The sequence below is a fragment of the Nomascus leucogenys genome, chromosome 24 (assembly GCF_006542625.1).
Source record: "Nomascus leucogenys isolate Asia chromosome 24, Asia_NLE_v1, whole genome shotgun sequence".
NCBI classification, from domain to species: Eukaryota; Metazoa; Chordata; class Mammalia; order Primates; family Hylobatidae; genus Nomascus; species Nomascus leucogenys.
Window position 1 is genome coordinate 19,275,047 of NC_044404.1, and position 247,590 is coordinate 19,522,636.

At 45.7% G+C, this 247,590-nt stretch overlaps 6 protein-coding genes and 1 long non-coding RNA gene across 22 annotated transcripts; 4 read left to right on the plus strand and 3 right to left on the minus strand.

Annotated features, from left to right (window-relative positions):
- Positions 1-6,228: 6,228 nt before the first annotated feature.
- UBR4 (ubiquitin protein ligase E3 component n-recognin 4) lies at positions 6,229-148,430 on the minus strand. Of its 10 annotated transcripts, none has more exons than XM_030805617.1 (108): positions 148,185-148,430; positions 139,577-139,674; positions 137,534-137,637; positions 136,685-136,814; positions 136,428-136,567; positions 135,835-135,937; positions 135,558-135,699; positions 135,003-135,127; positions 131,302-131,426; positions 130,365-130,424; positions 130,072-130,262; positions 125,610-125,709; positions 125,333-125,470; positions 124,703-124,820; positions 123,251-123,438; positions 122,157-122,316; positions 121,952-122,037; positions 117,159-117,328; positions 115,569-115,851; positions 114,702-114,837; positions 113,065-113,144; positions 112,431-112,559; positions 111,551-111,733; positions 111,286-111,411; positions 110,969-111,198; positions 108,881-109,002; positions 107,552-107,649; positions 106,151-106,308; positions 105,148-105,357; positions 103,800-103,901; positions 103,395-103,495; positions 102,945-103,143; positions 102,399-102,587; positions 101,907-101,970; positions 98,879-99,070; positions 98,287-98,357; positions 98,049-98,196; positions 97,377-97,607; positions 96,574-96,744; positions 94,276-94,458; positions 93,229-93,387; positions 92,265-92,417; positions 91,442-91,669; positions 90,918-91,078; positions 89,768-89,939; positions 89,304-89,505; positions 88,306-88,469; positions 87,632-87,848; positions 86,566-86,782; positions 85,758-85,790; positions 84,560-84,623; positions 83,991-84,125; positions 82,821-82,995; positions 82,019-82,102; positions 81,789-81,929; positions 80,776-80,897; positions 79,970-80,081; positions 77,750-77,880; positions 77,450-77,627; positions 76,891-76,995; positions 75,203-75,340; positions 74,134-74,308; positions 64,975-65,071; positions 64,207-64,314; positions 63,618-63,734; positions 62,442-62,651; positions 60,532-60,681; positions 58,829-59,056; positions 57,931-58,009; positions 57,181-57,426; positions 56,176-56,344; positions 55,539-55,683; positions 54,856-54,941; positions 53,831-53,918; positions 53,229-53,422; positions 51,399-51,638; positions 50,810-50,948; positions 47,605-47,730; positions 47,359-47,487; positions 45,867-46,210; positions 44,077-44,167; positions 43,715-43,799; positions 43,433-43,560; positions 40,175-40,304; positions 39,910-40,067; positions 39,078-39,187; positions 38,395-38,536; positions 37,925-38,006; positions 37,436-37,609; positions 34,876-34,997; positions 33,730-33,927; positions 32,958-33,038; positions 30,553-30,640; positions 29,886-30,013; positions 28,921-29,028; positions 28,259-28,378; positions 27,302-27,492; positions 26,667-26,840; positions 26,174-26,273; positions 22,109-22,327; positions 21,167-21,280; positions 20,046-20,188; positions 19,502-19,627; positions 17,879-18,073; positions 14,716-14,940; positions 11,336-11,426; positions 10,123-10,285; positions 6,229-6,616 (listed from the first exon to the last, which is right to left on the minus strand). In XM_030805617.1, the coding sequence occupies exons 1-108, from the start codon at positions 148,358-148,360 to the stop codon at positions 6,552-6,554; spliced, it is 15,672 nt and encodes a 5,223-aa protein (XP_030661477.1). In that variant the 5' UTR covers positions 148,361-148,430; the 3' UTR covers positions 6,229-6,551. The 10 variants fall into 10 exon arrangements, with proteins under 10 accessions (XP_030661477.1, XP_030661478.1, XP_030661479.1 ...); XM_030805618.1 differs by having other exon boundaries at positions 6,230-6,616; positions 90,918-91,075; XM_030805619.1 differs by having other exon boundaries at positions 6,230-6,616; positions 77,750-77,877.
- A 59-nt stretch (positions 148,431-148,489) lies between these two features.
- Positions 148,490-168,794, plus strand: LOC115833025. The gene is made up of 2 exons (XR_004028455.1): positions 148,490-148,671; positions 168,468-168,794. It is a non-coding gene; the product is annotated as an uncharacterized LOC115833025 (long non-coding RNA).
- On the minus strand, positions 156,199-190,008 carry EMC1 (ER membrane protein complex subunit 1). Of its 6 annotated transcripts, none has more exons than XM_030805631.1 (24): positions 189,913-190,008; positions 182,530-182,654; positions 181,572-181,637; positions 181,237-181,330; positions 179,975-180,103; positions 178,650-178,776; positions 177,930-178,079; positions 177,451-177,618; positions 176,873-176,944; positions 176,436-176,498; positions 175,668-175,790; positions 174,760-174,856; positions 173,755-173,877; positions 172,802-172,810; positions 171,560-171,759; positions 171,248-171,397; positions 169,890-170,051; positions 169,475-169,594; positions 165,937-166,074; positions 161,508-161,681; positions 160,736-160,946; positions 158,891-158,975; positions 157,702-157,831; positions 156,199-157,615 (listed from the first exon to the last, which is right to left on the minus strand). In XM_030805631.1, exons 3-24 carry the CDS (start codon positions 181,588-181,590, stop codon positions 157,436-157,438), a joined length of 2,724 nt encoding a protein of 907 aa, XP_030661491.1. In that variant the 5' UTR covers positions 181,591-181,637; positions 182,530-182,654; positions 189,913-190,008; the 3' UTR covers positions 156,199-157,435. The 6 variants fall into 6 exon arrangements, with proteins under 6 accessions (XP_030661491.1, XP_030661488.1, XP_030661487.1 ...); XM_030805628.1 differs by lacking the exon at positions 189,913-190,008 and adding an exon at positions 189,042-189,419 and having other exon boundaries at positions 176,436-176,495; XM_030805627.1 differs by lacking the exon at positions 189,913-190,008 and adding an exon at positions 189,042-189,419.
- LOC100592234 (mRNA turnover protein 4 homolog) lies at positions 189,138-196,662 on the plus strand. Its single transcript, XM_030805505.1, has 10 exons — positions 189,138-189,351; positions 189,540-189,682; positions 189,851-189,941; positions 192,365-192,423; positions 193,513-193,616; positions 194,631-194,712; positions 195,023-195,090; positions 195,402-195,553; positions 196,038-196,114; positions 196,242-196,662. Exons 1-10 carry the CDS (start codon positions 189,138-189,140, stop codon positions 196,389-196,391), a joined length of 1,140 nt encoding a protein of 379 aa, XP_030661365.1. The 3' UTR covers positions 196,392-196,662.
- Positions 196,663-199,216: 2,554 nt separating this feature from the next.
- LOC105738052 (ER membrane protein complex subunit 1-like) lies at positions 199,217-204,812 on the plus strand. The gene is made up of 9 exons (XM_030805506.1): positions 199,217-199,413; positions 200,614-200,740; positions 201,312-201,461; positions 201,773-201,940; positions 202,445-202,516; positions 202,891-202,953; positions 203,609-203,731; positions 204,576-204,672; positions 204,808-204,812. The coding sequence occupies exons 2-9, from the start codon at positions 200,633-200,635 to the stop codon at positions 204,810-204,812; spliced, it is 786 nt and encodes a 261-aa protein (XP_030661366.1). The 5' UTR covers positions 199,217-199,413; positions 200,614-200,632.
- Positions 204,813-209,870: 5,058 nt separating this feature from the next.
- Positions 209,871-236,457, plus strand: LOC100584484 (neuroblastoma breakpoint family member 3-like). Its single transcript, XM_030805420.1, is given in 23 exon segments — positions 209,871-210,405; positions 210,508-210,717; positions 212,462-212,546; positions 213,438-213,652; positions 214,690-214,756; positions 215,220-215,431; positions 218,427-218,511; positions 219,340-219,554; positions 220,609-220,681; positions 221,150-221,361; positions 222,978-223,062; positions 223,891-224,018; positions 224,021-224,104; positions 225,156-225,228; positions 225,697-225,899; positions 227,329-227,380; positions 230,557-230,720; positions 231,754-231,805; positions 232,432-232,604; positions 233,308-233,359; positions 233,960-234,117; positions 234,834-234,885; positions 235,483-236,457. Coding segments are annotated over 22 exon segments (2,859 nt in total). The 5' UTR covers positions 209,871-210,405; positions 210,508-210,542; the 3' UTR covers positions 235,727-236,457.
- On the minus strand, positions 224,564-242,418 carry LOC100584825 (ER membrane protein complex subunit 1-like). Of its 2 annotated transcripts, none has more exons than XM_030805421.1 (4): positions 241,899-242,418; positions 241,564-241,657; positions 240,303-240,431; positions 224,564-224,781 (listed from the first exon to the last, which is right to left on the minus strand). In XM_030805421.1, exons 1-4 carry the CDS (start codon positions 241,915-241,917, stop codon positions 224,604-224,606), a joined length of 420 nt encoding a protein of 139 aa, XP_030661281.1. In that variant the 5' UTR covers positions 241,918-242,418; the 3' UTR covers positions 224,564-224,603. The 2 variants fall into 2 exon arrangements, with proteins under 2 accessions (XP_030661281.1, XP_030661282.1); XM_030805422.1 differs by lacking the exon at positions 224,564-224,781 and adding an exon at positions 230,796-230,834.
- Between the last annotated feature and the right edge of the window lie 5,172 nt (positions 242,419-247,590).

Sequence of the window (247,590 nt, forward strand, 5' to 3'; positions counted from 1 at the left end):
TCCCCCTGCACTTCAAGCCAGGCACCTCCCGCCCCACTCTTTCCTCCAGGAAGTCATCACACTGCTGGGCGCCCACCTGGAGTGCTGCCAGGCCCCACGTGCCTGGGACCCTGTGGGCCGGCATGCGATGTGGGAAAGTGACGGACTGCAAGTTGGGGGCCTTGGGCAAGTCCGCTCCTGCTCTCCATGCCCACTGTCCCCAACGCTAGAGTGAAGGGGTCAGAGTTCACCTTCAAGCTCTGGAGTCAGGGCAAAGGGGCACAGAGTGAAACGCAGTGGGTGCCGACCCCGGCCACCTTGGCCAGGGGCAGCTCCCAGGGTGGATGGCAGCCAGTAGCCCTCCCATCCCAGGCTGGGGCCCTGACACTCTGGAGGGCGGGATCCCTCTGACCTGGCCAGGCGGCAGCGGAAATAGTTCTGCCTCTGCACATGCCTTGCTCAGCTTCTCCAGGCCTGTTAAGGAGGCCAAAGGGGGCAGGTTGGCAACTCACGGGGACCAGGCCAAGCTCCAAGACTGAGCAACAGATAAGGAGGGGGAGGAAGGGAGTAGCCCCCCCAGAGCAGGAAACACAGAGCAGAGAGACAGAAATAAACCATGGAAAGCAAACACATGTCACCAAAGCAACTGAACTCGTGAGTGCCTGGAAGGCGTGTACATGTGTGTGTGCATGTCAGGTTGGGCATCTGTCCTAACACCCGTAAGACGAGGAGAGGGGTGTTGTGGAGCCTAAGGGATCCTGCCCCAGACATTCTGTGATTCCTGGTTTTTGTTGTTGTTGCTGTTGTTTTGAGATGGAATCTTGCTCTATCACCCAGGTTGGAGCGCAGTAGCGCGATCACGGCTCACTGCAACCTCTGCCTCCTGGTTCTCCTGCCTCAGCCTCCCAAGCAGCTGGGATTACAGGCACCCACCACCGTGCCCGGCTAATTTTTGTATTTTTAGTAGAGATGGGGTTTTGTCAAGTTGGCCAGGCTGGTCTCAAACTTCTGGCCTCAAGTGATCCACCCGCCTCGGCCTCCCAAAGTGCTGGGCTTACAAGCATGAGCCATCACGCCCAGCCATCTGTGATTCCTTGACACACTGATACAGTAACACTGAAGGTCACAGCTAAGGCCAGCTGTGCCTGGGCTGTGCCAGGTTCTAGGACTTTCTGTATTTGTTCCTTGAATCCTCACCCGCACAGACAGGTTAGGAAACTTGCTCAAGTCCCACAGCAGAGCTGGGCCCCCTCTGGAGCCCTCCGTCTTGCCTCTACACCATGCGGCCCTTGCCCTCTGATGGGAAGTGGCACCCCAAATTCAGAGCCCATGCAATGCAACTGTTTAGTCCTAGGACATGTACCTCTCGGCCGCATCCTCAGGTACGGGGCCCTGAGGCTGCCTCTGCTGGCCATGGGGACAGGAGGGAGCAAACTGGGTCACACTCCCTAAGTCAGCCTTCACCCTCTTCCTCCTTCTGGTCCCCACGACCCAGCATGAACAGCAACCAGTCTCCCCAGGCCAGCAACACTCTCTGAAAAGGCGGTTTCAGAGCCAAACACATCTGGGTTCTCATCGTGGCTCCACACTTCGCTGTGTGAGCCTGAGTAGGTCATTAACCTCTCTGCACCTGTTTACCTATGTGGAGAAGGGAATGCCACCTGCCACTTGGGATGGCCGCAAGGATGGAAGGACATGTTGCAGGTGAAATACCAGCTTCCCACAGGCCCTGAGTGAAGGCCGGCTCTCGGCCCCCTTCCCGTTCAGAGGCTACTCTGCTCCTCCTATCGCATCTGAGCCACAAGCCAGGATGGGGTCAGAAAGAAGGCCAAGGGCACCAAGAGAAGGCGGAGGATTTGTCCAGGCCTCGCCCCAGGTAAGCGTCAGCAGCCAGCTCCAGGGAGCTCAGCCTGGGGGTTTACCTTGTCCCTCTCTGCCATCCTCTTGGTGCTGCTGGGAACCGCTCCAGCTTGAAAAGGACTTGTTGGCCGGGCGCGGTGGCTCACGCTTGTAATCCCAGCACTTTGGGAGGCCGAGGCGGGTGGATCACGAGGTCAGGAGATCGAGACCACGGTGAAACCCCATCTCTACTAAAAATACAAAAAATTAGCCGGGCGTGGTGGCGGGTGCCTGTAGTCCCAGCTACTCGGAGAGGCTGAGGCAGGAGAATGGCGTGAACCCGGGAGGTGGAGCTTGCAGTGAGCCGAGATTGCGCCACTGCACTCCAGCCTGGGCGACAGAGCGAGACTCCGTCTCAAAAAAAAAAAAAAAAAAAAAAAGGACTTGTTGTGGTCTGGGAGACCAGAGCTAGCTCCAGGCAAAGGAATGGCCCTGCCCTGAGGTGATCTATGACAGGAGGACGAAGGGGTAGGGCCCAGAGCAGGAGCCGGGCGGGAGCCCTGACTTGGGCACTCCAGCCTGCATCTGAGCCAGCTCTGCCTCCAACATGTTCCAGGGTCTCAGCACAGCCTTGCTGCAGGAACAGCAAAGGGCAGGGGATGGTGGGGAAGGGCCCTTATGGGCCCACCTGCTCCAGCCTCTTACTGGAATCAGGTTTGGATTTACTGCCCATCATCCCAGAGTTAGGCAGAGGGTTGTGGAGATGGCTGACTGTTCCCTGGGAGATGCTGACACAGACCCATCATTTAGCGAACAAATACTCCCCGAGTGTCCTCTATGCACTGAGCACTGTTCTAGGCACTGTAGACGCAGCAGGAAATAAACGAAAGCTACTAGCAGGATGCAGCAGAGGCAGATGAACAGGCGAGCTGACCACAGCTACATGAGGCCGGTGGAAAGGACCAAAACAGGGCAGGCAGGGGCAGAGAGGGCCCCGGAGGGCACTGCTCTCCCGGATCGGGGCTCAGGGGCATCTCTGAGACCTGAGTGGAGGGAGGAGATGAGCCATGCAAACATCTGGGCTAACGGGACAAAGTGAGAGCCTGGGCGGTGGATATGTGCCCTGTGCGAGGGGACAGCAGGGAGCAAGTGTGTGGAGTGGGGATGAGAGGGAGTGAGGAGGAGGGAGGCTGGAGAGGGTCTGGGAGCCTGGGAGGTAGTTTAGCTGCCCTTCAAAATGTGAAAGTGAAAAGAGTTTCAGAGGCAACCGCCTGCAGCGTTTTTAAGTGACTGCTCTGGGTGCTTGGAGAATGGACTACAGAGCAGGAGGAAGTGGGAGATCCAGGAGCTGGGTCTGGGGGCAAAGGTGGTGGGAAGTGGTCAGCTCTGGGCTATATTCTGCAGCCTAGACAGCAGAGTGAGTCTCTTTTCTGGCTCCTCCCAGTCCCCTAGAGGGACCCCATGCTGACAGTGGAGCACAGACTAGGTGCCCAGCTGAGGTTTTCTAAGTGACCAAAGAGGATGCCCGTTGCAACCAGGCATGAGAATCTGGCCATGGGCACATTGGAGCTGGGAGCCGACCAACCTGGCCACCTCACGTAAGCAGCATGCCAGACACAGCCTGTCCCCCACACGTTCATCTGTCTACACTTCACACTGCTACCTCATACCTTATGTCCCTGGAACCCCTCAGTTCTGATTCTCTCTCCTCTCCATGAGGACAGAGCCTGTTTGATGCACGCTGTGCCCTCGGCCTCTGGTAAGTCCCTGGCACCGAGGAGACACTTGCTACATCCTGGAAGGAACAAATGAAGTTGCATGACCCAGAGTAATCTTTGGAGCCCCACAGACCCCTCAGCTCCTGACTCCTTAGCAGGAGAGTTACCTCCTCTGGGGGCTGCCTCCCCATCGGTAAGGCGGAAATTCCACCACCTAACATACAGGGTTGATGCAGGAGTAAAATGCAGAGAACCAAGCGCAGCCCCTGGTGTCCCAACAAACACCCCTGGGGAGGGGAGGTGCAGGCAGGGGGCCTCCCTTTTCATCTCTAAGAGCAACAAACTTGGACAGCTGGGCACCAGGGCAGCTGCTGACTGAGGAACACCAGAGGCTTCAGCCGTTCTACAAGGAAGGTGTTGACACTGCCTCCCCAACTTTATTGCTGAACTCGAACTTTATGGGATTAAAATTGCAGCTATCATTAGGCGTAGCCAGTCCAGAATCGACTTAATTCCCCAACTGGGGCTGCCTGTTGAGAAAGACAGGGACCCAAGAACCAATGGGCCCAGATAATGGTGCGGGACAGGAGAGGGCTAAGTGGCTTTTTCCTCGGTGCCCTTCGATGCTCCTTTCCTAAGACCTGGGCCTGGAGAGGTGTAGCTCTCTCCCCAGACCAGCCTCCACTCCTACTGGAGCCCAGACCAGCCTCCACTCCTGCTGGAGTAGGACAAAAGCACCCCCTGGAACCTGTCCCAGACCTCATGGCTGCCATGTCAGCAGCTTGTCTGGAACTATGGCAGAGCCACGGCAAGCACCCCTGTGCAGACACCAGGAAAAGCTCTACCAGTGAAAACAAGATGTGTTTGGACTGGGGCCAACATCCTCTGAAGCCTTTGCAAGAAATAAAAAAATGCAGGGCAGACAAAAATAAGCAAACACCTTGTAATGAGCTTTGGTGACTCCACCTTTGCAGGCCAGAGCAGCACGCCTCGAGTGGGCTTCTGAAGGCACCAGGTCCACTCTCACTGCCCTGAGGTGTGATGACGGATGTGCTGAGCCTCCCTGAGCCACATGAAGCAGCGAGGCCAGCCTCTGCACAGCCGGCCCCATGCCACCAGCTCACCTGGCTGCTCCCCACGCTCCCTCCTTGCTTCGCTGTCCGGATGAGGCTGTTCCTCTTTATGCCTCACAAGGTGATGTAATAGCGAACACAGACTCCTGAACACCTGAATCGGTCTCTCGGAGACCAACAGAAAGTGGGCAACCACAGACACGCAGCGGCAGCAAGCCTGAGGCATTCCCAGTGTAAGGCGGAAGTGTGCCAAGACCAGGGTCCCCATCGTCCTCACCGAACTCACCTGGATTTCACCTGGGGCATGGGTGCCTTCCTTCAGACTAAAACAAGTACACTAACAGTAAGAAAAGCTACTAGTTACTACACCACAGGCAGATTAGCTCGTGGAAACCTCAGCACCCTCCCACCACATAGATATTCCCATTTGACAGGTGAGGAGACTGTGGACACAGCAGGCAGTGGAGCTGGGATCTGAACAACGGAGTAAGTGCCTGGCCACACTTCAGCCAGGCTGCTCCCCTCCTTGGAGCCACGCCAGTCCCTCAGAAGCCCGGTGTCCCCAACACAAACACCAAAGTGTGCTCGTGCAAGCCAGCACATGCACGCTCTGGTCTGCCAGGGCTTCCAGCTGGGCCCTTGCCACAAACGCCTTTGTCTCTCCAGCTTAGTCCAGGCACGACACTCATGCCTGCTGGTGGCTGTTCGGTCAGAGGCTCTGGGGAGGGATGTGAAATCCTGGCTGTGGAAGTCTACAGGAGCCCAGAGGCCACCCCTAGTCCCAGACGATCTGGCTTGAGGAGTGAGCCACAGAAACTGGACATCCAGACAGGAGAGGCCGACGTCAGTTGGCTGAGTGGCCCGCAAAGAACAAAAGGAGACAGGCATGAGTGAGCCCTCCCTCCCACGAGGTGAGCCTTTTCCCGAAGTCTGGGGAGAGGCCCTCGGGAGTCCTGCTGCCCACGTGTGTAGGAGAGCAGGTCTGAGGCCTCCAGGAGCGGCAGCCACAGTGGTCAGGACACAGCTTCGGAGACACAAACCTGACAATTCCACAGCCCCTGGCTGGGAGCCCTTGGGTGAGTGGCTCTGGCTCATGGGCCCTTCCTTGAAGAGATTAGAAATAAGATACACTGAGTGCCTGGCAATGTCAACAGCAGCCACTCTCTTTATCCTGATCCTAAGTCTGCCCCAGGCTCTCTCTTAACATGACAACCCTGGAGAGAAGTCACCAAGGGATTCTCGATTCACAGCAGCATGAGAATGTCAAATGCTCCCCAGGCCTCTGTGGTCCAAGAAGAGTGTGCCCTACTCCGCGAGCCTTCCTTCAGCCGAGGGCTAGGAAAGCTCTGGGCTCCACATGTCTTTGGGTTCCAGCTCTTAAGGCCAAAAAATTAAGAGCAAGGCATGGACTTTGTTTTGGGAAAAATCAGAGCCATCAAATGTGGTGCCCCAACTTGCTGGCCAAGAATAGACAGGTTCCACTTAGCGCTGACAACAGGCCTGGAGACAGCGAATCTGACATGAGTCTTCCCGGGCTGACGCCAGAAATGGCTGTGCATTCAAGGGAAACCATTTGGCCTGCACCACTGAGGACGAGTTGAAGCGCAGGCAACACCTTCTTTTTCAATGTGTATTAAGTCACTTGTTTATTTCTCAAGATGTGCACACTCAAGTATGAAGTTGGCCGGGACAACTCATGGCTCCTAGGTATGTACAGGCCCTTTGATGGCTTGGGTTACAAACAACTTCATAGCTAGTGCACCACACACACGAGATAAAACAGGAAGCCTAAAAACCCCAAGCCACACCAAGAAAAATGAGAGAGGGGAGGGCGGGGTAACAATGCAGCATCCCTCGGAGGGAACTCAACGCACAAGGAAAGAGAACAGAGGGTGGAAGGCAAGCCAGCTTCGTCTTCGCCGCCGCAGCTGCTGTATGGTGGTCAGGGGACTGAGTTCAACAGGTCCTTCAGGAAGCTCTCTGGATCGGTGATTTCTGATAAAAGACCTGCAAAGCACAACAGGCAGAGGTGTGTCAGGAGCGGGCGTGCAGCCCCCATTCACCGAGTCACAGCTGCCACATCTAGCAGAGAACACACTGCGACCCGACAAGCTCTGGCCCAGCTGCTCACTGGACAGCAACATGACCGGGGAGGTAGTCATTGAGCAAAACCCTGTTCCGCAGGAGTCCTGTTCCAGAAGCAGGCACTGCTGCTGGGGGTGAAGTGGCAGAGGCCACACCTGGCTCAGGGACATGCAGGGATGTGCAAATCCACTGACCCCCAGTGCCAAATGGAAGGCGGGTTCTGAAAGGAGAGTGCCTGCAGTCTTTACCATCTTCTCAAAGGGATCTGGGACCAAAGAAAGCTCTGCCCTTGAGGGCTGGGAGGAGCAGAGCAGGGTGGCAAGCCCCCAGCTGCTTCTGAGCTCTGATCAGATGGTGGGTCCTGGGCCCCCGGGCAGGTTGTCAACGCTCAGGAGCTCCACTTCCTCAACCATCAAACGAACCCTCAAACAGAGACAGGGAGAAGCCCTGCGGCCCCACTGAGGGGATTCAATGAGGCCCTTTGTGGTGCAAGTGCCTCACACACAGAAGGTGCTCAAGCTGCCCCTCGGCCTTGGTGGCCCCATCCCTCTGGGGAGGGACAGGAGATGCCAGGGGATCTACCAACAAAGCAGGGGACAGGAGATGCCAGAGCCACACGTAAAACAGCCGTGGAGCTGCTAGAACCAAAGGCCTGGCAGAATCCGAACTGAAGTCATCGCCCAAGCATCTGGGCTGATGGAAGGGAGAGCGGCTCAGACTATCCCCGTTTGGCTTTGGAAGGTGTTTTTGTTCTCACATTTGAATAGGGTGTGTCTGATGTTCTGAAATTTTCTAACAGCTTAAACAAAGTAATAAAGTGGTGCTGTCAAAACCTGACCTAGGAGTGGAAGGCACGGAGGCTGCTGCCTGGCAAGGGCTCTGGCTCTCCCTGGCTGAAGGCCAGGTGTGCTTGCCAGCAGCTCAAGACTGATGTGGAGCCCGAGCCTAGGGGACCCTCCTTCCCCTGCCCACCTCCTCCTCCTCTCACTAGCTCCAACTTCCACAGTCACAGTGACACAGGCTCATGCAACAGGCACAGGGCCCAGCACTGAGGACTTTACCAGCCCACCTGGTCCCAGGGCTGACTTTGGGAAGAACGCGAGGCATGTGCTAAGGTATGATGCTGGTGAAACGTCTAGGCTGAAACAGAGCCAGTGGGAGCTGTAAAGAGGTGGTGGAGTCAACAAACACACGGAGGTGAGCAGTGTTACACAGGCCCGCCCAGACGCGGAGGCAGGCACAGGCCGACGAAGGCCATCCCAGCACAGAGCTTCCACAGAGGCCACTGCAAGGGGCAGCCAATGAGGAGGCACAGAGCTATTTGGGAAAATCGGTCAGCTGGCTCTGAGCTGGGAAGAAAGAGGAAATCGCACTGAGCAACACTCCAGCCCTTTAGTGGGTCTCATTCCCAGAGGATAACAAGATAGAGAAAATGTTAGCAGAGGCATTCTCCTAACAGTGGGATCTGGGGGGAGTTTGTTTTCCTGCTTCTTTATACTTTACAAAATTCCCACAATGAACACAAGAAAAAAATGAAACAGTTCACAAAAAAGAGCTGGCAGGTTTGGTTACCTGTGCGTTTGCTCTGGGGAGCTGACCTTTGTAGGGTGATGCTCTGATGGGGGCTGTAATGCCGCGGCGCCCACAACCTGACAGGGCACTGTCTTTTAACTCTAGGTGGATTTCCCAGGCACGGGCCAAGTCACCTACCCCTGCTGTCACTTGGTGCTTGGTTATGAAATCCAAACCAATTCTAATGTGTTTGTTTGCAATTACAATGACAAATTTGTTACACAAAGAATTTCAATTTTACTAGCAGTAGGATAAGGAATTGTCTGACCACATCTCCCACACTCAGAGTTCAGAGTGGCCCTGCTGGGTCGCCCATGCCTCCCTGGGGTCAACTGTGACCTAAGACGCAGGAGGAAGACAGGGGCATTCCAATTTGTGTGTTAATTCTCTGAACTGCCATTAAAAAACAGACTCAAGCTTGCTTCCCTCCCTCCCTCCCTCTCTCTCTCTCTCTCTCTCTCTTTCTTTCTTTCTTCCCTCTGTGGCCCAGGCTGGAGTAAACTCGGCTCGCTGCAGACTCCCTGCGTCCCGCTCCCGTGATTCTCCTGCCCTGGCCTGCCAGCTGCCTGGGATGGCCGCCGCGCGCCACCACCCCTCCCTGGTTTTTCTCCTTTCGCTGGAGGCGCGGTTTCGCCATGTCGGCCAGGCTGGTCTCCAGCTCCTGACCTCCAGTGCTCTGCCCACCTCGGCCTCCCGAGGTGCTGGGACTGCAGACGGAGGCTCGCTCATTCGGTGCTCGGTGTTGCCCGGGCTGGAGTGCGGTGGCGTGGTCTTGGCTTGCTGCAGCCTCCGCCTCCCAGCCGCCTGCCTTGGCCTCCCAGGGTGCTGGGATTGCAGCCTCTGCCCGGCCGCTGCCCCGTCTGGGAGGTGAGGAGCGCCTCTGCCCGGCCGCCCCTTCTGGGAGGTGAGGAGCGCCTCTGCCCAGCCGCCCCGTCTGGGAGGTGAGGAGCGCCTCTGCCCGGCCGCCCCGTCTGGCAGGTCTACCACAGAGGCCAGAAGCAATGTGGGGGCTGGACGTGGTGGCTCACGCCTGTAGTCCCAGTACTCTGGAAGGCTGAGGCCGGTTGATCACTTGAGGCTAGGAGCTCGAGACCAGCCTGGCCAACATGGCGAAACATATGAAAAATACAACTGTCAAACCAACCAACGAACCAAGCAACAACAAAACAGGTCTACCCTGGAGTCATACTCTAATTTTTTCTATTTTCCTCCCTTTCTGATCCTTTATCCCACTTTCTTTTTCTTCCTCTTCCTTCTCCTTCTTCTTTGTCAAATAGAGGATTGAGTTATTATCATTGATCCATACAAAGTCCCTCTCTCATTTATTTTCTTTAATTCCCACCCCCCATTTCTATTCCCCGTCTTCCCACGTGCAACCTTCCTAATATGTTTGATATGCATCTTTTTGTTTGTATGTACTTTTAGAAAATGTTTTGTGTGCAAAAAAAATAAAATAAAAAGATTCACGTAAAAAACAGACTCAAAAAGGGACCCTATCACTTTCTAGCTATGTTCCCTTCGCCACTTATTTATCTTCAGAGCCTCATTTACCCCATCTATAAAATGGGGATAACCAAAGCTCCTGCCTCATACAGAGCTGCCTCGAGGGCTGAGATCACCTACAGTGAATAGCCCATGCCTGGGAAGGAGGGGGTGCTCGGTACATGTTAGAGCTGCTGTTCTTGTTATCGGTGACTTGCTAAGTACGCATCTTTCCCAGGGCTTTTGGTGGCAGCTGACAGGCTGGCTCATACTACGTTTCCTCTGGTTGTGAAGATGAAGCTACGGATGACCCACGGAGAAGACATGGGGCTTTGCTGCAGAGGATCTTTAAAAGAGAAAACCTTGACACTAACCGGCCACATCGAGGAACTCTGAGAAGGTCTCCACCGGCATGAACTCCTCCTGGAAGGTTTTCAGGGCTTTGTCGGCAGCTTCGTAGATGGGCATGTCATTGTGGCGGATGTACTCAGCGAGAGAGCAGGACCAGCCTCCCTCTGTGTTACTGGTAGGCACCTTCTACGAGAATGAACAGGAGGCAAGAGAGGTGGGTGACTTACTGCTGCCTCATCTTCCGTCTCAAGTCAGTCAGGCCATTTCAACCCCTCAAAGGACGGCCCTCCCAACCTACACCAAAGCACACCAACATGCACCCTAGAGCGTGTGTTTTGTCTCCAGGAACAACACAAGGCCCTCTTAGGGCCCCCTTATTAGGCACTGTGTCACCTGAACCTACAGGCTCCAACAACCCAACAAGTGGCTGCATTCCCTCCCCGTACACTTCCCATCTGCATTCCCCAGAGCAAAGGGACATGTCGATGTGCTTCCATGAGGTGTTTCATTCCGATGATGAAAGGAACCAACTCAAAAACTCAGATTCTCTCCGGAGAGGAGTATCCTGTTACAAGCTGGCTGCGGTAAGTCAGACTCACTCAGGGCAACAGAGCTTATCCCAATAGCACGGCAAGAGCAGCAAAGAGAGGCCCAGGGGGAAGGTCTTCCTGCACAGCCGAGGCTGGAGCAGGCTCAGGAGCAGGTGACGGGAATGATCTCAGCTACAAATGTGGGCCAGGCACAGTGGCCCATGCCTGTAATAGCAGCACTTTGGGAGGCCGAGGCGAGTGGATCACCTGAGGTCAGGAGTTTGAGACCAGCCTGACCAACATGGTGAAACCTCGTCTCTACTAAAAATACAAAATTAGCCGGGCGTGGTGGTGCACGCCTGTAGTCCCAGCTACTTGGGAGGCTGAGGCAGGAGAATCACTTGAACCCGGGATGTAGAGGTTGCAGTGAGCTGAGATCACGCCACTGCACTCCAGCCTGGGCAACAAGAGCAAAACTCCATCTCAAAAAAACCAAACCAAACCAAACCAATGTACCTCACAGACACAAGGCTCCAAGCTGCCAGTGTCAATCCCTCCCACAGTTGGGGTTGTTTGTTTCTAGGAAAAAAGTGCCCCCAGGCCAGCGGAGGAGCAGCCATGTGGGTGCTGAGGCAGGGTCAGGGACAGGAGTGCAGACATTTTACACTCTTGCCAAAACCCACTGGGCCTCTGACAGCCTCCTTACCTTAAACATGTTGTAAATGAGATCGACGAGGGCCCAAAAGAGAAGGGAAGAACGGTAAGCGGAATAGTCCTTCACTGCCTTATCTGTCAGCCTGGAAAAGAAAATCCAATTCCATCACATGAAGTCCCTAGGAGGATACTCACAAGGACAGAGCAAGGCATTCTGGGAGCAAGGGAAGAGTCACAGTGGTGTATGCATCTCGGAGTTCCAGCGACTTGCCTTCTGCTTGGAAAAAAGCAGCTGTGGGCAAGAACCTCTGGAGCCCTGAGACCCGGAAGTTTATTGGTTACAAAAATGCTCCATGAAATTCATCTGATTCTCTCAGTGCTCATCTTCCAGATCAGGGTAAAATGGAACCGGGGGAGACCACCAGGGCAGACGGGGCAAACACAAGGCTAGTGACTTAAAGAAAGGCAAAGGATTCCTATGTATCCCTTGTGTTTGGGCCCCCACAAGCTCTTGGAATTTGATGGAACCTAATAAATGAGGTAGGAAACAAGGTTTTAATTCAGTCTTTACATTCCCACTAGGAGAAATTTCTTAAAAGCCAGCAGACTAAACCAGTCAAACACAGTAACTTGTCAAACATGTGCTGTGTTAAATGGCAGCAAGCTGCTAGGAAGTTGGTGTTAAGCAATGGTAATGTCTAAGATGGAGCAGGCAGCCACAATGACATCACCTGAATCCTGGGATAATCCAAGTTGCTCACCACACCCCGTTGTTTCTAACCAGTATCGTTGCTACTTAATCCAATGATTCAGTTCAGGATTAAAGACCAGCCAGTTCCTTGGAATATGGGGAGCGACAGGCGGGGGGAGACTGCCTCTAACAATGTCCACTGCCTTCTCAGCAGGCACTCTTGGTTTGAGGTTTGAGGGATGATTACACCAGGTAGAGCCAGTACAAAATACAGAAAGATCAGGCTCCCCTCGGCACAGGCAGTGAAATATCAGCGTCAGGATTCAGTTTCTACCACCCAAGCTCTATGGAGGTTTTGTTTGCCAACAGCCATCACATCTGTAATAAGTAAAGCCTAGGTGAGCCCTTGTCACAGAGTATTCTACACCTCAAAACACACTGGAACACATCCCATGACTAAAGGGACATATATTAAAATGTTTAGTATTAAAATGCATGGGTATATGTAAGAATCATGAAAATAAGACAACATAGATGGTATTTATTATAGAAGCTAAAACTACATGGGCCTCAAGTGAAGGGGCTGCCTAGCATGAGACAGGCTACCCACACCTGCATTCAATAAATAACTCGCAAAAAACAAATAATAATAAATGGGGACAATTCCCTCTCTACTGAAATATGCTTCCTGTGGCCTCCCTCTGCCCCAGTACCTTCCCAAGCCCCCACTTTCTCTCCTGCATACGTGTGATGATGCTGCAGCCTAGAGTCCTAGAAGGTGGACCCGTGGATGAGGACAATAATCCATTTCTCTGCAGCTCTTTACGCTGGCAGATAAGATAACAGATCAAGTTCTGACAGACGCCTGAGAACATCCCAGGCTTTGTACTTGCAAGTTCCTGGCAGAGGAACTTTTTTTCTGAATGTCAAGTGTGCAGAAGAGGCCAGCTTCTGCTGAGCTACATTTCTGTGTCTCTGCTACTACCCCTTACCCCATGACTTACAGGACTTAGGACAAAGACTGCCGCCAGTGAGGCTGCCCCAGTGTCAGGATGATACCTGATACCTGTTCCAGCTGTGGTCTCTCCCCCATGGGTCTCCTCCCAGTATCGGGCAAACCCACAGTGCCTTTCTTAGTCTGCCTGATGAGTGCCGGGCTCACGGCTCCAGACCATGGCCGTGTTTGGCCCTTTGCTGTGGCTGTTGTGCTTTGGTAGGCAGAAATCCTGAGTGACCCTGCCCAACTTAATTATTTAAGGCCAATTAGTAAAGGTGACGAAACTGCTACAGAGAAAACAGCAACTCATGAATGTAGCTCACACTGGATTTCCTAATTAAGCTGTGACCAAATCAGCTTTTCCTTCACTGCCTGGGACAGTAATGAATGCTAGTCTCCTAACTGAGAGCAAAACAGCTCCTGTGGGTTCAGATTTCACACCCGCCATGGAGAGACTGTGCCCAATAAATGGCCACTCTATTTGCTGTGGATGCAGAATATGGATACTGGCCAAGCCTGACTTATCAACTTAGTATTCTCAAAATCTAACTTTTGATTTCCAGCAGCTAGTTAACTATTAATTCAGGCTATTGGGAAATACTGGAAAGTGATATGTTAAGAATGGGGGCAGGGGTTACCTAGGAATCTAACAAGACTTGCCCCCTCCCACTCTCCAGTGACAATCTGGTACAGGCCAGATTCAATAGGACAGCTCCAATTTGGTCTCTCTGGGGGCGTGAAGTGCCCACAGACCAGCAATGCTTGGTCAGTCAGGGCTAATGGATATAAAGACACATGGTGTGCCAATGAGGGCACAGGCTATTTCCACTTGGCTTGTCTTTCTCATGGCCCTAAAAGTTTCCCTCTGCTCCCTGGATGGCCTACAAATGTGGACATGATCCCTCGAATCCTGGGCTAAAGCAGAATCACAAAAATCACAAACCCAATCTTCCAGAAATGAAGCAGAGGCACATTTCACTCGAGGGACAGAAGCAAACTGCCAAACCCAGAGCCTGCTCCATAGTTCCCCAGGACAGGCAGAGACTGTGTGGGGCCACTGGCAGCCTGAGTGGTACCCATGGAGTCTCCTCTGCACACAGCAATCCATGGGGGTCCTCAAAGAGATGCTTTGGCGGTAGTTTACAGCTGCTTCTCTCGAGACCATCTGTCCCAAATCACAGCCCAAGGTCATAAATCAAAGACCACTTCCTTTCTGACATGCTCTTTCTTGGGGAGGTGTCCACACGTATAGGAGAGTGGTCTAGAAGAAGAAAGGTTCATGGAATGTGGGACGCATGGGATAGGAATGTAACCAAGAAGAGAGAATGAAGACGAGTTTTTAATTATTAGAAAATACCCCATGTGGCCACAATGAAACTTTCCTGGCTTATGCCAACACCAGCAAGATTTGGAAAACCTGATTACTGTTCTTAGCCCTGGCAGCTCTGATCATCTCATTGATTGTATCACCCTGTGCCTGGCTGCCTTCCTCTCTAACATTTTCTACAGTAGGTAAGACTGGCTCTACCTTTCTAGTAGCGGAACAGAAAACCCAGAAATGACCAGGCAACCTGCCAGCCATCAGCTTAGACTCTTGACATGACAGACTGAGAAGGGAGAAGGGCTGGTGTCAACCACCGCAGTCACAAAGCATGCCTTCACCTAGCACATGCGTACCACTAAGCAGCTTTTCAAAACTGATGAGGGAAATAGTGAGCAGCAGCTTCCTGAAGCAGGTACTGACCTGGGGGCTCCACCTGGAGCCACTGCCCGGGCCTGCGAGGTCACCAACAGCCTCCGCAAGATTTCCACACGTGTAGCTCTCCACTGCTCAGGGGGCAGGATGTGAAGGGCCAGGACTGTGAAATAGTGGGGCCCGTCCACTTCAAAGGCACTCTCCACCCACTTCTCCTTGGGCTGTTCCAGAAAGCCTTGGAGGTTCTTCTCTTCTCGGGAAGTTGCTCGGGTTCTAGAAGAAAAGGGGCATGATAAAATAAAAGCAGGGTGGAAGCAGGACCCGGCAGCAAGAGCAGGAAGAATTTGCCCAATTTGTCGTCGTCTTGTGACATTTGCTGAACGCTTGGATGACTCAACACTCCCTACCCATCCTTGACTACTCCTCCCACTTTCTCTGATAATCCATGCCCTTCGTCCCCTTCCAGGCCCTTCTTTGCGGCATCTTCCCTTCTTCCCTGGCCCCCACTTCTAGCTCCTACCCCAGCTCTAACACAATTCCAAGCAACTACTGGTTCCTGAGCACCATATATCAGGGACATTCACAATCTCCCCAACATGGAACTGTGCTAGTAACTCCAGAGGCCCAGAAAAGTGAAGTGACTTGCCCAAAGTCACCAAGCTAGTGAGTGATGGGGCCAAAAACATGAATCAAGATTCCCTGGTGGGTCCACAGCCTGACTCCCCCTTGCTCCACATAGTCTTGTTATGTTTACATGGTTTGCACTAAATTTGCATGTGGTTCCTTTCCTAGGCTCCTTCTTCCAGTTTGTCTCCTTCTGATCTAGGTCCTCCTGCCTCTGTTAGAATAGTCTTTTCCAGATGAGCCCTGCTTCTTGTCCTCATGCGTCCTAAGTTGCAATGATGATGATGATGATGATGATGATGATGATGATGATGACCACAGCAAACTCAGTGCCAGGCACTGTTTTAAGTGCTTTACAGGGATTATTTCACTTAGTATTCACAAGAATGCTATGGGACAGGTGCCACCACTATCCCAATTTTAAAGAAACAGAAAACTGCAATACGGAAGAGGTAAGGATTCTGCCCAAGTCTCACATCGTGGAAAGAACTGTGCTCTGAAGCCAGGCAGCCTGTCCATCTTAACCCTACCTCCCTCTCCACGCTGAAGCTTTGACAAAGGGTCACGGAATCAGCACTGAGAGGTGGCTTAAGTCCTTCCTGATGACATGCTTCTGGGTACACTCTCTCCTTAGAACTTGAATGGTGCTCTCATGCCATGAATGCTTGATGCCCTATCCTAACTCCATGGGGCACTGGTGGGGAGAGGTGGGGACAAACACAACACTAGCACCTAAGTTACCAGGTCTATAGGTGACACTGGCACAGATGCTGGACTCTGGGAAAGCAGGAGAAGAGGGTGCAAGGACACCCTGCCTGCTTCTGCTGCCTGCAGATGGGCATGGATGGATACACTCAACTTGATCTTCCAGCCCTGTAGGGAATCTGAGGCTTTTGGCTGCTGCAGGATCTGCTCAGGCTCTGGTCTGGCTTACGGTGGCCATGCTGTAACATACTTGCCTCCATAAACAAATATTCCACCAAAGGCACTCAGCCCCCCTGTGACCAAGCTCCCACCAATGTCAATTGGATAGCCGTCAATTGGGAAGCAGTTTGGGCCGAGAAGCAAGGCCTCTCTGTTAAGCTTCTGGGTCAGCCTCTGGCTGACCAAAGAAACTGTGAGACAGCCAATTCCCTTTCCAGTGAAGGCACTTGAGAATTACAAATGTCTGGCTTGTTCAGAAACATACTGACACCTAAAGTCACCCAGGGCTCTGTCCAGGGCCCCAGGAACACTGAGAAGGAGCGAAATTTGGACAGTGGGAAGGTCTGTGCCATCAGTGCTGCCGGGTGCTGCTCCCGCCAGTCTAAGCAGTTCAGCAGATGATGTAATGCACTCTGATGTCAACCTGCCCCTGCGCGTTTTAACAATGAAGCCTGTGGTCTCGAGGTCAGCCTTTTATCTCACAAGGAAATGGGAGGGAAGGAAAAAATAACATTGTTGAAGAGAAAGAACCAGAAAAGACAAGAGACAGATTGTCCTGCTGCCTAAACTGTGCTGCAGCTACCTGGGGTGAGCTGTACACAACCTTTCAACAGGGAACCGTAAGCCTCTTGCTAGGAGATGGGGCCTACAAGCATGAAAACAGTGAATTAAATGGAAGAGCTAAAGGATACTCAATCTCCTAATTTTTTTTTTTCTTTGAGACATGGTCTTGCTCTGTCGCACAGGCTGGAGTGCAGTGGTGCGATCATGACTCACTGCAGCCTCAACCTCCTTAGCTCAAGCCATCCTCTCACCTCAGCCTCCCGAATAGCTGGGATTACAGGTGTGTGCCTGGCTAATTTAAAACAATTTCTTTTTATTAAGACAGAGTCTTACTATGTTGCTTAGGCTGGGCTCAAGCAATCCTCTTACCTTGGCCTCCCAAGTGCTGGGATGACAGGCGTGAGCCACCGTGCCTGGCCTAAGTGCTTCTTTAAAATTACACTTCCAGGTACCAACCTAACTGTCCCATAATGTGCATATGGATAAAACTACCAATCTCTTTTTTCCTGGCTGCCTTCCTTGTCCGCTGACTTTCCCAGATAATCTTGAACATTCCCTTTCCCTTTACACTTGCCAGAAGCATTACCCACTGTAGACAAAACAGGGATAACAAATCCAGTTTTCCATTTATGAACTGGGTCCTCAGTTCTGCTGCATCCCCTTGATAGGAAACCGTCACCTGTAACAACCCATATGCCCTTGACTAATGATGTGGGCACAGCTCCGACCCGTGGCCTCCCCCCATTCAAGAGAACAGTCTGGAAAGTAGAAGTAGAAGCTGCATCGAAGTAGAGGTTTCAGTGGCCTGACTTTTCCCATTTCCTGCTCCCCTGTGAGCTGAAGTTCAGTCCAAGGATGTGGTCTTGGGCTGCCCATGGTGGGAGACAGGGCAGTTTGGGGGAAGGAAGTTCCCTTTATTGCTTTTTCTGCGTGGCCCTAAAAGAATGCAGATGAGCATCCCCACCTTGGCAAAAAGGCTGCCTTAGGCCAGACACTTGCTCTGGAACTAAGAGAGGCTATGAAAAAGCTGAGGGGATCTCGGGCAGAGGGATGCAGGGTGGGTCTGAGAGATGCCACCCCTGGGACACAGGGTACTGACGTGTTCAGGACGTAAAGCACAGTGTGAATGATGTATGGGATCAGATGGATGTTGCTCTCCCGGCCGCCCCCGCCGGTGTCTGCGCTGAACGACTGCTCCATGGCGAAGCGCAGGAAGAGCAGTTTGATGTCGTGGATGTTGAGCTGGTACGTGGGCTCCCGCTGGCCTGTACATTCCTGGAGGTAAGTGTTGTGTCTAGAGGGAAGCAGAACAAACAATGAAATGGAAGTGAGTTCCTGGTGAAAACCCAGTTTGGGAGACAGAGCCTCCTTCCAGTACTCCCAGGCCTGATGGCTGCCAAGGTTTGCAAACGGAGACAAGAATAAAAGGGAAAGTTGAGGCCAAGGCTGGGGCCAGCAGGACGACAAGGCCATAGGACATTTTCATTTCTGCAGTGACTGAATGTGACACTCTCCAAGTTTTGATGAGAGCCCACCACTCTTGGGGGCCCATTTCTTAATGAACTAATGTTGTAGGACATACCGTGGCTGCATGTGAAGTACATTTTGGAGGAAGCAATGTAGAACTCATCCATTCTGACTGACAAAGTGATCTGTCCATAAGAATGAGCTCTTCAATCTCCGAATAAAAGGGTTTTTTGTTTTTGTTTTTGTTTTTCCTATGTCAATACACATTCTTGTCTATCTGGGCTGTGCCTCTTATTAACTGGGTGACCTCGAGCAAGTTGCTCAAACTCTGCATCTCATCTGTACAATGTATACAAGAATACATGCCTGGCCGGGCACAGTGGCTCACACGTGTAATCCCAGCACTTTGAGAGGTCGAGGCAGGTGGATCACCTGAGGTCAGGAGTTCGAGACCAGCCTGGCCAACATGGCAAAACCCCGTCTCTACTAAAAATACAAAAATTAGCTGGGCGTGGTGGCAGGCACCTGTAATTCCAGCTACCTGGGAGGCTGAGGCAGGAGAATCGCTTTAACCTGGGAGGTGGAGGCTGTAGTGAGCCAAGATCACGCCACTGCACTACAGGGTGACAAGAGCAAAACCTTGTCTCAAAACAAAAGAATAGAGGTTAAGCATTTCAATATGCTGCCCATTATCACTGCCAGCTGCCTGTTTTATGACAGGCATCTTTTTATCCCTGAGCTTTGAAATAGGACTTGGGGTGAGGCACCACTCCACAAGGCATCAGCAAGACATGAGGACCTCACAGATGCTTTAGCTATTCTTATCTGGGTTTTTAGGACCAGGAAGGCCTTCTAAGGAGCCCAACATCCCCCCTGCCACTAAGCCACTTTCGTTATTTAAAGTAGAAGTGAACTCAGAAATTCTGGCCTCAAGGACCAAGTCAGGGTCCCACATCTTATGTCATAAGATCAGCAAAAGAATAGTGAAGACCCAGAAATTTCATCTGGTACCCTGGAAGCTAAGGGCGCTGGTTCCTCCCACCCTGTGGGGGGCCATGTCAGGTTACCCCTTGAGTAAGCCTCCATCCCCCACCCTGTCTGCTCTGGACAGCTCCCCAGTCAGCAAGCAGACAGAAATGGATTCCCAAGGAAGGTAACAGGAAATGGTGTCACCAGGGGATTGGGCTGATAGCGGGTCTTGTCCCATCCCCTGCAAATCCCCTCCATCCCACCATGAAAAATACTCAACACTCACCTTGCCAAGCAAGTGGCAAAAGCTGATTCAGGGACATGAGGTCCCCAGACCGGAAGGAGCCCATTGCACTTGGTGTTGGCATTCTGCAGGGCGGCACTCTCCCACTCTTCCCGGCCTCGAGCCAACCTGGATAGGGAGGAGAGCAGGGACAAGCGACTGCTGACATTAAGGTGGCAACCAGGCACCTGGGCGGGGGCGGGGGTGGGGGTGGGGGTGGTGGTGGGGGCGTGCCAACACTAAGAAGTCAGTCGGCCCAGGCTCCTGACCCTGCGAAGAGAATTTGCCATTTGTAGCCTCAATGTGGTACATGCTGGCTTTGCTGACTCAGGTAGGCAGGGATGCTCTCACCAGCCTTGGGCCCAGGCCAAAGCATATCTTCCTATCATTCAAATAACTGCTTGGGGACCTATATGGTGTCAGGCAGAACACCCTACTCCCCAGAGACTAAGGAGTAGATTTAAAACCATGAGGATGGCAGTCCCACCCGCTCCAGGCCCACAGGCAGGCCTACTGAAGGAGCCATCCCGCAAGAGCCAGGGCCCACCTGACGGCAGCCAGATGGCAGTCGTAGTGCACAATGTTGAAGTGGGACACGGTGCTGTAGCCCTGCTGTTTCCGGGGCTTATTCTCCATCTCCTCCAAGGCTACCCGCTTCGTGAAGGTATAAATGCCCAGGACCTTTGTGGGCTGCAAAGACGACAACATAAGGAGAGGGGAGGAGAAACTCCAAGTCAGGCTCAGGAGAAGCAGAATAGAGGGGCAATGCCTTGGGGTTCAGGTTGCTCTCACTAGGGAAGTTCAGAAGAGCAGGTAAGGCCAGCCCCTCAGTCTGTTGGTGAAGCACTGGGCTGGCCGCAGCCCTAGTGAAACGAGGATTATGGGAGCAACCAGCAAGAAGGGGATGTGGTGCAGATGTAGAGGCATACACATTAGCAAGACTCAGCCATCTTTCTTTATTTGTGCTTCATCTGTCTGAAAATGCAGAAGTGACTTCTTGATATTCTCTTGCTTTTCAAAACCTGCCGGGCAGCTCTGAGGAGCCTGCATTACACAGGACTAACGAGCCCTGTGGCCCAGCCATCTGCCCTTCCACAGCCTGTATTCTAAGCAGTAAGTTCAAGCTGGAAAGAGGCGGCCATCTTTGAGCCTTCAGGGGAGCCAGCAGGTCACTGGCTGCTCTGCTCCTTTCAGGTGGAATCTAGTTTGGATAAGCCTAGAAAGTTCTGATTTTCTCCCCAGTTACCCTGAATGAAGGCAGCATGGTGTGTTTTTAAAAGCCCAGGTCTGGAGTCTGAGAAGCCTAGGCTGGAATTCTGGCTCTGCCATGTGACCTTTGTTTGCTTAACCACAAGTTGAGACTTTTTACAGGTTTAAATAAAATTATCCAGTTTATCACAAAGCTCTGCGCATGAGGCCTCACATATAGGAAGAATCCAACGAGTAGCATTTGTCATGATGATGATGATAAAGATAACAAAGTCTAAAGTTCGGATGAGTTCGCCTTCCTGCCTCTAAAGAGGACAGCTGGTCCTTTTGCTAATCTCCTAAGATGCAGGCCTTGACCTTGCCTAGCTAAGAACAAAATGGCCTGGAGGAGGGGGATGCTACCTAGAACAAGGGGTCAGGCTGGGCCCTCAGGACCGACCGCAGGCCCAGCAGCTGTACCTGGAACTTGTATCCCTCCCTGCAGATGCAGCATGTGAGGCCTGGCTCCTCGATCAGCTCTTCCATCTGCTTCAGGAGTGCTGTCTTGGTCACGACCTGGCCCTTTTCATTTGTCTGTAGGGGAACCCCGGCGGCACGTCAAGGGGATTTCCACACACCCTCTCCCACCCTAGCTTGGAGGTGCTCAGGAACAGGGCTAACCTTCTACCTCCACTAAAAGGACAGGTGCATGAGAGGAAAGCCCTTGAGTTGTCTTCTAACGAGGATAAAGACCCAGGCCCTTCTGCTATTCTCTCTTCCTACAGGAACCACTGAAGCAAAGGAAATCATCCAGCTGGAGCCCTGGCAAGGTGCCACCTGCCATCAGAAAAGCCCCCTTCGTGCCAGCATCTTCGTGCCAGCAATGCCAAGTCTCAGCTTCCAAGGGCTGTTGCACTATGATTCATTCACTGTTCCCATGTGAGCTTTTCAACTGCTGACACTCAAGTCTGTGCTTTGGAGAAGGAGCTTGTAGGACTCTGCTTCCTCCAAGGTGGGACAGTTAGAAGAGCACAGAATCCTTTGTGTCAACCACTTATTAGTTAGTTATGTGCCTTGGCCTATTTACTTCACCTCTCAGTTTCAGTTACTTAATCTGGAAAATGGGTATAATAATATCAACCTCCTAGAACTACTTGAGGGCTTAAATAAGTCCTCAATAAACTTAATGGCCTTATCACCAGTTTACTGTTTTGGTAAACTTCATAAGTCACTTACTCCGAGTCTCATTTGTATGACAGAACAATAGTAGTTCCACCTCTGAGAGGGCCGAACACACCTAGTTCCTTCCTCCTCCTCTGTCCAGCCTTCTCTTTCCCCATGGCCAACCCCAGGGCTGTCCCATGGCCACCTCCTCATCAACAGTGTGGGCAGAAATATGGGGACTCTAGATGGTAGCTTTACCGTCATGCCCAGGGTGCCCAGGGCCTTCTGCCTCATCGCCATGGCCATGCGCTTCTTCTCTGCCCGGGTCTCCCTGCGGGCTGCGTCAATCTTCTTGTTTACGTCAGGGTGTTCCCGCAGGGCTTCCAGCAGGTTCTCTGCCAGGGTCCCAATGCCCTCATCACTGGACACCTGCTCCAGCTTATGCAGGTTCGGGATGGAATCAGTTCCAATCAGAACCTGCCAATAAGAGACCAAAGAGACACATGCCTCCAATTATGTAGACAAACCTTCTTCCCGGGAGCTTAAAGGTTTAGAAACTCTGCCAGCATGCACCATCTCATGTCCCCTGCTCAGCTGTAATCAGGTCCTTTGATTCCACACTTTGACAGACACAGACAAGTGGAAGAGGGTTTGGCTCTGCCACTGCCTCTGACCACTTCCTATGCTCTAAGCTCAGTATTTCCATCTATAAAATGGGGATAGTGCAAGGGTTGCTGTGATGACTAAAAACTAGATAACATATGCAAAGCATCCATCACAGAGGATGTGGAAAGGGGCCAGAAGAACATCCCCTTATTCTAGTAAGACAAACAGCAACACCTGATGAGTACTGAGTGGTGAACTCAGCAGCCAGAGCAGGTGCTGGATGTTCTCATAAGGACCTGCCCTAAGTTCTCCACGGGAGCCCCTGGGTCCACCAAACCTAGGAGCACAGTTTTCTCAGGCTAGGGATACTAGAGGTGCAACGACTACAAGCAGGTATGGACATTAAAAACTTAAACAACAAAAAAGGTATTAACAAGAAACCTCTGTGCCTGAAAAAGCTGGAAGTCACTATGTATAGCACCATGTGATAAACAGGGGTGGAGAACAACAGAAGGCCAAAGACAGGTGTAGTTGGAAAAAGCACTCCAGGTGAGCTCACTGAGAAATATTACCACATCCCTGAAATCCTCACCAACCTGTCACAAGTGACTTGACAGCAATTATTACATATGAGACAACAGGCTGAAAATAACACAGCCAGCAGATCACTCAGTAGCTCATAAATCTGTTCTCACAGCAAGTCCACTTCCAATCTGTGTCTCAGCGAAATTACCTATTCCCTCATGTCTCATGCTCCTAAATGCTGAGCCCATATTTAAACTCCTACTGAGTTTTTCCACAGGTACCCCAAACTCAACATTCTGGCTGTTTACTGTGTGTGCATGCTTGCACATGTGTGTTTTCGGTGCTGGGAAAACAAAGACCTTGCTCTCATTTAACTTACATTCTAGTTATCAATAGGACAGACCATACATTCATAGCATAGTCTAATGAACTCTCCTCCACCTTACTCACAAACTTTTGATCTTCTCCATCTCAGTGGCACCACCATTCACCTCATCACTCAGTCCAGAAACTGAGCAGGGTTCTTGACTCATTCAGCTTCTTCGCTTCTCACGTTCAGTCACTCTCCAAATCCCATTTATTCTTCCTCCCAGCTCAATCTCTGTTGAATCTATCCATGAACTAGTTTAAGCCGCCATTTCTCTCATTTCAATTACGATAAAAGCCTGTCAACTGTTCTTCCTACCTCCAATCTCACCTCCCTTCAATTCACTCTCTATAATACAGCCAGGGCACTGCCCTCAGGAGAAAACCCACACTCCTCTTCTGGGAGAAAGAACATGCCTTGCCCCTGCTTGGGTCTCCATCGGCAGCTCTTGCCATGCCTCGCCTCCCACTGCAGCTGCTTTCAATTCTTGGAAGGCTTTAAGCTCTCTTTGGCCTCTGAGCCTTTGCAGGTGCCATGCCCTCTACTTAACAATCCTCTTTCCTGAGGCCCCTTCCACACTGCATCTATCTCGCTGTTTAGTTATTACTCTGTATTTGGCTCTATCTTTCACCAGACAGTAAGCTCCCAACAGGCACAGGCAACAGCTGTCTCCTCAGTCTAACACAGGACCAGCTACACAACAATACGTGTTGAAAGAAAAATGAATGGCCATAGCATAAATGCCAAGTATCTAACTAGATAAAGCCTTATTCTAAAGAAAGTAATTCAATTTGGTAACTAAGAATAAGCCTGGATGGCCAGGCACAGTGGCTCACACCAGTAATCCCAGCACTTTGGGAGGCTGAGGGGAGCGGATCACCTGAGATCAGGAGTTGGAGACCAGCATGGCCAACACGGTGAAACCCTGTGTCTACTAAAAATGCAAAAAATTGGCCAGGTGTGGTGGCAGGTGCCTTTAGTCCCAGCTACTCGGGAGGCTGAGACAGGAGAATCGCTTGAATCCGGGAGGCAGAGGTTGCAGTGAGCCGACACCATGCCACTGCACTCCAGCCTGGGTGACAAGAGCAAAACTCCATCTCAAAAAAAAAAAAAAAAAGAATAAGCCTGGAAATCAGCTGACTTTGAGTTCCAAACTCATTGTGTTGCCTTTGGCCAAATCACAACTGTGTTCCTTGATTTATCTATATACAAAATAGAGATGTTACAAGGATATGGAAAACAATACATGTGAAATTCCTATGCAGGAAAAAGTATCTCCATAAATATATACAATTATGACTCCACTGAGTTGAACAAAAGTTTAGAAAAGGGATTTCAGTGAGACACAGCGAAGAATCTTTACTGTACTCAAGTTACCCTGTTTTTGGAATGAGTTACCAGAACAGATTACCAAATGAGACAGTGGAACTCTTTTCAATGCAGAACACTACAAACAGGAAAAACGCAATGCTGAGGACTCTCAAAACTCAACATTAAAAAACAAACAATCCAGTTAGAAATTGGGCAAAAGACATGAACAGACATTTCACTGAAGATACACAGGGCACATGAAAAGACATTCAACATCATGAACCACTAGGAAAACACAGAACCACATGGAATCACTGCACATCTTCCAAACAGTTCAAACTAAAAATAGTCACCAAATACTGGCTAAGATGCAGAGAAATTGGAGCAGCCATACATTTCCGATGAAATGTAAAATGCTGTAGCCACTCTAGAGAACAGTTTGGCAGCTTCTTATAAACAAAATACGCAACTACTATACAACCCAGCAACTGCACTCTTGGGCATTTATCCCAGAAAAATGAAAACTTATATTCACACAAAAACCTGCACACAAGTGTTCATGGCAGCTTTATAAATAACAGCCAAAAACTGGCAACAATCCAGGTGTCCTTTAACGGGTAAACAGTTAAACAAACCTGGATGAAACTCCAAAAAATCATGCTGAGAAAAAAAAAAAAAAAAAAAGACAATCCCCAAAGGTTACATACTGTACAACTGCATTTATACAACATTCTTGAAATGCCAAAGTTACAGAAATGGAGAACAGATCGGTGGGTGCCAGGGGCTTGTGGCAGGGGAGCAGGGGAAGATGGATGTGGCTACGAAAGGCCAACAAGAGGGACCCTTGTGCTGATAAACCTGCCCTGCGTCCTGACGGCACTGATGTCTATATCCTGGTTGTGGTGTGTGCTCGGGTTCCACATGATGTTACCATTGGGGGAGAGTGGGAAAAGGACCCATACAATTTATCTGTATTGTTTCTTAACAACTGCATGTGAATTTATAATAATCTCCAAATTAAAACTTCGATTTAAAAAAAAAACCCAGCCCTGGCCATCTATCCAGGGCCAGTTAGGATCGGATTTGTGAGGGGTTAATGCTCAGCCCCATGGGGAGAAATCAGGAATGAGCTGCGGAGTGGAATGGGTAGAGCTCCCTAAGAACAAAGTGTTCAGCTGCTTGAGGCAGAGAAGATAGAGGTGATGGTAATATAAGTGTCCTAGTGACTGTGGCCAGACACCCAAGTGTTTTACTCTCTGGTCAGCCAATCCCTTATGGTTCAACAGCTGCACAGCTGACCCATTAGACAATGAAGCCCCACTTAAGAATGAGTTCAATGAGGAAATCACAAATACAACTTACTTCTCTTAGCACACAGAGATGAAGTAGATGACTTCTGAGGCTCACTTCTACTCTAGGAGTCTCATATATTAGGGTAAGTCGTGTCTCAAGGTGAACTAGGGTGGTTATACTTGTACCCCTGTACCCTCACACTACCTGTCCTGGCTACCCACCTGGGTGCCAGGGTGCTGGATGGCCAGGCCCCGAAGCAGCCTTAAGATAAACGGCAAGGCTGGGCGAGACAAAAACTTTTTCCAGATGTCGGCATCCAAACTGCAAAGCAAAGGAAAGCTTATTAGCAGGCCAGGGAAGCAAAGGTTACCTAGAAACCAGTTGTTGACTCTGGCTTGTTTAAACTCCCAGTGCGTGTTTAACCATGACCCTCTCCGAATGTCATAAGAATCACATAGAACCACCCAGCTCAGCTGAAAAGCCAGAAAGAAGTGAGTACTCTAAGTAGAAACCAAAAAGTTGCCATCCTCTTCCCACAAGCCCCAAGGACTCTGCAGTGGCTGAATGGTCACCCACATAGTTTCCAGAAGCGGTTGGGAGGCCCCAAGGAGGGCAAGGGGCACACATGAAGCTTTACGCCAAGATGCTGATGGAGAAGGAAAAGGAAAGGGCAAAGGGGAGGCAAAGCAGCCCTGCTGCAGGAGGGCTTCATACTTCTTAGCGCTAGGGATGTGCTTTTTCATGTAGTCAAGTGCATTCTGGGTGATCCCCTTCTGGAGAATCAGATCCTTCAGCTGGTGCCCATTGCTGTTGTTCTTGATGCCTGCTGCTATTTTACAGAAGCAGTCCAGGAAGACTTTATCATCACCACTGTGATCTTCATCATATCTAGGAGGAAAGAGGAGAGTTTGAGGGTGTGAAAGGCGGGACAAAACCCAGTCATGTCACCCTCTTGGTTAACAACTGTCAACAGCCTATAAAAGATCAAGGCTAAATTCCCTAACGTGACACAAAGACCTATCTGCCCCGGCTCCTGCCACTCTCCCTGTTACCTGCTATGTCTCCCACACTCACAGCCTTCTCTTGCACTCACATTTGTGCACACGTGGCTCCATCTCGTCATATTCCTCCCATCTTGCCAACCACTTTGCCTTCTCTGCCTAGCCAATTGCTACTCTAATACAGTATATTTTAACTATTCACTTCCCAACTAGACTGAGCTCCTTAAAAGCCAGAACGAGGACACAAAAATCTAATAGGAATTCAGAGGATTCTTCCTCATCTCACGGACCTAGTTCAGGGTTTTAGTGGAGACTCTCACTTCACTATATGAAATCCAAGTAACATACTTATCAAAGTTGCAGTATGGTTTGAATCGCTCCACCAAGATCTGCATTTTCTCCACCTCTCCAAAGGAAAGGTATGGGATGATGCGAAGCAGGCCCTGGAGCACACTGGGGTTGGAGCGAACAAAGGTGCTGTTGATCTGGTCCAAGAGCATCACCAGTTGATCCTTGTCACCTGTCAGGAGGAGGTTGCCCTACAACAGAAAAGAGGGTGAACATGCCATTAATGCAGTCAGGACTGTGGCTGCAGCCAATATCTGAGCCCCAAAAGTCACCACTTCCATCAGAGTCATTAGGAATACCCCTAGAAGAACTACGTCTCGGCACTTCTTGGGGAATAACAAACAGTATGAGTTTCACTTGAGAAATTCGTTTCTAAATTTCTGTGACAGTTCTATTAATAGTCTCAGGTGGTCAAAATATACCAATACAATCTTCCCTTCCTGTAAGAGAATGCAGGCTGCTGGACATTCACTTGGTCATAGCTCTAGCCAAATCATTAGCACCAATAAGAATGGAGGAAATTACAGGTATAGCAGGTGGAGAGAAATTCTGGGAGTTGGAGACCTGGGTTCTAGGCCTGATTCCACCAGTAACCAACTATGTACCACCGTTGAGGAAATGCCAAGCCCAGGGAAATGAGGTGGGCTGTTCAGTTCCTCAACTATGAAATGAAAGGTTGGACTAAAGCCTCTGTCTATCAACTGAGACATGCCAGGATTCCATTAATAAGCAGCTTTTGAGTGAAAGACTATCCTTAGCAATTATGCTTGCTCTGAATCCAAAGATTTCACATTGCGATACAATTATGTCATCATTAGTTGAGTCCTGACATTCCAATGCTTAAGCAGGCTCCACCATTCTCAGGTGGGCTAAGCCAGACACAAACAGGCCTATTGTGGGCAATGAGACAGTGCAGGCTCTCAGTGCCTGCGGATGGAGGGGCCGGGCCCCACTCACCTTGTCCTCACTCAGGGGCTCAGCATTGGACTCATCTAGAATGATCTCCATGATGCTAAGCACCTGCTCAGCCACAGCTGCACCCCCACTGTCCTTGCTTTCTTGTTCAGCTACAAGGGCCTGTAGGAGAAGGAGACCCAGTCACTCTCAGAATAAGACCACAGCCACTCACTGCTGATGACAATTGCTCTCAAGGATGCCCTCATGGCCTTACTCCCCAGAGACCATGTGTGTATGACCGTGTGTATGTATGTGCGTGTATATGCATGTTCTGAGAGGGAGACAAGCGTGTGAGCTTTTGGTGACAGGGAAAACATGAAGTTCCAGATCTCTTTCTTTGCTGCCCCAAGGAGAGGGGCACTTCTTTCCCACTGGTGTGTAGTCTAGACTGCTTAAGAGATTGCCTTTCTCTTATCTCTGATCTGAACTCAGGAAAGGAGCAAGGAAGCTCTTGGGTGCCATGGCAGCAGCATGGGGGCGGGGGGTGAGCCAGCCAGAGGAGAAGGGCAGCTGAATGACCCAAGCCTCTGCACTAGTCAGCCAGAGAGATGAAGGACTTGAACAGGTCGTGAGTCCATTTCATCTGAGCCCAGAACTGAGAGTTCTTTCACACCCAGACTTCCAAGGCCCACTTTTCTTCACCTGCAGCCCATGCTCCTTACCAGGTTTAGGGTCCCCAGCATGACGTTCAAGGTGTTCATTTCCAGTTTGACCAGTTGCTGCCGGTTGACTTTCACCTTCACACAGTAACTGAACAATTTCAGTAGCACCTGACAAGAAAAGCCAGTCAAAACCCATGAGGCCACATGAGAGTGTAGGACGTGGGGGCCAGTAGGAAAGGGATGTCTAAGCAGGGTCTACACCATCAGCAGGGGCTCCTCCTGAAATGAAGAGGACAGGAGGGAGAAGTGGCTCTTCAGGGGACACGGTGAGATGGCTGGGCTCTCACATTAGGCTGGTAGCTCCATTGGCTGGATATATCTCTACCATCTCTAATACAACGGCAGTGACACCAGTTCCTAATGGAAGAGGTGATGCTCTGTTTGTTGTCTTGGGGGAAATCCCAGCATCAACTCAGACCCTAAACTAATAGTAAAGAAAATTATCCCAAAGCTCGTGGCCTGTGAGAGCTCAGAAGCACACAGGTCATTTAAAACAAAGGCACAATAATAATAATACATATTCTCGTAAACCCTGGGGGAGTGGGGGTGGGGGGTAGTGAAAATAACAGTATAATATTTGTGGTGCCTCTCTGGAGTGCTCTAATCCTTACTAAGGAGATTAGTTGGATGAATACCCAAACAAAACCCTACAATGCAAGAAATGAGTTACATTACAAAATCCATTTTAAAAACAACAATGATAATGGTTAACACAAGTGCAGCTATATGGGGAAAGACGGTCAGATGCTGGCTCTATAAAGAGGTATCAGAGAAGGGAAGTGGGCCAGCAGGACGGGAAAAGGTGTGCCTAAGAATGTAGTCCTAACTGCCAGGTCCTTCACTGGCTCGCACTGCTCCATGGCACCATGCTGCCCTCTAGGGTAAAATGACACAGTGCTTCTTTCCACAGGGGCCTCTCCCAAAGCAGAAAGGCTGGACCCCACACCTTGCTGCCCCCAACTCACTGTTAGAAGGTGGCGTCCCTGCTTGAAATCTCTGATCCCTGCGAGTCTGTTAAGCATGCATTCCAGGCCCCCACACTGGGCCATCACACCAGCCATTTTATACACTTCTTCTTCATCTTCTTCTTCATCTAGGGGAGAAGGGAAGCCAAGCAGAAATGGAGGGTAAGGTGAAGATGGGAATAAAATAGGCCAGGATAAGACAGCCCTCTTCCTGGCTGATGGCTGACAGCCCTTTTCCATATCTCCAATAAAGACACAGCCAATAAAAGGGGTCAACGATGGATGATATTAAACTATCCCACTCTCAGTAGGAGCTTTTTTTAAAGTTTCAAGTCAATTAAAATTACTTACTCAAATGTCAAAGTACGAACACCAATACCATCAATGGAGTTGGGGGTAAGAGGGAGTTAAAAATCAATCTGAACTCCAGTTTACTGTTAATTGCATTTTCCTCTAAAAGTTTGCTGGGTTTTTTTTTTTTTGAACCCTCAGTGGTATCTGCATCATGCCACAGACACCTCTATTTTTCCTCAATTGAAGAAACAATCTCCCCACAATTCTGATGCAGAGGTCTAAGAGAGAAGCTCCTGAGAATGCCCCAAGTCCTGGGACTTGAGCCGCTCATGAGTCCCGAGCCTCAGATCCAATGTGCAGTGCCATGATCTACCTGTAGTAGAGTCCAGGGACTCAATGAACTCCTCCGTGGCATCACCCAGCAGCCCCCGCATACGATAAACAATCCTCATGGGCTCTCCCTGAGCAGAGAAAATTGGAGAAAGGTACTTAAAAACAGGCCCAGACAAATGCAAAGGACTCCATACTTGGTCTTGCTTAAAGCCCCAGCAATGTGGAGAGCCTCTGTTTTTCTACAAGGTCTCAACCACAACATCTAGAATCAAAATGCACAGCAATTCACTTAGGGGAAAGAATGCTAATTTTATTTTGTGTCCACTAGAAGCTAGACATTGTATGAAACATTTTAAAGACACTATCTCCTTCAATTTCATTAGAACACTATGTAATAATCTAACAAATATTTATTGAATGTTTTACTCTGTGCCAGGTCCTATGCTAATTAAGTACTTTATATGATCCTTTTACATAAGGTTACACAGCTTGTTCAAGGTTACCAAGCTATAAGCAGAGGTCTAATTCCAAGCCTGGACCTTCCTCAGGAGTAGAAACTGTCTCCAATCAATAGGGACTACTACCCAGGACAAGCAAGGCCATTTAAATCAAAGAGCTTTGACTCAAGCCTCGGGAATCAAAACAGGAAAAGAGAGTACATCAGTCTTTACCTATAGAGATTCAGATGTCTTTATATAACCATACAAGGAGGGGGTTCATCCACAATTCTTTAAGCTAAACCCACAATCTGACTAGAATGATAAGAATCAAGTCTTTTATAAATGACAAAATTACAGCAACTTCACTAAATTGGAGGATCAGGAAAGTTCACTATATGTCTGGCACTGAGCACAAATATTAATATTATTCTCATTTTGCAGACTAGAAATTGGAGCTCAAAGTGACCACTGATGAAATCCAGTGGGGGATTTGGTAGCACACTAATTCAAGCAGCCTGCCTCCACGTCTATGCTTAGCTTCAGGACAGGAAACCCTGGAGGAAGACAACCTGCCAGAAAGGCCAGTTGCAGAAGTGTTTCCGGCTACAGAAGCCCAGTGAGAATTCCTGAGAGAGAGAACCACCACAGACACTGAACACACAGCAGGTTCTAGTTCTAGTCAGTAGCTACAGGGGTAGTCTGCTTATCAGGGAAATGGAGGGCAAGGTAGAGAAGGGAAGCTAAAGTCCCAGAACAAAGGCTATCACAAACTCAGGACTTTGCCAGAAAACCTTCTAACTGGATTAAGCACATCAATGTGAGGGGCAAATGATTCTCAACTTATATCTTGCTTCACCATTCAAGGGAGATACCCTTGTGTATTCTGTGGGTTCACTACCACCATTTACAAGAGTGCCCACAGAAGCTTGGTCTTAATTTTTTATATGCATCAGGGATTAAATCTGTATGGTTCTGTTTTGATGCTACAATGCCTGTAACAAGAGGTATTGGCTGGGACAGTTCTCTGCCTGTCCCTCAGCCAACAGTGCAACAACGACCCCACTGGCAGCAGACCAACAGTCAACAGTGAGCAGGATTCCCAGCCCAGTGGGAGAAAAGAAAGGAGAGAGGCAGAAATATGTAACAAATTGAAGGTCAAAATGTACAAATAGTATACTGCCAATTTAGTTTCTCAAACTCTACAGAAGTATTTGAGACCAAGTCTAGAAAAGTTTGCTGTACCTCCCTGCTACACTAGTTTGCTGTAATTAAGTTACTTATCTGATTCATGTGCTAAAGACCTCTCCTCCCAATAGAAACAAGAGAAGGGAAGAAATGGCAGGGGGAGAGAGAAATGGAGGGGAAGAAAAAGAAACAGGAAGAGAGGAAAGGAAGGAACAGAGAGTAAGAAAGGAGGGAAAGGTGAAGGGGACCATCTAATACTTCCATAAGTGGACAAATAGTATCACTCGTGATGGCCAAAAGGCCCAGAGCACTGGACTTCCTTCATTTCCCTTTTCCCCTCCTCAAGAACAACTGCCTGTTTGAGCCTCCATTCCCCAACTAGCAAAACAGAAATGATGCTCCTTGAGACAGCTACTGGAAAAATGTTCTACTAAGCGAGCAGGCCCATAAAAGCTGAGAACTAATCTCAGTTGAGAGGTGTCCATATTGAAGGGAACAAGACAGCACGCATTCCCAGCACAGAGCCTCCTTCGACAGCCCCTGGCTTTCAGTCCTTGGGGTTTGACAACTTGCACAGCCCAGCAAAATGCTTTTGCTTTCCTGAAGCTTCATGAAGGTCATTAAATGTCCCTCCATTAGTCAGACGCCTCCAAAGGAAAACAAGATTGGTTTTCTCCACACAACCCCAAACAGGGACAGTAAAGCCTTAGAGAGCTGCTACAAGCCAGGTAGTGGTGATGAACAATGGCTCCTGCTGGTATAAGTCTGCATAAGTCAGAAAAGTAAAACCACACCTCCAAACAAGAAAGCAGGCACATACCTCATTCGTGGTACACCAGACTTTCTTGTAAACTTCAGCCACAGGAAGGTCCAAACTAATGATTTTATTGTTCACTAGAAGCTGAACAGAAAAGCAAGTGAAGCTGTTATTCCAAATAACTGTAAGACAAGTAAAATCCAAGAGCAAAGGGCACCTTACGGCAATGGTTCATAATTCGTAATTTTTATATGTCACGGACCTATCAACTCTCCCACTCTTAAAAAATCCACATGTATGCAAAACACACAGAATTTTGTGCACAATTTCAGGGGCTGCAAACATCCCTAACCCACACACGGGCTCCAGCTTACACACACCCATTGGGGACCTTCTCCTGTAGGCTCAGCACCAGAAAAGGCTTTTCACTATGTAAAAATGTCAGACCCTCAAGGGTCTGCCAGAAAGTCACTGACACAGGGACATAAACCTGCACAGGGGGTAAAACGCCAATATTTAGGGGGCTCAGGTAACTCAGACTCACCGAGAAGTCTCTGCCAGAGGCAGTAACAATAATAAATACCCACCACCACTACAACCACTAACAATATGCTTACTTCCTGCCAGGCACTGGGCAGAGCCCTTTACAGGTTATTAACCTTAGCACTAGGTGAGGTAGAAAGGTGGGAATCATTAACCCCAACTTACAGAGTGGAGCAACTGAAGGCCATCTGCCCCAAGTTAATCAGCTACTAGGAAGAAGCACCTGGATTTGGTTAGCCTAGGAGGAAGCCCCTAATTGTAAACGTGGGCAGCACTGTCCTATGGTCATTACCTCCATGCCACTGTCATCTTCCAGGAGGGCCACTAAGTCACAGTCCTGGCAAATCTTGTTCTTTATATCCCTCATCAGCGGCCCAATGCCTGGCTCATTGCTGCTATACGGGTTCCCAGGCATCCTGCCCTGTAAGAAGTCTTCTTGTTGGGGATCCTTCTCCAGGGTCACAAAGAACTCAGTGACTTCATTCTCCTCCTGGTGGACAGACAGAAGGGTGCCTCAGAAGGGATGGCAGAGGTGGAGATTTATACCATGCTACCTTGTTCTATGAACACTCGAGGAAAACACACCAAACTCAGCAAGCCCCCCAAACATTTAAAGATATAAAGGACAGGAAACTCAGGGGTACTTCCAAAAATCTAAACAAACTTAAGCAGACTAAAATATCAAGCATCTCCTCTGAAACCCCAGGGTGGATTAGGAGATAAAGCCTAACAAAACAAGCAGACAAGGAGTGACATATGAGAGATGTATTAATGAAATGGGGGAAGAGGTGCGAGGAGGGACTTTCCTTTCTCCTCCTGCTGGTCTCATGTGATGCTAACCAATTTGGGGCCAGAGGACTTTGCCACTGATGACCCTGAAGTCAAGAAAAGGGCTTCTCTATGGGACATGACACTCAGGTACACACCCCCAATGAGCTCTCATTGCTAGCTCATGATACTAGTGTTCATCTTTCCTCAATAGCAGGAAGGGTTCACTGGATGATACTGTGCTTCTACACAGTTCAGGCTAGGGAAAAAAACACACACTGCATGTGTGCACAAAATACAGGGCAGCTAAAGAAGGAAGAGAGTAAAAATATCTTTATATTCTAGCTCAATATTGCTTCTTCCACAGCATGTTGGATTGATATGCAATGGGATTTTGGTAATGGAGGTTAGACCTAGTTTTTAAAAAAACATGATTCTTTACTTGAATCTAGGAAATAAGACCAAGGAAGGTCATTAAATGTCCCATCGTTAGCAAGAGGAAAATTATGAGGTTGCTTCTACTTTTATGGCAGTGGATCTTCTTTCACTAATGACTAAGTGGCCCCCAGCTGGTACAATTCCCCATAACTTTAATGAATCACCAAGAGGCTTCATGGCAAAGTGGGCTGTGCTGACACCCGAGAGCCATGGGAAGCACCGCACTGCTTACAGGATAAATGATGCTGCAGAGCCTCTCGAAGATGAACACTGGGGTCCGGTAGTCATCCAGATTGTAGCGCTTGGCCGTCTCAATGCACACAGCCATGAAGGCCTTGGTTTCTGATTCTGTACCTGCCAGAAATCAAAGCGGCCAAGTTAGGAAAGAGCCTCTCCCATGGAAGGTGAAATGAGAATTCTAATTGAAGTAGCATCACTGACAAATTATTTCTGCCTGGTAAGTCTTTAAATGCCCTACATGGCAATATCAATAGTTCAAATTGGAAATTTGATGCTGATTGATTTTATCCTCAGACCACATTCAGTTTGAAACCCGTAACACCCAAGTCCACACACTTCATCATGGTTGGCAGTGTACATGTCTTGCTCTCTCTCAGGATATAACCTCCTCAAGGAGGTTATTTGACTAGCATCTCCTTACCCAAAACAGGCACTCAGAAAATGTCAAATAATCCTGTGTTCCAGTCAAATCAAAAGAAAGTTATAGTTAGTTTTTAGCTTCATTCTAAAAGATTAGGTAGAGTGTCCTCTATAAGCGAAAAAACACAACTTAAAGTATCAAGAAGGTGAGAAAATATGGTCTTTAAAAAATAAGGTCTTGTGAGCACTTTGAGCTCAAAAGTTGGAGACCAGCCTAGGCAATGTGGCGAAACGCCATCTCTACAAAAAATACAAAAATTAGCTGGGCGTGGTGGCACACGCCTATAGTCCCAGCTACTCAGGAGGCTGAGGTGGAAGGATGGTTTCAGCCCAGAAGACAGAGGTTACAGTGAGCCTCGATCACACCACTGTACCCCCAGCCTGGGTGACAGAGTGAAACTTTGGAAAAAAAAAAAAAAGTCCCACTGTTGCATTCCTGGGTGGGTCTGAATTAAAAAAAAAAAAAAAAAAAAAAAGGTACAGATCCCTGACAAAGTCACAAACCAGCTCAGTATGGCACGATGAAAATGGCATCAGAAAGAGTTCCATTTCGGGCAATAAGGCAAACGAGGTTGCCTGAGCTACTCCTCACTCTCCACCACTCAAAAACAATTTAAACTGTTGAATAAAAATGTATCAGTGAATTGCCACACTAACACAGAACAGCCAAAAGCCATAAACTAAGAGAAATCAGGAAGCCAGGGAGATAAGCAAAACACGAGTCAGTTTTTGCGTTGAGCTTTGGTTTCCATGCCCTGCCCAGATTTGAGAGGTGGATAAAGCCCCGAATCCACTGAGGCAAAGAATCTAGCAGGAACCCCCAACCCCATGCCCCACAAATACAAATCTAGTACCCCAAAGAGCTACACCCTTGGTGCAGAGATCAGCTATCCGTTTTCCCCAACCAAATAACTGAGGAAATTGACTTTCCTTAAACTTTACCATCAAGTGGCAGGGAAAAATCTCCTCTGAAAACTTGTAATGAGCTGTCCCCTTTAGGGGTTTGAGGCTCAAACCTCTCACTACCTAGGAGGTCTGAAGATCTTGAGGCTCAGAACTGGGACAGCAGTACCCTGCACTGCCTCACAGAGGCAGTTCTTTACCTCCTCTGGAGAAACCCATCTTTGGCCCAGTCCTAAAGAATTTCCACAGATAAAGCTAAAAAATATGAGGTCACAGTCAAAACTCATAAAACACAACAAGACTTTAAGGTATCATGAGCAAGAGCCAAAATAAAAAACTGCAGAATCAGGCCTGTAAATATCTCAAATTTTAGAATTATCAGACACAAATGTTTAATATGCTTATAGATCATACAAAGGAGGGAAATGTGAATTTTTAAAAAGAGACCTCACACCTGTAATCCCAGCACTTTGGGAGGCCGAGGCGGGCGGATCATCTGGGGTCGGGAGTTCGAGACCAGCCTGACCAACATGGAGAAACCCCGTCTCTACTAAAAACACAAAATTAGCTGGGCGTGGTGGTGCATGCCTGTAATCCCAGCTACTAAGGAAGGCTGAGGCAGGAGAATCGCTTGAACCCTGGAGGCAGAGATTGCGGTGAGCCGAGATTGCGTCACTGCACTCCAGCCTGGGCAACAAGAGCGAAACTTTGTCTCAAAAAATAAAAAAGAGACCATAAAATCTAGAACTACAAGAATTCAACAGGTAGATTTTTAAACATTTGCACATAGTGAAGAAAAACTGAATTGAACAAATTGTCAAAAATGCAGCATAAATACACAATGAGATGAACATTATGAGAGATGGAGAGATATGGATGACAGAGTGAAAATGGAGTTTCACAAGGAAAAGAAGGAGAACACAGCAGAGGGGATTAAAGAGACAATGGCTGAGAATTTTCCACACTGATAGAAGACACCAGTCAGAGAGCCTTTGACCTTGCACCACTCTATAAGCTCAACATGAAAAATCCAAAGTGACTGAGCCCAGCTCTAGAATTTAAAATTCCAAGAGCCAACACTTTGTCAAGAAATGAGTCTCTCTTTGAATGCAGAGAAATGTTTGCCACCCCTCCTCTGGCTCTGTGGAACTGGGGGAAATTGGTCGAATGCACCTCGCCAGCCCCAGAAGGGACAGTGCCTTAGGCTCCAGGCCACTGGGCAGTGCTACCTGTGGTCATGTCCTCCAGCATCTCCAGCAGCATGTCCTGTGTCTCATCAATCAGCTTGGTCCTCTGCACCACCAGCTTCCGCAAGCACAGGTATCCATTCAGCACAGTACCCACCAAGCGACTTTTAAAATGTCTTTTGATGGATTCCACCTCAACAAAGGAGGAGAGAAGGCCTGTGGAGACAGGAAAATGTTGCTGTGAGAGCTCTGGATGAAAACATAAGGAAAGTCTGTGTCTCAAAAGATTATGAGCAACTCAAAAAGCAGGGGAAATCTATCTTTGTGCATGGCACACAGCAGGTGTTCAACAAGCGGAAACAGGGTCTCAAAATCATAAACGTATCAATACGGAAAAAAAATGCAGAGCTTAAATCTGCACTAAGGTCAGTACAAGAGAGAAGAGAGTCAATCGCAGCACCGAAGGAACTAAGGGTTGTCCCTAAACAGACTGATGATGCCCTAAAGGAAGGTCCAGGTGGCTCTCTTTACCTGTGAGACTTTTAAGGGCATAACCCTGCTGCAGATCGGTACTCAGGGTAGCCTCCTCCAGGGCCAGCAGACGAGCTATTTCCTAAACAGGATGACAAGTGCAGTCAGTGTGATAGCACTGCCAAGGATACCGGTTACCTCCACCACTGTCTCAGGAGCTTGCAGCACCAGACACTCAGTAGTTACATCTTCTTAATCGAACCCTTGCAGGACTCCTTTCCAGGAGGCCAACAACAGTCGCAGCACTGGTAAGGGATTGCTTAAAAACTGTAAACAGTCCAAATGCTCCAAAGAGTTTGCTATAGCCATATAATAAATACAATAAAGTCATAAAAATATTTCCAAACACCTTCAACAAATATTTCTTCTCAGCAAAAACAAACAAACAAAACACCATGGTAGAGTTTACATCAAGGTACAACGAAGGGGGAATTAAGGAAGGGGCTCTCTTGGGCAACAGGGTAGGATACCTTGGTGATGAGGTTGCCCACATAGGGTAGGACTCCCCGAGCTGCCAAGTAGACTTTCCAGTGCGCGGAAGTGATGAGCTTCTGGTAGAGAGCCAGGTACTCAGCTGCACACTCCCCAGCTATGCTCAGCTCATCCAGGTAACTGCCACCAAGAGGGACAGGGCACTCTAGTCAAGAACTCTAGCATTTCGAACAGCTCCAAGGCTCACCTTTCTCCTCCCAATCTTTCCTATCTTCTGCTGTCTGTCTCTCCTGCTTCCTAGAGGGTGGAGGAACAGCATCCAAGACAGCTCCAATTCCCACATGGGAATTTCCCACACCTAGGAAGCATTCAGAGCACACCGCGGGAGTGAATGCCACAGAATCTAAGCATTTATATTTTGGCACTGATTGCTATGAGAGAATTAAGTAAGATAATGCATGCCAAGCATTTATGCACTCAATCTCCATCAATATTAGCTGCATAAGATCTCAAATATTAGCTGCTGCTGCTAACACCCTCACTACCACCACCACCACTACTATCACTAAAAGTCAGCTTTTTAACACTTTCTTGTTTCTAGGGTCTTCTACAGGGAATGAGATGTGCCTCTCATTACCCTGATCCATGGATTCCCCCGGGGAAGATGAAAAGGCTCTAGAGGAAGGCTAACCACATTCCCCATCCCACTTCCAAATGGTACCTGGTAAGCAGGTCCAGGACCTGCTGCTTGCGGCTGGGAATGGTGGCTAGAGCTTCCACAATGGTACAGGCTGCCTGCCGTGCAGCCTGCGTTGCTGGAGTGAAAAGCACCTGCAGGACAGGGGAGAGAAGGGGCCGTAGGCTCAGAGGATACCCTGCCTCACCAGGCCCCCAGCAGCACAGTCAACTGCCACCCATCTAGGATATGTCTTCTGGGCACCTCTCTGGGAAAATGTTAGAGGTAAAAATCACCAGCTAACATAAGACTCAACTGTTTAGATGGGGAAAGGGGCTCTGAAAGAGCCCTGCTTCTGCCTAGAGACTTCTCCATCAGGAGATGTGAAGAACATACCTACAAAAAGTGAAGCAGGAAAAAGGGATCTTCCTTAGCAAAGATGCTGATCATTCTTTTTTGGGGACACTTGTATGCTGAATACTTTCATTTAATGGAAACCAAGTATTTCTTATTTTATATATCAACGGACAAATGGATTACCTAACATAGAATTACTTTAGCTAGAAAGAGGAGGGAGGGGAAGGATAGCAGAAGATATGAAAAATGGAAAGAGAAAAGGGACTATGGTCAGGGAGGAAAGCAGAAGCACAAGGAGCTTGTTGAGATAAGCAGAGGAAGTTCTGCCTCGGCCAGTCCACCATGCTAGCCCAACAGCTACAACCAAGAACCTGTACTCACTCCCTATTTGAAAGGAAGCAAGAAGAGCAAAGAGAAAGAAGAGATGGCAGCGCGGACACATGGTGAGGGGCAGAAACATATTGCTTAGAGTCTGGGGTCAGGGGCGCAGGGGGTGAAGAGTCCAGAAGTGGCCACTCACTTGTCGCAGCCAGTTGTTATGACCCAGTTTGAGATCCAAGGGGGAGGTCCTCTTCCCCCGACGACTCAGGAACTGTTTCCACCTCCACACATACTTCTCAGTCAAATAGAGATGGCGGAGCTCTGATTTGCTGGGGGCTTTCCCATTGCCATCTATCCCTGCAAGGCCAAGGGTTGCAGGGGTAGGTAAGTCAACGAGAGTGACAGAAGGCAGGGCTGTCAGAGCACAGGCAGGACTTCCCAGCATCTTGAAGAGAAAGACATACCTCTGATAGGAAGACACTTCTTCCAGGCATCATAGGATGCCTTGGGGTCTCTCTTGAGCCACAGTTGAGCCTGGGCATGGATCTCATTGCAGTATGGCTTCACCGTGGTGAGGGCCTCAACGGGGACATCCTGGAGGAGGCAAGTGGAGCAAGGTGAGGGCGTTCAAGGGCACACCTGAGCCATAGTCCCAACAGCATGGCACTGGTGCCCCAGGTGGTGATGTGCAAAGGCAAGAAGATCAGGAGGATCAACATGTGTATCTTTTATGCCCAAATATGTGTTCCTGTTAAACCATTTTGATCCAATTTAGCAGCAGCATCTCCACATTGAGCTTAAGGTCACTGATTTTTATTGTGCAGCAGAAGCTGTGGCTGGCTTCCTACAGACAATCCTATAGTACATACACTAATTCCTATCCCACGGCTGATTTGCAGTTTCGTAAACATAAACCTTCCAAGGGTCACAAGCAGCCTCCAGAATGCAAACTGTTGCTAACCAGAAGCAGCCTCCAGAGAGAGAGCCACAGACGACACCACAGTCCAGCGCATCTCAAGCTGTTTGGCCTCAGAACCCTGTTACAGTCTTCGAAAATTATTAAGGACTCCAGAGAGCTTTGCTTTACATGGTTGTATCTATTGACATTTCTCATGTTAAAGATTAAAACTGGCCGGGGGCGGTGACTCACGCCTACAATCCCAGCACTTTGGGAGGCCAAGGCAGACAGATGATGCTTTAGTCCAGGAATTCGAGACCCACCTGGCTAATATGGTGAAACTCCATTTCAATACAAAATACAAAAAAAAATTAGCTGGGCACGGTAGTATATGCCTGTAGTCCCAGCTACTCAGGGGGCTGAGGAAGGAGGATTGCTTGCACCTGGGAGGCAGGGTTTGCAGTGAGCCAAGATCATGCCACTGCACTCCAGCCTGGGTGACAGAGTGGGACCCTGTCTCAAAAAAAAAATAAAAAATAAAAAAACTGAGAAATTCTTAAGATATTTGTTAATTCATTTAAAAAGAAGAGTAAATCTATTATTTGTCGACCTAAATTTTATATTTTCCAAAACAAAAATAACCTACAGAAAGACGTGGCACTGTTTTACATTTTTGACAATTGTTTAATGACTGCTTTATAAGACATCTGGATTCTCATATCTGCTTCTATGGTCAAAGTGTCATGACAGGTTGTTTTGGTTGAAGTATATGAAAAACATTTGGCCTCATACAGATATACAGTTGGAAAAGGAAAGAATATTTTAATACCTTTTTCAACTAGTTGTGGATTTTTTTCGTTGAGACTATACCAAAACTTAACAAATTATAGGGTCTGAAAGATTAGTTGTAGTATGGACTCTGAAATCACATCAATAAACTTTTCATACTTCATTACACTAACCTTCATCTTTTACCTGGCAGGATACTATAACATGCATTGGTCATTTAGAAAACACTGGTTTACACAGTTATGTCAGTTCTTCTTAAAGCTCACTTCATTCATTTTGAGGAAAATATCTGCCAAATACCTAAGCCTGAACAACCACAATTTGCCCATCAGCCATTTTTTTCAAGCACAAGCGGAGATCCATGGAAAGGCAGCTGGGCTGGCTTGCATCTCACACAAGTGCCTTTTCTCAGCACAACTGCTGTACTTGGGGTGCAGCAGAGGCGCTTTCTGTGTACTCATTTTTGTCACACTGAGCATTAAATAGATTAGTACCCAAGAGTGGAGATTTAATAAAATTAATTTGTACTGCTTCATCAAGGATATTCTTGATGAAACCGGGTGGCAGTGAAGAACTGCACGGGGCCACCGCCTTGTCAACCTAAGACAACGGCCGTCTCCCCAGCAGCAAAGGTTTTGTACCGTCAGCACAAACGTCACAAGAATTACAGGGGCAAATAGCGTCTTAAGACAATTATGAAAATAACTTTGTCCTCACAGATCTTTGAAAGTCTTAAGAACACCCCGGAGTCTGTGAGCCAGATTTCAGGAACTGCTGCTCTCACTAAGTTACGAGGAGCAAAATGTGAACATCCACACCAGGCCTCAGTCCTTACAGGGTAAGTAATTCTGTGAAAAAATCTCCCTTTGCCTCACACTGTGGAAACAATGATGGTCATGTAGGGATGGGTGTCCTCTTCTCAACCAAGGGCCGATTTTACTTGCTGGGAATCTGGGGGGAAATAATCCCCCCATCAAAGGGAAGGAAGCAGAGTGCCCCATGCTGCCTTTTCTGAAGGCAGCTTCAATGTCCAGCTTCCCCACATCATAACCCTAGTGCTTAGCACTCAAAAAGCAATCTTCCTGCCATGAGGACTCTGTTGCCCATAAGGGATGGCCCATCAGACAGAAGGACCCAAGGCCCACTCCAGGGCAAGTTGGTGGCAGAGCCTTAGGCATGGCCCAAAGAAAGAACTATGGCCTCCCAATTCAAAAGCTGATACAAGCAAGTCAATCTGTGGCTCAGCTACAGTTATTTTAGGATAAAAACTTGGTTTCATTTATTCACTTAACAATAATTTACAAAGCAGCTATTATAGATGTTATACCATCCTATACACTAGACATAAAAAGTATTACTAAGATGGTCCAGTCCCTGGATTTAAGGAGCTTACAGCTAGCCTAGTAGAGAACTAGACCCTCTAAGGAGCAGCTAACAAAGTGAAGGAAAACATTCTAGGCAAAGAAAGCAGGAGATAGCCACAGCTAACATTTGTTAAGGATTAACTTAGGCAGACACGGTTTTGATCACTTAGTCTGTATTATGTCATTTATTTTTCACAACACTTCCGGGTGGAGACTATATTCCCATTTTATAGATGGGGAAACTAAGGAACGACTTGCCCAATGTCATGATGCTAATAAATGGAAGTGCTGGGATTTGAACTCAGAAAGTCTGCTTCAGAGCCTGGGATTTCTATCACTGCACAGCACTGCATGTGCAAAGGCACAGGGGTAGGAAGGACACAATGCTTTCTGGGGGCTGCAAGTTATCTAACATGACTGGAGAGAGTTCATCCTTCACAGCTAGCCACTTTGCTCTCTGCTTTGCAGTTTCATGTTTATTTTACTTGAACCATCCTTCTCAAAAATCCCAACCCATGTCTGCTGAACTAAGGCGAAGGCTGCACTGGAGCCACTCAGGGGAGGTGGGCTCAAGGCAAAGTGGAGACCATGAGGAGGCAGGGCACACTGCCAGGGAATGAGGAGGGTGGCTGCCCTGCCCTTCCTTGTTAGACCCCTGCTTGGCCCAGTACCTTGTTCTTCTTGCTAGTGGGAGCAGGTGGTTTTATCAGCTTCTGCAAGATCCTCAGGCACATGAGGGTAATGTTCTCAACCACCACGGGAGTCTTTATGTTCACAGCCATGAGGAAAAGGCTGAGAGCTAGGGATGGTCAGGAAAGGCAGAGTCACAATCAGGAACTACACATCTGCTCTGCAGAGGCCACCCAAGCATCAGTTTCCCTCCTCCCCTCCCACTCCGGCCAGGACTGCTCCTTGGAGCCTCCTTTCCTGTCTCTGAAAATCCCCTAACTCACCACAGCGTAACCGGAGCTCCCAGCAGCTGTCCTCCTTGGAGATAGAATCCGTCAGCAGCAGCATTTCATACTGCAGGCTACTTGCCTAGAAGGCAATGGGAAGAGACATGAGTCAAGAGGGTCAGCTCCGGTCCAGTGACTCTTAACTATTAATACAATTTCTGGTCCTAGGTGGCTCCAACAGAGACAAAGGACAGACGGAGACCCTTGTGCTCCAGGCTCTTCCCTGGGAAAACCATTCTGGGATAATGTTCTGCTCCTTCCCTCCTCAGTCACCGCAGGACCTGGGAGGGGAAGCTGAGGAACACAAGGCATGTGAGGGGAAGTCAGAGAGGACAGCTGGGCCTGCTAGGCCGGCTCACCAGATCGGGGTTGGCCCAGTGGCCCTTCAGGGCTGTGGAGACCTTGCCAATAATCAGGTCATTCATCTGCTGGGTGGCTTCTGGGTTGTCTCTGCGGAAGCAAATAGAAATGGAGTCCTATAATTCACAATCAGGTGTGACACTCCCTTCCACCTGAAGGGGCCCAGAGAAAATGAAATCAATGTCTAAGGCTACCTGGCCCCAAATTTTCTACTTCCTTCCCAGGGGCAAGACTACAGCTTTAGCTTCACAAAACCATGGTCGGTAATAATAAAGGGCCCATCACAGCCACCTTGCCTATGAACAGAAGCTAACTGAGGGAAGAGCAGCACCACCTTATGGGGCCCACGTCCCAGGCAACAGAGCCCCTGCTGTCTGGTGTGACACAGTCTCCATAAACCTAGAGGTCCACTCTCAGTCTTGGTCACAACTCTTTCCCTGTCTTCTCCATCTGCCTGCATGTCATTTTCCACAAGGCCCTCACATTCCAGTTTACGTCTCTTTGTAACAATGTTCCCATTATTCATAAAAAAAACACGTATCACTCACTCTTGCTTCCCAACATACTGAATAAGCCCCAAAGTCCTCACACAGGCCCACAAGACCCTATGGGATCTGGCCCTCGCACCCTCTGACCTGAGCCTCCTCCCGAGTCTTCCCTACTGCATCCCTGTCTCCAGCTACACAGGTTCCTTGTGATGCCCTAGCATTCCTGGCATGTGCCTGCTCTCAGCTCCCCCACTTGCTACTTCCTAGGCATGCAGCCCACTGCTGAGACATTGCCATGACATCATGATCAACTCCTGACCTCGTGATCTGCCTGCCTTGACCTCCCAAAGTGCTGGGATTACAGGTGTGAGCCACTACGTTCAGCCCTATGTTTGTTTTTTTTGTTTTTTCTTTTTTTTTGAGATGGAGTTTCGCTTGTTGCCCAGGCTGGAGTGCAATGGCACGATCTCGACTCACCGCAATCTCCACCTCCCAGGTTCAAGTGATTCTCCTGTCTCAGCTTCCTGAGTAGCTGAGATTACAGGCATGAACCACTACACCTGGCTAATTTTGTATTTTTAGTAGAGATGGGGTTTCTCCATGTTGGTCAGGCTGGTCTTGAACTCCCGACCTCAGGTGATCCACCCGCCTTGGCCCACCAAAGTGCTGGGATTACAGGCGTGAGCCACAGCACCTGGCCCTATTTTTGTATTTTTAATGGAGACGAGGTTTTACCATGTTGGCCAGGCTGGTCTTGAACTCCTGACCTCAAGTGATCCGCCAGCCTCAGCTGCCAAAGTGCTGGGATTACGGGCAAGAGCCACTGCGCCCAGCCTACTGTCAGTATTTTTCAGATGAGGAAAACAGACTCAGAGAAATTAAGGAATCTGTCCAAGGCATATAGTATAAGGTATCAGATACTGAAATTGAGTCTTTCCAATCCAGAGTCCAAGCTCTTAATCTCCAGGCCCCACTGCTCTGCTTCTTTCATATGAGTCTTTGAGTTCAAGTGTCTCCCTTCTCTTCCCTCACAAGGACTCAGGGATAGTTTCCTCAAGACACTGTACTGGAACCAAAAAAGCACAAGCTAATCATGCCATTTACAAGGAAACCTGGGTTTCAATGCTCCCCAAACTCACTCACCTACACCCTGTGTCTCTTTCCATCTTTCCTTTGTTATAAGCTACCTAACTTGCTGGGTGGTCAGAAGCACTAGTCTGTGCACCCTCTCTAACGCTCCTAGCATGGCTGCCAGTGTCAGTAGGAATCACTAGGCCCATAACCATGGTGTAGGTACTGACCGAGTTAGGAGGCACATGAGCTGGCGGACCTCCTCCCGCATGGCCGCAGCCCCTCGGCGAAGATTATAATCAAAGAGCTCCCGGATAAGGCCCTGGGAGACAAGGATGTGCCTCAAGGCTGGGTTGGTGGCCAGGGCCCGAAGTAGTGTGATACAATGTTCTGTGACAGCCGAGGCGCAGCCATAGCACTTGGTGGAGGATGTGTGGCCACAGCCCAGGACGGATAAGGCACGGTACTGGCTGGCAGTGAATGTGGGCTGCACGGAGGTCCGGGATGATTTAGTGGCTGCTTCCCTTTGCTGTAGGTCATATTCCAACAACTCTTTGCGCGAAGCAAAGACTTTCTAAGAACAAAAAGGCAATAATAATGGGAATTAGCAATTAAAATAAGAAGAGGATGTTAACTGGAAAATTAGTTTTGCTTTAGAAAAAACTTTACATGCATTATATAATTTAATCTTCTCAATAACCCAACGGGTTAGATGCTTTATCTCCATTTTACAGAGAAGGAAACTGAAGCTTGGAGGAAGTGGCTTGACCAAGATAAGTGGCAGAGTCAGAACTCAGACTCAGATGGCAGGCTTATACTCTTAACTCCCATGTAACAAAGACAAAGGTTAGAAGCTAATACACGTGTAGCAAAGATGGCACTCCAGCAATTTGGGGTTGAGGGGGAAGGTAAACTGGATGCTCTCCTTATATGAGGTACCTCTATCTATGGCCAGCCTCCCATCTCATGGAGATTAGATCTGTGACATTGCAACTGACACATGGCCCACCCTGGTTGATTGCAGTTGGTATGCCCTTACCTATAGCCTGCAAACGCGGCATATTAGAAGAAGAGGGAACAAAATCTTGGCATCAAAATTTTCTCTTCTTTCTTTTCTTTTTCTTTTGAGACGGAGTCTTGCTCTGTCGCCCAGGCTGGAGTGCAGTGGCGCAATCTCGTCTCACTGCAAGCTCCGCCTCCCGGGTTCACGCCATTCTCCTGCCTCAGCCTCCTGAGTAGCTAGGACTACAGGCACCCGCCAACACGCCCGGATAATTTTTTATATTTTTAGTAGAGACAGGGTTTCACTGTGTTAGCCAGGATGGTCTGGATCTCCTGACCTCATGAACCGCCTGCCTTAGCCTCCCAAAGTGCTGGGATTACAGGCTTGAGCCACCGCGCCCGGCCCAAAATTTTTTAAGACCAGTAACCCCTCTACTAAAGATGGGTTGTTAATGGCTAAAAAAAACCCCGTATCTGTGCTACTTTCCCATCACCAGTATGTTCAGTTATCTAGCATGAACTCAGCATTCTGACCAGAGCCATAAATCACGGTGGGGGAGATGCCGTTTGGTGCAGCCACCTGCCTGCCTTTTCAGCTGGATTGGGCAGGGACAACACCGTGACCTGGACTGCTGGATGAGAGAGCAGTGGGACTGCTGTGAAAACAACACCAGTAACGCGTGGACAAAACACACCCAAAAGCTGCTCCCCGCTCTCTACCTGGATGATTTTGGAGAGTTCATCAAAAGAATTCTTGCAGTCTCCACAATACTCCTGAGCCAACTGCAGGATGTAACGATTCACACTGGCGGAAGTGGAGCTGATGCCTCCTGCTGTTCCTGAGTCATCCTGCAACCCCAAGAGGTAAGCTGTCAGGCCTCCCACCTAAAGTGATCTCACCTAGGAGGCAGTCTTCTGATCATGACCCAAGGCCTTCTCCAAATGCCCTTTGCAGCGTGGGATTACCTGTGGCTTTTCTGGAGCTGCCTCATTCACTTTGCAGAGCAGGTTCTCCAGCTGTGGCCGGTGTCCCATCAGCTGATGATACACTCGATCAGCTTTGTCCAAAAGTGTATTGATGTTGGATACAGCCTAGACAGGAAAAGACAGGGACTGAGTGAAGGCTTTTTAGCTGATGACTTTCCCTGAGTAATCCTCACTGCTAACCATTTACCAGAGAGCATTTCCTATAGGTCAGGCACTGTGTTTCATACATTATTCTTCACAATAATCCTTCCTGTGAGGTGGGTATATTATTTCTAATAAAAATACAATACACATCTGTGATACATAATAATACAATGCTGAGAGAAGCAACTTATACTAGGTTACACAAGTATTAAAAGTATGGCTGGAATTAGAATTTCTGTCCTTCTGACTCCGAAGCTAAATGTTCTTCTGTTAACCCTATAGGTGCCCCTTTTTCACTGTTCTTTAATGTCTAAACCTCCCCCCGCCCCCGCCCATATTATGCAGGCTGGGAACTAGCACTGGACAAGCTAATACTGAGGGAGGGCCAGCAGCCTCAATATGGAGCAGTCTCCCTTCCCTCCCTCCCTCCTTCCCTCCCTCTCTTCCTTCCTTCCTTCCCCTTCCTTCCCCTTCCTTCCTTCCCCTTCCTTCTCCTTCCTTCCCTCCTTCCTTCCTTCCTTCCTCCCCTTTCTTTTTCTCTTTCTTTTTCTTTTTCTTTTCTTCCCTCTGTGGCCCAGGCTGGAGTACACTCGGCTCGCTGCAGATTCCCTGCGTCCGGCTCCCGTGATACTCCTGCCCTGGCCTGCGGGCTGCCCGGGATTGCCGGCACGCGCCACCACCCCTCCCTGGTTTTTCTCCTTTGGCTGGAGGCGCGGTTTCGCCATGTCGGCCAGGCTGCTCTCCAGCTCCAGACCTCCGGTGGTCTGCCGGCCTCGGCCTCTAGAGGTGCTGGGACTGCAGACGGAGGCTCGCTGACTCGGTGCTCCGTGTTGCCCGGGCTGCAGTGCGGTGGCGTGGTCTTGGCTCGCTGCAGCCTCCGCCTCATAGCCGCCTGCCTTGGCCTCTCAGGGTGCTGGGATTGCATCCTCTGCCCGGCCGCCGCCCCGTCTGGGAGGTGGGGAGCGTCTCTGCCCGGCCGCCCATCGTTTGGGTTCTGAGGAGCTCCTCTGCCCGGCCGCCCCGTCTGGGAGGTGAGGAGCGCCTCTGCCCAGCCGCCACCCCGTCTAGGAAGTGAGGAACGTCTCTGCCTGGCCGCCCATCGTGTGGGATGTGAGGAGCGCCTCTGCCCGGCCGCCCATCGTCTGGGATGTGAGGAGCGACTCTGCCCGGCCGCTGCCCCGTCTGGGAAATGAGCACATCTGCCCGGCCGCCCCATCTGGGAAGTGAGGAGCGCCTCTGCCCGGCCGCCCCGTCTGGGAGGTGAGGAGCGCCTCTGCCCGGCCGCCCCTTCTGGGAGGTGAGGAGCGCCTCTGCCCGGCCGCCCCGTCTGGGAGGTGAGGAGCGCCTCTGCCCGGCCGCCCCGTCTGGGAGGTGAGGAGCGCCTCTGCCCGGCCGCCCCGTCTGGGAGGTGAGGAGCGCCTCTGCCCGGCCGCCCCGTCTGGGAGGTGAGGAGCGCCTCTGCCCGGCCGCCCCGTCTGGGAGGTGAGGAGCCCCTCAGCCCGGCCGCCACCCCGTCCAGGAAGTGAGGAGCCCCTCTGCCCGGCCGCCACCCCGTCCGGGAAGTGAGGAGCATCTCTGCCCGGCCGCCCCGTCTGGGAAGAAGTGAGGAGCGCCTCTGCCCGGCCGCCCCGTCCGGGAAGTGAGGAGCGCCTCTGCCCGGCCGCCCTGTCCGGGAAGTGAGGAGCGCCTCTGCCCGGCCGCCCTGTCCGGGAAGTGAGGAGCGCCTCTGCCCGGCCGCCCCTTCTGGGATGTGAGGAGCGCCTCTGCCCGGCCGCCCCGTCTGGGAAGTGAGGAGCGCCTCTGCCCGGCCGCCCCGTCTGGGAAGTGAGGAGCGCCTCTGCCCGGCCGCCCCGTCTGGGAAGTGAGGAGCGCCTCTGCCCAGCCGCCCCCTCTGGGAAGTGAGCGCCTCTGCGCGGCCGCCCCGTCTGGGAAGTGAGGAGCGCCTCTGCGTGGCCGCCCCTTCTGGGAAGTGGGGAGCGCCTCTGCCTGGCTGCCCCGTCTGGGAAGTGAGGAGCGCCTCTGCCCGGCCACCCATTGTCTGGGATGTGAGGAGCGCCTCTGCCCAGCTGCCCCATCTGGAAGTGAGGAGCCCCTCTGCCCGGCCGCCACCCCATCTAGGAAGTGAGGAGCGTCTCTGCCTGGCCGCCCCGTCTGGGAAGTGAGGAGCACCTCTGCCTGGCCGCCCGATCTGGGATGTGGGGAGCGCCTCTGCCCAGCTGCCCCGTCTGGGAGGTCTACCACAGAGGCCAGAAGCAATGTGGGGGCTGGACGTGGTGGCTCACGCCTGTAGTCCCAGTACTCTGGGAGGCCGAGGCGGGTTGATCACTTGAGGCTAGGAGTTCGAGACCAGCCTGGCCAACATGGCGAAACATATGAAAAATACAACTGACAAACCAACCAACCAACCAAGCGACAACAAAACAGGTCTACCCTGGAGTCATACTCTAATTTTTTCTATTTTCCTCCCTTTCTGATCCTTTATCCCACTTTCTTTTTCTTCCTCTTCCTTCTCCTTCTTCTTTGTCAAATAGAGGATTGAGTTATTATCATTGATCCATACAAAGTCCCTCTCTCATTTATTTTCTTTAATTCCCACCCCCATTTCTATTCCCCGTCTTCCCATGTGCAACCTTCCTAATATGTTTGATATGCGTGTTTTTGTTTGTATGTACTTTTAGAAAATGTTTATTGTTTTGTGTGCAAAAAAATAATAATAATAAAAAAAAGAAAAGAAAAAAAAAATATGGAGCAGTCCGTGGAAGAAAGGCAGGGCAAAGCATCCAAATCTAAAGTTATCTGTACCTGGAGATACTCTAGTTTCATTATCGATCAACACTTTTCTAAAATCCTATGCAAACCATGTCTTTCAATACAATATACCTTATGCCATTCTTTGCTCCCACCCAAAAGCTGGGCCCTGAAACTGGTGTTGAGTCGAAGAAGGCTTGGGCTAGAAAGTAAAGTGCACTGCACTGCACCAGGTCTGCCCAAAGTCCAGATCAAGGCCACAGCCCTGAGTCTAGGCCAGATCTGGCCTTACCTTCTTCCGGTCTTCTTCATTCTCAATGGGATCCACTGCACAGCAAGGCTTGGCATAGAGCATGAAGTCGAAGCGGGCGTATTTACAGAAGCCACAGGCATTGCAGAGGAAAGGATCCTTTTCATCGTAGTTGATGGATCTAAGTAACCAAAGCATTTGGGTCAGTGAGGTGACAAGGTTGGGTGGGGTGGGGGTCACTCTGAGGAGATGGATTGTGCCGCATTTATATACTCTGGTAACTACTGCAGGGGCTACTGAAGGGACAATAACAAATGAATGATTTAAGCAGCCAGGTAACAAGAAAGCAAGACCCAGAGCTAAACTTCTGGACCTCCCTCCGCCCTTACCCTCCACCCCTGCCACAGGACAGGCACACTCGTGTGCACATGCACACACACACACACACACACACACTCTCTCTCTCTCTCTTCTTCCTCCTCCCTTTCTACCCTTGAACCCACTCTACAAACCCATAATTCTCTAAATGTTCTGAGGGAATCAGACACTATAATTGCTCACACTGACACTGCTACAGAAAAATAACAAGGAATGTGCACAGCCCTGGCCTAGGGGACGACCAATGACTTACCTGCATTTGTGACACTGGTACACATTCTCTCCACAGTTGCCACAGACTCCTGGGTTGGCAGGGACTGAGGCACTACAGCGAGGGCACTGCAGGGTCTCTGTGGAGGCCTGGTAGTTTTCATAGAAGTCTGCAAACTCAATCATCAGATTGGAGGCCACAATGGGCAATGGCAGGTCAATCTTCACCTCTGTCTGCCCAGGGGTCAGCTGAACCTTCTTGGCTTTGTGCCAGCGAGCTGGCCTAGGAAAGACAGACAGCCTTGAGATTTTCTCATCTAACCCTCAGTGATAACAGTCTGATGAGACAAAGAGGAAGACTGTCCCATGTATTTTTCTAAGGCAATTAAGTGGTTACTCTAAGGAAAAGAAATCTGGCATATAATAGGAAGCCAGTTTTAAAAAAGTTTTCCACTAACTTTTCTCTATAAAAAAAGGAAAGAACATACAAGTGCTTTAAGCTGTTATACATGATACCTTTTGAAATTCCAGGAAAACAACAGAAGTATATATAACAAGGGAAACCATGACTCCAAAAGCATGCCACACTGAAGCCTGTAAGAGGTGCAATGATGATGCATGCCAAGTTCCCATCCTGCCAGCAACCTTGGAAAGATAAAGCTAGGCTGTTTTAGAGAGGCAGAGGAAGAAAATCAGGGTCTGAACCAAGTGCTAAGTCAAGTCATAAGGAGGAAGGTATGCAATAGTTTTGGGGTGATTATATAACACAATGAGAGCTAATATTTACTGAGTACTTACTACGTGCTAGGCTCTGTTCTCAGCACCTGACACATACTAACTCATTTAGTCCTTAAAATAAAACCCTGGAAGTGGGATCCTATCTCCATTTTATAGTTACAGAAACTGAGGTTAAGCAGCTTCTCTTAAGGTTACAGAGCTACGTAGCAGAGCTGGGATCTGAACCCTAATAGTCTACCAGTAGCTCTGCTGACTCCACACAACGAAAAATCAAACCCACCTCCTCTGGAGGGGAATGGGCCACCCTAATGTGCAGCATCTACTTTCAGGTCACCAAGGTGAAACTAGGCTTTTCAAGGCAAGAAGAGAAAACCTCCCTAGGCAGCCTTCATGGCCACATGTGCTGTGGTAATGAGCCTTATTCTGCCTCTTGGAATAACAGCAATACTTCCATCCTGTGTGTAGAACAGCTCTGTAAGTCTTACTATTCAAGTAGTGTCGACCTGTGTTCTCCCTTCAGTAGCAATGCCTGAGAGTTCAACAAAAGGCGATCTGTCTCTGTGAAAGTCAACACTATAACCCATGTGAGTGCCTCTCTTGGCCTAAATATGACATGCCCTGATTCAGTCACTGGGATACACGGGCTAGGAAGATCCAGTATCAGCAGATACAGAGAAAAGGCACCATGTGGAAATTGAAGAGTGTGTGTACTAAAGAAGCTTCTTGAGAAATAACTTCCTGGTCTATGAGCAAGAGCACAGCTGTCTTAATCCAAGAAATGACAATTACTTCCCAATATAGAAGGTTTTATCTAAGTCTAGACCTTTGTATAAGAATAGTTAAAATGGGCATGAGAAGCCTGGAGGTCCCCTCACTCAGCTTCCCCTCCCTAGGCAGGCTGTTGAGGAACTTCCACAGACCCCTATGGCTCCACTGGACTAATTTAAAAATAATCTTTGTCAACATCCTTAGAACTGTTGTTTCACTTTTGTCCTTCGGTCAGGAATGGAGGGGCCAAGAGGATGTATTAGCCCTCTAGGGATGTGCTGCCTTACTCCATTCCAGGAACCGAAGGCAACAACTGAGCTTCAGCCTTACAACCTGCTGCCCCTCCCAAGGCCTAAAAAGCCCATACTTGTTTTTCAACTCCACGATGGCCTGCACGGTTCGGTTGTTATAATACAGGTTGATGGTCCGCACCATCTTGGTCCGTTTCAGATCCCCAATTTTCACTGTCACTTTGCTGATGGTGTGACTGCCAATGAGCTTCACAACCTGCTGGGTGGTGGTGTACCGTGTGTCCACTTTGATGGAAGACAGCTTGATATACTAAATACAAGAGTTCACAAAACATGGTATTAGTTCAAGACTCGTACTGCCTTTTTAAAAATCCATCAATGTAACCCGCTCTTCATCCACAAGATGAAGTTTCTATTTAATTTTTTAAAAAATATTTTGTAGAGATGGGGTCTCACCATCTTGCCCAGGCTGGTCTAAAACTCCTGGGCTCAGGGGATCTTCCCATCTTAGCCTCCCAAAGTACTGGGATTATAGGCTTGAGCCACTGCACCCAGCTAAGTTTCTATTTAAGGTAATAAATGTTGCAGATAAAAATTCCTACTGTTGGTGACCAACCATTAGGAGAGGAACATCTATGTGATAATGATCCATCTCTGGAAACAAGAATCCCACTGAACCTATTGGCCTCAGGACTGTCCATGTACGGATGTTACTTACACAGAACGGTACTTCTGGATTATTACACACCAGGCAGGGATCACTCTCCAGGTAATAGCCATCAAACTCCACTAAGCCAGACAAAGTGCTAAGGAAGAAACCAGTCTTAGCATGAACACATTTTCATCTTAGGAAGCACGAGTTTCACAAAAAAATCATGACAAAGCCATGGCTCGATGTCCCCCAAAGTGAGCCCCACCCTAGTGAGAACTCAAGGACACAGGAGAAATCCCAATAGGATTACAAAGCCACAAGAAAGAAATTTCAACTAACTGACCTTAGATGCTTCCTAATCTTTGATCTATCCTTCAGAGGAATTCTAAAAAGTAGTAAAATTTGACTCAAGAGTCACAATTAAATTTACTAAAAATCATTGAACTGTACATTTAAAATAGGTTAATACATCAATTATCTCAATAAAATTTTTTAAATTTTTTTAAAGAACAGTCACTACTAAACCAGAGAAATAATAAACTGTCAATTTAACCAATATCCTCTTTTAAAAGTTTTTTTAAAAAAAGTAAGACATTTTCTTTAAATTTATCTTATTTAACTTAAACCCTTGAAACTAAAGACCTTTTTTTTTTTTTTGAGACAGGGTCTTACTCTGTCATCCAGGCTAGAGTGCAGTGGCATGGATCACAGTTCACTGCACCCTCGAACTTCTGGGCCCAAGCCATCCTCCTGCCTCAGCCTCCCCAGCAGCTGGGACCACAGGTACACGCCACCACGCCTGGCTAACTTTTTTTAAATTCTTTTTTAGAGATGAAGTCTCACTATGTTGCCTAGGCTATACAGACCTTTCTACATCACTACTCACCAAACCCTGAACTCAGCAATGACATTTTGAGTACCTTCTATGTGCAAGACCCTGGCCTACATGGAGGGGACTGGAATCTCAACTAGGCAGATTCACTCTTCTCCCAGGGGCTTGTCAATTCCTATGTAAGAGCCTATCAACATGTAAATAACTCCTCAGAATGCTGACTGAGCTTCCCACAGGTAGAAAGCAAAACAAAGCTCACTTATAAATGTTCGAGTTGGGGTGGTTGGTAAGAATATGGTTTTGAGTCCTCAGAATCTCCACAGCCTTCTGTGAATACTCCTTCAACTGAAACAGAATTCAGTAAAGAAACAAGTTAAAGCCCAAGGGGAAGTCTTATTGGAAAAGACTTTTGTCTTCTGCATTCTAGCTGAATACTGCCCTAGACGTACCAGACTTCTCAGTCAGAATCATATAAAGCTGGGCCTAATTTGAATCATTTAAATGGATTCTATCTCCTTTAGAAGTTTCCACGAGCTTTAGTGATAGGTGGTACCCTTTTCCGACCTGATGGAGGAAGATCATTTTTATTCTTATGGAGAAGCCATAAAATGGTTAGCTAATTGCAGAAACATTTTCTGGTATGTAATCAGGGCTACCAGCAAAACGAGGAGCACTTGCTTTTCCAAGGAACTGTAATGAGTTCTATCTTTTTTCCCCACTTGACCTTGACCTACTTCCTATGTTAAGTCAGATTTGCTAGTGTATACTGTCTACATCACAGACATATTACAAGTGCTTAACAAGAAATGCAAAACTAGATATATTTAAAAGAGGTTTCCTATATGGACTCCCTATATCTGGGTTATTCATAATAATCTTAACTCAAGAGAAAAAAGGTTAAATATGGCAAGTTGGCCTCTCTGACCATAAAGCAACTGTTACCTTCTTCTCCGTTTGTGGAGTTTTCAGGGAGAAATATCCTAGGAGGTCCACAAACTGGGCAGCCTTACGACCATAGGCTGGGAGTTCTGGCCAGATGGACCACATCAGATCTAGCAGGAGCTCCTGTTGAGATTTGCTGGAATTTCTGTGGATATATGACAGCTCATGTTACCAAGCAGTAGAAAACCCTGAGGCACCTGTGTTTATCACTGAGGTTCTGGTATTGTTTTTGTAAATGTATCTATTTCCCCACAATTATGGGTTAAGTTTGAACGGTTTTGTTTCTCTTTTGACAATCAATCCTACCAGATGCAGCACAGTCATTTGCTGCCTCTACCCATCACCCAACGTACCCCAGAGCAGAAGCTGAGCTTTTTCAGCCTAAAGGGTCAAGCTTGGTCATGTTACAAACCCTGAAACATAGCCTTCTGAGTAGAAAACAGATCCTCTCCTGCCTATGACATCAGTTTAATGGCTAAAAAGCAGACAACGATAAAGAAATCTCTAAAGCACAAGAGGATTTAGGCTGGCGTAACTACTGACTCTCTGACCGTATATAACCGAAAACCAAAATAACTGCGTTACGCACCCTGGCCTCAGACCCTTGCAGATCTGCCAAACCAAGCCCTGGCCCTACCTGTAGATGTGCAGCGTCAGACAGTGGGCCTGCCAGCGCACCGAGGAAGAATTGGACTCTAACAGGAAACAACGCAGGAACTGGATCAGGGTTTCCTTATCAGCAAATTTGTTCAGCTGGTTAACCAGAGCTGTGCACAGCTGGTCCTCCTGGCTGCCAGAGGTCTCACCTGCAATATTAGGACAGGACTAAGGGCTGAAGAGTAGGAAGAAGTCCTCTAGGGTCCTAAGGCCTGGGCTACCAAATGGGGAGGGAGGGAATTCTGTCCATTTCTAAAAGTTTCTATTGAATGCTGATATTCTGCAAAACCATTTTTAGTTGTTTACTGGGGAACAAATAGGTCAGCCCCAAATGAGACATATGTGTAGTGTTGGTGATGCAGTGGTGAGCACAACTGCCTTCCAGATGAGACATAAAATGATGACACTAAAAACCATAGGATAAAGTGCTATGTAAGCTGGCACTGAACAAATACAGTGACGCTGAAGGAGGAACTTCTTTTAAGAGCTTGCAATAGGCCTGCACAGAGATGTCTGATCATTAACTGGGGGAATGTGAACCACCACCATGGCTCTCAACCCTGATCACTGATCTCAGGTCTCCAAGGACCATGGAAAGCAGTGCAGCTGATGGTGAGGGTCAGCTAAGAGAGCTAACATTTACTGAGCATTTACCAACGTACTCAGTGGTACTTCACTTAACTCTGGTGGGAGCTCCACAGAGAAGGTGTTATTATTTCACAGAATAAGAAATTTGGCCTACTAAAAATGGTCAGTGCACTTTGCCTTTTCTTATTACTGTCACTTGGTATGAGAAGTCATGCTCTTTAAGGTGTCACTTCAGTATAATTGAAAATGAGACTGAAAGTAGACATTAGAGAACATTTGGGCTTTAGGTCCCCTGTAAATCAGGATTAAAAGAGCTTTTACAACAGGACAAACCATATGCTCCAAGAGAGATTTACATACATCATTGTGGTCACAATGACAAGAGGGTGACCCTTACCATCTTTCTCCTTTTCTTTTTCTTCTTTCTTGCTCTTTTTAGTGGAAGACTTGGACTGTGTTGCGGCTTGTCCAGAACTGGCAGCCACAGGGGCTGAGGAGGAAGAAGCACTGGAGGATCCCGAAGAGGCTGCCAGTGCAGCGAGCACTTTGCTGCCACACAGTGCACAGGAGAGCAGTTGCAGCAGCACTGGGGACACGCCCTCATCCACGAGGAAACTGACTTGGAGGAGGAAGTACAGGACGGCTGCAAGCAGAGGAGACAGAGGCTCAGCTCTGAGATGACCTCAACCAGACTCATGAGAACCAAAACAACGTCTCCCTACAGCTGCGACTGCCCTGTTCTCACCAGCTTTCTTTGCCATGTTCTCTCTGCTGGACATTGTGAAGAAGTTATACTTTCTGTGGAAATCTCCGAAAAGTATTATAACTACTCACCGACCACAGCCCCCTGCTCCTTTGAATAAGGGGTTCTCTAGACTCCATCTACTCCTCTTTGACTTTACTGCCACTACCTGACCTGGAGGTCAGAGACTCCTACTTTGTGCTTCCACAGCTTCCCAAACTTTGACTACCAGTCCTCACCACTCTTTTAGATTTTTACTTGTCTTCTTTGCTAGACAGAGTTCTGTCTAGTCTATCTTGTTCATAGCTATATCTCCAGCATCCAGTTCAGTGCTTGGCATATAGTAGGCCTTAATAGTTCCTGAATGAATGAATAACAGTAATCAAAAGGAGCAGCATTGCTTACAGTCGTCTTTGATGCAGAATTTCTGCCAGTTGATGGTTCGCTGGGCGGCAATCTCTGCACAGGCTTTCAGATGCTCCATCTGAAACAGGAACCAACCACAGGAAAGGAGTAACTCCACCACACTGCCCAGACAAGCACCACACCTGCTGCCTGGAGCCATCTCCCTGACTTTGGACTACAGCTGAACATGATCTTCTGAGCAAGGCAGATGCTTCCTGGGATGTCTGGTCAACCTGGGACCATGACCCACACACTGCTGCAACCGCTGCAGCTCTTACTGAACCTGCCTTTGTTCTACCCCATCCCCACGCAAGGCGCTGTTTTCAGGAACCTTCAGACTACTCAATAAGGCAACAGCAAAAGGTAGACCATGACCTAAGAAACTACAATCCAGTTTACTTTTCTTGATATATAACGATAGCAAGAACACGAGCCAGCTAGATTAAAGACGTTCTTTCTAGGTTGTTCACATACAAAATACTCAGTTTACTCCTCTAAGTCCAAACAGTTTCTCTTTAGGCAGTAATACATTTTTCTACTCAAACCTTCATCATTTCTTTAGTATTCAAGGGTAAAAACCAGAGGTGAACAAAGAAATCAATCCTGACTAGGATGTAAGCAAATGGCACTGGTAAGAAACTCAGGCCACTAACCTCACAGTGGAGGAACTGCTGCCAGGTGGGACGAGAGTGCTGAGGGGTACATCCCAGATCCTGAAGCCAACTACACATGGTACAGCACCCAGACAGGGGTTATGGATTTACCCTCATCTCAGCCCTAACCATGCCACTGTCAACACAGTTAAACGTCCTGCGTTATTACCTCCAGCCCTATTACCTACTTGGCTAAGCCTTATCACATGCCCCCTCCCTGCCTTACCAGGTCCCAGCCCTCGTACCAGGCTGATGAGTGTGTCATATTGCAAGGCGGAGCCTGAGCTGGCTGTAACCACACTTGCCCGGAGGAATATCCCCTGCTCTTCTAGCAGCTTCTTGATCCCACGCACGTGAGAGTCCAGGGTGTGCAAATCCCGGAGTTGGCGGTACTTCTCTTTGGATCCACAGATGAAGAGCAGAAGTTTGCGGACTTGACGGCGCACAAATGGAGTCTGCTGGATCATTAGGTACTTGAGGAGAAAAACACCACAGAGAGTAAATGACTCTGGGACTGTATCTATATCAACTGTGGCTCTCACACCCTAGGTTTTAATAAACTGTTATTAAAAGCTGGGGACAGGCCGGGCACGGTGGCTCACACCTGTAATCCCAGCATTTTGGAATGCCAAGATGGGCTGATCACTTGAGGTCAGGAACTTGAGACCAGCCTGGCCAACATGGTGAAACCCCATCTCTACTAACAATACAAAAATTAGCTGGCTGTGGTAGCACTGCCTATAATCCCAGCTACTAGGGAGGCTGAGGCAGGAGAATTGCTTGAACCTGGGGGGGCGGAGGTTGCAGTGAGCCGAGATCGTGCCACTGCACTCCAACCTCGGCCAACAGAGCGAGACTCGGTCTTAAAAACAAAAACAAAGGCTGGGGAGAAACACAAACCAAGCTATTTCCTCTTGACCAAACTAGCCTCTCTTGAACTTAAGTATCCTTTAAAGAGACCAGGAGAAAGAAAGGGAGACAAAGAAATCAAAGAGGAAAATACCAATATTCATGCATCTCTTCCTTGTGCCCTTAGGAATCTACAGGGAAGCTGGCCTCCACTTCAGCCCACCCAAAGGGAAACTATCAAGAAAAAAAACATTCCAAATCTCTTTTTCAGGTAAAAGAGCTAAAGAAAAGATTGGGTTGGTACAACTATGTAACTCAAAATCCTCATCTGAGGTTTGCTAACAGATTATTCTTCCCAGAGTTAATCTATCTCAGGGTTGCTGTGCTGGTTACTAAGGTTATTAAGCTATTGTCTCTCAGTTCCCAACCCACCCCTACTGACGCTGCCCAGTGATGCTGAGGCCAGAATTATGCCAATGCACTACTTCTTTGCCAGCTGGCTCCCTCTTAGGTTCTGCCAACAGGGAGGGACACTGGCAGCAGGAGGAAGAAGGGGCTTGCTTCTTCCCATCTGCCTGCAGTCCTAGCAACAGCCCTGCACCCTGGCAGCCACAGTGAGTTCTAATCATCAGCTTCTCTCACTGCTCCCAGCATCAACCACATCACATCCCCGCAGGGCACCCACTTCCTGATAACTGCTTCAGGCAGTTACTATCCCTGTGTTACCTCATGTTTCCTTTTTGTCTTTTTTGTTGTCCAACAGCATTTACCCAATTTCCCATATTGAAATCTCTCTGTTAAGATAACTAGTATACTTTGTTTTTCTGACAGAACCTAAATTATTAAACTTGCCCACTATCAGCACGTGTGGGGGAGTTCAACATAGAGAATCAGAAGGTAAAGTATGGCTTGTTTGATACACATCTCCCACAGTTCTACCACACAGTATGTTCCAGAAAGGCAAGACCAAGACCTACAAAGGTGAAAGGGACTCTGCAAGGGGAAATACCAACTAAGGATGAGGAAGAAAGGGGCCCACAGAGGTGAATGCAGATGTGTCCTCAGCCCAACAAGCATGCAGCTTGGGACTTTCACTTACCTCGGAGAGAAAGTAAAACCACGAATGGTCAAAGACAGGAGGTGGGATTCGAGAATTGGTGTCAGCAATCTTTTTGATTTGGTATGGAAGCCTCAGTACCATTTCTGTTAGAAGCTGAGTATAGGCCTCAAACACATCAGCAGCATGACCCTGGGAGAAGAAAATTTGCATGAGAACCTGTGACTATCGATTTTCCATGACCACAATTAGGAAAAAGCCTGGCTCATTAGACATATTACATGTTGGAGGTGGTAAAGGGTGCCTTTCAGAGCTGGAATGAAGACTGACCGACAGTTTATTCTATAAACTCAGAAGGCCCAGGCTTCTGGGGGCAATTTAATTACATGCAAAGGTTACAGTGGAGGCAGACCTCACTTCCTAAAAGTCCTAATATTTCACTCTATGGTTTTTGACATTGGGTCGATTGTACTCTGCTTACATAAAGATGAGTGCTAGAAAGGCCAAAAAAATTGAAAAAAAAAAAAAAAAAAAAAAAAAAGGTAGTAAGGATCTCTGACTTCTATGAGATGTATTCTATTCCCTAGAACCAAAATTTCCCATGATAACAAGAAATTGTTAAATAAACCAAGTTGGGCAAGATCACTAAACTCAGCCAAGATTCCTGGCTTCATGTAACACAAAAAGGCAGGGGTAAATGAGAGATGTGAGGACAGTGGAAACAACAGCTATCCTGCAAGCTGTGTGGTCCCATAAAAAGAATATGTAAGAGTTTGAGGGCACAATGTGTCTCACATATTCAACTCCCAGTTATTCATCGGTTCTGTATCAAGCACTGGAGTTGTAAATAGGAATAAAATATGGTTTCTGCTGAGAGTGTAGAGGGGAAGACAGGTGAAGGAGCACACAGGGTGCTCCGGGAACCCAGGACAAGGCTCTCTTGAGCAGACTTGATGGCAGGGAATATATGTTAGGGAAGTTTTCCGAAGGATCCAAAGCTTGTGCTGGGTCTTGAAGATGGGCTAGGAATTCGCTAGACAGGAGAAGAAAGGGGAGCAGAGGGAGAGGAAAGAATTCCAGAAGGGACAGCATGAACAAAGGCAACACGCCACATCTTGGGAGATGTGCAGGCTGGCAGGGCTGCGTGTAGGGTGTTATAGATGACAAAACTAGAGTCAAGCAGGTGGCTGGGTCCTCCAGAACTTTTTGGCCTATAAGTTATGGAAAACCACCAAAGAGTCATGAAAAAAGAGCAAGACACGATCAGATCCACACTCTATGCCTATCGTATTCCTACCCTACTCAAAGCTATTCTGAGTGGGCAGTGAGGAAGAGAGTGGTGAGATCAGTTAACACGGACTGGGCATTGATACATGCTAGGCACTGTGCTAAGTCCTTTACAAACGGCACCTCATTCAATGCTCACAACAGCCCTGTAAAGTAGATACCATCTGTATGCTCATTTTCCACCTGTAGAAGCTGAAGGTTAGGGAGGTTAGACAGAACTTCTCCATGCTTCAAGACTGGTAAGTAAGAACACAAGATGGGACTTATCCCAGATCGATCTGATCAGAAGGCCCATCTTCCTAATAAGTACGTTAAAGGGCTTCTCAGTGGTGACAGCACAGGGAATATCTGACACACACGTCATGACCCACAACTGATGACATTAGCTTGTACCTTCTCATCTTTTTCTAAACTTAATGTGAAATGAGATAACCGTGATTTCATTCAATTCCTCCAATTTACAAAGAGGCAGGAACGAGAATCCCACAGAAGGTTGGGAGAAGTGGTCATTTATTCAATCACGCTGAGATTAACCCCCACCAAGGAATGCTGGCTCCTTCCTATGGCTCTTCACCCTCAGCCCCTTGAGCTCTCTTCACCGCGAGGAAAGAGAAGAGTGCTCTGAACAAAGGACGAGTGTTTCTTTGATGAGGGAAAGATCTCACCTTCACATACTGGCGGAGAAAGAATGGGCTCATGTCAGGTGGGGAGGAAGTAGTATGTGGTTTCAGCAACTGGCTGGTAGCCACAGGCTCCTCATCATTCTGTTGGCTCTTCCAATATTCCAGCAGTGATTTGAGCACGTGCAGGCAGTAGTCCACAGCCCCAGAGCTCAGTAGAGCTGCTGCTGTGGCACTGGAGATGAGGGAAGATGACTGGGAGACAGAGAAAACACAGAGATGGGAAGAATGGCTTGTAAAAACAAGGTGAGATCCAGGTGGGTGCTAGGGATGGGAAACACACTCACAACAGTCTTAGCCTTTATGGCAGTGAGTGAATCAGGCTCTTGCACTGAAACTTCCCCAAGGAAGTTTGTGAGGTTTTTCGGAACTTTTTTGAACAACCACATGGTAAGACAAAGAAACACACCTGTTCTCAACTCCAACCTTGCTACACACACATGTGCCAGAGGCCAGGGAGGCAAGGATTTAATAACCTTTCCCCCTGGAGGGGACGGGTTTCCTCTTTTATCTTGAGCAACTAGAAAAGAAGCCCAATACAAGAAGGAGAGAGAAAACTTTCCATTATAGGCACTTCTGAACAACCCCACCCCACCCCCTGTAGAGTCTTCCATAGAACCAGCTTCCAAAGGAGTTGGGGGTGAGTGATCACATGCATAAAAAAGTAGGAGAAAAGCTACTGTAAATAAGACCATTAGAAGAGCCTTGCAAATCCCAGCAAACCCCACAGCTCCCTAAGCTCATTAAGATTGGATGCAGTGCAGCCTCAATTTCTACCTTCTCTGCTTTGTGCTAATCTCCTTTCACCATACACACATTGCTTTCTCTCTGCTTTATTACCATACCTTATAGCAACATACACTAGGGGAATCCTCTTAGCCACTCTGTGCCTTGCAGAAGAGAGCCCTGCTTTTCAATAATGGAACTTCCAAACCCTTTAACCCCTCCATTGGAGGGATTGTTAGCAAAGACCAGAATTTGGAAGGGATTCGGAAAAAGGTGGAGGTTCTGCTCTTGAAAAGGTGACAGCTTAGAATCTTATTCCCCTCAGGGAACAATGCCTTTATTCTTACAGAGGACTACCACCCCTGCGCTGGCCCTAGCACTACCCACACAATCCTCTTACCTTTCCCCAAACCCATAAACCCAAAGCAAAAATACCTCACATATGGAAGACTTGGATCCAGATTTGGTGCGGGACATGAAGACACTCAGGAGTCTCATTACTACCAGATGGACTTCATTCAGGGCGCTGCGCTCATTCTTCTTGGAGACATCCTGCAGGCCAAAGCGTAAGTCCAGAAACCTCTACTTACTCGATGCTTGAGGCATTCTCTGAACAAGATCCCTTCAAGTCAAGCCCATCAGCCCTAAAATGTTCCTCAGATTGAATCAGACACAAAACAACCCCCAGTATATCCATGGACTATACTTGGGGTACCTAGAGCCCAATACACTTAGGAGGCCATATTAAGATACAAACAACTAATTTAATGTTCTCACCTCACTGGGCACAAAAGGGCCATGAGGGTAAGAACTTCATCTTTGCCCTCAACTATGCTCAGGGTCCAAAACTATGCTCGAGCCAAAGCAGGCCCTGAATACGCTTTTGTTGACTCAACAGAACTGGAGCCCTCAGTGGATGGTTACCCCTTGAAACGAGGTGAAGTTCCTCTATGAAACGAATGGGAACCTGAGGAAGGATCTCAGCCAATCCTGTTTCTCACACAGACTGCCTCTCAGATTTTACCTTTTTATCCATACCCAACTCAGCAATAAGCTGGGAGAGCAGGTTGTCTAGGGCCCCCTTGTCTTTCTCGTCTTCTCCATCCAGATCTGTAGTGAGCATTAGAATGACCTAGAAGTCAAAGAGAGAAAACACAAAACCCAATTTCCTAAAGAAGAATGACTCGAAATATGGGGTGTTTCAGAAGAAACCCTAATCTTCCTGACATCCCTATCAATCATAACTGTAATCCATTATAGCGTTCTAAATTCCAGGTATCCAAAGCTTCAGTGTTCAGAGTCAGAAAAGTCAAATTCTGATATATGCCACACTTGACATTACAAAAAAATGTTTTGTAAAAAGTTTGTAAAATTAATGGACTAACCTATATTATATCCAAGCAAAGTAGTTTGAGAAAGGGTGGTACACCGAACTGAGAATTGAAGAACAGTTTTGCCTCTGAGGAAGACAGTTAGTGAGTGGAAGAACAGCTATTGGCCCACACTCTAATATCAACATAGAGACTAGAGACTCAGAATCTCAGAAGTGGGCTTTTGCACTGGCTCTGTCAATAACTACCTGGATGAACTTGGGCATTTAAAAAATTCTCTGACCCTCAGCCTTCTCATTTATAAAATGAAGAGCTATAATTTGTAGTTCAAAAATTAGATTTCATTATTCTGTGGCCTAATACCAAACAAAGGCTTCCAGGTCCTCTGGAAGAGAGATGTGGGCATGCTTAAGGACGGTCCAATCATGACCTGAGAGAGACCCAGGTGAGCTAAGAGATACCTGCATGTACGGGATGGCCCGGACACCGCCAACGTTTCGTAATTGAGGCAGGGTCTGCAGTAATCTCTCCAACAGCATTAGACGGACCATGTGCAGCCTAAAAGGGCGGGGAAAAGATAGAAAACATGAGCTGTACTCCAATAGGACCCAGCTGAATACAGTTCCCTCCCCACCCCCACCCTGCTACCAAGGTCAACAAGAAGCCTAATGCTTAGGAACAATCTCCAGCATTAAAAAAAAAAAGTTAAGAACTGCCTAATCGGTATGCCAGTCAGCAACACAGAAGGAGAGATCCCACTCTGTTAAAAGAAAGTGAAACTATTCTAAAATACAACTGATGGCACTGAATTAAATCCTCCTACAGGGAAGTTCAAAGTATTTCCCAAGCCTCCAGGCCCTAGTAGTTCTCAGTTTTAAAACCAAACCTCCAACTGCAAGATTTATGGCTTTTTTCTAATATGTGGCCCTATTCTGCCTCTAGACATTATTTTCTAGAATTCTGCTATATACAAATTCTGTATCACCCAGCTGCACAAATTCTGTATCACCCAGCCCTTTCTTTCTCATGTTTCCCAAATTCTTATAAAGTCTAGTCACTGCTCTACTCTCTCACACCTTGTCCACCATCTTCCTAATATAATGTTCTGTTTCAATATCACACTGTCCTACTGGACCCATGAGTTTTCCCGTGTAATCAACTGGCCATTACCTAGCCTTCATCTGCAGATATACAGCTGACCTTCTGTACTAAGTATGTGCCCCTGGATCTCTAGCTAATATGCTGATTCAAGAGGATGATGAAAATTAATTAAGGTCCTACTGACAATTTGGTTGCTGGTGTCACCTAATACACAATCTCATACAGATTAAGAATCTAGTTGCTGAATAAATCAATGGATTCACTTTCATAATTAGTAAATGGTCCTTGTCTCATTTTTATCTTAGAGATTATTTGTAAGAAACCACACACCTATTTTTTTTATGTGTGATATGCATGTGTTACATATCTTAGCAGGTATCCAGAATATTGTCTTTTTCTTTTCTTAAAAACAAAATGTTTTTAAATACAAAAAAGGACCAAAAAAAATTGTTTTAAAGAAAATAGCTGGACATGGTGGTGTGCCTATAGTCCCAGCAATTCAGGAGACTAAGAAGGGAGGACTGGTTGAGCCCAGGAATTCAAAGATGCAGTGAGCTATGATCACACCACTGCACTCTAGCCTGGGCAACAGAGCTGAAGTGAGTTACTGTCCCCAGCCCAGAATATTTTCAAAATAATACAAGTCTGGATGAAAGTACAGGGTCTAGGGTTGGGTGTGGTAGCTCGTGTCTTTCAACACTTGGAGGCTGAGGCAGGAGTTCAAGACCAGCCAGGGAAACACAGCAAGACCTCATCTCTACAAAAAATTTAAAAATTAGCCAGACGTGGTGCCATGTGCCTATAGTCCTGCCTCAGGAAGATCACTTGATCCCAGGAGTTCAAGGTTACAGTGAGCGATGATCATGCCACTGCACTCCAGCCTGAACAACACAGCAAGTCCCTGTCTCTAAAAAAAGAACAAATGAAAGAAAGTACGGGGTCTTACGTGAATTATAAATTATTGTCATTCTAAAAAGAACTCAAAAGAATGAGCTAACTGTTCTTCAGAATACCACGCATGTGTCTGTTAATAATTAGCCAAGCTAGGTGGGAACTACAAATGATTAAGAATTGCTCAAAGATGAACAAGGTACAAGTGAGGAAAGGTGAGATGACAGCGCAGTTCAATAGTTTGAACATAAAACATAAGACAGATTTGTTTTGAGATGGATTAATATCTTCAGATTTGGAGAACATACAAGTGAATACACACACATGAAGAAAAAAGTCAACAAAATGAGCAGAGTCTAGACCTGGACCAAGATCACAGAAGAGTGTTTTCAAACATCATTCATTCATTCATTTTGTTATTTTTTTTTTAGCCTGGGACACTCTGTTGCCCAGGCTGGAGTGCAGTGGCACAATCACAGCTCAGTGCAGTCTTGACTTCCTGGGCTCAAGAGATCCTCCCACCTCAGCCTCCTGGGTAGCTGGTACCACTGACACATGCCATCATGACCGGCTAATTTTTTTATTTTTTGTAGAAACAAGGTCTCCCTATGTTGCCCAGGCTGATCTCAAACTCCTAGGCTCAAGAGATCCTCCCACTTCAGCCTCCCAAAGTGCTGGGATTACAGGTTTAAGTCATCACACCCAACCTATTTTCAAACTCTAACACAGTACTCTTGAAACTTAAAAAAAAAAAAAAAAAAAAAAGTAAACACAGCACCAAAAACTGCAGTTTCCTTTTCTTTAGTGACTTAAAGTAAAATTCTGTTTTATTTAAAATAATTCATGTTTCAACCAAGCAAAGACTGAAAAGAAAACCAAAAAATTTTTAAATAATTCATTAACCAATTATTTAATTAACTTACTCATGAAAAAACGTTAATTTAAAACCACTATAGAGAATTCCACTGTCAATATGGCTAGGTTACCTAAATTCACCCTACTCCTAAAAACAAATGAAAATCCTAAGAAGATATAACACCATTTTAGAAGTAGTGATGAGTCTCAAGAGATTTCAAAAAAATCTACAATCCACCAGGCGAGGTGGCTCATGCCTGTAATCCCAGCACTTTGGGAGGCCGAGGTGGGCGGATCATCTGAGGTCAAAAGTTCAAGACCAGCCTGACCAACATGGAGAAACCCCATCTCTACTAAAAATACAAAATTAGCCGGGCGTGGTCGCGCACGCCTGTAATCCTAGCTACTTGGGAGGCTGAGACAAGAGAATCGCTTGAACCCGGGAGGCAGAGGTTGCAGTGAGCCAAGATCATGCCAATGCACTCTAGCCTGGGCAACAAGAGTGAAACTACGTCTCAAAAAACAAACAAACAAACAAATCTACAATTACCCAGTATGTTCCCAACCATGGTAAAATTAAAATATAAACCAATAACAAAAAGATAACTACAAAATTCCCAAATGTTTAGAAATTTAGTAACATACTTTTAAATATCCCATGGGCCAAAGACTAAATTACAACAGAATTTAGAAAATAATTTGAATTGAACAGCAATGAAAATACAACATTATCAAAACACAACATTATCAAAATATGTGAGCTGCAGCCAAAGCAAGATTAAGATGGAATTTTAGAGAAGAATATATTGCTTCAAATATGGTTTTTTGTTTGTTTTTTTGAGACAGAGTCTCACTGTCACCCAGGCTGGAGTGCAGTGGTGTGATCTCGGCTCATAGCAACCTCCACCTCCCACATTCAAGTGATTCACCTATCCCAGCCTCCCAAATAGCTGGCATTACAGGTGCACACCACCACGCAAGGCTAATTTTTATATTTTTAGTAGAGACAGGGTTTTGCTATGTTGGGCAGGCTGGTTTTGAACTCCTGGCCTCAAGTGATCAGCCTGCCTCGGCCTCCCAAAGTGATGGGATTACAGGCATGAGCCACCGGAGCTGGCTGAATATGTATTTTTAAACTAGGTTTAAAATAGATATGATTAAATGATTTAGGTTTGTATCTCATGAGCCAGAAATAGAACAGGAACAGCAGAACAACGACAACAACAAAAAAGTAAAAAAAGTTAAAAAAAAAAATAGTAAGTAAAAAAAAAGGAAATAATAAAAAGCAGGAATAAAATAGAAAGCAGACATACAACAGAAAAAAAACCAGAACCAAAAGCCAATTCTTTCAAATAAAATTGATAACCCCTAGAGCAAGACTGACAAAGAATAAGTTACCATTGTCAGAAATGAAAAAAGGCAAATCACTACAGATTGTCAAGACATTAAAAAGATGAGAAAAAAACATATGAACAGGCTCATGCCAGTAAAACTGACAACTTTAATAAAATCAACAAATTCCTTGTAAAATACAATATACCAAAATTGAAACCAAATTAATAAAAATAATTCTCTAGCATTTAAAGAATAAACCTAATTTTAAATCTTCCCTTAAATAAAGTCCAGACTCAGATGACTTCACTGACTGGTGAACTTCTGTAAGAATGTACGGAAGAAATAATACTAATCTTATACAAACTCTTCTAGAGCAAGAGAAAAGGGGATCATGCCCTGACTTATTTTATGACGCCAGAATAATGTGAATACCAATCCCTGACAAAGACATCTCAAAGAAAAATTTTAAGCCTAAACTAAAAATTAGCAAATCAGGTCACATGATATAAAGGATAATACATCATGACTAAATAGGCTTAATAATAGAAAAATCAATTAATGTAATCTATAACCTTAAACAAAATAAAGAAGAAATACCATATAAGTGATTCAATACATGAAACACAAGAAACTGGAAATCTTGAAAAAGCCATTTAAGATAAAAATCTCCCAGCAAACTAGGAACAAAATTTCCTCAATCTGATAAATATCCACAAAAAACCCTTACGCTAACATCATACTTAATGAGAAAGTATTGAACCTTTTCACCCTGAGTTTGGGAATGAGATAATGTTCATCACATCACTTCTTTCAACACTGTACAAGAGGTCTTAGCCAATGCAATAAGGCAGGAAAAGAAACTTAAAAAGTATAAAGATTGGAATGAAAAAAGTTAAACTGTTATTTGCAGGTGATAAGATTGTGGATGCAGAAAATCCACCAGAATCTATCATTAGAATAAATAAATGAGCCAGGTGCAGTGGCTCACACCTGTAATCCCAACACTGGGAGGCTGAGGCAGGAGGATCACTTGAGGCCAGGAGTTCAAGACCAGCTTGGGCAATAGTGAGATGCTGTCTCGACAAAACAAACAAACAAACAAACAACAACAACAAAAAAAAAAACTAGGCTGGGTACGGTGGCTCACACCTGTTATCCCAGCACTTTGGGAGGCCAAGGTGGGTGGATCACCTGAGGTTGGGAGTTCGAGACCAACCTGGTCAACATGACAAAACTCTGTCTCTACTAAAAATACAACAATTAGCTGGGTGCCAGGTGTAGTGGCACATGCCTATAATCCCAGCTACTCAGGAGGCTGAGGCTTGAGAATCGCTTGAACCTGGGAACTGGAGATTGCAGTGAGCTGAGACTGTACCACTGCACTCCAGCCTGGGCAAGAGAGTGAGACTCTGTCTCAAAAAAAAAAAAAAAAATTAAAAACATCTGGGCATGGTAGCATGCACCTAGCTACTCAGGCAGGAGGATTCCTTGAGCCTAGGCATTTGAGGTTGCAATTAGCTATGACTGTGCCACTGCACACCAGCCTGGGCAACAGAGTGAGACTCTGTCTCAAAAATAAATGAAAATAGCTGGGCATGGTGGCATGCGCCTAGCTACTCAGAAGGCTGAGGCAAGAGGAGTCCTTGAGCCTAGGTATTCAAGGTTGCAGTGAGCTATGATTGTGCACACCAGCCTGGGCAGGTGAGACTGTCTTAAAAGAAAACAAAACAAGAATAAGTAAACTAAGAAAGATTATCAGATACAAAGTCAAAATAAAAGTAATAATGAGCTCACTAGCAATTAAAAAGTTACTGGCCAAAGATGTAAGCAGAACTCAGAGACAAAGTTTAGGAAATTTTAAATTTGAAAAGTTAAGGCCAAGATGTTCTGAAGGCAACTTGACCCTCTGGCTGCCAGGACCTCACAGGGCATTTGGAATAGGAATAAAAGCAAAGAATCTTCCTCAAGTGGGGAAGGTCTTCATTCTTTTTTTTTCTTTAGACCTCCTCTGTGGACAGTGGGGAAGGTCTTCACCTCACAGAAGAACCACAGAAGGCTACACCCTCACTTTAAAAGTAAACTGAAATTCATGACTTCCCTTCACACTCTTCCCTGCACCCACATCCCCCACCCCACTCTAGCCTAGGAGCCTATAAGAAAAACTACCTAACTGAAATCTTAACACTGAGAAGAGGGGAGGAGAAAACGAATAGCTGCTGAGAATATAGTTCATAGATTTTTTTTCCCTTTAATGCTTTTGTGTCCTATTCAATAAATCTTTGCCAAACCCAAGTTATGAAGACATTTTGTCTTTTAAAAACAATAAAGTGTTACCCTTTGTATTTACATCTATAATCCAATGATTTTTGCATATAAGATCAGGTCAAGATTCATTTTATTCTATGTGCGTTTCCAGCTGACCCATTATTATTTATTGAAAAAACCCTCCTTTCCCCCATTGTACATAAGTGTCACCTTTGTTATAAATCAGATGACCAGGTATGTGTGAAGCTGTTTCTGAACTCCAGCCCATTCCACTAATCTATTTGTCTATCTTCATACCATTATCACACTGTCTTAATTACCATAGCTTTATAATAAGCTGTAATTCTATAAAGTCCTCTAACTTTATGAATTTTCTTCAATATTGCCTTGGCTAATCGACATAAATATTAGTATCAACTTGTCAATTTTAACACATAACTCCAGCCAAAATTTATGACTAGGATCACATGGCTGTATATCAATATGAAGACAATTATCTTCACAATGAGTCTTTCAATCTATAAACATGATGTAGTTCTTCATTTATTTAGGTCTTTAATTTCTCTTAGATTGTACAGTATTCAGAGTAGAAGTCTTACATATCTCTCAAATTTATTCCTACGTATTTGATGTTTTTTAATGCTACTCAAATAGATCAAGAAATATATAAACAATTAAGCACAAGGAACACAAAAGAAAAAGAGATTTTAAGACACATGAAGAAGACAATATGATGGTCTCACATCTATTTAACTGAAATCTCAGAAAGAGAAATAACATAAAATAAGACAAAAAGAATATCTGATAAGATTAATAGATGAGATTTTTCCAAAATAAAAGACACTAGCCCACACATCCAAGAGTCCCAAAGACTACTAAGCAAAATAAATGTAAAGAAATAAATCACATATCCTGGTAAAACTGCAAAAATAATGACAAATGAAGATCTTAAAAGCAGCAGTAAAGACATTACTTCCGAAGAAGCAACAGTTAAAATAGGAGGTGATTTCTCATTGGAAATAACAAAAGTGAGGAAATAACAGAATACCATTTTCAACTGGGGAGGTCGGGGGTGCTGCCAACACAAAATTTTATACCCATCAAAAATAAATCCCCAAGGCCGGGCATGGTGGCTCACGCTTGTAATCCCAGCACTTTGGGAGGCTGAGGCGGGCGGATCACGAGGTCAGGAGATCGAGACCACAGTGAAACCCCGTCTCTACTAAAAATACAAAAAAAAAAAAAAAAAAAAAAAAAAAAAAAATACATCCCCAAATGTAAGTTCAATAAAGATATTTCCAGACCAACAAAATCTGAGATAGTGTAAACCAGAAAACCTCCCTAAAGGAAAATCTAAATGATTATCATTCAGGAAAAAAATGATCCTGGATGGGAGGTCTCAGAGGCATAAAGAAATGTTAGGCACAGAAAATGGTAAACATATGAGTAAAACTTTAACAAACACTGACCATATAAACTATAAAATCCTAAAGGCTTTAAGAAGACATTAAAAAAGTTAAAACACACAAAGGAGTAAAGTCTTCTAAGATCCTCATATTATTCAGGAAGAAGGTACAGCAATTAGTTAAATTTCATTTTGGATAAGGTAAGTATGCATGTTAAAATGCATAGTATAACCACTGAAAGATTAAAAACAGAGTAAACAACTTCCAAACTTGCAGAGTTGGAGGAAAAAACGAAAGAAACAGGAACAAAAAACTAGCAAGTCAACTCATTAGAAGGCCACAAAGAAAAGGACACACATAGAACAAATAAGAAGCACAAAGTAATAACATACATCCACTCCAAATCTGTTAGCAATCAACATTAATTATAAATGAACTCAACTATATCAAATAGAAGACAAAAGTAGGCTGGATTTTAAATGTTTAAAGTAAATTTTAAAAAAAATCATAGAGACCAAGTTAACTGAACATAAGGGAATTAACCTAGAAATCACATTAAGAAAAATGTTAGAAGATTTTTTTAAAACTCTATCAAAATATTATCTATTAACAGAACCAGAGAAATTCATCCAGCGATGTAAGTGGCTTACATTCAAGCAGTAGGATACGGGGAAAGTGGAAGGCACTCTTTGATGCCCCTTTTAAATGTCTCTGATGCCTGACTGCATCAGGCACCATTTTTTTTCCCTGATACAAATCATTTAGTTCAAAACTCTGGGCCAGGTACAGTGGCTCACACCTGTAACCCCAGCACTTGGGGAGGTGGAGGTGAGCGGATCACTTGAGCTCAGGAGTTCCAGATCAGCCTGGGCAACACGGCAAAACTCCATCTCTACAAAAAATACAAAAATTGGCCAGGCGTGGTGCCGCACACCTGTAGTCCCAGCAACTCGGGAGGCTGAGGTAGGAGAATCACCTGAGCCTGGGAGGTTGACGCTGCAGTGAGCAGTGTTCACACCACTGCACTCCAGCCAGGGTGACAGAGGGAGACCCTGTCTCAAAAAAAAAAAAAAAATTCTGACTTACTATTTTTGCACTAATGTAACAACTGCTGGCCTCAACAAATTCAACAAACATTGTATCATGAGTCTTATTTTCAGGTTTTTCTTCTATTTCTCTAGTTATCTCTGGGTTAAGAATACATTCACTTTACCATCTAGTACCAAACTCCAGCCCAAAAGTGGATTAGGATTTTATAGACCACTTTCAATTTCAAAATGCTCCACCACTGGTATTTCTAGCCATATGCATATATTTGCTATGTCTTATTTCTCCTTTACCTTACAAACATGCTGAACAAGGAGCACTTCTAGGACACCTAATATGTATACCTAAATGTTGAGCCTCCAGCGGTGCCATTTGTAAAGAAGATGCCATATATTGAGTGTACAGATATTGATGAAACTGGAAAGATTTGAGTAAGGAAGACATGTTTTTATGACAATCACTTTACAGTTACTAAGATATTTAGAGGAGCCTCAAGAGAAAGACCACTTTCTATTCTCTCCGTAATTAATATAATTCGAAGACAAAGACAGACCTAGAGCACTTCCTAAGACTTTAAACTGTTTCAGAAGTTTACACCTTTATATTTCAAAAGAAATATGCTGTTATCACCACTCTACCTCCTGCAACTGATCAGTCCTACTATTCCTGAAATAGTCTCAGATAGGCAAGCCTCTTAACTGTGAAGGACTAGGTCTTGACCTGTTGCTAGTGTGGACATCTCCTTCAGTTTCTCCTTCTCCTTCTCCCTCGGAGCCATCTCCCTCCTGGTGCCCAGTGGTGGTGCTGATGGCTCCGGTGCTTGAGCTGACACTTCCTGGTCCAGCCGGATGCCCCTCAGCTGTAGCATCGCCATAAGCACTGCTCCGGCCAGACACTAGAGGGAAATGGTTTAAAAAGCACAAATCAACTCCCAAAGCATGAAGGAACCCAGTGCATTCTAAAGCAGCAGCAATAGTTAGACAGTAACTGATAGCATTAGACAATAACTGGTAGTATTTTTTTCTTATATGTAAAGCTAAGTAAGACCCCACAGCACTATATTAAATCACTCTCACAGTAGCCATTCACCCTTCCCCAGTACCTAAGACCCACGTATATGATCTTAATCTCAGATGCTAATACATTTCTATCTCATACTTCAGAGGACGCATACACTGATATGGGAATCTAGAAATTATCAGCTGCTGTTAATCTCCTCTGTAAAAATTGTATCTAATTGCTAACCACAGACTGATATGGAAGGTCAAACCAAAATGGCTTTGTCATGTTCCCTCATTCTAGAGCCCCACTTCATCAGCTAGTAGACTGTGGGGACAGTCTGCTATGTTAACACATCAGATCATTAACAATAAGATCGCTTAAAAAAAACCCTTCCCCAAATAAATAAGGAGCAGAAACCATAGGATAATGGGTTTCAAGGTCACATAATAACTGTTTTAGGCTAATCATGACTTATAATTATGCATATTATTGCAGTTTCAGAGAGGAAAAAAAAAGAATTACACATGTCATTGCTTTTTTTCCACTAACAGATAATTAGTTATCTGTAAAATATTTCAATACTAACCCCCTGAGCTTAAGCCACTAAACATTTGAAACTCGAAAATTGAGGCCAAATGAATCCCACAAGACTTTCAGAGTCCACAAGACTTTCAATGAGTCTCTATAACTTTTCTTTGCAAAAACCAACCCCAAGACCCAAGCAGAGATTCCTGTTTTATCCCCACCCTCTGCCCAAGGAGACAGGACCCCCGTCATGGCACATTACCACTGTGCTCGCCAGCCACTGAGTCCACTGCACTGCCCCCGCTCTCCGAGCCCACACTACCACCGTGGTCAGCAGGAGAGGTCCGTAGGGTAGAACCATCTGTCGCTGCTGTACTGCCCTCGTCGTCTGAGGCTGGAGCTGAGAGAGTAACGAGAGCTGTTACAGGTTAAAAAAAAAAAAAAAAAAAAAAAAAAAAGCCCTCCTTGGGATGAAAGCATCAAACCACATAGTGCATAGGACACAATGCAGTTTATATATCCTGTCGTCAAAGAAAAAAGGGAAAGATTTGCTTTGCTGGTTAATCACTAACAGGAACAAACACTATACACGGTGCATTGCAAACAGTACTTAGACAGGAGTGAAGAAAACCCAGTTCACTGGGTATTTCCTTCACTGTTTACGTTACAGTGCAAGTAGAACAGTGCAGAGATTCAGTAAGAATCTGTGACATGGACGCTGAATTTTCTAGCTAAAATGCTTCATGGTCACCATTGTTTAGGTGTTACTGACACCTGCTGAGAGATCTGAAACTAGCCATTACCATTCAAAGCATAGAACTCCGAATTTTAATGAGACTTGTTTTGAAATCAGTCAATTTTTGCTTATGTTAGGAAATCACTTAGCATGAGCTCTTGAATCAACCCTGTTTTGGTTTTTTTAGCAAGTGGTCCAGAGGGGAGCTCATTGGGAAATTTCACACCTCCTAATCATCCTCATCAGATGCTAATAATGAAGCAAGGAAATTCCCCAGAGACAGCCACAGCATCCAGGATCAGGGCTGAGCTGAGACAGGAGGAAAATGCTGGATGAGATACATGGGGGAGGAAAGCCAAGACAGCCACAGAGCACAGCAGGAACACGACTGGCACAACACAACAGCAACCTCAGAGCCTGAAATGACAGCAACTAAAGAGACCTGAGAAAAGCAACAAGCCATGGCAGCAGGTGGGGCCAGCCGCTCTCTCCCTTTCTTATCTACCCAGGCTAAAACTTCCAAAAGAAAAGAAAAAAAACAAACACAAGGAAGCATCAGTCTAAAAAACTATAAATCAACCCTTAAATTACTCAGGGGTTGACCAGGTATCTCCATTTGGTCCAACTCTCTATTCAGGAAACATTTTTTTTTAAATCAGATTAGGGAAAAGATTAAAAATAAACAGAAGATGAGTTCTGGAAATTTGCTATAGATTTTAATTGTCCATAAAAACCCTCTCTCTCAAGCTCACAGATCCCTGATGGTTGGTCACACTGAACAAGAATTCTGAAGTACAATCTAGCTTCTTGTAGCTCTCCTTTTATTTGCAAATGAAGATAAAAAAGGTAAAAGGTATGAGTTCTATTTCTTGTCTCCCTTTCAATACTGTCTAAAATGTTAGAACTCTAACAAAGAACGCCGGAAGCTGAAGTGGAAGCCCTGTAGCTGATCAGCCTGCATGCCGCTCTCTCGGCTTTTCCGTGGGGAAGTAGCTGAAGCCAGGCAGCATGCAAAGTGTGAGGAAGCGGAGCTGTGCGCGGTGGGGCCGAGCCACAGCACTACACCCTCCACACCCATCTTTCTAAAGCCAAGGCAGAAGCAGGAAGTCCAGAATGGCCTGTCAAAGCAGCTGCCCATTACACTCTCACAGCAGTGGAAACAAGGCCTGAGGGTCCTGGGGCCCTGAGCCATGCTCCTTGCTGTGGACAGTTACCTGATGCTGTGGTGTCAGAGAGGGTTCCTGCGTCCAGAGAGGAAGAGCTGGGTGCCTGGCCGGACAGTCCCAGGCTCTGCAGGCCCAGGGCACTGCTGCTGCTGCCTGGGAAACAAGTGGAGAGTGAGCACAACATCCCCTCCAGGTCCCATCCACAGCGCTGCTTTGGCCACCTGCTGCCCTCAAGAGTCTCCAAACACCAGCATGTGACCCCCCCTGGCCTAAAGGAAGTTAGCCAACAGCCACTGCTGTCCACCCACCAAGTTCAGTTACAGAGATGGTGGAATGCTTCCTTCAGCTCAGGCAGGACATAGGCTGGAGGAATCTAAGATTCAAGAGGAAACAACCCAAACTGGCAGAAACTATGAGATTGGCACTCAGACTGAAATTCCCGCCACATCCCTCTCACTCTCCACCTGTATCTCTGAACAGCTCTCACCCAGATCAACCTCTCCCCAAATCTGGGGACAAACTAAGTCAGCTGGGTATCAGTAACTGCCAAACCCTCTTTTCCTGTGCAAGGCCAATGGGCCGCTTTGTTCTTGGCATGGCCTTCTACCTTGTTGGTCCTGCTGCAGGCTCAGGGCAATGGCTAGTTCAACCATGGTCTCGTCATCTGCATCAGGCGGGATGTCCAGCATGGGGGGGAAGCCCTCTGCGCCTGCCAGCAGGGCCTCCAGGGGAGAGGGGTTGCCATTGTTGACATTTTCAGCTGTCTCCAGGACCATCGACTCAGACTGCAGAGAGAAAGCTCTGTCAGTGTCCCATGGTAAGTGGTAACTTTTGGAAGTCCACTGAATAAGAGCTAGAGGAGAGTTGTGAAGCTCCTCCTCCCCTTCTCCTGCTGCCAGAGACTCACCACCATCTCAAAATCTCCATGGTCCACCTCACTCTGTTCCTGGCTTTCCTGACGGATGTGACCACCATTCGGGATCCCTGATGACTGCATTTTCTCATCTGCGTCATCATCGTCATCATCATCCTTGTCTCCTGAGTCAAAGAAATCCCAGTCACCTGAAGGTGCTTGCTTTCCTCCCTTGGCACATGGTGCCATAAGTCAGGTGGCAACAAAAACCCAAGACATGCTACCAGCTAGCACCCTGGGCTTTAGTGGGAGAACTCCGGGGTGCTATGCCTGGCCTTGTTCTCTTACTTCTTGGACCTACAGCATCTGGGAAGATGGAGTTGGCTGCAACAGCTTGCCCTCCACAAAAATAAAATGTTCCAGCTGGTGAAGGAAACAACTTTGGATTCCAAAGGGATTTCCATAAAGCTGAGAGATCTAAAACCAGTAGACCCCCCAAACTCACACTAACTCTCAGGAGACCTTGGATAAGCCAGGAAAAATCATATGATTGGGATCTTTACCTTTTGTCTGTCATGGCAGATTAGAATTTATTTCACTATTTTTTTCTAAAACAACTAGGTCAGTGAGATTTTCACACTATGTAATTATTATGAGAAGAACCAGAATTGAAATGTAAAACCATTGACTGGAAACCAAGGACACCAAGCAGGTCCTGCCTGTGCCCACTTTTGTGTGAAGGTGAGAAGGCCTTCTAATAAGGAAGATGTCCAGGTGAGACTCCTAATTGTCAGAAGAGGATAGAGACCTCACCTTCCACTCGATGGATTGCTAAAGCATGCAAATATGTCCATTAGAAACATAAACTATCTCCACTCTAGGTTCTTGCTAGAGAAAAGAGCCACAAACTGCTGCCAAAAGCTTAGGCAAGATAAATGATACGCAAGGAAGATTGTCTGAAAGTTACAAAGTTGTGTACAATCCTCTAGACGTGCACTGTCCACCAGCCACATGTGGCTACTGAGCACTTAAAACATGGCTGTCTACAAGGAGATGTGCCACTAGTGTAAAATACATTCTGGATTCCCAAAATGTACCGAAACAGGCAAAATATTTCACTAATAAATTTTTTATATTGACAAGATGTTGATATAACATTTGATATACTGGATTAAATAATTAGTAAATCAATTTTACTTTTTACTCTTTATAATATTGCTATTAGGAAATTTAAAAGTAAAGGCCGGGGAGTGGCTCACGCGTATAATCCTAGCACTTTGGGAGGCCGAGGCGGGCGGATCACTTGAGGTCAGGAGTTCGAGACCAGCTTGGCCAACATGGTGAAATCCCGTCTCTACTAAAAATACAAAAATTAGCTGAGTGCGGTGGCACGCGCCTGTAATCCCAGCTACTAGGGAGGCAGAGATTGCAGTGAACTGAGATCGCACCATTGCACTCTAGCCTGGGCGACATAGTGAGACTCTGAAAAAGAAAGAACGAAAGAAAAGAAAAGAAAGAAGGAAGGAAGGAAGGAAGGAGAAAGGAAAGAAAGGAGGAAGGAAGGAAGAGAAAGAAAAGAAAGAAAGAAAGAAAGAAAGAAAGAAAGAAAGAAAGAAAGAAAGAAAGAAAGAGAAAATTTAAAAGTACATAGTGACTTTCATTTGAAATTTACTTCTAAATCAAGCCAAGTAACCAGAATTATATAATTCTGTTATTCAGACACCTTTTAGAATTGCTTTTACTCAATCATAAAATATTATGCCCTTGACTGTGTCCAAGTGTATCGTGAGAGAAATTCCTGTGAAATTTGCTCTCCAACTTATTGTAGGTAAGTCCACTAAGGATTCTGCCCCTTTGGCAACAAAATGGACATTTAATGAAGAGCTTCTACCCCAAGAAAAGTTACGTTTTTGTTTTGTCTTTGTTCACTGCGATTTTATTTTTGCTATGGCTCTTAGGAAGCTTTCAGCCAAATATAAGACCCTCGCTTACCAAACATGCAGGACCTTGTGATGCGAATTTTCTGTATTTTGATTTTACTATGGTACTTTTATTTTCCCATGGCCTTTAATCTTTATTTTTATCCTACTTACTATATACATTTTGATGTGCCACCTAAATTCTTTATGGGGTGAGGTAGGATTAGAAAAAAGATAGATACATAAAGTCTCCAGGACCTTGGTCAACATGAGCAGTACATCCAATGCTACTGTACCTCCCTCTCTCCCCTCCTCCCAAATACAGGCTTGAGCCTAAACCCAGACCTCACATTACCCATTGGAGTGTTGCTTCGAGGGGAAGAGGGTAAAGTCACATGTCTCCGTTTGTTCCTGGGCCTTAGGACTCGAATTAGAGCTTGTTTACAAGAGAAGCTCACAGCAGGATCCTGCGGTTTAAAACGAAACTGTCACGCTTTGCTCTCATATTATTCATGAAACTCTCTATAAAACACTTTCCTTTCTTGGTCACTCACTCACAAGCACGTGGAATACCTCTCTACTCTCACCTGCAACCCAGCGGACCAAGTTCAGCAGGTTAAGTTAATCCCCCCTTCCTGTTCTGGCACACATAAGAGCCATTCACTAACTTCCTGTCTCTCAGTTCCTGGGGATAGACTGGGAGGTCATTTGCTCCTGAGGCCATTTTGGCCCCTTACAAATGGTTTCTGCTTTTTATCAGATGATCAGGCCCCCAGTGCGCGTCTTAGCTCTGTGCTAAAATCGGTAGTTTTAACACTTAGCTTCTGTGAAAGGGTCACTGGAAATAGAAATCCTGATGTACTACTTTCATTCATGTGCTCATTTAAGTCACAATTCACTGAGTTACCTAGCACTTACTATGTAGCAAGCAGCAGGCTAGTCCCTGGTGATTCAGCACTGAATAAGAAAGACTAAGCCCATCCCCTTTCCAAATCTTTCTCTTCCATGGAGTAAGATCTTAAAGCTTTTATTGATATTCAAAACTTCATTCCCTTCAGCTTCCTTTAAGTATATTTTATTTCATTAGCTTAGCAAGCTAAAAACAATTTTCCAGATATTCCCTGGCTGCTGAGAGCTCTCTGGGATTGTAATGCTACGTACAGGACACAAGAGCATCTGCATGTAGATCTTGGATGCTGTGTTAATACAATCCAGCTCACAGGTACAGTAGCCATGGATGATGTCCACCAGAGCATTGACAGTAGCTTCAATATGAGTTAGTCCTAAAGGAGAGACAAACATTATTTGAAAATCTGGAGGAAAAAACTCTAACTACTTGAGAGTCTGAGACAAAAGTGTAACTTTTTATCTCCATGTAAAAGGTCATGCAAACAAAATGACAAACACACACACTCACACACAGTAGCCTGTATTATTTGTGATTTGTTTCATTAACAGTTTCCTAGACTCCCAAATTATCCTCAAAAGTCTTTCCAGATATCTTGAGTCACAGAAATAAGTAGCTGTCTACTCTCTCTGGATATCAAAAGACAAGGCAAGGAAATATGAAGAGGAAGGCAGATACTAAATGTTCCCTAATATTCCCCAACCTCAGGTGATGACAAAACATAACCTTGACATGTCTTTTAGGTTTACCACCCAAGTGTCCTCCAAACATGAATGAGCACCAGGATCATCCTACTTTTCTATATTGCTATTCAGACCCTTACCCTTCCATCTGAATTTTCAATAGTGTAAGAAGTTAGAGACCAAATAGCTTAGAAATAGAATAATCCTCAAGATACTTGTGCCTTTTGAGCTGGCTTTAAGCCAAGTTGTCAAAGACTTTTAAAAACAATTATAAACCACTGAGGAGACACACACACACACACACACACACACACACACACACACACACACACACAGTGCCTCTTTATGTAAAATATTCAACCCTGATGAAAAGATATGGTACAAGAAAATCCCACCCTGTCACACTGCTAAATTCCTGTCTCAGGAACATTGCATTTATCTCGCAGACTTCTACTTCTCAATTATGAGTTCTGGAAGAAATGGATTATGAAGAACGAAAGCTAATGGCTAACAGTCATAGCTGTTCAAAGACAGAACTTATATCAGGCTTCATTACCAAGATTCAAATATCCCTTTTAACATACCTGGAAGGCAGGCAGGTGCCAAGAAGGCATTCTTGGGTTTGGATGCATGGAGTTTCCAGAAGTGGTTCACAAGCTGGGTGATGAAACTACAGCAATCTCCTTCCAACTGCTTCTGCGGTTCCTTCCCTTCATCCATTCCTTCTAAGCAGGAGAAAGAAAATTATCAACGATGGTAAATCTGAGATGGAATTTAATTTGTTTTAAGGTTAACTCAGGTCAAGGAAGCTTGCCTGGGGAGGGAGTTTCAAGTGGGGCCCCAATCAATATGCCAACTATCCCTAGACTCCAGCAGGCACATCTAGGAAAAAAACAGTCTGGGAAAGGAATATCGCAGAAAACATTGTATGTTAGAATTAAGAAGAACGGGGAGCATTTAGGATGTTTACCACAGATTCAAAGATCTCAGTTCCAACTGTTCAACTTCTAAAATGTAGAGGAACATCTGAACATTCTAGAGATCTCTCTAGAATAATTCTGGGATTGTAATATTAAAAGGAGGAACAGGATGATGACGCATATGGGAGCATGTAAATAACAGAGAACTGTAAAGGCAGCAATCAACTCAATTTGACAATGACAAAACAGGTTTGCTACCCAGCCAACAGAAGAGGAGATGAGGAAATAGCATTGAGCACTGAGAAAGCTGCTACACATATTAATAATAGCACTGGCAAAAGAACGGCATGAAAGTGAAAGATATGCCATAGTTGCTTTAAAGCAACCAGGACCCAACCAAGCTTAGCTTTCCCCTGAAGCTCCTAAGAGGTAATAACTTCAGAGACAGATTATATCTGATGTCTGGAACACTAAGTAAACTCAAGGATAATCAAAAGTATAAGCACTGGAAAAAGAATGTGTTTAAAATTGTGCAATCTCAATGTCAAAAGGCCCTACAAGGTATAAAGACCAGGAAGCAAAATCCCTGTCTCTGAGCATGCAGTCAGTCAGAGGCCAGTAAGAACAGTAAGAATGAGAGGGTAAATAGGCATATGAAGCAGATCTCAGGACCACGGCCACAGAGGCCAAGTTCACCTGTTTCCATCTGGGGCAGCTTTGACTCCGTAAAGTGGACAAGGTTGTTGGGGCGCATGATGGCAATGGAGCGAGCTGTGATCACTAGCCTCTGGAACACCTCAGGGTCCAAATCCTTGCCTTCTTTGCTAGATGTGTTGAGACACTGCACAGCTTTGCTCAGCAAGGCCTGATCCTATAAAACAACAGGAGCACAAAGCGTCAGCCATAAGCAAGAGCTGGGTACAAAAGCAAAGAGGAGAGAAAAGCTGGCAGATCACCAGGATTATTACCTCCTCTCAAGAGAACAGGCCAATGAACACCAATCACCTACAACAGATCTTCAAAGCAGCCCCATATAGTTAAGTTTCTTAATACATAAAATATTAATGTCATTAAAAAATAAAAACCCTGCAGTATCAAAGTATGATGGGAAAATTCAAATCTACTCAGTTCTCCAGAACTGCTAGATTTCTTTCTCCTACAATAGAAGAGTCATTTCTTAGCAAATTCATATTAGCCAAGGACAATGTTTCCAAAATTGCCTTTCCTCGAGAGACTCAGCAGGTTAAACTCACATTTCTCAGTTCTCCGGGTTGGAGACACAGAAGCTAACCAAAGCTCTGGGTTGACGGCTCCTCTCAGAGCCCTTCTTCTGCAGGGGTCTGAACTGTCATCTTTTCCATCTACAGAAATTGGCCCAATTTGTCTCCTTTGGCAATGCCTTTCTTTTGTAAGTGATACCCTCTTTCCCCAGATTTTCCCATCAGAGGCACTCCAACAACTATTCAACACTTGTCTCACCAACAAGTACAGTACACCTCTCGTGCTGTGCCACAGCTGAGGGAGCGAAAACACTAACAGTCTATCTCCTGAGGGACTCCCTCACCTCACCCTTTTCCAGCGAGAAGGCTACCCACACTCAATATCCTTCCTTCTCTTTCTTAAGTCTTGTTGATCCTGTTAGAGTGACAGAAAAATAAGTACAAACCAGGGGCCCAGTCACTGGTTTACCCTCAGTTTTGAGTGGCACTTGAGAATTTCTCAGGAGAAACTCTGTAAAATGTAGGTCTAATCTGAATGCTATCCACTCTCTATCTTACTTTGCTGTGCTGTCGCTTTACAATGAAAAGCTAACTTATTTGATTCCCTGTCAGCACTGCAATTTCCTTTCCCTGAGAGAACAGTTACCTTGTGGCTGTGGTAGGCCGAGCGGCTGGTGTGCAGGCTGGCCAAAAGGCTCTTGGACTGCTGCTGGACACTGGCAGGTGCTGGCAGGGACAACAGCAAAGTGGCCAGCTCCTGAGCAGCATTCTTGTTTCTCTCCTGAGGCAAAAGACAGCAGGGTTATCACTAACCCCACCAACTCAAGGTAGAATGAACTATCTACACTCTGCCTGCCCTTCCTTCCTTCTAGGCCACCAGGGCTAGGTTATGCTCCATGGACTGCAAAGGGAAAAAAAAAAGTTTCAGAAATTATAATCCTCCTTCTTACCAGAGGAAGAAATGGAATCTAAGCTCATGATTCCCAGAACAGTGTTCTTGTACCAACACGCATCCTATTCTATGACACACGCTCACTATGGGCCTGAAAAGTAGGACATAAGGCCTTAAGCTGAAGACTTCTCTGGAGCTTCTTAGCAAATCAAGATTATGCTGCTATAAATGTTCTTTAGCTGTGAGGCCTCAGGACCTCAGACAACTCCACTGACTTCCTGCCTCTTCAGAAAGCTTCCATGTGCTTTGAAAAAGTGACTTGCCTTCTCGATGATTGGGCCAACGGCAAAGCAGCTTTCCAGAGCTTCTAAAGAACTCACAACCAGCCTGGGGAGACAGAAAACCTGGCTTGAGTACAACACCGTTCTCTCCGCGTTGAGCTTTGGCCTAAGCAAACTATAGTCATGAGGACCTTGGGGACAGCTAATGAATGCCAAATACAAAATCAAAGCACAATAAGACCTGCCACAGGCACCATGCATATCGTTTCCTATGTTACAAGCCAGGAGAAACCTGGCTCCTGCTCGGAGATCAACCTGAGGCCATGTTCATAATCCATAACTCAAAGACAGGGCTTTTCTTCCTCAAAGAGGATAAATGTGCTTCCTTCTGCTGCCTGTGGCAGGGATCACTGAGATGGGCTTAACAGTCTTGACGCAATGGGACCCAAAGCTCAGGTGCCCAGAGTTCAGTGGGCAAAAGGATACACAAAGGGAAAGGTAAAAACCATCCTCTTATATTGGAAAGTTTAAAGCTATACATGCACAAAGGCATTTCCTATGAGTCCCAAGTATGGGGGAGAGAACAAACTATTTTTTAGGTGCATGCCAATTGCCAACATTCAAGGGGTAAATACAAAACATCTTTAGAAAACTTTTCCCCTTAGGAAAGTAATAGGAAACCCAACTATTACTATTAAAGGTACCAAGTAACATGCTCCCCAGGGTTTACTCCTTTCAATTTAATGTGGCATAGTAAAAAGAACAACATCCTGACAGTTGAAGCTCTGGACAGAGAAGGAAAAGTATTCAGAAGGTAACTGGAAAGAAAGGGGTTAAGGGGTAGAGGAAGGCAATAAAGAACTAGGGAAGAGGAAACTGAGGCATAAAACAAATTTGGATAGAACGAGTTCTCTAGTGGGTTATCAGATGGTAGGACTTTGCTGTTAATCCCTCTACCCCGAACCCCCTTTTCATCCACTTAGAAAGGGAGCAGAGAGGACTAGGGTAAGGGAGAGAGTTGAGAGAGTGTCCGACATGGCCAACACCAAGAGTGCACTTACGATCCTCCATATACTCCATTTTTACACATGGACAGCTCTGTAGCCATGCAATGACCAGAACAGAAAGAAGCAGGAAGACTCTTCAACAGAAGCAGAATCAATGCAAAGCCACACCATTGGTTACACGGCTCTCTGACACACACTCACTCGTGCAGAGAAAAGAAAGAGGGCATACTAACCGGTCCAGCTTGGTTAGGGACTCAGTTTCAGAACTTGGGGGAGAAGCAAAGAAAAAAAAAAAAAGGAAAAAAATGTGAAGCTCAGAGAAACCTGGAAACACATCCTAAGCAAACCATGTATGGATAGGGTATTGGGGAAAAAGAAAGAGAAAGGGAGGGAGGAGGCTGCTGGTGGGAGGCAGTGATTCCAAGCAAGGCTGTTCTTGTGACTTACAATGTAAGAAACTCAAAATCTTACATCATGAATTATAATATTTCATCTACCATGGCAAACCAGCAGCTACCTAGCACAAAGAAGCCAAGCACAATGCTTAAGAATATGCCACTGTAGGGAGACTTAAGGAAACTCTAGACTCTGCTACAAGAGGCAGCAGACAGCCTCTCTTGCTGGCAATGTTATTATCACAGAAGTAGCTACGCAGAGAAAGATGATGAAAAGATGATGAGCTCAGAATGGAGGGGAGGATGTTTTCCTATCATTTCAGCAAGCCTGGATCCTAATCTAGAATACTGGCTTAAGCATCGTCTAGCCTGTGGCCTCTGGCTACTCTAAAGGGTACCTGAGCATGAAGAGAAGGGACAGAACTTCTGCCCAGGGAGATACTCTGGTGTCAGATGACTCTGAGCACATTTTTCAGGCTTTGCACACTAAAGAGACACTGAATGTGGGCGAGTTGTATGAAAACTTAAAAAAATTCCAGGCTAGCCTTGAGATGGTTATTAGAAGCTGGCTCTCTCAAGACACAGGAAGGTTCTGCAGTGAGTGGAAAATGTAAGAACTGAAGCCAACCCCTGCCAGCACTGGTACCTCTCCAGCACAGTTCCACTGGTCGTAGTGGGGGCAGCTGAGTCACTATCTCCAGTGCCGTTGCTCTGGTTCAGGTTTGAAGGGCAGATGTTGCTGACAGAGGCAGAAGGGAATTCTTCTGGGGGCTCATCAGGCCAGCCAAACTGCTCCTTAGTCTTGCCATAAATTTTTACAGCATCTATCATGGTGACACCTGCTGGATCCACTGAGGCCCCAACTGCAATAAGCAAGAGAGGCCTTTAGGAAGCACATTCTCTAAACAGCCACCCCTCCAAAGCAAAGACCAGAACAGTTGGAGCGAAGAAGTAAATCACGTCAATTTTATAGACATAGAGAAACTTTATCTTCTGAGATATTCGCAGCACTTTAATCGTGTATAGATGCTAAATACATGTGGTAAAAGTTCCATGGACCAAAAGCCGATTACATCTCCTACTCAGAAGAGTCCCTAACCATCACTGCAAGGGTCCTCTTCTGCTTCAGAGTATTGTATCCCCTACCCCTCACTCCCAGGGGTCTCTACACACTTTCTTTGTTCAAAGTACAGATCATGATCATTCACACTAACAGCAACTATATCTAGAAGAAAGAGTATCAGACAGTGGCCAATAAATGACAGAGAAATGCAGTCTTGAGTAAGGCTCAAGGATTTGTATTCTGAGAGTTTACTTTTCAGTGGCATAGCAAGCCATTGCTAACCATCTCTCAGCCATGTGTGACCTGAGGTCTTCCTCTGTGCGTTAAGAAGGCCTTGCAATTTCATGTCAATCTGCCTCCTCTCGGCCTAAACACAGAAGTAGCCCCATTAGTGAGGTGGACACAACACTATAGAAATGAATACTCAACAAAGTGTAGCCCTATCTTTACTGCTACCATGCTCTGGTGTACTCCTTTCCTGTCACCTTGCCTCTTTAATACATCAAATGAAGCTCAAAGTTTCCTGACAAAAGGACAGAAAAATCAGTAGAGTGGAGAGATCCCAGAATATTGGAGAGCCACAGGCCAGTGGCTCCCAATTTCACAGTCACAATGAGGACAGAGTCTGCACCAGGGGTTGGTGACTCACTGAAGAGGTTCAGCTTCTTATCAGCCTGCAAGGCTTCTTCTCTGGTGAAGGGGAAGTCAAACCAGCGTGAGCGACTCAGGTTGAGCTGCATAGTTCTGCCAAAGATCTCGATATATGATGGGGCCCGTTCTATTGCTTGAGTCCCAATCTGGATCCGCATGCCTGTCATCACCATAGTGCTATTGTTGTTACTAATCTCAATGGTGAAGCCTCCGGGCTGTAGGGAGACAAGGCACACATCAAGAAACTAACAGAAGTTCTTAAGTTTTAACTAGGACTCCTCCTTCTCTGACATTGTCTCAACACGTGAAGCTCATTAAAACTTATCCTTTTAACTCCCTGGTAATGACTTCCTTGTTTCTAAAAATGGGAAAATAGGAAAAGAGAGTAGATTCTCTTCAATGTCAGGCTTCCTTCTCCCCAGTATTAACAACCTCTTTGGTGTCCTCTACACAGTAATCCTGCTGGTATTGGTGGAAACCCAACCCGTACAAGTCCTTTGCCAAGTGAGTAAAAATATCCATTTTTCTAAGGAACCATTTAACTAGAACTGAGGGTTGTTGACTGTGAGTATACACTCTATACTTGCATTCTAAAAGGAGATGTGTTCTCAAACCATATTGTTTATGAGTCCTTTTACCCAGGGATTGATCCCAGCCCAGTGCCATTCTTACCTTGGTGTTGGCCACATACATGCCAGTGGAATTCAGCCGGTGTTTTATCTGTTGTGCATTATAGACCTGCAGGAGGTCATTACCACCAAACTCCACATCTGTCAGCTGCTGGTTGTGTTCAAAAAAGTCAATGGGGAAAGTCACCTGGCTAGATGTGCGGGTTGCTGCAGAGAACGGTACCAGATCATCAGAGTCTCTCCCACCTCTGCCCCAACACCACTGGTAAAGACTCTTCCCAGACAGAGCCCACACTCACACTCTAATCTAAGCAAACTCTGGATTATAGCATTTGCATCAGCATGGTGCCTACATGCAGTTAGCTCTCCAATGGTTGTTATCCCTAGCTATGACATGTCCTAGCAATACCAAGAAGTCTGGCATTGGTTTTGAGTGTACAGTTAATAACAATAGGCTCTCCTGTAACTGGGTTACTTAAAATAAACAATAGAAACTACTTCTTTAATGAATGTAAATGAATGTAAATGAATAAACCATTCTTTCAAAATAGACTCTAGAGCAAATTTAAGGTAATGTGATGATCCCTGTAATGGGCTTTGCTTAGCTGGATTTGCTCACTGCTAAACTCAAGCTTTCACTTTCCTGAAGAGTCCTCAGTCAGTCAAGTGCTAGACCACCACCTCAGAGACCTGTGGTGGGCTCTTCACTACTCAGTGGGAAATTAACCAATTGAAGAGGTCTATACTTCAATCAGTTCTTCAGAGAAGTCATTCTCCCTAAACCTAGAGAGAACAATCTCTCAAATAAGGTCCAGGACATAACTCGTTACTAGGCACCAAAGAACTACTGGCCTGAAACAGGCAGTCAATGGGTGCTTGACATTTGGAACCATGACTCTGCTTTTGGGAAATTAACTTTACAAAATGTGCAAGTAGGGCAGTCACATTTCTACACAGATATTTGCAACAGTCTATTCTGAGTCACTGTCTAGAAGACCACCATTCCTACTCCCCAACAAGTCATCTGAGTAGGAGCCTTACTGATTGTAGCTGTTTTGCGCTTTCGAACAGGCTTCATGATGCTGATGACACTGCTGGGCTGCAGGGATGGCTGCAGCCAGTAGGAGGTGTTCTCCACGTTGGCCATGTAAATGCGCAGGCTGCCGTCCTCACACAGCAGAATCATTGTTGTCCGCTGCTGCTCATTGCAGGCCGTGTGCCTAATAGCAACCATGTCTTGGATCTAGGAGAGGACAAAGAAGGGTCTTCGTTCCCACACCAACAGATCAGCATCCTCACAGAAAAAGAGGCAGAGATGCAACTGGTTTCATGGTCAGTTGAAGGGCTGTACAGAAGGGTGGCAAAGAAAAGGCATCTAGAAGAAAAAGGACTGGAAATCTTTTATGGGCCTCCATTGAAAGAGCTGGGGAAGTGAAATGAATATACAAACATAAAAAGAGACCAGGTTCACAGCAAAGTAATGAATGGGAAAATCTGGCACTGACCTTTGCTTTAGCAGGAAGAGTCTTAATCTCCTGGATAAGAAAAGTGTCTGGTTTCACCATAACTACCAGCGGCACCCCTGTAGTTTGCTGGACACAGCACACCAAGCCAGGGTGGTTCATCACCTCAGACCACTGGCAAAGAGCAGGAGAAGTCTTACTGCCACCATTGGAACTGCAGACAACAAAACTGGCCATAGTTAGAGTGTCAATCACCATTTAATAGTTCTTTTCTTGACCTAAAAACCATCCTCTAACTGGCTACGTGACTCCAAAGCAATATCCTTGGCCAGGGACTCAGATTATCCACAGGTTAGTTTTATTCCAAGCCATGCACACATGCTCATATACCCCAATGCGTGCTTCCGGCAGGGCAGTCCTCATTTGGAATCTCCACTGTGAGGTTCCATGTCTGAAGAACAGGTGGCCCTATGTGCCTAGAGGCTGTCAACTGCAGAGGGCCATGGAGCTGCCTAAGGCTAATGACCCATTGTCCTATCAGGATCTCCAAACACACCAAGTTAGTGTGAACTGGTATCCATTTTATTTCATCCCAAACCACGTAATTCCCAAAGAAAGGCCTGAGAGAAAGTGCTACAACGGGTCATCAATGGCAGATAAGAAACAAGAGAAGACACCATAAGCCTCTTCTTCCTCCTCCCTAAATGAAACTCTCACTACCTTACACACCCCTCTATTACCTGCAAACTTGGTGAAAGTCTCTTCCTCCCCCATATCCAACCACGCCCCCATTACTGATACGTTCTATTTGCTAACAGAGTAAGTCTCCCCAGGAGAAAAACGTAAAGGGCATTATGGCAGAATGAGTGTCTAAGAGAAATTTAGGTTCCCTTCTCACATTAAAATCACATTTATAACATTAACTATAGGTTTTCCTTCTGAGTAACAGTGGACCCCTAAACTACCTCTGACAGCTTGGGGTCTCCACAGTGGAGGACAAACCATGCAGACAACACAACCTGCCAAACCCGGATGTTCCCTGATATTAAAGATAGCTAGCAGGGGAGAAAAAAAGGTTGGCTGGAGAAAATTAAGTTTCACAAAGCTCAGAACAGATAGCAGATAGTGGGAGTGGAGATCTCTCATTGAATGTGGACATTGTGGAAGTTGAACACTAAATATTCATTCCCACCTTTTGATGTTGATGGGGAAGAGTTGCAACACCTCCAGGGTTGTCCTGCTGATGGTGGCTGCAAATGATTTGCCTTGACAATAGCTGAAGAACAACATCTGCAACACGTGGGAGTAGTACACGGACACACCACCGCCCGCCACCTGGCTGTTACTGTCCTGCTGGCACAAAGACATATATTTGCAGTAATTCATGTTGCCTTGGCTACCAACTTCCGGTTTATACTGGTTATTAGTTTTTAATCATGATCAGGTGCTCTCATACTCTAAGCATGAGATCCCTGTGGGTAAATCTTACAAAGACCCTGAGAAAAATGGAACTTGAAGTTGAATTAGTTTAGCCCTAAAGGATAAGAGATTTTGCTATTAGGTAGAAAGTTAGATAGAAAAACAAAGAAAAAGAAAAAAAGATCCAGTTAGATGAAGTCCACAGAAAAATGTTATAAAAGAACAAAGAAAAAAGAACAGAGGAGTTGCTAAATAATTAAATCTGGAATAGAAGGAAATAGCAACATGTGCTCTAACCTTCAGGTCCTCGTGATTGATTTCCAACACATTAGTGACATAGAAGGGTCCCTGCTGGGCACTGCTGGCCTCTTCCATAAGCTGAGTATAGATGTACCCAGCCGAAGACATTATAACAATGATGTTCTTTCCCTCCTCATTGAAAAGGAAGGTAACATCTCTTATCTTTGAGCTTGGCAGGAGAAAGTAGAAGGTTGGACTCAAGGCATCAACAGACAGGTCATAAATCTGCAGGATGGAAGAAAAATTAAATAAGGGAAATCTATCTCAGTCCCATCCCCCAAATATCTTAGTGAATCCAAATAGCCGGAACTGACCAATAATGGGCATTCATTCTCCATTCAACAAAAAAATGGAGTGTTAGGCACTGGTCTTATAAAAATGAACAGAACACCTTTCACGCTCCTTCAAGGAATGAGTAGGGGACAGACATACATAAATAAATTCTGAAACAAGTATGGTAATAGGTGTGCACTTGGTACAGTGAGGGTAGAACCAGAATCAATTCCCTATTGCCTAAGACAGAAAGCTCCTACTCAGCAACATAGCAAAAGTGACAAAATATGGCTTATTATCATTTTTAGAGACAGGGTCTTGCTCTATCACCCTGACTGGAGTGGAGTGGCATGATCACAGCTCACTGCACCCTTGAACTAAGCCTCAAGTAATTCTCCACCTCAGCCTTCCAAGTAGCTGGTACTACAGGTGCAAGTCATGGCACCCAGCTGATTTTTTAACTTCTGGGAGAAGCTAGCACATAATGATTCTGGATTTAAAAGTAGAAAAATTCTAGAACCATATCATCAAAGAACTGTAACTGTACCTTAACAAAGTCCGCAGTGACAATTGCTAACTCAGTCTGTGAACCAGGTAACCACACGGCTTTGATGATGAAGTTCCCCGTTGCCAACTGAGGGTGCAAAACCAAGTGATCCGAAACAGAGCCTGAGCTACTAAAGGTGAGCACATGGCAGTCCTGGACAATGTTTAAGAAACAAAATGGTGAAAAGATGATCTGAAAAGTGGGCTAATTCATTTCAGAGTAATGACGTTCCCTTTTTTCCTCTAATATCCCCTGCCTTCAGACAGCATTTAGACTGTCTAGTAACATTCAGGTTTCATGAACACAAAGATTACTTCCAATATTGGAGAAATCTGAAAGATCTGGGAGAAATTCAAAGAAAAATTCCTTTTGCATTTCAATAGGTTTTAAGTTTTAATCTCAACAATGAATAAGAAAAAGTAGTTCTAGCAATCAGCGAGACATACCTAATGCTAAATGACGAGTTAATGGGTGCAGGAAATCAACATGGCACATGGATACATATGTAACAAACCTGCACATCGTGCACATGTACCCTAAAACCTAAAGTATAATAAAAAAAAAAAAATAAAGAAATCTATTGGCTAGTAAAACATGTATTCATCTCCATCTTTGCTCAAATTTTCAATAAAAATACTTTTATTATTTTCAGTATGATACTGAAAATAAAAAAAATATATAAGTTAAAACATACTCTAACTTACTTTGAAATGCATAAAAATAAATGGGGTTGATGGAGAGATGATAAAGAAAATATAGTAAATGTTAACTACAGAATCTAGGTGGTAGGTATACACACATGTTCACTGTACAATTATTTTGATCCTTTTGTATGCTTAAAGTTTTTAGTAATAAAAAATTTGTTAGAAAAAAAAAAAAAAGAAAAAGTAGTTCTGAGAACAGGGGAGAGAAGATGACTAGAATCCACAGCTCAAGGCAATCAAACCTAGATCCAGATTTTTACCTTTAGCCCACAAACCGCCAAGTAGTCTTCCTTGCAGGGATTTCCTGTAAGGCTCAACACAGTAAAAGGAACTGGGGCAGAAGCCAAGCGGGTCAGAGTTAACTTCCTTTTGCTGGAATCCGCTTGCTTCAGGAGTGCAGAGAGCTGCAGAACGGTAATCTGCAAAGGAACAATGACCAATTTATTCTTACTCCTGGTTCTCTCAGAGAAGTCAAAGCAAGTAACAAAAACTCTTTCAATAGGGATAACAGGTTGCACACTTTTTTCTTTACAGATAAGTCTAGTAGAAAATCCTAGATCAATATTAGTCTCTATTACTCCTGGCTAAAAGCCATGGAATGTCTTTCCATGGAGGACAGAACAGATAAGTAATGAAAACAATTTCTCTTTATATAGTTTACAAAATAGTTTAAGAATACCTACGTACCACTGTCCTTTTCTAGTTTTCTACGAAACTGTTTTTAAAATGATTTTAGAGTTGTTTTAAGTACTATCCATATTTTCATTTAAAATAAAAGTTAAAACAACATTAGTGGTGATGGAGAGGCCAGAATATAGAAAAGTGTGAGTTAAGATACCTAGCACTCTTCCAACTTCTACTAGCTCTATAAAACAATACAAATTTACTTATATCCTTAACAGAGCTGGGATGGCACGGCAGGACTACATAAGCAACACTGAGTGTTTCTATGAAAACTTTTGTCTCTCAGCTTATGCCCGCCAGAGTGACCAAACAGGGCAAGACTGGGAGCCAAGCTGTCCTCGGTAACTGCTAATCATTACTTTTTCCTGAGGGCTTGAAGAGTATGTTTTGAGTGGAAATTTACTAATTAGAAACAGTCCTAGTCATACCAGCTCTAGGTCTAATCAAATCAACTCAGGGTTCAAGTATTTGAAAAGCTCAACAAGATCTGTCCCTAAAGCATTCTTAGAACCCAGTGGACTTTTTCCCACAGAGGGCTAATCCGAACGTGGTCATCCATTTGTTTTGCTTAGCATTTAAGACAATATGAGCTAAAGTAAGTGCACAAGAATTGGAGGACCCACCTTGCCCTTCTCATGGCTGACAGCCAAATGTTGGCGGCGCCCATGGGGAGAGGAGAGCACACACATAGCCACCCGCCTGAGCACATGAGCGCTGATCAGCTGCCGGATGGTCTGGCCCTGGTCTCCACTGTAATTCATCCGCACATTCTCAAAGGCACCTTCCTGGGAGCCTAAGGTGGGAACCTGGCAAAGAAGGAAGCAGAGAAAGTGGGCAGTAATGAGGTAAATAAAATCAAGTGGATTCACGCACTATTCATGTGACTGAGACACTGCACAATTCAGTCATTCAAAAGCAGTGATTTCAGCCTCCAAACCATGGATGGCTGGGTAAATTTGTTAAAGTTATTATCAATCCACTAAGAATAACATAGTAAATGTTTTCATAAAGCTAAATTTAAATACAAGGTACTGGTCTTTTAAAAAAAAAATGTTAAAATGTCAAATCTCTTACAAATTGTGGTGACAGATGACATTTTTTTCATTTATCTAACCTGGCAACATAAAAATCAGCAACTTTTTGGGCCCCCAACCCAAGTATTTTTTCACTTCACCTTTAATATCTAAAAACCAATGCTCTAAAAGTGTGACTGATTTTACGACTTCTTTTAATGCCAAGAGTATCAAATAAAACCGTGACTCATTTTTTTTTTTTTGAGACAGGGTTTCCCTCTGTCACCCAGGTTGGAGTTCGGTGGTGAGTGCAGTGATGTGATATCAGCTCACTACAGCCTCGAATTCCTAGGTTCAGGCAATCCTCCTGCCTCAGTCTCCCAGGTAGCTGAGACCACAGGCATGCACCACCACGTCAGGCTAATTATTTTTGTATATTTTTTATAGAGACAGGGTTTCACCATGTTGCCCAGGATGGTCCCGAACTCCTCTGGTCAAGTGATTTGCCCACCTCAGCCTCCCAAAGTGTTGGGATTACAGGCATGAGCCACTGCACCTGGCAAAAATTATGACTGATTTTAATAAAATGCCAGAATATATATGTGTATGTATGTGTATATTTCCAACTGACTATTATTCCCTTAAAAACAGCCAACTTTGGCTGGGCACAGTGGCTCACACCTATAATCCCAGCACTTTGGGAAGCTGAGGTGGACAAATCACTTGAGTACAGTTATTCACGACCATCCTGGGCAATGTGGTGAAATCCTATCTCTACTAAAAATACAAAAACTAGCCAGGCATGATGGCGCACGCCTCCAGTCTCAGCTTCTCAGGAGGCTGAGTGAGGCATGAGAATCACTGGAACCAGGGAGGCGGAGGTCGCAGTAAGCTGAGATCATGCCACTGCACTGCACTCCAGCCTAGGTGACAGAGCAAGACTCCAACTCCAAAAAAAAAAAAAGCCAATTTATGAGATCTATTCATATATCTCATTCACAATATTTGTTCACTTCCTTTTTGGAATCGCCACCACTTTACTTTCTATTACTTAACTCTGCTGCTAAAAAAGTCCAGGAAGGCCACATCAGAAGTCTATATTCAGTGCTGAGCAGCAGGTTTTAAAGTGAATAATGACTTACACCTTATAACCCATGTGACATGAAAAACTAAAGGAAAGTTATCTAAAGGACTATATGCAAAAGAGGACAAACATTATTTTGTAAGTTAGATGAACTTTAGAGAAGATAAAATAAAGTTTTATTTTCTAAAAATAAAAATTCTCTAACTATTCTAATTGCCCCAAAATGGAGTTCCCCACCTCTTAGGGATTCATATATTTATATGAACTAAAAAGGAGATTTATTCTCTTCATTGGCCAAAATGAATTCCCTGGATTCCCCAGCCCCACTCCTTTTTTTTTTTTTTTGAGACTCCATCGCCCAGGCTGGAGTGCAGTGCTACGATCTCAGCTCACTGCAACCTCCTGGGCTCAAGTGATGCTCCCACATTAGCCTTCCGAGTAGCTGGGACTATAGCTGCTGCGCCACCATGCCGAGCTAATTTTTTGTGTGTTTTTTGGGGTAGAGATGAGGTTTCACCATGTTGCCAAGGCTGGTCTTAAACTCCCAGGCTCAAGCAATCCACCTGCTTCGGGCATCCCAAAGTGCTGGGATTATAGGTGCACCCTTGGCCAATTCTCTTCTTTTGAAGCCACATCTCCTATGATGATTTTTACACTGTTCATAATATGTTCTGGGCCTGTCATGATGTCTTAGATTCTAAGTTTTGGATGGCCAAGCATCAACTGCTCTAAGTATACTCCTCAGAGCATCTAGCACATTTTGGGATCTCAATAAATTTGTTGGTTCCCACAGCCAGCAAACGTCATGGCCCCAAGACACTCACCATCAGCTGGTCTGTCATCTCCACTGCCTTCTCCACTGTGTGTAGCTCACTGAGGGCTTGCTGAGCACGGCTGCTGCTCCCGACGGCTGAAGCTTGCTGGAAGTTGGTCTGAATGGCATCCATAAGGAAATTAAGCATGTCTAACACGAGAGGAGCGAAGGAGAAATTGGCCTGAGAAAAATAGAAAAAATACACAAGTGAAAAAAAAAAAAAAGAAAAACAATGGATAATACTCGTAAAAATCATCTTGCCAGTAACTTCCTTCAGAATCCAGCTACTTTACTTCCAGTTGGATATTCTAGCCATCTTCTCATTCTCATAATCCTGGCATTGATTCCAATCAATATGCATTTGTGCTAACTCCAGAGCAATCTTTCTAAACCAGGGGTCCCACACAGATATCCTAATGCGCAAAGGCATCCCTCATATGAAATGAGCTAACTTCTCTCCTATGTTTCTAGAATGGTTTGGGTTTTGTACCATCTTTGGGAAAATTGAGAATCTATACACTCAAATCATTTTGTTTTCTGTGTTTCAGATAAGGAACCCTGGCCAAGAAAGGGTACTCTACAGTATGACACAACTAAAATTTATGTTTCCATCACCCCCCATAATACTCGTAATAGTGCTCAGTCATAAATCCTTCCCTCGTGATGACAATACATAGTATTTGTATTCACACTATGAAAATGGGTAAAGGAGAAAATGAGTTGCAAGGGGAGCCATGTGCATTATTTACTCTCACACCAATTCAACAGGCTCTGAACTCTGTCTGTTTACTAGGGAGCATCAGTCAGCCCCACCTGGTTCTGTAATTCCTCCCGGCAGCCCTCTACTGTGCGGCAGAGGCTGCTCTTCTTGGGCTTCTCTTCGTCAGCAACCTTTCCATCACTGATGGTAACCTTGGCTTTGTCAGCTGGCGAGGAGGTGCTGGCATGACGCACTAGACTCTCTGAAATCCTGGGTTCACTCTGAAACGCTGACTCCTTCATGGTAGAGCTCATGCCACTGCTAGGAGTTCTCTTCACCAGAGCCTAGGGACAGAAAACGTCAGAGTCCCTAAGTTCTTGCCTCAAGCACAGAGGAAATACTGCCTGAGATCTCCGAGGAAAATCTGACCCAAAAAAGAAACTGGCTAAGCGTTTCAATGTTGTCCAAAAGCCTAAATTCTGATCTTCATAGTATTCACCTAATATATAACTTCTTTACCCACTCACAGTATCAGGCCTTATTATAACATCTGAAATTGTGGGGAGGTCTTAGGAAAAACAAACTACATGATCTCTAAGGAATCTGCTGGTTCTCATATTCTAAATGAAGTGCTTAGGCCACAACTGTGCAGATCATCAATGAGTGAGCTGGAACATATTCCTAGACTCAGGTATCCTGGAAGTGATGGGAATTTTCCAGTTTGGCTTCAGTAATCCCGTGTCACTAACAAGCCACCCTTTATAGCTCAGGGAGGGTCCTCTCACCAAACAGCTGCCATCTTCCTTGGCTCCACAGTCACAGAAGAAGGATCCATACTTGGCATAGGAAATCTCATGATCCTTGTGGCACACCTTAGCACACACTGTGCAGACACCCACGCCATCCACCATTTTGCAGGTGTGACAGTGGTACCTACAAAGAACAAGAACCAGCAAATAAGCTCAGAAGTCCCAACAATCGGTGCCCAGCAAATCTTCACCTTAAAGGAAGAACTACTCTTACCAATGCTGGTTCATGAATTCTTTCTGTGTGATCGTAAAAGTGCAGAGTTTATTGCAAAGAGAATCTTCATCCTTCAAAAATAATAAGTCTTTTTAATTCGAAATATATCCCTGCATATAAACACCCACAAAAACACATGTGCCTCAATGCTCTATGGGGGGGTGAATAGTTGACTCATAAATGACCAGTGGAAATCTACCACAACTGGAAATAGCTAGCTGGCTGAAAATCTGTTGTTACTTCAGGTGAGTGAGACCTTAGGGGTTTGTAGTTAAGAAAAAACATCTTATGCTTTCTCTATAGGGGAGCTTCCACTACCCCCATGAAGAACTTATCCCTAAAATTCCATTTGGAATTAAAGACTGACAAAGCAGGACAAGGGACTCTGGAAAAAGCTCATGAAAAAGTCCTTTCCACAAGAGATTAGATCCCCATGCCTTGCTCTGAAGGCCTAGAAAATTGGGGTCTGGCAGCAACAAGGACTAGGAAGTTTTGAAGCTCACAGGAGGCTGGAAAAAAGAGCCAAAAGCTTGGTACCATGCCAGCTAGTCATTACCTTGAAAGGTTAACTTCGAGGTTACTTAGTACTTACTGAATCCTCAGCCTGGGAATCTTCCTCTTCCACTGCCAACTCCTCCACCCAGTCTGAGTCTACTTCAATGGCCCGCTCTTCCCCATCCACTGAGAGATGACTTGGGCCTTGACCATTACTCTGGCTCAGGGCATTTGTGACATCAGCCAAGTAAGACATGATATGGCATGTGCACTCCAAGATCATCACATGCTGTAAGAGAAGCCCCACAACAACTTCAGATTCTCCATGTTTCATTATGTAAACCATGTTTTCTCAAGCTTTTTCAAATAAAGCTCAAGATCAGAGAAATGGTATGAAAGCAGAGAAGAAAAACAGTGTGTTTTTATTTATTAACCAGCTTTTACCACTCCATCCCCACGTAGGTGGTCAGTAAATTGTACTGAAGTAACATGTATTCATTCATTCTTAGGCACAAAGACAGCTCTTTACAAAGTCTTGTATAGAAGTAGGATTGAAATTAGAAGAATAGCTTCCTTCCTTCCTTCCTTCCTTAGGCACAAAGACAGCTCTTTACAAAGTCTTGTAAGATGAAGTAGGATTGAAATTACGGCCGGGCACGGTGGTTCACGCTTGTAATCCCAGCACTTTGGGAGGCTGAGGCGGGCGGATCACGAGGTCAGGAGATCGAGACCACGGTGAAACCCCGTCTCTACTAAAAATACAAAAAATTAGCCGGGCGTGGTGGCGGGCGCCTGTAGTCCCAGCTACTCGGAGAGGCTGAGGCAGGAGAATGGCGTGAACCCAGGAGGCAGAGCTTGCAGTGAGCCGAGATCGCGCCACTGCACTCCAGCCCGTGCGACAGAGCGAGACTCCGTCTCAAAAAAAAAAAAAAAAAAAAAAAGAAATTAGAAGAATTCCTTCCTTCCCTCCTTCCTTCCTTCCCTCCCTCCCTCCTTCCTTTCCTCCCTCCCTCCCTCTGTGGCCCCAGCTGGACTGAACTCCGTTCGCTGCAGGCTCCGTGCGTCCGCCTCCCGTGTCTCCTGCCCTGGCCTGCGGGCTGCCTGGGATGGCCGCCGCGCGCCACCACCCCTCCCTGGTTTTTCTCCTTTGGCTGGACACACGGTTTCGCCATGTCGGCCAGGCTGCTCTCCAGCTCCTGACCTCCAGTGATCTGCCCGCCTTGGCCTCCCGAGGTGCTGGGACTGCAGACAGAGACTCGCTCATTCGGTGCTCGGTGTTGCCCGGGCTGGAGTGCGGTGGCGTGGTCTTGGCTCGCTGCAGCCTCCGCCTCCCAGCCACCTGCCTTGGCCTCCCAGGGTGCTGGAATTGCAGCCTCTGCCCGGCCGCTGCCCCGTCTGGGATGTGAGGAGCGCCTCTGCCCGGCCGCCCATCGTCTGGGATGTGAGGAGCGACTCTGCCCGGCCGCCCCGTCTGGGAAGTGAGGAGCGCCTCTGCGCGGCCGCCCCGTCTGGGAAGTGAGGAGCGCCTCTGTGCGGCCGCCCCGTCTGGGAAGTGAGGAGCAACTCTGCCCGGCCACCCCGTCTGGGAAGTGAGGAGCGCCTCTGCGCTGCCGCCCGGTCTGGGAAGAAGTGAGGAGCGCCTCTGCCCAGCCGCCCCGTCTGGGAAGTGAGGAGCGCCTCTGCCCAGCTGCCCTGTCTGGGATGTGGGGAGCGCCTCTGCCCAGCTGCCCCGTCTGGGAGGTCTACCACAGAGGCCAGAAGCAATGTGGGGGCTGGATGTTGTGGCTCACGCCTGTAGTCCCAGTACTCTGGGAGGCTGAGGTGGGTTGATCACTTGAGGCTAGGAGCTCAAGACCAGCCTGGGCAACATGGCAAAACATATGAAAAATGCAACTGTCAAACCAACCAGCGAACCAAGCGACAACAGGGCAGGTCTACCCTGGAGTCATGCTCTAATTTTTTCTATTTTCCTCCCTTTCTGATCCTTTATCCCACTTTCTTTTTCTTCCTCTTCCTTCTCCTTCTTCTTTGTCAAGTAGAGGATTGAGTTATTATCATTGATCCATACAAAGTCCCTCTCTCATTTATTTTCTTTAATTCCCACCCCCCATTTCTATTCCCCGTCTTCCCATGTGCAACCTTCCTAATATGTTTGATATGCATCTTTTTGTTTGTATGTACTTTTAGAAAATGTTTATTGTTTTGTGTGCAAAAAAAAAATAAAACAAAACAAAAAAAAAGAAATTAGAAGAATAGAGTAAAAACAGATTAAAATCATTCAAGAAAAGATCAGATTAGAGTATGAAGAGACTCCCATTAGCATTTTCCCCCAACATTAGCATTTTTTAACCATTAAGTGAAAGTCATTTTAATTATCAGGCTTTAAAGTAATGCAGGAGAGGAATAGCTTCAGAAATCAAGAGAAAAAAATTCTAGCAAATCATTGCAGATAGTTCATGCTTGCCTAGAAAACCCAATTAATTGGCATCAAAGGCTCAGATTTCTAAGTTCCTTTGCTCTGCACTCTGACATGTCAATGCTGAAAGGATAAAGATCAGCAAAAAAGGAGGGAGTAATGAATGGTACCATGGTGGTTCTCAGAGGCTAGTTATCTGTTCCTAGCCACCTATGCCAGTTCATGGGTTGGGCAGGTGGAGAAAATGCCTGAATGCAGGATTTCTGTTAGTTTCAAACCCCTTTTCTCACCAGAGTAACCAGAACCTTCAGGCAAATTAAACAAAGCTTAGCATCTAGACTAGAGCTGAGGAGGCTGTATTTGGCCTCTTATAACACTGACTCAGAGTGGCACAGTTCTAAAGCCTGAGCAGGGAGACAGTTTCCCATAACATCCCAATATCTTAGGATGGCAGGAACTCTATGTTTTAAGAAAGATTCTGTCTGCTTATTTACCAGTATATTTCCTTCCCATCACTTCTTGCCAGCCAAAAGATGCCTAAAGGCACACGGTTAGCAATTACACACTTCCAGTCTTTGAGAGTATCAGCCTTATCCTTGGTAGGCTAGCCAGGCACAGAACTCAATAGGAACGAGAGACTTCCACCTGACCACAGAGGTGAGAATCACCTTTCCCTTCACCCCCCATTGTCATTCCTCACTTTTCTTACCTTTCCATGCATTACATTGGCATTCAGTTTTTCAACCACATTCTTCTGTGACAGGTATTTCTTGCTGTCCCAAAGAAAAAAAGAGGAGAAAGAGGAGACACAAAATCATCTAAGAAACCAAAGAAATGAGGCATCTTCATTAACTTTGAATTAATCTGAGGACACTGTGAAGCAGAAGCATTCTTAGAAAACTCCATAAGTACTCTATAGTTACATAGCTTGGGGTGCTCTGGCCTTAGAATTATCATTAACACTTGGCATACTTTCCCCAAGAGTTATCTTGGGAACAATGAACAGGAAACTCTACTAAGAAAATGATGAAGATGAAGTCTAAAGTCAACAGAGCTATTTGCTACCCACCCCCCAACTCCCAAACTCCAATAAAAGGGTAGAGATTCAGATTTCTCCTATACTCACTTTGAGCTATAAAGAAAGCAACCCACTTCTCCAAGATCAATGTTGTAACCTACAGATACAACTTCATCGTCTTACCATCTGCTCAGCCAATCCACAGCAGCATTATGAAGCTGAAAGTGACCAGCACCTTGACCTGCACTGGCCAGAGTGGCCATCACAACCATAAGTTCAGGGAAGCCAGTCCCATCACCATTGGCCAGCATCTCTGTTGCCATGGGAGTCAGGGTGCCCAGAAGAACAGCACACACGCCTTCCCCAACTTGGCTAGGAGAAAAGAAAGAGCAAGTTGGTGAATAATCAACAGGAATCTCATTCTGTGTGTTATAAAGGAAGTTTTAAATTAAACATTAAATACATAACTACAATACCAATCCCAGCTTTGGACTTGGGCTAGTAGAGCATAAAACATTCATTCAGGTTGTAACTGAGAGGCCAAGTCATTCCAAAAGTTTTTCCATGGGAAAAAAATCAAGGAGCTACACTAGAATTCTTGAGTCTAGAGAGAGGTAGATACGAAAATGTTGAAAATGCTAAGACTGGTGCCGGAAGGAAAGATAACTGCAAATATCAACGTATTTCTGGGGTTGCTAGGGAAACACGACAGAAATGTAGTTGTTCTACCTGTTTTCCCGAACAATGTATGTGGTCAGTAACTGCAGCAGCTGCCGGTTCTCCTGAATCACATCCAGCTGATCAGAATCTTTTGGGGGTGATGTAGTCATGCGGGTGAGCCAGGCCTGCAGGCGCACAGGCTCCACACAGGCCAGCTGTGCCAGGGAGCCACAGAGATGCAACAGGCTCGGGTTAGGGCTCTTCTCAGCTAGGAGCAGAACAAGAGGCCAGGGTCAGTAAAGAAGGGCAAGAGGAAGGGAAAGAAGGGGCAAATTGTTGAGCCAGGAAAAGGGGAAATGGCTTCAAAGCAAGTTTTCAACTTCCTTCCAAACTTTCTCTGAGGGATTCTCTCCACTTGTTAGCATTTTCATGCTGTACTTAAACTCAGGCAGAAGATATGCACAGTATTAGCCGGACATCAAAGTTCCCATAAGAAGATTACTAAAAGCTGTCACTCACTCAGCTGGAAGAGTTTGGTGAAGAATTTCAAAACTCGGTTACAGAATTTAGCAGAGAGGTTCTCATTGGCTGTTGCCATCATGATCTGTACAAGTTCTCCACTGGGAGGCAAGAGAGGAGAAAAATGGAAAGAATCACATTAAAGCCCCACATAAAAAGCATCCTTTCTTCACAATCTCATCTCCTCTGGGGAAAATGGCCACTTATGAGTCAATAACACAAGGTGTTCATGAAATTAACCCCCTCACCAACAACCCCAAGGAGTCAGCAATTAACTCCCCAAAGTGCAGACACCTAACCAGGCCTTAAATATTGCTGATAATAAGTACCTAAATCAACATATAGCTCCTTGCTTTCAAGAGGCATTCAAAAAATATTCACTGAATAAAGCAAAACACAGCTCACCTGTCAGAGAAAAACTCCTCCATAGCTTTACGAGCCTGGCTACTTTCCAGCTGCTTTTCCAAGTACTGGAGACATTCCTCCAGGATGGATTCATCCAGTCCACTGAGGATCAAATGGAAAACTTAACCACCAGTATTAAGACCTGTTTCAATGTCCTCCTCATGGTGATTTAGTAAAATCCAAAGTTTGTCTGACCTTGAGGGCAATGTCCAATATTGTTCTGGCAAAGCTTAACATAAAGCCTGGCACAAAGTAGGTGTTCAATACATGTTTACTGAATTAATAGCAGCCCCTCAACTTTATTTTTCTATCCTCTTCATTAGGAAGATGAACAGGAAAGGCATCTAAAGCTCAGTCCTAATCCAGATCTGCCAGTGATTTAGGGAAAAAGACACTTTGGACAAATCATTTCTACACAGCTAAAAGTGTCTGAAATTATTTATCTGTTAAAAAGAAAAAGAAAAGAGGAGACAGGGAATAAAAGGAATCCTTGATGAAAACCTGGACTACTCAACAACAAAGAGACAGGAAATTCCAACATGTGGCACCTTCATTTGTACAATTCTCAGTGGGGTGAAAGTGAAACAACTGTTCTTTACAGCTCATCTACAGCAATGTGGCCTAAACTACCAACATCCAGCTATGCTGTGGGACTGCCCATTCCACACTCATTTCAGCAGCACAGTCAACAAAATATTAGAAATCAATTTCAGTGAGCTCCTCTGTACATCTCATCAGAGCTAGTGCAGCACTTGATAGTCATTAAAAACAATTTTAAGTCTCCAAATCTAAACATCTAAGTCTTCCATTTTCTTAATGTCTATTCCTAAGAATTAATCACAAAAAACGACTCCAAAAAACTCTTCACACATTTCCACATTAATGCAGAATGCACACAAGTACAGAATTTTCTGTTGAAAAACACAAATAACAATAAGCTGGCCACGTGTGGTGGCTCACGCCTGTAATCCCAGCATTTTGGGAGGCCAAGATGGGGGGATCACTTGAGCTCAAGAGTTCGAGACCAGCCTACACAACATGGCAAACTCCATCTCTACCAAAAAAAAAACAAAAAAAAAACCAGCTGGGCATGGTGGCATGCACCTGTAGTCCCAGCTACACAGGAGGCTGAGGTAGGAGGATTGCTTGAGCCCCGGCGGCAGAGGTTGCAGTGACCCCACTGCACTCCAGCCTGGGTGACAGAGCGAGATCATGTCTCAGAATAAAAAAAAAAACCACACACACAAAAACAATAAGCTATTAATGACCTAAAGGCAGCAGTGTTAGTACATTTCACTGACAGCAGCAGCAGGTCACAGGAAACCTGACTGTTCTCCATCAAGCTCACCTGTTAGGATCTGCATGATTGGCCAGAATGTTGTAACAACCAGTGATCAGCTTCTCATAAACACGAGCCAAGAACTCATCAGACTCAGCAGGGCCCAAGATGCGTTCCAGGGAGTTGCTACTGATCTCGGCAACACTCTCAGTGCTTGATTCCAAAAGAAGAGGTAGCAGGGTCCGAATTACCTGTGGTGGGTTCATCTCATCCGACCAACTTCAGCAAAGAAAATGAAATCAAGTTAGTGAATACACTCCTCCAAAAAGCTGCAAAGCAAGGACAGGGTAATTCAATTACGTGCCGGGGGAGAGGGGAAGGGGAATTGCGCAAGGGCCTTTATTCCAGTCTTCTTCCCATGATAGCTATTTTATACACAGGTATCATCATAAAATTTCATATTCTTCTTTTTCATTATTGTATCAGAAACAAAAATCATTTTCATTTGAAAAATCCATTTACTAAAACATCAAATTAATGAGCTGCATTTTATAATATTCAACGAAGAAAATTAACTGAAACCAAAGCAAGTATTCCATCCCAGACAAGCCTTCTAGAATAACTGCCAGGAACCTGGATCACTTTTAGGGCAATACGATATAAGACTTTACCTGTTACCTATGTATAAGAAGACAATAGTCCCTCCATTGGCGTGACCTAGTCCTTACAATGGTGGGAATTTATCCCACTATGATTCTGGAGAAACATTATCAAATAATCTGTCACTATCACTTTAAAATTTAAACCCAAGACATCTCCAAATTGCAATATGTCTTAAAGCCAGCAAGCCTTTTCTGAAAAATACTACAGAGGAGGAAGTACTCTATTGTCTTTCAGATCTAAGTTAAAAAATCATTCTAGGTAAGTGCCTATACTTTAAAGCAACAGGTTCTTTTTGCTAAAGAAGTATACAAGAAAGCATTACTACATAGTTATAAAACTCTCACTGTCCGTCTTTAACCACAATAGAATACAGACATAGAGTCCTTGGGGCTATGTAGTAGGTACTTACACAATAAGATCTCCAGTCAACCTGACCAGTGAAAGGAGGGTGTGCTTCAGGGAAGCAGCCAGGGGCAGACTTTGGCTACAGAGAGTCCCCAGGTGTGCAGCCTGCACTGCACTAATATAACTCTCTGAAGGGATGGTGTCATTGGCAAAGGCATTGCGCTGAAAGGAAGCAAAGCAGATGTAAATGGATAGACCATCTACCCTGGAAAAAATTCTCACATGGAAAAAAAAACTGACATAAACTAAGACCCCACTGACATTTGTAAACAATAGCCTCTACTCAGTATACACTGTTATTCATGCTGGGAAGGGAAGTGGGGTACAGAAAAAGAAGCAGTTAAATTTTAATTAGTGCAAAGTTAACAGTTAAATGCAACGAATATCCAATACCACTTTCAAATGATTAGAGTATAATATAATGCACTATATTTAAAGTAAAACTATTGTTTGTCTATAATGACTGAGAAGGAACTGGATTTTGTAATGCATCTGGTCTCTATTAAAGTTCTGGGTGGTGTAAACAGAGGTCACGATCATAAAGCAGGGACAACAAGACTATAATATTTAGCTTTTGAAAAGAACTTCAGTGAGCGAATAATCTGTTAATAGAGGTAGTGTGAGGAGAGGATATACAAAGAGCAAGTAAACTGACAGAAGACTCAGTAGTATTGGCTGGGCATGGCAGCTCACGCCTGTAATCCCAGCACTTTGGGAGGCCGAGACAGGCAGATCACGAGGTCAGGAGATCAAGACCATCCTAGCTAACACAGTGAAACCCCGTCTCTACTAAAAATACAAAAAAATCAGCTGGGCATGGTGGTGGGCGCCTGTAGTCCCAGCTACTCGGGAGGCTGAGGCAGGAGAATGGTGTGAACCCGGGAGGCGGAGCTTGCAGTAAGCCGAGATCGCGACACTGCACTCTATCCTGGGTGACAGAGCAAGATTCCGTCTCAAAAAAAAAAAAAGACTCAGCAGTATCTAAAAGCCTAGAGAAGCTAAAAGCGACCCTGTAAAACTGTTACAAAAGGAGCAGGTTCCTGACATATAACCTACAAAGGAAACAGAATTAACATGTATTGGGAATTCGTGTGCCAGGTAATACGCTAGGCACTTAACATTCAATACATTGAATCGTCACAGTCCAACATTCAATTGGTGAAGAAACTGAGGCTCAAATAAATAAAATGGTTTGTCTTCTGATAACACAAACTTCTAAGCAAAAAGCCATATGAGAGCCAACTAGGTGATTAAATGCACTGATTAATGATTCAGCCACAGCCAGTATTACTGCAGTATAAGATATCTTGGTAGCTAGTTTAAGCCTAATTCCTTTAGGCTTAAGAACAAAAGACAGAATGGCTGGCACTCAGTATTTCTACCCCTGGAACAGATAGGGACTCACCCAGGATCCAATATTGGGAAATTCATTGGTATTGATGTTGTTCCAGGACTCACACACAGCCTGCACTGACGATGGCAAATTCTGAACCAGTGTCGGACCTGGAGGCGACAGAAAGGACAAGGAATCATCACAAGAAAGAAGGAATGACACAGAGCATTTTAAAAGCCAAGCGCAAATGCAGAAAGAAACAGTACAGCCCAGGCTGTCAAAATAATTAGTAAGATAGCTTAGATGGATATTTCAATAGCAGTACTATGTCCAAGAACCAGTTAATTGCTTAATAGCTAACATTCTCAATTGTAAGGTTTTCATTTCCCATCATGTTCACTTTCTAATCTTGCAAGTAAAGAAGACAACTGAAAATAAGATGCGAAGTGAGGGTGAGTCATTGCAAGTCAGACTGAAATCACCATTAAACATCTGCTCCCCTTCAATAAATAGGTATCACTTTTCTCTTGATCTCTTTTGTCTTTAAGACAAATCTTAAGGGCAGGGATCATAACACACATTAAGAACAGCATTCAATGAAGCAGTACAAAGTGAGACCATCTGAATGTTAAATGAATATTTAAAGCTTGAAATTAAGGAAAATACAAACGATTGTAAATTTTAAAGGGTAACTACTGTACTTAACTCCAATCAAGCCCTTTCATTTTCCACCCTAAATTTCTACCAGATCATTCCTAACCCAGCAAAGAGATTTTTCCAGGCACAAAAGTACTAGCTTGCTAATCTTCCTATCCCCTATAAATGAAAAGAACACCAGCCTGGGCAACATAGGAAGACCTCATCTCTACAAAAAAATTTAAAAATTATACGGGTATGGTATTATGTGCCTGGGATCCCAGCTACTTGGGAGGCTGCGGCAGGGGGACTGCTTGAACACAGGAGGTGAAGGCCGCAGTGAGCTGCGATAGCGCCACTGCACTCCAGCCTGGGTGACAGAACAAGACCCTGCCGAGAGAAGAGAGAAGAGGCGGGGAGGGGAGGAAAGGGGAGGGGAGCAAAGATCTGTGCTAAAGACAAAATAGCCTTATGCTTTGGAACCAACAGATCCTGGTTTGGATCCCAGCTCTATCTCTTGCAAGATGCAGGATTGTGGACAAATAACTTCTCTAGGCCTAATTTCTAATGAGTAAAAAGGGGATCAAAGTAACACTTCATAGGGTTATTGTGAAGATCAAAACAGATAAACCTACCTAAATGCTTGATACACAAAAAGGCTCCAATAAATAGTAAATGCCAGTAGGCACCAAGGGAGAGAAGCAGTAGTACTAGCAGTATTAGCTGTTGTAATAATATTACACAAAAGCACATTTGTTCTCTTACCCAGAGTATTTGCCTTGCACCTACTAGAGCCAATAGCCAAAACAGCAGCAAAGCCTTGCAGTTTCTCCTTGGAAGGTTTCTCAGTTGTTCCCTCTTCATTAAAGTTTTGCAGCAAATAGGCTCTGGGGAAAAAACAGGGGGAAACTGAAGCCATAGGAATCTAATCCCACCAGTTAGGAAAAACTGGCCCTAGACTGGCTGAAAATCCTATATCTCAGTTTCCTATCTATTTAATATAGTTGACAGTGCCTGCCCCTTCCCAGTCTCTAAGAATTCCAGTGGGTAATCATTTCCCAAAGAATGTCCCCTCCTCTGAAATGCTCCCAAAACATTACTGTCTGACAAATAAGCCTGAGAAACAGTGAATACTATATCTATCCTCCTTCCCCACCTCAGAAGATTGACAATGTATACAGTAAAGGCTCTGAATACTATATTTTTTAAAACAAAACCAAACAAAAAAACTGTTTATCCAACATTTTGCAAACTTACTTGACCAGGAATGTTAACAGCTCAGTGTGGAAAGCACTGGCCTATTAGGCCAGATTAGAGTCTGTAAATTCCCAGAGGGCAATGACTTGGTCTGCGTTGGCTACTGCCATAACCCTAGCACCTAGAAAAGTACCTGGCACGTAGCAGCCATACATACTTGTTCAAAAAATTTGCCTCAAACAAGAGCCCTCTATCTTCTGCAAGGCAGTCTCACTAAGAGACAAGGTTAGTTAAGTCTGACAAAGATGTAGGTCCCTTTAAAGCAGCATAAAGCCCACAGAGCTGGGCACGGTGGCTCACACCTGTAATCCCAGCACTTCGGGAGGCTGAGGCAGGTGGATCACCTGAGGTCGGGAGTTCAAGACCAGCCTGGCCAACATGGAGAAACGCCATTTCTACTGAAAATACAAAAATACAAAAATTAGCCAGGCATGGTGGTATGCACCTGTCATCCCTGCTACTCGGGAAACTGAGGAGAATCACTTGAACCCAGGAGGTGGAGGTTACAGTGAGCCGAGATCGCGCCACTGCACTCCGGCCTGGACAACAGAGTGAGATTCCATCTCAAAACAAAAAAGCCCCATAGAACAAGAGTGAACACTGAGATCCTACAGGGTCCCAGATAAAGTAAATAAGCTTAAGAGAGCCCGGTGAAAACTGCTGCAAAGGGAACTAATTCTTAGCTCCAGTCTGTTACTGTTGTTTGGGAAGTCAGGCCCAGTTTTGCCAGTTCTTCCGATTTAAGAAAAGCCAGAAATCTAAACTTGTGAATAATCTCCCAATTTTATATACTGAAATTAACTTTAAAATATTTAAACATCATACAGAACAAAGTCTACAGGGCATGCAATTTGCAGTGTTTGTAATAGAAAGAGTTGAATTTCAAATAATTTCTAACTCATTTAGAGATTTTTTTTTTTCTCCAACTACATATCATGACATGTAAAGAGCATTTAAGGGCCAGGCACAGTGGCACAGTGGCTCATGCCTGTAATCCCAGCACTTTGGGAGGCTGAGGTGGGTAGATCACCTGAGGTGAGGAATTCAAGACCAGCCTAGCCAACATGGCGAAACCCCGTCTCTACTAAAAATACAAAAATTAGCCAGGCATGGTGGTGCATGCCTGTAATCCCAGCTACTCAGGAGGCTGAGGCAGGAGAATCACTTGAACCCGGGAGGTGGAGGTTGCAGTGAGCCAAGATCGCACCATTGCACTCCAGCCTGGGCGACAGAGCTAGACATCATCTCAGAAAAAAAATTTTTTTAATAATAATAAATAAAGAGCATTTAAGGAGCTTTAACTCAGTTAATAACAGAAATGACAGTGTTTAGAAAAATTACCTTTCTCTGTATCCTACAAGTAAAATCGTACAAAATATTTAAAGAATTATAGACATTAAACTTCCTCCTGACTCCTCCTGCACTATTTGAAAATTCCCTCATCAAGCACCCCTTCATACTAGAGAAGAAAGCATTATACTATGGGGAAAAAACCCCTAAGCTGACGAAAGGGAAAAATGTCAAATTCTGAGTCAATGGGGGATCTGCACAGAGTGAAGAGTGCATGTGCATCTCTGGGCAGGCAGTTCACCACACCTGGTGAACGATGCATAGGTGTCAATGAGTTGTAGCGTGGCTGGAAGTAGGTTCTTGGTAATCTCAGACGACTTATGAGGATCAGTCTCAGCAGCCATCTTAGAAAAATGCTCATCCAAAGAGACCTGGACCTTTGAGATGGCGGCATCAAGGGTGTAGATGGACTGCAGACTGGGAATTTCATGCAGCTGCAAGATGGTGGTACAGTCGATACTACAGAAGGATGAGATCTTTAAAAATATGCAAAATATAATTAGTTGTGGCAATGGGCTATGGTAGAAACCAAGTTCTATCATTTAGGTTCCAATACTACATACCTGTCGAGCGAAGTATTCCTCTACTATTTCAACATCATATTTCACTGAGCTACACTTAGTGGTAGATGCCAGTTCTAGAAGCGAGCTAGCATGCTCAGCCTTCATTCCCTGTTTGATAAGGTGATCCTATTTGGACAGCAAGAAAAAGTGTTTAGGAGATCACTATAGGCAGAGTCCAAAGCTTTCATCATCTTCAAATTTAAAAGCTCCAGTAAGCACAAAGCACTTTGGCTCTGAATAGTCTTAGCAGCAAGTTCTGTGTTACCTTTATCCAGTTGACATAGGAGCTGATCCGGAGCCGAGAAGACCATCGCAGAGTGTGCAAGATGTCACATTCGCTCATCTCAGGTGAGTTCATGGATAGCTGGTTAATGTAAGTCTTTGATGGTGGTAAAATTCCTAGGATCCTCCACAGTATCAAGAAGTAATATTGAAGGGCACAGGCCTCCTGGAGAAAGGAAAAGGAGCATAGAGGTAGCACTTGGTATTGCCTCAAGATCTCCCTCATAGTACGAACTACTCCAAATACAACTTTTAAAGCAGAGCTGTGTAGAGTCCTGATTTTAAATTGAGATTTGGCCCCCAAGTCCATTCGCCAGATCTTTCTAGGGAGTGCACCTAGCAGAAAATGGCAGAACACACATACAAATAATTTGTTCCATATTCTGCACATTTCACAGACCAAAAAGGCTATTCCAAGACAACTTTGGCTCCCTAATAATTTACCAATTAACCAAAAGAGGGCAGGACATTCTGCTTAGCAGACCTGCAATCAGATGTCCGTTTTTGTGGCCTGGAATTGCTTCTAGAAGTATAGAGACACATTAACAGAGCCACAGAAAAATCTCAAGCATGAGGCTTTCAATATCACACATCAACCAGTATTCACAGGAGATATAGCACTTGGGGGGTACCACTAACTCTTAAATTACAATTCTCTCAATGGTAACCAAAAAAATGCAACAGCTGATTACATTATCTTTAAGGTGAACATAGCTACCCAAACTACCTAGAAATACTCAAGTATCAGTCAGTTTTGCAAATCAATATTCAATAAACTGATTACATTTCAGAAGGAAAGTTCTGATAGAAATGATCAATGATCAAACACAACCCAAAGACTTCTCAGGGTTCCATGGTCTTACCAAGGCTGTTACATTCTTGTTTTCCTTTCTCCTAACTGTATCAAGCTGGGACCCAGCTGCAAGCAGGGCTGTCAGTGCAGCATAAAGCTCATCATACTTGACAAGCTTGGAGAAAAGGACGTCACATGCCTGACATCAAGAAAGACAGACAATTATTTCCTTATTTTTAAAGCATTTTTTCCTACTGCCTATGGACTATCACTTATCCTCATGATTGACAAAATATCCCATCAAATCATACTCATTAATTTCTCCTTGGAGCAGATTCCCATTCTAGGACGTTACTCACACTGTTTGCAAGCTATTGTGAGCACAAACTGCTGGCTTTAGAATAAGAGCGTAAGGCAATTATTTTTGTCCATTAAAATATTTGCACGTGAAAAATGCTAACAAAGATTGTCTTCAAAAATCAAGTGTCAGAGGTGCCAATCCAGAAAGGATGAACCCCACAGCAAAAGTGCACCCAACAAATAAATATCCAAGTAACATTTTCCTATTAGAATAAGCTCAAATCGTAACACAGACTACATTTCCTGACTATAAAAAGTCAGTTATTCCCTTTCCCCCCAGTAGGCTGATTCTGGTGGAAACCATCTGACCCACATATAAAACGCAGTTTTAAAATTCCTAGTACCACAGAATCAAGTCGGTTCAAATCGTCCTCTGAGGCTTCTGGGGACAGGACACAGTAGAATCTGGGTTGTGGGACAGCATCTGAAAAGTAATGTGCTAATTAAAAGAACGGTTTCATTCTTAACTCTATCTAACTAGTATGCAATGTAAAAACTCAGAAAATACTTATAACAAGGTTTCCCAACCTTAACAATATTGACATCTGGAGCCAGATAAGTGTTTGCTGTGGGAGGCCATCTTGTGCACTCTAGGTGATTTAACAGCAGCCCTGGCTTCTACCCACTGAATGCCAGTAGCACCCCCAGTTGTGACAACCAAAAATATCTCTAGACATTGCCAAATGTCCTGGAGGGGAGAGGGCAAAATCACCTATTGAGAACCATTGCTCTAAGAGTTAAGTAGGGTGCCCTAGAATCAAATCAATCAACAAATTATATCATTAGTCTGCACACATTAAACTTACATGCTGTTTCCCTAACATCGAATAGTAAGAGATAACAGTAAACTCACACTAAGGCTTCACAAAAGTTTCCACAAAACACACTTAACATCTAATAATCCTCAGGGTAAGCACAAACACACACTAAAAATGAACACAAGAAACACCTCATCCAAAGAACAGACAATTGCTATATGAGAAAAACACTAGAGATAATCTCATGTTCACATTAGTTTCAGACCAGCATATCACCAAGACCCAAAAGGAAATTTAGCTGTACTTTAGAACCACAACTCTAAGGGAAAATAAGGAAAATTAATCACACAGAGTGGCAAGAATCCATATACTGTACCCTATGGCCAGACATGAGGATTCTGATTTCTTGTGTCTCAATTTATTTTTTAGTTTTTATTTCTTTTGACACAGGGGTCTCACTCTGTCATCCAGGCTGGAGTACAGTGGCGTGATCATAGCTCACTGCAACCTCAACCTCCCAAGCTCAAACGATCCTCCCACCTTAGCCTCTCCAGTAGCTGGGACCACAGGCACATGCCCCCATGCCCAGCTACTTATTAAAATAATTTTTGGTAGACGGGATCTACTCAGGCTGATCTCAAATTCCTGGGTTCAAGCGATCTTCCCACTTTGCCCTCCCAAAGTGCTGGGATTACAGGCATGAGCCACCATGCTCGGCCTCAATTTTTTTTTTTCCTTGAAATAGAGTCTTGTTCTGCTGCCCAGGCTGGAGTGCAGTGGTGCAATTTCAGCTCACTGCAACCTCTGCTTCCTGGTCCAAGTGATTCTCCTGCCTCAGCCACCAGAGTAGCTGGGATTACAGGCAGGCACCACCAAGCCTGGCTAAACGTTGTTTGTATTTTTTCAGTAGAGATGGGGTTTCACCAGGTTAGCCAGGCTGGTCTCCAATTCCTGACCTCAAATGATCTGCCTGCCTCTGCCTCCCAATGTGCTGGGATTACAGGCATGAGCCACAGTGTCTGGCTTCAATTTTTAAAAAAATATAAAAGTAGGCTATGTGGGAGTCCAATTCTGAAATGTTTTAATCCATAGGTGATTTGCCACCCATAGGGATTACACTAAAGCAAATGACCAAAGATCCTCCAAGAGTCTCCAAGCTTCAAATTCAACCCCACCAATGAGAATCAGTAAGTCAGTTTCTTATTGACAATCTTCTTTCTGACCTGATGAGAAATGCTTAGACCAGTTTTCTTCTACTTCTTTGAATCCATGATAGAGAGGAGTAGTTGCCCGGCGGCTGTTGCTGTCCTGGGATCCACTTGCCCACCCAAAGGGAGGACTTAGCAGGTTATGCTGTACCTTTTAAAACACAAATACTGAAATTAAGAAAGATACACAGTCACCATTCAGCTTTTCACTTAGGCATGATAATAGCTCAGTACACCGAATCTTGGTAATCTGAATGTGGGTGTTCTACATTCAAATATTCTGTTTTATTGGGCACCATTCAGCTTTTCACTCAGGTATGATAATAGTTTGGTATACCAAAGCCTGGGAAACTCACAAACCAAAATAAAAATTTAAAGATTTTTCTGTGACTACTTTTGGAATGCAATTTTTGGTGGAACATAAACGGAATAGTGCTCAATGAAACATTTTAAGAAATGCTGAACACAGTTAAGTCTGAACGGATCCTCCTATCCTCATTTTGGATCCTTACAGCAAAGGAATTTACCAATCCATAAAATTTACTACTTGACTGTCATTCAACCACTAACAAATACTCATCGAGGGCTGATGCTCAGGGCACTGCATCAGACACAGGTAGAGCAGGGCAATTCATGGGAGAATGCCTTTGAACACAGCCTACATTCCACTTTCAAAAAATGCGTCAAATCAAGTAATCTACATGTATCACTTCTGGCTAAACATCAGCACAAGTCTCAGTGGTTCTCCTAATCCTACCCATCAACCTACCAACACCTAAGACCTAAAGTGAGCAGGTCATTTGGGCTGCGGATCATGGTAACCATTGAGAAGAATAAAGTTCTCAGTAATGGTGAAGCAAAAAAGAACGTGTTGGTCTGTACCTGCTCAAATAGATACACAGGGGCTTTGGAGTACTGATGAAGCAGATAATCAAAGATCAGAAGGAGGCGAGCCAAGATGAGCGGCACGGAGCGCATCTGAGCATCCATGTTGACACTCAACTCCTGGATGATCTGGACAAAAAGTGTCAATATGGCCCGCCGGCCTGTCTCGGTGAAATTGTGGAAAATGAGGAGGAGCAGCTGCAGGTGTTCTACATTCAGATCTTCTGTCTCATTGGGCACCAGGCCTTGCAGGGCATTCTGCTTCATTGTAGACAAAAACCTACCAGAGAGAAAAGATCACTATATCTGGTGGGAAAAAGAGCATTCCCCAGGAGTTATAATGTCAAGCACTAGAAGAGTTACATTTCCTAAACCCAGGCATTAAGAAAACAAATTAAGGAAGGAAAAAAAGGCTACATGGTAAAGAGAAGACAGAAACTTTATTTTGGCTAAAAAAAGTCAGACTTGGCCAGCCGGGCACAGTGGCTCAGTCTATAATCCTAACACTTTGGGAGGTTGAGGGGAGGATCACTTGAGGCAAGCCTTAACACAGGCGTGTTAATGCCCACCCTGTCATTTGTGACCATGAAAAGTACTACAAGTTCCCCCACAAAAATGTTGCTATTGTTCCTTTCTGATTAATAAACTTGGACAGGTGAACCAATTCAATTACTTTTCCCCATACTTTGATTCTATCATTTAATGCTAGTTTTGAAAGTTTATACTACAGGTTAAAAATCACTGCATAATAGTCAAAAATAACTCAATAGACTATAAAGCAATAAAAAAGAAATTATACTATTCAGAGAATTTGTCAGAAGAGCTTTTATGCAAAAAAGGAATGAATGTAGCCAACTGTTTCCAATAGCCTTCGGCTATTTGGAAAGAGATGTGTGTTTTAATATTAGGAAGAGATTTGTGTGTTTAACAAGGGTTTCCCTCATTGCACCCCTCGACCCTCTCAGCCTTTTTGCAAGATTCCACCAGGAAAAATATAGTGGGTCTTTGGCACTCAAGGAGGTTTATGATTTCTCAAATCCAGCATTAGAGCTATTTGATCCTAGAATGGGGAACAGAAAGCAAAGCCTTTTAGGAAAACAAACTGCTTTGAAGACTTCTAACCATGTAAACAAAAATGGCAAATACAGGTCCGTCTAAAGCGGATTTAGATGATTAATCTGAGCTTCCCCCAAGGAAAAAAATTCTTTAAAATTTGTCCAAAAAAGTCCGCAAGTGCCCCTAAGTGGTTTCATGTTGAAAGCAAAATAACCAAGGACAGAGCTGGCTTCCCTGCTTGTCTTTCAAAAAAACAGGTCAGGATAAAATTGGTTCTGTTCAAGACTGTGGTTCCATCTAATAATTATAACCAAATCCCCCATGTGCTACAGGGAGACTTTATTTCCAGACCAAAGTTGACATACTTGTTTTTTTAACAGCACATCTCCAACTCTATCCCTCTTCTACCCTCCCCACTCTAAACATTACCATTACAGCAACATCTCAAAGCCACAGATTAACTACAAAGAAGTCAAACAAATAAAAAAGGAAATAACCTTCTCTATAGGCCTTCCCTTAGAGGCATCTTACCTGTCCCAAACTTTAAGGCATTCTCGGACGTCAGGGTCACCTTGAGCACTGGCTTTATGTTGCCAGATGAGCAGGAGGCGTGAAAGCACAGAGAGGCTTTGAGGGTGAATGTACAAGGGCCAAGGGCCCTCAGAAAAAGGAGCCACTCCTAGCTGCTGCAACAGTGTGTTCTGACAAGAAAGACATGGAACAGAACATTAGGAAACAGATATGGGATAAAGTCAAAAGGTTACTCATGTTCTCAAACGTTTGTTTATTTTAATATTGAACAGAATATTTTAAAGAAAGAAGGACCTAGAAATTCAGATTTTGGAATAGTTTGGATAAAGATCATTTAGGTCAACAAATGAGAAAAACATAAGTGAAAACTGACTGATCTAACCTCATTAACATTTATAGTTAATGAGTGTCAGATATGGGCTCCTGAAAAAGGAGAAAAGCATTGAGATACCAGAATCGGGATAATTTTGTAAATGGACAAAACATGAAAAGTTGTTGCCTTTGAAAGCAAACTTCTTGAACAACTGTAATAGCTAATAGTTTTTCTTTAATAATCAGTTACATAATACAAATAACACCCAAAAGGGGAAGATCCAACACCTTAGAGATCCACAGTATTGGCAGAGAAATTCTGCCTATGAGATCTCAAGGCACCCAGAACTCAACAAGGCTGTTCTTCACCTCCAGGTGGAGCATGTCTTTCAAATGAGCTTCATTTTCAGCTCAGTTAACTAAGCTGCAAATTATCTTCTCAAACACACACACACACACTGAGCAGGATGCCAATGGAAAACCAGACAAATGCCTTTCTCACTTGGCTTCAGAAGACACAACACACGGTTACTGTGGGATGTAGGATAAATTTCTAAGTCTGCCAAATTAAATTTTATTTTTATACTACATCCTCAAGGACCCTTCCTTGGAAATGAATGTTTCACAAAATGTCGCTGGCCTCAAGAGCAGTTTCCACGGACTAGGCAGTTACCATAGGTTGAGCTAAGCGCAGAGCATACTTTTTTGTCACACCGGATGTGTCAGGCAGAGACAGGAAGTATTATCTGCTCCATGTCACTGATGAGGGAAGGTGAAGGTCTCTAAGTGGTAAAGCCAGGTTTATCTCTAAAACCATGTTCTTTTTTTTTTTTTTTTTTTTTTTTTTGAGATAGAATCTCACTCCATCACCCAGACCGGAGTGCAGTTGTGCAATCTCAGCTCACTGCAACCTCCACCTCCGGGATTCAAGCAATTCTTGTGCCTCAGCCTCCCGAGTAGCTAGGATTACAGGCATGTGCCACCATGCCTGGCTAATTTTTTTTATTTTTAGTAGAGATGGGGTTTCACAATGTTGGCCAGGCTGGTCTCGAACTTCTGGCCTCAAGTGATCTACCCGCCTCCCAAAGTGCCATGGCGCCCGGCCTCTAAAACCACATTCTTAACCACCATGCTCAACAAAGTCATAGACAACTTCTTAATTCCTAAGTTAAATGAAACAAACAAAAACCTACCTGAGCTACATGAAAAATACTAACTATAGCACAATTCTAATAATGGAAAAATCAGGAAAAAAATCTAAATGTTCAAATCGAGGGGTGTACCTAGCCATATATATAGATAAGTAACATATATTCCTTATAATGCTGTTTTTTAATGCTATTTTTTTTAGCTTTTCATCTTGGTGTCAGTTTTTCAGTCCTCAGAGCCACAAAAATGAGTTAACATTCCATAGGAACCTGGTCTTTCCCTTCCACCCTAATCCTTCCTTCTCAGCTCTAAGTAAGGTAACTGACTCTCTTAAGAAGTCAAACTGCACCACAGTCCATCTAGCAGCAGAACTCTGGCTGAGTCCTCCCTTCCTCCACTCTTCTTTCATACTGGCATTTCTGAGGGTTCAGCCTCAGCCTTCAGCTATCTTGCTAGTCTTACTGTTTCTCATTACTTCAAAAATTGCCCCAATTTAATTCCTGAATTTCAGACTCACATTCCCAACTATTTTCTAGACACCAGCACCCCAAAACTTCATCATAGTGAAACTGAAACCTTAGACCGAGCACAGAGGCTCACACTTACAGTCCCAGCTATACGGGAGACTGAGGTGGGACACTTGGGCCAGGAGTTCGAGCAGCCTGGGCAACATAGCGAGACGGACGGACGGAAGGAAGGAAGGAAGGAAGGAAGGAAGGAAGGAAAGAAGGAAGGAAGGAAGGAAGGAAGGAAGGAAGGAACCAACCAACCAACCAGCCGGGCATGATGGCACACACACATAGTCCCAAAAGGCTGAGGGGAAGAGTACTGCTTGAGCCCAGAGTTCGAGACCAGCCTGGAAGATATAGTAACATCCCCACCTCTAAAAAAAAACAAATAAAACAAAACCCAATCTCTCTTACCCCCAAACCAACTCTCCTTCCTGACTTTCCTGTCTCTATTAATGACAATAGCATCCTTCTAGTTTCATTTGAGTTTCAAACTCAGGCAATATCCAAGACTTCTTCCTTTCCATGCTCTTTGCCCCATTCAAATAATGGCCCATGATCTCTGCAAAATGTCCTATGCCGTATCTCCCTCCTTTTTCATGATCCCACACTAACTCAAGTTATCTTTATTTCTTCAGTGTCTATAATAGTACCTGGCACATAGTAGGTGCTCAGTGAATATGTATTGAACACATGAACCAAGAGACTGCAATAATAATATTAAACAATAATACAAGTATAAAGAGAGCTAACATTTAGCAGGTACTAGTACTAGGTACCAAGCACTATTTTTGCTTTACTTTTCTTGTGTGGTGAAGTATCATAACATAAAATTTACCATTTCAACCATTTTTACATGAACAGTTCTGTGGCATTAAGCACATACACATTATTTTGCAACCCTTACTACCATCCACATCCAGAACTTTTTCGTCTCTCCAAACTGAAACACTGTACCCACTAAACACCAAGTCCCCACTTTCCCACCTCCCTGCCCCACGCAACCACCATTCTACTTTCTGTCTCTATGAATCTGACTACCTAAGTACCTCAGAAGTGGAACCATACAGGGTTGTATTTGTGTTTCTGTGACTGACTAATTTAGCATCATGTCTTTATGGTTCTTCCATGTTGCAGCATGTGTCACACTTTCCTTCCTTCTGAAGGCTGTATAACATTCATTGTATGGATGGATGTTTTGTTTATCCATTCAAATGTCAATGGACACCCGGGTTGCTTCCGTCTTCTGGCTACTGGGAATAATACTGCTATGAACATGCATGGATAAACACCTGTTCAAGCCCCTGCTTTCATTTCTTCTGGGGTATATAAGTAGAATTGCTGGATCATATAGTAATTCTATTTTTTTTTGGCAGATAGGGATCTTGCTATGTTGCCCAGGCTAAAGTACAGTGGCTATTCGCAGGCGCAATCATAGCATACTACAGCCTCAAACTCCTGAGCTGAAGTGATTCTCTCGCCTTGCCTCCCGAGTAGCTGAGACTACAGGCACGTGCCACCATATAGTAATTCTATATGTAATTTTTTGCAGAATTGACATACTATTTTCCACAGCTACTGTATCATTTTATGTTCCCACCAGCAATGCATCAAGAATTCCACTTTCTCCACATCCTCACCAACACTGACTTTCCATTTAATAATAGCCACCCTAATGGGTGTAAGTGAAGTGGTATCTCATTGTGGTTTTGAGTCACAAACATAATGGAATATCATACAGTAGTCCAAACAATAACTATAGAAATACATAACAATATAGATGAATCTTGGCAATACAGTACTATATCATACTACATGAAAAAAGAGAGAGCTTGAAAACATTACATAGAGCATGATGTCATTTGCTATAAAACTACAAGCAATTATTAAAACTTTTTTTAAATTTAAGGAATATAGATTACATATGTACATACACGTACATATACATATATGACTAAGGACATGAGGAACTTGAGATTTAGGATTCAAGACATCAGCTATTTCACTGGGGAGAGAGAACCATAAGATTGGAAGTTCACAGTCAATGTCCTAGATTTTGTTTTGGTGGTGGGTTTGCAAGTACAAGTGTATATGAGAGCATCTATCTCCTATAATTTGATTGATTATTTTAAAACACACATTTTAATTTGTCTTTCTTCAATTACTAAAGATGTTGAATACTTTTCCTATGTTTATTGACCGCTTATATTTCTTTTCATATGAACTGCCTGCTTGAGTATTTGTCCACTTTTCTGCTAGCATAATCATCAGGAGTTTCTGTTTGTTTTTGTGGGTTTTCCTTTTCTTTAAGCTTACTGACTTAAGATAAAGGACGTATTTTTTTTTCTGGAAATGACCCTAAATATAAGGCACAGGGACATACTAGAATCACCTCTCAATGCTCTTTCCAGGGAGGGGATTTAATGACAAACTGTTCCTCAACAATTGGAGCTACAGGCCGGGAGCGGTGGCTCACGCCTGTAATCCCAGCACTTTGGGAGGCCGAGGCGGGCAGATCACTTGAGGTCAGGAGTTCGAGACCAGCCTGGCCAACATGGTGAAACCCTGTCTCTATTAAAAATACAAAAATTAGCCAGCCATGGTGACACGCACCTGTAATCCCAGCTACTCAGGAGGCTGAGGCAGGAGAATCGCTTGAACCTGGCAGGTGGAGGTTGCAGTGAGCCAAGATTGTCTCACTGCACTCCAGCCTGGGTAACAGAGCAAGACTCCATCTCAAAAAAACAAACAAACAATTGGAGCTGCAGCCTATGGAAGCTGGTGTCATGAGCTCTTGCCTAGATGGTCACAGCACACACAAACCTGCAGGTTAGGTGACTGAAGGTCAGAGGTTACCAGTGAGTGGTTGAAATGATAGAGAGCTGCAGCAAACTCTTCATCTGATGAGCCTTGAAGACAAGTAGAAAAGTCAATTATTTAAGCAGCTATTGCATGCACCACACCTCCCTGCCAACAGCCAAACTCCATGAGAAAAAAAATCCACCAGGCACATATCTTGTCTACTGACCCTTGAGTCCATCTTTGTCCACCTCCTTGATGATACTGGCTAGGGTGGCCATATGGTGTTCTGAAAGAGATACACTCAGATAGTTTCGGATAAAATTGTTCCGAGAGTTCAACATGGAAGAGGTGATGAAGTTCAAAATGTTGGAAGCCAGACCTAAGAACTGAAAGGAACACACAAAAAAAGCTCTTATCAGGGTCATAAGCCCAGCGCTCCTATAAACTCTGATTACAAATAGAAAATAAAATATTGCTCATAGGTCTCATGCAATGAACACAATGAATGAAAGAATCAGATTTTAAATCACTTACAGTGGGCCTAAGTTTCATTATGAGAGTCTCTCTTTCCCATGTAATTCTACTTACACAAAATGGCATTCCAGTTTAATATAACAGATGTTACAAAACAGTGTATGAAAACAGGATTTCTAAATAGACTGACCCATTTCTTTTGTTCTCCTAAGGTCCTTTGTCCGGCTCCAATTCATTACTGATATATTCAATCCTGAAGCCTATATTAATGATTATTACACATATATAGAATTCCTAGCTCTTAACTTCTCTACTAAAATTAAATTGAATTATTGTATAAATGTTTTTTGTCCACATCCTTGACTGTAAGCTACATATATGAAGGCAAGAACTGTATCTGACTCACTCACATCATCAGAACAGGGACTGACACTTACTGGATAATCAATACTAGTCGAACCAACAGTTCAACCATAGCAAGCACTTATGATATATCAGACCTATGCTAAGCACTTTACAAATAGTCTCTCTTTAAGATGTCACAACACCTTTAGATGCAGGTACAATCACTGTCATATGATAGGAGACAAAACTAAGGCTAGAAAAAATTCAGATTCTTGCCCAATGTCACAAAGCCATTAAGTGACTCTAAAGGCCAGCAGAGAAACAGGAACAGTCACACAAGTTATTTAATGACACATAATCAAGACACATAAGTCCTAAGCAAAAATATCTTTAAACACTACAGTTATCCAAGCCACAAAATGTTTGAGTTTAAATGACCTGCTTCTCATACCCCTAGCTCCCCATGTCCACTTCCCTTAAACCTTAGAAACCTACTCTTACCAACTCAGGATCTTTGCGACTCGCCAGAATGTTGCCCTTCTCACCAGGGGCCTGCTTACTGGGGCTTTTAACCCGAGGAGAGCTTTCCAGTGGAGGAGGTGGGGGAGGAGGCGGAGGTGCTGCTTTCTCTTTACTGGGAGAAATAGTCTCCTCAAACCATTGCCCCAAAATAGGCTCACTGTCATCATCTGAATAGAGAAAGATAAAGTAACGAACATAAATATTTTTTAAAAGTGTTTTTGGTGCATCTGCTTCCTAAAAGTGCTTAAGTCAAAAGGAACACAAGGATATCCCGATTGTGATGGTGGTTACAAGGTTGCATTTGTGTATCAAAACTCATCTAAATGCATACATAAAATAAGAGCAAAACTGATCATCAATAACTGATTCAAATGTTTGGATAGATTCAACGCGTTAAGAATTTCTCACATTATTGCATGTAAATTATACTCAAATAAAACTGATTTATTTTTTCTTTCTTTTTTTCTTTTTTTTGAGAGGGAGTCTCGCTCTGTCACCCAGGCTGGAGTGCAGTGGTGCAATATTGGCTCATGGCAACCTCCACCTCCCGGGTTCAAGCAATTCTCCTGCCTCAGCCTCCCGAGTAGCTGGGACTACAGGCTACAGGCATGTGCCACCATGCCCGGCTAATTTTTGTATTTTTAGTAGAGACGGGGTTTCACCATATTGGCCAGGCTGGTCTCGAACTCCTGACCTTGTGATCTGCCCACCTCAGCCTCCCAAAGTGCTGGGATTACAGGTGTGAGCCACCGCACCCAGCCAATTTTTCTTTAAGGAGCCCAACAAAGAAAGAAAAACAACTTCACATTATTTTACTCGTAACAAGCCAAACATTTTCAAGAGCAAATTTATACTTGCCTTATCAACCATAAATCACAGGATGGTAAGAATCACGCCTCCCTCCGTATTTCACATTGTTCCCACAAATCTGATTATGAAATAATCTGAGGTACTTACCTTATTCACTCTCTCATCAAACTAAGGCAGGAGGGCATGCCAGTGTGTTCACTGCAACACGATTAGGTTTCTCTACTCAAGCTTCCCTGAACTATGACTATGATAACATCCAAACCGAACACCTCACATGTGACCTACTGAGTTTCACTGAAAAAGTTTAGAGCAGAGGTCACAAAATCAGTCAACACAGGAAGAAATATGGAACAATTGAGATGTTTTCTGATTTTGGAGGGAAAGGAATGAAAAGTAAACCAGGCTTGGCTGAAAGTTGTTTCCATCATTCATTCATCAACAGCTCAACTTGCTCTTAAATAACATGTCATCTTTGAATGCACATAAAACCAAGGTCCAGGCTAAGCAGGTGAAAACAAAATGGAAACTTTGGTTTGTTCAGGAAACTACAGGAATCTGCTGAGAATACTCCTGTTGCACTCTATAGCTTATCTCTGGGAGACAGAAAAGAGCAGCCTCTACCTTGGCTGCTGTCCTCCTCCGTGCTACTGAAATCATCCTCGTAGTAAGTATTGGAGTCGGTGGAGGCGCTGGCATCGCTGCTCATGGAGCCCTTCCTTTGCCGCTGCAGGACACATGCCTAGGAAAATGACAATTACAAAACCGGAGCCATCCTATTTAATCTCATTCGCCGCATGAAAACTTTTTCCATTTCTCTTTATTTTTTCCTAAATCCAAGAGTATGCCTCTTAATAGCTCCCTTAATTAAGGACTTTCATCACTTTATCCTACAAAAACACTACCAACCAGAGACGTGGACAAGAATTGAAAAAAGGCGTATTTCCATAGTGTCCTCTATGCTTCTGCTTCAGTATGCCAATCATCACAAATCACCAAATAGCCACGTGTATCACAAAACTGATAATCAATAACTGATTCAAATGTTTGGATAGATTCAACCCGTTAAGAATTTCTCACTTCAACACCATTACCACAACTTTGGGTCTATAAAGGTCATGGTATATAGTCAGTCTTACTCATTTCAAGAAGGTTTTATATATATATATATAATACATATAAAATATATATATATCATATATATAAAATTATGAGACATTCTTCTAAATTATCAATGGCTTGACTCCCACCCACCTTTCTGTAGGAAGTTGAAAGTAACGTCAAGAGCAGGTTCATCAGCGGGACAGAGTCAATCAGCCGTTGAATCCTCTGTATGGAGGTGCTCTGGGCCATAATGCTCAGGGCTGCAGGGGGGCCATCTGTCTCCCAACCCTGAAAGCAATGGTATCAAAGGGCAATTAATGATACTACTCAGCCAGAAAAAACAACTTGAGTTGATGGATCAAGCTTGCTTGGCCAGAAGTGGATCCCGCAATCAATATGCTGATTACCATGGGGATAACCTCCTCACCTTGTGAAGGGCCTCCACTTGCAGGTCTTGAAAGAGAGACGTTAGCAATTTAATGGCATGGTTTGCCAATATTACTGAGAGTACCCCAAATCCCTGATGCCTACAAAAAGAAAAAGGAAAACACAAACCTTAAAATAATTAACAATAAATTACAACCTCTGAAACAGTGGATCTTGCCATTTTGGGGTCTTAGACCCCTTTCAGACTCTGTGGACCTTTCTCCAGAAAAAAAAAAAATTGTACATACATACATCTGCATATAATTTCTGAAGTTCACAATCTCCTTGAACCCCATCCACAAATGACCTAAGGATCTGCAGGCTTCAGGTTAAGAACTCCTGGACTAGGCTGGGCACAGTGGCTCACACCTTAAATCCCAACACTTTTGAGAGGCCAAGATGAGAGGATCACTTGTGCCCAAGGATTTGAGACCAGCCTGGGCAACCTAGAGAGGAAGACCCTGTATCTACAAAAAAATTAAAAAGTTACCCAGGCGCAGTGGCATGTACCTATGGTCCCAGCTACTTGGGAGGCTGAGGTGCGCCACTGCACTCCAGCCTGGGTGACAGAACAAGACCTTGTCTCAAAACAAAAAAATAAATAAATAAATAAAACCTCCTGGAATAGAAGAAACTCCCAAATCGAAAAATTTTTGGAATTTAAACAATCAGTTCAAAGCTAATGGGTTATGCAAAGATGCTGACTTCTAAATGTAGATTGAACTTTTAAAGAATCATTGTTTTGAAAAGAAAAAGGTTAGAATTACCAACTTCTATAAAATATCTGGAAACAAATCTAAGAGAATAAAAAGACAGGCCGGGAGCAGTGGCTCATGCCTATAATCCCAGCACCTGGGGAGGCCAAGGTGGGAGGATCACTTGAACCCAGAAGTTCAAGACCAACCTGGGCAACATGGCAAGAAACTGTCTCTACAAAATATGAAAAACTTAGCCAGATGTGGTGGTGCACACCTGTGGTGCCAGCTACCCAATAGGCCAGGGTAGAAGGATCACTTGAGCCCAGGAGGTGGAGGCTGCAGTGAACTGTGTTCATACTACTGCACTCCAACCTGGGCAATAGAGTGAGGCTTTGTTTCAAAAATAAAAATAAAATAAAGAAAAGAAAATTACATTCAAGTAAAGTGTTTTCCTCCTGTCCAAAATGTCCACATAACAAAAGGTTAATATATCTGATTTGCAAGTTTATATAAATCAAAAAGAAAAAAGAACAAACACAGGCCAGATGTGGTGGCTCACATCTTTATCCCAGCACTTTGGGAGGCTGAGGCAGGAGGATTGCTTGGGGCCAAGAGTGCAAAACCAGCCTGGTCAATGCAGCAAGATCCCATCTCTATAAAAAAAATTTTAAAAATTAGCTGGGCATGGTGGTGCACACCTGTAGTCCTAGCTACTCAGGAGGCTGAGGTGGGAGGATCACCAGAGCCCAGGAGTTCAAGGTTACAGTGAGCTATAATCCTACCATTGCACTCTAGTCTAGGAGACAAAGTGAGACTCTATCTCTGTAAAAATAATAATAAAAAAATTAAAAAGAAAATGACAAACACCAAAAAGAAAACCAAGGCAAAGGACATGAGGCAGTTTACAAAAGAAATACAAATGACCAATAAATAGGTGAAATGAAATACAATCACACTAGTAATCAAAGAAATACAAATACATGAAATATCATAGCATTCTCTCCTCTAAGATAAGCAAACATGAAGACTAATGATGCCCAGTGTCAAAGAGAGCATGGGGAAACGGGCATATAAGCACACAGCTGGTGTCAATGCAAATTAGTGTTACTTTTCTAAAGAGTAGTTTGACAAAACATTTCCAATGTTTAAATATGTGAGCCCTTTGTCCCAACAATGGTACTTTTGGGAATTCATCCCAAGAGGACAATTCAGTTCCCAAAAGTTTATATTTCAGCAAGTTACCAAAGCAAAATTTATCAAAACAAGACATTTGTTACAATCTAAATAAGTGCTTAGCAATAGGGGAATTAGGCAACTGTGGTATATTTACATAGTGGAATACTGCTGGCCATTAAAAACTTAGACATTTTAATAGTGTCACTGAAAAGATGCTGCAGTATTTCATATACACTGATCCCATTTTTGTAAACTTATATATTTTTTATATGTGCAAAGAAAAATGTCTGAAGGAATGTTTACCAATTTGAGTGGTAGAATTTGGGATCACTTTTACCTTTCCTATTTATGCCCATCTGTATGGCTTGTCACTTATACAACATACATGTATTCTTTTAAAATATGAAGAAACAACAGCCATTTTAAAAGCATAACTGCTACTTCTAAGGATATACTTCTTGGCATTCTTTCATTTCCCTTTACAACGCCAAGAATGAAAATGGCCACTCATAAAATCACAAACTACCGTTTGCTCTGGAACACTCTTACCTCCTTACTTTGCCTAGTGTCTATCACCTTACCATGTCAATACCAGTTTCAGATTTCAGCTTAATTAGCACTTCCTTGGGGAAGCCTGCTCTGATGTCCCTGGCCAGGTCAAATGCCCCTGTTCTAATACTCTCTAGATACAATTTGACATTGCCAGGCAGACTGGCTCATGCCTGTAATCCCAGAACTTTGGGATGCTCAGGCAGGCAGATCACTTGAGGCCAGGAGTTCAATACTAGCCTAGCCAACATGGTGAAACCCCATCTCTATTAAAAATACAAAAACAAAAAAAAAAATCAGCTGGGCATGGTGGTGCACACCTGTAATCCTAGCTACTTGGTGGCTGAGGCACAAGAATTGCTTGAACCTGGGAAGCAGAGGTTGCAGTGAGTTGAGATTGCACCACTACACTCCAGCCTGGGCAACAGAGGAAGACTCTGCCTCAAACAAAAACAAAAACAAAAAGATATATTTGTATGGATATCTACTTCATGTCAATTGAGAATATGTCCATTTTTATGTTCATCACAGCACTCCAGAACTAACACAGAGCCTGGGACACAGAAGATGCTCAGAGGGTAATTTGTTAACACAGTCCAGGCTGTGATCTCTTCCTGAAACTCTGGACTCACATATCCAGCTGCCCACTCAACATCTCACATAGAGGTCTGACAGTCATCTTACACTCAGCATGGCCAATATTACGTTTTTATTTCTTCCCCTTCCTCCCACTCAACCCACTCCTAAACAAGCATTCCCGGTATCAGTAAATTATACAACCCAGTGGCCTCAAGCCAAAAAATTGTGATGTCATCTTTTTCACACCCAACATGCAAGCCATCAGTAAATCCTGCCAGCTGTACCTTCCAAATATATTCGAATTTGACCTCTTTTCTCTGCCTTTGCCACACCACCCTATCCAATTCTACCCCAAATACTTACATAGCTCTGTCACCTCACATATGGTCTCTACATCATGTCTTTGGAGCCCTTTCTGGATCATCTGAAATAACTAAAATAATAGCCCTGGGCTGGACACAGTGGCTCACACCTGTAATCCCAGCACTCTAGGAGGCTGAGGTGGGCGGATCGCTTGAGGTCAAGAGTTCGAGACCCTGCCTGGCCAACATGGTGAAACCCCATCTCTACTAAAAATACAAAAATCAGCTGGGTGTAGTGGCATGCACCAGTAATCCCAGCTACTTGGGAGGCTGAGGCATGAGAATTGCTTCAACCCACAAAGTGGAGGTTACAGTGAGCCATAATCACACCACTGCACTCCAGCCTGGGCAAGAGAGGGAGACTCTGTCTCAAAAAAATAAATAAATAAATAAAATATAATAATAAAAGCCCCTATGACTCTCCAGCCCCTCGCTCTGACATCTTTTTCTTCACAACATTTATATATGATTATCTATAATCTACTCGTTAGTAGATTTGTTCACTGTTTCTCCAGATATAAAATAAACTCCATAAAGGCAAGGACATCACTTTGCTTAGTGCTATATCCTCAATGCCTAGAATAGGGCCTAGTATATAATAGGGATTGAATGAAAAAATCCAGAAACACATGGGCTTAGAAAATGAAACCTGAACAGTACATTGGTCATATCTCTTCTTTCAGAGTTCATCAAAACAATGGCAAATATTACAGGAAGCAAACCAGGAGGCCCTGACAATATTCTCATCTTACAGGTTATACATGCAAGTACTCAACTCCAAGTCAAACAAGCCCGCTTTACAAGACAGAAACATGTTTTTCTGATTTGAACTTCAAAAAATTCCTGAAATACACATTGCACAGATATTTTTCCCCTTTGATAGATGAGGAAATAGGATCAAAGAGAATGAGTGACTTATCTAAAAATCACAAAGCTATGTTGTGGAGATAACAGGTCATGATCATTATCTTAGTTGTTAAATTCAAACCAGGTAGGAAGGCAAATTTTCCTATTGATATGAAGTCATACTAGCTCCCTGTCAATATAAAATGTTAGGGAAATAAAACAAAAAGTAAGTTACGATCAAGTAGACACATACCCTTTTCCAGGCCCCAGTTTAGGGGAGCCCACTCCCTCTTTAGTACGAGAAAGGATGTCTCTGACTCGGAGGGCAGCCAGCGGGTCCTTCTCTTTCCCCTTATCAGCCAACGCAGTAGGACTGAGATTCAGTATGAGGAAAAGGCTGTTTAACAAGCACCAAGCACCCAGCAATTGGAAATTCTGATAGTGCTGTTGTGAAAGGCACAAAATAAAAAACATAATCATAGAGATATTCACATCTCAGAGAGGACAAGATAGGAAGTATGCAGCAGAGATAGATACACTTCTTACCTCACCACCAGCCCGGCGAGAACTGCTGATTGCTTGTCCAATCATGTCATAGATTTCGAGCTGTACAATATCAAACAGACCCAAAAATCTGAACAAGCTGACAGATTTCATTATAAATGCTAAATCCTACCCAAACAATTTAACTTGAAGAGTTCAATATCCTCTTTTCAATGACACATTCCATTGTACTTTCCTTGACCTTCAATGGAGCTGACTCCCTCTTTTCATTTGGATCAAATGTCACCTTCTCAGAAGCCATCCCTCCTCCGAATCAAAAGCAGCATGCCCAGCTCCACGTCAGATCACTTTTTTTTTTTTAAGACGGATTTTCACGCTTATTGTCCAGGCTGGAGTGCGATGGCGTGATCTCGGCTCACTGCAACCTCCACCTCCCAGGCTCAAGCGATTCTTCTGCCTCAGCCTCCAGAGTAGTGGGGATTACAGGCTTGCGCCACCACACCCAGCTAATTTTTGTATTTTCAGTAGAGACAGGGTTTCACCATGCTGGCCAGGCTGGTTTTGAACTCCTAACCTCAGGTGATCCACCCACCTCCCAAAGTACTGGGATTATAGGTGTGAGTCACCACGCCCAGCCTAGATTACTATCAATCACAATGTATTGTTTCAGTACACTTAATCACTATTGGAAATTTTCCTGTTTACTAAATTCCCCTAAAAGTACACTGACACACAGTAGGCCCTCAAATGTATTTCCTGAATTAATGGCTAATCTTTCAAGTGTGTTCTACAGAGATAGGGAAACAGCAATATATCAAATCAACAAGCTGGATGCCTACCTCTTAGATATACTAATACTCAGGGAAAGTAGTACAGAGAATACTCTAAGTTCTTTCTTCTATCATGGAAGAAAGTGGAACTGGCCATACTCCCTCATTTGAACAATCAAGGTTCCCTTATCCCCAGATCTTTGGCTTACACATTTCTGGACAATTGTAGCTGCGTCACTTTCATAGTCATCTTCTTTGGAGCTCGTGGACCCTGTCCGCACTTGCTGGGCACTACCCACATGCAGGATGGCCATGCAGGTTGCCACACTCACACCTGAAAAAGAAGATGCACAGGTCTCAGCCTTGGAGTGCACCCAAGAATCCACCAAGCTGAAACACAAAAGCACACCCCACCCACAAGCAATTCCATGATTTGATTACTTAAAATAAATGCCATTAAGAGCAAGACTAAATAGGTTTACCATACAATTCAGTAACCAGACTCCTAGGTATTTATCCAAATAAGCTAAAAACTTACACACACACACTACACATGAATGTCCTTCAACAGGAGAACAGATAAACAAACTGTGATATATCCATACAATGCAATATTAATTCAGCAATAAAAAGAAATGGACTATTAAGTCATGAGAAGACATGGAGGAACCTATATGCATACTGCTAAGAGAAAGAAGCCAATCTGAAAATCTTGCTTATTGTATGATTCCAACTACATGACATTCTAGAAAAGGTAAAACTAGAGAGACAGTGGAGATCATTGGTGTTACCAGGGGTCGAGGGATGGGGTAAGGAATGAATAGGTAGAGCAAAGGGGATTTTTAGGGCAGTAAAACTATTTTGTACAATATGGTAATCATGGATACATGACACTATACATTTGTCAAAACCCATAGACCTGTACAACACAAAAATGAAACCCCAATGTAAACTATGGACTTTAGTTAACAATAATATATCAATATTGGTTCATCAATAATAAATTCACCATACTAATTAAAAGTATTACTGATAAGAGAAACTAGCTATAAGGGAGAGGGAGTATATGGGAACTCTATGAACCTAAAATTGCTTTAAAAATAAAATCTAAGCCAGGTGTGGTGGTGCATGCCTCTAGTTCCAGTTACTCGGGAGGTTGATGTGGGAGGATCATTTGCACCCAGGGGTTTGAGGCTACAGTGAGTTATAATCGGTCCACTGCACTCCCACCTGGCTGAAACACTAAGATTCTCTTAAAAAAAAAAGTAATAAAAATAAATAATTAAGGCCGGGCGTGGTGGCTCAAGCCTGTAATCCTAGCACTTTGGGAGGCCCAGGTGGGTGGATCAACCGAGGTCAGGAGTCCGAGACCAGCCTCGCCAACATGGCGAAACCCCACCTCTACTAAAAATACAAAAATTAGCCAGGCGGAGTGGCAGGCGCCTATAATCCCAGCTACTTGGGAGGCTGAAGCAGGAGAATCACTTGAACCTGGGGGGTGGAGATTACAGTGAGCTGAGATTGAGCCATTGCATTCCAGCCTGGGCAAAAGAGTGAAACACCAACTCAAAAAAATTATAATTAAATAATTAATTTATTCATTAAATTTAAAATCTAGAGCCAGGCACAGTGGACTCAAGAGGCTGAGGTGAGAAGATCACTTGAGCCTAACAGTTCAAATCTAGCCTGCGCAACATAGCAAGACCGTATTTCTTAAATAAATAAATAATAAAATCTGGCCGGGCGTGGTGGCTCACGCCTGTAATCCCAGCACTTTAGGAGGCCAAGGCGGGGTCAGGAGATTGCTGGCTAACCATCCTGGCTAACAAGGAGAAACCCCGTCTCTACTAAAAATACAAAAAAAACTTAACCGGGTGTGTGTGGTGGTGGGCACCTGTAGTCCCAGTTACCTGGGAGGCTGAGGCAGGAGAATGGCGTGAACCCAGGAGGCGGAGCTTGCAGTGAGCCAAGATTGCGCCACTGCACTGCAGCCTGGGAGACCGAGTGAGACTCCATCTCAAAATAATAATAATAATAATAATAATAATAATAATAATAATAATAGTAAAATCTAATAATTTCAAAAAATTAAAAATAAAAATAAATTTTAAGATTATGAAACAAATCCTATACTCCTACACCTGGAATTTCTCAAAGACATCATAGCCAAACCCCTTTCCTTAAATCAAATCCCAAGTGATCAAATTTTAACAAACCAGATTTGGGATCTTTAATCCGACTATGAATTTTTAAAGAATCTCTAGTCCTTATTGACTTTAATCACTTACTGACTGAGTACACTGAGATCCATGTGAGAGTAACGAAATTCCCTGGAAATCAAAATAAATAAACCCCAAATTTAAAAATGCAAAATCAATGGTAGAGCACGAGGAAGCTTAATACTGGAAATTGGCTATGAGAGAGCATATTCTCCCATGTATCCTTAACTTTCTACTCTTAATGCTGCTGCCCTAGCTGAGGCCCTAAATGTATGCTGCCTGAATGACTGCCAATTCCTCCTAAGTAGTTTCCCTGCCTCCAATATTTCCCCACACCAAAATACCTTGTACACTACAGCCTGAATGTTCTTCCTAAAATATAGCTCAGATCCTCTCACAGCTCAGAATCTTTAATGGTCTCTACTATCTACAGGATATGGTCCAAATGACTTAGTCTGCATTTCTAATTGAGTCTTGCTTTCTGTCCAATTATACAACACCCACAAATAGCCATAAAACCTACAGACTTACTTACACACACACACACACACACACACACACACACACACACACACAAAACTTATGTAGTATGTTCCCCCAAACTCTTGGATACTTTTTGTCTGCTTCTGCCTCTGCCTAGAAATAGCCAAGCTGAGATCCTACCTGACTTAAGGTTCAACATCAGAGCTCCTTCATGATTACTGCCTTTCTCAACTGAAAGTGAGCTCTCCCTCCTCTAAACTTCCAAAGTACTTTCTCATCTCTCATTCAGTTTCTTCACTTATAAGTTATTTACCAATATCCTCTAAAAGACAGTAAGGTCTCTGAGGGTGCAGATGCCTTTATCTTTATATTCCTATTTACACATAGATGTTTAAATTAAAACTGTTCAGAGAATGTACGGAGATCAACCTCAGTAATTTCGTGGTGTTCCCAAAGTCAGGTTTCCAAGACTATCTGCTCAAATCTTCACTTGCAAAACCAAGTAAACTTCTGAAATTGCTATAACTTCCAAGACATACCAGAGATATGATATGTCTTGGAACTTAAAGCCAAGGATCAGTGATCTGGGCTAAAAAGTCCTTTTAACAATAACTTAAAAGAGAGTAAACACCAGCTGTCAGGCCCTGCTTCAAAAGCAGTAAGATCAACAGGAAAAAAGGGGATTTTATGGAAGCCTAAAGAATATCATTCTTTGCATTCATCAGTATAAACAGATACCACCTGTTCCACGAAGCCTTCTTCAGACCTGAAACCGCAGCAAGACTCAATCCCTCTCCTCTGTGTACCGAAAATATTCTATACTTTTATTGCTTTTAATATTGCTTTATATTATGCTATTTAGCCTTATGTGTTCTCTGCTGCTCAGATGTAGGCTCCTTGAGGGCAGAGACTACACGTAGTTCATCTCAGTCTTTGGCACTTTGCTTTTCATATAGTAAATATTTAATATCTGCACATACTATAAAATCAAATATGCCTACAACGCAATGGCAGCAGTGAAACAACAGGACCATTTACAAAGACTCCTATTGAGACCTCATTTCACCGTGATGCAATGTTAGATGATCCTTGAGAGAAGGGAGCAAGTAAAGGGGGATGAGTAGAGTATTCAGAAGGATTTTCATGGTTTCCTGAAAGTATATCTGTGCTTGACTGAGAAAATGAGACCAGATATAATAACTTCTCACCTGCATACAGACAACTTAGGCTGAGGACTGTCACATCTTGTAGACGAGAAGGATTGAGAGGTTCCAACACAGGTAGAGAAAGGGTATCCAATGCCATAGTTACATCAATCACCAATGAATGAAAGCTGGAACATGACAGAGATCGACAAGTGTCTCTTAGAATCATTCACTTCTATAATGTGACAGTTAAAGAAATTATCAGCATGGGCCTGGCACAGTGGCTCATGCCTATAATTCCAACACTTCAGGAGGCCGAGGCGGGAGGATTGCTTGAGCCCAGTTGTTCAAGACCAGCCTGGGCAACAAGGCAAAACCCCGACTCTATAAAAAATACAAAAATTAGCCAGCCATGGTGGTGTGTGCCTGTAGTCCCAGCTACTCAGGAGGCTGAGGTGGGAGAACAGCTTGAGCCAGGAGACAGAGGTTACAGTGAGCCAAGATTGCACTCCTGCACTCCAGCCTGGGTGACAGAACAAGACCCTATCCCAAAAACAAAACAAAACAAAACAAAACAAAACAAAACAAGTAAAGTATGTGCACCGTGAAGCACCTTACCCATTACGAACAGCAGTGGCATCTGCTACTGTTGCAGGCATTATGAAGAAGGAATTAGCTAACACTGCATCTTGGAACCGATTGATATAGCGTAGGAAATATGGCAGGTTCAAACACACACGCAGTAGCTTCTCTGAGCCACCTAAATGAATGAAAACCACAACCTTACAAACAGGCCTTTGTCTGATGCTTGATTCTTATCCACATGACAGAAGCACACTTAAGGAATTTTTGACAGACCAGAAATCAGCTTTCTGTTAACAGCTGGGAGTCTTACCAAGCTCTTGAAGACTAGCCACGTTCTGAGCTATGAACACATTCTTGGTTTTGATAGCTGAGGCTTGATCTGTAGATGACTGCTCATCGTTTTCTCCTTCCACCTGAAAAGAAACATAAGGCCTGTCAAGATACTATTATCTCTTCACCAAACCAACGGTCAAAAGTGAGCATTAGCTGCATGGATACTCTCCAGACTCCCCAGTTAATGAAGGGAAAATTCCTTACTAATGTTGGAGAAAATACAGGTTACATTTCCAGGAGGAGGGAAAAAATACACAGCTTTAAAATATATATATGTTCTATAACCAAAATGGAGCGATGCCTTTATATAGAAAACTGTACATAACCCTTACATTTGTTAATTTGCATTGAGAGAAGCCTAGAATGGTCATCAAACAGTAATAACTGTGGACAGAAGAAGGAGTTGGGGTGAATTTTACTTGTTTTATTTTGTATTCCTCAATTTATTTTGTCCCACAGACGTGTATATCATTTTATATCACAAACATAAAACACATCACTTTTTCTCCCCTAGTGTTATTATCTTAACAAATCCCACAGAGAAGAAGACATTTGACTAAAGAAACTCACCAGAGTCTGTGTACTGATAGGTTGTGATGCTACAGTTCTAGGGTTAAAAACCGAGGTCAGCTGGTTCAAAAAATTCATCTGTACCTCCTTTTGCCTCAACTCAGGGCTTACTGGTGAGGCCAGCTCTTTCTGATCTTCCACTGTAAAATACAAAAGCAAAAAAAGGGGTGAGGAAAGTGCCACTAGAAGGCAAAGGTGCCATGGAAAAGGTGCCCTGGGGGTGGTCATGTGATCAGATCTGTCAAAGGAACACCCACCGTCTGAAAGTGTCTTCACTGTTTGGGGCAGCTTGGCGGATTTCATCATTGCTGTAAATGTGATAATTTCAGTTCTATCTAGTCGGCTACAGCCAGTGCACAGGCCCTTGATTAGGAGAATTAAGTGTTTCTGAAAAGAAAACAAATGCAAATAGATCTTTCAGAAAATTCTACTGTTTTGGAAATTCTAACTGGCACAGGGCCAAATTTAGGTTCATATAAACACTAAAGCAAAGACTGCAAGCTGATGTCCTTAGACCGTATGTAGCTTGCAGATTTGTCTTATTTTTCTCACAATATTTTTTTAAAATTTGAAGTGAATGAAAAGATTCCCATGCAAATCTGAACTTCTCACGCTCAAATAATTCACAGTATAGCAACCTTGCACCTCCATTCCTGCATGGCAGTAATAAGCCAGAGCCAAATAGTGGTTAGCCCCTTTAGTTGGGGCCTGCAATCTTCTCAACTAGCACACTTTACTCATTTTTTGTTACCTACCTGGCCCCTGCAGGTATGTAAGTTTGCAACCCTTGAGAAGACTCCGTACCACTCTGTACCAGAAGCCCCATGTACCAGAGGTTGGCAAACTACAGCTCCAATTCAACCACTGCCTGTTTTTGTAAATAAAGCTTTACTGGAACACAGCCATGTTCATCATTTATATATTAATCTATGGCTGCTTTCACACTAAAAAGGCAAAGTTAAGTAGCTGCAACAGATAACGTACAGCCTGCAAATGATTTCCTATCTGGCCTATTACAGAAAAAGTTCACTGACCTCTGCTCTATTCCACTAGTCAGTCACAACACTGCTTCAGAATAGGGCAAGAAATGGGCCCATCACTCTCACCTGGGACACAGCACAAGCCTCATCTGGATTCTCCAGACGCAGGAGAGAAAACTCAATTAGAACTTTACAGGCTGCTGCCACTGACTGAAGTTGGTTCCGGGGAACTGAGAAAGTAATAAACATTACTCAATTTCAGACTGCTCAGCATTGGTCAACAAATCAAGCAAAGTAAGTATTGAGCTCTATGTCCAACATTCCCAATATCATAACAATTATTCAGAGTCAAAAACCCAAGGGGTAAACAAAGGCATTTTGACATCAATAACTATCAGATCAATTTATCTCATATTTACTAGAAATTAGGATAACTATAATAGGAAATATTTACATCACACCAGTGCCAAGCACTTCAAAGGTACTAACTCATTTAATTCTTAAACCAATTCTATGAGGCAGATCTTCATATTATCCCTGTCCATTTTTAACAGCTGAGCTAACTAAATGACTTGACAAAAGTCACACAGCTAGATTTAAATCCAGGCAGTCAGCCTCTAGAGTTCATGCTCTTAACCACTAAACCAGGAGTGTGCAATCTTTTGGCTTCCCTGGGCTACACTGGAAGAATTGTCTTAGGCCACACAAAAAATACACTAACAGTAACAATAGCTGATGAGCTTTAAAAAAAAAAAAAGGCAAAAAAAAAAAAATCTCATAACATTTTAAGAAAGTTTATGAATTTGTGTTGGGCCAAATTCAAAGCCATCACATGGTCCTCAGGCTGTGGGTTGGACAAGCTTGCACTAGACAATACTACTATTGTAGTAGTATTCCCATGGATTCTAAAATGACGTCCTGGTCAGGCATAGTGTCTCACACCTATAATCCCAGCACTTCGGGAGGCTGAGGAGGGTGGATCACTTCAGCCCAGGAGTTCGGGACCAGCTTGGGCCAGCATGGTCAAACCCCATATCTACCAAAAATACAAAAATTAGTCTCATAACCTGATCTCAAAATAAATAAATAAATGGATAAAATTTTTAAGTATAACTTAAAAAAATAAAATGACTTCCTTATATAAAGTTTCTCCAAGCTAAAATTGATTCTTCTGCCAGTAGCCAGAGCTTGTAATAAACAGTATTGGACACTGAAGGATTACTCAGCAACTGGAAGAACTGTCTTGGGCCACATAAAAAATACACTAATTCTTCAGTGTCCTTTCAGTTTACTTGCTTAGCAAACTATTCAAATAAACAAATATGGTGACTCCTGCCTGTGATCCCAGCACTTTGGGAGACCAAGCTGGGAGGATTGCTTGAGCCCAGGACTTCCAGACCAGCCTGGGCAACATAGGGAGACCCCGTCACTACAAAATATTAACTGGGCATGGTGGCTTGTGCCTGTAGTCCCAGCTAGGACTGAGGAGGCTAAGGCAGGAGAATCACTAGAGCCCAGGAGTTCAAGGATGCAGTGAGCTATGATCACGCCACTGCACTCCAGCCTGAGTGACAGAGCAAGACCCTGTCTCTAAAAAAGCAAATTTAAAATAATTAGAATTCTTCAGAACTATTTGAGTCAAGATTTTAGAAAAATGTAAAAATTCAGAAATGTAAAATAGGGCTTAGCCATTTTGGGGGTAGAAAAATGAAGAAAATGGAGAACTGAAGTTGAAATCCCTTCATATACCAGAGAACACAAAGGAGAATCCACATCCTCACCAACACCAAATAAGGAATAGAGCCTTGAGTGGCTGCTAACTCCAGAGGTCGGTATCCACCACCACCTTCCCCCCAGGAAATTAACACACCAGTAATTACATGAGAAATCAATAAAATGATTTGGATTAAGAAGGGAAAGGAGGTCGACTTAATACTTATAAAGCAGGTGTCCAAGCCAAGTAGTTTTAAAATTCTACTTGGTTAGCCTAGGTAAGGGAACCTCTGGAGCCTCATCCTAGCTGACAGTTGTCTCCACTCTTGGGTGAGCAGCTTAGGAGTGCTAAAACCTAGACTTCATTAACAATTTGTTCAGATACACTAACGAGAGGATAAACAATCCCCCTATTCACAAGCCCTCAGAAGGGAAGGACAAGAGTGGAATACTTACTGAGACTGCAAACTGTTGTAATATAGTGTGTGGAAAGTGCAACAAAAGATGAGTAGAATGGCTCGTACTGCTTCTCATGGTGCAGAATTTCTGATTCACTGCAAAAAGAATGATAATTCAGCCAGCATCTACTTAGCGCTTACTATGTGCCAGATACCCCTTTATGGATATTACATTATTTAATCCTTACTACCTGGTAGATAGTATCATCAACCTATTCCCCTTCGAGATTGGGAAAGATGAGACAGGCGGATCACCTGAGGTCAGGAGTTCAAGACCAACTTGGCCAGTATGATGAAAACCCGTCACCACTAAAAATACAAAAATCAGCTGGGCATGGTGGTACATGCCTATAGTCTCAGCTCCTCAGGAGGCTGAGGCAGGAGAACTGCTTGAACCTGGGAGGCAGAGGTTGCAGTGAGCCAATATTGAACCACTGCACTCCAGCCTGGGTGACAGAGCGAGACTTCATCTCAAAAAAAGATTGGGAAGGTGAAGCTTAGAGAATTAAAATTAAATATCTCATTCAAGGTCATCAGGCTTGGGAAGAAGCAGAGACTAACAAACAGAAAACATTTTCAAAGTCAAGCAGAACTAATGAAATGCAAGTAAAGACCTAACAGGATATCAATCTGTTCTATATTACTGACTGACAAAGACCAATCGCTAATATGCCTTCATTATTGATAGCCAAAAAGGGGCAGACCAGAGTACTCAACATACTGTTAGTGGGAATACAGATTAAAGTAATCAATTTTAGGCCAAATAAGGCCGGCCTGTAACGCAGTAACTTAAAAGGAATCAACAATTCAAGATAAGAAGTCATATGATCAGTGCTAAAGTCCAAAATTCACTGGATAACAGAGTTATCCCCTACACCATCCCTCTGACTGTAGACTAAAGCGAGATCACAAAAGAGTCGGTGATTTTTTTTTTTTAACCACATTCCTTATCCTTAGCTGGGGAAATGCCCTCTTCTGAAAAAATCTAGAGGCCAACTAGGTTTAAAGGCTGGATACATTTAAAGCCATTCTATCAAATCAGGTGCTAATCCACAATTGATGAAACATGGGCCGGGCACGGTGGCTGGCCAAGCGTGGTGGCTCATGCCTGCAATCCCAGCACTTTGGGAGGTCGACGCGGGTGGATGACGAGGTCAGGAGTTCAAGACCAGCCTGGCCAAGATGGTGAAACCCTGTCTCTACTAAAATTACAAAAATTAGCAGGGTGTGGTGGCACCCGCCTGTAGTCCCAGCTACTCAGAGGGCTGAGGTAGAGAATTGCTTGAACCCAGGAGGTAGAGGTTGCAGTGAGCCGAGATCGGGCCACTGCACTCCAGCCTGGGTGACAGCAAGACTCCATCTCAGCAAAAAAAAAAAAAGAAACACGAAGGTAAAGCAAAGACTAAAATATATTTTATTAAATGGAAAGAACAACAGTGTGGTTGAACAGTTTACTTAGTGAGTCAATCCCCAGCAAGAAGTATCAACCTATGGCGGGATGCATTGTAATCCCAGCACTTTGGGAGACAGAGGCTGGTGGATTATCTGAGGCCAGGAGTTCGAGACCAGCCTGGCCAATATGGTAAAACCCTGTCTCTAATAAAAATACAAAAATTAGCCAGGTGTGGTGGCACCCGCCTGTAGTCCCAGCTACTCACGAGGCTGAGGCATGAGAATTACTTGAACCCAGCAGGCGGAGTTGCAGGGAGCTGAGATTGTGCCACTGCACTTCAGCCTGGGCAAAAGAGTGAGACTCCAACTCAAAAAAAAAAAAGGGTATCAACCTAAGAAGGGAAATGTAAACAGAGTGAACACTCCATTCACTGCCTGCAAGACTATCTACCTGCCAAATGAACACAGGAGCCAAAAGGACAAGTCACTATTTGGAAGGTGCCAACGTCAGCGATGAATCACCTTAAATAACACTTGAGAGTCTGGCATTGCAAGCACTTTGCTATATGCAGATCAAGGATAAATGGGTATGTATCAAAGATTAGTCCCTAACTTAGAATAACTCCTTCACCAAGAAAAAAATATTTATAGAGCATCTACGATGTGTGCAAGGATCCTCCTGCCCACTAAGGGTCATTTTCCATTTGTCAGGGTACATAAAAAGGAGAAAATAAAAACCTTTCCACAACAAGCAGCACTCAAAAGTTGCTGGTGACTAAACACAGTTTTAAGGCTCACATGTACAGCAGAAAACTCCCTACTAAATCCCCCTGTTTCTACCTCATATACTTAGTTTTTCCTTTACTTCCAGCCTCATACTTTATTTTTTTGAGACAGAGTCTCGCTCTGTCACCCAGGCTAGAGTGTAGTGGCACGATCTCAGCTCACTGCAACCTCCACCTCCCGGGTCCAAGAGATTCTCCTGCCTCAGCCTCTCGAGTAGCTGGGATTACAGGCGCGTGCCACCACGCCTGGCTAATTTTTGTATTTTTTTTAGTAGAGATGGGGTTTCACCATGTTGGTCAGGCTGGTCTTAAACTCCTGACCTCGTGATCCACCGCCTTGGCCTCCCAAAGTGCTGGGATTACAGGCATGAGCCTCCACGCCTGGCCCCACCCTTATACTTTCTTATTCGTTTTTCTAAGGCTTTCCCACTCTGTCATTTGATGTTATTTTACTGGGTTTATTTACCTTTCCTGATTTATTTCCAAAGTTCAGAGCTGCTTATCCCCACTTTTTCCAGCTGAACAGGTTTACCAAATCTAAGAGAAATACTGCCCACCCAAAGGATGGACTTAGCCTATTGCTTTCATACCCATTCTGATAATGAAATATATAAAAATATATATATAGGAGTAAACTCATTTAATTGCCTGGTTCAGTGTCATCCTATTGTGACCTAATGAACCCAACTTCCTCCCCTAGAAACACGTAACATCCTTATTCCAATAAAGAAACAGGAAGAATGCATTTTGGGGAAAGACAGACATTGGCAGAGGAAAAATGGAACGGTCTTCAGCTCTACTTATAATGTGCATTGGGCAACTAAGAATAAACCTGGGAAAAATTGGTTTTGAAGACTTGGAGGAGGAAATAGAGAAGTAATGGACATTGTCATATCTCTTGATTTTAAGGAAACAGTGTGCATGAGTCAGCTAATAGGGGTGTGCTGCCATAATTTCCAACCTCACCCTCATGCCCTGAGAAAATGTTAAGACACCAAGACACCAGAGAATAAGAAATGGAAAAATGGAACAAAGGACAAAAAGTTGAGTAGGAAGAAGAATGAAGAAATGGAAGCAAATATAAAGCACGGGAAGGAAAATAGAGATAGAGGTGAAAGTACGTCTTTGCTCTGGTTGGTCAAGCATCTTCCTGAATCACCTGTCGCTCCTAATGAACTGCAACAACAGCACCGCTGAGCCTGAAACACTGTGGATAGACAGAGAATCTGAAGCTTTTATACTCTATACCAAATAAATGTGATGCAGAGTACAAAGGGAAACAGCAGCTAAGCAGACAGGTCAGAGAAATCCAATTTGATGTGTAAGTGAAAAAAGAACTGGCAGGGTCTGGAAAAATCTAGCTCTTTTTAGGAAGAAATGGAATCTGAGGAGGGGCATCATAAAAGACTAAGGATTCACCTCCCTTCTCCCTCTTCAATATCATACTATCAATCTTTTTTGTAAATGGTAGAAATTCCACAAACTCCTTTCCCCTCATCAGTTTCATGTACTCTCAAGTATATATAGATCCATTATGCTTATTCCTATCTTTCTATCTATCATCTGCTGCATGTTAACTAAAGAACTGAAAACTGTCTTTCAGATTCTTCCCTCATACTCTTGACAAATCTGTGGTTAATGTGATACTAAGACATAGAAACAGTAGTCACAAAGACTAATCTCACGATCATAATCTATCTTTTGGTGGTGGGCTTTTTTTTTTTTTCCTGTAGGTCAATTATCAATTTGTATCCTACTGCTTACAAATTCAAAAGATCACGGCATTAGTGCATCCCTTTCTTCCTTTCAAGATTTTTAGGAAATGACTGTGCATTATCTAATGGAAATGTTGTAACAGTCTCCCCCTTCCAAAGTAGGTCTCTTTGCCCTAAATTCTAGCGAATATCTGGAAACACAAACCTTGAACAGGTTTATCATTAAAAACGCCAGGTCAGCTCAGAAAGAATTGCCTCAGAGAGAAGGAGCATATTTCTTTTTATCTACAAAGAGTTAATCAAATTGTCGAATGATAACCATGCTCACCAGCGTATCTTGCACAGAGTTAAGAAAGGAATTATCTGTACCTTAACAGAGAAGGCTACATTCAGCAATGATTATACTAACTAATCCCATGGATGGCATGTGCTCATTGAGCTAGTTCTGCTCCATTTCTGGCTTGGAAAAGTAACAGTGTGTTTAAAACGTTCTTTAAACTATGTAATAAGTAACGGTGTTAAAAAGAGTTTAAGCTGGGCCTGGTGGTGGGAGCCTGTAGTCTAGCTAGCTACTGTAGCTACTCAGGAGGCTGAAATAGGAGCATCCCTTGAGCCCAGGAGTTTGAGGCTGCAGTCAGCTATAATCGTCCCACTGTACTCCAGCCCAGCCAACAGAGGGAGACCCTGTCTCTCTTTTTTTTTTTTTTTTTTTTTTTTTGATGGAGTTTTGCTCTTGTTGCCCTAGCAATGGTGCGATCTCAGCTCACTGTAACTTTCGCCTCCTGGGTTCAATCAATTCTCCTGCCTCAGCCTCCCGAGTAGCTGGGATTATAGGCGTTACAGGCGCGCGCCACCACACCTGGCTAATTTTTTGTGTTTTTAGTAGAAACAGGGTTTCACCATGTTAGCCAGGCTGGTCTCAAACTCCTGACCTCAGGTGATCCGCCCGCCTTGGCCTCCCAAAGTGCTGAGATTACAGGCGTGAGCTACTGCGCCCGGCCAACCCTGTCTCTTAAAAAAGAAACAATATTTTAGGAGCCTTTACTACTAAAAGACGTGCTAGCTAGCTACATGCTATAGAGAAAAATCTTCCCTTTAAATAAATTCAGATATCTTTTTCTTTTAAAACATCTAATGACTTGAGAGTATGCTTTCCAACTCATCCATGTTGATCGATTCCTCCTCTATTTCAGTTTGGTTGCAAAGTCAAACTTAAGAAACAGGGGTTAGACCTAGGAACGTTTAATCTACCTTTTCTTCAAAAGGTCAATTTCAACTATAAAAGAAGGTAGAATGTGGTGTACTGAGAAGTCTCGAGCACGTCATCATTCTCAATGGTCAAGAGATAAATACAATGGCTAAGCAGGCTACCAGGTAGAAAGTAAGAGCTGGCATGATGGAGCCAGGATATCAAAAAAGGAAGCAGAGAGTAGTAGACTGCAACAGAAAAACGGATGGTCTCCGGTGACAAGGAAGAAAAACATGGCAGGTTTAACAAGAGAAAGAAACCAGGAAACTGCAGAAGATGGAAGTGGCAACACAGAACTAAAGTGGCAGCCTAGACATCTCAACCTCTGATTAGCTAGAAAACAAGGCCCACCTCAAGCATCTACAGTGTTGGCTTTGATCTGGTACTATAGCTTCCTATGCAAGACATACTCCCACAATTCTGAGACCTTTACTTTTTAGAAAGACAAATAAATAAAATCTTTGGGCCAGGTGCAGTGGCTCACGCCTGTAATCCCAGCACTTTGGGAGGCCAAGGCAGGCAGATCACCTGAGGTCAGAAGTTCAAGACCAGCCTGGCCAGCATGGTGAAACCTCATCTCTACTACAAATACAAAAATTCGCTGGGTCTGGTGGCGCACATCTATAATCCCAGCTACTCGGGAGGCTGAGGCCCAAGAATCACTTGAACCTTGGAGGCGTAGGTTGCAGTGAGGTAAAATCGTGCCACTGCACTCCAGCCTGGGTGACAGAGCGAGACTCTGTCTCCAAAAAATAAATAAATAAAACTTTTGAAAACCAGAATAATGATAGCAGGGTATAATTTGTGTGCTCCAAGCTAGGGGTTGGCAAACTATGGCCTGCAGGCCAAATCCAGGAAGTCACCTGTTTTTGTATGGCTAAGAGTGGTTGAAAAAAAAAAATCAAAAGAATAGTTTGTGACAGGTAAATATTACATGAAATTCAAATTTCAGTGCCCATAGATAGAATTTTAAACACAGCCATGCCCATTCATTTATGTATGGTGTGTGGCTGCTTTCACACAATGATGGCAGAGTCGAACAGTCCCCAAATTATCTACTATCTGGCCATTTACGGGACGTTTGCCAACGCCTGCTTTATAACAAACTGAACACTTGATACGTTTAGCTGTTCTCACTGTAAAGAACTTGTAAGCCAAGTATTTCTTCTGGAAATTTTTCTTTAGATCATACTCTTCTCACACAGCCTGCAGAGGACACATAGGCTTTCAAAGCTAACTGAGCTCCGAAAACCAGAAGACTTAAAAGATCTTGCCTTCCGGCTGGGCACAGTAGCTCATGCCTGTAATCCCAGCACTTTGGGAGGCCAAGGCGGGTGGATCACAAGGTCAGGAGATCGAGACCATTCTGGCTAACACGGTGAAACCTCGTCTCTACTTAAAATACAAAATATTAGCTGGGCGTGGTGGCATGCACCTTTAGTCCCAGCTACTCGGGAGGCTGAGGCAGGAGAATGGTGTGAACCCAGGAGGTGGAGCTTGCAGTGAGCTGAGATGGCCACTGCATTCCAGCCTGGGTGATGGAGCAAGAATCTGTCTCAAAAAAAAAAAAAAAAAAAAAAAAAAAAAAAAAAAAAGGCCAGGTGCAGTGGCTCAAGCCTGTAATCCTAGCACTTTGGGAGGCCGAGGTGGGCGGATCACGAGGTCAAGAGTTCGAGACCATCCTGGCCAACATAGTGAAACCCTGTCTCTACTAAAAATACAAAAAAATTAGCAGGGCGTGGTGGCGGGTGCCTGTAGTCCCAGCTACTCGGGAGGCTGAAGCAGGAGAATGGCGTGAACCCGGGAGGCGGAGCTTGCAGTGAGCCGAGATGGTGCCACTGCACTCCAGCCTGGGGTACACAGCCAGACTGTCTCAAAAAAAAGAGATCTTGCCTTCCAATAAATGCATTACCAAAGACCCATCAGTTTGGACTTATTTTCTAAGCCATAAAGAGAGATCTTATTAATGTCTACAAATACAACTCTTATTTGTACAAACAGAGGGTATGGCAAAGACCACTACCACATACATGGCAAAACTCAAACCTAGTGATGTATTTGGTTGGAGGGTGTTCCTTAAGTATTACAGCTTTAAAGGCATGGCCCCAGAATACAGGATTTATGGAAGGGTGTCAACAAATATTTTATAACCTACCCAGCTCATGTCCAGAAAAACATAAAAGCAAATGCTCTAAAAAGACTGGAACGTTACTGATTCTACGTAACATGAGTATGAGTCAGGAAAAATACTGCCAATCCAAATGTTTAAAACAAAAAGCAGCTATGTAATTTGAAAGCAGTATATTTGAAACCTGTTTACATCTTCAGAACATTCCTGGCCTGATGATTAGACAGCAAAATCCATCTGTAAAGCCGACTGTGAAGTTACCAAACTCAACCATTATTTTATTATAATTTGTTAAAAACTCTGCATCCAAAGGATTACAAGTCTAACAACAAGAAAAAGCACAAAAACAATTTGTCAAACCATGGGCCTCCTTTGAGTAACAAATAGCAATTTCTAACCTCTGGATAGCATCTAGATATACCCTTGTCACCATGAAGCTAAAATGACCCAGTTAACAATTGCAGGGAGTTGCTGAAATGAGGTATGGCTAGAAAAATGAAAGTCAGTCTGGCTTTAAAAGCAAAAGTCTACCATTAAACTAATGAAAGACTGCTCTGAGCACGGTATGTCAGGAAAAGGCAGGCACTCTGAGATCACCATCTTTGTACCTACATAACTGTCACTAGCTAAGAATCGCTGTGCAAAAAGACAAAAACACACAAAAGGAAACCAACAGATAGTACCGTTTGTATAAGAATATGATGATATTTTAATGCGAGGGGGATGGGAGGCAGCAAGAGCACACACACCACACATCCTCTGGGAAAATGATCTCTCACACTCACACACTGAAATGTTTTTAATCAAAGACCGATACAGTAGGAATGCACAAGGAGTGCAACGTAAAAAGAGGTCATCAATGTAGCTAGTGGCTTCAGTCACAGAAATAGCAGGTGCCCCCACTGATACAGCACCGCGGGGAGACCGTTATTAAATTATACTGAACGGCTCCGCTCCGGCCCAGGCTAGGGGGATGAGTGCGGGCGAGAAATGCAAACTCATCTGTGACTTGACCCAAGGGGCAGCCCCGTGAACATTCCCTTAAGAGGGCGAATGCATCTCAAAGTCACTCTCAACCGTGTCCAGCCACGCCCTCCGGCAAGGGAGGCCGCTGAAGTTTTGCTCGAGAGGGGAAACTGAGGTAGAGGTGATTTACATGGGTTGGCGGAAGGAAACCCAGGCAAGCCCTAGTCTCCCGGGGCCCGGAACCCCGAAGCCATGGCTGGGGCGGGGATCCCCAAGGGGCAGGGGGTGGCCCGGAAAGCGGGTTTAGACGATCCGGCTCGAAATCCCCTCCCCCGCCAACAGCTTCGCCCGCCGGAACCGCTGCCCGGTACCTCTCGATGACTGAGGCCACCAGCTGCGGCAACTCCTTCATCTCGAAGGCGGAGTAGGACGCGGACAGCAGGGGCCGCACAGCCACCTCCCAGCCCGGGGTCGTGTCCGCCCCCGTTGCCGGGGTCCCGGGCGCCGGAGCCGCTGCCGCCGCCTCTTCGCCGCCGCTCGTCGCCATCTTCCGTCGTACTACTGCGGCTCCCTCCGGGGGCTTGCCACCGGCCCAGCGCCGCCTCCCGGGAGGGGGCGGAAGTGACGCAATCTGTCGCGTCAGACTGCGCGCCGCCGTCATGGGTCAAAAACGCAATGCGCGGAGCGGCCTTTGCCCTCACCAGGGTCGAGCCGCTGCAAGGGAACTGATTGGAGACGCTGCGCCTGCTCAGAAGGTAGCGCAGCTGGGAAAGGCGGGAGAGCGTTAACTTCTGAGCCTGCGCGGTGGGAGTTGCTCAAGCAGGTGGTAGCGACTTGGCTTCCGGGCAGCGGGGAAAGGTGAGTTTGGGGCATGGGTTCAGTGGGCAAGTCTAGGGCAGCAGAGTTGACTACGCCTCGGTGAATAGAATGGCCCTGACCTGGGACAGCTAAGGACGACAAGAGGAGGCCGAAGCCTAAAACGCTTTCACCTGCTTCTTCCCCTGCCTAGATCCCCCCAATAGTAATACTAAAGCACGCCATACTTACAAAGCTTTCTCCCTCTCACACCACCTTTTAATCACTGATCCATATTCCCTTCGCACTCAAATCTCGTTTGGATTGCCTTCATTAACAATCTGACCAGCTCGTACAATGCATCCCTCTTTGCAGTTTGCCACGTATGGTTACGTGTTCCCCTTTTTTCTACTGGCAAGGAAAGAATGTAAGCTTTTATTCACAGGAGATGTCTGAGACTTTTGCCGGTAAAGTTATCTGGCTACAAGATCTAAGAGGGAAAAGCAGTTTGCTCGAGGAAAGGTATTCGTGCATTAAGGACAGTCCTGTGTGTGAGATATTGGTGGACGGCTTCAAGCTCTAGGCCTGTGGCCTACAGCCGGCCTGAATAAGACTTGGAAGGAACTGTGAAGACGGTTTCAAATTCCTAAAGCCCTGAAATTCTCCCCCAAGTTTAGGAAGAGCTTTTGTTCTTGGTGTGTAACACTGATAAATGAATTGGTAACTAGTGATTAATCTGCACTTTCATTAAGATATGACATACTTTACCTTTTTTGAGACAGGATCTTGCTCTGTCGCCCAATAGCCCAGGCTGGAGTGCAGTGGCAGAGTTGCGGCTGGCTGCAGCCTCCACCTCCCTGGCTCAAGCCTCAGCCTCTCCAGTAGCTGAGACTATACAGGTGCAGGCCACCACTCTTATTTTTGTTTGTTTGTTTGTTTTTAAGAGACAGGTCTCCCTACGTAGCCCAAGCTGCTAAGTCCTAGGTTCCTCCCACCTTGGACTTCCAAAGTGCTGGGATTACAGGCTTGACCCACTGCGCCCAGCCTGCATCTTTACATTCAAAATAAAATTCAGTCAAGTCAAAGACGGTCTTGGAGGAAAATGTGGCTTTGATGACAGCAGTACGAATTTTCCTTCAGTGTCTACTTACCAGAGGATAATAATAACAGCAAGTTTCTTAAACATAAAAACATCAGAAATGAAAAAGAACTTATCATAACACTATAAATATTGCAGTATTTCAAGATACTGAACCAGAGCCCTAAGGAAAGGCTGGAGACCCAGAATTTTATAATGGCTTTGGGACATGAATTTTATTTTAACCAAAGGACAAAATTAATCTGCAAAGGCTGTCTTGGAGAAATTTCAGGAAATAAAAGATCAAATGTATCTGCTGTCCTCCCTTCCCTCTCCAAGAGAATAAAAGGCAAATGCAAACTATCACAGGGAGATTTTCACCTGTACTTAAATTATTTATTATATACTTTATATTTCTGGTTAATAGATTGGGAGAGAGCACTCCAGATAAAGAACTTCCTTTATAAATGCCACATTTATTTCAGTACTGGAGGTTTGGTCTTGTGTTGCCACAAAGATTTGGAATGGCATCTATGTTATAAATTTAGATGACAAAAGAAACAGACTAATAAAAGACTTCTAGATGAAACACAAGCTTCTAATATTCTGGTCCAGAAAATAAGATAGAAACTAAAAAACAATAAATAACTTTTATGAATTAACTGAAGGACTTAAAATACTAGTTCCATTCTAATCCCAAGTGTCTGCCAAGGAACTGAAATTTAAAATGATAAAAGATATGATACAGTCATGTTACAGGGAATTCGATGAAGTAAAAATGGCAGACATTGATGAATGGTATGGTTTAAAGATTTGTGTAGAGGTAGTGATGAGGAGGCCTGCTGGGAGCTGGAAAAGTTCTATACCTTGACACAGTTTTGCTTACATGGATATACACACAGTAGTCACTGAGCCATGATTTGTACTTATGATTTGCACACTTTGGTGGTTGTAAATTGTACGGCAATCTAAAAACAAATGAGGTCAGTGTGCCTCACTACAGAAGCTTCAAAAGCAATAGACAGCACATCTCTTTTTTTTTTTTTTTTTTTTTTTTAAGCCATCTAATACAGAGTTGCTTGGAATAAATCCTAATAGATACAGTGTTTCTAGAAACAAGTAAATGAATAAACCTTAGCTGTTACCCCCTAGGAGCCAACAGATGTCAATCTGTTCTCAAGCTTTTACAAAGTTATAAGAACAAGTAATCAGTGCATATTTTGTTGAAACTCCTACTGCAATACTGAAAACTGCAAATGGAGAGCAGCTCCTTTTTGGTAATTCACAACAGAGTTAGTTTTCAAATTACCAAGAATACAAGGAATTAGATTAGAAGCCTAATTCAATTTAGAATTATGAGACATTATTTGTAACCCACAAGTATTATTTTTCCCATGATACTGAACAATTCACCTGGTATGAACTTAAAAGGAAGAAGAAAATGCTTATTGCAGCCTTCTTGCTTTAAGAGCGAAAAAGAAACAATTTTGCTAACTGTGGAGGAACTAGATTACAATGTCACTTTAAGATGTACACTCTCAAAAGTTTTGACCTATCAGATTGAGAGCCAGAGAGAGAGACAGACAGAAGGAGAAGGATAAATCAAATGTGGTAAAATGTTAACCTTTGGGGGATCTGGGTAGAGGGGATCTGGGAATTATTTGTACTATTGCAACTTTTCTGTAAGTCTGAAATTGTGTTGTCAAAAGTCAAAACAGTTTATAAATACTTTATCATCCATTTGCTTTATAATTAGGTACAGAGTATGATGACAGAGAGAGCCTACTGTATGCCAGATACTTAACAGAAGGAATGTAGTTTACATGTAAACTCTGGGAAAAGTGGAGCCAAATGATTACACTGTGTATATCCTTTAGCACTGTTTGGGGTGGGGACATGGGGGGTCAGTGCGCAGAGAGGGACTGTTCTGGTCTCCTTGGAAGGTATGTGCCTATAGTAAAAAGCATGAGTAAGATATCACATCTCCTAACTCCGTAACAACCAAGCAAACTTATAACAGCATTTTAACTTATATCACCTTTTTTGTAGGAGCGGATATATATTCCAGCAGCATGAGTATTTTAGCCCTCTTTGCAATTGCAGTCTTCATTCATTATCATCAATAAACTGGCCTCTGGTTGATTGATCTAGTCTAGTTCTTATTTTATCACAGCACATGGGATATATGATATCATCAAAGCCATGATGTGAACAAACCATGAAGTATAATGGAGTTTGTATGAGTAATTGTGCCTTTTAATTATGGTTTTAGTTTGCTTTCTTGACTTTCATTCATTCAGATTGCACATTAGGGGACAGAGAAGAGGGTGCTTCAATATAAACCTTTGACTATGTTACAAACACACCTTCCTAAATGTTCTTAGTCTCTATCCTGGAAAAGTCACCTCAGTATCATGGATCAGAAATATATAAAAGCCTTAGTGCTGGTGGAAAACAGGCTTCTTCGTTGGTCAGTCTCAACTAACTTCACACTCTGATTCCTAAAAAAAAAATGGGAAGGTGGGTGTATACACAACCTTTATGTTATAAATTTCTTACTGGAAAGGTGGCCTAAATATTAGACTTCCCCGAAAGAGTATTCAGTCTCATAAAAATCTCTAATGGAACAGCACTTAAGAATTTCAACTGTGTGACCACTAAAACTGGTGTAGATCCATTACCTCTCACACAGGCGCTCTCCACAATAGATTAAGTGATAAAACCAAGCTGCAGAAGATATTACCTGAAGAGATACCAAATTGTTCAGTGGTGACTTCTGGGAAACATGGTGGGGGAGGTTTTGAGGGGGACACTCATCTTAATTTGGGGACATTGTTAAAAAATGTTTTTAACTTACATAGTCTTTTTAAAATAAAGAACTTAGCCACAAAATCAAAACAGCTGATACATATGAAGCACCAGTATCTCCATTATTGAAAGGTTGCTTCAAGAATGCTGAATAGTTTCAGGTTACATTTTACAAAAAATGAAAGGGCACAGGATGTTGTCTACCTGTTTTAATTATGGAAGGATAATTGTCAATTTTTAAATAGTAAGATAGTTATAAAGAATAATATTTTCCAAAGCAATACCAAAGAGATACTTTTCCCTTTTAGAATAGAAATTATGGTACCATGCAGCTTATTTCCCCATATTGATCAGGTGAGAATTTGTTTTAAGGAGTAAAAGAGTTTGTCAGACCTGGTGTCCATGGCATGCCAGAGAGGCAGACTGAACTATCTCTTGGCATTTCCATAAATATACAAAAATTAGCCAGGCGTGGCGGCACACGCCTGTAGCCCCAGCTACTTGGGAGGCTGAGGCAGGAGAATCGCTTGAACTGGGGAGGAAGAGGTTGTGGTGAGCCGAGATTGCGCCACTGCACTCTAGCCTGGGCGACAGAGCAAGACTCTGTCTCAAAAAAAAAAAAAAAAAAAAAAAAATTATTGGGGCCAGGCACGGTGGCTCACGCCTGTAATCCCAGCACTTTGGGAGGCTGGACAGGCAGATCAGCTGAAGTCAGGAGTTCGAGACAGCCTGGCCAACATGGTGAAACCTTGGCTTTACTAAAAATACAAAAATTAGTCGGGCGTGGTGGCACACTCCTGGAGTCCCAGCTACTCGGAAGGCTGAGGCAGGAGGATTTCTTGAACCCGGGAGGTGGAAACTGCAGTGAGTCGAGATCAAGCCACTGCACTCCAGCATGGGAGACAATGAGACTCTGTCTCAAAAAAAAAAAAAAAAAGGAAAAAAATCCCTTAGTAAGTCACCGAAGTCTTAGAAATTTGGGAAACTAGGGACAAAGTTCCTAAGCGTTCTGGAGAAGAAGGTACAGCATTTGGGGAACTATTTGTCAAGGAGCAACTTCATGTCTGGGACAATAGAGAATTCAGAAAACGGTCCCTGAGAGACACAATATCTGAAATAATAAAGGGGTGTAGTATATCACTCAGGAAGTTACGTGGTGAGCAGCCAGGATGGTTGAAGGTCCTGAGTAGCTGAAACCAATAGGGAAGACTTTATGGAGGAGTTCAGATTGGAGACAAGCCAGATTTTAAGCAGGGAAGAAAACATTCCAAGTAAAGAAAACAGAATAGTTTCATGATTTAAAAGCAACTTTTTTATTTTATTTGCTGATTTTTGAGACAGGGTCTCACTGTGTCGCCCAGGCTGGAGTGCAGAGCATGATCTCGGCTTACTGCAATCTTTGCCTCCCAGGTTCAAGTGATTCTCCTGCCTCAGCCTCTCGAGTAGCTGGGATTATAGGCATGCACCACCACACCTGGATAATTTTTTTTTTATTTTATTTGGTAGAGATGGGGTTTTAGGTTTCACCATGTTGGCCAGACTGGTCTTGAACTCCTGACCTCAAATGATCTGCCTGCCTTGGCCTCCCAAAGTGCTGGGATTATAGGCATGAGCCACCATGCCTCGCCTAAAAGCAAAATTTTAAATAATTAGGAATCAGGAAATGAGTCTGTTGATTCTGATGATACCTTGTGTAATAGGCTCTTTAAAAGTATAGCAATTTATGGGCCAGGTGCAGTAGCTCATGCCTGTAATCCCAGCACTTCAGGAGGCTAAGGAGGGAGGATAACTTGAGCCCAGGTGTTCAAGACTGCAGTGAGCTATGACTGCGCCACTGCTCTCCAGCCTGGGTGACAGAGACCCTGCCTCCAAAAAAAAAAAAAAAAAGCAATTTATAAAGGCAGTGAAATTACAATTATGAAATTTTCAAATTGAAAGATGCCTTACAGAGCACATAACTTGTACCCACATACAAATAATGAAACTAGTTCGGATTAGGTAGCTTACATTAAAGTCTCTAACACTTAAATTAGGAATTATGTTTTCTATCAGACTTTGTTCCAGAAACTATTTCAGTCATCTTTATGAATACATGATATTCAAGATGCATTAGTTGAGCCTTTATCAAAATATCTCATGTACCCTATAAGTATATATACCTACTATGTACCCACAAAAAAATTAAATAAAAAACTTTAAAAGATCCATTAGTTGAAAAAACAAGTAACAGAATTAAATAGCATCATCTCATTTAAGAAAACATTGTATACAAGAACAAACACTAGACTACCAGTGCGCATATACGTAATTAATGAATACTGAAACAAATTAGTTTTTGTTTTTGAGACAGGGTCTCACTCTGTTGCCCAGGCTGGAGTGCAGTAGCATGTTCATGGCTCACTGCAGCCCCGACCTCCCAGGCTCCTGAGTAGCTACGACCACAGGCACATGCCACCAGGCCCGGCTAATTTTTTTTTTATTTTTTGTAGATAGGGTCTTGCTATGTTGCCCAGGCTGGTCTGGAACTCCTGGGCTCAAGAGATCCTCCACTATGGCCTCCCAAAGTGCTGGGATTATAGGCATGAGCCATCATGCCCAGCCAAATCTCTTTAAGTGAAACACTGTAGGGGCCCCAAAATTAACCTAATTAATGAAGACAGAAGAGGTTAGTCAAGGAATACACAAAAAAACAAGGAATGACAAGAAAGCAAACAGATCAGAGAATTGAGAGAGGAAACATAGTCTCAGCAGCCATTGGTGGAGACTGAGCGTAGCTGCTCAGAACCAAATGCTGTTTTAAGATTAAGGAAAGTTGAGAACTAAGAAAAGATTTAAATTGGACTATGGCATTAGCATTAACTAAGCACTGGGCCAGGCGCGGTGGCTCACACCTGTAATCCCAGCACTTTGGGAGGCCAAGGCCAGTAGATCACTTGAGGCCAGGAGTTTGAGACCAGCCTGGCCAACACAGTGAAACCCTGTCTCTACTAAAAATACTAAAAATACAAAAAATTAGCCGAGCGCGGTGGCACATGCCTATAGTCCCAGCTGCTTGTGAGGTGGAGGTTGCAGTGAGCCAAGATCATGCCACTGCACTCCAGCCTGGGCGACAGAGAGAGATTGTCTCAAAAAAAAAAAAAAAAAAAGCACCTGCTTTGAGGTAACTTTGATTACAGATGAAATAGAGAATTTTACTAAAGGACAAATAACTTCCCTCCCAGTAGCTTCTTTCAGATTTTGGCACACTGGTAAATAAAAACTAGAATCTTGCAGGCTAACCTTGCACATATGTATGTAAGACAGTCAGAATTCCAGCCAGGCTTTCTCAAAACTAGGGCAGAATTTTTTTAACTTGTACTTACTCTCTTCTCCCAGGTTATGTTAAAATATGCCTTGGGTGAGGATGATAGAAGCCTGTTTTTTTCTGGAGATTCTTAGACATTCAGTCACTCAATATCAAATTGACAATTAATAAAATGGTTGTCATTTCCTCTTCCTTCTCTGCCATAATCTACCATCAGCATATGACCACAGAAAGATGACAAATTTTTAGATAACCGGACCAACCCATACATGATTAAACTGACATGTTTCCTTACTAAAATAAAATACACTTACTCCATGTCTTCACTGCTTTTATTCCTTCTAATGTGAAAATAGCCTCAAAGTGATCTTCTAAGACACAAAAGAGGACTTAAACAGTGTCATTTTTCACTTGCTTTATTCAGACATTCGAGTGTACCTCTTTCACCACAGGGCTAGAGATGGTCTACTCTGTACACACATTTCACAGTAAAGAAAAATTCTGTCATTCCCCAACTCTATGACCAAGGAAAACTTTTAGGATTTCTTTAATTTGTAGCAGAGACACAGCGGCCTAGCCAATCGGCAGTGCTATACACACAGTATACCAGTTTCCCACCCCTACCCTTTCTCCTCTTTTTTAAAGCTTCAAAGGTTAGATCAATAAGACTTAAAATTTCCTCATTTAAAGAGAAATATGATGAGCCACATGTTAATTTATATTAAAAACTAAAAATAAATAATGGGGTTCTTAAACAAGGACATTTTTAACTAGGTTATGATTAGACCAGCCTGTGGGTGAAATGAGAGATTATCTCTTCTCCCTGGAAATGTCTTCAAGGCTCAGACAATTCAGTAGTTTTTAAAAGGCCCCAACTCACACATCTCAGGTGAAAAGTATAGGCAATGGGCAACAAACAAGACGCTAGTATGCACTTGGCTTCTGATGAACTGAAACAAAGATTTGGTGGCCCAGCCTAATAAATGACAGCATGAAACCAGAGGTTTAAAGTAAGTTTTGACATCACATATAGATCCCTCAACCCTAAGTTACTTTGGAGGGAAGCCATGAGAGGCTGGATCAGTCCTCAAGACTCAGCTCAGGATGGATCCTATTTCTTCCCAGTGCAAAACACCAAATGCACCTATACGGTGGAGTCGGCAAGGAGAGTTCCCCTCTTACTTTGAAGCAAGAGATGGAAAAAGTCAGAAAGATTTCTAGATAAAATTGGGAAACACAAAAGGCAAAGTAAAGTCAATTTAAACAGGCCTCACAAAAATCAGCCGGAATTCTTTTTAAAAAAACGAAACAAAACAGAACATTCATGGATGGGCAAAGAAAGGAAACAATGCAGAGGCCTTTGGACTTCAAGGGAAAGCCCATCAGGATTCTCTGAGATTCTCAGCTGAGAGTTCTGTCTCTCTCCAAGTAGGATTCTGCATCATGTGTATCCCAAAAGGAGTTCTATGTGAAGGTCATCCATCTTCTTCCCTACAGCTCTTAGCTGAGCACTGACACATGCACACACACACACACTCACTCTCACTCTCTCTTCACCAATCCACCAAATGCAGCTGTAGCTGCTTATCTGACCCACACTCCCCTGGCTCTCCACTTTTAGGCACAGTCTTTGGTCTTTATCGCCAGGCCCGATTCAGGAGCTTCACCTGTGCCAGTCTCTTAGTGATCATGGTGGCAAAAACCAGGCCAAAGAGGACGCTGCTGATTAACACGTAGTCATAGTCATCCTTCAGAACGTCAAACTGCTTGGATGGGTAGACTCGAGTTTGGTAAATGTCCAAACCATAGGCCACAACCTGGAAGGCAGATGGAATAAGAATTAGGGAAGAAACAACCAATGATCCACCAAGGGTGAAACAGGGCAGCTGTGGGCTCTACTCACCAAACAAGTGGACTCCAGACCCGAGGGAGCTGTGTAGATACCTCGCATTCGAGAAACTGTCTGGTTATAGTTGATGAATCGCTCTGCGTGTATCTGTACATCTGGAGAATACGGGATTAGGTTCTCCTCTCTGCAAAACACCAGCCGGGACAGGCAGGGTGAGCACTGCTGTAAATGGATCTCTTGGCTGCCCTTCCTGAGTCCTAGGAGGTTTCCAGGCTACATATCTAGCCTCAAATCTCCTAGGAGGTCTGCTTGCATTAGGTAGTTAAAAATTTAGCAGCTGAATGTTCGGAAGGACTACAAGAAAGGTAGCTCTCTGGAGAGTAAGACTGAGATCTAGATTCCTACTTTGTTCTAAATCTGAAAAGAAAGAACATACAGATGACTGACACTTCACACCACAAGAGGAAAGCCGACCATTTTAAAGCCAACACACTGAACCACTAAGCTAATTCCTGCTCTCCATTCCAGGGTGCCTCTCGATCCCCATTTCTCTGAAACCTGATTATCATCTTGTCTTTTCCTAGCTTTAATCTCCTCTCTCTCATATACTTCTCCAAAACACACACCTCTCCATTCCTCATGCCCCTAGGCAAAGAAATTCAGGATGGAGGTAAGAAAACCCGACGAGATGGTGGTTGTTAATACAACAATACCAACAGTGAACAAGTTATTGGCTTGCCCACATGATCTGGCCCGAATTACCTCAGTGATCTCATTTCCTAGCATTGCCCTCCGCGAGCTCACCAGACATGATCTCAGGGGATTTGCATTGCCTGTTCCCTCTGCCTAGAAGGTTCTTCCTCAGATATCTACACAGCTAGCTCCTTCACCTCCTTCAGGCCTTCACTCAAAACGCACCTTCTCAAAGGGGCTTTCCTAGGCCACCTCTCAAATTACACCCACACACATCCCCATCCCCACTTCCTAGCTCATTCCTGTTTTACTCTCCTTAGCATTTGAGTACCTAACATAGTACATATTTTGTTTATCTTATTTATTTATTGTCCATTTCCCAGCAGACTGTAAGCTCCAGGAGGGCAGGTGACTTTTTCAGACTTGCCCCCTGCTACATCCCCAGCCCCTAGCACAGCATGAAGGCACACGGAGACCAAGAACCAAGCTTAATCAGTGAGGTTAAGTTCTGTAAGGCCAGAGCCTTCAGCACTGCCCATGAGGGTCTCACCTGCTTTGTTCTGTTGGGATCTCGGGGCGGCGGGGATCCAGCAAAGCCTTAGGAAGGGAAAGAATTGCTCCAGAAGGTAGTCCAACTACGCAGGAGGAAGTGAATGTTCACACCAATCCAGTGTCCAGCAAGGGCCAGTTACAAAAATGTCATTATTGCAGAAATTTAAATAAGAATTTAAAACAAAAAATGGGTCAATGAGGCTCCCTTACATAGCCAAAAATAATAATCCAATAATATGCATGGGTCTGAATGAAGGTTCTCACTTTTGAAGGCACTGGTTTCTTAACTTTCTGAGACACCAGAAAATAAACTTCTAGAATCAAGATATGGATAATGATGAAAGAGAAAAATGTAGAAGGCCACTTGGATTTCCTCATGCCTCTCCCCCATCCCTCCCATACCTCCTCCCAGCAGGGAGTCTCCTTCCTGTTGAGCAAACGCAGCTGTTTATGCGTTATGAGTGGCCAGGGAAGACTGGAGGACCAGGCATGATCGATCATAGCACCAGTTTCAGTAATGGTGATTAAAGCTGATAAACTGCCAACAGGGCTGGCTTCTTCATATTTAAGAATTCAATAGGCCAGGAGTGGCGGCTCACACCTGTAATCCCAGCACTTTGGGAGGCCGAGGCAGGTGGATCACAAGGTCAAGAGATCAAGACCATCCTGGCCAACATGGTGAAACTCCGTCTCTACTAAAAATAAAAAAATGAGCCAGGCATAGTGGCACGCACCTGTAGTCCCAGCTACTCAGCAGACTGAGGCAGGAGAATCGCTTGAACCAGGGAGGCCGAAGTTGCAGTGGGCTGAGATCGCACCACTGCACTCCAGCCTGGGTGACAGAGCAAGACTCTGTCTCAAAAAAAAAAAAAAAAAAAGCAACAGCAATGCCAAGTGCCCATCAGATCTGAGAGTCCCAAACATCTTCGGTAAAATCATCTAAACACAGGAACCTGTTAACCACTAAGTCCTAAGTCCTGGGCTTAGGTTACATAAGGATGAGATTTTAGGGCTGGCGCGGTGGCTCACACATATAATCCCAACACTTTGGGAGGCCAAGGCAGGCGGATCACTTGAGGTCAGGAGTTCAAGACCAGCCTGGCCAACATGGCGAAACCCCATCTCTACTAAAAATACAAAAATTAGCCAGGCATGGTGGTGCATGCCTATAACTACTTGGGAGGCTGAGGCAGGAGGATCACTTGAACCCAGGAGGTGGAGGTTGCAGTGAGCCAAGATCGTGCCACTGCACTCCAGCCTGGGCGACAGACCCTGCCAGTTTCTGCAAGCTGTCAGCACAGGCTAGCTATGTTAAGAATGCTATCAGGAACTGACTTTTTGAGCTAGGTGAAAATGCCAAATAGAGAGGCGGTATATCAGAAATGAGGACTGAAGGCCAGGCAGCCAGGCACGATGGCTCACACCTGTAATCCCAACACTTCAGGAGGCCAAGGCAGGAGGATCACTTGAGCCCAGGAGTCTAGACCAGCCTGGGCAACATGGCAAAACCCTGTCTCTACAAAAAAATTTTTTTTAATTAGCCAGGTGAGCTCAGGAGGATGAGGCTGCAGTGAGTCATGATCACACCACTGTACTCCGGCCTGGGTGACAGAGACCCTGTCTCAAAAAACAAAAAAAAGATGAGGACTGAGAGAGAAGTGGTCACCTTCATAGGTGGCAAAGATGAACTAAGAAACTTTTTGCACTGATCTATAGCCCTCCTCACCACCTTTCCCTTACAGGTGGTTCAACAGGGCTCTGCCAGCAATGTGTCCCTTGCTCTGTCCTTAAGTGTGGTTGCCCAAGGGAACCCAGCCATCCCAGAGGCTCCCCAGGCACTCACTCAGCAGGTGTCGGCTGGTGATACCCCGTTCGGTGATGGTGGCCTCCATGGCACTGATGGAGGACGGGAAGATATAGGACTGCTGGAGGACCTGGGGCAGCTGGGGGCGGTCCAGGGAGCTGAAGGCGGTGGCGTTGTATTGCTCGGTGCCCTCATAGAGCTCCAGTACGGTAAACTCGTTGCGCCGAGCCTTGGTGTTCCAGTACTGGTACTGCAGGGATAGGAGGAGGCAGCTCAGGGCTTAGCAGCTGCTTCAACTGGAAAGGGAAATTGCATTGGAAGGCACCCCTCTAATTAGCTACAGATCCATGAAGGAGAACCATTAACTAGCACCTCACTTTTCTTCCTTACTATCAAGTTTACTAACTTTCAAAGTATTTTTATCTAGGCTATCCAAAGTTCACCACAAAACAAAGGAAATTCTCAAGAGTCTTAGAAACCATAATAGTAGCTAACCTTTGAATCATTACTAGGTGCCAGGCATTATTCTTTGCCAGACTGAAGTTGACTGTTATTATCCCTATTTTACCAGTGATGCAACACACAGCGTATACACAACTAGTTCAAGGTTATACAGTCAGGAAACGGAAGAGGTAGGGTTAAACCTAGGCAATCTGATTCCTGAGCCTGGCGCCCTAACCAGCACGCTTTGCTGCCATCCAGGGAATCTGAGATCCTAAGAAAACCAAAACAGCAACTGGGTTTCTGGAGAGGACTCAGGAAGCAAGGAGACCTCTGGAGCTACCTTGTGTCCCTGGTAGTGACCGCTTACCACCACCCAGTTCTCTGAATGCACGATATGGACAGGGCCCTTGGCTTTCTTCTGCACAGAGGAGTGGATGATACGCCCAGTGACGCCATCAATGAGGAAGATGCCAATGAAGGTGCGCTCATGGTGCGTGTCTGTGCTCTCCGTCACCACGGCCAGCAGGTTGGGGTTCAGGCTCTGGAGAGAGAGAGAAAAGCTCCCTTAGAACCACGATGACTCATCACACACTCCATTCCTGTGCTGTGAGACCAACCTGGAGCTCTCTAGCCTGGCAGAGGAATCAGGGTTTCTGGTGAAAAGAGCTTCTTGTTTGGAGTTTCTCATCACTGCACTTGTTTTATGTGCGTTGGGTACTGGGTGCCATGCCAGGTACCTTGTATTTTATCTAATCCCTTAAACAGTCTTGCAGAGTAGCTATTATGGTCCGCATTTTGCAGAAAAGTCCCGAAGTAGTTAAGCAGCTTCTCAAGTCACAGATAGCAAATGGTAACCCAAGATAAAATCCAGGTCTGCCCACTCATTGACCTAGGGACAAATGCTGCAGTGATATTTTTCTTTTGAGGGTCACCACCGCCCTCCCCATCGCTAAATCCAGTGGCAAAGTCTTGGCCCTCATCTTACTTGACCCACTAGTACCACGTGATGCAGGTGATCACGACCTCCTTGCGACATTTTCTCACCTGGCTTCCAGAACATCCCTGCCCAGCACTCCTTCTACCTTACTGGCCTCTCCTTCTCAGTCTCTTTTGGAGGTTCTTCCACATCTCCCCAGTTTCTTCATGGTGGAACACACCAGGAAGCTCTCAAGCCTTGAGCATTTCCATCACACTCACCCTCGTGGTGATCTCAAGCCAATCTCATGGCTTGAACACCATTTATGGATGTTGGCAATGCCCAATGTATATATCCAAACCAGATACTCCTTTGAACTCCAGACTTCACTAAGAACTATCTCAGTATCTTTTCTCAGATGTTTCATCTGAAACTTAACATGGCCCAAACTGAACTGTTCGAACCCCTGCCTAAAATCTGCTCCTCTCTCCTCCCCAGCCAGTCACGACTCCATACATCAGTGGCTCAGACCTAAGGCCTCGAGTCATCCTTGACTCCTTTCTCTGTAACACACATATACCTGCTCTTGGCTCTACCTTCAAAAGTACCCAGAACCTGATCCCTCCTTGCCACCTCCATGCTACCAGCCCAGCTCCAGCCATCAGCACCTGGATGACCCCACAGCCTAAATGGTCTGCTTTCCTCCTCACCCCTCTACAGTCTAATCTAGGTCAAATGAGCCTGTGGAATCTCAATCACTGATGTCACTCCTCTGCTGAAAACTCCCCAGTGACTCTTCACCGTGCTCCAAAGTGAAGGCCACGGTGATGGCCTGTGATCTGGCCCTGTTGCCCTCTGCCCTCAGCAGGCCTGACATGCCTCCTCACTCATCATCTTCTGGTTACCTGGTCTTCTTTGCTGTTTCTCACACACACCAGGGGCACTCTGACTTTTCTCTCTGGAAGGCTCTCCCCGCAGCTATCCACACGACTCACTTCCTCACTCAAGTCCACTCACTCCGTGCCACTTTCTCACTAAGCCCCTCCTTAGCCACCCGATTTACACTGTACCCGCTTTCCCTCTTCCCGGCTTTATTTTTCTCTGTAGAACTGGTCACTTTCTAATACACTATCTAATTTACCTATTTATTTTCTTTATTATTAGCCTCACCCAACTATGATGAAAGCCTCACAAGGTGAGGAAGTTTTGTCTATTTTGCCCATTTTATATCCCAGTGTCTAAATGAGTGCCTGCATCCAGCTAGCACTCAAAAAATACTTGCTGCTGGCCGGGTGCGGTGGCTCACGCCTGTAATCCTAACACTTTGGGAGGCCAAGATGGGAGGATTGCTTGAGCCCAGGAGTTCAAGACCAATCTGGACAACACAGCAAGACCCCATCTCTAAAGAAAATAAAATAACTGCCCGGGCACAGTGGCTCACACCTGTAATCCCAGCACTTTGGGAGGCCAAGGCGGGCAGATCATGAGGTCAAGAGATCAAGACCATCCTGTCCAACATGGTGAAACCCCATCTCTAAAAATACAAAATTTAGCTGGGCATGGTGGTGCACGCTTGTAGGCCCAGCTACTCGGGAGGCGGAGGCAGGAGAATCTCTTGAACCTGGGACGTGGAGGTTGCAGTGAGCCAAGATCGTGCCACTGCACTCCAGCCTGGCGAAAGAGCAAGACAGCGTCTCAAAAAAAAAAAAAGAAAGAAAGAAAATAAAATAAGCCATGGTGACATGCACCTGTTGTCCCAGCTGCTTAGGAGGCTGAAATGGGAGGACTGCTTGAGCCCAGGAGGTCAAAGCTGCAGTGAGCTGTGATTGCACCACTGCACTCCAGCCTGGGCAACAGGGCAAGACCCTGTCTCAAAAAAGAAAAACAAAAAAAAAGTCAATAGCACTAATAATTGTAGGGGTGGCCTGCCCCTCCATACCTGTGGGTGCTTCTCATTAGGTGGGACGAAAGACTTGAGAAAAGGAATAAGACACAGAGACAAAGTGTAGAGAAGGAAAAGCGGGGCCCAGGGGACCGGTGCTGTGCTTACAGAGGACCCACACCGGCGCCGGCCTCTGAGTTCCCTTAGTATTTATTCATGATTATCTTTACCATCACCGGTGCTGTGCTTTGAAATGTATATGCAAACATCTCCATAAACCTTTTAGCAGTATTGCTTCAGCAAGCCCCACCTTATTCCTAAAGGCGGCTTTCTCCTTTATCTTTAAACAAAGCACATTCTGCACCGCCCAAAACCCTTTTAACCTTAAGTCACCACAGCACATGTCTCTTGCGAGGACAAGGTTGGGGGTAGGGTCACAGATTAACAGCATCTCAAATACAGAACTAAATGGAGTCTCTTATGTCTACTTCCTTCTATATAGACACAGTAACAGGCTGATCTCTCTTTCTTTTCCCCACAAATAATAATGTTAAGTATGTGACAGGCACTATTCTAATCAGTTTACATGTTATCATTAATCTTCAAAACAATCCTCTGACGTTGGTGCTATTATCCCCATTATACTGGGGAAAATTGAAGCTCAGGCAGCCTAAGAGATGAACAGCTAGGCCATCGCAGAGCCAAGTCTTAACAGTCAAACTAGAGGCTTGCACTGTGTTGCACTGGCTCATGCTTAGCGATCCAGCTTTACCATCAAGTTCTGTGATCTCTATTCTATGACACCCCCTCCAACTAGGTCTCTGCTGTACCAGAGGGTGTAATTAATGTGCATTACTACTATCATTACATTCTCTCCCACCACAGTTTTGCAGCCCACTAGTCACCTCAATCTCCCTCTCTTTAACACTAACTAGAGTGTTGGCACACAGAGATGGAGGTTCTGATGGCTCGACTATGGTTTAACCCCAGAATGCTCTATCAGTACTACCACTAGTAATAAGAGCTGGGCTAGGCACAGTGGCTCAAGTCTCTAATCCCAACACTTCAGGAGGCTGAAGTAAGAGAACTGCTTGAGGCCAGGAGATAGAGACCAATCTAGGCAACATAGTGAGACCCTGTCAATACAAAAATAAAAAATTTAAAAAAAAAATTTTTTTTAAGAGAGAGTTTTACCATGTTTCCTAGGTTGATCTCTATCTTCTACAAAAATAAAAAATTTTAAAAAAAATTTTTTTTGTTTGTTTGGAGACAGGGTCTCACTCTGTCTCGCAGGCTGGAGTGCAGCAGCACAACTGCAGCTCACTGTAGCCTCAACCTCCCCAGGCTCAGGTGATCCTCCTACCTCAGCCTCCCGAGTAGCTGAGACCACAGGCACGCACCACCATGCCCAGCTAATTTTTTTTTTTTTTTTTTCTGGGTAAAGACAAGGTTTCAGCCACGTTGCCCAAGCTGGCTTCAAACTCTTGGACTCAAGTAATCCACCCACCTCGACCCCTCAAAATGCTGGGATTACTGGCATGAGCCACCAAGCCCAGCCGTTTTTAAAAAATTAGCATGGCATGTGCCTGTGGTCCCAACTACTTGGGAGACTGAGATGAAAGGATTGCATAAGCCCAGAAGGACAAAGCCGCAGTGAGCCATGACTGCATCACTGCACTCCAGCCTGGGGAACAGAGCAAGACTCTGTCTCAGGAAACAAACAAACAAACAAAAAGGTCAAAAAAGTAAGAGCTAACATCTGTTGCTTACTTACCATACGCTAGGCACTGGGCTAGGCATGAACATCTCATGTGATCATCAAAACAAGCCTAGGAGGAGGGTATATTATCCCCATTTCACAAACAAAAATTAAGGCTCAAAGGGATTAAATGACTTACTCAAGGTCATAGATCTACCAAGTCCTACAGCCAGACTTGAAGCCCTTCTTTTCCTGATTCGAAAGCCCTTGCTGTCTACCAGACAGCTGGCTGTATGTACCTTGTAGAGCACACTGCGGTCCCCCATCACACGGCCCTGGGAATGAACATGCTCACTGCTGCGTTTCCCCTTCACCTTGACGATCCGCTGTACTTCTGGGGGAATGGTCAGCTCCCAACTCGGCTCAGTGGTGAGATCCTAGGGCAGGGGCAAAAAAAGCCTGTAATCAGGAGGGTACACTTAGAACTGAAACAGCTAGAGTTAGACACATCCTGGAGTTCATTATCTGAGGCCTTTGTGCAGGAAGGAACAGAGATCAGAACTAGAAAAATGAGCCAGGAGCAGTGGCTCATGCTTGTAATCCCAGCACTTTGGGAGGCCAAGGTGGGCGGATCACTTGAGGTCAGGGGTTCAAGACCAGCCTGGCCAACATGGCCAAACCCCATCTCTACTAAACATACAAAAAATTAGCTGGATGTGGTGGCAGGCACCTATAATCTTAGCCACTCGGGAGGCTGAGGCAGAGGCCGCAGTGAGCTGAGATCACGCCACTGCAGTCCAGCCTGAGTGACAGAGCAAAACGCAAAAAAACAAAAACAAACTAGAAAAACGGCAATAGAGATCTAGTTTATGAAGAAATTTCAGAACTCTCGGTTTGATTAAGATAGATACTAGACCGGGCACAGTGGCTCACACCTGTAATCCCAGCACTTTGGGAGGCTAAGGCGGGTGGATCACCTGAGGTCGGCAGTTTGAGACCAGCCTGACCAACATGGAGAAACCCCATCTCTACTAAAAATGCAAAATTAGCCAGGTGTGGTGGCGCATGCTTTTAATCCCAGGTACTCAGGACGCTGAGGCAGGAGAATCACTTGAACCCGGGAGGTGGAGGTTGCGGTGAGCCGAGACTGCACCACTGCACTCCAGCCTGGGCAACAAGAGCGAAACTCCGGCTCAAAAAAAAAAAAAAGATAGATAATAAAGTCAGTAGGAAAGGAGGCGAACGCTCAACAGTATCCCGTTGTTTATCTGAGTAGGAAATAAGCAAGGAAAATTTACCATTTATTACTAAACTCCAAGATCCCTGTATACTGGGGCCAGCAGTGAATGTCTAAGCTAACAGGGACCTCAAAACATTTCGTGTATGATTCTTTATGGCCATAAAGAAACAATAAACACTCATGGTTAAATACATTATTATACATCCATCCTATGGAATTATGCGGAGCCCTTGTGAGTGGAGACAGGAGGTAGTTACTGGCAAAGGACACAAGGGCCTTCTAGGAGCTGGTGCTATTCTGTTTCCTGATGTGATTACCAGGTACACAAGTGTACTCCCTTGGTGAGGGTTCACTGAGCCATACCTCATGATTTTGCACTTTTGTCAATATTTTTCTGTAATAAAAAACTGAAGTTGACAAAACAATGAGGTAGAAAACCCATTAAATGAAAAAAGCAAATTTCATAAGAATAAATATAGGTCAATTGCATGTGAATGAGAAAAAAAAAATAAAATGGGCCAGGCGTGGTGGCTCACACCTGTAATCCCAGCACTTTCGGAGCCCGAGGCGGGAGGATCACTTGAGGTCAGGAGTTTGAGACCAGCCTGGTCAACATGGTGAAACCCCGTCTCTACTGAAAATACAAAAATTACCCAGGCATGGTGGCGTGCACCTGTAGTCTTGGGAAGCTGAGGCAGGAGAATCGCTTGAACCCAGGAGGCAGAGGTTGCAGTGAGCTGAGATTGCGCCCCTGCACTCCAGCCTGGGTGACAGAGTGAGACTCTGTCTCGAAAAAAAAAAGAAAAAAGAAAGTATGAGCCACACACGTGTGTCCACACAGCTGTTGATATGGAATCATAAATACACAAGGACAGTGGAAAGAGGCACAGCAAACTGCTGACAGGCTTTCCACCTGGGGAGGGGAAGACCGCTGGAAATGGGGCCACAAGGGTCTGTTCACATTTTGCTTGTTCACCTCTCTGTATCAATGGACTCTTTTACAATGAGAATATACTCATGTATTACCTAAATTTTTAAAATAATGAAAGTTATTAATAATAAGCCTTCATTGCCACAACCTTCTCTGAAAGCATAAGAACTCACTAAAACATCCCCAGAGAGGAAGGTCACCAAGTGAGGGCAAAGGCAGCACACTCCCTTGTGGTCCGGGACTTGCGCACACAGCTGGCTCACTTCCCATGGACAGCTCTGCCTCCTTTGTCTTCCTTGGTCATTGTTCACTCAGATGATGTCCTCAGGACTCCAGATTCATGACACCCACACTCCAGTTCACTCCCCTGAATCTACAAAACTGTCTCTTTCAAGGTCCTCTTTTTATTAACTCGGAAGGACGATTTTTTTTTTTTTCATTCACAAGGGTAAAGGATGTGTCTTCTGGGCAGACCATTTCCAGTGCTGTTTATGCTAAGGTTAGCTGCTACAAACGTCACAAAAGGGCGCTGCATTTTCAAAACAACAGCACCTCCAACTCAGATGGCATTTACCACGTGCCAGGCAGTTTTATGTGATTTATGTGTTGAACTCTCACGACGACCTTATGAGACAGGTACTTATCACCTTATTTGACAGATAAGAAAACAGAAGGCCAGAGCCCAAGGTCACAAAGTTAGTAAGTGACAAACCTAGGCTTCCAATCCAGCAAATTGGGACTAAGCTGTTGAACTCTATGCCTCTCAAAAGGCCTTACAGGACAGGATGGGAGAGCTGTTTGTGAGTGCACACCACAGAGTACTTCTCTAAACAGTCCTGCTAACAAGGCCATGCCAGCCCCTCGTGAACTTCAGAGCTGGACTTCACAGCCAGCGTGTATCACTGTTTACAAGAGTTGGTCTCAAGTATGTGAGGATTAAAGCAAACTGACCCCCTTTCTAGAAATAAAATTCAAAGCACACATTCTATCAAGAGTTGGTCAACACCATCTTCATATAAAAGTACAACTTATTACTCAACCCACATTCCTACCTTCTACCCTCCCAAGAATGGAAAAAAGTCCCATCTCTCTGCTATAGAAAAAGAATGGGGCCGGGCGCGGTGGCTCACCCCTGTAATCCCAGCACTTTGGGAGGCCGAGGCAGGTAGATGGACAAGGTCAAGAGTTTGAGACCATCCTGGCCAACACAGTGAAGCCCTGTCTCTACGAAAAATACAAAAAATTAGCCGGGCGTGGTGGCGCACGCCTGCAATCCCAGCTACTTGGGTGTCTGAGGCAGGAGAATCACTTGAACCTGGGAGGCAGAGGTTGCAGAGAGCCGAGATCGCGCCACTGCACTCCAGCCCGGGCGACAGTGCAAGACTCCGTCTCAAAAAAAAGAAGAAAAAGAATGTGGAATGAAAGCTCCACAAGGGCAGAGATTTGGTCTACTGTGCACCACTCTGTCCACAGCACCTAGAACCCTATCTGCCATGTAGTAGCTGCCCAACAAATATGAACAAATGATTGACTTTGTATCAGACATCAGGATTACGCTAATCTAAGTTTACAGTAGAATGAGTAGCATAATTCACTTCTTAGCCAAATGGCCAGGAAACACCCGCATCTCATCCACAAAGGGTCGTGCCAGGACACGCCTTCCTACCTTTCGAAGCCGATATCCACATAGGCGTCCCTGCTCTGCATCCACCAAATAGAAGAAGATGGAAGGGGCAAGCTCATGTAGCTGTCGCAAGACATTCCGAGTGGCTGGAAAAGCTGTGACCTTGAAAAACCCAGAGCCCAAGGAAAGAGTTAGGAAATCTCCCCATCAAAGAGAGCCTTAAGAATAAAACAGCAAATCAGTTGATTTGAACTCAGTTTAGGGTTTACATTCAGTTCTGTTAAGAACCTGAGTTTTCACAAATGCAGACACAGCCATCATTTCTCTTCGGGATGGCCTTAGAGCCCAAACACGTGCTGGGTGCAGAAAGCACTCCATCTCCGGGCCGCTGTGTTTGACCACCTGGCCCCAAACCCAACTCCGCTAGCGTGTTCTCCATCCCCTCTGAAGACAGTACCTTGTATTCATCATCTATCAACAGCAACACCTTGGCGTAGTCTTGATCCATGACTGGGAGAAGCAAGGACTGCAAGATGGGGCGCTTCAGCACTGGGGGAGCCACCTGACTCCACTTCCCAAAAATGGGATTGAAGACATACAGAGAACTCATTCCCGACTCCTAAAATGAGCAAACTGTCAGGCTCCACCAACAAGAAAAGACTGCAAATCCTAGGGATAGACCTGAAGAGCTGGGACTCCAGCTCAACAACTGTGGGGGTTCCCTAGTCTTTGCCCTCTTTGTGGAAAATAAGTTCTTGGCTGTAGGTGAATAGTCCCCTAGGCTAACGTCACAAAGAAAAAAGTCAAACTGTCTCTGCCAGTTCTTTTTTGTTTGAGACAGGGTCTCACTCTATCACCCAAGCTAGAAGTGAGGTGGCATGATCAAGGCTCACTGCAACCTCTGCCTCCCAGGTTCAAGCGATCCTCCCACCTCAACCTCCCAAGTAGCTGGGACTACAGGCACAAACCACCACACGTGGCTGTTTTTATTTTTTGTAGAGATGGGGTTTCACCATGTGCCCAGGCTGGTCTCGAACTCCTGGACTCAAGCAATCCGCCCTCCTTGGCCTCCCAAAGTGCTGAGATTATAGGCGTGAGCCACCGTGCCTGGCTGCTCTGCCAGTTCTAACCAAGAACCAATAAAAAAGTCAAGTAACAATTCAGCAACCTGGCCGGGCGTGGTGGCTCACACCTGTAATCCCAGCACTTTGGGAGGCCGAGGCGGGTGGATCACCTAAGGTCAGGAGTTTGAGACCAGCCTGGCCAACATGGTGAGACCCCGTCTCTACTAAACATACAAAAATCAGCCGGGCATGATGGCGTGCGCCTGTTAATCCCAGCTGCTCGGGAGGCTGAGGCACAAGAATTGCTTGAACCTGGGAGGTGGAGGCTGCAGTGAGTCGAGATCGCACCAGGCAGCCATTCCAGGAGAGTGTCTACCAAGCCCGCCCTCTATGCTAGAATGAATACACAAAAATCCATTCTAATTCTGGGAAGACACAAAAATATCTTTGTGTCCTGCTCTTCCTCAAAGAGAGAAGAGAAAATAGCCACTCAGCAACCAACAGCCAGTGTTTAGAAAAGAGGAGAGCTGGCTCCCTGTATAGCTGGTGAAGTCACACCCACTTTCTAAACAATTCCACATCAGTGCTGGATGGTTCCTCCACCCATGCCTGAAACTAGAAGAAACAGAGTTCTAACCCCTGAATGTTCCTCATTAACTCACACAATTCCAAGGGCCTAGGAGCAATTTAAGTTACAAAATAGCAAAAAAGCCACACTGAGTCTGGCTCAAGTCAGAGCTGGATGCCTCACCTTGTCCTTCACCAGCAGGGTGCACTGTGGGGGATGGGGGAAATGAGCAGTAGTTCTCTGGACCATCAGTTTAAAGGAGGAGTCTGGCTTGACATTGGGTAGATACTGTTTCCACAGGATGGTGCCAGAGCTGCTCTCAATGCCAAAAAGCTGCGAGATAAACAAATACATGGCTCACCACTAGAAAGAGAAACCAAAGAACTGAGTCTGTCCTTGAAAACTAGAACCAGTGTTATCCCCCACCAAAGGCTTTTTGTTCCTCACCCTCAGAACTTGAAAAGGGTCAGTAACTGGAGCTTAAACCCCACTCACCTTGCCTGAGGCTGTTACCATCACCATCATCTTCTGGAGGTTGAATTCATCTCTGGCCAGGGTGTCAATGTTGATCTCATTCTTAATCTGACTCCGGGGCTTCCGAGCATCATAAAACATTTTCCAGAGGTGGGAAGTCCATGCTTGCAGCAGGATAAGCTGAGACGAGAGGCGTTTCAGGAACATCCCCAGCAAGCCATCTGGTGTAAAGGAAAAGTAACATACTCTACATCGGACTAGGGGTCCAGAAGGAGGTACATGATTTTCCTAACGAGGGATCTCTGCCTCTCCTCTGGAGCGATAAAGTCCACACTCTAGGCCACAGGCCCAAAGGGCAGTCCTGTATCTGATGCCCATAGTCTCACACTCAGGTAAGGCTCATGCAGGAGCTTCCAAAAACTGCTTAACTGGCTCTTACAACTAAACCCAGCTGGAATCTTGGAATAGGAGACTAAGAGGTCAGGGATCAGGCATGCAGGAGGCAGCCATGCTGTGAATGTCTCCACCACAGCCCCACATCCAAGATGCCAGAGGAAGGTTTCTGGGTGCCATGACAAAGACAGAAGAGGTATGAGTGTGGGGGTGGTGGGTGCAGGTCAGTGAATGTGTATCATGAGCAGGTACTTCCATCTCCCACTGCTTCATTCCTACTTTGTCAGCTGTTTAACCTGCATCCAACAGACGTACTTGCAACGAGTTCCCAGGACCATCATTCACTCTTTCCCTGATTCCATCAATGAAGCCACTGCCCTCCAAATCTCCTCCATTGGAGACCACAGATTTGGAAACAGATGCAAGGAAGCAAGGTAAAGAGCATGGTCTCTGGAATCTAGCAGGCCCAGATTAAGATCCCAGCTTCACCACCCACTACAGGGCAACACTGAGAAACGTACTTCGCCTTTTTGCTTCTGGTTCCTCATCTGTAAAGTGGCATGTAACCCACTGGACTGTTGCAAAATTACATCATACGAGGTATATAAACAATTTAGCGTGGTGCCTGGTACATGGTAATAACTCACTAAAAAAGAACCAGAACCTCTGCTTATCTTATTTTCCACCCACCTCCCTCTCAAGGAAGAGAAGTGAGAAGCAATAGGACAACTCACAAGCACGGCAGTCAACACATACATACACACCCCAAGGATGTACCACATTGGTCCAAGTTAGGAAGAAAAACAATTAACCAAAAGCTAGCCATGTGAGCAGGCAACGAGCAACAAGGCAGCAAGAAGCAGGTTTTACCTTGAATTGCTGGATCCAGGCAGCAGAAATAAACAGTAAAGTCAAATTAATCCTCAGCTTAAGAAAATGTGCATTGCCTAGCAGAGTGCCTGGTCCAGAGCAGGCCCTCAATAGCTATGCGTTGGAGAGGTGGATGAATGGACAGAAGAGAGAGGGCGGGGGGCAGGACTGAATCAGAGCAGAGTGAATCAAGTTCATCCTGGCAGTTGGGACCATGGCCAGCTTTAGAGGGCACTGGGCTATTTCCACAATACCCAGATCAACCCAATCATGTCTCCAGACAGATGTGGCTGCTGCTTTAGGGACAATGAATATAAGGTGCCCAGCAAATTTTTAGTACACAGGCAATGGTAGCTATTACAATACCAAGTTAAGACTTTATTCCCCCCAGGCGCAGTGGCTCACGCCTGTAATCCCCAATGCTTTGGGAGGCCAAGGCTGGCGGATCATGAGGTCAGGAGTTTGAGACCAGCCTGACCAACATGGTGAAACCCTGTCTCTACTAAAAACACAAAAATTAACCGGGCGTGGTGGCGCACGCCTGTAATCCCAGCTACTCAGGATGCTGAGGCAGGAGAACTGCTTGAACCCGGGAGGCAGAGGTTACAGTGAGCCGAGATCGTGCCACTGCACTCCAGCCTGGGTGACAGAGTGAGACTCTTGTCTCAAAAAAAGAAAAAAAAAAAAAAGACTTTTTTCCCTCGGCTTTCCCTAGAGGGATTTTTCCCTAGCTTTCCCTAGAAGGATTCACAGTTCATTCTTTTACACAAAAGAATGGTTTCATAAACCATATGGCCACAAATGCGCCGGAACCTCATCACAGAGCTCGTTCAGAAAAGACTAGCAATCTGCCAAGCCTAGGAAGCCAGAGATGCATGACACGGTGTCTCTTGTGGTCATTTCCAGACTGGCCCCTCCAGCAACTCTGCAGCTCCAACCTCTTAGGTTCATACCTGCCTTTTTGCCAAATTCTCCTTCCAGTTCGGCCTGTGCCCCAGTCAGGGGGAGGTCCACCATCTCTAGGCACACCACTTCTGCCAGGGACTCCTCGCGGCTCCACAGCACCACCTTCCCTGCTGCAGGAAACACTTTTACAAAGCTAAGCCTGGGGCTGGGCACAGTGGCTCATGCCTGTAATCCCAGCACTTTGGGAGGCCAAGGTGAGCAAATCTCTTGAGCCCAGGAATCTGAGATCAGCCTGGACAACACGGCAAAACCTTATCTCAACAAAAAATAAATATCAGGGCCGGGCGCCGTGGCTCACGCCTGTAATCCCAGCACTTTGGGAGGCCAAGGCGGGCAGATCACGAGGTCAGGAGATCGAGACCATCCTGGCTAACATGGTGAAACCCCTCTCTTTTTTTTTTTTTTTTTTTTTTTTGAGACGGAGTCTCGCTCTGTTGCCCAGGCTGGAGTGCAGTGGCGCGATCTCGGCTCACTACAAGCTCCGCCTCCCAGGTTCCCGCCATTCTCCTGCCTCAGCCTCTCCGAGTAGCTGGGAATACAGGCGCCCGCCACCACGCCCGGCTAATTTTTTTTTTTGTATTTTTAGTAGAGACGGGGTTTCACCGTGGCCAACATGGGGAAACCCTGTCTCTACTGAAAATACAAAAATTAGCTGGTCGTGGTGGCGAATGCCTGCAATCCCAGCTACTCAGGAGGCTGAGGCAGGAGAATTGCTTGAATCCGAAAGGTGGAGATTGCAGTGGGCCGAGATCATGCCACTGCACTCCAGCCTGGGCAAGAGAGCGAGACTCTATCTCAAATTAAAAATAAATAAATAAATAAATAATAAAAAATAAAAAAAGCAGGTGACATTAGGCTATGAACAAAACACTCAGTGCACACCCCACTTGAATCTTTTCCAGAAACCTGCAGCCTCCCAAAAATCAGTCTGATTGGAACACATCGGAAGGCCTGGGGAAATAAAAAAAAAGGGTTGAATGAGGTCTACTTACCCAACTGCTGCAGGAAAAGTAGCAGATGATCCTCCGTCTGCACCAAAGCCCGGTAGCCCACTGAGTCATCCTTCTTCAAGAACACCTGGATATACAGCTATAAGCCACAGTCAAGACCAGTGTAGTCAGTGAGGATCCAAATGCCTCTGAGAGCACCAGACCCCAGGATCCAAATGCCTCTGAGAGCACCAGACCCCAGGAGTCAAAGCCTGGACTTTACAGAGGTACAAGCCATGGCATTATTTGATGTCTAAACAATGTAGCTATTATCTGGATGCCAGTAAGTGATACATAGTCTTAGGAGCCAACACAATGATGTTGGGGTCTCCCAGACCTTTCCATGGAAGAACTTGAGTACTCCACAGGTACCACGCCATTCATCCATGCTCTAATCACCCCCCACAAGGTGAGCAGGAGGCCGGGATTAGACTTTCTGCTTTAGAAACGAAGAAGCCACAGCCCAAGCAGCTGAGGAACACAACCAGATGCACACAGAGGCAATACTGGGTAGTGATGAGGAGTCCAGGCTGTGGGGTTAGACCTGAATCTGAACCCCAGTGACACCTCTTACTAGCTCCGTGACTCTGGCTATGGTACTCGATCCCCCCAGGCCACAGAATCATTTTAAAACCAGGTCAGGAACAACCGCTTCACGAGAGTGTTCGGAGGATTAAATCAATTAATGTGTAAGTTAAAAGCTTAGAACAGTGCCTGGTGCACAATGATGAGCTGGCATAAATAATACCCGCCTTTACTGTGATTTCTAACAACTCAGTGGCTCAGGGAGCACTAGAACACATGTTCAGAGAGCCTAATCTGAGCCCTATGGCTAAGACCTGGCCCTGAGGAAAGGATGCCATGTGCTGAGAAGCCCACAGGACAGTCTGCAAAGAAAGGCTCTGCCTCACCCGCTCAGGCCGAGTGCCGCTCTGTTCCAGGCTAAATGTAATCGTGGTGTCCAGCAGCCGCCGACCTGTCTCCACGAGGTATAGGTTAATGGTGTAGGTCTGATTGAAGCAAGCCAGAGAGTCCTAGGGGTACAGACGGCACGTGTCAACTACAGGTATCCCCCGAAAGCAAAGCCCACCAAAGGAAGTCCAAGGACTGGGGGCAAATACCCTAGAGAAGGAGCCAGGCCAGAAGGGGAAACATATGCAAAGGAGAATAAAAGAGAAAAGCAAGCTAAATCCTAAGGCAGAAATAAGGTGCCTGAGTAAATAAATGAAATTACAACTACCATAGAAGCCAGTACAGAGTAGCAGAGACTTCTGAGAGAGTGGTAGGGCTGAGCAAGGTAAGACTGAGCAAGACAGGAGGCAGGGAAATCTTAGATGGAGGCCACAGCAGGAACCTATGCCTCCAGCCAGGGGCTCATGCCTCCGCTACAGGGTAACTGCACAGATTACTACTCAACTGTGCCAGCCAGGATCCCAAAAGAAATGGGGATGCTCAGGCCCAGAGGAGAAAGTGGCTAGGAACAGATTCTAGGGATTCTACCTCCTAATCTCCCAGTAAAATGAGATTAAGAGAAACATCATTTAATTTACAGTACTTAGGAAACCCCATTTGAAGCTGGGAACTCTAGGATGTGCTCCTAACCAAAGCTGTTCCCCCAACTCTCTTTGGTGGCCTCCTGCGTCTCTAGGTCTGGCATACTGCCCAGTGCCACACCCTACCTTTGGACTAGACTTCTCCGAAAAGCTCCCCATTGACCCATCTTCAGAATTGCTAGTTTTCTGCTATGAGAAAGAGAAGGACAGGAGAAAATTCAGCCAAAGGGTCACTTCCCAGTCGCTGAAATGAAGCTTTTGTTTCTGTCTTCTTAGCACTTGAGAGAAGACAACGCTCATTTCTCACCCCTGCCCACAAAGCCTATTCAACCCTTAACAGCCCCATAAGAAAGTAAGGTCATCACATTAGGGTCTCGTTCCTGGGGAGAAATGGGGTGCGCAGAAAGCTCTATACGGTGAGGCAAGACCTCCCTTCTCAACAGCCTCCTGCCCCCTGGGTTCATACTGACCAGGTCAATGTGCCCAGACTTCTGATTTTCAGGGTTCCTAGTGGAGACCAGGAAGGAAAATCCCAAGTGCTGACTGTTGTTCTCAATACTCACCACTTCATTCCGACAGGCCATGACTGCAGCCACCGTCTTCTCCCCAGTGGTGGCAAAGCTCACTAGGGCAGTCTGGGGGAAAAGCAAGGCATCAGCTCCTAAATGGGACCAGTACTAGCCAGCTGCCTTACAGAGGGTCACCTCTCCAGGGCCTTAGAGTTGAAAGTGCTCCCCACTTCGGAGCAGAATGGTCAGGCATTTAAGAGCAGAGGGATGCCTCGGTTGCATCTACAGCTGAAAACAGAACTCTCCCTACCTCCAACGCAGGCACAGGTGAATCTTAAATCCCATGCTGCTTGTTCTTACTGTCTACGGGGAAGCTCTCATTTATGTCCCCATATTTCCTTTGGACTATAAGGAAGGCACTAGTATTGCTCTAAAGATCCTTTGTAATACTCAGGAGGAAATATACCATTTCTACGGTAAGGCTACCTACCCCCTCTCAAACCACTTATGGGAAGGTGTCATCAATCTTGGGCCTAAGAGCAAACGTTTCCAGATTCAAAAGCACTGCCTTCTAGCATCCATGTCTTGGAAAGATCTCCTGAATCCTAGCAAACCATGTTGCCTGCAGTTACCTGTGGGAAGTTTTTAAGCAAACTCAGGGTTCCGTAATGGTACTGCAGCAGAGCATAGTGGCTTGGGGACAAGTGCAGGAAGAACTGGGCCCGGGAAGTGTCCACTGGGTTGGGCTGGGTAGGCAGGACCTGGGGTTGGAATCCACTTCCAAATTCTAAGTTGAGAGACTGGAAGGCAAGAAGGAGGAGGATTATGGCTAACAGCTGATGACTCCCTGACCCATCCCAGGCTCACACCCTCTGCCCTACTTTGCCGGGGGAAGTAACTGGGCCATGGCAGGTGGCTCCAAATGCTCCAGTTCAAGTTCCCCAAAGGGAAAAGTGACCGATTTCCTCTTACACCACTTCAGCCAGAGGCCTGAATGGCTTCCACTGCTCAGGAAGAGTCTGGGAGAAAGACCCTCCGGGGGAATCATGCCAAACTTTCTACTCCCCACAGGAAATGCCTCAGGCCAGAAGAAGCGGTGGCAGCCTCCCACCTGCAGCGGGATCTGTCTCAACTCCCATTCCGTCTCCAGAGCCAAAGTTTGGAGGGAACGTGAGCTCGGGTCAGGACACACCAGGACAGCCTCATCCACCACACCACAGGCTCCGGACAGGTGCTGCAGCCATGGAGTTGAAACCCTAACCTACAGAAAAGTCATCGTTAACAGGAAGCTCGTGAAAGATTTTTACATTTCCCTCTCAGTCCAACAGCAATATTGCTGCCAGCATCCCACTGGGGGGTCCTAAGCTCAAAGGTTCTTCATGGTTGGTTGTATAGGAGTTCTTCCTGTCCCCTGAAACCCCACCCTCCAACCTTCTGAGAGCCTTCAAAGCTGGAAAAAATATCAGGATTTTCTTTCTGGTCACTGGAAAAATATACCCGATAATTTTAAATACCTGACACTTCAGAATCAGCACTTCTTTAGTATATTTGCCATATGTGGTGTCCTACTGTGATTTCACAGCACTGTAAGATACTTTCGGGCAGAGACTAGATCTATGTAAACTTTTAGCCACCCCAGAAGATAACACATGCAAATATGACTACTTTAAATAGAGGCCTAATGGGAAGGCAGCTGGCAAGTTACCAGAATGAGGGAGTATAAGTAGCTTCTGCATCTGCCCAGCCAAGTTCCCTGTTCCCCAGTACAAAGAAATCTATCGAGTCTCCCCCAACCCCACCTTATCCGCAGGCTCCTGTCACCCTCCTGTACCTGCTGAACAATCTCTCCATCTTCCACATTAAACTTGACAACGTTCACATGGCTGAAAGGAACAACTCCGAGGGCCCACACCACCCCAGAGCCGTAAGAATACACCATCTGGTAGTGGATGCTGTCACTAAGAGAGGGAAGAAGAAACCGCAGCGTCAGCTTTAAACCCAGGACAGGATTATCCTCAGGGGCTGCCAGGCCTCAGCCAGATGTCACCAACTAGTAATTCCCAAATAGGTTTTCTTTGGCTCACACAGTTTGGGGGCTTTTGTTGTTGTTGTTCTTAATTTGAATTAGTTGTCAACATTTAGAAGATATTATACTTCACAGTCAGATTTCTAAATTTTCCTACGGTTAGAAGACCTGGCAACACCAGGCCTAAATACAGAGCGCCAATCAGGTGGGTAAGGCTGCCCCCTCCAGGCAGGCCAGGCGCACTGCAGCTCCCATCCAGCCAGTGTTGCTCACGGATATTTCATAATCCGCCTCATAGCATTTTCTTTGTTGTGTTTTTTTAGAGAGTGTCTCACTCTGTCACCCAGGCTGCAGTGCAGTGGTGCGATCACGGCTCGCTGCAGCCTCTACCTCCCGAGGCTCAGGTGATCCTCCCACCTCAGCCTCCCAAGTAGCTGGGATCACAAGCACGCACCACCACGCCCGGCTAATTTTTTGTATTTTTTGTAGAGATGGGGCTGCCCAGGCTGGTCTCGAACTCCTGAGCTCAAGTGATCTACCCACCTCAGGCTCCCAAAGTGCAGGGATTACAGGCATGAGACACCAGGCCAGGCCAGAATTTGAAGTTTCAAGTCCTGCTCTAAACTTTGAAAATGGCCACAGGGTGTCCAAGTAGATCCTTTTCTCTTGTTCCCTCCCTCTTGTTCCTTCCCAATTTCAATGTTTTCTACCAGCAGGACCTCGAGAAACCATTTCACACCTCACTCAGCCTACCCTGGGTCTTCTTGAGTTGTTCTAACTCTTAATATGAATGAAAGGCTCAGTCAGAACTAGAACCAGAACTAGAATTTGAACTAGAAGTCAGAAGGCGCAAAGTACCACGTCCACGAGCGAGTGAGTGGCTCCCGTAGCATGGCTCGCCCTAGCACCCGTTTGAGAGTGTTCTCCTCAGTGCAAAGGAAACTCCAGGCATACTCTGGAGTTTCACCCATACTCACAGCCTTCGAGATCTTGTGAGTGCAACACACTCCATGCAACACCAACAAGAGACAGGCCTGGGTTAAAGCAAATGCTTCGGGTCCCTCAAGGAGAAAGAGGAGCTCCTAGAGAGTAGGACGAGGCAGCTGTTGCCTGTGAGCAGGCAGCCTTACCTTTCTGGGAGATGTTCCACCCACTTGAGGTGCCCACTGGAGAGGTGATGGAGGGCAAGCGTAGTCTTCTTCAGGACTGCGATGTACCTTACAGACTCCTGCAGGCCAACCAGCCCAAGTGCCTGGAAACTGAGCACAAGTACAGGTTGAGAGCAGCCCGCACCTGCAGAGCCTCAGGCTGGAAGAGACAGTCCAGAACAGTACCCACTGTTGCTTAGTGGGTAAGAAAACAGGCTTTGGGGTCAAACCCAGCTGGATCCTAACCCTGGCTCTGCCTCTTGTTAGTCAACTTCAGATTCTGCACTTGCAACCATTTGGCCACACTGCTTGCTTCCCTGAAACCATCTATGTCTCCTAAAGGCTGTTCCCTCCTTCCCCTGAGACTTCACGGCAACTGGACCTACCCTCTGCCACATACCCATGAGACAGTGCTGTCATTACTGTGCTACCTGCCTGCCTCCCAATGGACAGCAGAATCCTTGACGACAGCAACTGTCTCACAGTCCCATGTGCTCTCATCACCTGGGGCTCAGCACTCGTTTACCAAATGAATTACTATCAAAAAACGTATAAGCTAATACAAATGACCCTATCATTTGAACAACTTTAGGGGCCGGGCCCGGTGGCTCATGCCTGTAATCCCAACACTTTGAGAGGCCGAGGTGGAAGAATAATGAGGTCAGGAGTTCAAGACCAGCCTGGCCAACATGATGAAACCCTGTCTCTACTAACAATACAAACATTAGCCAGGCGAGGTCCACATGCCTGTAATCCCAGCTACTGGAGAGGCTGGGGCACGAGAATTGCTTGAACCTGGGAGGCGAAGGTTGCAGTGAGCCAAGATCGCACCACTGCACTCTAGCCTGGGCGACGGAGTGAAACTATGTCTCAAAAAACTCAATAAATAAAAATAAACAACTTTAGCAAAGATGTAACAATAGGTCAGGCTGTTCTTTAAACAAAACTAAACAGTGGAAGTTTTATATTATGTTCTTATATCTGGAACCCTGTAAAACTCACGAATCACAGTGAAATTAGGAACAGCATTCAAGCACAAGCGCAAACACTGCACCTAGAAACTCTGCATCTAACAGGTGCTCAATACATGTCGGCTGAGCAAGCATATCCACAATGGGGACTCAATGGCTGGCTCTTCAGTGGTCCCTGGGAAAAAGCCAAAAGCCCAGAGTTGCTGTCTATGCAGATCTGTGTTCCGGTAAAGCCTTTAACTCAGTCAAGATAAAATCCAGTTTCTCCCCTACCTGCCACTGTCCAAGGTTATCTCCCAGTTCAGGCCCCCAATGTTAGTCTCCCAGGAACGCATGATTCGGCCTCCATTGGACACAGTGATCACATCTGGAAAAGAAAAGATCGTGGTGAAGTCATTTCCCACTTGCTCTGTCGCCTCCTAGGGTCCCGCTGTGAGCAGTGGCCTCACCTCTGAGTTCTGGATGCAAATACATGTTAAACAGGTACCTGTCCTTCACTGTCAGGAGTCCCCCGTCCCCTTTCCCTACCAGACCCTGTACAGATCAAGGAGCCAAGGAACGGGACAGGGAGCTGGCTGCACAATGGAGACATGGGAGACTCTGCTTACCCTGTCCGTGCAGCAGCATGGCATCCACAGCCCCTTCTGCCGAGCCCTTGTCAACATGGCGCCACACTGAGAGACATGAAAGTTAGACGTTACTATGAACAAAAGGTGGCAACCCAGGAGACTAAGAGATAAATGAAGAGCTCTTCATTTGCACAGCAATGTCCAATTTTATTTCAGGGGAGTGAAGGAGTATAGCTAACTGGCAGTGATCCAGTCCCGTTCACGGGGTAATGAGGGTACAAGGGGTTAAGAGGGGCCACTACTGTCCAGGCCCCACTACCACCCCATCCAACATATAAACAAACAACAATAAGATTAATAAAATCCATGCAATTCACAAGAAAAATAGTGATCATAAATTCTGTTTCCCTTATTTTAGTGCCTAACAACATCCAGCCAGTGTAGGTAATTAAGTGAGGGTAACTGAGAGTTCACTGCAAAGTAGAATAATGTGTTTTTTGCAGCAGCATCTTTTTTTTTGAGACAAGGTCTTGCTCTATTGCCCAGGCTGGAGTGAACTGGCGTGATCACAGCTCACCGCAGCCTCAACCTGCTGGGCTCAAGCAATCCTCCCACCTCAGTCTCCCAAGTAGCTGGGAATCTAGGCACACGCCACCATGCCTAATTTTTTTAATTTTAGACATGGGGCCTCACTGTGATCCCCAGGCTGGTCTCGAACTCCTGAGCTCAAGTGATCCTCCCGCCTGGGCTTGCAGCAATATCTTATTTAAGGACACTCAAGATTCAGGCTGAGAGAATAAACTGCAAAGTCAGTTATAGGAACATACAAATATTCAAAGGCGGTAAGACTGGAAAAAAAAAAAAAGTATCAGAATCCACTAGGAGAGGCATCTTTTGCCCAACATGTCCCTTATTCAGGAATCAGCCAGGCAGAGTTGGCAATGGTAAGCCTTTCATCCCTGAGGCAGCCAGTAGACACAGTTCCCAGTTCACTCACAGATCTCCCCAGTTCGGGAATTTAATGCTGCAATCACATTCTTCTCCGTGGCCACAATCAACTTCTTGGATCCAGGGGAAAATTCCAAGGAGGCAAACTTGAGCTTCCCAACATATTGCTGTCTCCTGGGAAAAAAAAGAGTACAGGGGCACCGTAAGGAGCTAAAATCACCATTCCACAAAGTGCTCCGGAAGAAAAATCACAGGGCTATCACCATCACATTCATTTTAGGACATATAAGAAGTGTTTGTTAGCCGGGCGCAGTGGCTCACACCTGTAATCCCAACACTTTGGGAGGCCGACGCGGGCGGATCACCTGACGTCAGGAGTTCGATACCAACCTGACCAAATGGAGAAACCCCGTCTGTCTCTACGAAAAATACAAAATTAGCTGGGCATGCCTGTAATCCCGGCTACTCGGGAGGCTGAGGCAGGAGAATCGCTGGAACCCGGGAGGCGGAGGTTGCGGTGAGCTGAGATCGCACCATTGCACTTCAGCCTGGGCAACAAGAGCAAAACTCTGTCTCAAAAAAGAAGTGTTTGTTAGTGAAGAGTTCTGACCAAAAGCAAGATTTTCATTCAGTGTAGTCAGATGCAAAGAGAGTAACAGACGAAAATTACCTAATAGATGATAATACTAACTCTTCCTTCTAAATGGAAGCACATATTTACCTTCAGATAAGTGACACCCAAAAGGGCACCTGACCTTTCTTTTTTTTTTTGAGACGAAGTCTCACTCTTATCCCCCAGGCTGGAGTGCAATGGTGCAATCTCGGCTCACCGCAACCTCCACCTCCCAGGTTCAAGCGATTCTCCTACCTCAGCCTCCCAAGTAGCTGGGATTACAGGCACCTGCCAGCATACCCGGCTAATTTTTTTGTATTTTTAGTAGACATGGGGTTTCACCATCTTGGCCAGGCTGGTCTCAAACTCCTGACCTCAAGTGATCCACCCGCCATCCAAAGTGCTGGGATTACAGGCGTGAGTCACCATGCCCATCACCACGCCCGACTGAGATCACAGCACTTCTTAACAGCATAGAGCAAGCACCTCCTTTGTACTTGGTAGCCTACCATGTGAGGCTAATAATTTTCTCGATTAAGATCACTTGAGCCCAGGAGGTCGAGGCTGTAGTGAGCCGAGATCACACCATTGCACTCCAACCTGAGCAAGACTCTGTCTCAAAAAGATAAATAGGCCAGGCGCAGTGGCTCATGCCTATAATCCCAGTACTTTGGGAGGCCAAGGTGGGTGGATCATTTAAGGTCAGGAGTTTGAGACCAGCTGGCCAACTTGGTGAGAACCCATCTCTACTAAAAATGCAAAAATTAGCTGGGCGTGGTGGCACGTGCCTGTCATCCCAACTACTTGGAAGGCTGAGGCAAAAGAATCGCTTGAACTCAGGAGGCAGAGGTTGCAGTGATCCAAGATCGTGCCACTGAACTCCGTCCTGGGCGACAGAGTGGGACTCTGTCTCAAATAAGTAAATAAAATACTGTTGTTTTATCTGGATATAAAAGTAATGCCTCCTTATTACAGAAAATGGGTGGGTGGGGGGGATACTTATAACAATTTAAAAATCTCCACCATGCACGGTGGCTCACACCTGTAATCTCAGCACTTTGGAAGGTCGAGGCATGCCGATCACTTGAGGTCCAGAGTTTGAGACCAGCCTGGCCAACATGGTAAAACTCCGTCTCTTATAAAAGTACAAAAATTAGCTGGGCGTGGTGGGCACCTATAATCCCAGCTACTTGGGAGGCTGAGGCAGGAAAATCGTTTGAACCCTGGAGACAGAGGTTGCAGTGAGCTGAGATCATGCCACTGTACTCCGGCGTGGGTGACAGAGCAAGACTCTGTCTCAAAACAATAAAAAATAAATAAATAATAAAAATTTTGAAATCTAATCTATCACTCTTCTGGATTGAATTGCATCCTCAAAAACTCCTGTGTTGAAACCCTACCCCCCAATGTTACAGTATTTGACGGCAGGGCCTTTAAAAATGTAATTATGTTTTAATAAAGTCAAAAGGGTGAGGCCTTAATCCAATAGAGGAACAGACACCAGGGATGTGTAAGCACAGCAAAGGCCACGTAAGGATACAGCAAGAAGGCAGCCTTTTGCAAGCCAATGAGCAAGGCCTCAGAGGAAACAAAACCTGCCAATGCCTTGATCTTGAATTTCCAGCCTCCAGAACTGTGAAAATATCTATTTCTATCGTTTAAGCCACCTAGTCTGTGGTATTTCATTATAGCAGCCTGAGAAAACTAATACAACCACCACTATAGATACACTTTTTATTATTTGAGATGGGATCTCACTGTGCTACCCAGGCTGGATTGAACTCCTGGGCTCAAGTAATACTCCCATCTCAGCCTCCCAAGTAGCTGGGATTTCAGGTGCATGCCATGGTGCCCAGCTTTGTACATATACTTTTAACATTTTACTATACAGTCATGCACTGCAAAACAATGTTTCAGTCAATGATTGATTGCATATACAGCATATACAGCGGTGGTCACACAAGAGTATAACGGAGCTGAAAAATTCCTATCGCCTAGTAACATCGTAGCTGCCATAACATTGTAGTCCAATGCATTAATCACGTTTGCAGTGAAGATTGTGTCAACAAACCCACTGTACTGCCAGTTGTATAGAAGTACAGCCTATTCAATTATGTATACTACATAATACTTGACAATGATAATAAATGACTGTGTTACTGGTTTATGTATCTACTTTTTATGGTTAGAGTCCTCCTTCTACGTATTAAAAGAAAATTAACTGTAAAATAGTCTCATGCAGGTGCTTCAAGAGGTATTCCAAGCTGGCCGCGGTGGCTCATGCCTATAATCCCAGCACTTTGGGAGGCAGAGGCGAACAGATCACCTGAGGTCAGGAGTTCAAGAAAAGCCTGGCCAACATGGTGAAACCCCATTTCTACTAAAAATACAAAAATTAGCCAGGCATAGTGGTGTGCACTCGCAGTCCCAGCTACTTGGGAGGCTGAGACATGAGAATCACTTGAACCCGGGAGGTGCAGGTTGTAGTGAGCTGAGATCATGCCACTGCACTCCAGGCTGAGCAACAGAGTAAGACTCTGTCCCCGCTCCCAAAAAAAAAAAAAAAAAATAGGTATTCCAGAAACAGGCATTGTTATCACAGATGCCATGGGTGTTACTGCTCCATGGGTGTTACTGCTCCTGAAAACCTGCCAGTAAGACAATATGTGGAGGTGGAAGACAATGATATTGATGATCCTGACCCTATTTAGGCCTAGGCTAATGTGTTTGTGTCTTAGTTTGTTTGTTTGCTTGTTTTTTGAGATGATCTTACTCTCTCACCCAGACTGGAGTAGAGAGGCACCATCACAGCTCACCACAGCCACGATCTCCCAGGCTTAGGTGATCCTCCCACCTCAGCCTCCTGAGTAGCTGGGACTACAGGCACGCACCACCATGCCCGGCTAATTTTTGTATGTTTTGCAGAAATGGGGTTTCACCATATTGCCCAAGCTGTTTTTTGTTTTGTTTTTTTTTCTGAGATGGAGTCTCGTTCTGTTGCCAGGCTGAGTGCAGTGGCACGATCTCAACTCACTGCAACCTCTGTCCCCCAGGTTCAAGTAATTCTCCTGCCTCAGCCTCCCAAGTAGCTGGGACTACAGGCGTGTGCCACCACGCTCAGCTAGTTTTCATATTTTTAGTAGAGATGGGGGTTTCACCATGTTGGCCAGGATGGTCTTGATCTCTTGACCTCGTGATCCACCCGCCTCGGCCTCCCAAAGTGCTGGGATTACAGGCGTGAGCCACCGCGCCCAGCCCCAAGCTGGTCTTGAACTCCTGGACTCAAGCCATCCACCCACCTCAGCCTCCCAAAGTGCTAGGATTACAGATGTTAGCCACTGCGCCTGGCCTGTGTCTTAGTTTTTAACAAAGTAGTTTAAGACCGAAAAAAAAATTTTAGTATTGTAGGAAAAAGCTTATAGAATAAAGATTTAAGAAAAATATTAAGTCAGGCATGGTAGCATAGGCCTGTAATCCCAGTTGCTAGGGAGGCTGAGGCGGGAGGCTTGCTTGAGTCCAGGAGTTCAATATCTGCCTGGGGAACATAGCAAGATCCCATGTCAAAAATAAATTTTAAAAATATATTTTTGTACAGCTGTAAAGTCTGTGTTTTATACTAAGTATTATTACAAAAGTCAAAAATTAAAAAAATAAAATGTGTGTAAAGTAAAAAAAGTTACATTAAGCTAAGGTTAACATTATTGAAGAAAGAACAATATCTTACATAAATTTAGTATAGTCTAAATGCACAGTATTCATAAAGTCCACAGTAGTGTACAGTAATGTCCTAAGCCTTTACATTTACTCACCACCCACTTACTGACTAACCCCAGAACGACTCCTAGTTCTGCAAGATACATTCATCGTAAGTGCCCTGTAACGGTGTACCATTTTTTATCTTTCATATCCTATTTTTACCATACATTTTCTATGTTTACATACACAAATATTTACCACTGTGTTACAACTGCCTACAGTTTTCAGTACAGTAACATGCCGTACAGGTTTGTGGCCTAGGAAGAATAGGCTATACCATATAGCCTAGGTGTGTAGTAGGCTAAACCATCTAGGTTTACATAAGTACACGCTACAATGTTTGCACAAGAGGGCATTTCTCAGAATGTATTCCCATCATTAAGTGATGCATACCTGTATGTCTTCGTTTATTTTTCAATCTGAAAACCGTAGGCCAGGTGCAGTGGCTCACACCTGTAATCCCAGCACTTTGGGAGGCCGAGGCAGCCAGATGGCTTGAGCCCAGGTGTTCAAGACCAGCCTGGGCAACATAGCAAAACCCCGGCTCTACAAAAATACAAAGAAACTAGAGAGGTGTGCACCAGTAGTCCCAGCTACTCAGGAGGCTGAGGTGGGAGGGTCACTTGAAACTGTAAGGCCGAAGCTGCAGTGAGCCATGATAGTACTGCACTCCAGCCTGGGCTACAGAATGAGTCCCTGTCTCAAAAAATTTTTTAAAGTTTTGGCTGGGCGCGGTTGCTCACGTCTGTAATTCCAACACTTTGGGAGGCCTAGGCGGGTGGATTACCTGAGGTCGGGAGTTTGAGACCAGCCTGACCAACATGGAGAAACCCCGTCTCTACCAAAAATACAAAAATTAGCTGAGTGTGGTGGCACGTGCCTGTAATCCCAGCTACTCGGGAGGCTGAGGCAGGAGAATCGCTTGAACCCCGGAGGCGGAGGTTGTGGTGAGCCATGAGATAGCGCCATTGCACTCCAGCCTGGGCAACAAGAGTGAAACTGTCTCAAAAAAAAAAAAAAAAGTCTTAAACAGAGTCCTTTTCCCCCCTCATCAGTCTAACCTGGCCGTGGGCTCAGAGCAGAGCTGCCCAAGACACTAAGCAGTTAGGAAATGCCATTCATTCATTCATTCATTCATGAAAAGAAAATTAAGAAAATTGCATATATCTAGTATTCTGCAAAATTAGATACACATATCACCCGATATATACGTGTAACGTACACATAAGACATTGTCAACAGTTGTGCACATAATTAAAAACGTAACTTGTGTTGTATTTGTCACACTGTCTGGCATAACAGGTACTCAACATATATGCGAATCATCTTTTCCAAAACAGAAAATACTTCAGAAGAGGAGAAATCTGAGCTGGGCCCTGAAGAATAAAGCGTAAATAGCAATAATAACAGATAACATTTAATGGCTGCATTCAATGAGCCAGGCATTGTGCTAAGTAATTTAATGTGATTGTCTCATTCATTCTCACAAGTACTGTAAGAGATAACGGACTCTTACTAAACCCATTCTATTGACAAAAAAAACAAGGCACAGAGTGGTTAAGTCACTTTCCCCAAGATCACACAACTCTTAATTGGTAAAAGTCAAACAAAAGCAAGCTACTCCAGGGCCTTAACGAAGACGTGGTGGGTGAATGAATGAATGAATGAATGGCATATTCTAGCTGCTTAGTGTTTTGGGCAATCCTGCTCTGAGCCCAGGGCCAGACTAGGTTGATGAGAGGGGGAAAAGGACTCAGTTTAGGACTTTCAAGACAAAAGCTCCTGTTCACATGCCTACAAGACACCAATTAGAGTAGGAATTAAAGTTCACTGACGGCTTGGCGACCTCTGACACCTGCTAGACCAGAAACCTCACAGTCAAAAAAAATGGAACCTGACGAGAGAGGACGGGATCAGTGACCTCTTACCGGCACCCCAAGCATGCCTGGATGGCAGGTCCGGCTTACACACAAGGATCAGCTTAGAAGGACCCCTAACACTTGGTTTAAAGCTCTGCTTCCGAAGACTTTAAATCCTTAATAATTTTTTAACAAGGGGCCACACGTTTCCATTTTGTATTGGGTCCGGCAAATTATGCGGCCAATCCTGTTACATGACAACCCTTAGCAGGTAGGAGACCGGTACTGGGGAAACAGCCACTTATCTCTCGAATATGTTCCACACGTACGCACCAATCAAACTTGCCCACTTGGTCTTCGTAGACCGCGGCCACAGGAATCAGCAGCACAGCCCAAAGCCAGAAACGAGAAGCCCACTCAGCCGCCATGATGCGAGCGCAGGCACCGCCCACCGCCGTCACGGCATGCACCGCGCCGCGGGCTCCGCCTCCGCGGGACTACAGAGCTGGGACAGCGCGCGAGGCCCTCGGTCGGACGCTCGGGATTCGGGGACGGCCTCGGCACGCGGGAAGTCGCCCTACAGGCGCGGGAGAAAGCGCAGGCGGCGGCTTGGCAGGGAGAGGCAGGCTGCAGTGCGCATTAGGTCAGGCACACGCGAGGGGCAGCCCCCAAGGGCCGTCCCAGAGGCCCCCGCGCCGCCGGGGTCCTAACGGGGTGCACCGTCTTCCGCCACACGTGATTCAGCGCCATGCCCAAATCCAAGCGCGACAGGAAAGCTGAACGAACGGGGAGTCGGGACACTGCGGGGAGCTCTGTGGGCTGGCTGCCCAGCCTGCGGTGAGGGCTTCGGGGCGGCGGGGATGCAGATTGGAACCTCAGGACGTCCTCGAGGTGTGCCGCTGCTTCGCTGGGAGCTAGAATGGGGGCTTCGGGGCTGTAAAACCGCCAGAGGGGCTGACGCCTGTTCGGGTCCCGTGAGCGGAGACTGTTTTTGCCTAGTTTCAAGGCCAACTGGGCCGGCAGGCAGCTCCTGAACACCGCCCCCGGCTGTGCCTGGTGCCGTTTCGGCCCACTTTTCCCAACCTCGGCCCTTTCTCATCTTCTGCACTCCCGCCACCCTGGCTGCCTTTCCCTTCTTTCAGGACAGGCTTGTTGCCCTGTCTGGCGTTGTGTGTCTGCGGTTGTTTCTGCCTGGCATGCTTACCTCTTCGTATGGCTTGCGCCTTCTTAGTTGTCAGTTAATAGGATCCCTCTGAGACAGGGTCTCGCTCTTTTGCCCAGGCTGGAGTGCAGTGGCGCGATCGTAACACTGCAGGCCGGATGCGGTGGCTCACGCCTGTAATCCCAGCACTTTGGGAGGCCGAGGCGGGAGAATCACCTGAGGTCGGGAGTTCCAGACCAGCCTGGCCAATATGATGAAACTCCTTCTCTACTAAAAATACTAAAAATTAAATGGGCACGGTGGCAGGTGCCTGTAATGCCAGCTACTTGGGAGACTGAGGCGGGAGAATCGCTTGAACCCGGGAGGCGGAGGTTGCAATGAGCCGAGATCGCTCCACTGTACTGCAGCCTGGGCGCGACAGAGCGAGACTCTGTCTCAAAAATAAATAAATAAAATAAGTCACTGCAGCCTTGACCTCCTTGGCTTAAGCGATCCTCCCACCTCAGCCTCCCGAGTAGCTGAGACCACAGGCATACGCCACCACACCCAGCTAGGTTTTTTTGTTTATTTTTTATACAGACGACTCTCAGTATGTTGCCAAAGCTGGTCTCGAACACCTGGGCTCCAACAACCCTCCCGCCTCACTCTCCCTAGGTGCTGGGATTACAGGCGTGAGCCACTACGCCCGACTTGAGCACCTCTCAAGACACCATTTTTGACCACCTTTGCTGTGGTGGCCTCTCTTTTAACCCGGCTCCCTGGAATATTCAAAAATATTTAGGGGTCTGGCACTTTCTACGCGTTGGAGGATACAGCAGTTACAAGGAAAGCCTATTATCGAACCTAACGTTGTAGGAGAAACACATTCCACAAAATGCTAAAAATCTGATTGAAAATGAGGTGAAGAGATGGCGATATTTTGTATAATGTGGTCGGGAAAGGTCTCACTGATGAAGTGACAAATGAGCAGAAAATAAAGGAAGCGAGCAACCTGTGGAATTTTGCAACTGTGGAATTATCTGGGAGAATGCTGTTCCAAGTAGAGGGAACGTGAAGTGAAAAGGCTCTGAAATGGGAGCAGATATGACATGTTTGGGACAAGAGGCCAGTGAGGCTGGAGCAGAAGGAGCCAAATAGAGTTGGCGGAGGGGGTTAGGCAGAGAGGGCAGGACTTCCTTGGCCTTGGCAAGGCATTGGCTTTCCTGCCCAGGTGAAGTGGGTAGCAGAGGACCCATGTGATTTACCTTTATTTATAAAGGGTCACTCTGGTTGCCTTGGTGAGAATAGTTGCGGAAGACAGGGCAGAGGGCAGGAATGGAAGCAGTGAGCCCAGCATTAATCCAAGAGAGGGTGATGCTGACTTGAGCCAAAGGTATAACAGTGGAAATGATGGGAAGTGGCCCCCTATATTTCATTTGCCCTCCTCTGCTCCACTTATCATTGACTGATGTGCCTTGTTAAGAGGGGCTGAGTGCTGGGCAGGTTAAAGAAGAGAGGCCTGGGTCCCTTTGTGAAGGCGCCCGGGGCTTTGCAGTTGGAGTTCTGTCAGGTGTTTCTAGAACAATTTGATTCTGTGTAGGGGGCCTGGGTCAGGTCTGGCAAATGCCGAACTCTGTGCGTAGGGGGCAAATTGGGCCCCAGCCATTTTTACAGTAGAGGTACATGTTCCTCCCCAGAGAAGTGTTGCTGCATCTTTGGGTCCAAATTGCAAAACTGGAGTGCAGGTACATATCAGGAGATTGAGTCCCCAGCCTCATGGTTGCACAGCATAGGCCAGCTAGAGTGGCCTCTGCATCATGGTCAAGAGCAGCAAGGGGCCAGGCATGGTGGCTCACACCTATGATTCCAACACTTTGGGAGACTGAGGTAGGCAGATCTCTTGAGACCAACCTGGGCAACATGGCAAAAGCCATCTCTGCAAAAAATACAAAACTCACCTGGGCATGGTGGTGCATTTCTGTGGTCCCAGCCAAAATTAGCAGGCCATGGTGGTATGTGCCTGCAGTCCTGTATGGGAGGATTGCCTGAGCCTAGGAGTTCAAGGTTGCAGTGAGCCGAGATCATGCCATCGCACTCCAGCCTGGGTGACAGAGTGAGACCCCATCTCAAAAATAAAAAAAAAGAGGGGCCTGCCTCAGCCAGCAGGTGAGGTCTGCCACTGAGAGCACTCCAGCAGCAGGAACGGCCTCCACCCCCACACTGCAATCAAGTTTTTTGGATCAGCCTTAGGGGCTAAGAAAGGCCTAGTTTGTCTAAATAGCAGGAGTTCTATCCAGGGATCTTCAGGCCCAGGAATGCTAATGAGTAGGCATTCCATGGGCCCTGGGAATGGCTTTGTGTGCCAGAAATGATGGCCACAAAGGCCTTGCTGCCTGTTTTCAGAATGGCTGCATCCAACTGAGCTCTCTCTGCCAAAGGGGAGAAGAAAATAAAATAAGTCTCCAATGCATCTAGATCGGTCTCTCATCATCTCTCTCCTTTTTGTTTTTATTAGTCTCGTTAACCAAAACTGCCAAGAAAGGCTTGGAATTGAAACAAAACCTGATAGAAGAGGTAAGACGTTGTTCTTTTTCTAGAGCTTGCAATTGTTTGGTTCATAAAGGTAGGTATAGGACTGTTGGCCAGGGGAGCATACTAGTGGAAAAAAAATCTCCAAGCTGCTAATCCAGGACTTTTTCCTCCAGCAGCAGCACCAGCAAAAACATCCATAGTGATGATTTCCAGCTTCGACTAGCTCGTACTCTGTGCCCTGTCCTGCACTGTGTTTCTTAGGCGTTGTTCCACTCCATCCTCATAACATCCCTGTGATGTGGGTACTAGGTGATGATGTTGCTGTTTTGCTTTTGGGGTCACTGAAGCTTACAGAGGTTTGTTAGCCTGCCCAATGTCAAAAAACAGGAGGAGGCCAGGAACGGTGGGCCACGCCTGTAATCCCAGCACTTTGGGAGGCCATGTGGGTCAGATAGCTTGAGGCTGGGAGCTCAAGAGCAACCTGGGCAATATGACAAAACCTCATCTCTACAAAAAGAAAAGAAAAAAGAACTAGCTGGACGTGCTGGTACGCAGCCTGGGCAACAGAGTGAGACCCTGTCTTTAAAAAAAAAAAAAAAAGAGCTGGGAGATTTCCCAGGTGTCAGTGACTGCACCAACCCACTGTCTGTACAGCTTCTGACCTGCCAACCTGGGCTGCAGGCTGGGTGAAACAGTCTCCTCCCGCACAATGACTCCACTCCTGGAGGCCGCCTCATGGTGGCTTTGGCCAGCATCATGTGCAGAGCAGTACTGATCAGCTGCCTCCCCTCGTAACAGTGAGGCTCCGTGTGTTTCCATGTATAGCAGGACCCTTCCTAGTGTGGGTGAATGTTTCTAGGTTAACAGTTGATGATGAGTTCCGCTGTTGGTCATAGATAAATGAGAGACCTGGAAAAGGCCGTGGGGTGTAGATCCATGGCTCAGCCTCCCCTGTGGTTAGGAATCCTAATTTCAGCAATGGAGGTAGGAGACAACCAAATTAGAGGCCTGCAGTTCCTCCAGTTTCCATAGTTGTCAGGGGCCCAGAGCAGATTCATTCTCATCTGAGGCCAGAGTGGTGCCCATTGTATGCTGCTGCTTGAACTCAGAGCCTCATGAATTGTCCCACAGCTTCGGAAATGGGTGGACACCTACAAGTACCTTTTCATCTTCTCTGTGGCCAACATGAGGAACAGCAAGCTGAAGGACATCCGGAACGCCTGGAAGCACAGCCGGTGAGCGGGCAGGGGGAAGAAGGCCCTTCTGAGTGGGGACCCGGCCAGGCTGCTCTCAGTCAAAGCACAGGAGCAGTTTCTGACCCTTTGGGTGCCTGGGTCATGCCGCTGACACCTTAATAAGGACAAAGTGCCACCTGCCACTGAAGAGCACTTCCTTTTCACTGTTAAAGCTGGTCTTGGGCCAGGTGCGGTGGCTCACGCGTGTAATCCTGGCACTTTGGGAGGCTGAGGCAGGCAGATCTCCTGAGGTCAGGAGTTTGAGACCAGCCTGGCCAACATGGTGAAACCCCTTCTCTACTAAAAATACAAAAATTAGCTGGGCATGGTGGCAGGCACCTATAATCCCAGCTACTCAGGAGGCTGATGCAGAAGAATCCCTTGAACCCACGAGGCAGAGGCTGCAGTGAGCTCAGATTGCACCACTGCACTCCAGCCTGGGTGACAGAGTGAAACTCCACCTCAAAAAAAAAGCAGATTTTGCACTGAGCTTTAGGGGCAGGACTTGGTAGTTGCTCAGGAGATGTTTGAGAGGTGGTCCTTTCAGGAGAAGTGGCCCTTTAACCCTGGACTCTGGGCCATTTAGGAGCATCACACCAGTTTTAGAATGTCAGTATGGACACTGGGACACAGACAGTGACCTGGGAGCAGGATGCAGGAGCCACATGGCAAGTTTCTGTCCTGGGGCAGGTGGCTGTGGTGGTGGTCTCTTGCCGCACCAGCTCTGGTTCAGGCTGTTAACATGCCTCCTGCATACATCCAGATAGAGAACCGGTACATGATGCTCGTGACGGGCTGGGAGAGAAAATGTTGCCATGTCAGTAGTCTGTGGGTGGGAACATAATGAAAGGGGCCCCGAGGTGGGGACAGTGTGGCCAGGCAGCATGAAGAAGTGGGTGCCACTGGCTTAGCCTGGGCCTGAGCTCGCTGGGGACCAGAGCCGCTTTGCGTGTTGCTGAGGGGTGGGGCGGGCAGGGCAGTTCCTTCACAGACGCTCTTTCTCTTGCTCGGTAGGATGTTCTTTGGCAAAAACAAGGTGATGATGGTGGCCTTGGGTCGGAGCCCATCTGATGAATACAAAGACAACCTGCACCAGGTAAGTCTCTGGTCCTCACGCGGTGGGGCTAAGGCAAAGCCTCCTTCTCTCCCACTACTCCCACGTGACAGCCTCCCCCAGCCATCGGCAGGCCCGAGGCTCAGGGAGAGCAGGGCCTAGCTTAAAGCTCTGGGTTCTCCCTTCACCTCCAGACCCAGGGAATAGCACACTTCCTGCCTCCCACTCCTTCCTGCTGTGACAACCAGAAACATCTTTAAACGTTGCCAAATGTCCCCTGGTGAGCAAAAATATGCCTAGTAGAGAACCACTGCTCTAATGCGACCAAGCTGGCCTCACTCTTGATTTGTAGGTCAGCAAAAGGTTGAGGGGTGAAGTGGGTCTCCTGTTCACCAACCGCACAAAGGAGGAGGTGAATGAGTAAGTACTGCTGAGGAACGGAGGGAAAGAGGCGGGTGAGAGGGGATTTCAGGGAGGGAATGATGCAGGAACTTCGTTCCATATGTGGCATCAAGTTGGAACTGCTCCTGGAAGCCTGTCACTGAGCTAGTGGCCTGGGACCACAGCCCTCTCTGTCCTCTCCAGCATGGTGCTCTGGGCTGGCTGCTGGCCAGCAGCCAAGGTCTGTGATGGGGGAATGCCCAGGACCACAGGACACTTGGGGGAGCCTGACTCATGGGCTGGTGGCGTGGCCAGGAGCATCCCCTCCTTCCACTTCTCTTTTCCCTTAGGTGGTTCACGAAATACACAGAAATGGACTACGCCCGAGCTGGTAACACAGCAGCTTTCCCTGTGAGCCTGGATCCAGGGCCCCTGGAGCAGTTCCCCCACTCCATGGAGCCACAGCTCAGGCAGCTGGGCCTGCCCACCGCCCTCAAGAGAGGTATGGGCAGCCCTGGAGCCAAAAGGTCACAGCCTAGAGTCCAAGAGCACAGGCCTGCAAACTCATCCCTTTCTGGGTGAGCAAGTTATTTCTACAAGTTTCCATTTTCTCATGAGAAAATGGGGCTAAGAGTGCACACCTCACAGTGGGGGTGAAAGCAGACAGTAGCTTACAGCCAAAATGCAGCCCTTGAGGCCCGTCAGGGGCCTTGCGCTTGTTTAAAAAAAAAGTCAAAAAATTAGCCATGGTGGTGTGCGCCTGTGGTCCTAGCTACATGGGAGGCTGAGGCAAGAGGAGCACTAGAGCCCAGGAGGTCGAGGCTGCAGCGAATCAAAGGGACCTCAGGGAGACAGCCACTGCCCAGTGTGTGTTGGAGCCATGGGGAGGGCAGGTGGCTGACTGGATTCCTCCCAACGTGGCAGGGGCAGAGAGGGCTCTGCAGGCCTCTGGGCCAGAGGTAACCGAGAGCCACGCTCTTCTGCAGGTGTGGTGACTCTGCTGTCTGACTACGAGGTATGCAAGGAGGGCGATGTGCTGACCCCAGAGCAGGCTCGCATCCTGGTGAGTCTGGCGCTTTGAGGGCTGTTGCGGGTGGGGGCGCTGGCTTTCCTCTGCCTGCTGAAAACGCCCCCCTGCACTTTGAATACCTTCATTCCTCCTGATTCTTTGTTCCCGTTGTCTCTTGCAGAAGCTTTTTGGGTATGAGATGGCTGAATTCAAGGTGACCGTCAAATACATGTGGGATTCACAGTCGGGAAGTTTCCAGCAGATGGGAGACGACTTCCCAGAGAGCGCATCCGAGTCCGCAGAAGAGTCCGACTCAGAAGACGATGACTGAAAGGGACTCAGGACTGAAGGTCTCCTGGAACCTTCTGGGTCTCACTGGACCATCAGGACTGCTGCCGCCCCTCTGGGGAGAGCAGCTTTTTATTTGTCTGTAGACAGGGAATGTGATGGGCACTGACCTCCTGTAAAGAATAAAACTCTGGGCTGGGCACGGTGGCTCACGCCTGGAATCCCAGCACTTTGGGAGGCCGAGGCGGGCAGATCATAAGGTCAGGAGATTAAGATCATTCTGGCTAACATGGTGAAACCCCGTCTCTACTAAATATAGAAAAAAAAACAAAAACTATCTGGGCATAGTGGCGTGTGCCTGTAGTCCAAGCTAGTCAGGAGGCTGAGGCAGGAGAATCGCTTGAACCCGGGAGGCGGAGGTTGCCGTGAGTCTAAGATTGGAGCACTGCACTCCAGTCTGGGCGACAGAGCAAAACTCCATCCCAAAAAAAAAAAAAAAAAAAAAGGAAATACAACTTTGCAGGATGTCTCTCCTGGAGACAACAAGAGGGAGAGGGCTCTTTCTTAGAAAAGAGGCCTTTGATGAGCCCAGAAGTTTGAAACCAGCCTGGGCAATTCAGCAAGATCCCGTCTCTACAAAAAAAAATAAATTAGGCATGGTGCCACGTGCCTGTGGTGCCCGCTACTTGGGAGGCTGAGGTGGGAGAATTGCTCAAGCCTGAGAGTTGGAGGCTCAGTGAGCCATGATCATGCCACTGCACTCCAGCCTGGGTGGCCATTGGATTTGTTCTGCGTGGATTGCCTTAGTTTGCCTTGTCAGCCAACTTCCACTGGCTGCCTTGAGACTGCCATGACAGCACAGCTCCACACTGGAGCTGAGGTTTCTCTTCAGCCCTGGGTACCCCTTGGCAGAGGGATTTGCTGAGGAGAATTAGGTATCCTTCCTAGCCCTCCACACACTTCCAAACCAGGGCTGCAGATCTGATGGATGCCAGGAAGACAGGCTTGGGCTGAGAGTGATGTCACTGCACGAGTCAAGAGCCAGCGTCTAAAGTGTCCATGGCATCCTGGGAGGTTTTATTCTTGGGGACTCTAGTGGTAGATTTTTGTCCACCTTGTTCTATTTGTTTTTGATTTTCTGTTTTAAAATTTTAAGGAGAGATGGGGTTTCACCATGTTGCCCAGGCTGGTCTCAAACTCCTGAGCTCAAGTGATCTACCCACCTTGGCCTCCCAAAGTGCTGGGATTATAGGTGTGAGCCACCGCATCCAGCCCACATTGTTCTATTTGTATTTCATGAAAGCAGTTCTGAATGAGAGTAAATCAGCTTCAGGGTGTACGGTGGCCCTCTTTTTTCTGCCGTGCATGGAAGAGAGGGCCACCTCCAGCCCTGCTGTTGGGAGTTCAGGCTGGATCCCACGGTGTGGGGTGACCTTCACAACGGCATTGTGCCCCTGACACCCTCTCAATGCCTCTGTTCTTTGAAGACTTCCTACTCCTGCCCACTTCTCACCACGCCCTTGGGAAGGACAGCAGGAAGCAGGCTCCGGGCAGAAGAGGAAATGAATTCACCAAGTTCACCCAGGCCTAGGCCAGGTCAAGCACTAGCCTCAGCAGGAAGTGCTGAAGGAGAGCTCAGGCCCAGCCCTCTCGCCTCGCGAGGAAGACTGGGAAGACTGCAGGAGTGTAGAGGACCATCTGCAAACTGGGCTAAGAGGGGAAAGCAGCCTACAACCATTTAAGGCCAAAACTGGCCAGGGGCAGAGAATGAAGGGTGGCAGGTAGTGTCCTCCGCACCTGAGCCAGGTCTAGCCAGACCTGGAGGAGATAGTGGGATATTCAGGTGCCAGGCTTGGTCAGCGGCCTCTGTGACAGCCGACTCCAGGGGCCCTTCCTCTGCGGGTGCCAATTTCTCCAATTGCTCCATCCAGGATGACCACGTCCCCATGCATGCCCTGTAAGGGAGATAGCTAGACTTCAGCACATTTCTGCTGCACAGTGACTAATCATGCCCCTCCCAGCCATGGCCCTGCTGCTAACTGGGCTGTGGTTATTCATGTATGCCTTGCATTACTGCGTGCAAACAGCCATGACCATTGGGCTCTAAAGCCCTGCCTCCACGCTGTCTCAGCTGTAGACAGAGCTGACTTCAGAGCCACTCTGCTGCTGCTCAGCAGCTGGGTAAACCGAGGTCAGTCACCCAGCCTTTCAGCTTCAGACTTCCTTTACTTTTCAGGCCGCTTGTCTGAATTAAAAATTGTGTGAAGCACTTTGCCTGCAGACCTGGCACTTAACAGGTGCTCACTAAAGGGAAGCCATAACTATATAATACCCAAGCTGGAGAAGGGGGTTAGGGACAGCAGGGAGAGGGAAGCCCTGCCACTACAAACACAGTTGGGCTGTCTCCAGGGTGGGCAGCCAAGGACCCAGGAAAGGCTAATGGTTAAAAAGGTAGATTTCAGACCAGATGCAGTGGCTGACACCTGTAATCCCAGCAATTTGGGATGCTGAGGTGGGAGGATTGCTTGAGCCCAAAGACTCAAGATCAGCCCAGACTTGGGCCAGGTGCAGTGGCTCACGCCTGTAATCCCAACACTTTTGGATTTGGGCCAAGACGGGTGCATCACGAGGTCAGGAGGTCGAGACCATCCTGGCCAACACGGTGAAACCCCATCTCTATTAAAAATACAAAAAAGGAGGGAACAGCCTTTAGGAGACATAGATGGTTTCAGGGAAGCAAGCAGTGTGGCCAAATGGTTGCAAGTGCAGAATCTGACATTGACTAACAAGGCAGAGCCAGGGTTAGGATCCAGCTGGGTTTGACCCCAAAGCCTGTTTTCTTACCCACTAAGCAACGGTGGGTACTGTTCTGGACTGTCTCTTCCAGCCTGAGGCTCTGCAGGTGCGGGCTGCTCTCAACCTGTACTTGTGCTCAGTTTCCAGGCACTTGGGCTGGTTGGCCTGCAGGAGTCTGTAAGGTACATCGCAGTCCTGAAGAAGACTACGCTTGCCCTCCATCACCTCTCCAGTGGGCACCTCAAGTGGGTGGAACATCTCCCAGAAAGGTAAGGCTGCCTGCTCACAGGCAACAGCTGCCTCGTCCTACTCTCTAGGAGCTCCTCTTTCTCCTTGAGGGACCCGAAGCATTTGCTTTAACCCAGGCCTGTCTCTTGTTGGTGTTGCATGGAGTGTGTTGCACTCACAAGATCTCGAAGGCTGTGAGTATGGGTGAAACTCCAGAGTACGCCTGGAGTTTCCTTTGCACTGAGGAGAACACTCTCAAACTGGGGTGCTAGGGCGAGCCATGCTACGGGAGCCACTCACTCGCTCATGGATGTAGTACTTTGCGCCTTCTGACTTCTAGTTCAAATTCTAGTTCTGGTTCTAGTTCTGACTGAGCCTTTCATTCATATTAAGAGTTAGAACAACTCAAGAAGACCCAGGGTAGGCTGAGTGAGGTGTGAAATGGTTTCTCGAGGTCCTGCTGGTAGAAAACATTGAAATTGGGAAGGAACAAGAGGGAGGGAACAAGAGAAAAGGATCTACTTGGACACCCTGTGGCCATTTTCAAAGTTTAGAGCAGGACTCGAAACTTCAAATTCTGGCCTGGCCTGGTGTCTCATGCCTGTAATCCCTGCACTTTGGGAGCCTGAGGTGGGTAGATCACTTGAGCTCAGGAGTTCGAGACCAGCCTGGGCAACCCCATCTCTACAAAAAATACAAAAACTTAGCTGGGCGTGGTGGTGTGTGCTTGTGATCCCAGCTACTTGGGAGGCTGAGGTGGGAGGATCACCTGAGCCTCGGGAGGTAGAGGCTGCAGCGAGCCGTGATCGCACCACTGCACTGCAGCCTGGGTGACAGAGTGAGACACTGTCTAAAAAAACACAACAAAGAAAATGCTATGAGGCGGGTTATGAAATATCCGTGAGCAACACTGGCTGGATGGGAGCTGCAGTGCGCCTGGCCTGCCTGGAGGGGGCAGCCTTACCCACCTGATTGGCGCTCTGTATTTAGGCCTGGTGTTGCCAGGTCTTCTAACTGTGGGAAAATTTAGAAATCTGATTGTGAAGTATAATATCTTCTAAATGTTGACAACTAATTCAAATTAAGAACAACAACAACAAAAGCCCCCAAACTGTGTGAGCCAAAGAAAACCTATTTGGGAATTACTAGTTGGTGACATCTGGCTGAGGCCCGGCAGCCCCTGAGGATAATCCTGTCCTGGGTTTAAAGCTGACGCTGCGGTTTCTTCTTCCCTCTCTTAGTGACAGCATCCACTACCAGATGGTGTATTCTTACGGCTCTGGGGTGGTGTGGGCCCTCGGAGTTGTTCCCTTCAGCCATGTGAACGTTGTCAAGTTTAATGTGGAAGATGGAGAGATTGTTCAGCAGGTACAGGAGGGTGACAGGAGCCTGTGAATAAGGTGGGGTTGGGGGAGACTCGATAGATTTCTTTGTACTGGGGAACAGGGAACTTGGCTGGGCAGATGCAAAAGCTACTTGTGCTCCCTCATTCTGGTAACTTGCCAGCTGCCTTCCCATTAGGCCTCTATTTAAAGTAGTCATATTTGCATGTGTTATCTTCTGGGGTGGCTAAAAGTTTACATAGATCTAGTCTCTGCCCGAAAGTATCTTACAGTGCTGTGAAATCACAGTAGGACACCACATATGGCAAATATACTAAAGAAGTGCTGATTCTGAAGTGTCAGGTATTTAAAATTATCGGGTATATTTTTCCAGTGACCAGAAAGAAAATCCTGATATTTTTTCCAGCTTTTTGAAGGCTCTCAGGAGGTTGGAGGGTGGGGTTTCAGGGGACAGGAAGAACTCCTATACAACCAACCATGAAGAACCTTTGAGCTTAGGACCCCCAGTGGGATGCTGGCAGCAATATTGCTGTTGGACTGAGAGGGAAATGTAAAAATCTTCCACGAGCTTCCTGTTAATGATGACTTTTCTGTAGGTTAGGGTTTCAACTCCATGGCTGCAGCACCTGTCCGGAGCCTGTGGTGTGGTGGATGAGGCTGTCCTGGTGTGTCCTGACCCGAGCTCACGTTCCCTCCAAACTTTGGCTCTGGAGACGGAATGGGAGTTGAGACAGATCCCGCTGCAGGTGGGAGGCTGCCACCGCTTCTTCTGGCCTGAGGCATTTCCTGTGGGGAGTAGAAAGTTTGGCATGATTCCCCCGGAGGGTCTTTCTCCCAGACTCTTCCTGAGCAGTGGAAGCCATTCAGGCCTCTGGCTGAACTGGCGTAAGAGGAAATCAGTCACTTTTCCCTTTGGGGAACTTGAACTGGAGCATTTGGAGCCACCTGCCATGGCCCAGTTACTTCCCCCGGCAAAGTAGGGCAGAGGGTGTGAGCCTGGGATGGGTCAGGGTGTCGTCAGCTGTTAGCCATAATCCTCCTCCTTCTTGCCTTCCAGTCTCTCGACTTAGAATTTGGAAGTGGATTCCAACCCCAGGTCCTGCCTACCCAGCCCAACCCAGTGGACGCTTCCCGGGCCCAGTTCTTCCTGCACTTGTCCCCAAGCCACTATGCTCTGCTGCAGTACCATTACGGAACCCTGAGTTTGCTTAAAAACTTCCCACAGGTAACTGCAGGCAACATGGTTTGCTAGGATTCAGGAGATCTTTCCAAGACATGGATGCTAGAAGGCAGTGCTTTTGAATCTGGAAACATTTGCTCTTAGGCCCAAGATTGATGACACCTTCCCATAAGTGGTTTGAGAGGGGGTAGGTAGCCTTACCGTAGAAATGGTATATTTCCTCCTGAGTATTACAAAGGATCTTTAGAGCAAAACTAGTGCCTTCCTTAGTCCAAAGGAAATATGGGGACATAAATGAGAGCTTCCCCGCAGATAGTAAGAATAAGCAGCATGGGATTTAAGATTCACCTGTGCCTGCGTTGGAGGTAGGGAGAGTTCTGTTTTCAGCTGTAGATGCAACCGAGGCCTCCCCCTGCTCTTAAATGCCTGACCATTCTGCTCCGAAGTGGGGAGCACTTTCAACTCTAAGGCCCTGGAGAGGTGACCCTCTGTAAGGCAGCTGGCTAGTACTGGTCCCATTTAGGAGCTGATGCCTTGCTTTTCCCCCAGACTGCCCTAGTGAGCTTTGCCACCACTGGGGAGAAGACGGTGGCTGCAGTCATGGCCTGTCGGAATGAAGTGGTGAGTATTGAGAACAACAGTCAGCACTTGGGATTTTCCTTCCTGGTCTCCACTAGGAACCCTGAAAATCAGAAGTCTGGGCACATTGACCTGGTCAGTATGAACCCAGGGGGCAGGAGGCTGTTGAGAAGGGAGGTCTTGCCTCACCGTATAGAGCTTTCTGCGCACCCCATTTCTCCCCAGGAACGAGACCCTAATGTGATGACCTTACTTTCTTATGGGGCTGTTAAGGGTTGAATAGGCTTTGTGGGCAGGGGTGAGAAATGAGCGTTGTCTTCTCTCAAGTGCTAAGAAGACAGAAACAAAAGCTTCATTTCAGCGACTGGGGAGTGACCCTTTGGCTGAATTTTCTCCTGTCCTTCTCTTTCTCATAGCAGAAAACTAGCAATTCTGAAGATGGGTCAATGGGGAGCTTTTCGGAGAAGTCTAGTCCAAAGGTAGGGTGTGGCACTGGGCAGTATGCCAGACCTAGAGACGCAGGAGGCCACCAAAGAGAGTTGGGGGAACAGCTTTGGTTAGGAGCACATCCTAGAGTTCCCAGCTTCAAATGGGGTTTCCTAAGTACTGTAAATTAAATGATGTTTCTCTTAATCTCATTTTACTGGGAGATTAGGAGGTAGAATCCCTAGAATCTGTTCCTAGCCACTTTCTCCTCTGGGCCTGAGCGTCCCCATTTCTTTTGGGATCCTGGCTGGCACAGTTGAGTAGTAATCTGTGCAGTTACCCTGTAGCGGAGGCATGAGCCCCTGGCTGGAGGCATAGGTTCCTGCTGTGGCCTCCATCTAAGTGTTTCCCTGCCTCCTGTCTTGCTCAGTCTTACCTTGCTCAGCCCTACCACTCTCTCAGAAGTCTCTGCTACTCTGTACTGGCTTCCAAGACAAGTATGGTAGTTGTAATTTCATTTATTTACTCAGGCACCTTATTTCTGCCTTAGGATTTAGCTTGCTTTTCTCTTTTATTCTCCTTTGCATATGTTTCCCCTTCTGGCCTGGCTCCTTCTCTAGGGTATTTGCCCCCAGTCCTTGGACTTCCTTTGGTGGGCTTTGCTTTCGGGGGATACCTGTAGTTGACACGTGCTGTCTGTACCCCTAGGACTCTCTGGCTTGCTTCAATCAGACCTACACCATTAACCTATACCTCGTGGAGACAGGTCGGCGGCTGCTGGACACCACGATTACATTTAGCCTGGAACAGAGCGGCACTCGGCCTGAGCGGGTGAGGCAGAGGCTTTCTTTGCAGACTGTCCTGTGGGCTTCTCAGCACATGGCATCCTTTCCTCAGGGCCAGGTCTTAGCCATAGGGCTCAGATTAGGCTCTCTGAACATGTGTTCTAGTGCTCCCTGAGCCACTGAGTTGTTAGAAATCACAGTAAAGGCGGGTATTATTTATGCCAGCTCATCATTGTGCACCAGGCACTGTTCTAAGCTTTTAACTTACACATTAATTGATTTAACCCTCCGAACACTCTCGTGAAGCGGTTGTTCCTGACCTGGTTTTAAAATGATTCTGTGGCCTGGGGGGATCGAGTACCATAGCCAGAGTCACGGAGCTAGTAAGAGGTGTCACTGGGGTTCAGATTCAGGTCTAACCCCACAGCCTGGACTCCTCATCACTACCCAGTATTGCCTCTGTGTGCATCTGGTTGTGTTCCTCAGCTGCTTGGGCTGTGGCTTCTTCGTTTCTAAAGCAGAAAGTCTAATCCCGGCCTCCTGCTCACCTTGTGGGGGGTGATTAGAGCATGGATGAATGGCGTGGTACCCGTGGAGTACTCAAGTTCTTCCATGGAAAGGTCTGGGAGACCCCAACATCATTGTGTTGGCTCCTAAGACTATGTATCACTTACTGGCATCCAGATAATAGCTACATTGTTTAGACATCAAATAATGCCATGGCTTGTACCTCTGTAAAGTCCAGGCTTTGACTCCTGGGGTCTGGTGCTCTCAGAGGCATTTGGATCCTGGGGTCTGGTGCTCTCAGAGGCATTTGGATCCTGGGGTCTGGTGCTCTCAGAGGCATTTGGATCCTCACTGACTACACTGGTCTTGACTGTGGCTTATAGCTGTATATCCAGGCGTTCTTGAAGAAGGATGACTCAGTGGGCTACCGGACTTTGGTGCAGACGGAGGATCATCTGCTACTTTTCCTGCAGCCGTTGGGTAAGTCGACCTCATTCAACCTTTTTTTTTATTTCCCCAGGCCTTCCGATGTGTTCCAATCAGACTGATTTTTGGGAGGCTGCAGGTTTCTGGAAAAGATTCAAGTGGGGTGTGCACTGAGTGTTTTGTTCATAGCCTAATGTCACCTGCTTTTTTTATTTTTTATTTATTTATTTATTTTTAATTTGAGATAGAGTCTTGCTCTCTTGCCCAGGCTGGAGTGCAGTGGCATGATCTCGGCCCACTGCAATCTCCACCTTTCGGATTCAAGCAATTCTCCTGCCTCAGCCTCCTGAGTAGCTGGGATTACAGGCATTCGCCACCACGACAAGCTAATTTTTGTATTTTCAGTACAGACAGGGTTTCCCCATGTTGGCCAGGCTGGTCTCGAATTCCTGACCTCAAGTAATCCGCCTGCCTCGGCCTCCCAAAGTGTTGGGATTACAGGTGTGAGCCACCGTGCCCGGCCTGTCACCTGCTTTTTTTGTATTTTGAGACGGAGTTTTGCTCTTGTTGCTCAGACTGCTGGAGTACAGTGGCATGATCTCAGCTCACTGTAACCTCTGCCTCCCAGGTTTAAGTGCTGGGATTACAAGCATGAGTCACTGCTCCTGGCTCATTTTTCTAGTTCTGATCTCTGTTCCTTCCTGCACAAAGGCCTCAGATAATGAACTCCAGGATGTGTCTAACTCTAGCTGTTTCAGTTCTAAGTGCGCCCTCCTGATTACAGGCTTTTTTTGCCCCTGCCCTAGGATCTCACCACTGAGCCGAGTTGGGAGCTGACCATTCCCCCAGAAGTACAGCGGATCGTCAAGGTGAAGGGGAAACGCAGCAGTGAGCATGTTCATTCCCAGGGCCGTGTGATGGGGGACCGCAGTGTGCTCTACAAGGTACATACAGCCAGCTGTCTGGTAGACAGCAAGGGCTTTCGAATCAGGAAAAGAAGGGCTTCAAGTCTGGCTGTAGGACTTGGTAGATCTATGACCTTGAGTAAGTCATTTAATCCCTTTGAGCCTTAATGTTTGTTTGTGAAATGGGGATAATATACCCTCCTCCTAGGCTTGTTTTGATGATCACATGAGATGTTCATGCCTAGCCCAGTGCCTAGCGTATGGTAAGTAAGCAACAGATGTTAGCTCTTACTTTTTTGACCTTTTTGTTTGTTTGTTTGTTTCCTGAGACAGAGTCTTGCTCTGTTCCCCAGGCTGGAGTGCAGTGATGCAGTCATGGCTCACTGCAGCTTCGTCCTTCTGGGCTTATGCAATCCTTTCATCTCAGTCTCCCAAGTAGTTGGGACCACAGGCACATGCCATGCTAATTTTTTAAAAACGGCTGGGCTTGGTGGCTCATGCCAGTAATCCCAGCATTTTGAGGGGTCGAGGTGGGTGGATTACTTGAGTCCAAGAGTTTGAAGCCAGCTTGGGCAACGTGGCTGAAACCTTGTCTTTACCCAAAAAAAAAAAAAAATTAGCTGGGCATGGTGGTGCGTGCCTGTGGTCAAAGCTACTCGGGAGGCTGAGGTAGGAGGATCACCTGAGCCTGGGGAGGTTGAGGCTACAGTGAGCTGCAGTTGTGCCGCTGCACTCCCGCCTGCGAGACAGAGTGAGACCCTGTCTCCAAACAAAAAAAATTTTTTTTTAAATTTTTTATTTTTGTAGAAGATAGAGATCAACCTAGGAAACATGGTAAAACTCTCTCTTCAAAAAAAATTTTTTTTTAATTTTTTATTTTTGTATTGACAGGGTCTCACTATGTTGCCTAGATTGGTCTCTATCTCCTGGCCTCAAGCAGTTCTCTTACTTCAGCCTCCTGAAGTGTTGGGATTAGAGACTTGAGCCACTGTGCCTAGCCCAGCTCTTATTACTAGTGGTAGTACTGATAGAGCATTCTGGGGTTAAACCATAGTCGAGCCATCAGAACCTCCATTTCTGTGCGCCAACACTCTACTTAGTGTTAAAGAGAGGGCGATTGAGGTGACTACTGGGCTGCAAAACTGTGGTGGGAGAGAATGTAATGATAGTAGTAATGCACATTAATTACACCCTCTGGTACAGCAGAGACCTAGTTGGAGGGGGTGTCATAGAATAGAGATCACGGAACTTGATGGTAAAGCTGGATCACTAAGTATGAGCCAGTGCAACACAGTGCAAGCCTCTAGTTTGACTGTTGAGTTATGACTTGGCTCTGCAATGGCATAGCTGTTCATCTCTTAGGCTGCCTGAGCTTCAATTTTCCCCAGTATAATGGGGATAATAGCACCAACGTCAGAGGATTGTTTTGAAGATTAATGATAACATGTAAACTGATTAGAATAGTGCCTGTCACATACTTAACATTATTATTATTAATGCTATTGACTTTTTTTTTGTTTTTCTTTTTTGAGACAGGGTCTTGCCCTGTTGCCCAGGCTGGAGTGCAGTGGTGCAATCACAGCTCACTGCAGCTTTGACCTCCTGGGCTCAAGCAGTCCTCCCATTTCAGCCTCCTAAGCAGCTGGGACAACAGGTGCATGTCACCATGGCTTATTTTATTTTCTTTCTTTCTTTTTTTTTTGAGACACTGTCTTGCTCTTTCGCCAGGCTGGAGTGCAGTGGCACGATCTTGACTCACTGCAACCTCCACATCCCAGGTTCAAGAGATTCTCCTGCCTCCGCCTCCCGAGTAGCTGGGCCTACAAGCGCGCACCACCATGCCCAGCTAAATTTTGTATTTTTAGAGATGGGGTTTCACCATGTTGGACAGGATGGTCTTGATCTCTTGACCTCGTGATCTGCCCGCCTTGGCCTCCCAAAGTGCTGGGATTACAGGTGTGAGCCACTGTGCCCGGGCAGTTATTTTATTTTCTTTAGAGATGGGGTCTTGCTGTGTTGTCCAGATTGGTCTTGAACTCCTGGGCTCAAGCAATCCTCCCATCTTGGCCTCCCAAAGTGTTAGGATTACAGGCATGAGCCACCGCACCCGGCCAGCAGCAAGTATTTTTGAGTGCTAGCTGGATGCAGGCACTCATTTAGACACTGGGATATAAAATGGGCAAAATAGACAAAACTTCCTCACCTTGTGAGGCTTTCATCATAGTTGGGTGAGGCTAATAATAAAGAAAATAAATAGGTAAATTAGATAGTGTATTAGAAAGTGACCAGTTCTACAGAGAAAAATAAAGCCGGGAAGAGGGAAAGCGGGTACAGTGTAAATCGGGTGGCTAAGGAGGGGCTTAGTGAGAAAGTGGCACGGAGTGAGTGGACTTGAGTGAGGAAGTGAGTCGTGTGGATAGCTGCGGGGAGAGCCTTCCAGAGAGAAAAGTCAGAGTGCCCCTGGTGTGTGTGAGAAACAGCAAAGAAGACCAGGTAACCAGAAGATGATGAGTGAGGAGCCATGTCAGGCCTGCTGAGGGCAGAGGGCAACAGGGCCAGATCACAGGCCACCACCGTGGCGTGGCCTTCACTTTGGAGCACGGTGAAGAGTCACTGGGGAGTTTTCAGCAGAGGAGTGACATCAGTGATTGAGATTCCACAGGCTCATTTGACCTAGATTAGACTGTAGAGGGGTGAGGAGGAAAGCAGACCATTTAGTCTGTGGGGTCATCCAGGTGCTGATGGCTGGAGCTGGGCTGGTAGCATGGAGGTGGCAAGGAGGGATCAGGTTCTGGGTACTTTTGAAGGTAGAGCCAAGAGCAGGTATATGTGTGTTACAGAGAAAGGAGTCAAGGATGACTCGAGGCCTTAGGTCTGAGCCACTGATGTATGGAGTCGTGACTGGCTGGGGAGGATAGAGGAGCAGATTTTAGGCAGGGGTTCGAACAGTTCAGTTTGGGCCATGTTAAGTTTCAGATGAAACATCTGAGAAAAGATACTGAGATAGTTCTTAGTGAAGTCTGGAGTTCAAAGGAGTATCTGGTTTGCATATATACATTGGGCATTGCCAACATCCATAAATGGTGTTCAAGCCATGAGATTGGCTTGAGATCACCACGAGGGTGAGTGTGACGGAAATGCTCAAAGCTTGAGAGCTTCCTGGTGTGTTCCACCATGAAGAAACTGGGGAGATGTGGAAGAACCTCCAAAAGAGACTGAGAAGGAGAGGCCAGTAAGGTAGAAGGAGTGCTGGGCAGGGATGTTCTGGAAGCCAGGTGAGAAAATGTCGCAAGGAGGTCGTGATCACCTGCATCACGTGGTACTAGTGGGTCAAGTAAGATGAGGGCCAAGACTTTGCCACTGGATTTAGCGATGGGGAGGGCGGTGGTGACCCTCAAAAGAAAAATATCACTGCAGCATTTGTCCCTAGGTCAATGAGTGGGCAGACCTGGATTTTATCTTGGGTTACCATTTGCTATCTGTGACTTGAGAAGCTGCTTAACTACTTCGGGACTTTTCTGCAAAATGCGGACCATAATAGCTACTCTGCAAGACTGTTTAAGGGATTAGATAAAATACAAGGTACCTGGCATGGCACCCAGTACCCAACGCACATAAAACAAGTGCAGTGATGAGAAACTCCAAACAAGAAGCTCTTTTCACCAGAAACCCTGATTCCTCTGCCAGGCTGGAGAGCTCCAGGTTGGTCTCACAGCACAGGAATGGAGTGTGTGATGAGTCATCGTGGTTCTAAGGGAGCTTTTCTCTCTCTCTCCAGAGCCTGAACCCCAACATGCTGGCCACGGTGACGGAGAGCATGTTCTGTTAGTGGAATGAAACCAAAATCAATGGTGTTAGTCCAACCCAACAAAACAGATATCAAACCATATTCCATAAGAACCGCTCATGGCCCTGTTCTTTTCAGTATATGGGAAAACAAAATGGAAACAACAAAATAGAATCAGGTTTATGAAACTCCTCGATAGATGGTCACACATGTTTTCAGGAGATCTCTATAGAAATGATTTTGATCACTTGATACCTTGAAAAGAGCTCTTGCGACAATAGAATGACATCCATAAGTGACAAGTATAAAATGTAGTGCTCAGTGACATTAAAAAACAAATCAACCCACGTAGAGGAAGAGCTCTGGACATAGGGATGTCAAACTGGTCTAGAGTGTAATGAAAAGCCAAGATAGTGCCCCAGTAAGAAAAAAGAAATCAACATAACAATGGGAAGCAGCAAGAAGAAGACTGAGACAGGAAAGACAACATTTTTCACAAATGGATTATTCATTCACTGTCTAGATACAGACAAAACTGCAGAAGACCCAGAGGAAAACAGGGCAGACTAAAAGTTTGGTATCTTACACTTGTGGAAAAGCCTTAAGATCTGTTTTAACTTGGAGCAGGTGGGGTGACATCATGACTACCATTAAGAAAATATAACCTGTTGGGAAACTGTTTCTGCCTTGATGATGTTGTACAGACAAGCGATAAACAGTGAGGAATGTGCTTAGATGTATTGGGAAAGAGATGGGTCTGTGGCATTGTCACAAGGGTACATGAATACTGAGAGTGAATTTTGAAGGAATGACCCCAATTGGTGGTGACCCTCAGGCGAGACTAGGGTGCCTGTGTTTCAGCAAAGCCTTGGCAGTTGGAGTGAGGGCTCCTAAGATTCCATGACACCCCCACGTTCTAATTGTGTTGTAGCAACTGCAGACTGTTACCTGGCACACTGGCCACACCCTTGCTCACTCTTGTCAGAGACTGAGCTATCGGCAGTGCCTTCAGCTCTGAGCTCAGGCACCGTGAACATTGTTTTTGTCGTTAAGGATCCTAAAGTGCTGTGGGGACTGATCACTTTTTTCTCAACAGTAAGTTAAGAATTTCAGTTACTGACATCCCTCAGTCCTAATTAAGCCTATTTGATTTCACCAGTTTTTAACCCATCATGTGTTTGGGTGTCTTCTCCGCAGTCCCTGGCCCCACCTCTTCTGCCACAAACGTCAGCATGGTGGTAGCTGCCGGCCCTTGGTCCAGTGAGAAGGCAGAGATGAACAATCTAGAAATCAACAAGAAATCGCACCCCCAGCTGGTAGAGAACAAACAGGAGTTCAGAAACCTCCAACAGAAATTTCTTGTAACTCAAGTGGCCTACTTCCTGGCCAACGGGCAGAATAATTACAGTAAGTTCTGTAGGCTCACCTTCACAAAAGTGATCAATGATGTCCTCTCTTCTGTCTGAGAAACTAAATGCTCTCTCCATCAAAAATAATTTCAACCTTCTCATACTTCTAGGAAAATAGAAATGGGCATTTACACATTTTCTTAAATTTGGAAGTGAGAGGTACCAAAGTATTTAGCAACTTTCCACGTTTGCAGTCAGGTGGGGGTGGGCCTAGAGTTAAAATCGCAGTTAATTCATTTTGGACACAGGCACAGAATGACCTGTTTTCTCCAAGAGGCTAAATCGTGTTTTCAAGAATCCTCTCTATCCCACGTAAGATCTGGCAGACAAATAACATCTAGTCTGTTGTTCTAAACGTCTGGGACTAGTGAACCCTTATTCTGTTCAAGCTTCTGTTGAGGCCCAATGGGCAAAGCTCTGTTCTAGGGACCCTGAGGGAAACTTGGTGATAGTACACAGTACCCGCTGTGAGGGGCTTCAAGAGGAGTGTGCTCCTAATGGAACCTGTGGTATCTATAAGTGACAGCATCAAGAGCAGGGATTAGGGGCCCTGCACGGTGACTCACTCCTGTAATCCCAGCAATCTGGGAGGCTGAGGCGGGCGGATCACGAGGTCAGGAGTTTGAGACCAGCCTGGGCAACATGGAGAAACCCCATCTCTACTAAAAATACAAACATTAGCTGGGCTTGGTGGCAGGCGCCTGTAATCCCAGCTCCTCGGGAGGCTGAGGCACGAGACTTCTTTGCACCCAGGAGGCAGAGTTTGCATTGAGCCAAGATCATGCCATTGCACTCCAGCCTGGGCGACAGGGCAAGACTCGTCAAAAGAAAAGCAGAGAGTACCCTGGTGAGAAGGAAGTCCTGCTTCCTGGGGCACAGGCTCTTGTTCCTAAAGAGGAAGAAAGATCGCACCCGGGAATGTGTGGAAGTAGCAGTGAAGTCTGCAGAGCAGGGACCCTGGGCCTGTCTCCTGGGCTCCATCGAAGTTGCTTGTCTTGTCTGTCCCTCAGTTTCCTCATTTGTACATAGGGTACTACAGAAATACCTACCTCTGTAATTGCTGCAGTGAATTACATAAGCTCTTTCTTGTCAATCTCCTAGAATGTTTATTGGCACAGAGTAAACACTATCTATTAGTTCTTCATTCTACTGTTTCTAAATTAACACAAACCTTATTAGTATTTGGGCATATTTCCTTCATGGCCTTATGGTCTTATGTCTCATACGTTATGCTTCAGATATGATTCTTAAAATCACATGCGAAGAGAAGATTTAAAAATCAAAGATGTTTAAGATCTTTGACATATTTCTCCTTGAAATTCCCAGTAAAAGGGAAACCATCAGTCCCATAGTCCGAGGGGCCTTCCCGAGTGTACAAGAAATCACTGCTTCATGCCTCAGTGCAGTGTTTTAGAGGGGAGGCTGCAAGGCTTGGGAAAGTGGCCCCGCATTCAGAGTCAGACCTCAGGGGCTGTGAATTCTGACTTCACTTCGTTGTGGTTGAATCATCTTATCAACTCCCTTGATGTGCCTTGAGTTTCTGTTTCTTCGTCTCTAAATTTTGGAGGACCAGATGCCAGAAAGTCGGGAGACTGAGGAGTAAAGATGTGGAAACCCCTGGCGAGAGCCTGGTACTGGGGACAGTTTTGTCCTTGGGATGGACCTGGCTCCTGCCGTATAGGCAGTGACGAGAGCAGCATGTCCAGGCTTTCACTGAGGCAGGCGTGTCTGTCTTTTCTCAGAGTATGAAGACTGCAAAGACCTGATAAAGTCTATGCTGAGGGATGAGCGGCTGTTCATGGAAAAGGAGTTTGCAGAGCAGCTCAGGTGAGGGGGCCCCGTGGGGGCAGGCAGGTGGGCAGGTGTGTAAATCTGTGAAGTACAGCAGCTCGGCGGGGAGAAGTAAGAGCTAAGCTGGGCAAGGGGAAGGGCAGGAATTGCCATGGCAGGCTCATGACACACAAAGATTCATCAAGCAGAGAACAAAGATGATAATAAGTTATGGGTTGCAGTTGTTTCTCAGAGCCTTATTTTCTGTTTTTAAGGATAATAAGTTATGGGTTGCAGTTGTTTCTCAGAGCCTTATTTTCTGTTTTTCAAACAAGTAATTGTTGAGGTGAAATGCGCATAACACAAAATTAACCAAAGGAGTGGGAACCACCCAGCAGCATTCAGTATACTCAAAATGATGTGCCATCACCACCCCAGTTACCCTTAGTCAGAATCACCTCCTGAGTGACTGCGGCCTCTCATCCTTTCACTCCATCAATGTTGCCTTCTCGAGCCTGTCATTCTTTTCTTTCATCTTTTCAATTGGCCCCATCTGCACCTGGCCTCATTTCTGTCCATGGCTTTGTATCTAGTCGCTGCAAGATGCACTATGTGTAAATGCACATGGAAATGTCCATGGGCAGAGTGAGGAACTGAAAGGATGGATGTCTTTTTGAAACTGAATTAGGAAGAGGCCTACTTTTGTTGACAGAAAAGACTGATGAATGGAACATCGTGGGGGATCTTCCAGGAGCCCTCTCTCGTATGGAGGAAGCCTGTGAACCCTTTTTTATTCTTTCTCTTGGCCACAGACATTTCTTTAAACACGTGCTGACCTTCTGCTTGGAGGTCTCCTTGAGGACATTGTCTCAGAAATCTGTGTCGCAATATTAGAACTGATCGCTCATCCCTTTCCACTGTTAAATTTTCTCTACTATCTCACCTTAGGCAATATGAAGTCCTGGTTTTCTCTCGGGAACGGGAGCTGACCCAGTTAAGCGTGAAGTTACGGGAAGGGAGAGATGCCGCCCGCTCATTGATTCGGCATCTCCAGGCCCTTCTAACTCCGGATGAGCCGGACGAGTCCCAGGGGTGGGACCTCCGAGAACAGCTGGCTGAGGGATGTAGGCTGGCACAGCACCTCGTCCAAAAGCTCAGCCCAGGTAAGGTGGCCATAGGTCCTGATGACCCAAAACCCCAGGCTTATGAGAGACTCCAGACCTCCATACTTTCACAATGACAGTTGTAGCGGTGGTGTTTTTTTCCACGAAACATATGTGGCCATGACATGACCAGGACTTCCTGGGTAAGAACAGAGATGGGAAACCCATGGGGTTGGAAGTCACAGTATTGCAAATGTCCCTCCTTCCTTGATGGAAGGTAGTCTTTGCAGCAAGAAGCAGCACATTTCTAGTTTTAAAGGACAGGAAGGAGGCTGTGACAGGAGCGTGCTTCTTAGAGTGAAAAGAGCTCTGGACTCAGAAGGCAGGTTCCCAGGCTGTCTCTTTGGCAATGTTCTTAGTAACTGTCGGTGAGTGAGTGATTTATCCTTCCTGAGTTTCTCTGTCTCCATCTGCAAAGGCACGCAAATTGTCTCTTGCAAGGGTCTGAAGCATCCAAATGTGGGAACATGACTGCTTTTCAAAATGAGATAAAGCCCCTTGCCGTATGGTGTTGCAGAAGGCACTTGATGTGGGGGCATTTGGTGGTAGGAAGTGCTTCAGACTGGAGCCCTCCCCATGGAGAGAATGTCCCTGAATAACACGGCAGAAGCCACATGAAGGAGGGCCTGTGAAATCTCCTGATGCATAGAGTTTGTCCTCTCCCAAGAGAGAGAATGAGGTTTGAAATGTGAACCGTGACAGGACACCAGGCCTGTGCCTGGGAATCAGATCTGTAGCAGGATGGGGGAGACAGCTGCCAAAGTCCAGAGAGAGGCTGCAGAAGCCTCCATGATATGGGGAGCAAAAGGTCTTTTCCATATTTGGCCACATCTTGGTGATGGCCCCCCAGATCAGAAAGGCATTGCCTGATGGATCAGGAAACCATGCCAGGGCATTTTGTTAAAGATAAAACATGAGAGCTTTCAGCTGAACAGTGACCCATGCCTAGATGTTCATGTCTCTGTGCACATTGGGCTGACTGCGCTTGCAGAGTGTGAAGTGGGAAATAATCTGAATGAACACTTCTGTATTTACAGAAATTGATGAAGATGAAGATGTTAAAGTTGAGGAGGCTGAGAAAGTAGAGGAATTCTGTGCCCCCAGGTAACACTGAATAATCGGGAGCAAGTAATGGGTGGTAACATATGAAAAAGGTCTAGGAGGCACGCCCTCTCTGGCATCTACGATGGGCCGAAAGCCTGCATTCCCTTGGCCACAGTATGTGAAATTCAACCCAGCTTAGACACAGGGTGTGGCTGCTGTTCTGTTTCTCTGTGTGTGGCGGGTGTCATGCCTGTACCATACAGGGATAGCTGAGGCTTCGTTCTCCTCGGCTCCTATCTGTCCAGTGCAATGAGCACCAGTTGCTCTCTTCCTCCTGGCTCCCATGGCAGCCATGCTCTGTTGCAGAGAGAAGAGGATTGCCTGTTCCCTCTTAAAGGGAACCTCCTGTTTGCTTTCTGGGGCCACTCTCTTAATGCCTCCTGTCAACACCAGCCAGGACTCCCTGGGGTCCAGTCCCTCTGTGTTTAATCTTCTGTCATCTCTCTCCCACCTGGCTCATCAGGGAGATGCAGAAGGCTGAAGAAAAGGAAGTCCCTGAGGACTCACTGGAGGAATGTGCCGTCACTTGTTCCAATAGCCACGGCCCTTGTGAGTCCAACCAGCCTCACGGGAACACCAAAGTCACATTTGAGGAAGACCAAGTCGACCCACCTGTAGTTGTAGACAGTGCATCCTCTGATTATGAACGGCAGGATGCTCCAAACCTTCCCCCAGGTAGCCTCTATTTTCCTTGTGTCTCGTACCTCTGTCTAGGCTATGGGAGATGAATTGTGAGGACAGGCTGTATACATACATATTGGTTTAGTCAGAAACTAGAATGGAGCCAGGTGCGGTGACTCACATGTATAATCACAGCACTTTGGGAGGCCTAACTGGGAGGATCATTTGAGTTCAGGAGTTCAAGACCAGCCTGGACAGGATGGTGAAACCCATCTTTATAAAGAATACAAACAACTAGCCAGGCATGGTGCTGTGTGCCTATAGTCCCAACTGCTCAGGAGGTTTAGGTGGGAGGATTGGCTCAGACCATCCTCCCACCCTCATTCACTACTCTCAGGCTAGACTCTCTCTCCTTTTCATTGGCTTGTCTTAGCTATTCCTAAGTAGTCTCTGGCCAGGGGCGCTGACTCACATCTGTAATCCCAGCACTTTGGGAGGCCGAGGCGGGCGGATCACCTGAGGTCAGGAATTTGAAACCAGCCTGGGCAACGTGGCGAAACCCCATCTCTACTAAAAATACAAAAATTAGCTGCCATGGTGGTTGGCGCCTGTAATCCCAGCTATTTGGGAGGCTGAGGCACGAGAATCGCTTGAACCCGGGAGGGCACAGGTTGCAGTGAGCTGAGATCACGCCACTGCACTCCAGCCTTGGTGACAGAGTGAGACTCCGTCTCAAACAAAAAACAAAAAACCAACCAACCAAACAAAAACATTTAAAAAACAAAAAACAATCTGTTGTGCTACACACAAACATTGGCCGCTCACAGGGTCAGCAACTCAGGGCCCAGACTTGCTTTATAGAAACTTATAAGCAAGTAAAGGGTAGAAGTGTTTATGTCCTGGTTTCAAGGTGACTGCATAGCTAAGACAAGTTGACTTAAAGGAGATCAAGACTGGAGATGAGAAGAGTGAAACCAGGGAAACAACATCTTCAAAGAAGTGGGCGAGGCTGCAGTGACATCCCTGAGTCAAGATTAAACCTACTTGATTTCACCAGTTTTTAACCCATCATGTGTTTGGGTGTCTTCTCCCCAGTCCCTGGCCCCACCTCTTCTGCCACAAACGTCAGCATGGTGGTATCTGCGGGCCCTTGGTCCAGGGAGAAGGCAGAGATGAACATTCTAGAAATCAACAAGAAATCACGCCCCCAGCTGGTAGAGAACAAACAGGAGTTCAGAAACCTCCAACAGAAATTTCTTGTAACTCAAGTGGCCTACTTCCTGGCCAATGGGCAGAATAATTACGGTAAGTTCTATAGGCTCACCTTCAGAAAAATGATGAATGGTGTCTTGTCTTCTCTCTGAGAAAATAAATGCTCTCTCCATCAAAAATAATTTCAACCTTCCCATACTTCTAGGACAATGGAAATGGGCATTTGCACATTTTGTTAAATTTGGAAGTGAGAGGTACCAAAGTATTTAGCAACTTTCCACGTCTGCAGTCAGGTGGGGTGGGCCTAGATTTAAAATCCACTTAATTCATTTCGGACACGGGCACAGAACTACCTCTTTTCTCCAAGAGGCTAAATCGTGTTTTCAAGAATCCGCTCTGTCCCATATAAGATCCGGCAGACAAATAACATCTAATCTGTTGTTCTAAACGTCTGGGACTAGTGAACCCTTATTCTGTTCAAGCTTCTGTTGAGGCCCAATAGGCAAAGCTCTGTTCTAGGGACCCTGAGGGAAACTTGGTGACATTACACAGTACCCTCTGTGAGGGGCATCAAGAGGAGTCTGCTCCTAATGGAACCTATGGTGTCTATAAGTGACAGCATCAACAGCAGGGAGTAGCGGCCATGCACGGTGACTCACTCCTGTAATCCCAGCACTCTGGGAGGCTGAGGCGGGTGGATCACGAGGTCAGGAGTTGGAGACCAGCCTGGGCAACATGGAGAAACCCCATCTCTACTAAAAATACAAACATTAGCTGGGTGTGATGGCAGGCACCTGTATTCCCAGCTCCTCGGGAGGTTGAGGCAGGAGACTCCTTTGCCCTCAGGAGGCAGAGGTTGCATTGAGCCAAGATCATGCCATTGCACTCCAGCCTGGGTGACAGGGCAAGACTTGTCAAAAGAAAAGCAGAGAGTACCCTGGTGAGAGGGAAGTCCTGCTTCCTGGGGCACAGGCTCTTCTTCCTAAAGAGGAAGAAAGATCGCACCCGAGAATGTGTGGAAGTAGCAGTGCAGTGTGCAGAGCAGGGACCCTGGGCTTGTCTCCTGGACTCCATCCAAGTTGCTTGTCTTATCTGTCCCTCAGTTTCCTCATCTGTACACAGGGTACTATGGAAATACCTACCTCTGTAAATTGCGGCAATGAATTACATGAGCTATTTCTTGTCAATCTCCTAGAACGTTTATTGGCACAGAGTAAATGCTATCTATTAGTTCTTCATTCTACTGTTTCTAAATAAACACAAATATTATTAGTGTTTGGGCATATTTCCTTCATGGCCTTATGGTCTTATGTCTCATACTTTATGCTTCAGATATGATTCTTAAAATCATACGCGAAGATAAGATTTAAAAATCAAAGATGTTTAAGATCTTTGACATATTTCTCCTTGAAATTCCCAGTAAAAGGGAAACCATCAGTCCCATACTCCGAGGGGCCTTCCCGACTGTACAGGAAATCACTGCTTCAGGCCTCAGTGCAGTGTTTTAGAGGGGAGGCTGCAAGGCTTCGGAGAGTGGCCGCGCATTCAGAGTCAGACCTCAGGGGATGTGAATTCTGACTCCAATTCGTTGTGGTTGAATCATCTTGTCAACTTCCTTGATGTGCCTTCAGTTTCTGTTTCTTCGTCTCTAAATTTTGGAGGACCAGATGCCAGAAAGTCAGGAGACTGAGGAGTAAAGATGTGGAAATCCCTGGCGAGAGCCGGGTACTGGGGACAGTTTTGTCCTTGGGATGGACCTTGCTCCTGCCCTGTAGGCAGTGACCAGAGCAGCATGTCCAGGCTTTCAACTGAGGCAGGCGTGTCTGTCTTTTCTCAGAGTATGAAGACTGCAAAGACCTCATAAAGTCTATGCTGAGGGATGAGCAGCTGTTCGTGGAAAAGGAGTTTGCAGAGCAGCTCAGGTGAGGGGGCCCCGTGGGGGCAGGCAGGTGGGCAGGTGTGTAAATCTCTGAAGTACAGCAGCTCGGCGGGGAGAAATAAGAGCTAAGCTGGGCCAGGGGAAGGGCAGGAATTGCCATGGCAGGCTCATGACACAAAGATTTATCAAGCAGAGAACAAAGATGATAATAAGTTATGGGTTGCAGTTGTTTCTCAGAGCCTTACTTTCCGTTTTTCAAACAAGTAATTGTTGAGGTGAAATGCGCATAACACAAAATTGACCAAAGGAGTGGGAACCACCCAGCAGCATTCAGTATTCTCAAAATGATGTGCCATCACCACCCCACTTAGTCAGAATCACCTCCTGACTGACTGCGGCTTCTCATCCTTTCACTCCATCAATGTTGCCTTCTCGAGCCTGTCATTCTTTTCTTTCATCTTTTCAATCGGCCCCGTCTGCACCTGGCCTCGTTTCTGTCCATGGCTTTGCATCTAGTCGCTGCAAGATGCACTATGTGTAAATGCACATGGAAATGTCCATGGGCAGAGTGAGGAACTGAAAGGATGGATGTCTTTTTGAAACTGAATTAGGAAGGGACCTACTTTTGTTGACAGAAGAGACAGATGAATGGAACGTCGTGGGGGATCTTCCAGGAGCCCTCTCTCGTATGGAGGAAGCCTGTGAACCGTTTTTTATTCTTTCTCTTGGCCACAGACATTTCTTTAAACACGTGCTGACCTTCTGCCTGGAGGTCTCCTTGAGGACATTGTCTCAGAAATCTGTGTCGCAATATTAGAACTGATCGCTCATCCCTTTCCACTGTTAAATTTTCTCTACTATCTCACCTTAGGCAATATGAAGTCCTGGTTTTCTCTCGGGAACGGGAGCTGACCCAGTTAAGCGTGAAGTTACGGGAAGGGAGAGATGCCGCCCGCTCATTGATTCGGCATCTCCAGGCCCTTCTCACTCCGGATGAGCCCGACGAGTCCCAGGGGTGGGACCTCCGAGAACAGCTGGCTGAGGGATGTAGGCTGGCACAGGACCTCATCCAAAAGCTCAGCCCAGGTAAGGTGGCCATAGGTCCTGATGACCCAAAACCCCAGGCTTATGAGAGACTCCAGACCTCCATACTTTCGCAATGACAGTTGTAGCGGTGGTGTTTTTTTCCACTAAACATATGTGGCCATGACATGACCAGGACTTCCTGGGTAAGAACACAGATGGGAAACCCATGGGGTTGGAGGTCACAGTATTGCAAATGTCCCTCCTTCCTTGATGGAAGGTGGTCTTTGGAGCAAGAAGCAGCACGTTTCTAGTTTTAAAGGACAGGAAGGAGGCTGTGACAGGAGGGCGCTTGTTTGAGTGAAAAGAGCTCTGGACTCAGAAGGCAGGTTCTCGGGCTGTCTCTTTGGCAATGTTCTTAGTAACTGTCGGTGAGTGAGTGATTTATCCTTCCTGAGTTTCTCTGTCTCCATCTGCAAAGGCACGCAAATTGTCTCTTGCCAGTGTCTGAAGCATCCCAATGTGGGAACACTTAAGACTGCCTTTCAAAATGAGATAAAGCCCCTTACCGTGTGGTGCTGCAGAAGGCACTTGATGTGGGGGCATTTGGTGGTAGGAAGTGCTTCAGACTGGAGCCCTCCCCATAGAGAGAATGTCCCTGAATAACACGGCAGAAGCCACACGATGGAGGGCCGGTGAAGTCTCCTGATGCATAGAGGACTGTAGGACAAGTTTGTCCTCCCCTCAGAGAAAGAATGAGGTTTGAAATGTGAACCGTGACAGGACACCAAGCCTGTGCCTGGGAATCAGACCTGTAGCGGGATGGGGGAGACAGCTGCCAAAGTCCAGAGAGAGGCTGCAGAAGCCTCCATGATATGGGGAGCAAAAGGTCTTTTCCATATTTGGCCACATCTTGATGGTGGCCCCCCAGATCAGAAAGGCATTGCCTGATGGATCAGGAAACCATGCCAGGGCATTTTGTGAAAGATAAAACATGAGAGCTTTCAGCTGAACAGTGACCCATGCCTAGATGTTCGTGTCTCTGCGCACATTGGGCTGACTGCGCTTGCAGAGTGTGAAGTGGGAAATATCTGAATGAACGCTTCTGTATTTACAGCAAATGACCAAGACGAGGATGAAGCTGTTAAAGTTGAGGAGGCTGAGAAAGTAGAGGAATTCTGTGCCCCCAGGTAACACTGAATAATCGGGAGCAAGTAATGGGTGGTACCATATGAAAAAGGTCTAGGAGGCACGCCCTCTCTGGCATCTACGATGGGCCGAAAGCCTGCATCCCCTTGGCCACAGTATGCGAAATTCAACCCAGCTTAGACACAGGGTGTGGCTGCTGTTGCGTTTCTCTGTGTGTGGCGGGTGTCATGCCCGTACCGTACAGGGATAGCTGAGCCTTCCTCCTCCTCGGCTCCTATCTGTCCAGTGCAGTGAACACCAGTTGCTCTCTTCCTCTCTGGCTCCCATGGCAGCCATGCTGTGTTGCAGAGAGAAGAGGATTGCCTGTTCCCTCTTAAAGGGAACCTCCTGTTTGCTTTCTGGGGCCACTCTCTTAATGCCTCCTGTCAACACCAGCCAGGACTCCCTGGGGTCCAGTCCCTCTGTGTTTAATCTTCTCTCTGTCATCTCTCTCCCACCTGGCTCATCAGGGAGGTGCAGAAGGCTGAAGAACAGGAAGTCCCTGAGGACTCACTGGAGGAATGTGCCGTCACTTGTTCCAATAGCCACGGCCCTTGTGAGTCCAACCAGCCTCACGGGAACACCAAAATCACATTTGAGGAAGACCAAGTCGACCCACCTGTAGTTGTAGACAGTGCATCCTCTGATGATGAACGGCAGGATGCTCCAAACCTTCCCCCAGGTAGCCTCTATTTTCCTTGTGTCTCGTACCTCTGTCTAGGCTATGGAAGATGAATTGTGAGGACAGGCTGTATACATACATATTGGTTTAGTCAGAAACTAGGATGGAGCTAGGTGCGGTGACTCACACATATAATCACAGCACTTTGGGAGGCCCAAGTGGGAGGATCATTTGAGTTGAGGGGTTCAAGAACAGCCTGGACAGGATGGTGAAACCCATCTTTACAAAGAATACAAACAACTAGCCAGGCATGGTGCTGCGTGCCTATAGTCCCAACTGCTCAGGAGGTTTAGGTGGGAGGATTGGCGCAGACCATCCTCCCACCCTCATTCACTACTCTCAGGCTAGACTCTCTCTCCTTTTCATTGGCTTGTCTTAGCTATTAATAAGAAGTCTCTGGCCAGGGGCGCTGGCTCACATCTTTAATCCCAGCACTTTGGGAGGCCGAGGTGGGCAAATCACCTGAGGTCAGGAGTTCGAAACCAGCCTGGCCAACGTGGCGAAACCCCATCTCTACTAAAAATACAAAAATTAGCTGGCATGGTGGTTGGCGCCTGTAATCCCAGCTACTTGGGAGGCTGAGGCACGAGAATCGCTTGAACCCGGGAGGGCACAGGTTGCAGTGAGCTGAGATCGCGCCACTGCACTCCAGCCTGGGCAACAGAGTGAGACTCCGTCTCAAACAAAAAACAAAAAACCAAAAAGCAACCAACCAAACAAAAAAATTTAAAAAACAAAAAACAGTCTGTTGTGCAACACACAAACATTGGCCGCTCATGGGGTCAACAACTCAGGGCCCAGCCTTACTTTGTAGAAACTTATAAGCAAGAAAAGGGTAGAAGTGTTTATGTCCTGCTTTCAAGGTGACTGCGTAGCTAAGACAGGTTGACTTAAAGGAGATCAAGACTGGAGATGAGAAGAGTGAAACCAGGGAAACAACATCTTCAAAGAAGTGGGCGAGGCTGCAGTGACATCCCTGAGTCCTGATTAAACCTACTTGATTTCACCAGTTTTTAACCCATCATGTGTTTGGGTGTCTTCTCCCCAGTCCCTGGCCCCACCTCTTCTGCCACAAACGTCAGCATGGTGGTATCTGCGGGCCCTTGGTCCAGTGAGAAGGCAGAGAAGACCATCCGAAGATATGATTTAAAAATCAAAGATGTTTAAGATCTTTGACATATTTGTCCTTGAAATTCCCAGTAAAAGGGAAACCGTCGGTCCCATAGTCCGGGAGGCCTTCCCGACTCTACAGGAAATCACTGCTTCATGCCTCAGTGCAGTGTTTTAGAGGGGAGGCTGCAAGGCTTGGGAAAGTGTCCCCGCATTCAGAGTCAGACCTCAGGGGCTGTGAATTCTGACTCCACTTCATGGTGGTTGAATCATCTTGTCAACTCCCTTGATGTGCCTTGAGTTTCTGTTTCTTCATCTCTAAATTTTGGAGGACCAGATGCCAGAAAGTCGGGAGACTGAGGAGTAAAGATGTGGAAACCCCTGGCGAGACCCTGGTACTGGGGACAGTTTTGTCCTTGGGATGGACCTTGCTCCTGCCCTGTAGGCAGTGACGAGAGCAGCATGTCCAGGCTTTCACTGAGGCAGGCGTGTCTGTCTTTTCTCAGAGTCGGAAGACGGCAAAGACCTCGTGAAGTCTCCGCTGAGGGATGAGCGGCTGTTCATGGAGGAGGAGCTTTCGGAGCAGCTCAGGTGAGGGGGCCCCGTGGGGGCAGGCAGGTGGGCAGGTGTGTAAATCTGTGAAGTACAGCAGCTCGGCGGGGAGAAATAAGAGCTAAGCTGGGCCAGGGGAAGGGCAGGAATTGCCATGGCAGGCTCATGACACACAAAGATTTATCAAGCAGCGAACAAAGATGATAATAAGTTATGGGTTGCCGTTGTTTCTCAGAGCCTTACATTCCGTTTTTCAAACAAGTAATTGTTGAGGTGAAATGCGCATAACACAAAATTGACCAAAGGAGTGGGAACCACCCAGCAGCATTCAGTATTCTCAAAATGATGTGCCATCACCACCCCACTTAGTCAGAATCACCTCCTGACTGACTGCGGCTTCTCATCCTTTCACTCCATCAATGTTGCCTTCTCGAGCCTGTCATTCTTTTCTTTCATCTTTTCAATCGGCCCCGTCTGCACCTGGCCTCGTTTCTGTCCATGGCTTTGCATCTAGTCGCTGCAAGATGCACTATGTGTAAATGCACATGGAAATGTCCATGGGCAGAGTGAGGAACTGAAAGGATGGATGTCTTTTTGAAACTGAATTAGGAAGGGACCTACTTTTGTTGACAGAAGAGACAGATGAATGGAACGTCGTGGGGGATCTTCCAGGAGCCCTCTCTCGTATGGAGGAAGCCTGTGAACCGTTTTTTATTCTTCCTCTTGGCCCAGACATTTCTTTAAACACGTGCTGACCTTCTGCTGGAGGTCTCCTTGAGGACATTGTCTCAGAAATCTGTGTCGCAATATTAGAACTGATCGCTCATCCCTTTCCACTGTTAAATTTTCTCTACTATCTCACCTTAGGCAATATGAAGTCCTGGTTTTCTCTCGGGAACGGGAGCTGACCCAGTTAAGCGTGAAGTTACGGGAAGGGAGAGATGCCGCCCGCTCATTGATTCGGCATCTCCAGGCCCTTCTCACTCCGGATGAGCCGACGAGTCCCAGGGGTGGGACCTCCGAGAACAGCTGGCTGAGGGATGTAGGCTGGCACAGGACCTCGTCCAAAAGCTCAGCCCAGGTAAGGTGGCCACAGGTCCTGATGACCCAAAACCCCAGGCTTATGAGAGACTCCAGACCTCCATACTTTCGCAATGACAGTTGTAGCGGTGGTGTTTTTTTCCACTAAACATATGTGGCCATGACATGACCAGGACTTCCTGGGTAAGAACAAGATGGGAAACCCATGGGGTTGGAGGTCACAGTATTGCAAATGTCCCTCCTTCCTTGATGGAAGGTGGTCTTTGGAGCAAGAAGCAGCACGTTTCTAGTTTTAAAGGACAGGAAGGAGGCTGTGACAGGAGGGCGCTTGTTGAGTGAAAAGAGCTCTGGACTCAGAAGGCAGGTTCTCAGGCTGTCTCTTTGGCAATGTTCTTAGTAACTGTCGGTGAGTGAGTGATTTATCCTTCCTGAGTTTCTCTGTCTCCATCTGCAAAGGCACGCAAATTGTCTCTTGCAAGTGTCTGAAGCATCCAATGTGGGAACACTTAAGACTGCCTTTCAAAATGAGATAAAGCCCCTTACCGTGTGGTGCTGCAGAAGGCACTTGATGTGGGGGCATTTGGTGGTAGGAAGTGCTTCAGACTGGAGCCCTCCCCATAGAGAGAATGTCCCTGAATAACACGGCAGAAGCCACACGATGGAGGGCCGGTGAAGTCTCCTGATGCATAGAGGACTGTAGGACAAGTTTGTCCTCCCCTCAGAGAAAGAATGAGGTTTGAAATGTGAACCGTGACAGGACACCAAGCCTGTGCCTGGGAATCAGACCTGTAGCGGGATGGGGGAGACAGCTGCCAAAGTCCAGAGAGAGGCTGCAGAAGCCTCCATGATATGGGGAGCAAAAGGTCTTTTCCATATTTGGCCACATCTTGATGGTGGCCCCCCAGATCAGAAAGGCATTGCCTGATGGATCAGGAAACCATGCCAGGGCATTTTGTGAAAGATAAAACATGAGAGCTTTCAGCTGAACAGTGACCCATGCCTAGATGTTCGTGTCTCTGCGCACATTGGGCTGACTGCGCTTGCAGAGTGTGAAGTGGGAAATATCTGAATGAACGCTTCTGTATTTACAGCAAATGACCAAGACGAGGATGAAGCTGTTAAAGTTGAGGAGGCTGAGAAAGTAGAGGAATTCTGTGCCCCCAGGTAACACTGAATAATCGGGAGCAAGTAATGGGTGGTACCATATGAAAAAGGTCTAGGAGGCACGCCCTCTCTGGCATCTACGATGGGCCGAAAGCCTGCATCCCCTTGGCCACAGTATGCGAAATTCAACCCAGCTTAGACACAGGGTGTGGCTGCTGTTGCGTTTCTCTGTGTGTGGCGGGTGTCATGCCCGTACCGTACAGGGATAGCTGAGCCTTCCTCCTCCTCGGCTCCTATCTGTCCAGTGCAGTGAACACCAGTTGCTCTCTTCCTCTCTGGCTCCCATGGCAGCCATGCTGTGTTGCAGAGAGAAGAGGATTGCCTGTTCCCTCTTAAAGGGAACCTCCTGTTTGCTTTCTGGGGCCACTCTCTTAATGCCTCCTGTCAACACCAGCCAGGACTCCCTGGGGTCCAGTCCCTCTGTGTTTAATCTTCTCTCTGTCATCTCTATCCCACCTGGCTCATCAGGGACGTGCAGAAGGCTGAAGAACAGGAAGTCCCTGAGGACTCGCTGGAGGAATGTGCCGTCACTTGTTCCAATAGCCACGGCCCTTGTGAGTCCAACCAGCCTCACGGGAACAAGATCACATTTCAGGAAGACCCAGTCGATTCAACTCTCACTGACTCATCCTCTCATGATGAATGGTTGGATGCTGTACACATTATCCCAGGTACCCTCTGTTTTCCTTTGTCTCACACCTTTTCCTATGCTGAGGAATATAAACTCTGAAGACAGGCTCTATACACACAAATTGGTTTTAATAAAATCTACGATTGAATTCTAAACAGAGATATCGCGGAGGTTTTCTGTCCTTCTCAGCTCATTTCATGCTTTTGTCTCCCAGTCCCCAGTGTCAAGTTACTGAACCCCAGACAAGTGTGACAATCTCATAGTCACCTGAGTGGAAGAGGTACACAGGAAGTATCTGTGAGGCCTCGTAGCTTCCATTCAGTATCTCTTGTCACATGTGATTAAGTCGTCTGTTCCGGAACAATGTCCATGGAGTTTTAAGGAGACTGGCAGCCTTGCCTTTGTATTTGGAAGTATTATTCCCCAGGCTTCACTGCTCTCAGCTTTAATCTTCCTTTTTTCTTTTTTTTTAGTAGTGGCGGGGTTTCATCGTGTTAGTCAGGATGGTCTCAATCTCCTGACCTCGTGATCCACCCACCTCGGCCTCCCAAAGTGTTGGGATTACAGGCGTGAGCCACCACGCTCAGCCTCTCAGCTTTAATCTTGATCTCCTTTAAGTCAGCTTTGTTAGCTGCACAGTCACCTTGAAATCAGGACAGAAAGTTTTCTTTTTTACTTTGCCGATATAGTTCCATAAAGCAAGGCTGGACCCTGGTTCTCCACCCCATCAATGCAATGGCTGACCCAATGTTTCTTTGTAGCATCATAGATTCTCTTTTTTTTTTTTTTTTGTGACGGTGTATCGCTCTGTCACCCAGGCTTGAGTGCAGTGGCTCCATTTTGGCTTGCTGCAACTTCCGCGTCCCAGGTTCAAGTGATTCTCTTGCCTCAGCCTCCTGAGTCGCTGGTACCACAGGTGCTCAGCACCACATCTAGCTAATTTTTGTATTTTTAGTAGAGACAGGGTTCCCTCATGTTGGCCAGGCTGGTCTTGAACTCATGACCTCAAATGATTCACCTGCCTTTACCTCCCAAATCACAGATTCTTTTTAATGCAAGAGTTGTTAGAATTTATCTATCAGTCAAGTTGCATGTGTAGGTCCCTCTAAACATTTAATGTCCATGTTACGTGGTGATATAAGTCAGTATTGCAACAACACTCCTAGAAAATTGTTTGACCAATTGTTGGCGATTTTGGGGGAAAAATTTTGTTTAACTTTGCATAGACTCAGGCAGGGAATATGGCATTATGGTCTACCCATAGAGGGAAATTTTGGCCTGTGGGTCTGGAAAGCAGGGTCATCTACTTCTCACCAGAGTTAATCTAGGGCACCCTAGAAGAGTCCTGTCAGAATCCATATTCTTGCACTGAGAATAGTTATGTCCTTGTGCTATGACTGGACACTGATTTGGTCATATGTGAAGTGTGAATTGCTTAATGTGACCTGCTTCTCTGAATTTATTCACAGAAAATGAAAGTGATCATGAGGAAGAGGAAGAAAAAGGGCCAGTGTCTCCCAGGTAATGCTGTGGAATTGTAGGCTGTTAATTCAGTACTGGCAGCTGGAGATTGTAGATTGAGAGAAAATGAGGAAGCAGTGAACAGAAGTTTTTCTTCCATTCACTCAGCTACAAGTTTTCCTTATTAACAATGTTGTACATTATTTGTGGCCCTTGTGTTGGTTTTAATTTCGTAGTCCTCTCAAGATAGGAACTTGCAATCAGATGAGCCAGGTGAACTAGCCAAACAGGGATTTCTTGGTGATCTTTTCAAAAAACCAGCTCCTGGATTCACTGATTTTTTTGAAGGGTTTTTTGTGTCTCTATCTCCTTCACTTCTGCTCTGATCTTAGTTATTTCTTGCCTTCTGCTAGTTTTTGAATTTGTTTGCTCTTGCTTTTCTAGTTCTTTTAAATGTGATGTTAAGGTGTTGATTTTAGATCTTTCCTTTCTCTTGTGGGCATTTAGTGCTAGAAATTTCCCTCTTCACACTGCTTTAAATGTGTCCCAGAGATTCTGGTATGTTGTGTCTTTGTTCTCATTGGTTTCAAAGAACATCTTTATTTCTGCCTTCATTTCGTTATTTACCCAGTAGTCATTCAGGAGCAGGTTGTTCAGTTTCCATGTAGTTGTGTGGTTTTGAGTGAGTTTCTTAATCCTGAGTTCTAATTTGATTGCACTGTGGTCTGAGAGACAGTTTGTTGTGATTTCTGTTCTTTTTCATTTGCTGAGGAGGGCTTTACTTCCAACTATGTGGTCAACTTTGGAATAAATGTAATGTGATGCTGAGAAGAATGTATATTTTGTTGATTTGGGGTGGAGAGTTCTGTAGATGTCTATTAGGTCTGCTTGGAGCAGAGCTGAGTTCAAGTCCTGGATATCCTTGTGAACCTTCTGTCTCATTGATCTGTCTAATATTGACAGTGGGGTGTTAAAGTCTCCCATGATTATTGTGTGGGAGTCTAAGTCTCTTTTTAGGTCTCTCAGGACTTGATTTATGAATCTGGGTGCTCGTATATTGGATACATATAAATTTAGGATAGTTAGCTTTTCATGTTGAATTGATCCCTTTACCGTTATGTAATGGCCTTCTTTGTCTCTTTTGATCTTTCTTGGTTTAAAGTCTGTTTTATCAGAGAATAGGATTGCAACCCCTGCTTTTTTTTGCTTTCCATTTGCTTGGTAGATCTTCCTGTATCTCTTTATTTTGAGCGTATGTGTGTCTCTGCACGTGAGATGGGTCTGCTGAATACAGCAGACTGATGGGTCTTGACTCCTTATCCAATTTGCCAGTCTGTGTCTTTTAATTGGGGCATTTAGCGCATTTACATTTAAGGTTAGTATTGTTATGTGTGAATTTGATCCTGTCATGATGATGTGAGCTGGTTATTTTGCCTGTTAGTTGATGCACTTTCTTCCTAGCATCGATGGTCTTTGCAATTTGGCATGTTTTTCAGTGGCTGGTACTGGTTGTTCCTTTCCATGTTTAGTGCTTCCTTCAGGAGCTCTTGTAAGGCAGGCCTGGTGGTGACAAAATCTCTCAGCATTTGCTTGTGTGTAAAGGATTTTATTTCTCCTTCACTTACGAAGCTTAGTTTGGCTGGATATGAAATTCTGTGTTGAAAATTCTTTTCATTATGAATGTCGAATATTGGCCCCCACTCTATTCTGGCTTGTAGGGTTTCTGCAGAGAGATCCACTGTTAGTCTGTGGGCTTCCCTTATTGGGTAACCCGATCTTTCTCTCTGGCTGCCCTTAACCTTTTTTCCTTCACTTCAACCTTGGTGAATCTGACAATTACGTGTCTTGGAGTTGCTCTTCTCGAGGAGTATCTTTGTGGTGTTCTCTATATTTCCTGAATTTGAATGTTGGCCTGCCTTGCTAGGTTGGGGAAGTTCTCCTGGATAATATCTGAAGAGTGTTTTCCAGCTTGGTTCCATTCTCCCCGTCACTTTCAGGTACACCAATCAAACGTAGATTTGGTCTTTTCACATAGTCCCATATTTATTGGAGGCTTTGTTCATTTCTTTTTGCTCTTTTTTCTCTGAACTGCTCTTCTCACTTCATTTCACTAATTTGATCTTCAATCACTAATACCCTTTCTTCCACTTGATCGAATCGGCTACTGAAGCTTGTGCATGCGTCACTTAGTTCTCGTGCCATGGTTTTCAGCTCCATCAGGTCATTTAAGGTCTTCTCTACATTGTTTATTCTAGTTAGCCATTCGTCCAATCTTTTTTCAAGGTTTTTAGCTTCCTTGCGATGGGTCTGTGCATCCTCCTTTAGCTCGGAGAAGTTTGTTATTACCGACTTCTGAAGCCTACTTCTGTCAGCTCATCAAAGTTATTCTCCGTCCTGCTTTGTTCCATTGCTGGTGAGGAGCTTTGATCCTTTGGAGGAGAAGGGGTGCTCTGGTTTTTAGAATTTTCAGCTTTTCTGCTCCAGTTTCTCCACATCTTTGTGATTTTATCTACCTTTGGTCTTTGATGCTGGTGACCTACAGATGGGGTTTGGTGTGGATGTCCTTCTGTTGATGTTGATTCCTTTCTGTTTGTTAGTTTTCCTTTTAACAGTGAGGTCCCTCAGCTGCAGGTCTGGTGGAGTTTGCTGGAGGTCCACTCCAGACCTTCAAACAGGGATTTCTTGGTGTTGCCTGTTCTCTCCCATGTGTTTAAATCCAGGGAGGGAATGTATATATGCTTTCTGCTTATTGTTTGTTAGTATGTTTGCTAGTATTTGTGCAAGCAAAGAAATTGAAAAAATAAACATATTATATCAAAATATTAGAAAAAGGGGACCCTTAATACACAAGATCTGTGCCTGCACTGCCTCAAGAGCTCTGCTCACTTGAATGCTGCATGTAAAATTCAACCCAATTTATACAAAGTAATTGAAGCCCTGTGTTAGTTCTCTGTGCTGCAAGTCATGATGGTAGTTTACAGGGAGAGTCTGGGTGCCCTGCATTGGCTCATCTGTGGCAAATGTACTGAGCACGTGCTGCCCATTTTTGTTTGGTCCCCAGAACAGTCACCCTGCAGCCTGCAGTTAGAAGGATAGTTTTATTTCTCTTGAAGGAAAAATGCCTTTGGTTTCTGTGACCACTCCATTCTGTCTCCCATCAGATCATCTGGAAGGTTTTGTTGTCTAATCTCTGTTGGTTGTATCTTCTATTATCCCTGTCCTGCCTGGCTCATCAGGAATCTGCAGGAGTCTGAAGAGGAGGAAGCCCCCCAGGAGTCCTGGGATGAAGGTGATTCGACTCTCTCAATTCCTCCTGACATGTCTGCCTCATACCAGTCTGACAGGAGCACCTTTCACTCAGTAGAGGAACAGCAAGTCGGCTTGGCTCTTGACATAGGCAGTGAGTACTCCATTGTGAAGGTGATAAATCTCCAGTTCATGTCCCAGGTGGACCCCATAATCTTTGGGCCTTGCGCCCCTCGTAGGGCTGAGTTTCCATCACTGTGGGTGGAACCTATATATCAATGTAGATTTCAATCACTCTGGAATCAAGTCTGAAGCACAGGCATGGGGTGAGTCGGTGAGCTTTGCCCTCTTCCTACTCTCAGGCTGTGCCTGTGCCACCCTGGACTGTCATGACATTAAACTCAAGGCAGGTGTGGCAAACTCACACCAAGCTATGCAGCACATGTCCAGGAGTTGTCTGTCAGATCAGCTCATCTGAATTAAATGTCTCTTGCCAGCTACAAAGTTCTTTATGAGTTTTGTTTTCAAAGCATATCTGTGTGGTTCTTTACCTGCCCAAGGCCAGCGTCACCCTTGTCTACCTCTCAGTGGAAGATGTGACCCAGGTTTCAATGAATTTATCCGCATTTTCTGTGTCTTGTAAGTTGGCTTGTTTTAGCTCATCTGTCCATCATCTTGCTGGTATGTTTTCTAGATAAATGGCTGACTTTTCACCCACAAAAGCCATAATAGCTGATGCTTCTGTGTAGAACCAAGTCTCATTTTGACTCAAGAGCTGGTACATTGCACCCCTCCATCAAATCTCAGTGTCCACAATCTCATAAACTATCAAATCCTGGGTATTTGATGAGAGAAGCCTGAATATTGCAGTATGTCTCCTATGAGGCATTAGAATGATTTGCCTCAAATCTATTGGAAAAACATTGCTCATCTGTGTACACAAACCTAGGACAGAGCACACTGGGAAGATCACATTCCAAAACGGGGATTTTGCCCAAGGCTCATGAAAGGAACCAAGTCAGTTCTCTCAAGGCTTGACCTCAGGCCTCCTGGTATATTTCTCTCAAAGTCTCCTGTTCTCACACTGAGAAGACTGATGTCCCTGTGTTAGGATTGGACAGAGGAATGTTTCTGTGTGCAAGGAAGAACTGCTTCATGTAAGAGGCCCTGTCTGAATTTATTTGCAGGACATTGGTGTGATCAAGTGAAAAAGGAGGACCAAGAGGCCACAGGTCCCAGGTAAGTCTGAGAAACTGTGGACAGTTAATTTGATGTTGACACCTGGAGAAGCCCAGTCCGGGGAAAAGAGTACATGCTGAAAATAATGATTTCATCTTGTCAGACAAGTCTGAATTATGCCTACTAACATTGCTTTTGGTTCTCTCTTTACAGTAAATGTTTAGGTTTCCATTTCTTCCTACCCTTATTATTTACTAACCTAGTGAAGGTTGACCATACCTCAAACGCTGTATTCTCATGGTGACTACAGGGAAGCTTGAGCACATTTTATGAAAAATTGTCGAGCCCACTCTTTTAATGATCACTGTTCACTGTGTGTCCTGAGGGCACAAATATAGACTGTTCTTTGACTCCCTCATCAGTGTGTCAACTGGCCAATTCACTGAGCTCACTATCTCTCTCACTCTCTCTCTGTGTGTGTGTGTGTGTGTATGTGTGTCTTTCTCTTTCATCCTTTTCGACCTGGCCCTAGTCTGTCCCGACATAAAGGCAATAATGTGTTACCTCATTAAAAGATCTGTCCTTTTTCTTTTCAAACAGTTCCTTATGTTACCCATGAAATGTAGCTGGGGCTGTGTGTTTTCTGATTCCCGCTGGCTTATTCTTTACTTTTCCTACTTTTCCAGGCTCAGCAGGGAGCTGCTGGATGAGAAAGAGTCTGAAGTCTTGCAGGACTCACGGGATAGATTTTATTCATCTCCTTTTGGGGATCTGGAACTGCTTGAGTTATGCAACCCCTACAGAAGTGCGGTTAACTCATCGGAGGAACAACATCTTGGCTTGGCTCTTGACGTGGACAGTGAGTACCTTACTATGAAGGTGATAAGACTCCACCTGGTCCTCCAGATGGGGGCGATATTCCTGTTCCAAGTGGCCCTTACTGACCCAAGAGATGTCATTGCCGCAAACAGGACCTATGGGCGCATATAGTTTGTAATGAAACTAGTTTCAGTTGGAAGCCCAGACATGAAATGGGTCAGTGAGCATGGCTCTATTCCTAGTCTCCAGCCATGCCTGTGGCAACCTGAGCCCACTCTCAGCACATTGGACCCAGGCAGATGTAAAAAATTCACAGAACAATGATTTGGACTCAAGAGTTTGTAGATTTCCTCCTTCATTCTAATTTGAGTGTCTTGCAACCATGAATGAGCTGGGCATTTGATGAGACAGGGCTGAATACTGCAGTTTTCCTCCTAGAAATCATCTGGGGCATTTTCTTTGAATTGATGGGAACAATAAGGCATAACTGTTTGCACAAACTTGGGATAAATGATTTTGGGATAAGTGTCTACCAGAATAGGGACATTTGACCCTTGGTTCTGAGATGCAAACCAAAGAATGTCTATCATGACTGGCTTTGAGGCCTCCTGAAATGTATCTCCCACACTGTCCTGTTCTCATGCTGAGGAGCCTGAGGTCCCTGTGTGGGGATTAGACAGTGGACTGTCATGGGTGTAGGTGAATTGGCTTATTTTGTCTGTCCCTGTCTGAATTTATTGCAGGAATTAAAAAAGACCAAGAAGAGGAAGAAGACCAAGGCCCACCATGCCCCAGGTAAGTTTGAGCAATTGTCAACAGCTAATTCTGTGTTGACACCTGGAGACTCCTGGTTCAGGGAAAGCAGAGCAGGCCGACATTATCGATTACATCCTTTCAACCAAGCCTGAATTATTCCTACTCACATTGCTGTTGGTTTTCATTGCAGTAGATATTTAGGTTTCCGTTTCATTTCCTTATCATTTACTAACCTACTGTAGGTCGACCATACTTCAAAAGCTGTATCCTCTTGGTGACTGCATGGAAACTTGAGCACATTTTATGGAAAATTATTGAGCACTGTCTTTTCATGATCACTGTATGCTGTGTGCCCTGAGGGCACTAACTCAAGAGTGTCGTGTACTCCCTCATTAGTGTGTCACCTGGACAATTCACTGAGCTCTCTCTCTCTCTCTCTCTGCCTCTGTCTCTCTGTCTTTCTCTTTCATTCTTTTCTTTTTGGCCCTGTTCCATCCTGAGTGAAGGCAATGATTTGTTGCCTCATTAATGGATTTATCCTTTTTCTTTTTTAACCACTTCCTTATGCTACTCATGAAATCTAGTTGGGGCTCTTTTGTGTCTGATTTCCCCTGGCTTATTCTTTTTCTTCTTTTCCAGGCTCAGCAGAGAGCTGCTGGAGGTAGTAGAGCCTGAGGACTTGCAGGACTCACTGGATAGATGTTATTCAACTCCTTCCAGTTATCTAGAACAGCCTGATTCATGGCAGCCCTACTCATTGGAGGAAGAATATATTGGCTTTTCTCTTGACGTGGATGGTGAGTACCTTTCTATGAAGGTGATAAGGATCCACTGAGTTTTCCGTATAGAGATCATATTCCTGCTCCAAGAGGCACTTACTGAGCTGAGAGATGTCATTGCTGCACTGAGGACCTATAGGCACATGTAGGTTGAATGAAACTCTAGTTCTACCTGGAAATCCAGACATGGGATGGGTCAGTGAGCGTGGCTCTCTTCCTAGTCTCAGGCCATGCCTGTGGCACTCTGATTCTCCTCTCAAGGCATTGGACCTGGGCAGATGTGACAAATTCAGAGAACTATGATTTTTGACTCAAGGGTTTGTAGATTTCCTTTCTCACTGTAATTTCAGTGTCTAAAATCCTCACAACCATGAACAATCTGAGTATTTGATGAGACAGGGCTGAATATTGCGGTTTTTCTCTTAGAAATCATTTGAGGGCATTTGCTTTAAATTGATTGGAAAAATATGGCATAACCGTTTGCACAAACTTGGGACAAATGATATTGGGATAACAATCTACCAGTATAGGGACATTTTACCCTTAGTTTCTGGGACAAAAAAACAAGGAATCTCTATCATGACCAGCCTTCAGGCCTCCTGAAATATATCTCTCACAGTGTCCTATTCTTATACTGAGGAGCCTGAGGTCCCTGTGTGAGGATTAGACAGTGGAATGTTATGTGTGTATGGGAATCAGCTTAATGTGTCTGTCCATGTCTGAATTTATTGCAGAAATTGAAAAGTACCAAGAAGGGGAAGAAGATCAAAACCCACCATGCCCCAGGTAGCTTTCAACAGTTGTGGTCGCTTAATTCTGTGTTAACACCTGGAGACAAGAGATCCAGGGAAAACCGTGTTTGATTTCATGTTTTCAACAAAGGCTGAATTACTCCTACTGACATTGCTATTGGTTTTCATTGCAGTAGACGTTTAGGTTTCCATTTCTTCCTCCCCTTATCATGTACTAATGTACCATAGGTTGACCATACCTCAGAAGCTGTACCCTTATGGCGACTGCATGGAATTTTAAGCACATTTGATGGAAAACTATTGAGCTCACTCTTCTCATGATCAGTGTTTGCTGTGTGTCATGAGTGTCCTTTTACTCCATTATCAATGTGTCACCTGGCCAAGTCACTGAGCTGACTTTCTCTCTCTCTCTCTGTCTCTGTCTCTGTCTCTCTCTCTCTCTCTTTCTTTTTCATTGTTTTCTACCTGGCTCTGTTCTATCCCAACATAAAGAAATAATTTTCTTACCTCATTAATGGATCTATCCTTTTCCTTTTTTAACCACTTCCTTATGTTCCCCCTGAAATCTAGTTGGGGCTCTGTGGTGTCTGATTTTCCCTGGCCGCTTCTTTAGTTTTGTCTCCTTTTCCAGGCTCAACGGGGTGCTGATGGAAGCAGAAGCGCCTGAAGTCTTGCAGGACTCAGTGGATAGACGTTATTCGACTCCTTCAACTTACTTTGAACTAGATGCCTCATTCCAGCACTACAGAAGTGACTTTTACTCATTTGAGGAAGAGCATGTCAGCTTGGCCCTTGACGTGGACAATAGGTTTTTTACTTTGACGGGGATGAGGCACCACCTGGTCTTCCAGGTGGGAGGCATATTCCCACACTAAGCAGCCCTTACTAAGCTGAGAGATGTCATTGCTGCAGGCAGGACCTGTAGGCACATGTAGGTTTGAATGAAACTGTAGTTCCCTTTGGAAGCCCAGAAAAAAGTTTTTAATTGTATAGATTAAAATAATTTTGGACAAAAATTAAAACTCAATAGGATGGGAACGTGGGCATGGCTCTATTCCTATTCTCAGACCATGCCAGCGGCCACCTGTGCTCAGTCTGAAGACATTGGACCCAAGTTAGGTGTGACACGTTCACATGACTATGTAGCACATGCCTGGAGTGATCTGCCAGACATTCTAATTTGAACCAGATATCTCTGGGTAGCTACAAAGTTCCTCAGGGATTTCATTTTGCAGGCATGTCTCTGAGCTTCTAAATCTGCTCAAGGTCAATGTCATCTTTGTGTTTAGCTCATCCAAAGGTGTTACCCTGGTTTCAATGAACCTAACCCCATTCTTTGTATCTTCAGTGTTGTTTTAGCTGATCCATCTGTAACACAGGAGGGATCCTTGGCTGAGGATTATATTTCAGAGCCACTGACTGCTCTTGACAATTGTTAACCCACTAGGCTCCTTTGATTAGAGAAGCCATAGTCCTTCAGCCTCCAATTGATAGCAATACTTAGGAAGACCACAGCTAGATGGACAAACAGCATCAAGAGGCCTTAGCCCTGCTCCTTTCAATTCCATCCTGTAAGAAACAGGAGTCAGGAGCCGCTGGCAGGGGACAGCATGTCACCTGGGACTCTGCCGGTGCAGAATATGAACAATGCCATGTTCTTGCAGAAAACGCTTAGCCTGAGTTTCATAGGAGGTAATCACCAGACAACTGCAGAATGTAGAACACTGAGCAGGACAACTGACCTGTCTCCTTCACACAGTCCACGTCACCACGAATCACACAGCAAAAAGGAGGAGAGATATTTTGGGTTCAAAAAAAGTAAAAAGATAATGTAGCTACATTTCTTTAGTTATTTTGAACCCCAAATATTTCCTCCTCTTTTTGTTGTTGTCATTGATTGTGGTGACATGGACTTGTTTGTAGAGGACAGGTCAGCTGTCTGGCTCAATGGTCTACATTCTGAAGTTGTCTGAAAATGTCTTCATGATGAAATTCAGCCTAAACGTTTTGTCAAGAACACTGCAGAGTCAATACTGTGAGTTTCCAACCTCAGCCCAAATGTGGGCAGAGAAGGTCTAGTTTGTCCATCAGCATTATCATGCTATCAGGACTGGTTACTTGGTTAAGGAGGGGTCAAAGAGATCTGTCCCTTTTAGAGACAACTTACTTATAATGAAGTATTTGGGAAAGTGGTTTTTAAAAGTATCAATGTCTTGTATTCCAATGATCATCCTCTAAACATTTTATCGTTTATTAATCATCCCTGCCTGTGTCTATTATTATATTCATATCTCCACACTGGAAATTTTCTCTCAATTTTTACTGTGCCTTTGTTTTCGCTAGTGTCTGTTGTTAAAAAAAAAAAAAAAAAACATTCTCTGCCTGGGTTTTAATTTTTGTCCAAAGTTATTTTAATCTATACAATTAAAAACTTTTGCCTATCACTCTGGACTGTTGGATTGTTTTTTACATTCAGTGTTATAATCTTTTGTTATGCTGATTGGTTTTGGTGGGTACTGATGCGAATTAATAAAAACATTTTCATTTCCCTGTTTATTTTCTAATCTCTTCCACATTGTAGGCTATGTTTACCATATGTAGCAGAATGTATTTACTCCATTTCTTGGTTCTAGTTATTTGTATTCTTTGTGAGAGAGTGTGTGTGTGTCTGTATGTGCCTTTGACATTTAGGAAGGGTTGTGTAGCTCATATTTGATATTGACTAAAAATGTTTCATAGTTTTCCCCCCTTTGAACTAGAGACGCTTCTAATATTTGGTTTATACGTTTTAAATTATGACTTTCAACGTCAAATATTTCCATATGACAGTCAATTACATGATGTGTTTTCTTTTTCCTACCTCCTTTACCTGCCACTTCTCATAATAGTATTTGAACCTAAACATATGCCAGTAACATTCTGTGGTTGTCATCTTGCCCACACCTTGGTTTTTGGTTTAGATCCATAATTAAATATATTAATGCTCATGAGCTATTCAAAAGTGAATGTCACAGTCATGACTTGCTGAGTGGTACTCATCCTTAACAGAGTCCTCATGAGGGAATCAGGTCTCGCTGAGTTTAGCATGTTTAATAATTTTTCTCACGGTCTTGATACATGGATCGCATTACTGGATATAAGGTGCTTGCCCAAAATGATTTTTCTTGAGTTTTTGGGAGATATTTTCTTCCTTGGGGGACATACGTGGTGTATGTTCTCGTTGTGGGATTCTATTTTGTTCTACCAGGACCTATAATTTCTGCCAGTTACTTCATTCATTTGTTCTCTTCAGCATGAGTCTCCAGAGGATGCTTCCTTTGTCCATGCCTCCCCATCTCCCAGCAATTCTGCGTTTCATAGACTGGCACCTCTGGTCCTCTGCACGGTGAAGCCCCTTCCTTTCAATTCCCCAGTAGCCAGTGTTCTAATCCACCAGGTCTCATGCATGATCTGTGTTTCTCCACACGCTCTTTCTGAGGATAGTTTTACCTGTGTTCTGTCATGAACAGGGCCCCCCTGCTGTCCTGGCCTCGATTTGCATAGTGTTTCCTGCTCCCTCTGCCCTTGTGTGGCTCCCAGACCCAGTTAAAGAAAATCACCTGAGGGCCACAGTGTTCCCTCGACCTGGTGTTTGGGGGCAGGGTTATGGGTGGGATTTTTGACTCTCTAAGTTAACCCCTAGGGCTTTGAAGTGTCTGTTGAGAAATTCAGCTGTTATCATCCTAGGTGGACTTGCTGTCTCCTATCCCCCTACTTCAAATGCAGAACTTCAATCGTGTACAAAAGAAGACCGAGTCTTATAATAGAACACACCCTTATTCATTGGCTGGCTTCACCAATCATCTCATGGCTGAACTTTTAAAAATACACTCTTAGCCACATACCTATGAAATGTATATGTGTGTGTATACATATGTGAATTTGCTTCTGAGATTATGGAGGCTGAAATTCCCAGGATGGAAGGAAAGCATTTGTTTCCCATTAGGCCTCTTAATTCTCTCCTGGCCTTTGATTGATTGCATGAGTCCCCCCCATTAAGGGGGGCAATCTGCTTCACTTAGTCTACCCATCCCAATGTTAATCACATGCGAAACACTCTCTGGAACACAACCAGAATCACATTTGGCCGAATGTCCCGGCACCCTGGTGTTCGGTCACAGTGACATGTGCAAGTAACTATCACACTTGCCCTTTGTCACATTTGTCATTTCTCCTGTTTTTCTCCTAATCTGCAGCTTGTATTTGTTCTCTTAATACTGTCTTGTGTTGAGCAAAAACTTTTAATTTTTATAAAGTTGAATTTATCAATGTTTTCTTTAATGGTTTGTGTTTATTCATAACAAAGAACACTTTGCCTAACTGTGTCGTGAAGATTTTGTCTTATATTTTCTGCTACACTTTTTCTAGTTTTATAGTATATATTTAGTTGCATAATCCTTAGGCCAGGTGCGGTGGCTCACGCTTGTAATCCCAGCACTTTGGGAGGCCGAGGTGGGCGGATCACGAGGTCAGGAGATCGAGACCACGGTGAAACCCCGTCTCTACTAAAAATACAAAAAAAAAAAAAAAATTAGCCGGGCGTCGTGGCGGGCGCCTGTAGTCCCAGCTACTCGGAGAGGATGAGGCAGGAGAATGGCGTGAACCCGGGAGGTGGAACTTGCAGTGAGCCGAGATTGCGCCACTACACTCCAGCCTGGGCGAGAGCGAGACTCCGTCTCAAAAAAAAAAAAAAAAAAAAAATTTTTTTTTTTTGTTTGTTTGGAGACAGGGTCTCACTCTGTCAGGCAGGCTGGAGTGCAGCGGCACAACTGCAGCTCACTGTAGCCTCAACCTCCCCAGGCTCAGGTGATCCTACCTCAGGGAGTAGCTGAGACCACAGGCACGCACCACCATGCCCAGCTAATTTTTTTTTTTTTTTTTTTGGGGAAAGACAAGGTTTCAGCCACGTTGCCCAAGCTGGCCTCAAACTCTTGGACTCAAGAGTCTTGTTCCCTCCCTCTTGTTCCTTCCCAATTTCAATGTTTTCTACCAGCAGGACCTCGAGAAACCATTTCACACCTCACTCAGCCTACCCTGGGTCTTCTTGAGTTGTTCTAACTCTTAATATGAATGAAAGGCTCAGTCAGAACTAGAACCAGAACTAGAACTTGAACTAGAAGTCAGAAGGCGCAAAGTACCACATCCATGAGCGAGTGAGTGGCTCCCGTAGCATGGCTCGCCCTAGCACCCCAGTTTGAGAGTGTTCTCCTCAGTGCAAAGGAAACTCCAGGCATACTCTGGAGTTTCACCCATACTCACAGCCTTTGAGATTTTGTGAGTACAACACACTCCATGCAACACCAACAAGAGACAGGCCTGGGTTAAAGCAAATGCTTCGGGTCCCTCAAGGAGAAAGAGGAGGTCCTAGAGAGTAGGACGAGGCAGCTGTTGCCTGTGAGCAGGCAGCCTTACCTTTCTGGGAGATGTTCCACCCACTTGAGGTGCCCACTGGAGAGGTGATGGAGGGCAAGCGTAGTCTTCTTCAGGACTGCGATGTACCTTACAGACTCCTGCAGGCCAACCAGCCCAAGTGCCTGGAAACTGAGCACAAGTACAGGTTGAGAGCAGCCCGCACCTGCAGAGCCTCAGGCTGGAAGAGACAGTCCAGAACAGTACCCACTGTTGCTTAGTGGGTAAGAAAACAGGCTTTGGGGTCAAACCCAGCTGGATCCTAACCCTGTCTCTGCCTCTTGTTAGTCAACTTCAGATTCTGCACTTGCAACCATTTGGCCACACTGCTTGCTTCCCTGAAACCATCTATATCTCCTAAAGGCTGTTCCCTCCTTCCCCTGGGACTTCACGGCAACTGGACCTACCCTCTGCCACATACCCATGAGACAGTGCTGTCATTACTGTGCTACCTGCCTGCCTCCCAGTGGACAGCAGAATCCTTGACGACAGCAACTGTCTCACAGTCCCATGTGCTCTCATCGCCTGGGGCTCAGCACGCATTTACCAAATGAATTACTATCAGAAAATGTATAAGCTAATACAAATGACCCTATCATTTGAACAACTTTAGGGGCCGGGCCCGGTGGCTCATGCCTGTAATCCCAACACTTTGAGAGGCCGAGGTGGGAGAATAATGAGGTCAGGAGTTCAAGACCAGCCTGGCCAACATGATGAAACCCTGTCTCTACTAACAATACAAACATTAGCCAGGCGAGGTCCACATGCCTGTAATCCCAGCTACTGGAGAGGCTGAGGCACGAGAATTGCTTGAACCTGGGAGGCGAAGGTTGCAGTGAGCCAAGATCGCACCACTGCACTCTAGCCTGGGCGACGGAGTGAAACTATGTCTCAAAAAACTCAATAAATAAAAATAAACAACTTTAGCAAAGATGTAACCATAGGTCAGGCTGTTCTTTAAACAAAACTAAACAGTGGAAGTTTTATATTATGTTCTTATATCTGGAACCCTGTAAAACTCACGAATCACAGTGAAATTAGGAACAGCATTCAAGCACAAGCGCAAAACTGCACCTAGAAACTCTGCATCTAACAGGTGCTCAATACATGTCGGCTGAGCAAGCATATCCACAATGGGGACTCAGTGGCTGGCTCTTCAGTGGTCTCTGGGAAAAAGCCAAAAGCCCAGAGTTGCTGTCTATGCAGATCTGTGTTCCGGTAAAGCCTTTAACTCAGTCAAGATAAAATCCAGTTTCTCCCCTACCTGCCACTGTCCAAGGTTATCTCCCAGTTCAGGCCCCCAATGTTAGTCTCCCAGGAACGCATGATTCGGCCTCCATTGGACACAGTGATCACATCTGGAAAAGAAAAGATCGTGGTGAAGTCATTTCCCACTTGCTCTGTCGCCTCCTAGGGTCCCGCTGTGAGCAGTGGCCTCACTTCTGATTTCTGGATGCAAATACATGTTAAACAGGTACCTGTCCTTCACTGTCAGGAGTCCCCCGTCCCCTTTCCCTACCAGACCCTGTACAGATCAAGGAGCCAAGGAACGGAACAGGGAGCTGGCTGCACAATGGAGACATGGGAGACTCTGCTTACCCTGTCCGTGCAGCAGCATGGCATCCACAGCCCCTTCTGCCGAGCCCTTGTCAACATGGCGCCACACTGAGAGACATGAAAGTTAGACGTTACTATGAACAAAAGGTGGCAACCCAGGAGACTAAGAGATAAATGAAGAGCTCTTCATTTGCACAGCAATGTCCAATTTTATTTCAGGGGAGTGAAGGAGTATAGCTAACTGGCAGTGATCCAGTCCTGTTCACGGGGTAATGAGGGTACAAGGGGTTAAGAGGGGCCACTACTGTCCAGGCCCCACTACCACCCCATCAAACATATAAACAAACAACAATAAGATTAATAAAATCCATGCAATTCACAAGAAAAATAGTGATCATAAATTCTGTTTCCCTTATTTTAGTGCCTAACAACATCCAGCCAGTGTAGGTAATTAAGTGAGGGTAACTGAGAGTTCACTGCAAAGTAGAATAATGTGTTTTTTGCAGCAGCATCTTTTTTTTGAGACGAGGTCTTGCTCTATTGCCCAGGCTGGAGTGAACTGGCGTGATCACAGCTCACCGCAGCCTCAACCTGCTGGGCTCAAGCAATCCTCCCACCTCAGTCTCCCAAGTAGCTGGGAATCTAGGCACACGCCACCATGCCTAATTTTTTTAATTTTAGACATGGGGCCTCACTGTGATCCCCAGGCTGGTCTCGAACTCCTGAGCTCAAGTGATCCTCCCGCCTGGGCTTGCAGCAATATCTTATTTAAGGACACTCAGGATTCAGGCTGAGAGAACAAACCGCAAAGGTCAGTTATAGGAACATACAAATATTCAAAGGCGGTAAGACTGAAAAAAAAAAAGTATCAGAATCCACTAGGAGAGGCATCTTTTGCCCAACATGTCCCTTATTCAGGAATCAGCCAGGCAGAGTTGGCAATGGTAAGCCTTTCATCCCTGAGGCAGCCAGTAGACACAGTTCCCAGTTCACTCACAGATCTCCCCAGTTCAGGAATTTAATGCTGCAATCACATTCTTCTCCGTGGCCACAATCAACTTCTTGGATCCAGGGGAAAATTCCAAGGAGGCAAACTTGAGCTTCCCAACATATTGCTGTCTCCTGGGAAAAAAAGAGTATAGGGGCACCGTAAGGAGCTAAAATCACCATTCCACAAAGTGCTCCGGAAGAAAAATCACAGGGCTATCACCATCACATTCATTTTAGGACATATAAGAAGTGTTTGTTAGCCGGGCGCAGTGGCTCACACCAGTAATCCCAACACTTTGGGAGGCCGAGGAGGGCGGATCACCTGACGTCAGGAGTTCGAGACCAACCTGACCAAATGGAGAAACCCCGTCTGTCTCTACGAAAAATACAAAATTAGCTGGGCATGCCTGTAATCCCGGCTACTCGGGAGGCTGAGGCAGGAGAATCGCTGGAACCCAGGAGGCGGAGGTTGCGGTGAGCTGAGATCGCACCATTGCTCTTCAGCCTGGGCAACAAGAGCAAAACTCCGTCTCAAAAAAGAAGTGTTTGTTAGTGAAGAGTTCTGACCAAAAGCAAGATTTTCATTCAGTATAGTCAGATGCAAAGAGAGTAAGAGAAGAAAATTACCTCGGCCGGGCGCGGTGGCTCACGCTTGTAATCCCAGCACTTTGGGGGGCCGAGTAGGGCGGATCAAGAGGTCAGGAGATCGAGACCACGGTGAAACCCCGTCTCTACTAAAAATACAAAAAAAAAAAAATTAGCCGGGCGTGGTGGCGGGCGCCTGTAGTCCCAGCTACTCGGGAGGCTGAGGCAGGAGAATGGCGTGAACCCGGGAGGCGGAGCTTGCAGTTAGCCAAGATCGCGCCACTGCACTCCAACCTGGGCGACAGAGCGAGTCTCCGTCTCAAAAAAAGAAAAAAAAAAGAAAATTACCTCCTACTAACCCTTCCTTCTAAATGGAAGCACATGTTTACCTTCAGATAAGTGACACCCAAAAGGGCACCTGACCGATTTTTTTTTTTTTTTTTTTTTTGAGATGAAGTCTCACTCTTATCCCCCAGGCTGGAGTGCAATGGTGCAATCTCAGCTCACTGCAACCTCCACCTCCCAGGTTCAAGCGATTCTCCTACCTCAGCCTCCCGAGTAGCTGGGATTACAGGCGCCTGCCACCACGCCCGGCTAATTTTTTTGTATTTTTAGTAGACATGGGGTTTCACCATCTTGGCCAGGCTGGTCTCAAACTCCTGACCTCAAGTGATCCGCCCGCCATCCAAAGTGCTGGGATTACAGGCGTGAGTCACCATGCCCGTCACCACGCCCGACTGAGATCACAGCACTTCTTAACAGCACAGAGCAAGCACCTCCTTTGTACTTGGTAGCCTACCGTGTGAGGCTAATAATTTTCTCCATTAAGATCGCTTGAGCCCAGGAGGTCGAGGCTGTAGTGAGCCGAGATCACACCATTGCACTCCAACCTGAGCAAGACTCTGTCTCAAAAAGATAAATAGGCCAGGCGCAGTGGCTCATGCCTATAATCCCAGTACTTTGGGAGGCCAAGGTGGGTGGATCATTTAAGGTCAGGAGTCCGAGACCAGCTGGCCAACTTGGTGAGAACCCATCTCTACTAAAAATGCAAAAATTAGCTGGGCGTGGTGGCACGTGCCTGTCATCCCAACTACTTGGAAGGCTGAGGCAAAAGAATCGCTTGAACTCAGGAGGCAGAGGTTGCAGTGATCCAAGATCGTGCCACTGAACTCCGTCCTGGGCGACAGAGTGGGACTCTGTCTCAAATAAGTAAATAAAATACTGTTGTTTTATCTGGATATAAAAGTAATGCCTCCTTATTACAGAAAATGGGTGGGTGCGGGGGATACTTATAACAATTTAAAAATCTCCACCAGGCACGGTGGCTCACACCTATAATCTCAGCACTTTGGAAGGTCGAGGCATGCCGATCACTTGAGGTCCGGAGTTTGAGACCAGCCTGGCCAACATGGTAAAACTCCGTCTCTTATAAAAGTACAAAAATTAGCTGGGCATGGTGGGCACCTATAATCCCAGCTACTTGGGAGGCTGAGGCAGGAAAATCGTTTGAACCCTGGAGACAGAGGTTGCAGTGAGCTGAGATCATGCCACTGTACTCTGGCATGGGTGACAGAGCAAGACTCTGTCTCAAAACAATAAAAAATAAATAAATAATAAAAATTTTAAAATCTATCACTCTTCTGGATTGAATTGCATCCTCAAAAACTCCTGTGTTGAAACCCTATCCCCCAAAGTTACAGTATTTGATGGCAGGGCCTTTAAAAATGTAATTATGTTTTAAAAAAGTCAAAAGGGTGAGGCCTTAATCCAATAGAGAAAGAGACACCAGGGATGTGTAAGCACAGCAAAGGCCACGTAAGGATACAGCAAGAAGGCAGCCTTTTGCAAGCCAATGAGCGAGGCCTCAGAGGAAACAAAACCTGCCAATGCCTTGATCTTGAATTTCCAGCCTCCAGAACTGTGAAAATATCAATTTCTATCGTTTAAGCCACCTACTAGTCTGTGGTATTTCATTATAGCAGCCTGAGAAAACTAATACAACCACCACTATAGATACACTTTTTATTATTTGAGATGGGATCTCACTGTGCTGCCCAGGCTGGATTGAACTCCTGGGCTCAAGTAATACTCCCATCTCAGCCTCCCAAGTAGCTGGGATTTCAGGTGCATGCCATGGTGCCCAGCTTTGTACATATACTTTTAACATTTTACTATACAGTCATGCACTGCAAAACAATGTTTCAGTCAATGATTGATTGCATATACAGCATATACAGCGGTGGTCACACAAGAGTATAACGGAGCTGAAAAATTCCTATCGCCTAGTAACATCGTAGCTGCCATAACATTGTAGTCCAATGCATTAATCACGTTTGCAGTGAAGATTGTGTCAACAAACCCACTGTACTGCCAGTTGTATAGAAGTACAGCCTATTCAATTATGTATACTACATAATACTTGACAATGATAATAAATGACTGTGTTACTGGTTTATGTATCTACTTTTTATGGTTAGAGTCCTCCTTCTACGTATTAAAAGAAAATTAACTGTAAAATAGTCTCATGCAGGTGCTTCAAGAGGTATTCCAAGCTGGCCGCGGTGGCTCATGCCTATAATCCCAGCACTTTGGGAGGCAGAGGCGAACAGATCACCTGAGGTCAGGAGTTTAAGAAAAGCCTGGCCAACATGGTGAAACCCCATTTCTACTAAAAATACAAAAATTAGCCAGGCATAGTGGTGTGCACCCGCAGTCCCAGCTACTTGGGAGGCTGAGACATGAGAATCACTTGAACCCGGGAGGTACAGGTTGTAGTGAGCTGAGATCATGCCACTGCACTCCAGGCTGAGCAACAGAGTAAGACTCTGTCCCCCCCACCAAAAAAAAAAAATAGGTATTCCAGAAACAGGCATTGTTATCACAGATGACAGCTCCATGGGTGTTACTGCTCCTGAAAATCTACCAGTAAGACAGTATGTGGAGGTGGAAGAAAGTGATATTGATGATCTTGACCCTATTTAGGCCTAGGCTAATGTGTTTGTGTCTTAGTTTGTTTTTTGTTTGCTTGTTTTTTGAGATGATCTTACTCTCTCACCCAGACTGGAGTAGAGAGGCACCATCACAGCTCACCACAGCCACGACCTCCCAGGCTTAGGTGATCCTCCCACCTCAGCCTCCTGAGTAGCTGGGACTACAGGCACCCATCACCATGCCCGGCTAATTTTTATATGTTTTGCAGAAATGGGGTTTCACCATATTGCCCAAGCTGTTTTTTGTTTTGTTTTTTTTCTGAGATGGAGTCTCGTTCTGTTGCCAGGCTGAGTGCAGTGGCACGATCTCAACTCACTGCAACCTCTGTCCCCCAGGTTCAAGTAATTCTCCTGCCTCAGCCTCCCAAGTAGCTGGGACTACAGGCGTGTGCCACCACGCCCAGCTAGTTTTCATATTTTTAGTAGAGATGGGGGTTTCACCATGTTGGCCAGGATGGTCTTGATCTCTTGACCTCGTGATCCACCTGCCTCGGCCTCCCAAAGTGCTGGGATTACAGGCGTGAGCCACCGCGCCCAGCCCCAAGCTGGTCTTGAACTCCTGGACTCAAGCCATCCACCCACCTCAGCTTCCCAAAGTGCTAGGATTACAGATGTTAGCCACTGCGCCCGGCCTGTGTCTTAGTTTTTAACAAAATAGTTTAAGACCGAAAAAAAAATTTTAGTATTGTAGGAAAAAGCTTATAGAATAAAGATTTAAGAAAAATATTAAGTCAGGCATGGTAGCATAGGCCTGTAATCCCAGTTGCTAGGGAGGCTGAGGCGGGAGGCTTGCTTGAGTCCAGGAGTTCAATATCTGCCTGGGGAACATAGCAAGATCCCATGTCAAAAATAAATTTTAAAAATATATTTTTGTACAGCTGTAAAGTCTGTGTTTTATACTAAGTATTATTACAAAAGTCAAATATTTAAAAAATAAAATGTGTGTAAAGTAAAAAAGTTACATTAAGGTAAGGTTAACATTATTGAAGAAAGAACAATATCTTACATAAATTTAGTATAGTCTAAATGCACAGTATTCATAAAGTCCACAGTAGTGTACAGTAATGTCCTAAGCCTTTACATTTACTCACCACCCACTTACTGACTAACCCCAGAACGACTCCTAGTTCTGCAAGATACATTCATCGTAAGTGCCCTGTAACGGTGTA

What these genes read in the sequence shown, in the direction of transcription:
- LOC105738052 (XM_030805506.1), top strand. Translation starts at nt 200,633, where the DNA reads ATGGTGTATTCTTACGGCTCTGGGGTGGTGTGGGCCCTCGGAGTTGTT. An exon ending in ATGGAGAGATTGTTCAGCAG is followed by an intron (nt 200,741 to 201,311) that starts GTACAGGAGGGT and finishes ACTTTTCTGTAG; the next exon opens with GTTAGGGTTTCAACTCCATG. An exon ending in TGCTTAAAAACTTCCCACAG is followed by an intron (nt 201,941 to 202,444) that starts GTAACTGCAGGC and finishes CTTTTCCCCCAG; the next exon opens with ACTGCCCTAGTGAGCTTTGC.
- UBR4 (XM_030805617.1), bottom strand. Translation starts at nt 148,360, where the DNA reads ATGGCGACGAGCGGCGGCGAAGAGGCGGCGGCAGCGGCTCCGGCGCCC. An exon ending in GTCCTGGACCTGCTTACCAG is followed by an intron (nt 38,537 to 39,077) that starts GTACCATTTGGA and finishes TCTTGGTGGCAG; the next exon opens with TTACCTGGATGAGCTGAGCA. An exon ending in GGGAGGGATACAAGTTCCAG is followed by an intron (nt 20,189 to 21,166) that starts GTACAGCTGCTG and finishes TCGTCTTTGCAG; the next exon opens with CCCACAAAGGTCCTGGGCAT.
- EMC1 (XM_030805627.1), bottom strand. Translation starts at nt 189,136, where the DNA reads ATGGCGGCTGAGTGGGCTTCTCGTTTCTGGCTTTGGGCTGTGCTGCTG. An exon ending in ATGGAGAGATTGTTCAGCAG is followed by an intron (nt 178,080 to 178,649) that starts GTACAGGAGGGT and finishes ACTTTTCTGTAG; the next exon opens with GTTAGGGTTTCAACTCCATG. An exon ending in CACCAGCCGACACCTGCTGA is followed by an intron (nt 158,976 to 160,735) that starts GTGAGTGCCTGG and finishes CCTCCTGCGTAG; the next exon opens with TTGGACTACCTTCTGGAGCA.
- LOC100584825 (XM_030805421.1), bottom strand. An exon ending in ATAACCTTGGACAGTGGCAG is followed by an intron (nt 240,432 to 241,563) that starts GTAGGGGAGAAA and finishes ACTTGTGCTCAG; the next exon opens with TTTCCAGGCACTTGGGCTGG. An exon ending in GTGGAACATCTCCCAGAAAG is followed by an intron (nt 224,782 to 240,302) that starts GTAAGGCTGCCT and finishes TCTTTCTCTGAG; the next exon opens with GGGAGGACAAACTTGTCCTA.
- LOC100592234 (XM_030805505.1), top strand. Translation starts at nt 189,138, where the DNA reads ATGCGAGCGCAGGCACCGCCCACCGCCGTCACGGCATGCACCGCGCCG. An exon ending in AACAAAACCTGATAGAAGAG is followed by an intron (nt 192,424 to 193,512) that starts GTAAGACGTTGT and finishes ATTGTCCCACAG; the next exon opens with CTTCGGAAATGGGTGGACAC. An exon ending in ACAAAGACAACCTGCACCAG is followed by an intron (nt 194,713 to 195,022) that starts GTAAGTCTCTGG and finishes CTTGATTTGTAG; the next exon opens with GTCAGCAAAAGGTTGAGGGG.